General features: G+C 46.7%; 9 protein-coding genes and 1 long non-coding RNA gene across 24 annotated transcripts; 4 read left to right on the top strand and 6 right to left on the bottom strand.

Annotated features, from left to right (window-relative positions):
* Positions 1-16040: 16040 nt before the first annotated feature.
* LOC133374625 (V-type proton ATPase catalytic subunit A-like) lies at positions 16041-44526 on the bottom strand. Its single transcript, XM_061605732.1, has 15 exons — positions 44159-44526; positions 43013-43141; positions 40343-40471; positions 39146-39360; positions 37206-37343; positions 35160-35311; positions 30787-30949; positions 27234-27342; positions 26681-26803; positions 22599-22713; positions 20119-20182; positions 19827-20030; positions 17423-17517; positions 16666-16837; positions 16041-16393 (listed from the first exon to the last, which is right to left on the bottom strand). Exons 2-15 carry the CDS (start codon positions 43092-43094, stop codon positions 16301-16303), a joined length of 1854 nt encoding a protein of 617 aa, XP_061461716.1. The 5' UTR covers positions 43095-43141; positions 44159-44526; the 3' UTR covers positions 16041-16300.
* Positions 44527-47740: 3214 nt separating this feature from the next.
* On the top strand, positions 47741-54927 carry KLHDC9 (kelch domain containing 9). Its single transcript, XM_061606112.1, has 4 exons — positions 47741-48249; positions 51293-51461; positions 52827-53025; positions 54518-54927. Exons 1-4 carry the CDS (start codon positions 47741-47743, stop codon positions 54682-54684), a joined length of 1044 nt encoding a protein of 347 aa, XP_061462096.1. The 3' UTR covers positions 54685-54927.
* Positions 54928-57337: 2410 nt separating this feature from the next.
* On the bottom strand, positions 57338-64438 carry PFDN2 (prefoldin subunit 2). Its single transcript, XM_061606120.1, has 4 exons — positions 64230-64438; positions 61581-61669; positions 60510-60633; positions 57338-57659 (listed from the first exon to the last, which is right to left on the bottom strand). Exons 1-4 carry the CDS (start codon positions 64338-64340, stop codon positions 57480-57482), a joined length of 504 nt encoding a protein of 167 aa, XP_061462104.1. The 5' UTR covers positions 64341-64438; the 3' UTR covers positions 57338-57479.
* NIT1 (nitrilase 1) lies at positions 64416-82773 on the top strand. Of its 9 annotated transcripts, XM_061606109.1 has the most exons (8): positions 65886-66108; positions 66222-66374; positions 67209-67298; positions 68619-68879; positions 71874-71977; positions 75413-75546; positions 81188-81313; positions 81735-82773. In XM_061606109.1, exons 4-8 carry the CDS (start codon positions 68638-68640, stop codon positions 82011-82013), a joined length of 885 nt encoding a protein of 294 aa, XP_061462093.1. In that variant the 5' UTR covers positions 65886-66108; positions 66222-66374; positions 67209-67298; positions 68619-68637; the 3' UTR covers positions 82014-82773. The 9 variants fall into 9 exon arrangements, with proteins under 9 accessions (XP_061462086.1, XP_061462087.1, XP_061462091.1 ...); XM_061606102.1 differs by lacking the exons at positions 65886-66108; positions 66222-66374 and adding an exon at positions 64416-64521 and having other exon boundaries at positions 68556-68879; XM_061606103.1 differs by lacking the exons at positions 65886-66108; positions 66222-66374 and adding an exon at positions 64417-64521.
* A 2047-nt stretch (positions 82774-84820) lies between these two features.
* On the bottom strand, positions 84821-107090 carry DEDD (death effector domain containing). Of its 6 annotated transcripts, none has more exons than XM_061606115.1 (7): positions 103198-103371; positions 102541-102644; positions 101143-101204; positions 95262-95669; positions 92607-92714; positions 89713-89859; positions 84821-88244 (listed from the first exon to the last, which is right to left on the bottom strand). In XM_061606115.1, the coding sequence occupies exons 4-7, from the start codon at positions 95584-95586 to the stop codon at positions 87868-87870; spliced, it is 957 nt and encodes a 318-aa protein (XP_061462099.1). In that variant the 5' UTR covers positions 95587-95669; positions 101143-101204; positions 102541-102644; positions 103198-103371; the 3' UTR covers positions 84821-87867. The 6 variants fall into 6 exon arrangements, with proteins under 6 accessions (XP_061462099.1, XP_061462097.1, XP_061462102.1 ...); XM_061606113.1 differs by having other exon boundaries at positions 102541-102568; XM_061606118.1 differs by lacking the exons at positions 102541-102644; positions 103198-103371 and adding an exon at positions 106993-107090.
* Positions 107044-131537, top strand: SART1 (spliceosome associated factor 1, recruiter of U4/U6.U5 tri-snRNP). The gene is made up of 20 exons (XM_061606101.1): positions 107044-107564; positions 115345-115399; positions 115901-115956; positions 116942-117068; positions 118350-118455; positions 118758-118835; positions 120665-120764; positions 121678-121823; positions 123840-124046; positions 124796-124917; positions 125248-125411; positions 126166-126296; positions 126476-126646; positions 127936-128046; positions 128246-128333; positions 128566-128656; positions 129536-129671; positions 130270-130359; positions 130644-130765; positions 131280-131537. Exons 1-20 carry the CDS (start codon positions 107183-107185, stop codon positions 131296-131298), a joined length of 2502 nt encoding a protein of 833 aa, XP_061462085.1. The 5' UTR covers positions 107044-107182; the 3' UTR covers positions 131299-131537.
* Positions 131538-132704: 1167 nt separating this feature from the next.
* Positions 132705-140238, bottom strand: EIF1AD (eukaryotic translation initiation factor 1A domain containing). Its single transcript, XM_061606121.1, has 7 exons — positions 140125-140238; positions 137872-137963; positions 137079-137255; positions 135743-135851; positions 135530-135638; positions 134705-134758; positions 132705-133440 (listed from the first exon to the last, which is right to left on the bottom strand). Exons 3-7 carry the CDS (start codon positions 137163-137165, stop codon positions 133299-133301), a joined length of 501 nt encoding a protein of 166 aa, XP_061462105.1. The 5' UTR covers positions 137166-137255; positions 137872-137963; positions 140125-140238; the 3' UTR covers positions 132705-133298.
* Positions 140239-145491: 5253 nt separating this feature from the next.
* On the bottom strand, positions 145492-167641 carry CTSF (cathepsin F). Its single transcript, XM_061606483.1, has 14 exons — positions 167378-167641; positions 163260-163382; positions 160457-160532; positions 159202-159311; positions 157602-157677; positions 156314-156427; positions 155228-155373; positions 154866-154962; positions 153634-153714; positions 150836-150955; positions 149952-150016; positions 148701-148791; positions 147259-147317; positions 145492-146985 (listed from the first exon to the last, which is right to left on the bottom strand). The coding sequence occupies exons 1-14, from the start codon at positions 167585-167587 to the stop codon at positions 146911-146913; spliced, it is 1443 nt and encodes a 480-aa protein (XP_061462467.1). The 5' UTR covers positions 167588-167641; the 3' UTR covers positions 145492-146910.
* A 2230-nt stretch (positions 167642-169871) lies between these two features.
* BANF1 (BAF nuclear assembly factor 1) lies at positions 169872-179141 on the bottom strand. Its single transcript, XM_061605841.1, has 3 exons — positions 178970-179141; positions 171465-171604; positions 169872-170549 (listed from the first exon to the last, which is right to left on the bottom strand). Exons 2-3 carry the CDS (start codon positions 171585-171587, stop codon positions 170403-170405), a joined length of 270 nt encoding a protein of 89 aa, XP_061461825.1. The 5' UTR covers positions 171588-171604; positions 178970-179141; the 3' UTR covers positions 169872-170402.
* On the top strand, positions 179103-204176 carry LOC133374678 (uncharacterized). 2 transcript variants are annotated; one of them, XR_009759934.1, is made up of 4 exons: positions 197551-197671; positions 198492-198566; positions 203194-203364; positions 203535-204176. It is a non-coding gene; the product is annotated as an uncharacterized LOC133374678 (long non-coding RNA). The 2 variants fall into 2 exon arrangements; XR_009759935.1 differs by lacking the exons at positions 197551-197671; positions 198492-198566 and adding an exon at positions 179103-179298.
* The last annotated feature ends 1019 nt before the right edge of the window (positions 204177-205195 follow it).

Below are 205195 nucleotides of genomic sequence, written 5' to 3'. Positions count from 1 at the left end.
TGCCCACAGGCGCCTCTCTACTGCAGAGGCCACACCCGCTGTGCCCATTGGTGCTTATGAGAACTGAGGTTGGGAGGAGAGGTGTCAGATGTTCTCAGCAAAGTTGCCAGCTTTTGAAGTGGCCCTCCTAAGCAGCCCCTTTGCAAGCCGTAGCATCTGCAGGGATCTAATAGCCCAGCCTTGGCAAACCTGGTGCCCTCCAGCCGTGCAGGTGAGCGCTGTAGTCCAGCAGCATTTGAAGGGCACCAAGGTGATGTTTTGCCAAAGGATTTTGCCCTTTCCTGAGGCAAGAGGTTCAAGATCTGAATGACCATGAAACACACTGATGAGGAAGGAAAATGTAGCAACTAGGGAGGTGGTGGGCTCTCCAACACGAGGTGTGCAAGAGGCAGCTGGACAGCCATCTGTCACGGATGCTTTAATTAAGTTGGATTCCTGCATTGAGCAGGGGGTTGGACATGATGGCCTTAGAGGTCCCTCCCAGCTCTATGATTCTAAATCCAGGGTGCCGTTCTGTCTTTCACTCCTTTTCCTGTTTGTGACAACCCCTTAGCCTCTGCCTGTAGAAGGCTGTGGGATTCATTGCTTTGCTAACATTGGGGAAAGTGGTTTTTTTTGTGTGGATTTCATTAAGGACTTCCCTGATCTTCCCCTCCAGCCTTCACTTGGTGGCTTCAGGTGTCTGAGGCTAATAAAGGTTGTAGTCCAAAATGGCCATGCTAACTGGGGCTGATGAGAGTTGTAGTCCCAAATGGATGTGCTGCCTGGTTGGTGGGAGTTGTAGTCCAAAGCACCTGGAGAGGACCAAGTTGGCAAAGGCTGGAGGGGAATATGGGGGGAGGCCCCAATGAACTTCACAACCCCCACCTCTGCTTCCCTTCAATTTTAGCTGAATAAGGAGTTGTTCCAAATAGCCGTAGCGCCGGTGTCTGTTGGGAAACATAGTCATCCGAAACATCTGGAGGGCATCCAGGGTGGCAAAGGCTGAAGCACTGACACAACTCCTGTCCCCAAACATCCCACTTGTTTTGTTCTGCTCACCTTCTTTCTTTCTTTCTTTCTTTCTTTCTTTCTTTCTTTCTTTCTTTCTTTCTTTCTTTCTTTCTTTCTTTCTTTCTTTCTTTCTCTTCAGAGCACATTGTCAACACAATGTGCGTGCAGAAAGACAAGCAGTTGTGAAAAGATCCCAGGGAAAAAAAGCTAGTCATGAAGGCCCTAACAGTTGAAAGTAAACAAGGCCCTGGGGCCAGAGAGATTTACAGCAATATATTATATACATATATTAAAAAATCCCATATCTTGGTTAAACCTTTAATAACTGTAATGAATGAGATATTGAGGAAGAATATACACCCGGATTTATGGAATTTTGCCACAAGGAGGGCAAGCATCTCTCCACTGTTACTTCTTATGGGCCTATTTCTCTGTCATATACAAACTATAAGTTATTTACTGGAATTTTGGCCAGGAAATTAAACACGATAATGGGAAGATATGTACATGTAGGCCAACCAGGATTTATTTGGAAGAGAAAAATGCCAGATAATGTTTGGAAAACACTACACAGTTCAAGTTTTGGTAAACGGGGGGCGAGTGACCACATATTTGGCTGCGATTATCATGATGGAACTCTGCAGTTCTGAATTTGTCCCTACACTAGTGGTTCTATGGTACAAGAATATGTTAGAAAGAACAACCAATTAAGAGAAATGGCAGAATTTGAGGAACTGAAATCAAATACACACAGATTGGCAAAAATAATACAATTCAACTACTCAAATATGACACCAAACAAGAACAGGTGAAAGAATACATTGTTAAAAGGGCCCAGAATATTGCTGAAAATATATCAATAGATGTTTGGAAAAAAATTATGGACATCAGCACATAAATTGTCCTTAAACTCAGGGATCAGAGAAAATTGTTACAAAATTATGACCAGGTGGTATATAACTCCTGTAAAAATAAATGAGCTAAATTACCCACCCACATGTTGGAAATGTCAGGAAGAGAGCGATGGTTTTTTCCACGTATGGTGGAAATGCAGACTAGAAAAGAGATATTAGAAGATTATAAAATAACTTCTAATAAAATTTTTGGGTTACGAGATTCAATTCCATCTGGTGATATTTCTCCTCAATTATTTAGAGGGTTCAATAAAGAAGGAATATATAGAAATGGTCTCTTATTTATTAACAGATGCTAGAATTCTGTATGCAGGGAAATGGAGACTGGCCATGATTTCAACGATTACAGAATGGTACAGTTAAATATGGGATTATGTAATCATTTCAAAATTATCATATTATATTAAAGGTAGAGAGCAAATTTTTGGTCAGGACCTTTTTATTTTAAAATGGAGTATATTCATTGATTACTGTACAGTATATGGTTTATCCCCAAGTGTTGAATATGGTTTTTCAGTGTTTTGAATACATTTTGATTTTCTGGTTTTTATTCTATAGTGTTCTGTTTGTTTTTAATGTATTCAATTTGTCTTTCTGGAATTATTAACAATAATATACCAATACAATCTTATTAGCTGGGAAAAAAATAAAAGCCCTAACTGTGATATATTCAGAATGTTGTGCTTTCTTGAAGCAGAGAGCGTGTAAAAAAGGGATTCCCCTATTAGAGCTGCCAGCTCTTTGACCTGGCCCTGCTCCTAAGCCTTTAACATCAGCTCATATCCCTGATGTGAAAAGCTTCAGCATGCCGTTTCAGGAGCAGGGCAGGACGGCTGGTGTCTTTTTCTGGTCAGTTGGCCACTGTCCTGACCTGCAGTGACTTGCCCAAGAGTGAATGGAAGTTGCAGTTCTTGAATCCCAGCCAGGTCAGTGATTTCACCCAAAGGAAGCTTTTGCTGGTCTCCTTGACATACCTCACACGGTCAGTCATGCGATGAGTCTCCCAGTCACCCACCCCAGCTGCAGCAGGACTCACAGGCAAAATATGAATGGCCCGCCTGCAAGTGTTCCCCAGTGACTAAGAAGGTGTGCCTTGTGTGAATGGGCCCTTTGAATCACACACACGGCACAAGCAAACACGGAACAAAAACTGGCTGCTTATTTTTCATGTAAGACTCCAGAAAACAACAGGGCCCTCCCAGAAGCCCTTGGTGAGGCTCCCGTGTCAGCCCAGCCCTTGTCCACAAATCAGCAGGGGAGATATAGGGTTTTATTTATTTATTTTATTTTATTTATATACCGCCCTAAGCCCAAGGGCTCTCTGGGCGGTGTACATAGAATAAAGCGATCAGGAATATATAAGTACAATAAAACAATAGAATCAAACCAACAAAGGTAAACAAAAATAATCAAACAGTAGCAAAATACAACAATACATATAATAATACGCATTAAAATGCCTGGGAATATAAAAAGGTTTTCACCTGGCGCTGAAAAGATAGCAGCGTCGGCGCCAGGCGCACCTCATCAGAGAGACCATTCCATAGTTCGGGAGCCACAACCGAAAAGGCCCTATTTCTAGTCACCACCCTCCGAGCTTCTCGATGGGATGGTACTCAGAGGAGGGCCTTAGATGTTGACCGCAGTGTACGGGTAGGTTCATATTGGGAGAGGCGTTCCACCAGGTATTGCGGTCCCATGCCGTGTAAGGCTTTATAGGTCAAAACCAGCACTTTGAATTTAGCCCAGAAACAAATAGGAAGCCAGTGCAGACGAGCCAGAACGGGTGTAATATGAGCGGACCTTCTTGTCCGCGTCAACAATCTGGCCGCTGCATTCTGGACTAACTGTAGTTTCCGAACTGTCTTCAAGGGCAGCCCAACGTAGAGCGCATTGCAGTAGTCCAATCTAGAAGTTACCAGAGCATGAACAACTGAGGCGAGGTCGTCACTGTCCAGATAGGGACGTAGCTGGGCTACCAATCGGAGATGGTAGAAAGCATTCCTTGCCACTGAGGCTACCTGAGCCTCAAGAGACAAGGAAGAGTCGATAAGAACTCCCAAGCTACGAACCTGTTCTTTCAAGGGGAGTGTAACCCCATCCAGAACAGGGTGAACATCCACCATCTGGGCAGAGAAGGCACTCACCAACAGCGTCTCGGTCTTGTCTGGATTAAGCTTCAGTCTGTTAGCTCCCATCCAATCCATTATCGCGGCCAGGCAACGGTTTAGTACGTTAACAGCCTCACCTGAGGAAGATGAAAAGGAGAAATAGAGTTGCGTGTCATCAGCGTACTGGTGACAACGCACTCCAAAACTCCTGATGACTGCACCCAGCGGCTTCATATAGATATTGAAAAGCATGGGGGACAGTATCGATCCCTGTGGGACTCCACAATGGAGAGTCCAGGGTATCGAGCAGTGTTCCCCAAGCACTACCTTCTGTTGACGACCCACCAAGTAGGAGCGGAGCCACTGCCAAGCATTACCCCCAACTCTCAACTCCGTGAGCCTTCCCAGAAGGATACCATGGTCGATGGTATCAAAAGCAGCTGAGAGATCAAGGAGAATCAACAGGGTCACACTCCCCCTGTCCCTCTCCCAACAAAGGTCATCATACAGGGCGACCAAGGCTGTTTCGGTACCAAACCCAGGCCTAAAACCGGATTGAAACGGATCGAGATAATCAGTGTCATCCAAGAGCCCCTGGAGCTGGTCGGCCACCACCCGCTCCAGAACCTTGCCCAAGAATGGAACATTCGCCACAGGTCTATAGTTGTTCAAGTTATCTGGGTCCAAGGAGGGTTTCTTCAGGAGTGGTCTCACTACCGCCGCTTTTAGGCAGTCAGGTTACCATATCTCCAGCACCCCAAAACCGGAAACTCGTGGGGCAGGGTATGGTGGTCTCACGGTGCTTGAGAAAAACCTTTAAGCATCAGAGGACATCTCATGACAGTATGAGATGATGATGACCAACGCTTAGGATGTCAACGGAGGGCAAGTGAGATTTCAGGAGAGACTGGATCTTGATCTCTCTCTGCTTTTTTTCTTGGGCCGTACACCTTGGGAGCATCAGCGAGCAAAAGAATGCATGCACTTGATTACACCAGAGGGCTGCTGGTCACACATCACTGAAGTTTCCTCTGGCTTGGTAGCTGCTGCCCTCTAGTGGATTTATGTCACAAAAGCAAAACCCATTAGCCTAGCGAGCGGAGGCAGGACAAAGGCCTGGGGATATAATTGACAGCATATCTGCACAAATGTAGGACTGCCAGCATGGCTGAACCAAACATATTTACTCCCTCCTCCTGGCAGCATTTTTACCCAGCCTTCCTCCCAGCTGTTTTCCCTAGTGCCGAGGAGGCGAAAGCAGGGAGTGCGAATCATAACTTCACCTGGGAGAGTGACAGAGGAATCCTATACGTGTCTACTCAGAAATAAGTCCCACTGAATTCAGTGAGAGTGCCAGGTAAGTGGGTGTTGGACTGTAGCCTCAGTGGTCTGCGGCAGGGACACCTATAGGGATGCCTACTCTCAATTAAAATGCGGTAAAGAGAGAGAGTTTCTAGGGCAGTGTCACCAACCTGGTGCCTTCCAGATGCCTTGGACTACAATTCCCATCAGCCCCTGCCAGCAAGCTGGAGGGCACCCTGTTAGACGGAATGCCAGAGAGTTTGTGGAGGACCTTTAGGTGTCTTGCCAAGACCACTGAAAAAACTCTGGCTCTTCACTAAAACCCCAGCTGTGTAGCCCAATCCCACACAGATGGTGGAGAGCGAGGCAAAGGCACAAAGGAAGGGCAATTCCTATGCATTTTCCTTGGTGTGTTACATCAGCGACATTCCTGGGTTTTGTGTGGTTGTTGAGTGAATCCAGAAAGAGAAGCTGGATCAGGAATATTTATGGAAGAGGCAGCGAGACGGTCCAGAGGGCAGAATGTCTGGCCTCTGGAGGACAGGAGGGAATTCAGCCAGAGTGCCACGCTTGGTGGAGAGTGTCAGCCACTTGCCATGTTAGAGCCCTCAGAGGACAACTTCCTGGGGGCAGCACAAATGTGGAACACACCTGGGGAGAGAGTGGGGAAGCCAGTGAGAATGGCGAAATGGAGGTCGGTTGGCAGGACATAGGGCCAATGACCCCAGACCAGACCCACTGACTGAAGAGGCTGTGGGGTGCTTTGGATCTTCCCAGGGTGTGATCTCAAGCAGGAGTGTAGAACCTTTTTGGCCCAGGGCTTTATCTCCCCCCGCCACCCCAATGGGCCAACGTGGACAGATCAGACATCTGATGTCATAATGATGTCAGATGATTCTCCCCTGTCAGAGTGCAGTGCTTCCCAGTCAGCTGGTTGCTGGGCACTTGGAAAGCACAAGGCGAGGGGTCAAGCCTCACTCTTATCTGCCCCACACCTTACAACATATTTTATTTTATTTTATTTATATCCCGCCCTTCCTCCCAAAGGGGCCCAGAGCAACAAACAACAAGTAATAAAACAATAAAAACAGCTTTAAAATGTCTTAAAAAGCAATTCCAACACAGACGCAAACTGGGATAAGGTCTCCCCTTAAAAGGCTTGTTGAAAGAGGAAGGTCTTCTGTAGGTGCCAAAAGGATAACAGAGACAGCACTTGTCTAATATTTAAGGGGAGGGGATTCCACAGGGTAGGTGCCAAAACACTAAAGGTCCGCTTCCTAGGTTGTGTGGAACGGGGCCCCTGATGAGATGGTGTCTGCTGGAGGCTCTCACCTGCAGAGCGCAGTGATCGACTGGGTACATAAGGGGTAAGACAATCTTTCAGATGGGATTACATCAATTGTAGGGTGGGTGAGCGTTGCTTGGCCAAATGTAACCCACAGGCTGGAAGCTCCCCATTCCCAATCTAAAGGCACAAGAACCACTACCTTGCTGGAACGAGGCAGGTCTGGGTCTAGTCAGCACCTGGATGTGCTACCAGCTGGGAACCAAAAGTATGCTATTTGGGGTACCATGATGGAAGCACGGTGGGATATATATGGCTCGAGACCTCAATACCTGACTGACATCCTCTCTACACAGGAATATGCCCAGACTTTATAAATTTCATCTGACAGCCAGGGCCAGATTAAGCTGAGGAGGGCCCCTAGGCTGATTGGTGTTTGGGGGGCCCTTCTCCTCTTAGGCACGCATGCGTGCCATCAACCAAGATGGAGGCAGAGGCTTCAGCCCCTTAGGGAAACCTCGGCCGCCATCTTGATTGATGGCAAACCGCAAAAAACAGCGGAGAAAAAGGTAAGTGAAGCAGGGGGATGGCGGGCGGTTCGGAAGCTCTTGTCCCGCGATCCGCAGCTCCTGTCCTGCTTCCGTGGATCGTGGAAGGAGAGGGGAGGACCCTCTGCAGCTCCAGTGACCCATGGGCCCCCAAGAGCTCCAGGCCTAGATTTTAGGGGCGGGCCCGAGTAGTCATGGGGCGGGCCCTAGTGATGTCATTAAGCATGATACATTAAGCATCAATCACAGTTGCTTGGAGCATACAATTAAAAAAAATATCTGACTGGAAATTAAGATGGAAATCTTAGCTAAAAGATGGAGCCTGGGTAGCGAACATTTAATCTAGCCTACTTGCTTTTGGCAAGAAGGGTTTAAGTGCCTTCAGTCCAGGCCAGTCACCAGAAGGTCACTGTAGGAAAAAAGGAATCTAGTGTTGTGGAGATGTTAGATGGGAGCTTTGGGGAGTAAAGATGGATGCTCCTGAAGGCTGCAATTCTAAACACACTTACTAAGGGATTAAGCCCCATAGAACTCAACATGACAGACTTCTAGTAGATATAGTTTGGATTGTGCTGTTGGTAAACCTTGACTAGGGTTCTTCTGCAAATACATCCATCTCCAAGCAGGGTTGGCAACCCCCTGCCTGGAATGGCCTGCCCTTATCTTTTAACGTGGCTGCTCCAAACTTCTTTACAGATTTGACCCTTCACTTCAGAAAGAGGTCTGAGAAATGAGCAAGAGTAAGAAGTATCTTTTAAAATTGTTCTTTTCAATTCACTCTTGAATGCACATCATACCTAGGGCAGATCCACACCATACATTTAAAGCACATTCAACACCCATTTGAAGCACATGAATCCCACCACAGAATCATGGGAACTGCAGTTTGTTAAGAGCGGTGAGAACTGTAACTGTGAGGGGGAAACGAGTCAAACGACACTTCCCAGGATTCTTTAGGGGACGTCGTGCGCTTTGAGTTGGATGTGCTTTAAACGTATTGTGTGAATCCACTTAATAAATTTTGCCTGCATGTAAATTGTTTTAATTAATTTTTCAAAATGGAAATGAGCTATCAACTGTACTGGGTGACCATGGGCTACTCACCATCTCTCAGCCTATCTGCCCCTCAGGATGAAAACAATGGAGAACCATGACCACCCCAAGGCATACTTAAAATGTAAAGGAAGTATTGTACATCCATAGTGTGAAATCGGATACTTATTGGGACACAGTATGACAAAATATTTATATAAGCATGACTATCAAATATGTTCATTATTTACGCAACCTGTAAAGATATTTATAGTGCAATCCTATGTTTGTTTACTCAGAAGCAAGTCCCAATGAATTCAATGGGGCTTACTCAACCAGGGAAAACTGTACCCTCAAGTGATAAGGAACTTGTTCTTTTAACAAGCCTTTTAAGTTGAGACCTTATCCCAGTCTGTGTCTGTGTTGGAATTGTTTTTTAATATGTTTTTAAACCTTTTCTTTTTTAAAAAAAAGTTTTTAAAGCTTTTAAAAATGTTTTTAAAGATGTTTTGTTTTAATATATTTTAAAGTCTGTTTTTCTGATTTTTAAAGTGTTTTTAGTGCTTTTGTTTGCCGCCCTGAGCTCCTACTGGGAGGAAGGGCGGGATATAAATCAAATAATAAATAAATAAACTTCATTCACTCAACCCGAAATTCAGAATCATGCCACTTCAAGCTGTTTTGCAAGTGTTTATATTTGTTTTATGGTTATTGGTTTTTAAAGTGATTTATTTCTTATTGTGAGCTGCCTTGGTTTCCAATCACCAACCCTACCTCACAGGGTTGTTGGAAAGGACACACACAGAGAGAGGTGTAAAAATACACCCCATATAATCCTAACCATGTCTACTCAAAAGAAAGTCCTAATGGAGTATTGGATTAAATACTTTCATATTTCATAGCCCAGGGTCTGACTCTTGCACAGAAGAGAAAAAAAAAACTTTAAGCCATATTACTTACGCAAACTGCAAAATCTCAAAGCCACAATTGAAATTAAGTTTAGGCATGCCTGGATCAAGAAGTCACAACCCTGGCTTCATTTATTGGCTACAATCCTGAAAGGGTGGGGTTATAGCCAGAGCTTGAACAAGTTACTTTTTTAAACTACAACTCCCATCAGCCCCAGCCAGCATGGCCACTGGATTGGGCTGATGGCAGTTGTAGTTAGAGCTAGGAGCTGTTCTAAACATCTGTAAAACAGATTTAACAGTCGCGCGGGGGGGCGGTTGACGTTTTGGTGTAAATCTCGGGAACCAGACCACCTAGAAACTTATTTTTTTAAAAAAAATTGAAGCTGAGAGTCCGGAGATTAAGGGGCACTAGCCAGAGAACCGCAGGGCCCCCAAAAAACCAGAGACTCCACCCCAAAACCGGAGACCTGGTAACCCTATCCGGGGCCCTAGGCTTCAGCCTACTAAGCCTAATGGATAATCCGGCCCTGCTGAGAGCCTTCTCCATGTGCTCCCTCTACGAGGTTCAGAAGTTGGCAACAAGGGGCCTTTTTGATTGTATCTCCCGCCCTGCCGTGGAACACTCTCCTGAGTGAGGCCTGCCTGGTGCTGATACATTTTCAGCACCAGATTAAGACTTTCTTCTCACTTGGATATCTGATGGGATTTGAAAATTGTTTTAAACTTGACAGTAATTTGCCTAGTTGCTGCCCTGTGCTAGCTGACCAGCAAATAAAATAAAACATAAATAAATAATGTAAGAAAAAATATTAAATGCTTTGGATAAAATGTAAATGTACTCCCTTCAAGACAATTTCATGAGGCCTTCAGGTTTTCATGAGGCTGAGAGGTAGTGACTGGCCCAAGGACACCCAGTGAGATTCATGCCTGTGTGGGGATTCGAGCCATGGTCTCCCAGGTCGTAGTCCAACACCTTAACCACTATGCCACACTGGCTCTCCAAATGCTTTGAGAAACGGCCATAATTCTTACCTGCTGATATGGTAAGGATGACTCCGATCCAGCCCAGAATGTAGGACCAAGAGAATCTCCATTCGGCATAGCGCTTTCCACATAAATTCACCGTCACTCCTGTAAACACCGAGACACCCAGCAAGGCAAAGAGTCCTAGGGGGGAGATAGGAAGGGAGCGCAGAGTGAGGGGTCATTCCTCACATCCTGATGGTTCCAAATTCCTGGACTGTCCTCAGCAAGGACTTTTGGCCCACTCTGCAGAGAGTGGGATTCTGGCAAGTATCAAAGCAGAGACGCCACAAGAACCCTTCTTGGTCTGCCTCTAGAGCTCTTGCTGACGGCCTTAGAGGGCCCATAGCTCAGAGGTGCAGCACATGCGTTGCACACACAAAGGTCTCGGGTTCATATCCAGATAAAAGGGCTCAGGTATCAGGCGATGATGACAACTCTTGGCTGAGACCCTTGACCACCCTTCTTAAACCTGGCGAGCTCCAGATGTTTTTGACTGCAACTCATATAAGCCCCCAGGCAACTTGTTTATTCAGCATTCATCCTGATTTACTTGCACAAAGCTTACCCAGAGAGGTTAGACTATGGAGCATTTCTTCTGATTTGTTCACAAGGTGGCCATACGACAATAAGCATGTGTCCTGCATTTATTTTGATTTGCTTGTGCGATGTTTAGACATCTCCCCATTAATCCCTTGTTCATCCCACACTTTTTAGTGCATTTCTCTGTAAGAACATAAGAACATAAGAAGAGCCTGCTGGATCAGGCCAGTGGCCCATCTAGTCCAGCATCCTGTTCTCACAGTGGCCAACCAGGTGCCTGGGGGAAGCCCACAAGCAGGACCCGAGTGCAAGAACACTCTCCCCTCCTGAGGCTTCCGGCAACTGGTTTTCAGAAGCATGCTGCCTCTGACTAGGGTGGCACGGCACAGCCATCATGTAACTTTCCTAACTGCAAAAAGTCTGGGGTTTTTTAATGGGGATTTAATGTGCAAGGGGAACAGAGCACATCATCCATCTTAATCACGCAAACCTAACGTTCCAGAATGTGCTTGAATCCCTCCCACAAAAATACTGGCAGCTGGAGTGGGGAAGGGGGAGAAATTAATTTCCCTTTGCATTTAAAGCCAAATTTATCAAATTTGCACTTTCTGAAACAACATGAGAACTGAAACACAGCCTTCCTTCAAATTTTGCACTTATCTGAATTTTGCAATGCAGTTCACCAGCCAAACAATGTTTACAAAAATGCACGTTAGCGGGAAAGTGTGCTTTTAAATGACTATATGAGTGAAAACAATATGCATTATAAAATGCATTATATCAGTATAAATTGCTTGCAAAAATGTGGACATTAGTCAAAACTGGACACAAAAATGTGTTTATTAGGAGAAATTTGCACTAAAATGCTGAAAAGTTTCCATGAGGATTAAAAAAAAGGGCATATTGCAGCAGAAATGTGGAGAACAAAATACAAAATTCGGAAATGAGAAACTGAAAGGACCAAAACGGTCAGATCCTTCCAACCCTGATCTGTGGCTATCCTTAACCCTTGAGTATCACTCCTCATTCCCATCTGTGAGCTCTTCTCCACCCGCAACCTGCTGCGCCTACCTGCGATCATGAATGTGATTCCTGCAGAGCGTGTGCGCGTGGAGTGTGTGCCACTGGAGTAGACAGTGAGCCCCAGGATGATCCCAGGGAAGGAGGAGAGGATGAGGACGAGTATGAAGGCCCAGGTGGCACCCCAGAGGGCTGGGGGGGGAGCAAGACGGAGTGAAAGGGGCACTCCCTAGAAGTGGGGTGGGGACACTTGCACGGAGGGTCGTCAACTGCCCTGCCTCCAGATTTGTGGTGGAAGTTCAGGGCTTTCGCATTCTCCTCCTCTTTGGGGTGGGGGGAGGGATGTGACTCAGTGGCAGAGCATCCAGGTTCAATCCCCACATCTCTAGGTAGGCCTGTAGAGCCTCTGCCAGTCAGTGCAGACAATACTGAGCTAGATGGGCCGATGGATTGACAGCTTCCTATGTTCAAGGACAGAGAGGCTGTTTTGAGCTTGGCTTGAGAACTTTGGCTATAAGCTCTGCCCTTGGGCCTGAGCTACAAAATATGGCACCCTCTTCCCCAGACCCAACAGGCACCACTAAGGCTCCAACCCCTGGCCCGACCTATATGAGGGAGGCACCTCCCTTGCCAGGTTCTTGCCCTCACCCAGCAGGTGCCATCTTCTGCCCTTCCCAGGTGTCATCCTTACCATCCTAGCCTCCACCCACTGGTCTGCCAGGCACCACTTCTCTGTTCCCCAGGCTCCTCCTACCTCTATATTTCTGGGCCGCCTGAACCTGGCAACCCTCTCTGGAGGCTTCGGAATGCTCCAAAGAGGTTTGAACTCCGAGCTGATGATAATGAGTTTTTACAGGAAGGCTTTCCCTCCAATATTTATTAAATTGCTTCTTATTGGTTCATTTTTAAAATGGTAAGCCGTTGTGGATCTTTTGAGGCTGGCAGATTGCAATTTTTAAATAAATTCCCTTTGATATTTTATTAGTCTGCAGATTATTAGCTTGTCTCTGGTTTTTGTTTTTTTGGCAAAAAAAAATTGATTAGGGACCTGGGACCTGTTTTGCAGATGATCACATTCTATTTCAGGGACAGCCACCCTGTTGTTCTCCAGTCACTTTGGTCTGCAGACCATAAACACAGATATGCATTACAGGATTATCAAGACAGCATCAGCAGAGAAGGAGAAAACACAATATGCATATGCACAAATTGTGCCATTCAAAATAAGTGTATATCAAAAAAGTTCTAAATAAAATAAAATAAAAATACAGACAATATTGACGCAGAACTCATCTTCCCTTTAACAGTTGTAGCCTAGTTTTGATGGCTACTGCAGAGCTGCAATTCCCAGCACCCTTGACAAACTACATTTCCCAGGATTCTTTAGGGGAAGCCATGACTGTTAAAGAGGTGTAAGAGTGTGTTAAATGTATGGCGTGGATGTGACCTATACTCAGATAAGTGCAAATTTCAGAGGATTGCTGTGTTTGTTTTAGAAAGTGTGGATTTGATAGATTTGGTTTTATATGTGAACTAAATCGAATTTCTCCCCCATCATGCCTAGTAGCACATTCTGAGCTCCCCATCCCACTTTTGAAATAACAGGATGCACACAGTCAGCACACCTAGTCAGGGGTGGGGATGATCCCTTATTTCTTCTTTGCCAGAGCAGAAAAAGCACCCAAAGAATCTACCCTATGGCAGGATTTGGAGAGGTGCAGAAAGACTCCACAAACATCACCAGGAGCCCATGATAGTTACATCAGCTGGCAATCACAAAATAATGGCTGCACAGCTAGAATCACTTTTCCCCCACTGTTTTGGAATTTCCCAGGAGCCTTGAGGGCAGGGGTGTAGTCATCTAGGGACTGGGGGGGTCTTAGATCCCTTATTTTTGGGGGGAGCAAGGTCCCAGCAGGGCCCCTATGTCTCCAGCATCCTGTGAGGCAGCCATCATGGAGGAGTGTGTTAGCCACTGAGAAGAGGCTTCTAACATGCTTCTTTGTCCTTTCCTAATGACTGGAGCCAATCAGAGTCAGCCACTGAGAAGACTCTTCTCAGTAGCTAATGCACTTCTTTTTCATGCTGATTGGCTCTTAGTCTGTTGTTGTGGGAGAAGAATTAACAAGGATCTAATTCTCAACCCAGCAGCAAAAAAAAAAAAAAAAAAAAGATGAGGGGTGTGTGGCTGTAACTATCATGAAGGGACCCTGCACTTCAGAATTTGCCGTTATACTAGTGCTTGAGGGAACATATGAAGAAATCTTCTGCAAACTACATGCATAGGCACATAGCTGTCAACTGACCTGGGTAGGTCAGGGATCAGATTCACAAGTGGTCTTTTTATTTTTTATTTTATTTTTTTATTATTTATTAATTATTTATTATTATTTTATTAAGTGGTCAGTTTGTCCACCACTGGGATGGGATGCATGGAAGTCAGCGGGATGGTTCAGGACTTGTGCATTTTCATTGGGTGCCCTTTTGGGACAGCCCAATTCACACGGAATCAAATCTTGAATGCACAACCACTGGAACACCTGGACAAGTGCCCAAAGGGCATCCAATTACTCACTTCCTTCTCACACCCAGATCCATTTTCAGCACATCATGAGGACTGCACATTTTCTCACTACAGCTGAGCGTTGGTAGGGAGAACAGGGCCCGGGGCTAAGATTGAAGTGATGCCTGCTTCAAATCAAGCCGTGTGTTTCAGCTTACCTTCAGCGCTCAATATTCCGACTGACTGTTATCCAAGAAATACATAAATAAATAAACCCAGCTAACCAGTCTAAAAGTTCTTTGTTATGTCGCTATTAACTCTCTTTTCTCTTTCTCCCTCGATGGAAACAAATGAAGAGCAAAACATGGTGAAAAGAAGCGACTTTTATAGAGTCGCTTCCTGTGGTGCTTTGTCTGATGGATGACAAGGCTTACAATAGCGTGGAACCATCTCGCATCTTCTGGTTGCCAAGGGCCACCCCTCCTCTCGCCGACTTTTCCTGATGCAGGACGTGTAGAAGGCCAGGTGTCAGAGGGCGGGCGGAGGAGAGCCCTTTCTCTTGTGATGGGAATAAGCAAAACAGGCATTTCCTGTCATGCCTACTTCCTCCCCCTTTCTATGACCCACAGGGATCAGTGGCTGTATTGTTTTGAACAGATTTCCCAAATGTGAGCTGCACTCGTTTGGTTCACCCAGTGCCCAGAATTAAAATTGGAAGCGGTATTGCACTCTTACACTTGAAATGTAGAGTGTGTATGAGCAACCCATTTTCTGACTGGAAAGAGAATCCTGCAGACAATGCCATTGCTTGGCAGGTCATTCTGCCAGGTCACTGCACCAAGTCTGAGCCAGGGATCCACCTCCAGAGGTGGCTGATGAGAAGAAGATGGCCAGAGCGGTGAATCATGCAGAGACATGGCAGGCAAGCAGCCTCCTCTGTGGATGAACTTCTCATGGTGTGTTAAAGGTAACGTTCTGTCCTCAGCACACCGTTATGAGGATTTCCGGTTTTGCATTTTGTCTGTTTTTGCTCTTAATTATGGGGAAATAAATAAGGAGGAGAAGGGTGCACTTAGCAGGGAACAGACAAAAGCACAAAGTTTGAGGGGACCGGCCGCTCCCCTCTGTACAATAGAAAGAGGTGCGCAAAGGTACAAGAAAGAGGGAGGGAGGGAAAGGGGCAAATGGCAGGAAGAAAAGCAAGTGCCGGATTTCCGCACTAGGTGCTAGTGAGCCATTTCTCTGTGGCACATTTACTTTCAATCAGTGCACATTACAGCATGCTGTGGACATTCTCCCACATTCATCTGAACAGCAAGATGCAGGAAACAGTGTGCCCTGGACTGGTGCAATGCCAGTGGGCACAGTGGCACTCCAGGGAAGAAAGGCGATGTAGCCAGCTTATTGTGCAGTTGCAATGCGCTTCAGAGTTGCAGGCGCAAGGGAACAAGTAACAGAGGACGGCTCTTGCCTTCAACCTTTTCTTGCAAGGTTCCTAAAGTTGCTTGTCTGGCCGTTAGACACAGGCCTGCTGGACTAGGCATCCTTGCCTTAGCCTGATCCAGAGGGCTGCTCTCATATTGTTTAAGCATGATAGCTAAAAACTGAACCTCGATGTTCAGAGGCAGTCTACCACTGCATACCAGTTGTGGAGGGACAAAGAGTGGGGAGTGCTGCTGCTGCCTTCATGCCCTGCCTGTGGACCTTCCATTGAGACACCTGGCTGGGCACCACTGTTACAACAGGATGCTGGCCTAGACGGATCCTTAGGAGATTTTTTGGTTAATGTTCTTATATAATGAGCTATGTAAAAGTAAAGATAAATGAACTATTGTACTCAAAATTTATTCAGGCCATGCAAAATTAAAACAGGAGACAAAGTACAAATGGACCCAGAGATTTGCATTCGGCTTCTTTGGTTGCAATGTTACAACTGCTACCAGACAGCTACGTGACTGCTACGTGACAGCATGCAATGGAGTCAGCCCCCAGCCCAAAGGAGCCTTTAGCAAGGAGCTCTTGGTGGGAGCTATTACACACACACACATCATCAACAACAACAGGCAAAGTCCTGCTTCCAATCACTCAGTGCTTTTAGTTCCCCATGTTCTCTTTTTAGTCTTCCAAGTTGCGGAATGCATTCTGCATTTCCTCATTAAGCTGTGCATAGTAAGCTTTGATATTTGCCTCTCCATCCTTTACAGGATCCTAGGTAAGGAAAGAAATGAAGATTTATGAGTGAGTGTGAGTGACAGGCTTGAGACACATTATTTAAAAAATAGTAACTACAAAGGAAGGCTGTGGAAAAAAGAAGCACAAAGATGTAAGAGAAACAAACGCAAAAAGACTGCGATGAACTAGTTACACAAAAGGTAGAAAGCCCCACAGGCCAGCTCTACCAGCTACTTCTTCGCCTTTTGAGACCCACCAGCTATGGCTCACTATGCAGACGATGCACTTGCCCTCTCCTCCAGCCTCACCTTGAACTTCATGGAGCTCAGCTTGTATATGATTTCTCCCAGGTTCTCGCGTATGATTGCCCATGTGATCTTCTGCTCAGACTGTGATGTGGACTCCACTGCGTGGCGGGCCAGCTCATAGAAGACAATCATGTTTTGGAGCATTCCCACCGTCTTGTAGAAAGGGCAGAACCTGGCATCGGGCAACATGTGAGAGGGAGGACATTAGAAGAGTGAACGCATCTGGGTGCAATGACTGTCAAACACCTTGAATTGTGCTTGGGGCTGTTTGTGGAAGGCCCCTGCCTCCCTTCCTTCCTCTGTCGCCAGCACACGGTTATGTCTGCCAAGTGAGAGAAATCACATTTCCCTTAGTCTTGTTTTGCGACAAAAAATGGAAAAGCTCTTTGTTGATCAAGAGGAACTCATGAGTAGACATTATAGGTGGATCTTGGCCAGGGGGAAAGGGTGTTCAACAGGGCTGGGGAACTTTTGGCCCTCCAGATGTTGTTGGATAACAACTCCAATCATCCCTGTCCGTTGGACATGCTGGATGAGTCTGGTGGGAGTTGGACTCCAACAACATCCGGAGGGCTAAAAGTTCCCCAGCCCTGCTGAATAATATGGTACTATGTTAAAGTATTGAGCAGAATCTGCACTTTAATTCTATTTCCGGCTGAGCATGGGAAAGCAACACCTCAGCAGAGCTAAAGCAGGAGGGTGCAAAGGGCTGCACGGCAGAGAGGCCCAAACATTGAGCCAGCTGGCGTAGAATTACCTGTCGTAGGCGGAGTAGCCGTTCTGCTGCAAGAAGTCATCCTTGATGAGCTTGGCCACCTCAAGGGTGATCTTGTCAGTTTCAGCAAGAGATGCCTGGACAAAAAAAAAAAGGGGGGGGACAGCAGCAGGACAAGAGTGGGGTGAGGAGAAGAGGAGCATCAGGGACCAGGTGCATTCATTGCTCCCACCTGTTCTCTTTCAAACAAAATGCCCATCACTTAAAGAGCCTCTGAGGTGCAAACCTGCCTGGAAACTACACCTTTTGCTCCGGACTTTCCCCCCATAATGCCAAACTTTCCCCCGTATTTTCCCTAATGGAGGATGGGACAATAGCAGGGCACTCTGCGCATGGTCAGGCCTGAGCCCCGCTATGACTGGAAACAGGTTCCAGAACTAAGTACTCTGAGCGTTTGGATCACTTCACATATGTTGTCTCAGGAATCCGTACAACAACCCCATGCGAGAGGACATAATAGGCCTAGTGCCTTGCCTATGGGCAACAGCTGAGTTCCTAACATTGCTGCGGTCTTGTGGTTCACAGCTCAAGTCTAATACGCTGACTGTCCAGGTTAGGAGCACAGACTTATTGTCATCTCACAGCATCACCACCACACCCTCAACACCTACCAGCCCCATACAAAACCCTAAGGTGCACCTAGGCCAGGAATCTTGCAAGCTCATTTCAGGGACCTACACACCACTCACTCTTGACTGCCCCAGAATTCATCTTTGCATATCTCCTATAGATATGCACTTCCTGTGAAAAGGGCTTTGTACAGCGCTATGGCTGCTGCTGGCTCCCCACTCCTTTGATAGCGTGATGAATGGGTCAAGATGATCAGTCAATGTTTCATCAATGTTCAATTTTCATAGTTAATTGGGGGGGGACAGCTAAGGAAGTCTAGGCCTCTGGCATCCCTTAAGGTTCACCCTGAGCTACCTGCTCTTGTCCCATACCCAAGTTGGGCCTCTGGAAAGATGTTGCCTTTTTGAGGCAGTATTTCACCAGATGTCTTCCCAGATGCTTCTGGTGTTCAGTGAAAATTATACCAGTCACATGTTGAACACCGAAGACATCTGAGAGGAAGGTCTTTCATGCCTCAGAATGTTTTGCTATAATCTAAAGAAATTTTAGATTATAAAGAGAGGGTTGCGGCTGCGTCAGGGCAAAACTCAACTAGCTAGATCCGTAATAGGGCTCATCTACATGGTGGTTTACTGTATGCTTAGTACTACTCACACCTCCTTTTAACTCTCATGGTTCACATGATGTTACCGGCAAACAGAAGCTATCACACAGTTTTCCCCCTGTAAATCCATACTAACCCAATCCACTGATAATATGAAAAGGGGAGCAAAAACCATTTCCACTGCACTGTGCTCCTCCTTGCAGACACTTTGCTCCAATGCTTTTGGGTGTGTGTGTCAATAGTTCGCCTCTCCACAGCCACTCCCTCCTCCTTGCTTTGTTCATTTCGTTTCCTGTGGGCTGACAATCAACTTCCAGTTGCTCTCCTCCATTCTCCTGGCCTTTTTTATGTTGCTCCGAACAGTGCCTTGTTTTTCTTTTCCCCCTAACTTGTGTGCAAAAGCACAATACTGCTCAAAGAAAGATTTGTATTTCAGCTGTACTGTACTAGTGAAAATACAAATAATCGCACTTCTGGGTTGTTGTTTTAAATGGAACCTAGTGCAAGTGGTAGAACAAACTGAGCATGCTTGGTTGCCAAGCAACCAGAGAGAGTGGAAATGTTAAATTAGAGGGCGTGATCATTAAGAAACTGCATGATTGATCCTTCCCCTCAGTGTGAATAGAAAACACTGGCATTGAGCCCTTACTGTGGACAGTATAAATAGAAAATGGAGGTAAAAACAGCATCTTTAGTACGAAGTAATGCTCCTATGTGGATAAGCCCATAATCTTAAAAAATAAAATCTCAAGCTAGGTTGAGATGTTTTCTGAGAGCTTTTTTCTCCCAAAACTTGAGACCATCACTTGCCCAGCCTGGTGTGGTGTCTGGGGGGTATTTTATTCTCTGTGACTGCCTAGTGCCCAGGCTTTGGAATAACAATAGATTTTTAAATACTGCTTGCATTTGTGTCTTTCTGACTTTTGAAATTAACTACAAACCTATCTCTCTGAAAGTTAGTAGGTGTGGTCCTTTCAAGGCATAGTCCTACAAGAATGCCATGCCAAATGGATGGGAAAGGCCAAAGTTACAGGCAGTGCAACACCACAGGTCTGAAGAATCTGGAATTATGAACATTTGTGATGACACGAATGTTATTCTGCTGCATCAACAATGAGACAAATGAAGATTTTTGGGAATCAAAACAAATCAATGAACAGTTGGACTTTTTCCCCTCTTTGCACACAGCAAGCATCCTTTTTGCCTCCTCACCTTTCCAACCAGCTGGACAATCTCCGCCAGATCTTCCTCTTCTTGCAGGATCTCCTTGGCCTTTGTGCGCAGGGAGACAAACTCCGGGTAGTGCCTCTCATAGTGTTCATCCAACGCCCGCATGTACTTACTGTAGCTGATCAGCCAGTTCACTGATGGGAAGTGCTTCCGCTGAGCTAGTTTTTTGTCCAGGCCCCAGAAGACCTGGAATTGGAACCAGAAGAGAGTTGAGAAATTGGAGAACCATGCCAGGTAGCCGTGAGAAGCTGTCAACACCATAGGAGACACTCACCTGCACAATGCCCAATGTTGCTGAGGTTACCGGGTCAGAGAAGTCGCCGCCAGGAGGGGAAACCCTAGGAGTCATATGGAAAGATAAGATGAGTCTCCCAACAAGGGCACAACTTACTGCTAGACGCAGGCAGACTGTGGCCAAGCACAAAATAAACAGGTGCCTATCTACTTAAAAATACAGGTACCTTGCAACTCTGAAAAGCATACATGTGTAAAACTAGGCCTGAGTTCACAGAGAAGTCTTTTAAAGAAGTGCTTTAAGTTGGATTCCTGCATTGAGCCAGGGGCTTAGACTCGATGGCCTTATGGGCCCCTTCCAACTCCACGATTCTATGAACCAATAAAATTGGATACTGAACCTGGGATCTTCTAAATGCAAACCACTGAGCTGTGGGCCCTTTCCAACAGAACATGAAACTGTCTTATACACGCTTGGCCCACCAAGCCCAGGATTGTTCATTCTGACTGGTGGCCATTCAGATAGAAGGGTCTTCGCCAGCCCTTCTACTTTAGAGCCTTGACATTGAAGATGCCCAAGGACTGAACCTGGGACCTTTTGAAGGCAAAGACACTGAATTCTGTGGCTGAGCAAAAACCTTAAATAAAAGGAGCTGTCTACTCTGATTAACAATGACTCTTCAAAGTCTCAGGCTGAGATCTTTACCCATCCAGGTAGCTGGGATCCCGTTAGTTGGAACTTGGGACCTTCTGTATACAAATCACATACAGCACTTTAATACTGAGCTATGGCCATTTCACAATATAAGGAGCTACTTTACACTGCTTTCACACTAAGCATATACTGTGGAACAGCCTGGCTTTGGTTAATCACCTTTTACAGGGCATCTGTATGATGTCATAAACAAAAATCCTGTTTGCATGTTTTCCCTTATTCAATTTCCATTTTTTCTTCCCCTGAGCTCAGACAAACAGTGCAATTTCCCCAGCTGTACTTGGCCTATCACATAGCTGTTCAGTTGGTTTTGGGGCCAATATGGCCTATATAGATTGCTTTAGCAATTTGATTCTCTATGGTCTATCTCTTCTCTTTAGGAATCAACTCTATCGCTTTAACTCTTCCCTTTCTAAACAGCATTGACTGTACATCCATTTCTTTCTTCTCCACCAACCCCAAGTTGTATCAGGGAGGGGGAATCATGATCAGGAGTGCAGCAAGAGTGGAGGGAGTATTTAACACCTCCCCTAAGCAAAAATAAAGAATGTCCTTTCCCCATAATTAGGATGGGGGAAAGGGGAACTGCCCAGATACAGAATTTTAGGTGTAAGCAGGGTTGCCATCCATCTGTGGACTACAGGTCCTGCTTGCGGGCTTCCCCCAGGCACGTGGTTGGCCACTGTGAGAACAGGATGCTGGACTAGATGGGCCACTGGCCTGATCCAGCAGGCTCTTCTTATGTTCTTAACCGCAATGGCTGGGTGCTAGGGTGCTCACATCTGGAAGCACTCTCTGCCTGTCAAAACAGCAGCCCATTTCATCCCACACTGTCCACTCTGACTGGCAGTAATTCTCCCAGTTCCGCTGCTCAAGACCCTTTGATCTGTTTTAAGTAAGGATGCCAGGGACTGAATGAGGAACCGCAGCATCCAAGGCAAGTGGCCTGCACCAGCGCCATGGGCGCCTCTCAAAAGAACCTTTCGAAACAATTATTTCCTGTGATTCCACTTTCAAGTATTTACAAGGAACACACACTCACTTGCCCTTGCCAAGAGCCACGTGTATCTTGCACTTTGCTGTTCATATCCAAGCCCAAAATGTAAACGGCAAGTCTGCTCCGCCTTCCCACCCCCACATTCATCTACCAGCCTTTGCAACTTGGTGCGTTCAAGAAGGGTTGGACTTTTAACTCCTATCAGCCACAGCCAGCCACAGGCAGACGAGAGTTATAGTCCAAAACTTCTGGAGGGCACCAAGTTGCAAAAGGCTGGCAAATGAATTTGGGGTCAGAAGGGGAGCCAATGATCACTGGGGCTGATGGGAGCTGTAATCCAAAATATTGGATTTGCATCAGGTTGCCAAAGACTTAGCTAAACTCACAAAAGAAACTGCAGATTGTTATTATTAATATACCCCTATCAAAACGCCTGGGGCTTTACAAAGTAACAAATACCAGTCCCTGCCCTGAGGAGTTTACAGTCTAAAATTCAAAACAAGGAAGGAATATGGCTTATCTTTCTTTCATGTGTTGAATTTCAGACAATTGGTATTATCTGTTCAAAAAAACAACCTCAAGTTCTGCTACTCAATAGAAACTTGTCTGTCACCAGCATTAAGCATCTTTATAGAGGTGGTGAAATATGTAAATGTAACCAGTTAATTGCTTGGAGGTGAGACAGTTTATCTGCTGAAAGATCTCTAAAGGGTTCTGAAGTGGGCCTGTTGGCTTCTCTTCTTTCCAGTCACACCCTTGCAGCTAGACGTCGAGGAGGCAGAGAAAGGAGACATAAGGTAAGACTTACGCGCCAACGATGCTGACGCTCCCCTCCCGCTCCGGACTTCCCAGGCACTTCACACGCCCAGCCCGTTCATAGAAGGAAGCCAAGCGGGCACCCAAGTAGGCCGGATACCCGCTGTCTGGGATTTATGAAAAGAAGCATGTGAGAAAAGCCAAGCAGGCTCAGTCCAGCACCCTGTTCTCACAGAGGCCAAAGAGATGCCTATGGCAGTGGGTGTCCCAAACCTTTCTCCCCATGGACCACTTGAAACCTGCTGAGGGCCTTTGTGGACCACTTAAGGATGCTCCCTTCTGTTGGAGCAATTGCAATGAGCTGTGCTAAATGCTGTGCGGTTTTTACTTGAATCGAGGTTGAATGTCTCCGTTCTAGACTCCCATTAACTTTGCTGCTAATCCTCCCACTCCTCTCCACCACCACCCTGGCTGTCCAACCTTCTCACCTTCCAGAAGGATGGAGGCAGCCACTGTTGCTGCACTTCTTCACAGACATGCTGTGGATCACATTGCACAGTGTGGGCACCCCTGGCCTATGGGAAGCCTGAGTGCAAGCAGGGCTGGAGTATAACAGAACTCTCTTCTGCCCTTGTTCCCCAGCCCCTGGTATTCAGAGGCACACTGTTCGGATATGTGGTTCAACTCCAACTTGTGGGTTGAGGCTGCAGGGGGTTAAAAAGGGTAGCTAGAGAGGAGACCTCCTGGTTGCTAGGCTATACCTGTCCTTTGATCTCCTGCTGTCTCTTCCTTCCTGCTAGACTGATATGCAAAGGATGTTGAACACATCTCCTTCCTTCTTTCTCTCGAGAGGGAGAGCATACATATTTTTCTTTGTCTCTCCCTCTCCTCCAAGCTGAGGGCAAACACTAGGCTTAGTGTTTGCATCTCCAACTAGCTAGATGTAGAACTCTCTTTCCTACCAAGTATGTACTTCCAGAATAAAGTAGTTATTTCTTATTTTAAAGCTTAAAGTCTTTGTCTGACTAATTTGCAGGGAAGGTGTAATCTTTAGCAAAGATTCAAACACATTCACTCAGTCTCTCCATTCCCAATTTCGCCACTCTGCGACACATACCACTTCCGACGCTGCAGGCAGTACGCAGCCATTGTGGCTAGTAGCCATTGATATCCTCCATGAGTTTGCCTAACTCCCGTATACAGCTGTCCAAACTGGTGCCCGTCAGTATATCCTGGGGCAGCAAATTCCACACTCTATGCACTGCCTGAAGAAGTACCTCCTTCCAGAGTAGGGTTGCCAGGTTCCTGGCCTGAGACTGATCCTGTATCTTTAGGAGAAGAGAAAGCCAGCCAAGTGCAGGGGTTCTTGCAACACCGTAATGGGAAAAACCACAAGGGGGAATTCTCCCTTCCCCCTTTTAAAGATACAGAAGACCTCCTGGAGGCTGGGCCTGGCAACCAAGAGGTCTTCTGTATCTTTAAAAGTTGTGCAGGGGGAAAGGAGAATTCCACCTTGTAGTTTTTCTCATTACGGTGTTGCAAGAACCCCTGCACTTGGCTGGCTTTCTCTTCTCCTAAAGATACAGGATCAGTCTCAGGGTTTGAACCTGGCAACCCTATTCCAGAGTCTTCCAATATTCAGCTGCATTGGATGGCCCCGGGTTCTAGGACAGTTGTGGACAGAGTGATGAGCCTGTGCTGCCGCCCTGACTGAGTCGCTTCTTCATACCGGGATGGAGAGGGTGAGGGGCAAGGCAGCGGTGAGGCCAGCGGGGTGCAAATGCACCGTGTTGACCCGGCCACTGCCTTCCCCTCCCCTCTCTGTGCCAGTATGAAGAAGCGACTCAGCCAGCAGGTGGTGTGGTTAGCAGCACAGCCGTACCACCCCACTTAATATGTGAGAGTGAGAAAAGCTTTTCTGTGTTCACTTTCTACACACCCGGCACAATCTCATACACCTCTGTCATGTCCCCTCTTAGGGCCTCTCCAGACAGACATCCTTTTTATTGTGCAATCATTATAATTTGTGCTCATGATGCTGTCGGGGTGGTCACACGTGATCCCACTTTAAATACTGTTGGTGCCAGCAAAAGTTTTGGGGTGGTCACTCTGCTTCATTTCCAGTGAGTGAAGAATATCCTGCGACTTCCTGCTGAAATCTGATGATTGATTTATTTATTTTATTATGTGATTTATACCCCGCCCTTCCTCCCAGCAGGAGCCCAGGGCGGCAAACAGAAACACTAAAAACACTTTAAAACATCATAAAAAGACCTGAAAATACATTAAAACAAAACAACGTTAAAAACATTAAAAAAAAACTTTAAAAACATCTTTTTTAAAAAAAAAAGGGTTAAAGACATATTAAAAGCAGTTCTGACACTGACGCAGACTGGGATACGTCTCAAGTTAAAAGGCTTGTTGGAAGAGGAAAGTCTTTAAAAGGCACCGACAAGATAGCAGAGATGGTGCCTGCCTAATATTTAAGGGGAGGGAATTCCACAGGGCGGGTGCCGCCACATGAAAGGCACAAATCTGTTGAGCCATAACTCCTCCAGGTAGCAATGTGGTAAGCATCACAGAACAAACTAAAGCAGAATAAATCCACTACTAATGCACTATTGTTGTATTAAGAATATGTTGCAAAATACACCAGCAATAAAACTCCGGTCTGGACTCTGGAAGGATCCTGGCTCACCTTTTCACAGAGTAAAAAAGTTCAAAGTTACAACCTCCCTCCAAGGGGAATTGCTCCAGCCCCTCCGGGATCACATCGGTTGCCCTTCTCAAGGGAAGTACCAGCAGAACTAGCCAAAGGAGCTTTCCCTGGCCTCTGGACAGGAGCCCATTTCCTAGTTGCCTCCTCTAGGGTGCTGGCTTTGTGAACCTTCACTGCATGAGAAAAACACAACACCTCCTAGAATAGAAGCTGGGCCTTGACTTTTGTGGGCCTGAGACTGTGGAACAGCCTCCTCGATGTGGTCTCGTTCTTCAGCTGAAGCACTTGCCTCAGTTTCATGTGGAGTATTCACATAGGCTCCAGCTGCCCCCATTTACCATTTACCAGGGATTACCCCCCCTGTTTTCAATTCTGTTGAATCCCCACTTCTTGCCTTTGGGGGAAATGTCAGGACTGCTTTTTGAAAAAAGCAGGGCAGGTCCACAGCATACATTTAAAGCACACCCAGAGCACATTTAAAGCACGTGACTTCCCCCAAAGAATAATGGAAACTGTAGTTTGTTAAGCGTGCTCGGAATCTATAGCTCTGTGTGGGGGGGAAACCACAGTTCCCAGGATTCTTTGGGAGAAGAAATGTGCTTTAAATGTATAGTTGTTCTGGTTTCAGCTTCTCTCTTGAGGTCTTGGAAGCCAAATCTCTGAATGGGGGTGGATGTACCTGGAGTTTTGTGCAAAAATGTGCATCAACGCATGTGAACAGATGCAAAATACCAAGGCACTGCTCCCCTCCCCCCTCCCCCACTCCTCCCAAATCTGGCTCACCACACTAGACGCACAGTAAATGCTGCCAACCGTATTCAAGCTGAAGCTATAAACCAGATCCGTTGATCTGGTTTCTTACATTTCGTAAACAAACAAGCTGAGTACACGACACACCATGCATTTAAACTGCATTTAAAGCACATGGCTTCCCCCAAAGAATCTTGGGAACGGCAGTTTACTAAGGGTGCTGGGAACGGTAGCTCTGGTAATGGCAAACTACAGTTCCCTGGATTCTTTGGGGGAAGCCATGTGCTTTAAGTGCATGGTGTATATGCAGTCTCTGTTTCACATACAGGAGGCAGAGAACAACATTCAATAATTTCTATTGGTGTGAGGTGTGTCCGTGCACAGTGATTTTTGGTGTGAGTACTGAGGGGTGAGTTAGGAGCATATAAAAATCACTTGCCCTTTGTTATCTGTGAAATATGGGGAGGTATGTGTCCACTGCCACTATCAGTAACCAAGGCATGGTTTGTTTAAGCCAGGGGTACAGAACCTCTGGCCCCATGGGTCAGAGGCCACCCAGCCATAAGGCAAAGCGTTTGGAGGCAGGATCCCTTGTCCCATGCTCAGCCTATATAAATCCCCCAGACTTGGAGCTGAAGGAAGTCTTGAAAAGCAAAGAGGGTTACCTGCAGGCATTTCGGCCAAACGTCCAGAGATCTCACGGAGTGCTTCGGCCCAGCGGGAGGTGGAGTCAGCCATCATGCTGACGTGATAGCCCATGTCACGAAAATACTCTGAGAGGGTGATCCCTGCATGGGGTTAGACAGAGGAAAGAAAAGACGCAAGAGGCACTGAGGCAAGATTTCTCTGAAGAAGGGCAAACACCTCAAGCAGAAGAGCCAAGCGGCCTGAAAATATTGGAGAACTGAAGATGAGAAATCTTCCACAATTGCAACATTAGCCCACGTAACCTGAGAGAAAACCTTTTCCCTACCCCAAATGCAGGGAACAGGATGAGATCATACGATGAACTCTGCTGAATCGTACCAAGGATTCATTCCGTCCCAGGTGGCCAAGCAGCTGGAGTGCACAATGGGGGAGGCTGATGTTGGAGAGATATAAGCTCATCTCCCCCCCCCCCCCGGCTGTATGGAACTAACAGTGGGATTCTTTGGATGCCAGGGAGCATTTTTATGTTTTATTTTTGCCTAGAAGTGGACAAGAGAAGGGCAGCCTCACCCGTGTAAATGGAGGCCTCTCTCGCTGCCACAGGCATGTTCGATGTGTTGGCGACAAGGGAGGTGCGCTTCATGATGGTCTCCGTCTTGCCATCTACTTCCATAGTTAGCTAAGAGAGGTGGGAGTAAGCAAAGTCACTGGAGAACAGGGCAGCAGGTTGAGGGGAGGAAACTGGGGAGGCTCTGGGGCCCGGGCCCCAAATGCAGCCCTCCAGGCCTCTCTGTCTGACCCCCGGGGTTCCCTCCAGGCCACAACCCCTTCCTGGCCCTCCTTTGAGCCCTTTTTGAGTGTTTTTGCTTGGATGGAACATTGCCCTTGCACCTTGATCATGCCTCCTGCTTGATTGGATGGAGGGTAGACAGGGGTGTGTGAGTGCGTGTAGAAAGTAGCCTACTGCACAAAGGCAAAATTTGCATCCATTGCTCCACCCACTTTTGTCTCTGGCCCCGCACACCACTAGCATGTGGCCCCCAAAAGGTTGCCCAGAAGGGAATCTGACCCTTGGGCTGAAACCAGTCCCCCCCCCCCCGGACGTATGGCTTTGCATGCACAAGGAGTCCTCTGACGCATCTTGAGTTAAAAGAAGGCTGGGAACCCTGCAGCCCAAGCACAGGAGGCCAAAACAGAGAGAACAACATGAAGGGTGGGAGAGGAAGAAGAGCCCCCTGCAGGAGATCAGTTCGGAATCTTGTTGCGGACGGGGGGGGGGGAATGGAAGGGAGAGCCAAACGGGTTGGCAGGAAAAATACAGCGGGGGTTCATTTTTGGCTCAGACCCTACCTACAAACAGTGCCAGTCCATGCTGACTTGGGACTTGTAGCCCAAAGCAACTGGAGGGCCCCAGCTTGCGGAAGGATGCTCTGGAGCAGCCTTTCCCAACCGGTGTGCCTCCAGATGTTGTTGGACCACAATTCCCATCTTTCCTGACCATTGGCAATGCTGGCTGAGGCTGATGGGAGTTGTGGTCCAACAACATCTGGAGGCACACTGGTTGGGAAAGGCTGCTCTGGAGTGATACCCTGGGAGGTACTACCGGTCAGGACTGTGATCTCAGTCTTAATGCGTGTGACCCTGCTTGTGGGTCATGTGTAGGGATGGGTGAGAAATCTGACTCTGTTCACGTTTGAACCGGAATTCATCCAGTTCGCACTTTCCGAAACAACATGGGAACGCAGCCGACCTTCGACTTTTGCACTTATCCAAGTTCTGCAATGCAGTTCTCCCAACTAAATGATGTTTTCAAATATGCATATATTAGGATAAAGTGTGCACAAAAATGAATATATTTGTGAAAACAGTGTTACTAAAATGCAGTTAGGGGAAATTGCTTGTAAAAATGTGTACATTAGTCAAAGCTGCAATGTAAAAACATCTTTAGTAGAAGAACTTCTCCCTAAAATGCTGGAGAATTTTCATGACTTTTGTTCTTTGTTCACAAATACAGAGAACCAAATTTAAGAATGGAAAAAATGAGAAACTGAAAGAAGTGAAACCGACAGATCCTTCCAACCCTAATCATATGATGCCTTTTCCAGGCAACCCTTCTTTAGTCTTTTAAACCGGATGAAACGGAGCCAGCCAACGTACTGGGGAGAGTGTTGGACTAGGCCCGGGGAGGCCATCAGCCATGAAGTTCACTGGGTGACCTTGAACCAGTCATGGCCTCTTACTCTAGGCACTGGGAGGCTAAAAGGAGGAGGGGGAGAGCCCTATTTGCCACCCTGGAAGAAAAGTGGGACATAAATGAAATTATTATTGTTGTTGCTGAAATGGAGATTGGAAACCTTTCAAAACTATGATTAATGAAGCAGTGGACTCATGGTCATACTGGATGGTTTCAAACAACGGGAAGATTTGAAATAGCAGGTAATGCCCGATGTTACTCATATTCTCATAGCAGACTATTGAAATCAGTAATGTTAATTAACTTAGAGAGCAGTCTGCTCTGAGTATGACTTAGTTGGTAAAAGTAAAGGTCCCCCGCACTTGTAGTGCGAGTCGTTTCCGACTCTTAGGGTGACGTCTTGCGACGTTTACTAGGCAGACCGTATATATGGGGTGGGATTGCCAGTTCCATCCCCGGCCTTTCTTTTGGATATCACTCTAAATCTTTTCATGGTGAGATCTTGGGTCTTGGCCCAAATTCACAAAATGGTTATAGGAAAGATACAAACTAATTATGTATATTATCAAGATATAGATCCAGTTAGGACGTTGAAGCTCTCCTCTTTTTCCCTTAATCAAAGTAACGTGGATGCTACTGGATAGCCACCTCTCTGATTTGATGGTGACTTCATTGAGTAAAGAAGGGGCAGCCAATGTAGTGCCCTCCACATGGTTTGTTTTGGACTCCAACTCCCATCAGTTCCAGCCAGCATAGTCAATCGGCAGGGATGATGGGAATTGTTGTCCACATTACTTAGAGGATGCTACATTGGCTTTGTAACTTCAAAAGGTCATTTATTGCCCAATGCTCACTTTTATGCATCTTGCCCAAGGGTGATTCCAATTCAGAATTTTTCAAAGATGATGCGAATGACAATCAGGGCCAAGATGTAAACCTGCTGGGGTGGGTGTGGGGAGCAGGGGCTCCCACCGCTCAAGGAATTGAACTATTTATTCCAAGGGTGGAGCTGGCCCTGAAGAAGAATTGAGAATCACCCCTGAAGAAGAGTTATGATTCCTGAAACATGTTATTTATTTATTTATTTTATTTATTTATTACATTTGTATACCACCCCATACCCGAAGCTCTCTGGGCGGTTTAAAACAATTAAAAATATTAAAAACAAATATAAACACATTTGTAAAAAGCAATTTAAAAACACATGCTAAAATGCCTGGGAGAAGAAGAAAGTCTTGACCTGGTGCCGAAAAGATAACAGTGTTGGCTCCAGGCGCACGTCGTCAACAAGATCATTCCATAATTTGGGGGCCACCACTGAGAAGGCCCTCTCCCTTGTTGCCAGACTCCAAGCTTCCCTTGGAGTTGGCACCCGGAGGAGGGCCTTTGATGTTGAGTATAGTGTACGGGTGGGCTCGTGTCGGGAGAGGCGTTCCATCAGGTATTGTGGTCCCAAGCTGTGTAAGGCTTTATAGGTTAAAACCAGCACCTTGAATCGAGCTCGGAAACATACAGGCAGCCAATGCAAGTGGGCCAGAATTGGTTTTATATGTTTGAACGGTCTGGTCCCTGTTGCCAATCTGGCCACTGCATTTTGCACAAGCTGCAGTTTCCGAACCGTCTTCAAGGCAGCCCCACGTAGAGTGCATTGCAGTAATCTAACTTGGAGGTTACCAGAGCATGGATAACTGAAGCCAGGTTATCCCGGTCCAGATAGGGACGTAGCCCCATGTAGAGCGCATGTTAGGTAATTATTATTATGAATCTGGGCACCTTTGAAGTCTCCTCCCACTCTGTCCCTGCTGTTCCCTGGAACTTTGTATGTTCGCCATAAAGGAGAGTGGAATTCTGAACAGAGGACCACAACAGCTCCGCCCATAACACACACACACACACACAGAGTCCTGCCCACTTCCCTGCCGCTCTCACCTCAGGGAAGTCCCTCAGCACCTCTGACATCTCGTTGCCACGCTCGCCGCAGCCCACATAGATGATGACATCACTGTTGGAGTACTTGGAGAGCGACTGGGAAATGACTGTCTTGCCACAGCCGAAGGCGCCAGGGATGGCTGTGGTCCCTCCTTGGACGCACCTGTGGGAAGAAGGTGGGGGATGTGAATGGACAAAGATTCTGTAGCCCAGCCCACTGACCCAAGGCAGCCTGGGGCCTGGACAAAGATAAAATACACAATTGCCATGAGAATCAGCAGCCTTTGGGAGAGTTGCTGTACATCCACTGCAGAGCAGGAACATGGGAAATTGCCTTAGGCTGAGTCAGCCTATTGGTTCATCTAGTTCAGTGCTGACTGGTGGGATGGAACAGCAGATGGAGCCAGAGCCAAGGGATTCTAGTTTTGCCGCCATCTTCCTCCCTGCTGAGTTCTACAAGGAGGCTGAGACTAAGGGGAAGGAAAGGAAGAGGCGGTGCCACCCTTTGGACTGGTTGCAAGTAAGGATACAGGGCAGGCAGCGGATGGCTGAGGGCAGAGAGAGGCTGGAGGGGCAGTGGTCCATTTGTTTCCACTGCAGCCCAGACCTTTCCTAGCCCCTTCCTAGAGGTACCAAGGATTGAACTGAGGACCTTTTGCTTGCAAAGCATGTCCTTTACCACTGAGCTTTGACCCTTCATCAAAGCTCTAGAAAGCTGGCATTGTTGCAACAAAAAACCAGGCCCGGCGCCAGCAGGTGGCCAGGTTGGGCACTGGCCGAGGGCCCCTGTGGCTAAAAGGGGCCCACACTGCTGGGTGTAGCTCCTGCTCCAGGATACGTGCTAGCATTCCTGCTAGTCATGGAGTGTGTGCCTTGCGACCCAATGCTGATGTGGATTGAATCCACCCTCCTAGGCAACACCCCCGTCACTTCCCACATCACCCAAGATGGCAGTGGGGGCCTCAACACATTCCTACCACCATTCTGGGTAATAGCACTGCCACTACCTTTGAGGGCCTACTGCAGTCTGGTGCCAGCCCTGCAAAAGATGCATAAATGTAGCCTAGGAGGACTCTGAGATGTCTCTAATATTGCATGAAAGAACTGCAGTACGTTTATGTATTTATTTAGTTATTTAAACATTTTAATACCACACTCCATCAATTTCAGATTTCATGTGCCCAACAAAAGAATCATGTTAATAGCATAATAGCAGTTACGTATTAAGGGCTGTATTCAACTAATGTGCCTTGTCCACTTGTGCAACAGGACTTATCCCGTCTCCTCCCTCCATACATGCCCCACACCCTCCACAGATCTGCTCTAGAGGGATGGGAGAACCCCTAGAATAGATTTAAGGAGTGTGGCCAGGGAGGAGAGGGAGAGCACATTCCACTGCACAAGCACAAATCCTGCTGCTGACGGAACATTGACACAGCGCTACATTGGATGCAACCCTAACTGTGACCCTGTCAAAGAAATCTTGAAGTATAAAAAGATCCTAGCCAATATTTGAGAAAAAGGTATTTCCTCTCTCACTGCCAATGGGGAGTTAAAGGTACTGCAGCCAAGGCCGGCCCCAAGCTTCTTGCTGTTCTAAGCCAACTAAAATCCTACAACACACACAAAAGGAGAGAGTGTTGGTTGAGCAGCATCACAATTAGCAATCGAGAGTTGATCATGATACTACTCCCACCCACCACCCACCCCAATTTCATCTATCACACACTCATTTTCCACCCTAGTTAGTCTGGACTAAATATGACCTCCACATTTCCTGGACCAAACAACAACGTAGGTAGCTTCCACATCAAGGCCCTTTAGTGCTCCTGAGGCATTGCTTTTCTGTTGTCAGCTAGAAATGGAATTAAAGTAGTGGTTCCACACTGTTTTATCTAGTAGTGCTCATCCCACTGGCCACAATCTTCATCCTTCCATAATTGTTACATCCAACAGAGTAAGTTTCACTTGCAAAATGTAATTAGTAGCTTCCTCCTCGCAGCTTCTGATCATATTAGTGATGAGTTGCCCCTTTATTAGTTAGTTTCTGTTCACCACATTTTGGGGGTGTGTGTGAATTACCAATTTCCTCTCCATTTTGATGGGGCACTCTTTGTTGTTCCCCACAAGACCCCTGAGGTTCAGTTTGCCTCCACCAGGGACCGAGCTTTCAGTGTGGGAGGCCCGCCCTGGGGAACTAGCCGAGATTCGGCAGGGACCAGCTCTGCCTTCCTTCAGACCTCTTGTGAAAACTATATTGTTTAAACAGACCTTTGTAATTTGATTTTTTTTAACCAATCTGTATCTATGTTTTATTAATGTTTTTAATTATTTTAATGGTTGTTTTTACTGATTTTATTTTTATATGTTCTACTCTGCCTTGATGATATATTCTTATTGAAGTGTGGATTATAAATACCTAAGTAAATAAATATTTTTCCTTTCGTTTTTAAAATTACAAAATAGCGCTTTGGATTTTCCATAAAAAGAGAGAGGACAAAGGGCAGCAATGTGTAGAAGCTATTATCATCATCATCATCATCATCTAAAATTTATTAGATGCCTATCTGGCAGGTGAAACCTGTCACTCTTATTAGATCAGTGGTTCCCAGCCTTTATGAGTACAGGACCCCCTCGTGTAAGCTCAAAACAATTTGTGACACCCCCCCCCCACTAATTGTAATTTTAGTCTCTGTTTATTGAAAAAATGCTGCATGGCAAAATCACATCTCCGAATATCCCTTTCCATAAAAACCTCCCTGCAGTCAGGGAGATGTTGCTTTATTTTCTTGATGCAAAGGTCCAGTCAAACTGGTATCCCCCTCCGCCCCGTCTGAAGATGTACAGTCCCGTCTCCCAACACCAGTGGGTGACAGTGTTGGACTAAGATCCAGGTTCAAATCCCATGAAGCCCACTGGGTGACCTTGGACCAGACACAGTCTCTCAGCCTGACTGATCTCACAGGGTTGGTGTAAGGATAAAATGGAAGGGGGGGAACCATGTGCACCACCTTGAGCAACTTGGAGGAAAGGTGGGATAGAAATGCAATAATAATTAAGTGAATAAATACATTTCAGCTGCAGTATATGCAACCTGCACAGCCTGCAGAGCTTTTTTGAAATCAGCAGCAGCATCTTGGAGAGATAAGGGGGGGGGAAATGTAGGTGGAGGGAAGGGGGGACACTGGCACACACACTTAGCCTTAGAGATGGGGGAGCGAGCAAGTCCTGAGCTTCCTCACTGGTCCTTGGCGAGATCTTGGCGGCCTCGCAAATAAGAATAATTTTTAAAAGGAGGTGGCAGCGAAGCAGGAGTCAAGAAGGAAGGGGAAAAGCAGCCTTTTGCAGCCTTGCTTCTTTTGCTTCGCGCGAAGCCCTGTCCCTCTCATTCTGAGCAAGGGCATCCGCAGCAGCACCTCCCTCAGCCTTCTTTGGCATCTGCCACATGTTTTATAGGCAGATGCCTGCCCTCCGCACGCCTGAAAAATGCTCTGGTGCTTCAGCAAAGTCCTCCCCTCTTGTTTGGAGCAAGGGGAAGGTGTCATCTGCAGCCACAGTGAGCAGCAGACAGCATCCAGGTGGTAAAGACTTTGGTGTTTTTTTAAATCATTTCTTTACTGTTTGTGGCCCCCTTTGGATTACTTCATGGCCCTCAGGTTGGGAACCACTACATTAGATTAAAAAATCCCCATGGCACCTCTAACGCATATTGGAAAAGCACATATCCAACAGGGGCCCTTGCAATTTTGGCACCCTTGCTCAGGGATGGGGAGCCTGTGGGGGCCCTTCAGATGTTGATCTCCCATCATCCCTACCTATTGGCCATGCTGGGGCTGATGGGAGTTCGGAGTCCAAGAACATCCAAAGAGCCCCCACAGATCCCCCAGTCCTGCCCTTGAAGGTTTGGCCGGCCTTGCCTGGCACCGTGTCAGAATAATAATGATAAACAAAGCAAGGTGGGAGCCCTTGTGACATTTGTCCTCCACCACTTTACAGCTGAGTAGGAAAAGTCAGGCTATTAGCAGAGGCAGGGAACCTCAGGCCCTGGGGCTAAATATGGCCCCTTAAGGCCTTTATCTGGCCCTTGGGACTCTCTCCAGGCCACACGCCCTCCCCAGTCTTGCTTCCTTGCTTCCTAGCTGGGATGTGTCCGTGAACTCCTTAAACTCTGATAATGCTTGTCTGGATGGGGGGAGAGAGGGCTGGTGCGCATGTGTGTGCAGAAACGCCTCTTGTAAAAAGGTAAACGTCGCATTAATTGGTCCTCATGCTTTGCCTCTGGCCCTGCCCATCACGGGCACGTGGCCCCTGGAAGGATGCCCAGAAGGGAATGTGGCCCTCAGGCTGACCAAGGCTCCCCACCCCTGGCTTACGGGAAAAGGGCATCCAGGACCCTCTGGCCAGTTAGCAGCGGATGATTGGCTGGGAGCTTCTCAGACACCGGACGGATCTGCCGGACAGGCCACACCTGCACCATGGTCAGTTTCTCTTTCACACCCTCAAAGTCAAGCTCCAACACCACATCCTGGAGGGAGAAAGAGAGAGGTGAGAGCGGCTGCAGTGGCCAAGCACACGAGCTGTGCGTTCCAGGAGAAGGTCTGTTCAAATCTCCATTTCAACCCAAATCCGCTGTTTTAGCCTCACCTTCTGCAGTACAGGCATTGGAATAACCCAACTTACAGAGCTGTTGTGATGACTACTGGGATAATGTAAGTGCAGTGCACCGACCTAAAAGGCTACACAAATGCTATATTATTACTGCTACTAAAAAAATGTAAACGTACTGTCTTCAAGTCGATTCCAACTTATGGCGACCCTATGAAGAGGGTTTTCATGAGGCTGAGAGGCAGTGACTGGCCCAAGGTCACCCAGTGAGCTTCATGGCTATGTGGGGATTCGAACCCTGGTCTCCCAGGTTGTAGTCCAACACCTGAACCTAAACCTACTACTACTATTAAAAAGGCAGGATAGAGGACAACAGGTTGGAAAAATGTCAAGGTCTCCATAGTTTGGCTAAAAGGTAACATTGTTGACCAATTCTTGAACTCCTAGCCCGTTAAACACAGGAGCTTTACCCAGTTAGTCAGTTAGATCTGCATAACTTGGCACAAAAGCAATACCACTGTTTTGAAGGGGGTGAGGCAGACTTCCTTTCAGTGGTGCAGTTAGGTAACTTTAGACTCTGCACTTCATTGTCTTGCGAGGACTCCCCTTTCCTGATGGGCATGGGTATTACTTCCAAAGGTGTTCAGGGGCCCTCCTGCTCAGGCTGCTGAGTGGGGCCCTGGACCTCTGCCCCAAAGTCTGTCCCTGATGGCACCGCAAGCTACTTTTGTGGTTAGAGGTTGAAGCAGCGTCATAGAAGAAGCATTTCCCATTCTGTCACACAATCCCTACGCAGCCACGAAGCTCACTGGGTGACCTTGGGCCAGTCACTGTGCCTCTCAGCCTCAGAGGAAGGCAACGGTAAGCCCCCTCTGAATGCCGCTTAGCATGAAAACCCAATTCACAGGGTCGCCATAAGTCAGGAATTGGGATCGACTGGAAGGCAGTCCATTTCCATTTTCATGGACAAAATGGGTTGCCTGATGAGCAAGAGCGGGGTTTGTGGATAGCCATCTATTTGGGCAATCGAAAAGCTGACATTTTTTATTTTTATTTTTTTCAGAATTTATAAGCCTCTCTAACATTCAAAAAAATACCTGAGCAGTGTACCAAAAAAAAAAAAAACACACCAATACAAATCATAGCACAATGTTAAAAACATTAAAACCAACAAGAATTTAAACAGCAGGAATAATTCAGGAAGTCTCGAGGGGAAAAAAGTCTTCACCAAACGTAGAAAACAGAACAATGTTGGGGTTTGCTTCACTTGGAAGAGAAATTCCAGAGAACGGGTGCCACAATGCTAAAAGCACGTCCTTTTAGTCAAGTTACGTAGCCAATTAACTGGCGACGTATTACATTCCTCCCTAAAAGGTATCCAAGGGCATTTCCCCTGAATGGGGTGGGGGGGAATATCCCTTTCGTGTCCACCTGAGTGTCCTCACTACTATAGTAGGGCCCTGCTGTTCTGCGGCCCGCTTTTCGGCGTTCCACTAATACGGTGGCTTTCAATTAGAGTAAGGCCCCACTCATAGGGCGCTTGTTCTGCTTTTACGGTGTTTTTCGGGCATCGGGCACCATTTTATTGACGGAGTTCTGCTTTTCGGCGGGTTTCACTTTTAGGCGGAGGTCTGGAACGTAAACGGCCGTATGAGTGGGGCCCTACTGTATAACTCTTGAGTCATGAGGCCTTTTAGGGAGATTGTTTTTGCTAGTGAAATAGCAACCTAGCTCTCCCTGCTCTCCTCTTCCACCCTCCTGCTAAACTTCCCCTCTGTCTGTGCAGACTGCAGTGCAGACACAACTACACCTACCGAAGTATTGTAGTTCCCGGCTGGGGCAATGTGGGTGACAGTGCCCCGGCACCTCGGTGGCACCATGATCATATGCTTGATGAGGGAGTTTTCACGCACCACTCCATAGATATCCCCACCAGTTAAATGGCTCCCGACCTAAAGACAAGGAACAGAAATAGGAAGAGGTGCACAGGAGCTTAGCAGCCCAAAAACAGTCACAAGATGGGGGCTGGGGGCGTTTTAGAAGAGTCCAAGCAGGCACAGAAGAGCCATGCAACCGTGAACTGGCTGTACAGTTCAGCATCTTGAGAATCTCAGCTTGTGTGTGTGTGTTTTAAAGCAAGCTTCTAGTACTTATGAGTGTGAAAACCGACTTTAACATATGTAGGGGATACCTGCTTGAAACCAACAGCTTTGTAGCCACAGAGAGGTCTACAGGGCACTCCCACCAAAGACATTTGGAGCCCCTTGTCTGAATTTCAGCTGCTGCCACTTCTTTTTAAGTGAGTTTTTAGCTCTTTATTTGTCAAGATATAAGAGAGAACGCACAGGCAGCATTCACTACCCAGTGGCTCAATAAGGAGTGAACATTCCAGCATTCTGGACAAGAGTGCAAAAGGGTAACTGATAAGCACCAGCCCTTTATTTTTCAATGTCATAAAATTTACATTTCCTTTTATGAATGTTTAGTACAGTACAATAAATAAATGTTAGGCTAGGGTTAGGAAGATCATTACAGTTCTGCATTGATTCACACTCACCTAATCACGCACCCTCAGGCCCTTTCGCCTGGAGATTCTTGGCCATGAGCTTGTAAAAAATAATAATGGCAAAAGCACCCGGGTTCAACCCCCAATGGCAGCATCTTTAGGCAGGGCTGGGAGAGATCCCTGCCTGAAACCCTAGACAGCCGCTGCCTGTCAGTGCAGACACTACTGAGCTGGATAGAGGATGAGCTGTGATTCGGTACAAGGCAGCTTCCCTAGGTTCCTGTCGTAAGCTGGGGGAACGCTTCCCAACAGAATGTTGGACGAAGGTTGAGGAGCTCTAGGTTCTTCCAATACCCTCTGATCCAGCTATGAAACTCACCTCAGACACATCGCCAGGGTTGGTGCCAGGTATGACTGGGCCCTTGGGCACCAGCCTGCCCTGGGTGTGTGGCTCCTGCCTGTTCTACCTACCCCTCTCCTGTGTTCTGCTACTGCATGCAGGGCTGCATCAACCAAGATGGCAGCAGAGGCTTCTGTAAGGGGCTGATGTCCCCACCGCCATCTTGGTTGATGGCATGCATGATTGATACGCAATAGGGGCACACACGCCTGTCGTCAACCAAGAAGGCAGTAGGGGCATCAGACCCTTAAAGAAGCCTCCACCACCATCTTGGTTGATGGCAGCCCTGTGTGCAGCAGCAGAACACAGCAGAGAGGCAGCTGGAGTGAGCGAACGGGCAGGTGGCCTGGATGCCCCATCCCTGCAATCAGCGGCAGGATCGTGGAAGGGGAGTGCTACTCTCCCACCCTAACAAGGGGCCCTTCAGGGACCCCTCTGGGCTGCAGGGGCCCTTTGTCAGGGCCCAACCTGGCCACTCTTTGGGGCTGGCCCTGCACATCTCCATCTGTCTACCATCCCTACCTCAAAGGATTGTTTTGAGGATAAAATGGAATGGGAGGCAGGAGGAAGATCCCTGAGCTACTAAGAGAGAAGGTGAGATAGAAAAGCAACAATTAAACATGTCAAAACCTGGTTTCAAAATTTGACTAAGTGGCAGAAGTTGTGATCCAATTCTCCCTTTGCCAATCTGGTGCCCTCCACATGTTTTGGATGACTACTCCCATCAGCTCCAGACCCCGCTGACTGGGGCTGATGGGAATAGTAGTCCAAAACATCTGGATGTTGTTGGCTGGAAATGTCTTGTCATGTCCCAAAATCAATAGTGTGATTGTTTGTCAGGCTCTCACCCGGATGTTTGCGCTCGGACTGAAGTCCCATTTGAGGTCCTGGGACAAAGCCGAGATGTTGATGCCCCGGGGGATGTAGATGCTCTTGGTGAGCTCTGTGATGTCCTTCAGGGGACGCTGGATCCCATCAAAGATGGATCCCATGATACCTGGGCCAAGCTCCACCGACAGTGGCTTCCCAGTCCGCAGAACAGGATCTCCCACGCAAACTCCCGCTGTAGCAATTACTCAGGAAAAAACAATGATGGGGAATAGAGGGGTGCCCGAGAGCAAGAAGAGGGCAGAAGGAGGAAATATTGTGGTTCCCAGCTGGGAAAGAATTAAATCCTGGGTGGAAAGAGACAGAGAGGGGTGGGCTGGCTGACTGGGAAGTTCAGAAACCTGACATAGATGCTCCGTCTCCCTTTCGCACAGACGTTACTTTGTTTGAACACTTTGAAGAACCATCTTCACCTGCCTTGTTGTGACAGCCCCACAATGGAAGCATTACTTTTCGGGAAAATAACTGGATCCCTCACAGCAGTAGGCTATTTTTGTATGTATGCTAAAAATGAATGATTTGTTTATGTCTCCTCTTAAAATTGTTATACTGCCTCAAAATATATATACTGTGACTTCAATATATACATGCAGGGGTGGGGTGGGGGAATTTACAATAATGAGAAACACAGTGAATACAAAACAACAGTGATCAATACAATGACAGATTAAAAAGCAGCTTGAACAACAATCCCTACAGATGCATAAATCCATCAAAGATTAAAGGTCTTGGAGAATCAAGAGGTCTTTGGTGTGGGGAAAACCAGCAATATAGGCACTGGGTGAGCCTCCCTGAGGAGAGAGTTGCACAAGGAGAAGACCCTCTCCACAGTCGTCCCCTGCCCCTCCTGGGGAAGGCTTCCAAAGAAGATCTCACTTTACAGGCATGATCACGCAAGCGTATGGGTGAGGCTCAGGGATTTTACAACTGGGCATGAGGCTAAGGTCATTTCTGAGATGTTCCTCACAACCCGGAACATCAGAGTGGGTGTCTTAAGAGGGCAAGGAGGGCAACCAAAGAGGGTTGAGAGATGGTAGCATCAGTCTTGAAAGGGCCTGGGAACTACGCGGGTAATACCAGGGCAGAGGAAGGGTGTCAAAGGAAACAAAGAGTCAGAAAAGCCAGAGAAAAAGTCTTAGCCCTTTCTGGAAGGATACAGGTCTCCTCATATACTTGGATGGTAGCCAAGTCACCCTCCAGGCGGATTATTTCACCCACCAGCTCAAAGTGACCAACACGCACCAGCTCGTACATGGCAGCTCCAGACATCTTGCAGGCAATCACCACTGGCGATGGGAAGAGGAAAAAGAGAGTCACTGGGCTTTTGTATGGAGCCCAGAACTTCCGATCGCAAGCCTGCTTGCTTCCCTGCCTACTGTCAGCCCTTATTACTGAGTTACAGTCAGATTAACGTCAAAGTTCAATTAGCATGGGAATCCCATTTGGGCTTGCAAATTATGAAACAAACAAATGTCAGCAGTTCACATTTCCGTTATCTTGATTTCTGAAATCCCAGAGGGGTAGCAGCCACATCCCATGAAAAAGACTCCTGCAGCACCTAAAAGATTAACAACTGTATCATGCCCAAAGCATTTTCTATATGTAGAGCACATTCCCCTGCTCTCACCTTCTAACATGGCAGCAACATTCAGAAATCAAAACGTTTTGATCTCCCAGGACACTGGGCTGCTGAAAGTCACCATTCTCCATCAAAAGAATCTTCTACGTTCCCTGTTAGTCCTGTTGTGATTGTGAATGGTCACTGTGTTTATCTTGCACACCTGTGGTCTTCCACATATCGATGGACTACAACTCCCTTCATCCCCTGACCCTGACTAGCTGGGGATCAAGATTCCAACAACGTCTAGAGGGCCACAGGTTCTCAGCCAGGTACACCTCACATTGTACCTTCATAGAATCATAGAATAGAAGAGTTGGAAGGGACCTATAAGGCCATTCAGTCCAACCCCCTGCTCAATGCAGGAATCCAAATCAAATCATTCCCGACAGATGGCTCTCCAGCTGCCTCTTGAAGGCCTCCAGTGTCGGAGAGCCCACTACCTCTCTAGGTCATTGGTTCCATTGTCGTATGGCTCTAACAGTCAGGAAGTTTCTGCTGATGTTCAGTCAACATCTGGCCTTGTGCATGTTGTGGCCTTCTGGACCCAATGGATATATTTTTTCCTCTACATTCATGCATACATGTATCTACCTACTGAGAATGACATTCCATGAAAGCTTTCTGCCACATTAGATCTGTTACGGCAAAATTAGGCATGACATGATTCACATCTTTAGCCCTGGTGGACAATGTCATTAAATAAAGAGCTGGTACAAGAAGGGCCCAAACCAGGTCAGGCCATGGTGGCACAAGGGGGGAGGCTCTAACACATTCCCCCTTCCATGGTGCTAATCCAAACTGGGGAGCCCCACATCAGCTCTTTGCAGTCAGAGGGATGCTCCCATTGCAAATTGCTGGCATCCCCACCCTGATTTGGATAAGTAACAGATGCAAAGGATTGAAGTCTCTCTCTTTTTAGACCGCAGCCCCAAGCACGCTCAGCTCCTCCACTAACACCACGTCGGCTATTTATTTTAAAATATCATGCACAGCAGGGTTAAAGACATTCATAACATCATGTCTGGTTTGGGTCTTAGTCTTTCCAATGCCACAGGACTCATTTCAAAATTCTCCAAGAGTTGACTCCAATAATTAGTTTGACTTCCTCTCACTTTCAGCCAGCGTCCAACCTCTGACCACCTCGGATGTCTCTGCTTCTCACCAAGACCCACCAACTTCCAACTTCCAACAAACCTACAGATGGACCCAGTTTCTGGAAGAGTTCCAGTTCAGACTAGGGATTAAAAACAGCAGAGACTCTTGGGGCACCTTAAAGACTATCAGATTTCCATTTCGATTTCTATGACAAGCTTTCGTGGACTAACACCCACTTCAAATTTCCTTGCCATCAAGTTCTGAGAGAAACAGGCACCATCCCAATCAACTGGAAAGTGGCAACTGTACAACAGGATCTGCTCTTGCCTCTCTATCTTCTCAACTCCCTGTTTTTACCAGGGGAGTCCTCACTTTCTGCTATCTGCCACACGTATAAAAAACACACACTCAAACACTCTCTTGCATTTTGATGATACCTCCTTAACATTTTGTCGGTTCAATTATGTGCAGGCACATTAAAGTGCTTTAGGGTAACCAGAGGGCTATGCCTTGAACCAGCCTTCACCAACCTGATGTCCTCCAGATGGGCTAGGGTAGATGGGAATTGTAGTCCAAAACATCTGGAGTACACCAGGGTGGCAAAGCTGGCTTTGGTTCTAGCGGCGCAGAGGCAGGGTCGCTTTCCCTTCCAGTCCACCCCTTCTCTTTCAAACCCCCCACTTATCCAGACCAACCGTAAATCTTCGTGCAGGTGTTAGGATTTCATTTGTTCTGTATCACAGGGGTGGGCTAGATCACTGTTCTTCAGCCTGGGTCCCCAGATACTATTAGACTTCAACTCCCATCAGTCCAGGAACTAGCCTGGCCGATAGTCAGTAACGTCTGAAATTGCAGTCCCATAATATCTGGAGGGCCACAGGTTCCTCATTCTTGTAATAAGTACAATCTGGAGATCGAACAGTCTATTAAATAAATGTTTTGAAGCTTAAACAAGAGGAAAACGTTATGGTCCTTTTGGTTTCCCAATACTGTACATCCTGCTGCAGCCAAGCACAAAGTCAGGTTATCACAGAGTAAATGAATTTGTCCCATTTTTTCCTCTTTGAACCGTCGGAGGCTGTTATGCTTCTTCAACTGCCAGAGAACCTACCGGGTCCGGAGACACCATGGACGAATCCCAGTTCACTCTCCTTCTCGGCATCCCCAATCTTGGGAAGTTTGGAGAATTCCATGGCCCTGGCTGAGGCCACAGGGTAGAACTTAACAATGGAAACAATATCTGTATCAAACAAAAGGGAGGGTGGGGGGAATAATTTATTTATTTGGTTCCTATCCTGCCCTTCCTCCAGTAGAAGCCCAGGGTGGCATCAAAACAAGCAGCATGGCCCCCTGTGGAACTGAGAGGCACCTCAGCGCATGCATTGTTAAAGGGTAGGGTGCTCATGCCCTGGCTCATTTGCATCAAGCCCCAGATTTCCTGTTCCTTTAAAAAAAAACTTTTGTAAAATCTTTGCTCACTGGGCAGCTGAGTGCAGTGTACAACACAGTGCTGATTATTATTATTATTATTATTATTATTACATTTATATCTCACCTTTCCTCCAAGGAGTTCAAGGTGGCGTACAAACATGGTTCTCCTGCTCCCGATTTTATCCTCACAACAGCCATGTGAAGTAGGTTAGGCTGAGAGACAGTGAGTGGCTCAAGGTCACCCAGATAGCTTCATGGCTAAGAGGGGGATTTGAACCCTGCTCTGCCAAGTCCCAGTCTAACACTCTAACTACTACAGCAGCACACCCAGCATCTTAATTTGCCCAGAGAGGCAAATACATATAAAATGAGCATCTGTCCATGTTATGTGAATATGTGCCGTGGGCTTGTGCCCCCCGCCCCCGCAAGTGCCAAGCACCGTCTCTGCAGATTCTACTCTGCAACCTTCCTACCCTAACCCAACCCTCACATGGTGGATCACAGCTAGGGAACAGCTTCACCTAAAGAGGACCATACCTGGGGCTATGGGTGGCTACCCATTTTCTTTTTTCTTGGCAGGATTCCTGTGCCTTAAAGAAAAACACTTCAGAACAAAAAACAGCTGGATGTTCACAGGTGAAGCTGCATGGATATGAAGTGGGTGGAAAAAGCTTCATCAGTTGAATTCCAGCCACTCACGTACCCATTGAAGGCACAGGAGCCCCGCCAGGAACACATGGAAACCACCATAGGGAACTCTGGTCCAAAACTGCGGACAGCACCTCTCCCCATCCCGACCTCCGAATTCCTGAATGCCAAGCCTTACTCTTTGGAAGCGAGGTGGCAAGTGACTTGGAGAGGAGAACGGACGTCCGTCCTTGCAAGTGGATCCCCGGCTCAGCCTGACCTCTTCTTCTGCTCTCAAGGTTTAGGCAGGCGGGGAGGGGTGGTGTCTCTGCCTTTGGGACGTTGAGGGGGAGGGATATTATTATACAGCAAACAGGTACGGTATGGCTGCCTTCTGCTCTGAAACCAGTTCCGACCTGAGTGGGCCACAGAGAGCCAGGGAGAGGCAGCAGGGTGCTGGGACAAGAAGGAGGGCAGAAAGCCTTCCGAAGCAACTGCAAACAGCCATGCTGTGTACTGTCAACAGCTTGGCCGCTTTCTTCCTTGTGCTTCAGGGCAGCATGGGAAACGGCTCTCCCATGGGAAACAGGAACTCAACAGCTCTTCCTAGAGACACATCTCTATGCCAGGAAAAAAACGCACCTGCTGAATTTCTGCCTGCCATGTAACTGTTAAAGGCAGAGAAAGAGAGGCTCTGCAGCGGGGGAAAGTAGCAACCCTCTTCATAAGATACCCGAAGGGAGAAGTTTGCCACATGCAGCTTTTCTCATCACAGTGATGCAAGGCCAAACCAAACCTGGCAGAGTGTCAATGTGACTCTTAAAAGTGTAACTGGTGTTGCCAACATTTTCTGGAAGGGCTCCTTCTGCTTTTTTAACAGCAGCACAGCAAACAGAAATTCAGCAGGGGAAGCTTTTGGGGCTGAATTTAATGCTGTGTCAAGGAGCCATTTAAAACACAGGGCTGTGTGACCTCTTCCACAGGGCCAGGGAACAAAAGTTGGGAGGCCTCTCCTCAGGTACCAATGCATAAATATAAACAATAAAGAGTTATTTCTTATGTTTCGAACATGGACATGTTTCAAAACAAACAAGGAACCCCTCCAGACCTCCTTTTGATTGTGCATTCATCATGATTTGCGCTCATGATGCTATTGGGGTGGTCAGATCCCACTTTCAACACTGTTGGTGCCTGCAAAATTTTGGGGGTGGTCACAATGCACAATTTCCAATGAATGCATAGCACGCAACTTCCTGCTGAAATCCCATACTTCTTTATATCACAAACGTTCTGATTTATATTTGTCTGGACAGCAATAATGAGAGCACTGGGGAAGTACAGCAGAATAACTAATAAAGCAGAATAAATCTAGCACTAATGCACAATTATTGCGTCAAGGACATGTTTCAGAATATACCCATGCTAAAACACCAGTCAGACAGGCCGACAAAATAGGGAAGCCTTTGGAGAAGCACACTCTGCACGTGCTCAGGAACACTCCTCTCCGCTCATCAATTCCCTTAATGAAATTATTTCCCAAGGGGAAATACAATTCCCTGGGAGGATTCATATATGAGTGGTAAAGCAACAGGTTTGGAAGCAAATTAAATTAAATTAAATTAAAATATAAAACCCATAATCAGTTCCTGGCATCTCTAGTTTTAAAAAATCTTGGTTAGTAGAAACCTTGGAGAGGAACTGCCAGTCAGCGCAGACACAGACTAGGCTAGATGGATCGAAGGGACTCTCTCGAAGGCATCTCTCTAAGTCACATGTTCACTCTGCACATGCTCAGAGAGACACAGATTGTGGCTCCAATATGTCTGAAAACAAGTACAGGGAGCTCTGATAGCACTCTCTCTCATTTCCCTGTGCCACCCTCATCCCATGGCCAGTTATTGTTCCTCAGCCTGTTCCAAATTCTTTCCAGATTCCTCGTGACTCCACCACACTGGCCCTGGCCGAAACCATCCCTCCACCTCTGGTTTATTTATACTCCTGCTAACTTTACCACACTCAGCAACTGCTTTCTGGCAGGGCCTGCCTTTTCCTGTAGCTACAGAACCCGTTGTCAAGACACACTGATGGGGGTTGCTATGGGCTCCTGGTTGCCAAGTAACCAGGTTTCTCCTCTGCAGTGGCTTCCTCTTTTAAGGTAGGCCCGATGACAGCTTCTAGCATTTATAACACAGCAATCCGAGCGCACAAATCTGGTTTGGGTTTGGGGGAATGTTTCTACGGTATAACTGGAAAACACACCATTACAGAGCGTGTAGGGCTGTCCGTGAGCACTTGCACAATTTGTACACCAATCGCTGCAGGCTGGGTGAGGCTCTGCCAAGCAGGGCTGAGTCAGGAGCACAGATTCACCCCACTGCAGAATTTTAGGGAAAGCAATCTTTTATGTTTGTGACCTGACAGTTTCCATATGAAGAATAAGAATCTTTGGAATTGGGGAATTAAAAAAAAAAACCAAATTAATCAGTGGGAGTAGGTGCACCAAACTCCCTACGCAAACGCTCTAGTTTGCCCCTATTTATTTACCAGGGGAAGCGCCCCCCTTTCAAACCTGTTCCTGCTGATATGCCATTCTTTTTGTTCCTGTTGTTGCCTTTTGGGGATGCCTGGGTAAAATGAGTGGAGAGTCAGATTGTTGGCGAGCTATGCAGAAGGGGACGCTGGTTTTCACTTTAGGCTCAGTGGTGCAGTTAACCAAACGGGTTTTAAAAACCAAGTGCAAAAGCTGGTTCTTATTTTAGCTTTAGGAGGGGTAGGAAGGGAATGTCTGTAGCGTGCTAGTGTGAATGTATATATAAGCATGTGCCTGTGTGCGTATTGTATGCCTAGATGTTCAGTTCATTGTTTAAGTGAGGTTGCTCAGTTTACACCTGATGTAAGGAGCTGTGAGAATCCTGCCGTAAAGAGTATGAATGCATTCCTGGAGGGCATCCCTGAATTCCGTTAGAATTGACTGTCAGACAGATCTGTGAGAGACAGTACTCTTGTAAGGTATGTGAGAGACAATTTACCTGACGTTATCAGGTGAAAGTGGTATGTGTAGTGTGGTGTAGTGGTTAAGGTGTTGGACTACGACCTGGGAGACCAGGGTTCGAATCCCCACACAGCCATGAAGCTCACTGGCCGGTCACTGCTTCTCCTCCTCAGAGGCAGGCAATGGTAAACCCCCTCTGAATACCACTTACCATGAAAACCCTATTCATAGGGTCACCCATAACTCGGAATCAACTTGAAGGCAGTCCATTTCATTTTTTTTCTCCAGATCAAACTTCTGGTACCTAATTAAAAATCCTTCTAAAATTAAAGTTGCCATCCTTGTTGTTTATTTTGGGTTCACCTTCCCCAAGATTGCCAAAAGTGGGGAGACCATTCCATACTGTGACACTAATTCTGTTTTGCCAAGGAATACCTGCCCAGTAGAGCTGGCCCAGAAATTAGCTTCCAAATTGTTGTAATCCTGGACAGTTATTTGTTATTACTCTAGATCCTTCTCCTCCCTTGAATGGATCAGGCGAAGGGCCACAGCTCAGTGACAGAGCATCTGCTTTCATGCTGAAGAGCTCAGGTTCAATCCCAGTTATCTCCAGGTAGATCTGGGAAAGGCCCCAGTCTGAAATCCTGGCAAGCTGCTGCCAATTAGTGTACGTAACATGGGGCTCCAACATGGCTATCTACAGTTAAAAAAACCCCACTTACTCTCAATATTGACCGCTGACCTGTTCCTTGACCTTTGCTGCTCTGCCTTCTGCAGGTCAAACCTGATATGACAGCCACCGGCATCAGCTGGGATTGGAGGCCAGTGGTGCACAGTGACCTCCTGGCCCGCGCTTTCCACTCGTGCAACGTGGTTCAGGGGAAGCTCCTCATCTTTGGGGGTCTGAAGTCGCAGGAGACCCAAGAGCCGCCCCTTGGGGATGTGGTGGCCTTTGACCCGTTGCTCCAGACGGTCAGAACAATTGCTCCCGAATGTGGGCACCATCGAAGCCACCATGAGGCCGTGGTCCTGGCCAACCGCTTCCTGTGCGTGGTGGGGGGCTGGGATGGCTCCCGCAGGGTCTCAGATGTGTGCTGCTTTGACGCTGAGCAGGGACAGTGGGAACGCTGGTCTGTGGGGCCCTCCAGCGAGGCCCCCGTGGGGCTCAGCAGCCATACCTGCACCAAGCTAACAGACCAGGAAGTACGAGTGGTGGGCCGTGAGGGCGGGCTACGTACACAGCGGCGCTATGCCAGCATCTTCACCCTACGTCTCAACCCTGCCACCAAGACCTACTGGTACGTCCTGCCTGGTTCCCCTGAATAATCAGCGGCTTGCAAGGACTTCAGCCCTGAGGACTTGTGTTCTTTTTTTTTTTTTTTCCAATAATTTTTATTCAGATTTTCATAAAACATACAAGACGAAATCATAAAACATTCAAAGACAAAAAACAAAATCAAAAATAGTTAAACAAAAAAGAAAAAGAAAAAAAAAACAAAAATAAAAAATAAAGAGTAAAATATTGACTTCCCATTTGTCAAAGATCAAATCAGTTATAAGTCTATAATATATAACAATCCTGTCTCTTAAGTCATATTATAAAATCACTTTCCTCCAGTAGTTATCTTACTTAATCATCAAATCTCATAAACATTACTTTATTCTTTCCACAAAAAGTCAAAGAGAGGTTTCAATTCTTTAAGAAATATATCTATCAATTTTTTTTTTCCAGATAAGCATATCGATTAATCCATCTCATTACTAATTATGATAATCTTATTGTCATAACCATAGTCAAAATAAACATTTCAATTAATCCATCACATCAGAATCTGTTAGGTTCAGTAATTTCAGTAGCCATTGTTCTATTATCCCTATTAGTTCCATTTTCCATCTTCCATCTTCAGTAGTCTTGTTAAGTCCAGTAATTTCAATATCCAATCTTCCATTATCAGTATTCCATAATAATCTTGCTGTCAAAGCCATAGTCATATAGTAAGAGTCTGATGGGAATTACCTCTATCCCAAATATTTTCTTGCCATCCATTCTGAGTAGGTTGCTGAAATACTGCTGTAAAATCATATCTCTGTTCTTTTTTTCAAAATACACTGGGTCATCTCTTAAAAGTTTTTCCATTGTCACATGGCTGCAGTTAATTCCATAGATTTTCTCTATATTGGGCTCCATCACATCATTCCAGTCCAGAAGATTATCCATGCCATTGATAACTTTATCTCTAGAATCTTCATTAATTTCTTCAGAGATAACATTGAGTTCCAAACAATAGATTTTATTTCTAAAGTCCATAGACTCCAAATCTTGTTCCTGTTCCACGTTTGTTCCAATCTCCGGGATCTCCTCTCTCACAGGGACCCCTGTTCCAGTCTCCAGGGTCTCCTCTCTCACAGGGACCCCTGTTCCAGTCTCCAGGGTCTCCTCTCTCACAAGGACCCCTATGTCTTTAATCTCCTGTGTCTCCAAACAATAGATTTTGTTTCTAAAGTCCATAGACTCCAAATCTTTTTCCTGTTCCACGTTTGTTCCAATCTCCGGGGTCTCCTCTCTCACAGGGACCCCTTCCAGGGTCACCTCTCTCACAGGGACCCCTATATCTTTAATCTCCTGCTTCATTTTACTCAATTCAATTTTCAGCTCCTTACAACCCTGTCGCAGGTTTTGTTTCGTTATCTCAATCTCATCCATTATTTTCTGAAACATAGTTATTTCCAGATTCTCAGCCACTTTCTTAATTGCCATTTTAAAAGAAAAATATAGGAAAACCACTTCTTATTTCAGCAACAATTGGGTTAATACTCCAAACTTGGTGACATCACAGTATAAACAGAGCAGACAGCCTTATCTCTCCATGCTTAAGTAAACAAAATGCAGTTCCCAGGATCGAAACAATTAATGGCGGTTGTCAGGAAACAGATTCGTCAAAATAAAATAGACCAAAAAGAGAGTAGTCTCAGACAATATAATATTCTTCAAAATAAAAATCTGGAATAGAAATCCCTCTTCTGTGTATATCTTTAGAATGCAAATCCAGGACAGCTTTTTGCAACAAAAACAGAGATAAGCTATTAATTAGTGAGTAGCAGAGAGAAGTTATGGCTCCCCAGTGAGATGTCAAAAACCGATCAATCTGGCAAATCTCTTTTAAACAGCAACAATTTAAGTCAAGTAAAAGAAAAATATAGAAAGAAGGGTGCTTGCCTGTTAGTGCGTTCTCTCTTAGAAGATAAGATGAACGTTCGCTTTATCAGATAGAGCTTGTTGTTGAAAATCCGTCCCACCTTCGTCGGCTGGACCTCGTCCCATAAATTAATGAGATCTGGTCGTCCCAACAAAAATAGGCTTTGAGGTTAATCTCTTCGTTTCTCCCTACCCGGGAGAAGTTTAATCAGTCAAAAAAAAAAAAAAACCTGACTGATATATCTGAATAAGCTTCTTTTGAGGCAGGAGCCCGTCTCAAAAGCAGGCACAGGCTAAGTCACCCTTCCCGGAAGTCGAGGACTTGTGTTCTTAATCTCCACGCATGGGCTTAGTTCTCATGAAGGGGTTCAACCTGTGTCTGCACAGTGTGTACCACTTTGGATGGGGGCTCACATGACTGAATGCCCCCTAATGCAATAATAAAAACCCTTGCATGTAAAAAAAAAAAAAATCTAGCATTGTCAGAAAGAAGAGTTGTTATTGGGGCTGAAACATTTAGACAATTCATCAACTAGATTGATTAAAACATTTTGATAGATTAAAAATGTCACCCTAGTTAATCAGGTTTCCCCCCCAAAACAATTGTTTACTTTAAAATATATACATATACATATATTTTAAATGATGGGGTGGGGGACCGGTGCCGTCTTGGAAGAGGCACTCTTCCCCACTCTCTCCCACACAGGACACAATGCCTCTTTCAAAGAGGTGGCCTGGCACAATATGTGAGTGCATCAACTGAAAACAAAGCATGCTTTTTCTTCAAGATATTTGTAGTATGTATGCATGTATGTATATTTATTTATTTCCCATCTTTCACCCCGAGGTCCCAGGGCGGGTTACAATCATTTAAAATACATCCTTAAAAACCATTTAAAACAACTTACAAACGAGGTGGGTCCCCGGTGTCAAAGGCCAGGGTGAAGAGGTGCATCTGCATGCTGATTTCCATCAGATAAAACTCACACAATTAAGAAACATTTTAACCAGATGATAGCCGCCCAAGCACACCATGTATTAAACTGCCCGCACCCTAGTGCTTCAGGTGACCTTTGTGAAGGAGGTTTGGTTCAGTGGGCTGGTTTAAAGAGAGTTATCCTTTGCGCATCCCCTCCACTTGCTAGGTACAAAGAGGAGGAATCTCACACGGCCTCACGGGCCGGCCATTCGGCCATGCTGTTGCGCGAGACCAGCACAAGCGGGAAAGGGAGCGGCTACAAACTACTGGTGTTTGGAGGGCGCGACTCTGCCGACTTTGACGTGGCTGGACATTGGGGGAAAAGCAAGATCCACGTGAGTGAGCGTGAGGGGGCCCTCAATGTTGTCTGAGCCAACACTTGGCTTGAGGAGATCTATGGGTGGCAGGGAAGGGAAAGCTGAGATCCCCCCATGGGAATAGGGCCACAGCTCAATGGTTGAGCCCATGCTTTTTATAAACTCCTGGCATGTTCAGGTAGCGCTGGGATAAAACTCTCTGCCTGAAACCCCATGGAACTGCTGCCAGCCAGTGCACAGAACACTGAACTAGATGGCCCAATGGCCTGACTCAGTATAAGGCAGCTTTCTAGGTTCCCCTGTGTAAATCCCTGTATTTTCCCCAAACCAGTGTCCTCCTCTCCACTCTCTTTCCGTGAGCCAAATCTGCACTGCCATTTGGCGGCAGCAACAGCAAGGAAGCAGTCAAGGAGATCACTCGTGGGGCCCTTTCCTGGAGTTGTGGCTGCAGCAAGGGCCCAATGATGCCAACCATCGGTGCTGGCCTTGCAACGGGCAATGGGAAGCACCCAAGGGAGACAATTGGGCAGGGATCAGCAGTGGCTGCTGTGCCCTCAGTGGACGGCTCCAAGGGTACCTGCCTGCCTCTCCAAAGTCCAACCCAGGGTTTCAGTGCAAAAGCAACCGCAGCTCTCTGTCCACACCAGGAATTCTCCACAATCTGAGATGCGATGGTCTTCAGCCATTTTTCTAAGGAAATTAAGGAATTGTAGAATACATGAAACTACCTAGCCTTTACAAATTACTTTGTGAGATTTACAGTGCAATTTTATGCATTGGAAGAAAGTTCCACTGGGTTTAATTGGGCTTGCTCCATAGAAAGTGTGTTTAGGAATTCAGCCTAAGGCTATTGTCATGCAAAAGTAGACCTGCACTACAAATTATTCAGCTTCAGTATTTTAGATAGAAATTAGAAACTTTTTTTTGTTAATTTTTTGTACAATGTATTGCTTTATTGATGTATTTTTATATTTGTGTTTACTTTTTCTGTAAGCCGCCTTGAGGGCCGTATAAATAAACATTAACATAACAATCTAGTTTGCAAGTCGGGACCTTGAAGAGAGAGCAGCTAAATTTCTGGCTGGTGGTTCAAATCAGGATGTGAATTGCTGTCCTTTGCAACTGACCCCCTTCTCCCCCCCCCCCCCCCGCATACGCCTATCCGGCTTTTCTCAATCCACTCCTTTCAGCTACTCTGCTCCATGGGGATCCAGTCCCTCATGCTCTCTGCCTCCAGCTAGCAAAAAGAATATTATCTAGCCGAAATCAAGCATTTTAAATCCACATCTTTTTAATGTAGTATTTAGCAGCACTAAAACGTGTAGTCTCCACCCAGCTGGACAGCTCCCTTCTCAATGTCTACCACCCTCTTTTCCTCCTCAGGTTGATTCTGTCCATGCTCCTGGACTGACAGAGCATCTCTCTTGCCTGGTCAGCACCAAAAAGGGATCCCTGCAGGCTCCCAAGGGCCTGAGGCACCAATCCTGCACTGTGGTGGGGCCTTTTGCGGTCATCTTTGGAGGCGAGACCCTATCGAAGGGCAGGGATGCCGTTTGCAATGACCTTTACATCCACGATACAAGTAAGGGATGTCTCTACTCAAGAGATTCTTTCCGACAGAAGTTGTGGCGAATCTTCGGGGTGCTCACTATGGGGGTGCATGGGCACAATTCTCCAGCTACACAGCACCATCCTCCACACACACATTCATGGCAATTCTCCACAACCTTGTTGAGAAGGGAATCGTGTGCACTGGCCAAGGCAGGATGACCACATACACGCACTTACCTGGGAATAAGCCCCATTGAACTCAATAGGGCTTACTTCTCTGCATAGGATTGGACTGATGGGGTCTGAAGGTTGAAAGAACGGGATGTGCTTAATCTGTAGAAGACTCCAGGGGAGAAAGAACCTGATAGCATTGTATTCCAATCCCTGAAGGGCTGTCGCATTGAAGAGGACACATCTAGCTGGGGCTCATAGATGAAATTTCTGTCTCCCATGCACACTCCAACTTTAGAGACCTGCTTGAATGTTTGACAAAAACGTATCATTCACTGCCTAACTCATTACCCATTTTATCACCTTAGGTTTGTTGTGTGTAAAAATAGGCTCTTTGTATGGCTATTTGTTATAAGGGTTTTTTTAAAAACAAAAGGTACAATATATAGAAAAAAGAGCAAAGATTTTTCCTCTGCTTACCCAGAGAGGCAGGACATCTGTTGGGTTTATGTTACAGGAGGGCGTATTTTAGAGGAAGAAAGTTATTGAGACTGCAAGAGCAGTTTGACAATTGCACTAGTTACCTAGAGGAGGGGTCATCTCTCCCTTACTCGAGGCCTCCAAGCTGAGGCTGGGCAGCCATCTTGGGAAGACACTCCAGCTCTGGAGTCCCTGCACTGAACAAGGAGCTACACTTAGTGGTCTTCAACAGGGGTAGAACACCTGTGGCCCTCCAGATATTGTTGGACTCCATATCCCATCATCCCAGCAAGGGATGATGGGACGTTGTAGTTCAGCAACATCTGGAGAGCCGTCTCTGGCCTACAAGGGGCCCTCCAACTGTGACTGCCAGGCTTCCTCTCTAATCCAGCAGTTGTTAAAGCAGAGGCCAGAGTTTACAAAACTACCTTTAAGGAAGCCCCAGGGGACTCCCCACCACCACAATCAAGTTTCAGCTTTCTCACTGGACACCCCACATGGCTTTTGAAACTCCCCTCCAATTCAAAAGTGGTTTTCCATATGGCATCTAAGGAAAGTTCCTTTCCTCTTTTGTATAACTTGGGCGGGGAGGATGTGAATGACAATTACACAGCTAGACGTTCCCCGCTGCTTTGCTTACTGAAACATGTAGGGAAAGACAGACACAATTGTTAGCCAAGATAGATTGGACTATCCTGACTCTGCCCACAGAGAAGTTTCAGGTATGAGTCCCTTCTGCACCAGCCAACCTGGGGAGCTGATGAGTAAGAAGGGTGAAGTCTCTCCAAAACCCTCACAGCTTGTTTTCTATGGAAGAAAATGTAAACTGTTTAAAAAAACTCTCATGGAGCTTTTGTTTTCCCCTCTCCCAGGGTCATCACCAGCAAACTGGTTCCACTTTCCTTGTTCCAACCGAGCCCAGAAGAGAGTTGGCCACCGTACCTGCCTTTGGAATGACAAGCTCTACCTCATTGGGGGTTTGGGGGCTGATGGCAAGACACCCTGCCCAGAGATCTGCAGCTTAGAGATCTCCCCATGAACCCCAGAATTTCTCGCCACTGGCTCTCTGCAACCTTTCGAGCGGATGCTCCTCTCAAGTTTGCCCCACTATCGCCCTTCTTGGCAGGGGAAGGTATGGCCTTTGGTTCATGTGAAATAAAGCACTCCTCTTGCATGTGAAATAGACTTCTGCAGTCTTTCTGCAGATCAAAATGCAACAGAAACAAGTGGTCAAACTGAAGCATGCTAGAAAGAAAGTGCCTCACCTAGGGGTCAAAAAAGATTCCAGACTTAACGAATAAAGTTTTACCAGTCCAAAGAATTGCATGCAAAGCTGATCTCTGGGTCCCTCCAAAATAAAAATTTGTCTGTCTGTACCCTGTTTAACACAATTTTTGCAATGGCAAACAAAAGATGAATTCTTTAACCTACCTACACAGATTTGCAAGATTTCTCTTACTTTTAGGTTTCTGATCCAATTCAAGTTTTAGCAGATAAATCACATGAATTTTAATCAAATCAACATCCATTTGCATGTGAATAAATAAAGCAGTCTTTTTTGGGGGTGGCGAAGGACATGGTTTCAGATGAACCTTGGATTTCAGGAAAGCCGATTTTAGCAAGCTCAGGGAAATGATGGGTAGGACCCCGTGGCTAGATAGACTAAAGAAAAAAGGAGCCCAAGAAGCGTGGGAGTTCATGAAGAACGTATTACAAAAAGCGCAATCGCAAACAATTCCAAAGAGGAAGAAAAATGGAAGACATCGGAAAAAGCCAATGTGGCTACACGGAAGACTGGTGGAGGAGGTAAAAGTAAAAAAGAGCATGTATAAAGAATGGAAGGAAGGACGCATCACCAAGGAAGAGTACCGACGAGCGGCTCGGGCTTGCAGGAATAGCGTAAGGAAAGCTAAAACCCAGAATGAGCTGAGGCTGGCGAGGGAAGTGGGGAACAACAAAAAGGGGTTTTTCAGATATGTTCGAAGCAAGAGAAAGACCAAGGAAACGGTGGGACTGCTGCTCAATGAGGATGGCAAAATGTTGACAGATAACGAGGAAAAAGCAGAACTGCTCAACACCTATTTTACCTCCGTTTTCTCCCAAAAAAGGAACAGTGTGCAACCTTGCATCGGTAGCAATCTCAGTAAGGGTCGGGACTGCAGTTCGAGATTGATAAGGAGATAGTCAGGAAATACCTAGTTAACCTAAATGAGTTCAAATCTCCAGGGCCTGATGAACTGCATCCCAGAGTATTGAAGGAACTTGCGGATGTACTCTCGGAACCTCTTGCCATCATCTTTGAGAAATCCTGGAGAATGGGACAGGTGCCGGAGGATTGGAGACGGGCAAACGTCGTCCCGCTCTTTAAAAAGGGTAAAAAAGAAGATCCGGGGAATTACAGGCTGGTCAGTCTGACTTCAGTACCGGGAAAGATATTAGAACGGATAATAAAAGAGTCCATTGGCAACTATCTAGATGACAATGCTGTGATTAGAAGGAGCCAGCATGGGTTTGTCAAGAAAAAATCCTGTCAAACTAATCTCACCTCTTTTTTTGATCAGGTCACTAACTTAGTAGATGGTGGAAATGCTGTAGATGTCATCTATCTAGATTTCAGCAAGGCGTTTGACAAAGTCCCCCAAGACCTTTTGATTAGCAAACTCGTCAAATGCGGACTACATGGAAATACTGTCAGGTGGATTCACAACTGGTTGGAAAGCCGTACTCAAAGAGTGGTCGTCGGTGGCTGTGCTTCGGACTGGAAGGAGGTCTCGAGTGGAGTGCCACAGGGTTCTGTCCTGGGGTCGATACTCTTCAACATTTTTATCAATGACTTAGATGATGGGGTGGAGGGAAGCCTTATGAAGTTTGCGGATGATACGAAACTGGGAGGGATAGCTAACACAATGGAAGACAGGAATAAAATCCAAAGGTAGACTAGAAAATTGGGCTGAAATTAATAAAATGACATTCAATAAAGACAAATGCAGGATTCTGCATTTAGGCCACAAAAACAAAATGCACAGGTACAGGATGGGAAATACCCGGCTTAGCAGTAGTGCGTGTGAGAAGGACCTTGGAATTGTAGTGGATCGCAAGTTGAACATGACCCAGCAGTGTGATGCTGCGGCAAAAAAGGCAAACGCGGTTTTGGGCTGCATAAACAGAACTATAGTTTCCAGGTCGAGGGAAGTAATAGTCCCACTATATTCTGCATTGGTCAGGCCTCATCTGGAATACTGCGTTCAGTTCTGGGCGCCTCATTTTAAGAAAGATATAGACAAGTTAGAGCGGGTTCAGAAGAGGGCGACGAGGATGATAGCCGGTATGGAGAACAAGTCTTATGAGGAAAGGTTGAAGGAACTTGGCATGTTCAGTCTGGTGAAGAGAAGGCTGAGGGGTGACATGATTGCACTCTTTAAGTACCTGAAGGGCTGTCACATAGAGGAGGGTACTGGGAAACTGGGGCTGTCCACATTTGGAATGGGGCACTTGTGGGGGCCCTCCAGAAGCTGTTGGGACTCTCTCATCAGCCCCAGTCAGCGTGGCCAAGGATGGTGGGAGTCCAACAACATATGAAGGGCAGCAGGCTTCCCCTACCCCAGTCTAACATTGTGCTACGGCCCCCCAACCTGCAAAGGGACGGGAAGTGATGCAGCGTAGCTGCCAATCTTCACAATGGCCCAACAATATGCAATACACACAAAGTTTATTTAACAAAAATATCATAAGAGGTGACACGAAAACCATAATAAAGTTAAGCCTTTGAGGTCAAGAGCTGCAGCTGTTGAGGAAGGGGCGATAAAGTCCTTTGTGAGGAAGCCGCTGCTCCCCCTAGGAGACCAGGACCCCTGCGGAGCTGGCCTTGGCCCCCGCTTCCTCGGCGTTCTCCTTGGAGGGAGCCTTCTGGTCGTCCTCGCCCATCAGGCGGATGTTGTGCTTTTCCCGGAACTCATTCAGCTCCCGGCCTTTTGTCTGCAGCTGTTGACTCAGTGTTTCTATGATCTTGTTGATCTGCAAGGTGCAAACGGGAGAAGACAGTGAGGAGTGGCAAGCTGGACAGATTCTCCAGGGAGAGAGAAAGAAGGCTCTGAACTCCCTAGATCAGGGGCGGTGAAGCTTTTCCAGCCTGCATTCAATTATTGTTTATTTAAAGGCCTCTATAAACTGCTTAGTATTTCAAAAATCTCTAAGCATTCTCTTATTATTATTATCTTTATTTATACCCCGCCCTTTTTCCAAACTCAAACTCAAGGTGGCTTCTCTTGTGGACAACTTTCCAGGGCCACATGCCCGGGGTGGATGGAGCAAGAGGCAAGAGTGGGCAGAGCAACGGAGGTGACTTTATCTTTGCACAGTATGTGGCATTCCAGCCGTGCGAATGCAAGAGATTTAGACACCCCCCCAAGAGACACACATCTCTTCATCCAGGCAGCAAGAGAGATTATCAGGGTCAAGAACACATTTCAGCCGGGCAAAAGCACCCAACGAAGGTGCAGAGCAGGGCTGGGTGTGTGTGTGGCCTGGGGCAGGACCTGGGGCTGAGTCCCAAGGGCTGCATAGAGGGACCACATTTGGGCCCCAGTCCTGAGGTTCCCCACCCCTGTCCTAGGACTCTCTTTGTGATCCATTCTGACAGCCATGAAACTCACTGGGGTGGCCCTTGGGAGATGAATTCAAATGACTCCCCGCAGGCAACTCTCGGGGTCTGCCAGAGCTCCCTAAGCTGGAGTGAAGTATGGAGAGACAAGTTGGAATGGCATTCAAGGACCATGAGGATAGCGCTGGAGGATTAGCAGCCCTTCAACATCGCCTACATGGGCACAGCTGGCACAGGCTCCTGGTAGGCGAGTTTGGAGGCTGGCAGGTGCACACGTTCAGTGTAATGGGGAAAGTGAGAGGGCAGGAAAGTTGCAACAAATACGCCCTTCCTTTCTAGGTGAAATGTTGCTTTTCAACAGCCTCCAAGTTCTAGTTATTTTTCTCTGCCTCTCTTTCACAGTTGAGTGAAAACTGGAGAGGCAACAACTTGCTTGTTCTATATAAGGGAAGAATCTGTACAGCTAGGCCGTAAGAAATTTATAGAATTGTTAAGAAGAAAAAAAGCGGATAAATTCATCTCCCCTTCTCATGATGCTCAGCATCACCGCATGAAACTGATGCACAATAGATTCAGGACAGACAAAAGGAAGTACTTCTTTGCACAATTAGTTTAGGGTATGGGTCAGGAACCCTTTTCAGCCCGTATTCTCTCATGGAAACCTTACAAGGGTCACACACGAGTGGCAGGCAGGATCAGAGGCAAATAATGGATATGGCAACACATGTGATGTGTCTTTACAGCCAATGCCAGAGATTTCTACATGTACGTATAAACGCACAGACGCACCACAAAATGCCCTCCCCTCCATCCAAACAAGCATGAGGCGTTGTTATCACAGTTCAAGGACTGGTTCCAGCCAAGCAAAGGCACTTGAGGAGGAGGATGTGGAACAAGGCCAGTGAGGGGTGGGTCCTGGCGAAAACCCCAAAAGCCGGAGAGTGCAGCCTGCGGGGAGGAAACATCCAACCACAGCCCTGAGATTCCCCACCCCAATTTATGGAATTCACTGCCCATGGATGTGGTGATGGCCACTAGCTGCAGTGGCTTCTTGGGGAGGTGTGTATGTCAAATTTCAAGAGAAAAGCCCGTTCAGGTGGAGCAGTCAGCCACGAAGCTTAAACGGAACCACCTGGTTCAGAGGCAACACGTGTGCCCATGAATAGCAGCTGCTGGTGGGGAGGAACAGCAGGACAGGCTTTGGCCTTCCTGCCCTGCCCACCGGGGCATTGCTTGGGCCACTGTTGGACAAGGCAGGCCCCACATGCAGGGCACTCTCTTGGGTGTTTCTCAGCACCATCACTTAACACATCACTATTCACTGTGGCCTTTGCCCATGTGCCAGTGCCCTCCAGCTATTTTAGACTTCCAACTCCCACCAGCCTCAGCCAGCATAGCCTTACAATGCTGGGGGCTGATAAGGCTAAATACATTTGTTGTTCCAAGGAGAAGCAAAGCCTGCTCTAGAAGCACTGGGCTCCTCTCCTTGCGCCTCCTTGGGCTTTTTCACATCATCTCGTGGCTGAATTAATCAGGTCTGTCCTCCCTCTCTGCAACACCCCACCCATCTAGTCCTAGTTGTTTTCTGTCCCCCCCCCCCCCCGGGGAACGAGGGTGGCAGTGGAGAGAAAGGAATATAACCGCTCTTCTCTACACACGCACGCACAAACAAACACCTGGACATTTAATTGCTTTTCAGTGACTCAACAGTGGCCAATAATTAAAAAAGGACGTTCCCTGCACACGCGACATACAGTGAAATGTTACAGGCATGGGTGTGGGACAGTTATGTGACGTAGCTGAGATGCAGCTTGCATAAAAATGACAAAATGTGGCAAGCAACGAAGGATTAAACTTTTTTTTTTTTAAGTACAACATATGTCATGCGAATCTTATTAACAAGCCACTCATACAGTGGCCTTTGGTGAGAAAAATCAGTGGCAGGCAACCAGCCAGGAAAGTTCTTGTAAACTGCAAAACAAAACGGGTCTTATTTTTCTTTCCATGCTTCAAACGCCACAAAACATTACTACTATTTATTACTTATACTTATATCCCATCTGACCTTCCGTTAATTCAAGGCAGCACACATGGTTAGGCTGATGACTGGCCCAAGGCCACCCCAGGGAGTTTCATGGCTGAGAAGGGGCCTTTCAAGGGCCTGACGTGCTAGCCACTACACCACGTGGACCAGTGTAAGTCTTTTTGAGGCTAAATACATTTGTTGTTCCAAGGAGAAGTGGGGGGGTCAGCAGAGGCATTACCTGCTCTTTGTTATTTTCCAGGGCTGGGAGAACCTCTTTCACCGTGCGCTCCACCAACACACCTCCCACCATCCGGTAGCACTTTCTAGTTGGGTCCACTTCTCGAAGTGTTTCGATAACCAACCTGCAGAGAGGAAGAAATGCAGAAGATCAGCACACTGTACGCCAGCCTATGAGAAGGACAAAGGATCTAGAAATCCACACAGCCAGGAACCAGATTGCAAACAGACTTGAGAAAGAATGCAAGCAGAGCCTGGTTCCTGGATCAGGCCGAAGGGGGCCCACCGAGTCCAGCATCCTGATCTCACAGTGGCCAACCAGTCAGTCTCATGCACCAAGAGCTGCAGGACTGCAGGGAAAGATGCCAGCGATGCTATTCCATTCTTGCCAAGGCCCCATGCAGCATATATTTAAAGCAGCTTCATACCATTTTAAACACTCATGGCTTCCCCTAAAGAATCCTGGGAACTGTAGTTTGTTAAGGGAACTGAGAGTTCTTAAGATACCCCTTTTCTCTTCACAGAACTACAATTCCAGAGTGGTTTAACAAACAATCGCTCTTCTCAGGGACTCTGGGAACTGTAACTCTGTGAGGGGAACTATGGCTGTTTAAAGTGGTATAATACTGCTTTAAATGTATACTGCAGATGGGAGTCTGGCAATCCGACCTGGGAACTGGCAGCAAGTTCGTTCAAACAAGCAAGAAACAAGGCGAAGTTCAGTAGGCGGCTCTGAGCAAGTCATGGAGAAGGCTACTAGCCATGATGGCTATGTTCACCCTCCACTGTTGCAGGGTGCCTCTGAATAACAAAGTTGCTGGGGAGCACAAGTGGAGAGAGAGCTGTTGCACTTAGGTCCTGCTTGCAGGCTTCCCAGAAGCAGCACCTGGTTGGCCACTGAGATCAGGATACTGGACCCGTTGGCCTGATCCAACAGCCAGGCTCTACTTATGTTCTGTCTCAAGTCTATTCGCAAGATTGGAATGAGAACGGAGAAAACTGTGGAAGCTGCAAGAGGCAACACCCCAAAACAAGAGGGGCAGCCACTTTCAAATCCCTGCCCACTGCTTACTTGTGTTCGTTCAGCTCCATCTCCAGCTCAGCTGCCTTTGAGGCTAGACCTCGCTGCTCTTGGCGCAGGCGGTTAAATCCAGCCACCACCTGGAAAGGGAGAAAGATCAGTCACAGCAGGCTAGCGCATACACCAGCCACAACCAAGCCAAGAACGGAAGCAGCGCCTACTCACATCTGTCCCTTGTTGCTTTTACTTCTTCCCACTATCAAACTTTAGATTATAAATTCCTTGGGGTATGAATTTGGCATTTCAATGAAATTGCATACTGATGGTGCCATACCATTCCCACACAATCCCAGCTAAGGAGGTTAACTGTGTTTGTAGATCCCTGGACCTTCTTATCACTCTATCCCATAGCCCTGGGGTGGAAAACTGGATTCGGATAGTGGCAGCGACCCAGAGTTCTCCCACCCCTGGCAGGCCACTTGGACAGGTGGGTGGGGCTCTGCCCATCTGTCAATCACCTGATGCCACTATCAAATCAGGTGACCCATTTTTAGCACAGCTTGAGCTCAGGCCCTGCTACAGAGCAAAACCCAAGCCCAGCCAAGAGGGGCCTGAAGTCACCGCCAGGCAGCAATGCTGTTGTGTCAGTGAAAGTCTTTGCAGGAGGTTTCACCACCAATAAGCTGCTTTTTAATGTTTTTTTTTAAATACAGATGTTTTTAAAGCTTTAAAATATCTTTTAAAAGCTTTTAAAAATGTTTTTAAATATGTTTTGTTTTAATGTATTTTTAAGTCTGTTTTTATGATGTTTCAAAGTGTTTTTAGTGCTTTTGCTTGCCGCCCTGGGCTCCTGCTGGGAGGAAGGGTGGGATATAAATCAAATAACAAACAAGCAAATAAAAATAAAATAAGTCAGGTCAGACTGGAGATCACACGGCTCCTTTCAGCATGCAGATATAAGGCAGATACGCCGTGGGGGAGATGTGGCATTGGTGAGAAGGAGTAAAGCTGAGAGAATAGGAGAACAGAAAGAGAAAAAATGCTGGATGCACTCTATCCCACTTTCAGAGCGAGTAGTTTACGGGAACAGAGATTAGAGCCCTCTAAAGCAGCATCCAAAGAAGAGAGAGAGGAAAAAAGAGATTTGGAGGGGGCAGCCCTCATGCTCTGAGCAAATGAGAAAGCAACAAGAAACAGACATATTGGAGCATAGGAACTGTAGTTTGTCAAGTGTGCTGGAAATTGTAGCTCTGTGAGGGGTAAACTGCAGGTTCCAGGATTCTTTGGGGGGAGTGCTTTAAGTGTATGGGGTAGATGTGATCTGTGACAGAAAGTACTAGTAGCAAACCTATTGGTAGAATATATGGAAAATCAAAGTAGGAAGCAGGATAGAGGACAAGACCATGACCAAAAGTGAGTCTGAGTTCTAGTAGCAAAAGTAAGAGTAATATTGGTGCTCTCAGGACTCTTTGTGGGAGGTGGTGGATACAAACTGAGTTAATATACCACTGTGCTTTCGGCAGCAGCCTGCTATGCTGGGGAGCCACCAGCTAGAAACTACCAACCACAGCCAGTCCCAGCAGGCTTGATGTCAGCATCTCTCAACTGGTCCCAATGACTTTCTGGTCCCGCTTTCTGCAGGGGTTCGCTTTGTAACGCCGCTCCCTCCCAGCACGCTTGCTCTCACTGTTGATCGCCTCCCTTGCCACTGCGCAATTGGGAGCACGCTTTAAGGCTCCTAGTTGTTCACTGACAACCGCATCTCTGCTCGACCTACATCTGGTATCACATATGACAGCAAGTGCTTTGAGGAAACAGCCTCATAGGCCAATTGGAACATGTGCAAGGGCAGATGAGGCATAATGCCTCCCTTTTCCCTCCGTAGCCCATGCCTTCCACCATCGCTGCCTAGAATGGCCTTCTACTTGATCCTGACTGTCCTGCTCCCTCTAGAACAGACACAGGGAAACCTGGGGCCTTTCATACTCTTATCTCCCATTATCCCCGACCTTTGGCCACAACATCTGGAGAACCACAGGCTCCCCATCGCCACAATACAAGCTTCCAAGTCACAGGAGTAGCCAGATTTCATCTGAACATCAGGCAAACCTTCCTAGCTGTAAGAGCGGTAGCACAATGGAACCAATTACCAAGGTAGGTGGGCATCCAAGAGGCAGCTGGAGAGGCACCTGCCGGGGATGCTTTAAGTTGGGTTCCTGCATTGAGCAAGGGGGTGGGCTCGATGGCCTTACAGGCCCCTCCCAACTTTACGATTCTACGAGACGCAAACCTGCAGGACCCCGCAGCGACCATAAATTGTAATGATTAAACGACATACAAGTGCCTTAAACACATATAAATTAGTCAACGAAGTGGGCTTACTCTGGACCCTCCCCAAGGCCTCCAGAAAATCCATAGCCGGCACGATGTTTCTTACTTCGTTGCTGTTGGAAGAAACAGCAACGGCCACATCCACAGACCCCAAAGCTGAGCTAAGCGGCGACCACAACCACCCTAACCGCCTCCCCTCCCCTCCCCTCCCGCACTTTGCTCGCGCTCAGAAGCCCTCCCCGGAACATGCGAAGCTAGGACAGAGCGGGCCATGCGTTAATGTTAGTGACTCGGCATCCCCGCCCAGGGACGCCGAGAGGGGCGTCTGCACATGCCCAGGGGCACTCCCCTCCTCGCCCCGCCTGGTACCTGCTCGGCTGTCAAGGCCTTGGCGGCCCCGGTTCCGGCCCCCGCGGTAGCCGCAGCCGGGCCGCCCGGAAGAGCCGCCGGGCCGCTCTTGGTCTTGCCGCTCTCCGCCATCTTCTCTCACCCCACAAGCGGCAAGCGGCAGACGGCCAGCCTCACAACACCACAACTTCCGGGTCCTCCGGGGTCACGGCTCTTCCCTCGTGACCGGAAGCGGAATGTTTTTCTTGCTCCTTTTGGCGCACTTCCGGCCCTTCCATTTCTTCCCCGTCCTTCTTCTCTTCAAGGCTCAAAGGTACTTAAGAAACGCTCCCCTTCTCTTTGGTTCATCCTTCCTTAAAAATGAAAATGTGTCCGCGGGGTGTTGGCCTTGGGCGGGCTTCCCTCACTCTTTGTAAGCCTTTCGCCCTCAATGTCCCCACCCGCGCCATCTTCGTTAGGGGCACTGTTGAAACCCAGTTGGAAATGTGGGCGCCCGAAGCTACCTGGACGACGCGGAACAAAAACGCAAATAAAGAGAGAATCATCAATGGAACTACTAAAAACAAGCACGCTTTTCAGGCATCGGTGGCGGTGGAATCTTTTCTCTTTTTTCATTTCATCCCAAAGACGCCATTTTATTTGAGGGCACAATTTCGGGGTTTTTTCTTTAAAACCGCCATCTTTGTTGCGGGCTGCAGGTTCTCTGCGCCGCCATTTTAAATACGGCCTACTCAATTATTTCTATACGCTACAAACCACGGAGATAGAAAAAGTATAGAATGACCTCTGGAGGTTCTAGCTATAAAATTTCCGAGTTTCCATTGGAAATAAACAGAAAAGAACTTTTAAGATATTAGTACAGCAACGTGTTCAAACAAGCTGCCAAAAAGAGGACCTCACGCTATTTCTGACTCGGTCTTATTTAGTGTGCAAAAACCAGTTCAACGTTTATTTTATTTAAGCGTTCGGGGGGGGGGAATCGTCTTTACCGGTGCCCAGAATTTAGCCCCCTTGTTTGGGAGGTGGAAGTGGACGAACTCGACACAGCTTTGCAGTGTAGTCCGCTATTAACATTGCAAGCCAGAACAGCGACTGAGGCTGCTTTAGATTCCCAGCCAAACTTCCCCATACAACCCCCCCCCATCAGCTGAATCTGCTGCAATTGCCCCTCCCTGCCCAAATTCAGGGCTCAGTTGCGCTCAGAAAGTTTTGCACTCTATTGGCTTCCAAGCAGGCATGTTGCACTTTTAAAAGTCTAAAAACTAAACGCCTTTCATGTCGAAATAAGAACTGAGATAAAAAGAGCAGAAACTCCTGTCTTCGTTGGTCCTGTTTGTTTTTCAAAAAAGCTTAGCTGCCGCCCAATCACAGCTATGTTAAAATCCTGAATTTCCCCGCTGATCTCTGAAGGCACCTTTCAGATTTCCGCTCTACTGAAGACGAAAAAGATTCTACAGACACCTTCACACGACCCTTTGTGTTAGTAGCATTGAGAGACTTCTGCCCGCCATTTTTATTATGGGCACCATTGCCCAGAAACTCCATCTTTGTTAGGGGACTGGTCTACTTCCGGGCTGGACTTTTAACCTGGCTTTTGGGGAAGCTCCTGACAGCTGCAGGGATTTTTTTTGCCCTTTTTGCTCATGTAAACACTGCGGGGGAAGAATTGGGGCGGGGAGTGGTGGGGAATATGCCAGTGGCTGCAATGGGGAAAAGAAAAACTTGTCATTAGTTTTTGAGTGCTTTGTCATAGTTTAAAAGATTAACTGGGAATTGGAAGGGTGAAATGAGGGGAAGGGAGTTAACGGTAACCTTGGCCGGCATCAAGGTGGAAATGATGCCAGAGGCACAAAACAGTGATAACGTGAACGAGTAAAACTGATTTGTTGTGGGAGATGAGGTGGGTGAGAAGGAGGCTGTGAAACTGGAAAAAACTGAGTTGGTTTTGCTCCGTGGAACTCCTTGCCACTGTATTTTTTAAAAATTATCTTTTGTTTCTGATTTTTAAATCAGGCCCTGTTCCTATGCTTTTAACTGATGGAAATGGAACCTGCTTCTGGTGCAAGGGCTAGATGGCCTTCAGAGGTCTGAGTTGCTTTCCTCTATATTTTCCCCTTAGCCAGAAGAGGCCTCTGCAGAATGCCAGTCTGAGTAGGAGAAAAGCAGGTGAGGAGAGGTTCCTTGACCCTCTCCCTCCCCTCATTTTTCAGCTCCAAATCACCCTTTCCTTTCTGTGGAGGAAAAGACCAGGGGACCCAGTATCTTCCCCCCTCATAGATGGCAAAGCACCTGAACATGTGTACGATTGAAGGAATGAGCAAGAGAAAGAGTTAAGCCGCCACTTCCAGCTGGACTTGTCTACTTTCAACTGTAGCCTCCTAAGCTATTTTTAATATTTTTGTTTGATTTTAAAAATAAAAGCATTGGAGAAAAGCGATACAAAACTCCTTTTCAGCTTCAGACTTCAATGCCCTGCTTTGTGGACCACCACCTTTTTCTCTCATTCTTAGAGAAAAAGGGTTGGGAGGTAACAGCTCTTTCAAGACCATCATCTTTGTTCATGGCAGTCTTGAGCAGCCTTTGTCAACTTGATGCCCTCCAGATGTTGCTGGACTATAACTCCCATCAGATCCAGCCAGCACACAACATCTGGAGAGCACAAGGGTGAAGGCTGGTCTCAGCCTTTTTGCTCTAGTTTCAAGGGCTTTTTTTAATGTAGAAGTTGCCAGTGTAGAGAGCCTCTTTGCAACTAGGACCTCTCCTCTCTCACCAGGTTCATCCATCCATCAGCCCCTTGGGCAGCCTTCCCTAACCTGGTGCCCTCCAGCTGTTTTGGACTGCAACTTCCACCAACCTTAGCTAGCGCTGGCTGGAGCTGATAAGGATTGCATTCAGAGGGCACCAGATTAGGGACGGCTGTCCTAGGCTCCCTTTGTATTGGCTTCTCCCAGAACCTTTGGATTTCGAAACAAGATGAGTTCTCTTTCTTGTGTCTTCTAGGTTGAGAGTGGTATCCCAGAAGCCCTTGCAAACACTTTGCGTTGCTGGGAAGCAGTTTATAAGGGTCAAAAGCCAAGCCCTCAGCCGCAGGTAACTAGCCCCTGGGAAGAAAGGGACGCAAGAGCTGGGAACGATGCTGGTACCTTTTAAGAGCTCAGAGTCCCTCCACCACTTTTTATCCTCATAAGACCCCTGGGAGGCAGTTTGGGCTGAGAAAGCACAGCCCCAGATGATCCAGCGGGCTTCATGCCTGAACAGGGATTTAAATTAGCAGATTTGCACGTAACAAACCATGGTTAGTCAAACCAGCCTGTGCAGGAGCCTGAGCAGTCTCTGCTTTGCTTTTCCCTTTCTCGAGCAGGGGAACAAACCATGGAGTGGCTGGCTTGCGGTTACGTGGCTTGTTTCTCCCAAACAAACATGAGCGAGAAGCCAGGAACAAACCATGGCTTCCACTCGGGCTTTGTTTGGAGAAAAGCCAGCTGCTCTGTGGTTTGTTTCCCCACTCAAAGTAGCACAGGCTGATTTGACTAAGTACGGCCCACAGGAGCGGTGGGGTGGAAGGCAGGGAGCCCCAACAGGAGGCGGAGCAGAGGCATCTTCTTCCAGTTCTGTCCCCACCTGTCTCTGCTGAGTTCCACAAGGGGCGAGAATAAGACGAAGGAGGCGGAGGTGGACTGGTTGCAAGTAAGAAGGCAGGCTAGGGGCGGGCTGTCTGCTGTCACGTGGAGCTTGGTGGGGCAGTGCCCCGTTGGCCGGGATGGACCAGCCTCCTCTGGCCAGTGCTGGGTGTCTCACCTCCAGGCTGGATGGCCGGCGCACTGCCTGATGCACCAGACGACTTGATTTCTGATTCAAGATGGGGACCATCTTCCATGGGCCACTCCCAGAACTATGGGGATAGGACTGACTGAGAGAGTGTGGCTAGCCTTGCAAAGTAGCCCAATGCCTATAATACCGATTTAGCCAAAGTGAGGGGGGAGGTAGTTTGTGTTAACTTTGAAATGTATTACAAATTGTATTGTTTTTATTGTTTATTGTATTGATGTATTATTGATGTTTTATTGATATATTATGGTTTTATTTTTATACTGGTGCTCTTTTGTAAACCGTCTCGAGGGCCTTTTGGCTGGAAGGCGGGGTAGAAATATTCAAATCAAATCAAAATGCAGCTCTGCCGCTTGGCTGCACTGCTTATTTGGCAGTTAGCTTGAGGTTGCACAAGCTCCACTTTCACGGTGCCACAGGGAGAGGGACGGCTCCATTTCTTGTGATAACTCCAAAAACATTGAAAATATGGGAGCTGCATTTTTCAACAGATGATGCTATTATTTTTCCCCCCTGCAGGGAACCCGTTGGAAATAGCGGCCTCCCTTCTGTGTTTTCTCAGACCGCTCTCTCTTTCCCCAGCCATTCCAGGTTCAAAGCCATGTCCACAGGCACAGGACCCCTGAAGCCCCTCGTTGCGGTCTGCCAGGTGACCTCGACCCCCGACAAAGCCCAAAACTGGGCATCTTGCTCACGGCTCGTCCAGGAGGCTGCCCGGCGGGGGGCCTGTGTTGTATTCCTCCCGGAAGCCTTTGACTTCATTGGCAACAATGTCGAAGAGACTCTGCACCTAGCGGAGCCCCTAGAAGGAGATCACCTGCAGCGTTATGTCAGGCTGGCCAGGTAGGACTTGCTGGGGCTGCCCCAGGTGGTGGGATGAGGCAGGTGCTTCATTGCGGCTTCCTTACTAAAGGTAGCTTTGCAAAGAGTCCGGAATTCTGCTCTGGGTGTATATGTGTGTTGGGGGGCAGAGCTGCTTCTGCACACACACACCCCAAAAACACCCTTTTTGGAGCCAAGTATATAGCCCTTTATAGCTTAAGGAAGCACAAAAGCCATCGTTGTTGTTACGTGCCTTCAAGCCAATTACGACTTATGGCCACCCTATGAATCAGCGACCTCCAGTAGCGCCTGTCATGAACCACCCTGTTCAGATCTTGTACGTTCAAAAAGCCATCATAGCAAACTATTTAATCAACTTGCATATTCTCGGTCCCATTAGAATCATACAATAGTAGAGTTGGAAGGGGCCTGTAAGGCCATCCAGTCCAACCCCCTGCTCCATGCAGGAATCCAAATCAAAGCATTCCCAATAGATGGCCCTCCAGCTACCTCTTGAAGGCCTCCAGTGTTGGAGAGCCCTCTACCTCTCTAGGTCATTGGTTCCATTGTCGTATGGCTCTAACAGTCAGGAAGTTTTTCTTCTTCTTCATTATTATTATTGTTGTTGTTGTTATTATTAAAATTCATATGTCACTTTTCCATATAAATAGGCTCAAGGTGGCTCACAACCGAACAACAAAAATGCAGATCACTACATCAACAACAATCACACACTATACCATTTCAAAACATAATAATCCAATAAATAATCAATTACATGCATCATTATGTTTATAACAATTATAACATTTAAAGTAGTCATAAAACAGTCTTTTAATCAATTAAAACATATCAGTTAATGACAACTATAACAAAAATTCCAATACAAAAATATCAGAAAACAATCTGTCACCCCAGCTCAGGTGGTGGTGGCGGCAGCGGCAGCGGCTTCTGCTTCTAGGAAAGAGCTCCAAGTTGCGCCTCCTTTTATCTCTGACCCTCATGCCAGCCAGAGCCCTCCCATGGAAGTGCCCAGAGCTAGCTCAGATGGTGTTAGTCTGGATATCAGTGGTTAGGAGGAACCTGGGAACTACAGACCAATCAGCCTGAGATTGATCCTTGGGAAAATTATGGAACAGATTATAAAGTAGTGAATCTGTAAGCACCTTGAAGTGCAGTGATTACTAGAAGCCAACATGGATTTATCAAGAACAAATCCTGCCAGAGTTATCTCGTTTTTTGATCAGGTAACCTCCCTGGTAGACTGTGGGAATGCTGTGGACATAATATATCTCGACTTCAGCAAAGCTTTTGACAAAGTGACCCATGATATTCTGATTATCAAGCTAGCTAAATGTGGGCTGGATGGAACAACTATCAGGTGGATCCATAGTTGGCTACAGAATCACACTCAAAGAGTGCTTATCAATGGTTCCTTCTCAAACTGGGTGGAAGTAACAAGTGGGGTATCTCAAGGCTCGGTTCTGAGCCCAGTGCTTTTCAACATTTTTATTAATGACTTGGATGAGGAGGTACAGAGCATGCTTATCAAATTTGCAGATGATACAAAATTGGGGGGGGGCACAGCTAATACTGTGGAAGACAGAAACAAAATTCAAAGGGACCTTGATAGGCTGGAGCATTGGGCTGAAAACAACAGAATGAAACAGGGATAAGTGCAGAGCTCTAAACTTGGATAAAAGAAACCAAATGCACAGTTATAAGATGGGGGATACTTGGTTCAGCAATATTACATACAAGAAGGATCTTGGAATTGTTGTTGATCACAAGCTGGATATGAGCCAACAGTGTGATGTGGCTGCAAAAAAGGTAAATGCTATTTTAGGCTGTATTAACAGAAGTATAGTTTCCAAATTGCGTGAAGTTTTGGTTCCCCTCTATTCGGCACTGGTTAGGCCACACCTTGAGTACTGTATCCAGTTCTGGTCTCCGCACTTCAAGAAGGATGCAAACAAAATGGAACAGCGTCAGAGGAGGGCAACAAGGATGATCTGTGGACTGGAAACAAAGCCCTATGAGGAGAGACTGAAAGAACTGGGCATGTTTAGCCTGGAGAAGAGAAGACTGAGGGGGGATGTGATAGCACTCTTCCAGGACTCGAAAGGTTGCCACACAGTGGAGGGCCAGGATCTCTTCTCGATCATCCCAGAGTGCAGGACCCGGAATAATGGCCTCAAGTTGCAGGAAGCCAGATTTCGGCTGAACATCAGCAAAAGCTTCCTGTTAGAGCCGTACGACAATGGCACCCATAACCTCGGGAGGTGGTGGGCTCTCTCTCTCTCCAACCCTGGAGGCCTTCAAGAGGCAGCTGGACAGGCACCTGCCGGGTATGCTTTGATTTGGATTCCTGCATGGAGCAGGGGGTTGGACTAGATGGCCTTATAGGCCCCTTCCAACTCTACCATTCTGTGATTCTATGGGGCAGATGTTCCAAGAGCAAGGGCCAATTGGAATATAAGAAAACCGTCTGTCACCCCCAGCTCAGCTGTTACAGCCTTTGCCACCATTCTCTTGCTAAGCCAGCCTTCGTCAAAATGGGGCCCTCCAAATGTATGGGGCCACCCAAACGTATGGGACCACAACTCCCATAAGCCCCAGACAGCAGGGTGGATTTGGACTCCCATCAGCCCTGGCCAGCACAGGGCTGGGGCTGATGGGAGTTGTAGCCCAACCATCTGCAGGGCAGAATGTTGACTGTGATGGCTCCTGACCCGGCTCTCGCCCAGCCTGGGCAGCAGCAATATTGGAGATCGGGGGGGAGGTGGAGGAGGATGGAAAAAGCACTCCCAGCCTCCGATGGTCCAGCGCCGCTCTGCTGTCGGGGTGGAGATGGATGCAGAGAGGCAGCCTGAAGAGCAGCCCCCATCTCTGTTAAGAGTTGCTCCTCGGCTCTCGTCTGCCGGGGGCGGCATGGGGTGGGGGTCCCAGCAGCAGGGCAGAGGCCAAGGCCAGGCGCTCACTGGTGGAAAGCTTACTTGTCTCCTCTTCTGGCAGGGAATGTGGCCTCTGGTTGTCCCTGGGAGGCTTCCACGAGAGAGGCAGTGACTGGGAGAGCACAGGACGGATCTACAACTGCCACCTCCTCTTGGATCCAAAAGGTGACGAAACTGGCAAGAGTTTAGGATGCTTCTGTCCCCAGATTGGCCAAGTCTCCCTAAAACTGTCTGTCCGTCTATCTCTCTCTGTTCTCCCCTAACTAAATGGCACATGGCAGCCTTTGCCAACCTGGTGCCCTCCAGATGTTGTTGGACTATTTATTTATTTATTTAAAATATTTCTATACCACCCTTCAACCCTATAATAGGGCACACAGGGCAGCTTACAAAAATAAAATCAAATACGTACATAATAACAATTGTAAACAATAAAACCACAAAAACATTCAAATAAATTATAATACATAAAATACAATACAATACATTGGCACCACATGGCCTGAACCTGGAGGACAGTACCACCACTGTACCACTTCTGCAAATGAAGCCCCTCTGAGCATTCCATCCTCAAAGCTCTAGAACTGCCACCTTTGCAACAGCATTTGGATGTTGGCAGCTGATGAAGGCGGAAGCTGAAATGTTTTGTTAATATAATAAAAACCTCTGTTTGGTTAATCACAATTACGTTCATATATATTTTTAGGTGATTAACGGAATCCTTATAAGGATCCAGAGCAAACTTGAGTGAAGTTCTTTCAAACTGTCTTTTATATATATATATATATATATATATATATATATATATACACATACATATATATATATTTATATACATACATATATATATACATACATACATATATATATACATACATACATATATATATACATACATATATATATATATATATATATATATATATATATATATATATATATATATATATATAAGACAGTTTTGAAAGCAACAAACAGAACTTCACTCAAGCTTGCTCTGGATCCCTATAAGGATTCCGTTAATCACCTAATATGAACATAATTGTGATTAACCAAACAGAGGTTTTTAATATATTAACAAAACGTTTCAGCTTCTGCTTTCGTCAGCTGCCACCATCCAAATGCTGTTGCGAAGGTGGCAGTTATAGAGCTTTGAGGATGGAATGCTCAGAGGGGCTTCCTTTGCAGGAGCTAAGTAGTGGTGGTACTGGCCTCCAGGTTCAGGCCATGTGGTGCCAATGTGTCCAGAGAGTAAATCCAAATATTCTCCCTTTTGGTCAATGCTGCTGGATCTGTTGCTGGTGCCCAACCAGGAAGGGTTTTGAGGTTGTGATGGACTGCTAAAAAAAAAAGACTACCCGGTATGAAGCAGTATGAAAAGGGTAAGCTTAATACAAATCTATGTTGGGACCACTCTTGGGTCACTGTGTAGTTCTGGTAGTTCTGGTAGCTACAAATCTAAAAGGATAGTGTAGAGCCGGAAAACGTGCAGAGAAGGGCAACCGAAATGATCTTGAGGTTAAATCACCTTCCATACGAGGAAAGGCGAAAAGCGTTTTTACTTTAGAGAAAAAGTGTGGCGAGCGTTTTTTTCTCTCCTGGGACGTGGGATCAGCATCCGGTGGACCTGAGAAGAGCCCTACAGCTGGATCAGGCCAGCATCCTGTCCTCACAGTGGCCAGCCAGACACCTCAATGGGAAGCCCGAAAGCAAGGCCGAAGTTCAACTGTGCTTTGCCGACTTGTGATTCCCAGCAACTGGTGTTCAGATGCCTGTTGAGGAGAACCCAGCCATCATGGCCAATAGCTGCTGGCAGCCTTATCCTCCGTGGATTTGTGTAATCTTTTAAAGCCCCTCCAGTTTGGTGGCCATCGCTGCCTCCTGGGGCAGCAAATCCCAGAGGTTAACAAAGTGTTGCGTGAAGAACTTCCTGCCCCAGATCTTCCCATGTGAAACAGACTGGCAGGAGATCCAGGACAGAGAAGGGAGAGTATCCCAGGGGGGGCCTCACAACAATGCGTAATTAATTTATTAATGGCAATGACCACTTCCTCAGGTGGCTTGAAAAGGAGATTAGACCAATCCGAGGAGTAGCCGCCCTTAGTTATCGTGGCTATATGGAACCCTCCAGGATCAGAGGCAGCGTCCCAGGGAATCCCAGTCCACAGGGAAAGGCTGTTGTCTTCAGGCCCTGCTTGTGAAAGTCCCATAGGTGTCTGGCTGGCCTCTGTGGGAAGCGACACGCTAGGATTGGGCAGACCTCCTCTCTCTCCCCCTTGATCATCAACACTTCTAAGCAGTTTACGTAAAGTATGAAAGTGGAGTGAAGGTGTCTGCTTAGGGTTCTCAGATGTGTTGAACTCCTCTCCCCGCCTTGAAAACCTATGTGCAGCCATAGTTTCCGCAATGGAGCTGGCAGAATCCTCACGCCATGGCTGCACATCTGCAGCGTGCTGCTGTGCACGTGAGGATACGTGGACCAGGCCACTGATGCGATACTGGTGTCAGAGGAGCTCCCTGCTGAAGCCAGCCAGCAGGGAAGGGCTGGAGCGGCTGTGGCCCCTCCGTTCCTTCCCTGCTTCTCTGCAACTACTCTGGTTGGCGTAGCAGCCATTATACCCTGACTGAGTCTGAATCCCAGCAAGACGGAGGCGCTGTGGGTTGGTGGCTCCTGAGTTTGGATAATTGGTCAGTTGCCTGCTTTGGAGAGGCCGTACTCCCTCTGAAAGAGCAGGTCCATAGTCTGGGGGTGCTCATCTTTGTCGCTAGAGGCCCAGCTGACCTCAGTGGCTAGGAGTGCCTTTTACCAGCTTTGGCTGGTCAGACAGCTGCTTCAGTTTGTGGACCAGGATAGCTTGACCACTGTTGTCTACGACCTGGTAACCTCCAGGCTGCATTACTGTAACGTGCTCTATGTGGGGCTACCCGTGAGGTTGGTCCGGAAGCTGCAGCTGGTGCAAAATGCGGCGGTGAGACTGCTCACTGGAGCAGGGTAACGCCAACATGTCACCCCTCTGCTGAAAGAATTGCACTGGCTGCCCATTTCCTGCCAGGCTAAGTTCAAAGTTCTAGTTTTGTGTACAAAGCCCTATACAGCTTGGGACCAGGATACATGAAAGACTCTCTTATTCCTTATGTACCCAGTCAATCGCTGTGCTCTGCAGGTGAGGGCCTCCTGTAGATACCATCTTATGAGGAGGTCCATTCCGCACAACATAGGAAACAGACCTTTAGTGTCACCTATCCTTTGGAATTCCCTCCCCTTAAATATTAGACAGGCGCCAATCTCTGTTATCTTTTTGGTGCCTACTGAAGACCTTCGTCTTTCAACAAGCCTTTTAAGTGGAGACCTTATCCCAGTCTGTGTCTTTAAAGCTTTTTTTAAAAAGATGTTTTTAAAGATGTTTTGTTTTAATATATTTTAAAGTCTGTTTTAAGATATTTTAGAGTGTTTTTAGTGTTTTTGTTTGCTGTCCTTAGCTCCTACTGGGAGGCAGGGCAGGATATACATTTAATAAATAATAATAATATACCATAAAGCTCACCTGCCCTCCAAGCCTACCAATCTGATCCTTCTCTCTTTGGTGAGGCTGGCCTCAGGAACCCTGGTGGCTGCCTATCGGAAGACTCACCTTTTCGATGTGGAGTTGGAGGGGCGAGTGTCCCTGAAGGAAAGTGCCTTTACCAATCCAGGCTCCGAGATTGTGCCACCTGTTGAGACCCCAGCCGGAAAGGTACATGTAAGATGTTTCAGAGAGGGGTGTTGGTTATGTTGTTTGCGAGTCTAAACGTTCTGTGCAGAGATGGTGCTTCCTAACTTGTTCATAAACGATCTGGAGTTTGCAGTGAGCTGCGAGGGAGCCAGGTTTGCTGGTGATAACAAATCTTTCAGGGTGGTTAAAACAAAAAGGGACTGCACAGAGCTCCAAAAGCATCTCTATGAAATGGGTGAATGGGCATTAAAATTGCAAATGCATTTCAAGTTATGGGAAGCCATATTTCAGCTGAACATCACAAACAACTTCCTAAGTGTTAGAACCGTATGACAATGGAACCAATGACCTAGGGAGGCAGTGGGCTCTCCAACATTGGAGGCATCCAAGAGGCAGCTGGACAGCCACCTGTCAGGGATGCTTTAAGTTGGATTCCTGCATTGAGCAGGGGGTTGGACTCGATGGCCTTATAGGCCCCTTCCAACTAGTATGATTCTATGATTATAAGCAAGCAGGTATATTTTATTTATTTATTTATTTAAAACATTTGTAGCCCGCTCTATTTTCAAAGAACTCAAAGCGGCGAACAAAGACAGTCATATACAAATAACATTAGCATAATCACAACAGTATTAAAATACGAATAATCAACAATAAGAATGTATCAGAAATTAAAAACAACCTATATAACATCCTATATAACGATTAACTGAACGCTTGACGAAAAAGGAACGTCTTGACCTGGCGACGAAATATTGCAAGAGAGGGAGATAACCGTACCTCTGCCGGTAAAGAGTTCCAAAGTTTAGGAGCAATCACAGAAAAAGCCTTAGTTCTAGTTCTCACCAAATGAACTTGAAAAATTGAGGGAATCGCAAGGAGAGGATCAACAGAAGACCTCAAGGGCCGGGAGGGTTCATAAAAGGACATACGATCAGACAGATAGAGAGGGCCCAGTCCATGTAGGGCCTTAAAAGTTAAGACTAACACCTTGAATTGAGCTCGGAAGCAGATCGGCAGCCAGTGTAATTGTTGTAAAAGGGGAGTTGTATGGGCCCACAGGTCCGCTCCCGTTAACATCCTAGCTGCCGCTCTTTGAACTAATTTAAGCTTCCGAGCTGTTTTCAAGGGAAGCCCCACATAGAGCGAGTTGCAATAGTCTAACCGGGATGTGACTAAAGCGTGTGTTACTTTCGTCAAATCGGATGTTTCCAAAAACGGACGCAGTTGGCGAACCAGTCTTAACTGGGCAAACGCACTCTTGGAGACTGCCGCAACCTGGGCCTCTAGATTCAAAGCCGAATCCAGAATCCAGAATGTATAAAGTGATGCATGCCTGGGCAGAAAATCCTAACTTTGCATACACACCAATGGAGCCTGAACTGGCATTATCTGACCAGGGATGATCCCATGGGGAAGATGTTGACTCTGTATGTGGTAACCGTGAAAGAGATTAATTCCATGCTGAGGATCAGTAAAGGAGGCATGAAAAACAAAAGGTACAATGGCATCATAATGTTGGCCAAGTCTATGGCACAACCACACTTGGAATACTGTGTACCGTTCTGGTTGCCACATCTCAAAAGGCGATATTGTACAGCTGGAAAAAGCACAGAAAAGGGCAACCCAAATGTTCAGGGGACTGGGAAGCAACTCCCCTATCAAGGGAAGGGTTTTAGCTTCGAAAACTGGTGGGCAAGGGAGGACATGTGAAGAGGTATATAAAATCATGCATGGTGCGGAGAAATGGATAGTCACCACTTAGAAATGCCGGTGATTAAGTGGCATATGTGTAAATGTACTGCCTTCAAGTCAATTCCGACTTATGGCGACCCTATGAATAGGGTTTCATGAGGCTGAGAGGCAGTGACTGGCCCAAGGTCACCCAGGGAGCTTCATGGCTTTGAATCTGGGGCTCTGCCACTGAGCGATAGTTCTTGCATATTGCCAGTCGCGAGCGTGGTCTGCCTTTCCCCAAACATGACATTTTTGATTGATTCATTATTGTGGTCTGTAGACCAAGATTAGGAATATCGGAAATATAGATACAGTTGCTATATAAACTACCAGAACAGAAACACAATTTTAAAAATTGTTTTTAAATTTTTTAAAATTGTGTTTTTAAATTGTTTTTTGTGTTTTAAAATTTGTGTATTTGTTTTTAATGTTTTTAATTGCTGTAAACTGCCCAGAGAGCTTTGGCTATGGAGCGGTATATAAATGTAATCAATCAATCAATCAATCAATAGTAAGAGCCACATCAACCTATATTCCCTTTCCCCCCCCCCAAAAGGACAACAGTGTCAGTCCACCATTCCACCAGCTGCTTTCTGTTCTGGTCTGCCACGGAGAAGAATTTTGCCACCGCCAGTGAAACTCCAGGCATTTTATCTGCTAATAGAAATAGTAAACACTTGGTGACCTGCCCAGCATAGAGGCTAGAAAGGGGGCAATGAACTGGTTGTGAATTCCAGAGTTAACAATTGCTAGGAGGATTGACCCACAATTTCCAGAATGACAGTATTTTGAGCATTGCTGGGTGCTTATAAAAGTGGCTGTTAAAATAAAAGGGGGGGCTGTAGTGACATCCTTGATGCAGACGGAAGACCCCAAAAGAAACTGTAAACATGTAGGGTGGCCTCCTTTGGTATAAAATGGCTTCCCCCAGCCTGGTGTGCCTTCCAGATGTTTTGAGCTGGTGTGATGGTTGACACTGGCCACGCTGTTGGGAGTTTGGAATGCAAAACTGCTCTGCTGGTTGGGGCTGATGGGAGTTGTGGACCAAAACACCTGGAAGGCACACAGGCTGGGGAAGGAGCTGGTCAGAAGAATTGCAGCACAACTGTTTGACTCGCAATGGCTTTCTCTGTGTGTGAACCAAGAAACAGGACAATAAAACGTAACCCCAAGATGCTTATCGCTCTTTCCTTGTTCCAGAATTTGGCTGCCCAATAGCCACTTCCACCAAGTAAGCATTCCCCGCCCCCTGCCCCAAATTAGTAGTTATCTTCGATTTCTCATGGTTTTTGTCTGCAAATGATTTCAGTTATAGTAAACAGAGAAATGAACCAGTGTGGTGTAGTGGTTAAGGCAGCCTTTCCCAACCAGTGTGCCTCCAGATGTTGATGGACTACAACTCCCATCTTCCTGACCATTGGCAATGCTGGCTGAGGCTGATGGGAGTTGTGGTCCAGCAACATCTGGAGGCACACTGGTTGGGAAAGGCTGGGTTAAGGTGTTGGACTACGACCTGGGAGACCAGGGTTCGAATCCCCACGTAGCCATGAAGTGCCCTGGGTGACCTTGGGCCAGTCACTGCCTCTCAGCCCCATGAAAACCTTATTCATAGGGTCGCCATAAGTCGGAATCGACCTGAAGGCAGCACATACACACAAATAGAGAAACATGACCACTAGCCTTTTAAAACCAGGTCTGAAATGGGACAATACTGCATTTGTCAGCAAAAAGACAGACAAGAATTTTCTTGTTGCTCAGTTTGGAGATTGGCTGCCTGGGATCTTAAGAGCATCACGAAAATAATTTAGATACAAAATAAACAGCAAGGGGGTGAGAATACCTTGTTTGTTGTCCCCCGCCCCCAAAGACATTGCAATATAACATGAAATTGGAACCAGCATTGTGCTAGGGTAGTTCTCCCACCTAAACTCGCTGCCTTTCAGGGCAGTCCATCTATGCAGTTGGCCAGCTGGGTCAATTCCATCAGCCATGGTCCACTGGTGCCCTCCAGATGTTGAACTACAACTCCCATCAGCCCCAGGCAGCACAACTGACGGGAGTTACACTCCAACGCTTGGAGGGCACCAGGTTGGCAAAGGGTATATTTCACTGCCAGCTGAGTGATGTAAACATGTTTGTCAAGATGCCTATGGGTGACCTGTCAGTGACCCAAGATGGACAGCAAAGCACAGGTGGCTAAAGCAGTCTGGGATTAACAAACAACCTCTGGACCTTGATGTTAAGTTATGTTACTTATATTTATGGAAGATATTTCTGTTCCCCCATCATACCCTTCAAAGAAGTTTCTAGTGTGGCTTCTAAATAATCAAAATAAGAATTAAAACACACAAATAATTTACTCAAAGCAGCACAATCTAAAAAAAGCAGCATTAAAAACAGAAGCAATAAAACAGATTCAACAAAATAATGTAAAAGTCTGAGAAAACAGGAAGGTACCCAAAGGAGATCAGGCGGCCCTTTGCGGGGAAGATACTCCACACTGATGTGGCCCTTTCCTCAGTAGCTGCCCAACACACATCAGATGGTGGGGACCTGGAGAAAGACCTTGGATGGAAGGTCTTAATGTGTGGACAGGCACATGAGGAGGCTGTGATGTTCCTGCTTATATTGTAGATATGGTAAGTGCTGTTTATATAGAAGACATATGGTAAGTGGAGTGAAAGAGGAGGGGGAGTACATGAGCAGTAGAATGCTGGATGATTGGCTGAGCGTTTGAGTGACTGGGAGTATAAATGGAAGAATGACAGTTGAATCTGGGTGGATGTTAGCAGGGTGGAGAAGAAGGTGTTTGGTGGTGGATGTTGGGAGTGTGGAGAAAGAGGGAGTTGGAGTTCTGATTAATAGTAAGTCAAGTACAAAACAGGAATAGATGAAACCATACGCTTGTGAAACATTCTAAAACTAATCTTGTTATTTCTGATATTTAATAAATACTTATTTGGTTTACCAAAGGCCTGATCCTTGGCTGGGGGATATACATACCAGAAGGGAGGGCAAGGTTGAACAGGCTGAACAGAAACAGTATCTAATGGTGGCAGCGGTGAAGGGAGGAATAATAACAATTCAAGTATCCAGAGCAACCCAGAGTTGTATGCGTTATCTATAAAGATACAAGGGGGTTGGGAACAGCATAAGCATGCAGTCACAAAAGGAACCAGCTAGAGAGAGACTCAGGCAAAGTCTCTGGGAGTATTGGTTATAGGACGTGACTGGTGGTGCTGCCTAGCAGGGGGATCTAGTGAGATCTGTGCTAGAGCGCAGTGAGAAACCACATAAAGGACGGTCCGGACTGGTGGTGTCCCTGGTGGTGCCTAGTGAAAGGCAGTAGCCACAAGCAGGTGGGAACCTGACAGGGAGAACCAGGGAAGGACGTCACAGAGGCCAACAATCCCTTTATAGGTATCCTAAAGGTGTGAAGGGCTTTTAAAGGTCAGAACCAGCCCTTTGAATTGAGCTCAGAAGCAGATTGGGAGCCAGAGCAGTTGGCATTGTGACATCCTTCCCTGGTTCTCCCTGTCAGGTTCCCACCTGCTTGTGGCTACTGCCTTTCACTAGGCACCACCATTCTTCCATTTATACCCCCAGCCATTCAAACGCTCAGCCAATCATCCAGCATTCTACTGCTCATGTACTCCCCCTCCTCTTTCACTCCACTTACCATATGTCTTCTATATAAACAGCACTTACCATATTTACACTATAAGCAGGAACATCACAGCATCACATGAACACCTCAGGCCCACTTAGAAACCTACCAGCTGTATTCTGAACTGCCATGTCTGAACAGTCTTCAAAGGCAGCCCCTTCACTGTAGTCTAACCAGGAGATTATCAGACCCTGGATTGATGCTGTGCAAACAGGCTTCCTTGGCTCGCCTCACCGGCTCTCCTTACATCTGTTTCAGATTGGTCTAGCCATCTGTTATGATCTGCGCTTCCCAGAAATGTCGATCGCTCTGGCCCAGGAAGGGGCAGAAATTCTCACCTTCCCATCAGCTTTCACTGTGACAACAGGCTCTGCTCATTGGGAGGTAAGTGGATCCAACATTACTGCCGTGGGTCAGGTCCCTTCAACTAAAGACACTGGGGACTGAACAAAGTGTGTGCTCAACTGAGGTTTTCATGCGGCAGCTCATGCTTTAGCTCATTACCTTCACGCAAGACATTTTGCACATGCCCAGACAAACTAGCCCTTTAAAAAAAGTATTGTTGTCCTATATCAGCCTTCCTCAACCTGGTGTCATCCAGTGCTGGTTGGGGCTGATGGGCCTGGAAGTTCAAAACCTCTGGAGGGGCACCAAGCTAGGGAAGGCTGGCTTACATAAGGGACACTCTACACATGTTCAGAGGCACTCAGAGCCCTGAATTCTTTTTTAAAAAAATGCAAATTTACAACGGGTGGAGACACTGCGGGCCCCCAACACTTTTACGCTGCTTTCCCCCCCTCCGCAGGTGCTGCTGCGCGCTCGTGCCATCGAGACTCAGTGCTATGTTGTAGCAGCTGCTCAGACGGGGAAGCACCACGAGTGCCGCACCTCCTACGGCCATGCCATGGTGGTGGACCCCTGGGGCAGCGTCATCGCCCAGTGCCCGGAGGGGCCAGGTCTGTGCTATGCAGAGATCGACCTTGCCTACCTGCGCCGTGTCCGGCAGGAGATGCCCGTCTTCCGCCACCGCCGGGCCGACCTCTATGGCCAGGTGGCTACTCAGAAGGACCCTCCATCCCTGTGACTTTCTTGGCTGCTGCTGGACTGGCCTCCGGAATCCTGATTGCAAGTGGCAGGGGGAAAGGAATGGCCTCTGTTGCTCAAAAGAACTGCCTGGGTGGATGGATTTCCATTAGCACAGCTGATTCGACACACCAAGAGTTCTGCTGGGGGTGGGGGATAAGTGGGAATGACCGACAGAAATGCCCCTAATCTTCCCTCTGTGTCAGGGGAAGGACAGACGGACACACGATTTGGCTCAAACCCCGCCTGCACGCCCAGCTTCCTCCTTGAGTCCTCCTGTGACTTGCTCAAATGAACCCTTTTTGCCTAAGTCGGGTGGGGAACCTGTGGTCCTCCCAAAGTTGCTGGACTCTTAACTCCCATCAGCCCCAGCCAGCATGGCCAATGGTCAGGAATGTTGGGAGCTGCAGTCCAGGAATATTTGGAGGGCCTTTTCCTCCACTTCTGACCTAAATAAATCTGTCACCACCAGCCACCCTCATTTCTATTCTTTGCCCTTTCATCCATTTCCAAGAACCCATCTTCGTTTAAGAAAAAGGTTCTAACCTTTAGGCAGGGCAGTTGGTACTTTGCATTCAAAAGCTTGAAACTCTGTGCTGCTAAGGGTCAAATATCACAACTTGTACACACATGATGCAGACTGTTAAGGATCACTTTGATTTGCGCTGATCTATATTGAAATGTATCCCTCCACTTGATTGTACTTTAGTGATGACCAATAGATTTTAGCAAGTAAATTTGACTGATGCAACTTGTATACATGATGCAGATTTGGAGGATCTCTTTAATTTTGCATTTTCTGCACTTTTAGTAACAGGGAGAGGGAAAGGCACAGAAATCCTGATCCTAACTGTTGGAGTCTAATTCAACAGCTCAACTGTTCATATTATTTCTCAACCATAAGATCTCGAAACTTGCTTTTAAAAACCAACACAAGCTTAAGGTGTGTAGACACCTGCATTCCGTGGCCCAATGTAGATCTTTCTGTCCAGAGATGTATTTTTTTGTATACATTGATTGTTACATTTTTGGCTTTTAATGCGATTTTGTGTTCGTATTCTATCTTGGTAAGTTGCTTTGATACTTTTTTCTATAAAATGACTAACAAAATTAAATTAATGATACAATCAGTGTTCATACACAGGTAAGCCTAAAGCAGATACTGTCAAGCCTAGTGAAACTCAAAAGCCCCCAAGGATTGCTGAATTGGAGCCCACCATCCAGGTACAATGCTGCGGTGCTCCAAGGTGAGAGGTTGCTGGTCAACAGCCACTTTTCCAAATGCATCCGTGTGCCTCCATTTGCATGCAGCAAAGGAGAGGAACAGGAGGGGAAGTGCACATTAAAAAAAAAGATTTTAACTTCTATATAAAAACTTGTAAATAGTAAACTTCTCAAACATTTTGCTTAATCTGAATATAAGCATGGTAGCCATACTGCTAATGCAACAGGGAACCAGCCACATCATCCCTGACCATCGGCCATGCTTACTGGGGCTTTTGGGAGCTGGTCATCAGCTGCAAATGGCTGATGCCAGGCATTTCCTTTTCATAGAATCATAGAGTTGAACGGGACCTCTAAGGCTATCAAGTCCAACCCCCTGCTCAATGCAGAAATCCAACTTAAAGCATACCTGACTGATGGCTGTCCAGCTGCCTCTTGCATGCCTCCAGTGTTGGAGAGCCCACCACCTCCCTAGGTCATTGGTTCCATTGTCGTACCGTTGTGACAGTTAGGAAGTGTATCCTGATGTTCAGCCAAAATCTGACTTTCTGCAACTTGAGCCCATGATTCCGTGTCCTGCACTCTGGGACGATCAAGAAAAGATCCCAGCCCTCCTCTGCGTGGCAACCTTTCAAGTACTTGGAAGAGTGCTATCACATCTCCCTTTAGTCTTCCCTTCTCCAGGCTAAACATGCCCAGTTCTTTCAGTCTCTTCTCAGTCATCGAAAATGGACTGGAAACAAAAACTGGGCTCTAGTCCACTTGGTAGCTTCCTTTTTTTGGGGGGGGGGTCGTGAGATGGGATTACGGCAGAGGGGTACAATACAAGAAAAAGGGGGACGTTGTCCATCTTCTCTTGCGAGTGGCGCAATCCTATTGATGTAAGCACAGACATTAAGTCTCACTGAGCTCAATAGGTCGTAACTCCAGGTAAGTATGCATTATCGCTTTTCAGGCGGACCCTTTTTTGAAAGCCTGCTTCCTGCTGCTTCTCCCATGGGGGAAAGAAGGGTCTTCAGAACACACAGGGTGGGGCAGTTGGGAGAAGGTGCCACTGCTAGGCCGCACATGCTTCCTTTCCCTGCCACTGAATAGGACGGCAGCCTTAACCTCACAAGCTATCATGACTGCTGGCTGTAAGGCAGACCCATCTGAGAAAATTGCAAAGGCATTCCTTCTAGAGGTTATAAACTCAGGCTCAAAACAGGAGTGTGGGAGTTACCCGAGACCCCTTTGCAAAACAGAAAAAGGGCTTTCAAACAGCGCTGCACTTTGAAGTCCCAGCAATTGGGACTTCAAAGTGCAGTATCACCTGACATCATCGTGACCTCAAGCAACTGACCCGCCAGCCAGAAATTCTCCACCCATGAGCTAGTACACAAGCAAAGGGAAACTGTCTTCAGGTAAACAGATGGTCTTGTGGCACCTGAAACAATAAACAGATGTTATTGTGGCATGAGTGAATAGAGTCAAATTCATCCAGTGCATGAAGTTGGTAGATGACATTGCTCTTCCTTGTCTGCGGACAAGCACATGCATGCACACACAGGCCAGCAAAGCACAGACACCTGACAGAAGCAGCAATAAAAGGCAGAAGATTTTTTTTTTATTATTTTGAGGAAAAACAAAGCTATACTGGGATTATGACCAGTTACACTGGAAGTTCCTTTTTTTAAAAAAATACAGAAGTCACAGATTTTACACAAATTTGTGCCAGATTTGTCTTGAAACAGGGAGCAAGTGTGTGTGTGTGTTGTGTGGATACACAAAGGAGAGGATTGGGGGCTTTTGCATACTTTGTTGAGACACCTTGTACAGCCAACCTTTGCTAAACTGGTACCCTGGAACCCTCCAGTGTTGTGGACTATAGCTTCCAGCACAACCGTGCTGAGTGGGGCTGATGGGAGTGCCAATCCACAATGTCTGGAGGGCACCAGGTTGGCAAAGGCTGCTGAAGAATGTAAGAGACATCAGACATTTGCACACCAAGTGGGATATTCCAACCAAAGCAGGAGCAGTTTTTGGCTCAGGGCCTGTTTATGCAATCAGTGGAAGTCAAATGGCATAGCTTTCCCTGGACTACCAATTTCAAGGTGTAAGCAGCAGGGCTACACATCACAAGAGTGGCATGTCAAGGAGACAATTAGGGCAGAATCTCCTGTTTTCTTCCTATCATTAGCCTTTTTTTAAAAAATGTCCTTTTGTGTCCTTTCTAGCCCTTTTCCCATTTTTAAAAAGCAATTTAGGGAATTCAAGGTACAGTTTGAGTTTTTTCCTCTCCAATAAAACAAAAGCATAGATGAAGAAAAAACTAATCAACAACCCCTGTTTTTCTATCTTGATTTTCTTTGTTAAAAAAATCCCCCTCTCAAAGTGAAACGGTCAAGCCCAAGGGTAGAGAGCAGCGCCCCTTGATTTTGCTGGCTGTGTGAACTGCCCCCTGGTCGGTACGTTCCTATTCATGCGGCTCTTAGATGGAGCCTTTTTGCTTGACTAATAAACCGGAAGAGGGAGCTGAAGGGAAGCTGGGGGGAGAGAGTGAAGACGGCCATCTGTGCTACCTGAAAGAAGTCAGCTGGGGGAGGGAGGGGGCAAACTGAAGATTTTCTCCAGGTTTTCTCGGGGGGGGGGCAATACAGAAGTCAAAAGCCTCCTGGAATAGCCACTGAAACCCAGGGGCAACAACATCATGGCTTGCCAAGGCTTTCACAATATTTAATATAATCAAACAGAAAACCAACCAACAGAAAAATTAAAATTCAGGAGCAAAGTTTTTTTTTTTAAAAAAAAGGAAAAACAATCCCTTATAAAAATTGACTTGGATACTTAAGGGGGCTTTTTCCTTCCAAGGAAGTCCCAGTGCATCTCCTGGAGCAGACAGTCAACAGATTCTACCTGTATCAGCACAAAGGCCTTAGGCCAACCTGGAACCCTGCTGACGTTTGGACTACAGCCAGGCTGAAGGGAGTTGTAGTCCAAAACTTCTGGAGGGACCCAGGATGCTGAAGACCACTTTAGGCTATTGTTTGGGGGGTGGGGGTGGGGAAGGTGTGTGTCAAGAAGGACAACTCCCATCACATGTTGTAGCCTTGCCAAAATGTAACAGCATGCTCTACCTTCATCCCTACGATGGGAATATTCGCCTCCTGAGCTTCTCCCAACAGCTCCAAATCATCTTTGTTTAAAATCTTGAAAATAAGACAAAACCTGGGAGGCAACTGTTGTGGTGCTCAACACCACTGGAACGGAAGCAAGAGCTGATGGAACTCCCCCCACAACACCCCTTTGCAAAGCTGGTTCCCTACAAGAACTTTTCTTCATCTTGCAGCCTTCGCAAGAGGCTAGACCTCCTGGCTCCAGCCTGACAGTCATTCATAGCTGGCACAATCCCTGCTGCCACCACCATCACCCCACCCTTTGCGTCCGTTAATGCTAACGGCCTCTGTGGGAGCCAGACAAGGCTGGCCAGGGGACTACTGGGGTTCAGGAGAAGAGAGAGAAGGCCCTGAGGAGCACTCCTTTCTTTGTCGTCTTTGGAGGCAGACACTCCCTCTACCAAAGGTCGAGGGAAAGGCACACACAGTGGGTCAGAGGGGGCCTGAAAATACTCTCTGCTCAGGACGCAGGTCAAGGGAAAGGGTTAGGCACGAGGGCTGGAGGGATGGCATTCAGGGGCCGATTTTGATTCCGCTGAGCTAGCTAGAGACGGCTTCCAAGCCAGAGAAAGCACACTTTTCCCACACACAAGGAAACAGTCTTCCAGAAGTGGATTTAAGAGCATTCAAGGCCCAAAGCCCATTTCATCCCTCATGTTTGGACCCTCGCACCATCCCTGGCATCCTTCCATGCGAGGGCCCCTCCTGTCCACACCCACCCTGCCCCAACCAAAGTCAATTGCATAACAGTTCCTAAATCCAGCTGGCGGGACTTGGAAGTCACTTTTAAGAACAGTGCTACATAGAGAGGGTGGACGGAGGGACGCATCTGGTTTAGATGGAAGCTCTTTCTGCCTCCATTCCGAGACCACATTCCTCCCCACCCCCCAGAACTCACAGCTTGAAAGAAAAACACTGGCAGAAGATATCTCCCATCACAAGAACAGCAACGTTCAGGTTTGCTTCTTTTTTTAATATAAAGGGACAAGTTGAGGTCTCCCCTGCTGGACCTTGCCACACCTGCCTAGGCCTTTCTGGGCAATGGTGCACCACAGGACAGTCTAATTCTTAGAGATGGTACAAAAAAAAATAGAAGGAAAGAAGCAGACGGCACAAGAGAGAATGTGATTAAGAAAGGACGACAGACCGAGGAGCATCAACCAATGGCCAAAGATGCTCAGCTGGCCTACAGGAAAACGGGTCTTGGATCTACCTCGCAGGCAGGGGCACAGAGCAGCCCTTCCAGAATTTTTCCATCTCCTGTTTTGTTTCCCAACTGGGGGAAAAAAGAAAACCCAACCACAGCGCTCATTCTCACGTTGAAACATGTCTTACAGTTACACAGTACATGGCAGGAGCTCAAGGGTTCATTCCTTTAAGATATTTTTTTCCTTTTTTTTTTTTGAAAGAAAAAAATTGAAAAAAAATCATCCAAAGGGGAGCCAGAGGAGGAGGGACAATGATGGCAACCGGGGTTCAAGGTGCTGTCTGGAGCATCAAGTTCCTCAGGAGTTTTTGACGGCCCACCTCATAATCCTCTTCATCCACGTTGACCAGCAGCTTGATGGCCTCGTGGCCCACGGCTTGCTTGAGCGAGTCCGTGATGAAGACCCCCTTCAGGGCCTCCAGCAGTGAGCCGTTGATGTAGTCGCGCCAAAAAGCATCAAGGTAAGTGAGCTCTGAAAACTTTATGTCACAGATGATGGAGCCCAGGTCCCGGGATTTCAAGATGGTGTTTGCCTGGCTAAAGCGCTCAAACTGGCGCTCAAGGGGGTCCTGCTTGTTGGAGAAGACGTTCCCCTCCAAAGCCGTTTCATGCTGACAGTACTCTGCTCGGACTCGAAGGCGGATGTCTGGAAGGGAAATGCCAGAAGACAGGAGGGACGTTAATGCTGTCTGCTCAGGATTGTCCAAAGGCTCTCAACGGGAACATTCTAGAAGTTCGCAGAAGCAGGTGCTTGATACTAAATGGCAGGGGCATCCAAGGTGGCGCCCTCCAGATGTTGTTGGATTACAGCTCCCATCATCCCTGACCATTGGCCATGCTGGCTGGGGCTGATGGGATTTGGAATCCAACAACATCCGGAGGGCACACAATTGGCTCCACCCGCTATTATGGCACCTGGGGCAGTGAAGCCTCCACCTGGCTGATGGCTCAGTGAAAAGGCAATTTCGCAGGTCAACCTCTACAAGGGATGGACAAGTTGTCAGTTTGGCTGGGAATCAGCCTCGCAAAAGAGTAGGTCAAGGAGCGAGAAGAGCCCAGGGGAAACAGAACAGGCACTGGGCTAAGGGAAAAAGAACCTGATGGAAGAAAAGGGGGAGAGTGAGGCCTGGGGAAGGAGGCAGCAGGCACAGAGTCAGGCAGAGGCATCGGAGAAGCATTTAGCATTTCAAGGGGATGGCACGATCTCAGGAAAGCCCGAGAAAGGCTGGTCAAAGGATGAAGTGGGCTCAGCAGGTAGAGGCCTTTAAAGTGGAAGGGAAGAACTAGATGAGCAATGGAGACTGAAGTGAGGAGGAGGAGGAGGAGGCAAGGAGAAAGTTCCCAGGGCGGGGGCCGGGCTGGGTGCTCCTTGCAGGCAAGAGGGCTTGGGAGGGGGGCTGGGGACTGCAGGCCGCTGGGCTAAGGCAGACTTCCCCAGCCTGGTGCCTGCCAGATGTTTTGCACTCCAGCTCCCACCGGCCCCAGCCAGCGTGGGCTGCAAAGTCTCAGGAGGCCCAGATAACGGAATGCTGCCGGTTGTGGCTTCCACTGCGATGGCGGCAACTCTTAAGGGGCCAGCAAGCGGTGAGGGCACTGCTTAGCACATCACACACTGATCTGAACCAACCAGCCAATTCTTTGGCTGTAGGCTTCCAGTATGATGCACTAAGGAGACACTGTTATGCTGTCTAAGCAGAGAGCAGGATGCCACTGGCGATGCTTGGAACTCGTGGCCTACACTGCAGGCAGGGACCAGGTCGGCAACCAGGCCAAGTCTAACCAGGGAGCGGAATGGATGTTGCTGCACATGCCCACTACAGCCACAGAATGGGCTGCTGCAAAAGCCCACGGCCAAAGATGCCGCTTATCCACACCCTCTTTTGGCCTTTCGTAATCCTGGAAGGGGGCGGCCTTGTGCTAGAGGCATCCAGTCTCTGAGCCCCAATGTTGCAGAGGGTTCAACAGCGGGATGACCGCCCTGCCCCATTTCTGCTTCAGCAAGGAATTTTTTTGGGATACAAGACAGTACTAGTTCTTGAGGGAAAAGACGTGAATTAAAACCATCAGTCTTGACTCAAATGCGGCCAACGTGCCTGCTGTCAGGAACTTCTTACCACACGTCTGTTTGTCTTTTGGGTCCGGCGTCACCGACTTCCTCCTTTTCCGCTGGTTGCCGAGGAGGGCTCGTCCCCGGCCGGGTCTCTTGGTACAGATCTGGGCCCCCGAAGCGGAACAGCAGACCAGCGGATGATGGGGAGGCACTGGGGAGCAGAAACATCATGGCTCAGAAAGCTCAAAGCGGGACTGGCAGCTATGAGTCATTAAGGGAAACAGGTACATCCCAAGAGGCTCTCCAAGCAGCTTACAAAAAAATCCTAAGCACATTTTTTTTAAAATCACATTAAAGAACAGGATCACAAGCAAGTGTAGTTTTTTATGTTGTGCTGGGATCCTTCTTTATGGAGATCCCACGGAGTTACTCTTCTTGCAAGCACCTTCCAGGCAGCATCTCTCACCGAGGCAAGAGAGGGGTGGGGGCCTCAACAAGACAGAACTCATTCCACCCTTGATGGAAGCAAGTCTGCTAGGGCAGGGGTTCCCAGACTGTGGTCCACGAGCGTCATTCGCATGGCTTGCGCCCTCTTTGTAAAAGTACAATGAAGCACCACACAGCATCCAGCACAGCGCCTTACAATGGCTACAGCAGGCAGAAAGGTCACTGAGTGGTCTGCCAAGACCCGCAGCAATTGTCAAGTGGTCAATGGGGGGAAAACGTTTGGGACCCGCTGCACTCGGCTGAAGTATCATCAGGCCACAATGAAATGTTGCAACGCTTGCATCCTGCCTGGCCCTCCAGGAGCCCAGGGTGCTTCTGTGGGGTTTGCCCCCATTTCAGTCCAACCAGCTTCTCAGGCTGCATAGCTTGCTCGGCCCTCTTTTTGCACCTGGCCCTGCCCACCACTGGCACGTTACTGCCCCGAAGGCTCCGCATGGGGGCATGTGGCCCTTGGGCTGAAAAAGGTTCCCCCTTCCTGACCTGAAGGCTCACCCACTCCCACAGAAACCTGCCCAACCTTCTACTGAGACCCCACTCAAGATGGAGAGGAAGTGGGCCGTGAGCAGGGGAAGGGGCCCTCTGAGGTGGCACCCAGGCTGCTGAATTCCCTCCCTAGATCAGTTCACCAGATCCCAGCAGGTGAAACCTCAATGTCCCTCAAAAGAATTTGGTTGGCTCTGCCGTGCCATTGAAGGCTCTTGTTTGATGGCTTACACTGATTGTGGCTTTCTGTGGTTATTTTACTAAACTACAAATTTTAATATTTGAATGATAAGCTACCCTGGAGGAGAATTTACAGTCCAAAAGGGAATGAAAATATTCTAAATATGTAAACAAAGCAGAGGGCTGGGGAGAAGGAGAGAAGAGACTGTCCCAGTATTTCTTAACAGTTCAAAATGAAGATTGGAATTGAGCATTAATGGAGAACGTTCACATTTTAAGAGCCTGGACAGGAAATTAAATATTCCCCAAATTTAGAGAGCATTGGTCAATTTTCATAATACACTGGAATGAAAAAGAGGTAATGCTATGTCAGTCATTCAAAAATGTGTAATGACTGTGATGGAGTTAATTTAATAACAAAAATCTAGGCAGAGAAATTGAAAAACACCAGCAAGTATTTCATATGCTTTAAGTTGGATTCCTTCACTGAGCAGGGGGGTTGCACTCAATGGCCTTATAGGCCTCTTCCAACCCTACCATTCCATGGTTCTATGATCTTATCAAATAAAATCTGAGATGTTTGGATCAGTGAAAAGTGGTAACTGCTACTTTAAAGGCTCTTCTACAACCACATGCAGGTTTGGCTTTCCGCCTTTACTAGCTGTGCCAACATGCCAGAGAGGTAGGCCTTGACTGGAGAGACCTGGGTTCCAATCCCTGCTCAGCCACAAAGCTTACCCTGGACTAATCACCACCTCTTAGACTAACTGACCTCATGGTGGCAAAAACAATTTAAGGTGGAGAAGAGCCAGCCTCACCACCTTGACCTCACTGGAGAAAATTACTGAACAGAAAGTATTCTGCTTACCAGCGCCCAGTCATTGTATTTTGAGAGCTAAGCTGGACAAGGCTCTGGCAAAATGATGGGGAACTTAAGAACTGCACTGGAAACTGCAAGCCATTCCTTCCTGCTCATCTCAGAATATTTAAGAGAAAAGGGGTTTGCTCTTGAAGATGATTCATGATGACTAGAGACTCATCTTTTGTGTAAACCATTTACAGACTTTTTTTTAATTTAAGTGCTCTAAACCAACAAACAAACTTGCCAAGTACGCACAGAGATATGGGAAGCACTAAGGCTTACTGGTGTCAGAGTTAAAAAAACACTCCTCCCTCAAGGATTCTGCATGGCAAGAAGCAACAAGTGAGTAATGACCAGCCTCTTTCGAGGCCTGTCTTTCATCAAGGATCAAATTAATTCTTGTGGCTGATCCCCTTCCAGGATCAAGAGTTGAGAAGCTCTGTGGTGTACGGATCTCCCATCTAATGGCTTTCTACCACAGGGAAAGCCGCGGCAGAATGACAGACCACCAGCTCTGCATGCACAAGGCCTCAGGTTCAATCCCATGATTCTTCAACTAAGAAGGCTGTCAGACAGCAGGACTGGGAATGACCCCTCTCCCACTCTGCAAGAGCCTGAACTGCCAGTCAGAGGCAGCATTACTGGGCTAGGTGGACCAATGTTCTGACTCAATATGAGACAGCTTCCTGTGTTCACCTGGAGCTCTGGACTTGGCTGGGAAACAGAAAATCAGAAATGGCGTCACGATGCACCTGTGGCCAGTGCAGGCTGCCTGCAGAAAACAAGACAACCTGCACAAAAGGCTGAGTTTTCATTCCCCCCGAGGCCAAAAATGCCTGGATTAAATGCTGTGGATGGGCGAGAGATGGCCCTCAAGGAAGCCAGTTTGGCAAAGGTTCTTGATGTCTACCTTCCCATAGGCTCACCAGATTTGTGTTGGTGGGCAGGAACGTGCTCTGTGCTGCTGTGGGCCCGCGGAGTCACATAGCGGATGGAAGTCTCTTCTAGATACTTGTCGACAAGATCCGGGCACACTGTGAACGGAAGGAGGTGTGTGTGTGAATGGGTGGGGTGGTCAGCAAGAGAAAGAAGGTAATATACACACACTAGAATGAAAGGATGAATTTGAACACTGGCTTGCAAAAGATTAGAGGGAAATTTAATAGGCAGGGGAAAGAGAACAGGATAAAGAAGTGGTCTTCGGCAGGCAGGGCGGGGGGGGGGGGTAGAGAGATAATTCCCATAGCCTCAACTAAGATGCCTTCTTGAAACTCCTTCTTGAAGCTTCTCCTCAGTGACAGAGCCAAACTAGAAGGGGAACCCTGCTTTAAAATCCAATTTTTCATTGAAACTTTCAGAAGTTGTGAGTGCCAGAATTGTTGCTTTTTGCTGGACCTAAAAGCCAGCCAGTTAGATCTGAAAGGCAGTTTATTTATTTATTTATTACATTTAATAAAGCTGACTCATAACAAGAATGTTTCTTGGTGGCTCAGGAGAACATCCCCAACCATATTAAAATACAGTGTGAAACATTAAAAACTGTAACACATCAACTAAGATACCAAAACACAATTTTAAAAACTTCAGAGGCCCAGTCTGTAAAGTTTTTTTTTAATAAGGCCTGGATGACTAGAAAAATGTTCACCTGATACCAAACAGTGAACAGTGAAGATGGCACCGGCCAACCCTCTCCGAGAAGGCTCTGGCATTTTGTCTGCTTTCTTGATTAACCACATGCTGAAAGAGAGGCTTCAAGCTTTAAATTAGGTGTGGGGAACCTGTGGCTCTGAGGTTAATTGTGCACCCTGAGCTTAATTCTAGGGTGAGCCTTGGGGGACAGGGAAGCCAAAATGGATGGAGCAATAGGAAGATGGGGGGGGGAGCCCTCTGCAAGCAGACTTCTGGCAAGAGTGATTTGTCTTTCCCCCAGCAGCCTGCTGGGCAAGAATGGGGAGGGAGGGGTGGTTCCACCCTGGCAGAATACGCCTCCCCTCCAGAGGATATGGCCCATATACATACCACTCAGGGCATTTAAAATTCAAAACCATCATAAAATACAATGACAGAAAAAAAATTCCCAGCAACTTTAAAAAGGGAGCAAAGGGCTATTATTTCTTGAAAGTTTAACTTCACATTTCCACAAACGTGTTCCATGTGGCAGGTCGGGTGCCGTCCCTCCCGCCAACCTCTGAGGAGTGTGACAAACAGCCACCTTTCCTCTCAACTTTGAAGCTGCAAAGGGTTTCAACCTCTTTTTCTTCTACCCCCTTTTTGTCATTTACAGTATTTCTACTGTTGTGTAATTTTTGCATATAAATAAACTGTAAGAAACACTTTGAAGCAGCAGAGGTGGACAGCAGGCCCCCGCCCCCAAAGTTGCTCAGTGATCCCGCCCACTTCCCCAGCTCCAAAGTTGGGAGGAAGGGTGCGTGGAAGCGCCTCGGCCATGCATGACTTTGCTGGCAGCCCCCGCTCCCCGCTGGCCTTTCCCGTTTCAAGGAGCAAGTGTATGGGGGGGCAGGGAAACGAAGAGTGGGAGGCCCATCTGATGCTGCTTCCAAATGGCCTTTACTTACAGCCATAAGGTGGGGAGGGGGTCGGCAACTACAATTTCTGGTTTACAGACCCCAGTGAAAGAAAAAAGCAATCCTGGAAATTCTATGCAGAGAAGCCATTCGCCTCAGGTGACAGGGTGCTGGGGACCACGCTCTGGAGGGCCCATGTTGGGCAGGACACCTTTCATGGGCCTCTCTCCCCCAGCAACTCAGGGGACTAATCTGGGGTCGGCACACTGGTCAAATGGCCGCCCGTTACTTCTTGGTGGCCAAATGTTCTAAGAACGCCTTTAACCAACCAACCAACCATTAAGGTGCAGTTTGTTAGAAAGGGCTGCTTGTGCACTAGCCAAAACATCCCCAACAGCAAACCTGATACACCTGCAGGCATCTCCACACAGGAACCAGGACAGTCCTCGGTGGCCTAGAGTGCCAGACTGCAACTGGGGAGACCCAGGCTCAAATCCTCACAAAGGATGAAGCTCATTAGGTGAAGTTGGGGCAGCCTCAGCCTGACTTACCTCAGTTCGCTGTTGTGATGATAAAATGGGTGGGGGAGACAACATACTGCCCTCATTGGGGGAAGGGAGGAATGAAAGTTTAATAGAATAAATAATTCTACATAGTTTTTAAAGTTAATGTCATTGTTATTGTGAGACAATCCATTTTTTGGTAATTAATCCAGGTATCAAACTTGTGGATGATTATCAGCCTTGCCCAGCTTGCTGCCTTCCAGATGTGGTTGGACACCCCCCCCAGCTCCCATCAGTCTCAGCCAATAGTCAAGGAAGATGGGAGTTGTAGCTCAGGAACATCCAGAGGCCGAGCAGGGTTGGGGAAGGTTGTTCTCGGAATGTTGCTTCAAAAATATGGAGCATTTTTAATTATGTCTGATGCTCAACTGAAGGGTGGCACCTACTGGGGAAACAATGCTTCACTCGGTTGGGATAAAGGGGGTGCCCGTCCCTGGATCAACCCATCAGCACACAGCCCACCTTAGGAAACCTCAAGCCAGAAGCCACCTACCAGCCTTCCTCCTCTTCAACGTGACATAGGGCAACAAGTCGTGGCGGGTGATAATCCTCAGCAGCTGAAGCACTTGGCGGAAGTTGGTCTCGTCGCAGCGCCCCTGCCTCTCCAGCGCCAGGAGGAAGTCCCGCCCGCTGCGGATCATCCCCCTTTCATAGTCGTCGATGACGTCCACAAAGAGGAAAGACAAGACCCGGACGTCACGGTGGGTCAGGTGGGTGCCCACAATGTCAAACATGCGGTGCAAGCTGTAGAGCCCATGCTCCCGGTCGCCCTCCTGCTCCGGCCAGGCTTGCCTGCGGCTCCGTTTCAAGGTGGCCATCTTGCGGGACTGCCGGGCCCGCTTTGGGCCACCCAGTTTCCACAGGATTCAAGGGAGGTCCGGGGGGTCCTAAAAGCAGGACACTGAAAAAAGACAGATCTCTTCAGAGCGCTGCACACTGAAAGGGGTGTAGGGTGTGCGTGTGTAGAAAAGGAACTATTTTATGCTGCAAACCTGTCTGGATCATCTCTGAAAGAGACAGCTGTCCCACTCTCTTCATGCAGTTACAGGAGGGGTGGGGGGGAAGAGAGGCTTTCCCCTGGCAGACTCTTGCTTTCCAAGCCTGCCACATTGACACATGGTGTTGGCAGACACTCTGTCAATCTTACTTTTCACAAAGACGAAGGGGGCATGTGTGACTTAGGGATGCCACACCCTTTTGGGATTGAGGACAAAACCAGCACCCCAGTGTGTGTAAATAAACGGATGCTTTATTCCTCAGTTCAAAGTCCTAAGCAAGATCCCCCCAGCCCCCGTAAGCGGTGGTGCTTTCAGAATGTAAAAGCAGCCCTGGCTTGATCAGGCCAAAGGATCTATCTATGCCACCTCTTGTCTGCCGCAGGCTCCAAGCAGATGCCACAAACATCTTAGGCAATGGCCCACCCCCACAGTTGCCCCTACCCCCAGTAACTGTTATTCAGAAATATACTGCCTCTGAACATGGAGGCTCCATATAGCTATCGTGACTAAGAGCCATTGATCCATCAAGCCTATCCTCCATGAATTTGCCTAGCCCTACTTTGAAGCAATTGGGACAAGTGGTCATCTCAACATCACATCCTGCGCCAGCAAATCCAGCGAGTTCCAGATCTTGTCTGATGGGCAGAGCAAAATCCCTCTCAGGGGAAGTGGGCATAAGGTTCAGGTGCCTCTGGGTTAGCTGAATCCTGGTTCAGCCAGCAGCTGCGCCCAGGGGCCAGAAAGTAAAAGCCTGCTCTCCCAAATACCGGGGAGTAAGCCCTCCCCATTGACATCTATTGCAATGATTTCTTAGACCAAGTTTTTCCCCCAGTGTAACTTTTACCCGGATTGGGACCTGCAGGAATGCTCCAAGCACAAGTTGGATGTGATCTAAGTCCCCACCACCACCTTGGCCCTTCCCTTAACATGCCCCTGGCATGCCTCTTTTTTGGGCCCTACGCCGGCTCAACTTGTGCTGGTCTCAGCTGAGCTGGCCGGGCCCCGGCTCACCTGGGCTGAGGGACTTACGCTGGTGTAGTCCAGCTGACCCAGGACCCAGCCAACTCAGCTGCAGATCCACTGCATCCAACTCCCTGCAGCCCGGCATAAATGCAAATTGGATTGTGCTCTTGGTCCTTTCTTGTGTCTGCCCTGGAATTTACCACCAGTCAATGTCACTGGGTGACCTCAATGTTCCACTACTACAGAAAAGAGGGGGAAATTTCTACCTGTTCCCTTTCTCCACATCATGCCTAATTTTTATAAGTCTCTACCAAGTTTTCCTTTACAGCACTACCCAATGAATGTTTACTCAGAAGTCAGTATGACTGAGTTCATATGGAGTTAGCCTGCTTAGAGAAATTATTATCATTGCTTATTACAGATGCAGTAAGAGGCATCTCTCATCTATAAACCAGGCCCTCCAGATGTTGCTGAACTACAACTCCCATCTTCCCTGACACTGACTGTCCTGGCTGAGACGGATGGAGTTGGAGTTCTGCAACATCTGGAGGGCCACAGGTCCCACACCCCTGCTCTAAGCTAAAGCAACCACCACCACCACCTGTATTAGCCTTTACTTGTAGGAAAGGTGCTCTAACTTCCCAGTCATTTTGATTGCTCTTTTCTGCTCCGGCTAAAACAGGAGCGAGGAACCTATGGCCTTCCAGAGGTTGCTGAACTACAACTCCCATCATCCCTTGCTTGCTAGGTCTGATGGGAATTGTAGTTCAGCAACATCTAGAAGGCCAGAGGTTCCCCACACCTGTATTAAAGGCACATTAATGTCATTATGTGTGACTATTTTAGTTTTGGGGCGCTACTATAACAGGCAATGCCTTTTCTTCTAACAATATGCTCAGCTTTCATTTGTGAACCAGTTGCATCTAACCTGAGTACATGTTTATCCCCCAAATCTAATACTGTTTAATCCCATTTCCACTTTCAAAAAACCCCCGAGAAGTAGGCTAGCTAAGAGCCAGAGGCTACTCAAGGCCAGCACAGTCAGTTGCAGAGAGCAGAGTTACAAAAAATGTTTTGGTCTTTTTTAAAAACAAGAATAGAAATCCTCCAAGCCTCATTTACATGGATGTCATTAGAAGTGCCCGACTACGACAGCTTTTACGCTGCATGGGCGGCAAACGTTATCGCAGAGGATATTTATAGCTCACAGAAACTCCTGTGAGGACAGAAGCTCTGCCTACCCTGTCTCAGGTCATACAGGGTTCAGTCTTCATCCTGTGAGGCAAAATGGACATAAGAGACCTCACTGGAGCAGGGGTGTGGGGCAGCACTGATCATCAATCAGAACAGCAACTCAATGCAATCAAATATTTTTCCCCAATCCGTGCTATCCAAATCAGCAGCCTGATGCCCAATCAGGAAGATCATGTTGGCTCCCCAGACCTCCACGGTAAACGCTGGTGTTTGGAGAAAGGAAGCAGCAGTGTAAACCTCTTCCAAGCTGTAGGAAAGGATCTTGTTGGGTCCTACACTCTTCATACCCCTGTGCAATGCATGCACTGTCCAGGGCCCAGGGGAAGGGAAGAAGTTGGTGGAAACCACAAAGAACAGCTGGCTAGCACCAGCTAAGCTAATATGTGTGGGCCCCAGATCTTGTCCTCTGAAATTTCTCTACTGCAAATCACTGGCATGAATTAGAATCCCTTCTCTGCTCACAAGCTGCTATCAAAATGCTGTGCCTTGTGATGTGAGAAAATCCATTTTTATTCCTCTACCTACCTCACTCAAAGGAAAGCTAGCAGTTGGGTTAAAAGATAAGGAGACATACGGGGTCCCATAAGGGATCTATTGCATGAACCTTGCAACTCTAGCCCTGTCCCACTTTCCATTCTCTGCTGCCATTTTGAAATCCTGTCCTACTTCACTTTCAGTACAACTTCCCAATTCAGACCCTGATCCCAGATTATCCCTTTACTGCCACATGCTGTCTCTGACCCTTTGCAGCTGCTGACCTAGTTCATGGCTTTTCCTTGGCTTGATCAGGATCTCTGGCATAAAGCTAGAGTCAGGAGACTCCGAAGACTCCCATTTCAAACCCCAATGCTAATATTTATTTAATTATTTAATCATATTTGTATTCCGCTATTTCATTTCAAAAAACATCAAAGCAGTTTACAACAAATGCAAACAATAAAATAAAAACAAGGTCAACTACTGCAAAGAGACACCTTCTTAACTGCCTGCATAAGCCTGGTGAAACAGAAAGATTAAAACAGAAGATGCCCGTTTTAAAATCCAAGAAGCCCAAGTTGTTTGTCTTGTGTGACTACTGTTCCAAAAACGCACACCATGAAAGAGGATCCCATTTTTGGCTCAAATAGAAAGGATGCTCTGTTAAATTTGGCAACTATTTAGCAGAAGTGGGCAGATTACGATAGAAAGTTCCCCTAGTTTCTTTGATCCAAAACTGAGATCCTTGTATTTTATCCTGCCATTATCACTTAAATGCCAGAAAGGTATAACTAATTAAGTTTAATAAATCTGCCAACAATATTTCTATTCAAAGCTATCACAAATAGCTTAAAATCCATGAGTTTTGGTAAGCAGGAACCCCATGCCACGAAGACAACCTGCCTGCCTGATTTTGCTAAAATCACCCTCAGAATTCTTCTATGCATAACAACCACAAATCAGGGGTGGTTGATTTGGCGCAGAGTGGTAAGTGGTGGTAACGCAGCCGAAGCTCTGCTCATGGCTGGAGTTCGATTCCAATGGAAGGAGGAAGTCGAATCTCCGGTAAAAGGGGTCGAGGTCCACTCAGCCTTCCATCCATCCGTGGTCGGTAAAATGAGTACCCGGCATATGCTGGGGGGTAAAGGAAGGCCGGGGAAGGAACTGGCAATCCCACCCCATATATACGGTCTGCCTAGTAAACGTCGCAAGATGGCACCCTAAGAGTTGGAAATGACTCGCACTACAAGTGCAGGGACACCTTTACCTTTTCCAAGCATATACCTGCCTGCTATGCCTCAACCCCTCCACCTGCAATATGGGGATAATTATACTGATCTGCCTTATAGAATTATTGCAAGGTTACTGAGAGAATGCATCTGAACCTAAGACTTCTAATTCCTAGCTCAGACTCTTACAGCCACTACACCGGCAGCCTCAGAGCAAGATATACTCCATCTGAAGCTGCCTTATACAAAATCCAGACCATTGGCCAGTCCTGACAGATAGCAGTTCTCCAAGGGTTGGGCAGAGAAGGTGTTCCCTGCCTCACTACATAAGATTTAGTACTAGTATGGGGGACACTTTGCCCTCCAGATGTTGCTGATCTACAACTCCTGTCATCCCTGGCCATTGGCTATGCTGATAGAGTTGTAGCTTAGCAACATATAGAGGGCTAAAGATTCCCCACAACTGATTTAAAAACTCAGGATTTTAAAAAAATTAAGCCCTGTATGAAAAATGGGAATGGACTGCGTTCAAGTCGATCCCGTCTTATAGTGACCCTATGAATAGGGTGTTCATGGTAAGCGGTATTCAGAGGTGGTTTGCCATTGCCTCCCTCTGAGGCTGAGAGGCAGTGACTGGCCCACGGTCACCCAGGGAGCTTCATGGCTGTGTGGGGATTCAAACCCTGGTCTCCTTAACCACTACACCACACTGGCTCTCATAAGCCCTGTATAAATGCTGTTAAAGATATAAATAAAGAGCCTTTTAGCTGATTCTGAATCTGAGGTTTTTGCGTTCACACTGAGTTCTGGCCCCTTACAATTCTTATTGTTGAGATTCACAGTACCCTGATCCCAATTATACAGATCTGGGGCTGAAACAGGGTGGTGGAGATGCAACTTGCCAAAATGCCACAGTGAATCCATAACTGCGATTATATTTGAATCACTCCAAACTTAAAAAAACCCAAAACCAACTGCAAACACACCATAGGAATATTCCAACTGACCCCTCTAGACTTACCCTGGAAGTCACAGAAACTAAACAAAGGAAAGCCACATGTTGTGCCCTGATCCAATATGTTCAAAAAAGCAAACTACATCCACGTTTCACTTGCACCAACCAACTTTCCCCATTCTTGTTAAGACCTCCTTTACAGTGGTGTCAAGAACTACTCTCCTGCTGGGAGGAAGGGCGGGATATAAATCAAATAATAAATAATATAAATAAATAAATACTCTCTGGAAGGAGGTTCCTTCCTTCCAGACACTCATTCCTGGACAGCTCCAGAAACTCGGTCATGCTCCACACAAAAGGGCAGGTCAAGCAACAGGAAGGCAGCCAGCCAGCACCTTCCTCTACTTATGTTAATAAGCAACGGAAGGGAATGAATCACCATGTATGCTATTGCAAAGTTTGACACAAGTTATCACATGGCAACAATGGCATACCAACCTTATGCCGCAGTCTTTTCCGGAGGTTCCCTTTTTGCCACGTTTAGATCCAATCCTGTACAGCTGGGGGGCACAGAGGGCCAAATGTAAACATACAATTATCATTATTTATTTATTTTCATTTCTAGACCGCCCATAGCTAATAGCTCTCTGGGCGGTGTACAAAACGAGATTAACATACAATATAGAATAAAATCAGTAACAAAGGAACACATTAAACTAAAAACTAAACATAAAGCATTAAACATTAAAATGCCTGGGAGTACAGCCAGGTCTTAACCTGGCGCCTAAAAGAAAGAACCGTAGGCGCCAGGTGTATTTCCTCCGGTAAGCTGTTCCATAATTCGGGGGCCACCACAGAAAAGGCCCTAGATCTAGTAACAGTCCTCCGGGCATCCTGGTGAGTTGGTACCCGGAGGAGGGCCTTAGATACTGAACGAAGTGAACGGGTAGGTTCATAGCGGGAGAGGCGTTCCACAAGGAACAATATCTCTAGTCTACTTTGCTTTACTTTTTTAAAGTAAAAAAAGTGACAGAACAAATGGATTTCATATATGGCTCAAGGATAGGACAACATTTTTCTCCTGAAGCTAGATTTTTGACTACATGTTCAGCCCATTTCCAATCCCTCTCCAACTCTCTCCCACTTTGAAAAGAAATCCCACAGGAAAAGCCCAAAAACTACCCAGGAAAGCTTGAGGACATTTATTTATTTTCTTTTGTTCCACCCTTAGCTCTAGTAAAGGCTTCTTTCTACACACTCAAATATACAGGGTCACCAAAATTCCAACAACTTTGATTTAAAAATGTGGTGAGATTTTGTCTTGATGAGGGTGGAGGAAGAGTGGGTAACAATGCAGCAAGCAAACTTGTTGTCTTAACTTCCAATTGTGGTAGACCATAACAATATTTTGTGGTGAATATTTAGTGGTTCCCTCCCTCCAAGATACTATTTCATCCAGGTTATTCTTGCTTTGTCCCCAAGAGCAGAAAAGTTATTAAACATTCAGCAGTTCCCAACTTTTCATATATTAAAAACTTAACTCCACAAAAACAAACCTCTCCTTAATGAGTGAAACATGCAGATATCAGAAATAGGGACACTGAGCGTATCGATGCTCATTATTCGAACTAACCTACCATCGTTTCCCCACTGTTGTCACCACACAATTAAGAACCAAACTAATTCTTCACATTCTTAGATATACTGTATGTTAACACCTATTCCTTTCATTCAAAAGCAGGGGAAATTTAGCCTTGTTCATTTGAAACGCACAGAGAGAAACATGCTTAAAAACCCCGCACAGAGTGCCTTCTTTTTAAGGCTTGCAGTTATGAGCCGTGGTCTCCCACGCACCCACCCACCCACTGCCACTGCCACCTCCGCTTCCCCCGTTACCTTCTTATGCCTTCCTTCGCTGTCCTTTCTGGTTAAATGAGGAAGAAAACAAAACAAAAATCAGGACCCTGGAGGCACTCGGGCCCAAACGTGTGTCCGGTTTCCTAAGGGAAGGCCCGCAGGTCAGACAACTCCCTGTCAACCCACCTACCTCGGAGCTCCCGGTGTCCCCCCAACCCCACAAACAAGAAAGCCAAACCCAAAGCCCGGGGCCGACGTGGGGTGGCTTTGGCCAGCCCACCCTGCCCCTCTCTGAGCGTCAGAGCCTGCCCCCCTTCAGGAGACAGGCGGCGGGGAGGCTCAGCTGGGAAGGGGGCAACGCTGTGGAAGAGGGTGCGGAGGGGTTCCCCGCCCCATGAACGGCCCCCTCCTCGGCCCTGCCGAACGGGGAGATCTTAAATGAAAGGGCAGGAGACCCTCCTCTCCCTGTCTGGCCACTGGCTTGGGCCCCTCCCCTCCAGACGCCTCCCTGCCCCTGGCCAAGGGGGCTCTCCTCCTCCTCCTGCTTCCCCCCCCCAAAAAGCAGGCCTTTCGGGTCCTGCCCGCTCCTGCTCAGGCTCGGCTGCCTAGGCCTTTCACTCCCTCCTCAGGGCGGCCCTCTTGGATCCATCCACCCGCTTCCCTCCCGTCACCCCCCGCCGCCGCCCCGGTTCTGACCCGAGCCTCGGCCGCTGCTGGAGGGAGAGGAACATCCGGGCAACCGGCGCCTCCCTCCTACCGAACGAAGCAGGGCTGCCCACATCCGGGCACCCCCGACCTACTTCCTCCCTGCCAGGGAGGGTGAAGCCGTCGGCGCCATCTTTCGTGATGGATTCTTTTTTTTTTTTTTTTTTAAGGAAAGGAGTGTGGCGGCCATGCCTGTTAAGGGCGAGAGGGCTGGCTTCATTGCCAATAGAAATGATGGGAGCCGCCTCGATGTGGAAACCGGCGGGGGGAGGAGAAGGGCGATTAAATCTGGGCGGGGGGGGAGAATAAGTGGAGGTGGGTTTAAAGGCAAAGCAGAAGCCAAAAAAAGAAAGCGTGTTAGAAAAGTCTCCTGCAGTTCAGCCCCAGCACCTATTTTCCCGTTCCAGGCCCTTAGGTCTAGGATAAGGAATGGTGGTCAGAGTGCCTCTGAGCAGGTACAGAGTGCAAGCATGCTCGAGCATTAGCACCTCTCTTAGTTCAAAAAGAAGCGAGCCCTTAGGAAAGGCACACATTACACAGAAAAAAACAGCTAATCCATGTAGCACTATTTATTATTATTTGTTATATTAGCAAATGACTAAAGGGTCTCCGATCCACAGAACAGACTGCATAAAGCAGCAATGCCATCATAAGAGTCAGTGTGGTGTGGTGGTTAGTGTCAGACTAGGACCTAGGAGGGGAGGTAAAGGTAAAGGTGTCCCCACACTTATAGTGCGAGTCGTTTCCGACTCAGGGTGTCGTCTTGCGACGTTTACTAGGCAGACCGTATATATGGGGTGGGATTGCCAGTTCCTTCCCCAGCCTTTCTTTACCCCCCAGCGTATGCCGGGCACTCATTTTACCAACCACGGATGGATGGAAGGCTGAGTGGACCTCAACCCCTTTTACCGGAGATTCGACTTCCTCCTTCCGTTGGAATCGAACTCCGGCCGTGAGCAGAGCTTCAGCTGCGTTACCACCGCTTACCACTCTGCGCCACGGAGGGGAAAGCAGGGTTCAAATCCTCGCTCAGTGATAAAGCTCATTGGGTGACCTTGGGTGAATCACTGCCTCTCAGCCTAATCTACCTCACAGGGTTGTTGTGAGCATAAAATTGAGAGGAGAAGAAACATGTACACCACCTTGATCTTGTTGGAGGAAAGGCAGGATATAAATGCAGTAATAAATAAAAATAATCTCTCAAATACCTGGAAGAGACAAGTTTTTACCTGGTATCCAAAACATGTAAATGATGGCACCAGGAAGACTTCACTGGGGGAAGCATTCCACAGACAGGGTGCCCAAAACTGAATGTTCGTAACAAGGAATATGTTGCAATGCCCACCTCCTCAACTATCACATAGTGCCTGCTGTATTAATTTACTCTGCAATAACTCAACCTTCCACTCATTAAAGAGCCAAGGCAACAGTTTCTTTAGGTTAAAGATTTATCAGGAAAAACATTATCCTATAATCTTGTTAGCAACAGTTCAAATACCTCAACAGCTGGTATGAAATGGCAGCCTGTGCACTTCTTAAAAATTTAAATAGTCCAAGCTTTCCTGCACTCCAACTCTTAAGGTGGTATTCCATGCTAGTCCTAATCACAGTAAACCCACTGAAGTTAATGGATGACTAACTTAAGCTCATTTCAGTGGGTCTACTCTGAGTAGAACTTAGTTGAATACCACCCTTAATTTTTAGGTTTGTACATGGGTCAGTTTCATTTGTGATATATACTTTTGTTTTTATCTTGTGCTTTTAGCAACTTTTAATGAATACTGTTGTGTTTATTGTTTTATGTAAACTGCTTGGGATTTTTATTACATTAGGAGTTATGTCTTTTAAAGACATAAACAGACATTAATGGGGCTAGAGACAAAATGCATCTACTCCACACTCAGATTTCTTTTGTTTGAATAAGCAGTATATAAATTTAGTTAAATAAATAAACCAAAACCTTGAGAGACATTACTGAATACTGCAGAATGACAACACTGGGAACTCACACTTAACATTCTGACAAAGCAAAAATAGGGGAAGTCATTCATGGGCTATAAGTACCCAGAAAAGGGACAACTGGCACATATGGAGAAGCACTCCACAGCTGTATGTCTTTGATACTGCAGTTGAAAAGGGCCTGCATCTATATGTAGTCCCAGTTAGACAATTACTATTAATACCCAAGTCCAAATTTTCCTTAGGCAGCAAGTAAGAGTACAATTGTTTGTTTAAATTAAAGATGGCAATCTTTAAGATTGTTAACAAGAAGATTAAAGTTATTTTTAAGCTCACAAGCAAATGCTGATTTAGCTTTCCTCAGTTCTCCTTACTTACGAATTCATTTCAAACCAAGCATATTACTAAAGCTCACAGGCAGCTAAATAAAAAGGGGAACACTAGGGGAGGTTGTGCCCTTTAAGTCTTCAAATATTTACTAGAAACACCACATGTGGAGGAAAATTAGTTAATGTTATATGCAAAATTCTACAGCCATAATACCCTGAACACACCCGATCTCATCTGATCTCGGAAGCTAAGCAGGGATGGGAGACCACCTGAAAATACCAGGTGCCATAGGCCTAGAGGAAGGCAATGGTAAACCACCTCTGAATACCTCTTACCATGAAAACCCTATGAATATATCCAAAAACAGATGCATAGGGTCACCATAAGTCCTAATTGACTTGAAGTCATATAAGAACAAATATGGAAAAATTGTATGCATGTTATATGCAAAGTTATTCATACACTTATAAAACATGAAAATGGTTTAGGACCACAGGAAGCTGCCTTATACGGAGTCAGACTTTTGGTCCATCTAGTGCAGTATTGTCTACAATGACTGGAAGCAGGTCTCTAGGGTTTCAGATGGGGGCATTCACAACTCCATCTAGAGCTACCAAGGACTGAACTTGGGATCTACTGTGAGAAGATCTAACACTGAAGCCACCACCTTTACATGTGAAATGCTTATGGACTGAGCTTCCACCAAAATACGCTGGAAGAGTCCCATCCCCATTATTGCATTTTAAGCCTTTAAAATGAATCAACCACTATTTATCCTCTTAAAAAAATGATAAAAGAAAGAGGGAAATAACCTGAAACAGAATTCTTGCTTACCAAAGTAGGGAAAAAGCAGAGACAGGCACCTTTTCCCTCTTTCCTAATACAAGCAAAACCCTGCTCTTGTGATTATTGAAAGATAATTAATTGCAATTATCTCTTTTCTCAGCTGGAGCCACTTATAGCCTGAATCCTTGCACAGATTGACTCGTAAGTAAATCCTACAATGTCTCAGCAAAGTATGCAAAGGCGTTCAGGTGGGAAAGGCAATCCTACATATATTTTCTCAATCAATTTAACTGGGACTTCCTCCCAGTCCCAATGTGTACACAACGTGTAGGATGACAGTTTAGGGCATTCTCTGTTGAGCAGCTCACATTTGAATTAAAAACAACAATGGAGACTTCTTCACACTGGGGCTTGCTCACAGTACCAAAAGCTGAGGGAGAGAGAAGCAGCTAATAAAAAGAATTACAGTCTCACTTTTTAAAGATAGATAAAAGAGAGAGTGGAGGGAAGAGGCTTTTCGAAAAGGCAAACAAACAGGCAGCAGTTGTACAAATTAGAGTAGGGTTCCCCCCCCATTCCCGGGCAGGCAGAACAAAAAGTCTCTCATAGGTTGTTTCAAAATTACCATTGCTAGAGTTCTCAGGCCACATCTTAACAAATGTATAAAAATACCACTACTAACAGTAAGAGTAAATTAATGCACCTACGCACCCACTAAACAAGAATTATTGACCAGTCATCGGAACTCTTTGCTCTCGCCCAATGCAGTGACGGATCGCTTTTCACAACGGACCGGAACCACAGTGCTTGACCCGGAATTGGAGCTCCGGTAACTAGGAAGTGTAGCTCACCTAGGCCTCGGCTCTTAGAGACGCCATTTTCTCAACGTCCAGCCGCCGCTATGGGTTCTTCGAAGCGGCACCGGGAGCGGGGCGAGGCCTCCGAAGAGCCCCCGCCGCCTCCTGCCGCCTCCTCCTCCGTTGGCGGTACCGCGGCCTCCTCCTCGTCCCGCCACCGCGAGCACAAGAAGCACAAGCACCGAAGCGGCGGTGGCAGCAGTAGCAACGGGAGCGAGCGGCGGAGCAAGCGGAGCCGGAGCCGGGGCGAGCGGAGCAGTCGGAGGAGCGGCGGGGATGAGGCCGCCGCTGCCTCCTCGTCGTCCTCTGCCCGGGGGAGCCGTGCCGCCGCCGCCGCCGCCGCCTCCGGGAGCCAAGAAGCCGAAGTGGGGCGTCGGATTAAGCGAGAGAAGCGCGACGAAGGATACGAAGCCGTGCAAAGCTCAGGTGGGGGGAAGGAGGAAAACGAGGGTGGGGCGAGCCGGTGTGGCGTGGGGGTTAGAGCGCCTGACTAGGGCCGGGAAGACCCCGGAGCAAATCCTTGCTCGGCCTGAGATCTCGCCGGGTGACCTGGAGCTAATCTTTCTTTTTTCCGGCCTAACCTACCTCGCAGGGTTGTTGTGTGTTGCCGAAGAAAAAGATGGGGGAGGAGAGAATCTCGTGTAGTTATTGCCACCTTTGAGGCCCTGGGATGAGGGGAGGCACGTAAGTAACAGTAAAGGCGACGCAAACGAACCCTTTTCCTTTACCAACGTGGTGTCCTCCAGGTGATGTAGACCTCCCACAGCCGTAGCCGCTATGGCCAGTGGTCAGCGACGACGGGTACTGTAGTCCAATACTGTTATATTTTCGGCGCCAGGTCAAGACTTCCCTCTTCTCCCACGCGTTTTATCTTGTGTTTTATACTGTTTAACTTTTTAAGTTGTGTTTTAAATTGTTTTTATATGTTTTAAATTGTATTTGTTTTAATGTTTTTAGTTTCTGTAAACCGCCCAGAGAGCTTCAGCTGTGGGGCGGTATACAAGTATAATAAGATTAATTAATTAATTAATTATTCATTTCATTTTATTATTACTGTCTGGCCATAGGCCTCGAACAGAAGAAATTGTTTTATACAAACAGATGTTTTCAAAGTTACATTTAAAATCATAAAATATTTAAAACCAATATAGCAGCATGGATTATCTAGCTAATATGTCCTAGGTCCAGTAAACGTTTCTTCCGCAGTTTCGCTGCTGCTAAAGCAAATAGGGCTACCCTGTGTGTTATACCGGGATCCCTGTCTGAAAGGAGAAGGGAAATACGGGAGGGTAGATCTTCGGGCGCATGAATCAGGACCTCTTCCAGGAATTTAGTCCGTGGTTTATTGTATAAAGGGCATGTTAGCAAATAATGCGGGAGATCCTCCACCTCTGGAGCATCACAAATACACAGTCTTTGAGCCTGAGGAACCCCATTATATTGTCTGGTCAGATATGCTGTAGGCATCGACTGAAACCTCAGGGCTGTGTAAGCGTGACGCAGGTTAACTGAGGTAAGGAGGTCTTGATAGATTGCTTTGGTTTGTTCTGTTTTAAAAAGACTATACCATCTTGTGTAATTGGTATTTATTAAGGCTAACCTGTCAATCCAGGCAGTATGCCGTAAAATGCCCTCCTTGATGCTTACTTTAGTGGAAGAGTTTTGGATAATTTTGCAATCTAAATGGTAAACTTGACATATTTTGTTTAATTGGGCAGACCAGAATTTGTCCGTCCATACATTTGTTGCACTGATTTTTAACATTTTTCTTGATGGAGTTTCCAAAGAAGTCTTCCAAAAATTTAGAAGAGTTGAGTGAATCCTTGCCCTGACTGGTTGAGTCCCAGTTTCGGCGCAAATTAACGCCGCTGGTGTTGATGAGGGGAGGAGCAGGATTTTTTTAAGGAATTTATTTTGAACTGTCTCTAATTGGTCAAGGAGAGGGGATTCCCATCCCCAAGTTGGGGCTCCGTATTGCATCATGGAGACGACTTTACTTTGAAATATTTTTAGAGCCGGGGAGACTAAATTATCTCCTGTTGTGCGATGGAAGTTCAGAATTGTTCCACTAGCTCTAAGAGCGGCCAATTTAGTTTGTTCTATGTGCTTTCTCCAAGAGAGAGAGTCAGTAAAATATACACCGAGATATTTGAAAATCCGGCATTGCTCGATTGAGTGACCGTTGATTGACCATTTATGTTTTGGTGACCTTTTGCCAAATACCATAATTTTGGTTTTGGTGTAATTTATTTGTAATTTCTCAGTGGCACAATAAGATGAGAGCCTTGCTAGGGCCCTTCTGAGACCAATTAATTTAATTAAATAAATAATAACATCTGGAGGGCACTACGATGGCTACCCTGCTTTACCACCCTGGGAAAAGGAAAGAAGGTAGTTAGAGGAGGGCAACAAGGATGATCAGGGGACTGGAAACAAAGCCCTATGAGGAGAGACTGAAAGAACTGGGCATGTTTAGCCTGAAGAAGAGAAAACTAAGGGGAGATATGATAGCACTCTTCAAGTACTTGAAAGGTTGCCACGCAGAGGAGGGCTGGGATCTTTTCTTGATTGTCCCAGAGTGCAGGACATGGAATAATGGGCTCAAGTTGCAGGAAGCCAGATTTCGACTGGACATCAGGAAAAACTTCGTAACTGTTAGAGTCATATGACAATGGAACCAGTTACCTAGCGGGGTGGTGGGCTCTCCGACACTGGAGGCCTTCAAGAGGTAGCTGGACAGCCATCTATTGGGAATGCTTTGATTTGGATCCTGCATTGAGCAGGGGGTTGGACTGGATGGCCTTACAGGCCCCTTCCAACTCTACTATTCTGTAAATCTAAGAGTAAGTGGTGGAAAGTGAGTCTGGAATCCTGCTCAGTAAGTGCCAATGAATTTAGTGAAGAAGGCCTGTAATTTGGGGGTAGTGCACTTGCTTTGCATGCAGAAAGTCCCAGGTTTGGTCGCCAGCATGGAGACAAGACTGACCTCGATGGACCAATACAGCAGCCTTCACTAACCCAATGTCCTCCAGATGTTTGGGGATCCAGCTCCCATAAGCCTCAGCCAGCATGGACTTATAGTCCAGGTTGGCGAAGGCTGCAATACATCTTTATGTATTCCTGTATTCCAGCAGCACCAGCATATTATATCTCACAGCATTTCACAAATGGAAAATAGAAACATGCTTGGGTCATCAAACATCACTTCTTGTGCCCTCCCCCCCTTTCTTCCCTAATATAGCTGGTATAGCCCAGTGGGGAGGAGAGCCTGGCTGGGAGTGCAGAGTCTGTGAGTTCAAATCCCCGCTCGTGTCTCCTGGGCGTCAAGGGCCAGCTAAAGATCACTCCCCACAGGGAGTGACTCAGGGGTTCCGTGCCCTGCCACCTGCGCAGCCGTGGGCAAGCTGCAGAGTCCCAAGGAGCCCAGTTGCCCCCCGGCTGGCAGTTGTGGACCAGGAAGGGGTTCCTTCCCCAGGAACACGTTATGGAAGGCTGTTCACTGGCTGCCAATGCATATCTGACGAAGTGGTTCCTAATCCTTGAAAGTTTATGCAGTAATATATATGTTAATCTTTAAAGTGCCAGAAAACCCTTGCATATGTTGCAACAGACTTGATGCAGCTTCTCTGGAAGCTGTCTGTGTGCACTATTTATTTACACCACAATAACCTGATCCTCAGTTAATGAAAAAAAGGGGATGGGAGTTCTGAGGAGGGATTGTTCTCCTAGACATCCAAAGTCTGTGCTGACAGAACTATTAACTGCACTATGAGAATGTAACTTTAGTACCTGGGACCTGGGCTTGCTTTTCCCATCCTTCCTTCCATTCCTTTTTCTTCATGTGTCATATGGGAATAGAGGAGGTGATGACATCCAAGATTTAAGAAGGGAACTGGGCTGCTCCTGGCACATAGTTCTTCCCTCAAGACAGCTGACGTGAAGGCAGTTGGAATCCTTACAGGAGAGAGCTTGATGGAGTTGCCGATGTCTGGGGAAGGACCGAACCTCAGTTGTGGAGCACGTGCTTTGCACGCAAAAGACCCGAAAAGATCCCTGGCATCTCCAGGTGGGGCTGGGGAAAGACTTCTGCCTGAAACCCCGGAGAGCCACTGCCAGTCAGTGTAGACAGTATTGAGCCAGATAGACCAATGGTTTGGGATATTGAGATAAGCCAGCTCCTTATGAGGTCAGTGAGAATTGCGACTGTCTTGGTCTTGGCAAAGAACAGCCCCTCACTGGAGGTGCTCTTCCCCCAGATCAGGTCCAGGAACAAAGCTGGCGACAACGTTTAGCCCAGAAGGGGATAACATGCACTTGCACCCAACATCGGTGATGGGGAACTGGGTCTGGAACTGGGTTTATTTCTCCCCCAGCCAAGTTTGATAGGTGGGTGTGGCAGGTGACCTGATTTCGCCCACACAGATAAGGCACAGACCTGCACTTTGCAAGTGCTGCTGATCAGCTGATTGTCAGGGCGTGCCAAGCCCCGTGCATGGGAACTTGCAGGCGTCGCTGATTAGCCGTGCCTGCAACCCCTTTTGGCCAAGCTGCACCTTTACCAGCCCCACCACTGACTTCATGTATTGAGTGCTGGGCAGGCGGCCGGCCACATGAGTCCCATTGGCCAGAGGTCCCCCACCATTGCCCTACGTGGAGGTTTAACGTCTAGAACCTAGAGAGTCTGCAGAAGAAGGCTAGCAACTTGCATCACATTTTAACAAGTCCTTCTTAAAAACAACAACTAGAAGATAGGGGCGTCTGGGGTGTATGACGTGTGATTGTGCAGGGGAGCAGGATTCAGGTTCTGGAACAGAAGTAGTAGGGAGGCCAGATTGGGGGATGGCGAGAGAGACAGATGTGAAGAAACTTTTTGGAGAATTAAGGGTTGGGGGAGCCAGTGGAAGGAGAGAAAGAAAGGACTTAGGCAAATAAATGGAAGAGATTAGGAGGGGAGAAAGTAAAATGGGAAATTATAGAGTAGTAGGGAGAAAGAAGGTGTCAAGATCATCTCCCCCATTCCCCTGAAGGGGAGGGGGCAGCAGATGAAGAGTAGGGCTGCAATCTCCTGCACTTTTTCCTGAGAGAATGTGCCACTGAATTAATTGGGACTTACTTGAGTGCGCGCACGCATGTGTGTATGGAGGATCAGGTTGCAGGTCTTGGAAGGAAGTGGAAGGAGGACGTGGGGAAACGGGATATGGGGTGGAAGACAGGACGTGGAGAAAGAATCTTCTTTTCACACCTGGCAAAGGAAGGGATGTGGGACAAGACCAACGGGTGGGAGCGAGCAGGAGGAGAACGACCTTGAGAACCCAGCGTGGCCAGATAAAGTTTCAAAACTCTGGTGTGGACTGAAATGGATGTGGCAGCAACATCTCTCTGCTGTGTAAGAATTCCACATTTGCCTGATTGCATGCAAATATTGGTTCATTCATATGTAGTGCTAGCTGGCTGCCTGCCTGCCTGCCTGTCAGGGCCCTGAGTGAGTGTGCTGCTGCCATGGTAACATGTGAATGGGCTGACTTGTGGGGAAAGTGCATTCATACATATTGAGGCATGCGAAGACTGCTTATATGGGGGACAGCTTTGCTATGGGAACTGGCATCCCTGTTCTGAGCATTGTCTTGGCCACGTGCAGCTGTTATGTTCGATCAGTCTGAAGTTTGGAGAGGGGCAGGGCACTCTTTCCTCTCCTCCCCGCATTTAAGAATTCTCAAGTGCGTGATAAACTGTGCCTTGTCCTATAAATGTAAAAACAGCAGATAGTCAACGTGGTGCCCTCCAGTTTGGGGAAGGACCATAGTTTATGGGTGGAGCACCTGCTTTCCATGCAGAAGGTCCTAGATTCAGTGCCCAAGGACGTCTCCAGGTAGGGCTGGGAATGTCCCCTGCCTGAAACCTTGGAGAGCCACTTCTGTTCACTGAGCAAGATGGGCCAGCGGCCTGACGCGGTAGAAGACAGCTTCCTGTGTTACAGACTAAAACTCCCACCATCCCTGATCATGACTTCTTGTGGGGCTGTTGGGAGTTGTAGTCCAAAGCATCTAAATAAAGCGGGATTGATGAAGGCTCTTTCAGATCTGTTTTTCATTCTTGTACATGCATGTATGAGAACTCTTGTGGTTTGGGTAATGCTGAATGACCAGGAAGGGGAACGACCTGTATCAGTGCCCCTGCGTGCACTTCTTTGGTTGTAAGGAGTTTTCCCCAATGTTGGAGTTGGAGAGACTTGCTTCCAAGCATGGATAGGGCCAGGGTGTCTAGCTGCGGGTGTGTGTATGTGTGTAATGGAGAATTTTTATATATCTACACATATAAACATAGATATTGGAAGGTATATGTTTATGAAATATAAGAAAATTGCAAGGAACTAAGCAAAAGGCCCACAGGCCTTTGAGACCCCTAAAATCCAGTCTCGCAGAGAGGCAAGTGAAGTTCAGCTTGAATTTATCAACTCATGAAATGAAGCAAACAGGCCTGTGTGTATGATTAACGTTTGATTAATGAATATATTGTTTAGGAGCAAGCACGCATGTAGGGAGAATGTAACAAGTTCTGGATGTGCTGGTTAGATCTTCCAATGGTAAAGATGGAAGGTTTTAGTTAATATTATGGGGAATTCATATATTCCTGTTCTCATGTGTTTCTTATATAGATATATAAAATAAATACATTCTAAGAGCTGTAGGAACCAGGGAAAATCATAAGGAAGCAACAGGTATGGTCTGCCTTCAACTTTTAACAACCCTGACTTGAGCAGTTACAGGTCTACGTATGATTCATAAATGGACTGGGCTATGTGCTAGATATGCATGGCAGACCAATCAGAATAGTACAATGTTAAGGTTGATAGTAACTGATCTCAACTGGCCCAAAACCATCAGGAAGGTGGGACAGCCGAATAGTAGTTACATCGGTCAAGGAGACGGGTATATTAGAAATATTAGTCAAGGGGACAGATTGACATTGGTCAAGAAGACAGTAGAACAATTGAATAGGAGATGTTTGCCAATTATGAATATACATGTGCTTATTTTGATAATGTTATCTGATTGGTTTAGAAATACTTCAGAAAGGCATAACCTTTATGTAATATTTAGAGAATATTGTACAATTGGTGTAAGTATGTCACATGCTGCACCTTAGTACTGTATGAAAGACCCGTGCAGACAGTGCTTCATTGCAGTCCTCACCAGGCACTGGGAGGCTGACCCTGCGTACGCTTGTAAAGAGTAAAGACCTACCTTTTTGCTTCAAGCCTGTGTCTTCAAATTTCTTCAAGGACCCCCAGTCCTAGATCCCCAAATTCCCTGTCATGTGTGCATGTGCTTGCTTGGGAAGAAGATGCTTTGAAATGAATTCTGAGGAAACAGGCAAGGACTATCTGGCTACAGTCCTAAGTGTGCTTCTTAGGGGAGTCTTGTCCCACTGAGTAGATTATTATAATATTTAATAATATTTTTGGATTACAAAATCCAAAATGGCAGCAGTAACATCTGAGGACCAGAGAGAGGACATTTTGGATCAACTCTGCCTCCTCACCTTCGTTACTCACCACTGCAACTTACGATTTAAGAAGATAAATGTTTGTATGCAAATATTCTTTTATTGTCAGCTGCGTTAGAGGCCTGTTTTCCAAGCAGAAAGTTGGAATATATACATATTTGAAATAAATAAATCTTCCATCTCCCTGTCGCTGTGACAGATAGATGAACCGCTGGCCTTTGTCTTTTTTTTAATAATGGAAATTCTTGCTGGTATGCCAGTCTATGTATTACTAGGAGGGACAGGGTTTATATTCATAGAACTTGTGTTAGGGTGAGTGTTACCGTACTTAATATTATGATAACATAATTGTAACATAATGTTAAGCTGGTCAATGGATTAAAGAGTTGGAGAGGCCGCTGAAGAACACACCTAGTTATTTATGCTGTGCGCTCTAATCCCAACTATGTTTTCTCCAAAGGCCCCTTCATTTCAGTGGGATTTATTCTAATTGAGCATATTTAAGATTGCACCCGTGCAGACACAGTCCTAAGTATGTGTATTCAGAGTCCCTGTAACCCACAGAGATCCCATCCTAAGTGCCTTTGGAAAAGATTAGGATCCACATGTGGTGGGTTGCAAGAACGCTGGCAGCTTGGGATAAAGCTTTTATTTTGGTTATGAACTAACCAAACGTCTTCCTGTCGTTATTCCCAAACAGCTGCCGGCCCAAAGTCCAGCGCAGGAGATGCTTCTCTCAGCATTGAGGAGACAAAGTGAGTGAGACAGAGCTTGGAGTCTTTCCGTATCTTTGCCTCCTGTAGATTGTTTAATTTTATTTGTTATTATAATGTTAGTTGTTATTTAATTTAATTTTTGTAAATTGTATTGCTTTTATTGTATTTTATAATGTATTATTATACCTGTGTTTATTTTTCCTTGTAAGCTGCCTTGAGGGCCTTTGGCTGAAAGGCGGGGTATAAATAAAATTTAATAATAATAAATAATAATAATAATAATAATGGTCATTTAAAGCAGGAGCCTGTGCACTCGGGACTCGATGAAATCACTCAAGAGTGCCTAACGTGGAGTAGGCAGGAAACTCTTTGGAGTTTTGTAACAAACCCTGAGAATCAGGAAAGTTGGTGCTTAGGTGGTTGAGCTCTGAGTAGCCTTGTGTCCCGTTGTGATGTGCTGAGTGGGGGTTGGTCTCTTTGCCATCACAGCCGGCACACCAGGTAACTGTGTGTGTGTGTTTTTCCCCTTCCTCTCAACAGCAAGCTCCGGGCCAAACTTGGGCTGAAGCCTCTGGAGATAAATACCATCAAAAAGGGTGAGTGAGTCAGACTTGTTTTCTGTGCCACTTGGCGTCATGACCTCAGAGACTAGCCCTTGGGGTTCCTCTGCCGCTACACCTTCCAGGATCCTCGCCTCCCTCCCTCCAGCTGTTCTAGGTTGACCTCTATGCTGGGCTGCAGCGAAAGCAAGAGGAAGCCTGGCCTGCTGGTAGCCAGTAGCCTACTCACTGTGACTCTGTTGGTTGCCCAGGCCATTGTGGGTAGTGAGGAGCTAAGCAGGGGTGTGGGGGGGGGGATGCTGTCCGTCCACCTGCCTTCAAGGCTGAGCCCCTAGCCTGCCTTTCCCAAAAGTAAAGCAAGATGAAAGCAAGAGATGGTTCTGGCTTCTGGGGCTAATCCTTGAGGTATCGACCGCTTTCTTCGCTGCTCTCTAGCTGGAGGACAGTTTGAGCCTGGAATGGGGAGGGGGAGCATGTCCCTGCTTGTTCTGCGGAACCTCGCTGCAGCTTTGAATGCCGCTGTGTCCTCTTGGATCGCCTAGCTGAGGTGGGGCTTGGAGGCTCCATTTTATGGTGGCTCGAGTCTTTCTGGCACGTCCTGAAGTGGCACAACTCACAGATCAAGTTGCCATCTCGATATAAAGGAGTTACTCAGTGTCTAGGGCTCAGAATGTGGGTATTGCTGCAAGTCCAGTGGGCTGTCGTAGTAAAGGGGTTCCTCATCCTCACCCAGTTCCCCATTTCTAAAATAACAGAAGCCTGAGCCCTCGGCCCTGGGGAGTTCTGTTGTGCCTAAGCCAGCAGTCTTCCTGGGTTGCCGTTTCACAGAAGGAGCTTCTGCAGTTGCCCAAGGAAGCAGCAGGGCTTCTCTCCTCCTTTGCCATTTTGCAGCCTGCGCTGTGTGTTGCTGCGATGACCCCAGGATGGGAGCGACCCTGCCTTGCTGCCTGCCCTTGCCTGTCCAGTCTAGTGTCCATCTCCCTCCCTACCAGCTGAGTCACTCGGTTTTCTCACCCTGCAGAATCAGGCAGCAAGGAGGACCCTGTGGCAGCCGAAGTCATCAACCCGATCGTGCTGAAGCAGCGAGAAGAGATCAGGGAGAAGCTCGCTGCTGCCAAGGAGAAGAGGCTCCTCAACCAGAAACTAGGGTGCGGTTTCCAGCTGCTCCATCTACACCAAGGGTGTCGCCATCATGGTGCCCTCCAGATGTTGCTGGATGCCAACTCCCATCAGCGATCAGGGAAGCTGGGAGATGTAGTCCAGCAAAATCTGGAGGGCACCATGTTGCCTGCCTCTGATTTACATGCTTGTCTTGTACTCCTGTCTAACTCTGCCCTCGGTTACTCTGGGGAAGAAAATCTCTGCTTTTGTTTTAAGTGTATCATTTCTGGCTCTGAGCTGCACTGGCTGGGTCTCCTACTCTGATCAGCTAGCGGATCAGATTTCCAACTTGGCTGACTCCCTACTCTGGTGCTTGGAAGTTTATTCATTTAAGCTGCCTTTCCAAGTTATTTTAGTTGTTTCATATACCTGTATCCCATTTTATCCGAACATTATTTAAATGCAGCTTACACGATAACAGCTTTAAGACAAATACAAAATAATTAACCATCCGTAGAGTTCCACTAATAAAGACACTGTGGCAGTCTCTTGAACAATCTGCACAGTAAGTATAGACTTTAAATATATAAAAATATAAAGATAAAAATCTTATGCTAATACAAAAGGTCAACAAGATGAGTATTTTACAGGCATGTAAAATCCCAAATATCAGCGAATGCTATGAACCATCAACTATGGATCACCATTAAAAAAAATAAATCTGTTCCAAGCTCATGCAGCTGACTGATGGCTTCTAATTCCTTAGGAAAAGTTCTTTATCGGCCTCCCGCTTAAATCAATAACAACATACTAGCGCTCCTGCAATGTTGTTTAATAGGGGCAATTCTTCAAGCTTGCTGTGTGATTCTTTAGAATAAATTGCTTCTCACTACTAACCATGGTTCTTGTTGCTGACAGAACTCTTTCCTTGGGGTTGTGGAGTGAGGAATGATTTTCAGATAGCTTATATGTTATACAAAAGCACAGTTGGTAAAAAGAATCAAGGTCTGTGCCTGGCACAATTGAAAGTTGGATGGATTTTCAGTCTATTCTGTTTGTGAAGTCAAATAGCTCACTTAGCTCATTTCTAGTCTTAGCTCATTTCTGATTTTCATATAATCTCTCTGCCTCTGACACACACTCACACATACACACAGACTTTTATTAAAGCTGCCTTCCTCCAAGTGTTCTACTACAGTTGTGTCCTGTCTTTAATGCAAAATTGCTCTTCCATTCAGACCTTTGGGGGCCTGGTGACACCGCTGGAGTGATCATCTTGGCACTTTGAGCAGGGTTTCTTATAGCCACCTCTGGTTTTGTGCCCACAGGAAGATCAAGTCACTTGGCGAAGATGACCCCTGGCTGGATGACACGGCTGCCTGGATTGAGAGAAGCCGGAAGTTGCAGCTGGAGAAGGAGATGGCTGAGAAGAGGGTTGGTGTTGGTGTTAACGTACCAGGTTGAGAGCTGGCTGCCCCTTTACAGGGGACTCTGCTGGCTTTTGTACCATCCACTGTCTGCAATTGTTTACAGAATTTGGAGGGCAGTGCCTATTCGCCATGGTGGGGAGAGGCCACCTGTCCCTCTGTCCTTGAAGCGAGCGACGGCCCTCCATGCCTGTACTCTGCCCCAACCGTTGGGCACGTATTTCCCCTCCTTCCCCATCTCTCTTTCCTGTCGACATGTCCTGTGTAGAGCTGTGCCTCACGTTTGTATCCTTTCATCCCCTGCATCAGGCCAAGCTCTTGGAAGAGATGGACCAGGAGTTTGGCATCAGCAGCCTTGTGGAGGAGGAATTTGGGCAAAAGAAGAAGGTGAGGACAGCAGAAGGCATCGTGCCGTCCCATTTGCCGCTGCCTTTCTCTTGACGCAGAGACTTGCATGCTGAAGTCCAATTGAACCTCTCTGCGTGGGGTCTTAACAACCAAGCAGGGACTACAGTTAGCAGCCAAAGATTGTCCTTGCTGGCTTTGCCTTGCTTAGGCATCTGTTCCATTTGCAGCCAGCCAAGGTGGGACCCCTATGGATGGTATCCCACCAAGTCTTAGTCAACCCATTGAAATCAGTGAGTTTAAATTAGTCCTGGTCATTGGATTCAATGGGTGTACTCGGATTAGGACTTAGCTGGATGCAGCCCTCTGATTCCAGGGAGCAGACTGCAGGAAGATGTCAGTGGAAGGGAAGAACATGGTAGTTGGAAGCAGTTGAAATGGGGGAAACACCAAAGCAGTTTATACAGTACATCTATTCAAATTAGGGTTGCCAGGTTCAATCCCTGAGACTGATCCTGTATAAGAACATAAGAAGAGCCTGCTGGATCAGGCCAGTGGCCCATCTAGTCCAGCATCCTGTTCTCACAGAGGCCAACCAGGTGCCTGGGGGAAGCCTGCAAGCAGACTTTAGGAGAAGAGAAAGTCAGCCAAGTGCAGGTGTTCTTGCAACGCAGTAATGGGAAAAACCACAAGGTGGAATTCTCCCTTCCCCCTGCACAACTTTTAAAGATACAGAAGACCTCGTGGAGGCTGGGCCTGGCAATGAAGAGGTCTTCTGTATCTTTAAAAATTGTGGAGGGGGGAGGGAGAATTCCACCTTGTGGTTTTTTCCATTACAGGGTTGCAAGAACCCCTGCACTTGGCTGACTTTCTCTTCTCCTAAAGATACAGATCAGTCTCAGGCCCTGAACCTGGCAACCCTAATTCAAATTCAGGAAACACCAAAGTTTTCTCTCCATAAAGCAAGTTATCCAGGAAACACTTTCCAAAAGGGGTGGAATTCTTGATGTGTATTATCATTTCACTTATCCTTCAACTGGTAAATATCTAAGTAATGTGATTTAATCAATTTACTTGAGTAATAGAAGGTTCATTCCCCAAGGAAGAGAGTGCAAGTGCTTTTGGGGCTTGGAACAGCTGTGCCAGGGAACCGCCAGGGTGATCGGGGTGGTGGTAGTGGTGATAGTGGTTGGGTATGCCTAGCAGGGAAGCAGATTTGCTGATATTGTTGGGAGGTAGGTGGGAAGAGAGATTGATTCAATACCCTCCCACCCCACGTCTGACATTTCCACTTCTGTGGAAAAGGGCAGTTGGACAACTCAGCAGTGCAAGAAGATCAGCTTTGGCACGTTTTGTATGAGGTCCATTCAGAGATGGGAGTGTTTGTTCGTTTACTCTCCCTCTCTCTCTCTCTCTCATGTTGCTAACAAATCCCAGGGTCTGATCTGAACACACAGCAACTTTGCCCAGCCAGAGCAGTCCGCAGGTTTTCCAGTCTTGAATGGATAACCATTTTGCCCGGCATCTGAGCAGTTCTGGTGCTGAGTCATTGCTCCAGACTTTTAAAACTTACCCACAGTGTTGGCACTGCGTTTTACATATGTCCTGAGCAGAGCTTGGAAAAGTTCCTTTTTTGAACTGCAACTCCCATCAGCCCCAGCCAGCATGGCCACTGGAGTGGGCTGATGGGCACTGTAGTTCAAAAAAGGAACTTTTCCAAGCTCTGGTCCTGAGCCCCATGAGCAAGTGCATTAGACAGGGCGATGCTCCAGGAATGTTTTCTGACTCCCTCCCAAAAAGGAGCATGAACTGGGGACGTGGCAGATCTCTGGGCTGCTCTAATCCCTGCTTTGTAACTTTGTTCCCTCCAGGTGAGCTATAGCTCGCGAGACTTGAAGGGCCTGACAGTGGAACACACCATTGATTCCTTCCAGGAAGGAGAGACAGTCATCCTAACGCTCAAAGACAAAGGTGGGGACTGAGTTTGTGCTGTGCTCTTAGATGGCCCCCTGGCCTTCCTCGCCTTCCTCCTGAGGTTGCCAGCATCCAGGTCCCAGCTACAATGTTATACTGCGCAAAGATGGCAGGAGTAGATCGATGTTTTTGGCCAAAGAGCCACCACATTGACTGTCGGCTGCCTCTCCAAGGACTGCGTGCCAGCGGTGGATGTGGCCTGCGTATGCATGCGCTCGACACACGCAGCACACGTTCGCTAAACATGCAGGCACACGATCCTTCCTCCCTCCCCCACTCACATATGCATAGTCCCACACCCATATATGCAGACATGCTGCCAGGGCTGTGGAGTCGGTATGTCAAGCCTTCAACTCCGACTCCTCTATTTTTCTACTGTCCGACTCCTTCATAAATGGCAAATGTATATTAATGTATTAATATTAATAAATTAATATTAAAATATTAATTTTATTTTGAAGTCGGAGTCAGTACATTTCTACAGACTCCGACTCCACCCAAAATTGCTTCTGACTCCACAGCCCTGCATGCCACCCCAGTGCCGGTGTGGTTACAAAGGCTGCCTTTTTACATTTAAAGTGCTGGCAGAGTTCCCATCTCCAATTTCCATGCTGTGATGCTCAGTGCTGAGATCAGAGGTAAAAGGTCCCTCTCTATTTCTAAAGAGCAGGTCGAGGGATTTTATCTCTTGATCTCGTTGCTATGTTCAGGATATAAAGCACTCTGTCTGCTCTCTTCACTCTCTAAAGAGCAGCTGGAGGGATCTTTTGTCTCCTGATCAAAGTGGCCTCAGGCCACTCCCCACAGCTTGCCAAACCGCATGTGGGCCACGCAGTAGCCACCCCTGCTTAATGCCGAGAGTCGTATTGCGAAGTTCCTGGCCTCAGGCTGACAGTTGGCATCCCTTTAGGAGTTCTGGAGGAGAAGGGCGGCGATGTCCTGGTGAACGTCAACATAGTGGATAAGGAGAAGGCCCAGAAGAACGTGGAACTGCGCAAGAAGAAGCCTGAATACAAGCCCTACGAGGAAGAGGAGAGCGTGGACGACCTGGTGATCGTGAGGGAGCTTCCTAGTTTTGCTTTTCCTGGGAAGTCCGTGTGGAATAGACAGTATTGGGTAGAATTAAAATGCTGCACGGTGTGGCGGAAGTGGATGGAGCTGCCCCTTGAGCAACTGCCCTAGGCCCTGCCAGCTTCCAACACAGCTGTGAGAGGAGTTGGGAGTCCAAAGTAGCCAGAGGGCACCAGGTTGGCAAAGGCTGGGGCACAGAGATATGTCCCCTGTCCCGCTATAGAAGTCTGGGTCACCCAGGGAAATTGATGGGACAGTCAATTCAGGAATAGGATGATCGCTGTGGGGAAGGGCTGCAGCTCAGTGGGAGAGCACCTCCTTTCCTTGCAGAAGCGGTTCCAGCCCAGTCCCTGCTATGCCTAGTGAGAAGGCTCAAATAACTTCTCTGTGCTGGTATGCCGCTGAACGCCAGTTGCTTCAGGCAGCTGTTGGGGACGTCCGTTGCCTTCTGACTGGGCCTGGGGGCTTCCAGAAGGTGCATGGCTGGCTGACCCCACAGTTGGAGGCAGTATACCTCTGAGTACCAGTTGCTGGGAGTCGCAAGTGGGGAGCAGGCTGCAGCTTGTGGGGCGTCCCTTGGGCGTCTGGTTGGCCACTGTGGAAACAGGCTGCCGGCCTAGATGGACTCGCCTTGGCCTGATCCAGCTGAGCTCTTTTTACGTCTCGCCCCCTCCTCCGGGGATGCCAGCTCCTCAGAGAGGGTGGCCACGGCAGCCGTGAATGCTTCATGCATTCCTCCACTTACCAGCCAGAGATTTCCAGTTGGGTTTTGGTTTTGGCTGAAGGGAAAGGGTGAAGGGCCACAATGTCTTTTGCACCAAAGGCAGGTTGGACGTGCATGCCTGGCCCAGAATTCTGCAGCAGCCAGTAGAGCAGGCACAGTGAACTTGTGCTTGTTGGACTCCAGCTCCCATCAACCCCAGGCCGCATGGCTGGAAGGTTGCACGTTCCCCATTCCTGCAGTACAGGCTGGCAGTTTCTGAACAGGAGTCTCCCTTCTGCTCAGAGAAGGGTTGTAGTTCAGCGGCAGAGCAGAAGGTCCCAGGTTCAGTCCTCAGAATCTCCAGGCTGGGGGTGTCCTCTGCCTGAGCCCCTGGGGAGCTGCCACCAGTCCTGTAGACAATTCTGTTGTGGACCAGTGGTCTGACTTGATATCAGGCAGCTTCCGAGGTTCTGGGTGGGATAACTTCTGGAATGACGTAGAGTGGTGCTGTAGGACAGCCTTTTCCCTTCCCACTGAGTGCCCACAGCCAGCATCCATGCATTGGGATTAAAGGGCAGGGCTTACGTACTGGAGAGTGTGGCTTGCAGGCAGTCCTGATAGAGCAGGGGTGGGGAGCCGTTTTGGCTCCACAGGCCAGATCCTTATCAGGATAGTTGCCTGGCAGGCCAAATTTGACAGGTGTGACATCAGGCGATGTGGTGCTTTGAAGTCCCAAGGTTGGAACTCTGGGACTTCAGCTGCAGCCAAACTGAGCAGGTTTGGGGGCATGAGAGAATTCCCTGCAGGGCGCTCACTCGTACACCTGAATTGAGCAGGATTGACTCCTCTGCTTATCATCTGATTTATGGGAGCGCAATCCTGCTTTGAGCATAGCTTCAGGAGCTTCTGGCAACCAGCTGGTTGTCGGAAGCTTTGGACGTTTGTGCAAGGGGGCTTTACAGGAGCTGCCAACTGGCAGCAGGGCCAAGCCATTCCTTTACCTGCCCCACACCTGGATTCATATATGACTTCAGGTGTAGGATGGGCGAATATGGCTTCCACAAAAGAGCATGACAGGCTGAATGGGCAAGTCTGCTGGGCTGAGGCCAGCCCACAGGCCAGAGGTTCCCCACCCTGTGTCAAAGGGTGGGTGGGTGGTGCTGCTTTCAAGCCCGCTTGCTTGCAGCGTCCAGCCACCAGCAACCGTTGGAGGCGCGACCATCCTTATTCCAGGCCTGCAAGGCTCCCTTCTCCACCCCTCCTCTGCTCCAAGCCGGGTCTCTGTCTCCTCTCTCCAGTACAAGCACAAGAGCGTCCTGTCCAAGTATGACGAAGAGATTGACGGGGAGAAGAAGAAATCCTTCCAGCTGGACTCGGTGGGGATGGCCGACGGGTCTTGGGAGCGGGAGCTGCAGCAGATCCGGGACAGCCTGCACGACCGGGCTCAGACCCTGGACGTGCCCAGCCTCCGCCTGGCCTCCGAGTACTTCACTCCGGAGGAGATGGTGAGGCGCCGGTAGTCCTTCTCTAGGGTGTGTGGGTGCCGGGGGGGGGGGGGGAGAGTCGGCTTCGGTATCTTCAGTGCTTCTCCACCTCCTTGAAGGTTCTGCCCACAACGCCTCGTCCTAAGAACGGAGGCTGTGCCTGGTCTGGAGGGGAGGGCAGGCAGCCTGGACCCCAGAAGGGTCCCAGTTCAGTCCCAGCGGCATCTCCAGGTGGGGCTAGATATGTTGCCTGCCCAAAACCCTGGAGAGCCCCTGCCAGTCAGTGTAGGCAATACTGAGCTAGATGGTCCAAGAGTCTGACTCAGTATTATTTATTTGTTATTATTTATTAATTTCATTGATACCCCGCCTTTCTTTTCATGCTAGAAACTCAAGGCGGCTTACATATGGTTCCCAGGCAGTCTCCCATCCAGGCACTGACCAGACCTGACCCTGCCTAGCTTCAGCAGGGAGCTGGCCTTGTGTGCCTTCAGACCATAGCCTGGAACCAGTACAAGGCAGCTTCCTAGGGGAAAGGTTTCTGTTGTGAGAGGAGCAAGGAAAGGTCTGGACAGGCAGTCAGCAGCAGCCCAGGGGAGGGAGGGAGGAGGAGAGAGAGAGAGATGCCTCGGTGGTGGAAAGGGGTCCTTGACAGAGGCTCCTTCCCTCAGCTCTGGCCTTTGCAGTGGGAGTGTCTTGGGGTGGGGTTAGGCCCATGGTCCTTGCGCAGGTCTCAGCCTGCCTTTTGACGTTCCCACTCTTCACCACAGAATGTCACTTTCAAGAAGACGAAGCGACGCGTGAAGAAGATCCGCAAGAAGGAGAAGCCCGTGAAGGCAGCCGACCTCCTGCCGCTGTGCAGCAAGGCCAGCGAGAGGGACTTTGGCTCCAGGTAGCAGGGCAGGAGCTGGGCTGGGAAGGTGCCGGCAGGGTTTTCTATGGCTCGGGAGTGCCGCTTCGTGCCTCAGTTGTCTTCCTTTTCCTGAAGTTTGTTTTGCTTCTCCATTCTCCACCCAGATGTGTGGGGCTGCTGGAGGGGGAAACCGTTGTCTTCCGCCCTGCCTGGCAGGTGTTGACCTGGGGTGTGGAGGGGAGAGAAGCCTCTCTCCTGTGGGGTCACCCTTCTAGTCTCCTAGCTAGGTCCGGTGTGCCGCAGCCTGCAATGGGATCACCTCTGGAGCGGAGAGAGGATCTCTTCTGGCTGAGCTTGCTGTCTCTCTAGGGCCCGTGGTCGGGGGAGGAGGAGGGCTGCTGTGGAGGAGGAGGAAGGAGAGGAGGATGAGGTTGGCGAGAGGTCCACGGAGGGCGCCTGGAACGGAGCATCGGAGCGGCTGCCTCAGTCAGACGACATCCGGGTGGAGAGGATGGAGATCAGTACTGACGATGGTGGGTCTGCTTGGCCTGCTTGGCCGGGGTGTCTGTCCGTGAGCGAGTGTGTGGCCTGTCTGCGTTGGGGGCATCCTTGAAAGGAAAGCGGGCAAAGGGGGTCTGTGGATTTCATTTATTTTGGGAAAAACCATAATTAGAAAAGATCTCTAAGGAGTGTACATAGACTAGAGTGTGTGGGCTGATCTACACCACGGGGGTGGAACCTGCTTAAATGTCACCTTTGGACAGGGGGCTGGCTTCTGCACACAACACCTGCACACCCCTCCCCATTCTCCATCTAGGCAAGCAAGAGGCATTACCGGATTTCAGGGACACACCCCACCCAGGCAGAACCACTCAAGGGGGGTGCCGAGCACGACCAGTGAGGGGTATCACCTGGGGACAGTCCCGAGGGCCAGACGGAGAGGTCTGGAGGGCCATGTTTGGTCCTGAGAATCCCTGGCCGTGTCCCATGCCATAAACTGGAACACTGGCCTTACTATGGCCTTCCCCAGCCTTGCACCTTCCAGATGTTTAGGACTAGCAGGTCCCATCAGCCCCAGTCAGTGCAGATGCACTGCCAGGAATTGGTAGTCCAAGGCATCTGGTGGGTGCAGGGTTGGAGAAGGCTGACCAAGTCACTTGGGGGTGAGGATGAAAGACCGTGACCCACTGGGGAAAGGGAGGCAAGTCTGTCAGGGAAAGCCAGGGTGAATATCTGTCAAAATAAGACGCCTCTTTTTTTTTTCCCCTCTCCCCCCCCTCCTGGTAGAGGATACTCAGGTGGGCCCCAATTCTCCCACTGCTGTGGAGGAGGAGGAGGCTGAGCTGGAGCTGCAGAAACAGCTGGAGAAGGGGCGCAAGTTGAGGCAGATCCAGCAGCTGAAGGACAGTGGGGAGAAGGTGAGGCCTGCTCGGTCCAAGCAACATGAAGGTGAAGAAGCAGGGCTGTCCGTGGCATCTTGAGGGCACATGCTGCTGCCCCTCTGCTGGGCCGGGGCAGCTCCTGTGGACTTCCCCTGGAGACCGTTTGACCCCAGCCGCCTTGCTGTGTTGCTGACCTCGCTGCCCGCCACTTTCAGGTTATAGAAATAGTCAAGAAGCTGGAGACCGGCCGGAGCCAGGACGACGACGACGAGCTGGAGAGGAAGGGCGCCATCGTCTTCAACGCCACCTCCGAATTCTGCCGCACGCTGGGCGAGATCCCCACCTATGGGCTGGCTGGCAACCGCGAGGACCAAGAAGAGCTCATGGTCAGCTCCTAAGCGGCACTAGCCCTGGGCTGATGCGTGAAATCTTCAGGGAGACAAGTGGATCTGCCCGCCTGCCCCCATATAGTGCTTCTGGGAGCCGCTGTCTAATGTAACCAAGAAGGCTCTTTGCATGAGGCACAGTTAATTTGTGGAACTCCCTGCCACAAGACATAGTAATGGCCACAGGTTTAGATGGCTTTAAAGGAGGGCCAGGCAGATTCATGGAAGAGGGAGGAGATGACTTCCCAGACAGCTAAATGGGACCTCCATGTGAAGTAGCAGACTTCTTCTGAATGCCAGTCCAAACAGTGGGGGAGGCGGCCACCTTCCCTTTTTCCCTCCTTGTGCACTTCCCAGAACTGTCTGGCTGACTGCTGTGGGAAACGGATGTGGGAGTGGACAGACCCACCTGGGGAGGGAAGGGGGTTTCTTACTGATCCTCCAGAGCTTTGTGAACTTTGCTGGTTTTTGTCTTTTTTTACAGTATTGGGAGAAAAAGTTCTTCATCCTTTTTGCATTTTATTTCAGTGCATCCTTGTCAAGCAATGAGATTCAATTTTTAGGCAACAATCTGTGGGTGGGATCTTCTTCTTTTGTCCAGCCAAGAGTAGAATATCTGTGGACATGACAAACTTGGGTCCATTCATTTCAACAGGTCTACTTCGAGTATGACTTAGCTGGAACCCACCCTGTGGCTTTTTCTCACCACCCCCGTTTAATTTCCCCACTTCGTCCCTCCCTTCCCTCCAGTCCTAACAAGCCTTTTAGAAACATGCCGCTGCTTGTAATTGAAAAGCGGAGGGCCTTCTGGGGGATGTGTGTTCTTATGGACCCGCAGCAGCAGTGGCCCAAGAGCCTTGGGCGTTGATGGCAGGAAGCTGGGGGGGGGGGTGCAAGCCGGAGAGGTCCCACAGGCAAGCTGGAGGGAAGCTGCGTTGTGTTGAGGCCTCACGGCAGCCTGAACAGCGGTACCTTCGCACACAGCCCTCCCAGGAGGCACTGCAGATGCCTTTGGTTGGGGGGCGGCAGAGATGGGCCTGTGGTTGTGGGGCTGGCCCCATGCAAGGGAGTGGCATAACATAAACTGCCTTATTGTGAGTCTTGCCACTGGTGCATCTAGCGCAGTATTGTCTGTCTGTGCTGACTGCCAGTGGAGCTCCGGGGTGTCAGGCAGCCCTCCCTCGAAAGGCCAGAGATGGAACGCGGAACCTGCCCGCCAAGCAGGTGCTCTTCCCCCGGCTGTTAACACGCCGCCTCCTCCTCCTCCTGCCCTCTTCCCCCGCTCTCAGGACTTTGAGCGAGACGACGAGAGGTCAGCAAATGGGGGCTCGGACTCGGACGGCGATGAGAACATCGGCTGGAGCACCGTCAACCTGGACGAGGAGAAACAGGAGCAGGATGTGAGTTTGCCTTCTCACGTAAGGGGGCCGCGGCGGAGGGGGCGGCTGCTGGCGCTCGGGTATCCCTCGGCAGCCACCGTGGGACGAGTGTTTCCTTTGACATTTGGCCAGCAGCAGCAATGGGTCAGGACAAGCTGTGCACTGAACCTCCTCTCTCTCTCTCTGTCTCTCGCTCTTCTTCCCACCACTCTGTGTGCAGTTCTCTGCTTCCTCCACCACCATCTTGGATGAGGAGCCCATTGTGAACCGGGGCTTGGCAGCCGCCCTTATGCTATGCCAGAACAAAGGTAAGGTGGGCAGGGGCGCTGGTTGCTTTGCTGCAAGTGGGTCAGAGCCTGCCTTCCACCCGCAGACCTGTGTGCAGAACAGCCTTCCTCCTGTGAGGAGGAGGAGGCACCGCTTGTGTTTCGAGCTGCTGGGGCGGCCAGTACTCCGAGTGCTGCTTAGGTAAAATGTTGGAAGGGTGCTCTTTCAGTCTCCCTCTCTCCTCCTCCTCCTCCTCCTCCTCCTCCTCACCAGGCTTGCTGGAGACCACCGTGCAGAAGGTGGCAAGAGTGAAAGCACCCAACAAGTCACTGCCGTCAGCTGTCTACTGCATCGAGGACAAAATGTGAGTGGCCCGTTGGGCAGAGAAGGAAGTGCCAGCCTCTCATGTGCCAAGCGTGGCAGGCAGATACTTCAAAGTGCCGACATTTGGCATCCCTGGAACCAGGGAGGCCTTTTGCCTAGATCCTGGGTCTGTTCTGTCACCTCTGCTTTAGCAGCAGTTCTCCAGGGTCTCTGGTGCAGAGATCCCCTGTTAAAGCTACAGATTGGACCTGGAACTCTTTGCAGAGCAATTGTGTGCTCTGCCACTTGGCTATGGCCCCAGGACTCTCCTCACCTATCAGAGGCTTTGGGAAGGGAGAAAGCACATGAGCACATGCCACTGGCAGAGCTGTTAACTAAAGAGAGGCTGCACCATGCTGTCCTGGTATTGGTAAAATCTTATGCTGAATTTGTTTATCACTATATTATAAATCCTGCTGTGATTTAACACTAGTGGTGTAATTGATTGACTGGCTGCTGTGGAGCCATCATTTTGTGCTGTAATTTATATGTTAAATAGGGGCCTTCTCAATGGAGCTCTTCCTGTAGAAATTAGGCTGGTTCCATCTCTTGTATTTTGTTTTAAAAAAGCTTGTAAACCCTTTAAGCAGTTTGTTCACTGTCTTTTAATGGGGGGGATCATAGATAGGGGTGACTTGCGGGATTTGAGTGGCATTTGTGATAGTTTTATGCTAGTTTTATTTGGTAAAGTGTTGTGGTTACATGTTTTGATTTAATGTATTTGTAAGCTGCTTTGAGGTTTTTGCCTTTTTTTGCTCAATACAGAGCAATTTTAAATTAATAAATGAATGAAGTCTGGCTAAAGCGATAGGCTTGAGCGCTCTGAAATGCCAGGCTGGCCAGGTGAGGTGAAGGTCCCTGTGTTCCTTCTTCCCCACAGGGCCATCGACGACAAATACAGTCGGCGCGAAGAGTATCGGGGCTTCACTCAGGACTTCAAGGAGAAGGACAGTTACAAGCCGGATGTAAAAATAGAATATGTGGACGAGACAGGCCGCAAACTCACGCCCAAGGAGGTACTAGGCAGGGCCACTAGCCCTGTTCCCAAATACTGGGTGGTTTTAAGGGTGCACTTCTGTCCCAGATGGGAGTGGCGGGTTCTTTCCAGAGCAGTTGCCAGATCAGTTTCTCTAGATACAAATAAGCCAGTCAGATTTGAACATTTTGTTAAGAAAAGAAGCATACTTTATCTGATTTGAAGGTGATTCGCGCATCTGTTGCAGCTCTTAGAGGCATTCCTTTTCTAAGACAGAGTTTGCCATCTGTAGTTTTTCTAAGTCCCTTTTTTGAAAATGGTGAGACTTAATGAAATTAAACTCAGGGGGCCCTTCTTAGTTAGGCCAAAAATAATCTAAGCCGGCCTTTGCTAATCAGGTGCCCTGCAGATGTTTTGGCTACAACTCCCATCAGCCGGGCCGCGCTGGCTGGGCTGACGAGGTTTTGTAACGCTAACCAAGCAGTGCTGTCTGGCTGGGGCGGCTCCGTCTCACTCCGAGTTGACTACAAGGCTGGCTGGGCCCCGGTTCTCAGCCTTGGTCTGCAGGGCAGCCGACCATGCAGACTTTTTCCGGCTTCCGAGCTCTTCACTGCCCTTGTGTGTTGTGTTTGCCCCAGGCCTTCCGGCAGCTTTCCCACCGCTTCCATGGCAAAGGCTCTGGCAAGATGAAGACGGAGCGACGCATGAAGAAGCTAGACGAAGAGGCGGTGAGTGAAGGAAGGGGGAAGCAGGCACTGGCTGGTTCCAGTTGCGTGGAAGATTGGGGAGCATTCCTGGGGCTAGCCTTCCCCACTGGAATACCCCTCAGATGACTGGTTTCCTGGGGGCAGCTAAGTGCCTCTTGGTGCCCTTTTTGCTAAGCTGTGGGCCATTGAAATTCACCTCTTTATTTAATGGTGGGACATTAACTAGGGTGAGGAATTGTGGCAGGAGCATGGATTGGAGGGGGGGGGGAAGTGGCACTGACTGGATCTGTCTTCTCTTCCTCCAGCTCTTGAAGAAGATGAGCTCCAGTGACACCCCGCTGGGAACGGTGGCTTTGCTGCAGGAGAAGCAGAAGGCCCAGAAGACTCCTTACATCGTGCTTAGTGGCAGCGGGAAGAGCATGAACGCGTAAGGACTCTGCAGGGGTGGGGGGCATCTTGGGGCCTGGGCAGGCAGCCAGAGCGTGGCCAGCTGACGGCAAGGGAGGTGGCCAGCTGCCTGTCCTGTCTGTTTTAATACCCTCAAGCAGCGAGTCCTGACAAGATTTTGCTGCTTCAGAACAGATTACATCTGTGCAGGGTGGGGGAATACGTGGGAAAAGTACTGAATGCTCAGAGTGCTGTTATGTTCTTGGCAATCTGTACAGCCTTGTGAGGCAGATGGGAACGCTTACCTCCGTGTTCCAAGTGTGGGCTCTAGGTTGAGCTTTGCTCGTATGAGAGAGTTGAATGGCTGAGGTTTGAACCAGATGGATTCTGGCTTTGTACCTCATGTTCTCTCAGCCGTTCCACTTAGCCGCATTCCTCTAGAAGCGGGAAAAGGGCCCTTTATCCACTCACTGGTAAGGATTGGGCAGATGCTCTCTCTCAGTATGGAGTCCAGGCTTTTGCTAATTTTATGTTCTTTCTCTCTCCTCCCACAGAAACACCATCACCAAGTGAAGGCCTTTGTTTTCCAGGGTGGAGGGAAATGTTTGCTCAGGGTTCTGTGGAGTTGTCCTGTGGCAGGGGCCCCACGCCTGTTGCTCCTCACAGGAACCGTGTTCATTCACCACGTTCCCTCGCCACTTTCAAAGATGCGGAGGATCTGTATAGATAGTTGTGGAGCTGAGTTTTTAGCGCCATTTTTTTGTATCTATATGTGAAACCAAATAGCTTGAGTAAAGGTAGCTGCTTCCTCAGTCAGCGTCGAGCCTCGTCTTTTTGCCTACAGTGTCAACAAGATTTTTAAATGCTGTGTTTGGGGGCTGGCCAAGTGAGGACTGCACACTGTTACACATATTTAATGCCTGTGTAGATTCTATAAGGAGTTGCAACTTTGTCTTAAGCATAATCCTCATGGTGGTGACATCTTCACTGAGCTAGCCACCTGAATCCCCAGATCTTTCTAAACCAGTCACCACCAGTTCAGACCTTATTAGCATATATGTGAAGATAGGAAATTTTTTGCCCCAGTGTGCATCATTTTGTTACGTGCCTTGAAGTCAGTTGTGACTTATGGCGACCCTATGAATCAGCAACCATTTCCCCACAATTCCTAGTTCTTCCCAGTTCCCTACTTTTGCATTCCACTCCCCCTTGATTATCAGCACATCTTGATTTGGTGTGTGATCAGTAGACTTCGATGATGGTTATGTTCATATGTTTCCCGTTAAATCTCTTTGACATCAGTCACTCAGACCTTGCGTTGTAGCTCTTAATTGCTTTTGCTGTATCACTTCTCACTATTAAAGCAACCCCATTTCTTCTTAATTTCTCATTTCCTGCATAAAATATTTTGTAGTTGCCTGATTGAAAGTGTCCCATTCCCGTCCATTTTATTCACTCATTCCAAGTATTGTAATGTTGATACGTTCCATTTCTTGTTTGACAATTTCTAACTTTCCCTGGTTCCTGCTTCTCACATTCTATGTTCCTATTGTGTGCGTCATACAACTCCGGACTCTCCTTTCGCATCTGTGCACATCGCTTTACACTTCCTTACATTTTACTTCCTATCCATCCAGTTTGGAGAGCGCCTTTTGGGGTGCCTAGCAGTCCCTTTCTCTTTTAACCATCCTGAACAATTTGGTGTCATCAGTAAACGTTGTTGTCTGTTTTTCAGACTCTTCCTCTGCAGGGAAGACCGAGGGATAGAATCCAGCTTCTCTGTATCTTTTAACACCTTTGTCCAAAGGCCCAACTGCCTCCCTAGCTGGTTTCCTGTATTTAAAGTTTCCAAACTTTACAACAAGGGCTGTGTTTTGTACTTAAACTGCTTTTAGTTTCAGAGTCTGTTTAAGAAGACTCTTCCTCCCATCCTTTGCACCTCTCAGGAGCTTACACAAAGGTCTTACTTTTAAACAGTGTTTTCTCATTGCCTCTTTAAAGTTTATTAAAACATTTGTTTAATACTGGAATACAAAACAGTAGTATTTACCCTCCCCAGCTATGCTGCCCCTCTCAAGAGCCAAAGCTAGCAACCATCAGAGAAAAATGAAAGGAAGGCCGTGTGAACCTGGCAGAGAGAGAACCAGGACTGGAAAAGCTGAGATCGTCTTTGCTACCTTTTAATTCAGCAGTAGCCTAACTACCTGTGTGTCCTGGTGATCCTTTAATATAGACTGGCCTGCTTTCTGTCTTAGAAGAAAGTAGTGCCACTTCAAAATTATCAATGTATCTTGACGCTTGGGACCTGTTGTAATGATGGTTCTGGGCCATACTTTTTATTAAATAAGGTATGGGAGGGGGGACAGGCTTGGAACACAGCAGAGGCATCCAGTCAAGTTAAGCTCAAAGTGCACCTCCAGGACCAAGCCATGGCTCCTAACAGGCTATGCCAGCTGTTTTCCTGCAAAAGCTACTCGAAATGTTCCTGCAAGGCCCCGTCCCCCCAATCAACGCTAACAGACAGAGGCTGGGGTCTGAGGCAATACCCCTTTTCTCTAGGCCGGCTTGGTCTGTTACTTCTCTTCCTCCGAGTTACTGCTGTCTTCGCTCTCTATATAGCCATAGTTGACCCTGTTCGTGTTCACAAATAAGCCAACATCGTCATCTTCTGAGTCTTCCTCCCCTGCAGAACGGGGTGGGCTTTGCGGCCCATCTCTGTTAAAGGAAAAGATACCCAAACTGCTGTAAGAACAACAGTTAGCTGTAGGTCCTTGTACCAGTGCTATTTATTTAGGTCACCTTTACCCTCACCATTCAACCCTGTTAGGCCCCCAAAGGAGGCTACGTGTAAAAGATTAAATGTAAGGTAAAGGGTTGCATCAGCCTCAGTCAATAGCCAACTGAAGTCCACTGATCCAATGGGTCTACTCCAAGTAAGACTTGGGCTGCAATCCAACACACTTATCTGTGAGTAAGTCCCACTGAATCCAATGGAGTTTACTTCTGAGTAGACCTGTATTGGATTGCAGCCTAAATCAGGTGCAACCCAAAAGATAATCTGGCATAAGGTTTTGTGTTAATCAAGTGGTCATAGAAAGTCAGTTTGGCAACAGCAGTCTGCTTGGTCCAGTGCTGCTGCTAAACTGACTCTAAAGCTTTTTGGCCACCACTGAAAAGGCTAGATTGGCAGGAGCCCTGGAAGGTTGTATCGCCCGGCTGGAGGGAATTAGGAAGGTACTGATGGAGGAAGGCGCTGCCTCAAGTAGGGTGGGCCCAGGCGACTATAGGCTGAAAAGGACACCAGTGCTCCAACCAGGAAACAAGTCAACAATGGAGAATGGGTTGTAAAGACCACGCTTAAAATTATGCCTCTGATGGGAACAACAGAATCACATCTCTAAAGCAGTATCATTAACAAACAAAGACTAGTGGGGCAAGAACACAGCCTTTAACACTACAGGTCACTGGAATACTATGATAGCCTACATGAGAAAATCTCACCTGGATCTTTCATATAGATACTGTAACAATTTCAAAAGGTATCAATTCAAGTTTATACCTGCTAATTTTCTCATAACCTATTTCTGTTGATGGAATCAAAAATTAAATTAACAAATGACACATACAGTCTTGACCTTTGCTGTGTCACACACTTGCTGATCAAATCATCATACAAAACTGGTTTAATGCTGAATATCCTGCTCAGTCTTTGGTCAAAATGATATCAGCAATGACCCAGTCTTCCACTCTGTAACCAGTGTATTGCATAAAATTTTGCTGCAACTTTAAGAAGTCTAATTAGGTCTGTAATTTGAAGGGAGATTGTGGCCCCCCCCCTTTTAAAAAAAGGATCACTATAATATACAACTGCTGGGGAAATCCCCAGTTAAATCAATATAATCAAACATCAGGCTGACCTATAGCTCAAGAGAAAGCACAACACACACACACACGACAGGAGTCCCATCCGCAAACTCACCTCTCTTTAGCACTGCTCTGAGTTCCTGCAACATTGCCTAAGAAGGCCTCTGGCCTGCAGAAGAAAACATAAGGGAAAAGGGCAGCTTGAAATACTGGCGGGGCAGCAGTTTGGAGAGTTCATTCAAGCCTGCCCAGTGGTAGCCCCAAAACAGGTGGAGCTGCAGAAGAGATCGGTTAATCCCCTGAGGTAAAAACAGGCCAGCATCCAGATGCAGCCTTTTCCAAGCTGGCATCCTCCACGTGTTTTAGGCTCCAAACCCCCACCAGCCCCTCAGCCAGGCAGGCCAATGGGGTCAGGGATGATGGCACTTGTAGTCCAAACTGTTTGGAAGACACCAGATTGGGGAAGGCTGACCTGGAGGGCTTAAGGAGTTAGTTTCTCCTGGCAGAAGAAGCTTTTCCTATTAAGTGCCTCCCATCTTCCAGCAGTTTCAGCCTCCTACTCAGTACAGGGTTTCAGTAAACAATTGTTTGAATCTCGGTTGGGCGGGGGCAAGGGAACCATAGCATCATCAGACATCCCTCCCCTCTGGCACCCACCTAGGCCCATCCCATTGTTTAATTTTTGTTGTTTGGTGGCCAGGGGTGTGTGCGTTGTTTCCTGCTTTTTTAAATCTGTGTTTTATTTGTGTTGGGGGGTGGGTGCAGGAGTGTGGTTGGCTGTTTTGGAGGCAGAAGTACTGAGCATCACCAGCGGGCATTTTGTGGTGCCCACAACACTTTTCCATTTCTAAATGTGGCCCCAGACCCCAAAAGGCCAGGAGCCCCTGGCTTCAACTGTGGCTCTTGGGCCGGCTCTCCTCCCACCCACACCAATCCTTACCAGTATCCCTCCTTTTTCAGATAGCGAACGTGGTCCTTGTAAAGGACAAAGCTGATCTCAGCTTTTACTTTCTCTCCTTCTTCTATGGGATCCACCAGCAGAAAGTCACCTGGGAGTGGGGAGAGAAGGAGAGAGAGATCTGCTGGAGCAGCAGCTTACAAGGAGGGGCAGTTTTCTTCACTTGCAATAAGGAGAGCAGCCCTCCCAGCTAACCTCTCTTGATCCAGATATTCTTCCGGAATTTCGTGGGCATGCTCACGAGGAACCGTGTCCCTTCAGGTGTCTCCACCTCATGGAGGTTGTTGCCAGGAGTCCCCAGTACCTGGAGGGGAAAGGGAAAAAAACACCTGTGTAAGAACATTACCTGGGCTCGGGTTTGTACACCCCCCCAACAAAAGTAGTTTTCATTATAGGTCATTGAATAGGGCCCTTTCTATTGAATGGGCTTCAGATGCAACACTTCCCCCTCCTCTCCTATAGGGCAGTGTTCTCTAACCTTGGGTCCCCAAATGCTGATGGACTACAACCCCCATCATCCCATGCCACTGACCATGCTATCTGGGGATGATGGGAGTTATAGTCCAAGAACATTTGGGGACACAAGGCTAAAGAACTCTAGAGGAGGAAGAGCCAAAGCTATTTTTAAACCGAGACACGCTATAAGCTGCCCAAAATCCATAACCAAGGTGAATGTGGATCTAGGCCAGCCTTTGCCAACCTGGGTCCCATCTGCACTAAACATTTAAAGGAGTATGATACCACTTTAAACAGTCATGGCTTCCCCAAAGAATCCTGGGAGCTATAGATTCTTAAGGATATTGAGAGTTGTTTAGGTGACCCCATGCCACTTACAGAGAGCCAGTGTGGTGTAGTGGTTAAGGTGTTGGACTACGACCGGGGAGACCAGGGTTCGAATCCCCGCACAGCCATGAAGCTCACTGGGTGACCTTGGGCCAGTCACTGCCTCTCAGACTCAGAGGGAGGCAAAGGTAAACCCCCTCCGAATACCGCTTACCATGAAAGCCCTATTCATAGGGTCGCTCATAAGTCGGAATTGACTTGAAGGCAGTCCATTTCATGCCACTTACAGAGCTACAGTGCCAGAGTGTTTTAACAACCAATCCCTCTTTCCAATGAACTCTGGAAATTATAGCTCTGTAAGTCAGCATCTTTAAGAAACTACAGTTCCCAAGATTCTTTGGAGGAAAGCCATGTTTACAGTGGTATAATACTGCTTTAAATGTATAGTGCAGATGGGCCCTAGTGATCTCCAGGTGTTTTGGACTACAACTCCCAGCAGCCCCAGCCAGCTTAGCTGATGGAAGATTTAGCCCAAAACATCAGGTGGGCACCAGACTCCTCTAGAATGACAACGTCTACAGCTGTCTTGGGTGGAACGCCACAGTGAGAAATACCCGAAGCAAGGTCACCACAGAAAGCAAACAGCGGCATCTAGAAACCCATGGCCAGCCCTGAGCTGGGCTCCCTTTTGAAGGATGGGATATAAATGGAATTAGTTAATTTAATTAACAATAGCCTCCGTTCTCACCCGGACAATCTGCTGCCTTTCTGAAGGAACCACATACTCCTCCAGGACTTCTTTCACCACATGCTTCCGTTTCGTAGCTTGGGACATGCTCTTCCCTCAGCCCTGAGGAACCGTGCGTCTGCTGGGGCAGGGGTAATGCAAGGAGTAGTTTGCAAAATGGGCCCACGTTCTAGGAGGCTGTGAAAGAACATTTTAAAAATGGAACAGCAACACAGGTGATTTAGAAGTGCAAATGTGAACAACTGGAGCGCTGTGTGGGGCTGGGAAATGAGGACGACCAAACCTAATTTGTCAAGAAACAACATCTAGCATTCAATTCATGAATTTATTCAATTTGTCTATTGCTTCATGCTGCTAGGAGGAGCCCCAAAGTGATATACAGGGCCAATAACATACAAAATGTACAAGAGACATCCATTAAAAGAAAACAAATATCCTAAAAAGTGTTCATCCACACAAAAAACATACAACATGAAATAGCCACTCCACCCATATAAGAATGAACCCTGCCAATAAGCGACCCCAATTCAGGAGAATAAAAATGTCTTCACCTGGTGCTAGGACGACAAGGTCAGTGCCAGGCAAGCCTCCCTGGGGAGAGCATTCCACAACCAGGTCTACCTCAAAAAAGGCCCATTCTCTTATTGCCAACCCCACCCTCCCAAGTATCTCTTGGAGGACAGCCAATAACCCACTGGCTTGAAACACAGGCCTCCTTGTGTTCAGTGACAGAGAAGAGTTCTTTGCCCTCACATGATGTGAGTGGGGTGGGGGCAGTCTCAGCAAGTCAGACCTTTTTCCAGGGACAGCCAACGTCGTCCAAGTTCAGAGGCTGTGGATCCAGTGCTGATTTCACTCTCTGGTACATTCACAGTTCTGGAAGAGCTGGAAGGATGTGTGTGAGGAGATGCGTTAATCAGAAAAATTGTCATCATATACACACACAATTGATTTCGGCCAAATGTAAAAGCCCAGGTACCTGTCCTCAAAAAGAAAAGTGTTCCAAGCTCCACGATCACAGGGTATTTGTTAACTGAAGTTTGGAAGAGCAGTAATAACCATAATGAACATAACTGCTTTGCAGAATCGGACCCAGCAGTTTCCTGCAGTGGCTTGGCAGAGACCTCTGTTAAGCACACAAGCAGAACAAGACGGAGCTACTTGTCCCATTGCTTGCTCCAAGCCTCAGCTGCTCACTGCTTTTGAAAATGGCCATTCTGCTACAGAGAACAACCAGTGGTCCTTCATGAATTTACCTAATCTTTTATAAGAACTGCCTTGCTGGGTCCAAATAAAAGCTTCATCTAGTCCAGCCTTCCTCAGCCTTGTGTCCTCCAGATATTTTGGACTACAGCTCCCATCAGCCCCAGCTCCAGATGTAGTCCAAAACAACTGGAAGATACCAAGTTTTTTAGGTTTGTGTGTGTGAGATCTAATCCAGCATCCTCTTTCCAACAACAGTCAACCAGATGTCCTTATAAGAAACTTACAAGCTAGTTACAAAGGAAATTGCCGCTCCTCAGCAGTTTCCCCCAACAGCTGCTACTCAGAGGTAGACAAGGAAAGCCAGTGTGGTGTAGCGGTTAAGGTGTTGGACTACGACCTGGGAGACCAGGGTTCGAATCCCCACATAGCCATGAAGCTCCCTGGGTGACCTTGGGCCAGTCACTGCCTCTCAGCCTCATGAACACCCTCTTCATAGGGTCGCCATAAGCAGGAATCAACTTGAAGGCAGTACATTTACATTTTATTGGCCTGATCCAGCAGGCCTATCTAGTCCAGCATCCTATTCTTACACTGACCAACCAGTTAGAATCACAGAATGGTAGAGTTGGAAGGGGCCTAAAAGACCATTGAGTCCAACCCCCTGTTCAATGCAGGAATCCAGCTTAAAGCATACCCAACAGGGGGCTGTCCAGCTGCCTCTTAGAGCCCACCACCTCCCTAGGTCATGGGTTCCATGGTCGTACCCAACAGGATGACCAATGGGAAGCCTGCAAGCAAGACCTCAGCGTTATAGCAACTCTTCCCACTTGTAATTCCCAGCAACTGGCATTCAGAAGCATACTGCTTGTAACAGTGGAGCCACCATGACTAGTAGCCACTGATAGCCTTATTGTCTTCCAGGGCCGGCACCAGCCTGCCCCAGGACCACTGTGCTGTAGGCCAACACACACACTCCTACACAGTTGGCGTGGGTCTAATAAGCCCACCAGCACACCCCACTTACCACTTGTGTTGTGTGAACGATGTGTGCGCATAGTGAGCATGCCTGCCATCATCCAAGATGGCGTTGTGGGCATCAGTCCCTTAGGGAAGCCCCCACCAGCATCTTGGGTGATGGCAAGCATGTGCACACAGCACGCACAGCATTCACACCGACGGGAGAGGTAGGTGGGGCAGGCAGGCGGGCTTATTGAAGCCCACGCTGTTTGTAGTAGGGGGGTACCTGGGAACTCCCACTCCGTGATAGGGTCGGGTTTCAGGACTGACACTGCCACAGATCACGGAACGGGAACGCCACCCTCCCACCCTAAGGAGGGGCCCTTCGAGACTGAAGGGGCCCTTGGCCAGGGCCCAACCTGGCCACCCTCCGACGCCAGCCCTGTTATCCTCCATGGATTTGTCTAATCCTCTTTTAAAGCCCTCCAAGTTGACGGCCACCACAGCGTCCTGTGGGGGCGAATCCCATAGTTAAACCAGGCGCTGTGGGAAGGAGGACTTTCTTTTGATCCTGGGAGTCCCATTTCAGTCCCACTGAAGGCAAGAGGCACGACCAGCGCAGGTCAATTAATTTCTGCGGTCTCCTAGCAGTAGTAGTCAGTTGGATGCAACCAACAGAGCTTGCTTAGCCCTATGGCGCTTTACATGCGAGCGCTCAAAGCGCTTCGCATACATCAACCCGGTAAGTCCTCCTGCGACAGCCCTGTAAGGTAGGACCAGTCCTCCTTCTCCCCCATTCGGGGAGGGGGGAAGGGAATAAAGACTCTCGCATCTTTTTTTTATGCCCCCCAACCAAGGACCCAGCCCTTCATTTTCTCGATACCTGCTTAAGAACCGGCGCCTTCTTCTCCCCTCTGAAGCGTGAGAAACGGGCACACTTCCTGCTTCCGGCGCCCTAGGATTCCCTCACTTCCGGGTGCAACCGTCTAATAGGCTCCTCTTCGTTTCCGTGTGCTATGCTTAAAACCGTCCCTCCCTGACCTGCAGTCTTGCTCCATCTGGCTCCGTGCTCCCGCACAGACTGGCAGCGGCTCTCCAGAGGTTTTTCAGGCTCGGGGGACGTTCCCAGCCTCTCCTGGAGACTGAACCTGGGAATTTCCTCATGCAGAGCGGGGGCTCTTCCCCTGACATGGTTCTAGTCCACATGGTTCTGAATAAAGGGCTGGTTTAAAACAGGAAGCTGCCTTCTCTCATGTCGAACCATTGGCCCATGTAGCTTAGAATCGTCTGCACTGACTGGCAGCAGCCCTTAGGGATTTCAGGCAGGGAGACTTTCCTGCCTCTGCCTGGATTGAACCTGGGGTCTTTTGCATGCGAAACTGTCGCTGTGTGGTTATCCTTAACTCGGAGGGGCGGGGGGCTTTCTTTAAAAGCTTCCATACCACCTTTCACCCAGGAATCAAGGCAGTGTACAGCACTGGCCTTTAACTAGAGGGTCAGGACCCACTACCAGGTTGTGAACTGGTCTAAGATGGGTCACAACAGCAGCACTACGACCATACAAATATATGGCCAAAAAAATTTAAGAACTGGATCCCCAAATGCATGCTTGGGTTAAGGGTGGGTCCCAGTCTGACAACGCTGAAGGCTGCTGGGGTACGACATAAGATTAAATACATTAGAATTCTACTAAAAAAACTCAGTAAGAGGGCATACAAGGAATCGCTGAGCAAGAAAAAAATTAACATCCAGTAAATGTTCACGCAAACAAAATGCGTTTAATTACTGGCAAAAGCATACTAGCAAGGATGCTCACTCGATCTCGGGGTCGGGGGACAGACGGCAGTTGCATAATGTAGGTGTCCCAACTGAAAATCCCCTTTGTATTCGCTGCCTGATGAACCAAAGCAGGTTGTGATACCATCAAGAGTGACTCTCCCGAAGATCTTGCTGAATGGGCAGGTTCATATGGGAGAAGGCACTCTCTTCCAGTAACCAGATTAATAATTATTAAGCACTGTTGTCAAATAATAGCAGCCAGCCTGAATAAATAGTGTTAGTTATTTTATTAGTCTCTGTCTGGTCCCAGCTTTGCTGTGTAAAGTGCTTTAATTTTTGAGGAGGAGGGGAGAGAACAAAAGAGCACAGCTATGAAGTGGCATGAAAGATCCACTCTGGAACCACTCCCACACCTCTTTGGAAAAAGCATATATGGATATTAATGCAGCTTGTATTTTTTAAAAAAAGTCTCATTGGCACTTCTTTTGGATACTATACCATTTGTATGGTAGTAAAGAAGAATACACCTCAATTGTTTTTATTTTGTAAGGAAAGTGCACTCTACACGTGCTTATATGCACATAACTAAGAATCAACTGTGTTAAGATTCTGGGATGTGATTTGCACAGAGATTGCTACTGGAAAACCTTTAGAGATCAGGACAGAATGAAGCAGTCAATGGAAGGCTAAAGGCAGCCATATTTCGTGATTAAATTAGCTTTTTAAAAAGAGCTCCAGGGATTTGGCTGAAGGGTTTGGCTTGCAGATTTCATTAAGTGCCCCCATACCTTTCCCTTAGAATTCAAGCACTAGCCATATTCTAACATAGCTCTTTTCACATTTTCCAATGAAGAAATGGCTCAGGCAATCCTTGTAATGAAACTCTTAAAGCAGTCTTTGCCAAACTGGTACCTTCCAGAGGTTTTGGACAGTAACTTCCATCAGCCCCAGCCAGCACAAGCATGTTATGTTAAGGTGTCATGTTAGGAACGTCAGGAAGATGAAATTATTATTTTTCATTTATTTGTATTTCAAAAATATTCTTAACAAAAAAGAAATAACTGTCAAAATTATGAACACACAAATTCCTTCTGCCCCTCCCTCCCAAGAGGATCCTTTTTTCTGTAATTCCTCTTTATACTCATCCTTACGGGCATATCATACAATGATACATATGGTAACAAAATAATAATCATTTACTGTCCATAGAGTTTTGTATGGTTTTGGGACTTGGCAATTTGTGATGCCTCCAGCTGTGCATACAATAAATGGTCACCAGTGTGATGTAAAATAATGTTTTCTTCTTTCCTTTAGACATGTGCATTTTTGTCATGAGTTTCTCCAGTAGGGTGATTTCCCAACGTTTTTTATACCAGCAGCCCATTGTCAGGTCCTCCAAATCTCTCCAAAAGCGAGCTATCACAGTCCTAGCTGCTACCAACATAAAGCTTATCAATTTATAAGAGTCCCCTGGTTTTCACCTGTAAATAAATGTAACATTGCCAATTCCAGGGTAAGATTGATTTTCTGGCCTGTTATCTTTATAATTTCTTCTTCTATACAGGACCAAAAATGTTGCACTTTTGTACATTCCCACCATAAATGTCTGTATGAGCCCACTGCACTGCACTTTCTCCAGCAGTCAGGGGAGGAGGTTTTATTTATTTAATTTGAGTGGTGTCATACCATTTTTGTATTAATTTTAGGGCTGTCTCACAAGATGTAGCAGCTGTTGCTTTGTAGGAAAATTTTAGCCATATCCCTTTCCATTCCTCTTCCTCTATTGTTATCCCCAACTCATGTTCCCAATATGTTTTTAGAGACATAGCATTATTATCAATAATTTAAGAAATGCAGATGATACCATACCACTAGCAGAAACCAGTAATGATTTGAAACGAATGCTGATGAAAGTTAAAAGAGGAAAGCACAAAAGCAGGACTACAGCTGAACGTCAAAAAGACTAAAGTAATGACAACAGAAGATTTATGTAACTTTACAGTTGACAATGAGGACATTGAACTTGTCAAGGATTTCAATACCTCGGCACAGTCATTCACCAAAACGGAGACAATAGTCAAGAAATCAGAAGAAGGCTAGGACTGGGGAGGGCAGCTGTGAGAGAACTAGAAAAGGTCCTCAAATGCAAAGATGTATCACTGAACACTAAAGTCAGGATCATTCAGACCATGGTATTTCCCATCTCTATGTATGGATGTGAAAGTTGGACAGTGAAAAAAGCAGGTAAGAGAAAAATCAACTCATTTGAAATGTGGTGTTGGAGGAGAGCTTTGCGGATACCATGAACTGCGAAAAAGACAAATAATTGGGTGTTAGAACAAATTAAACCAGAACTATCACTAGAAGCTAAAATGATGAAACTGAAGTTATCTTACTTTGGACACATAATGAGAAGACAGGATTCATTCGAAAAGATAATGCTGGGGAAAACAGAAGGGAGTAGAAAAAGAGGAAGGCCAAACAAGAGACGGATTCATTCCATAAAGGAAGCCACAGACCTGAACTTACAAGATCTGAACAGGGTGGTTCATGACAGATGCTCTTGGAGGTCGCTGATTCATAGGGTCGCCATAAGTCGCGGTCGACTTGGAGGAACATAACAAGTATTCCCCATATCCTTCTTCAATAAAAACTTACATAATTTCAAAACTAGCCCCCTCATTTGATTTACAGTGCAAAATGACCTTCTCCTCTACTATAAACTCTCAAGTTCCTTGTTTTCTGACCAAAGGAGGAAAGCTCATACTATAGGAGCCAAGGGAAACCCTTATCCCTTAGACTTTTTTTCCAAATAACTCTTGGGATTGGCTATTTATTGATATAGAAATCTTGCAACCTGTAGATGTTCAAATCTAATAGGATTGCGTCATCCACATACCTGTCTGGGCTAAAGAAGTCCAGGTGGGAGCAGATGGGAGTCAATGGGGACAATCCTGGTAAGAAAGTTTCCTTCCTGTATTTCCATATTGTACAAATCTGAGCTAGTGTTGAATGTGTGGCGTATGTCCATTTTCTTCCTTCCTTCCTGACAAAAGGTGCTCCAGATACATTATTATGTTTTAATGTGTGTTTTTTCAGTTTGTAGCCAATGTCTTTCTGTCTTGGAATCCAGAATGGAGAGGAGATGCAGGATCTGATATGCTTCATAATAACGACGCAGATTTGGGACACCCCACCCTCCATCTTTTGTCCCCCTGTACCTGAGATTTTTTAGCTGTTCTGGGATTTTTAGATTTGAAAATAAAAATATATATTTTACGCTGCCAGTGTTTCAAATAATTAAAAGGGATCATTATGGGAAGAACATAAAAGAAATATGTGAATTTAGGGAGAATATTCATTTTGTTTAGAGCTATTCCACTGGAGACAAGGTCAATTGAGACTATATCCGCAGGTCTGCTTATATCTTTTTCCATATGGGACATGTTGTTGTTATGTGCCTTCAAGTCGATCACGACTTATGGCGACCCTATGAATCAGTGACCAGGGTTAGAAATCATTAAAAGTAAATCATCAGCATATAAACTTAATAAATATTCTTTCTTACCACTTTAACTTCCTTAATATCTTAATACCTACCTGCCAAAAATTCTATAACCAGAGTAAATAATAAAGGGGTAAGAGAAAAATTCTTTGAAATGTGGTGTTGGAGGAGAGCTCTGAGCATACCATAGACTGCAAAAAAGACAAGTAATTGGGTATCAGAACAAATTAAACCAGAACTGTCACTAGAAGCTAAAATGATGAAACTGAGGTTATCCTACTTTGGACACATCATGAGAAGACAGGATTCACTAGAAAAGACAATAATGCTTGGAAAAACAGAAGGAAGTAGAAAACGAGGAAGGCCAAACAAGAGATGGATTCATTCCATAACGGAAGCCACAACCTGAACTTACAAGATCTGAACAGGGTGGTTCATGACAGATGCTCTTGGAGGCCGCTGATTCATAGGCCATAAGTCGTAGTCGACTTGGAGGCACATAACAATTGTCAGATAACAAGCCAGTGGCTGAATATTGGTTTTTTAATATCTGGATGTTACTTGGTGATAGTGACATTACTATTTGCATATTTATTATGAATTATGTACAGTGATGGTTTTATAAGCTGTACAGAGCAGATATGAGAACATGCATGCTATAAATGAATAAAAATATACATGCCTTCAAAATGAAATGCACTGCCTTCAAGTCGATCCCGACTTATGGCGACCCTATAAATAGGGTTTTCATGCTAAATGGTATTCTGAGGTAGTTTACCATTGGCTCCCTCCCCTCCTACACCAACACTGGCATCATCTGAAGGCAAGGCATTGTGCAACAAAAGTGCATGAAGAGGGCTGATGAGCCAGGAGTACTTAAGTAGCAGGGGTAAATGACTAGGTTCCTGATCCACCACCTTTCCAGCTGTCATTCTGTCCTCTTCCTTCAACACACAGACGCTTAGGTAAGATCACATTATCAGTCTTTATTAGTGTGGAAGTTACAGAAACAAATACTGAATGCCGCGTCTTTAAATGTAACAAGACCAAAGCCACAGCAAATTGAGCAGTTGGGTCTTCCAGAAAAGCTCTTCTGTTGTAGGCTCCCAGCCGCATCAGAGCCTTTTGGGGGGAACCCCCACAGCAGCAATCAAAGAAAAAACACTTTCAACCCATCCTTTGTAATACTTAACTTCTGTAACAATGTTTGTAAGTGCTAGTTATGCTTTCAACCCCAGAACCACATGCCAGGTAGTTCAAACATTACAGTTCAAACATCCAAGGGAAAATGCCACGGAATATAGGAACTGTGACATTCCCTACAGCCTGGAAGAGCAGCCCAGCCACAAACAGACTGTCGTTTGAGCATCTATGACTCCCATGTACCTGCAATTTTTTTCATCAAGTCTTTTGGAAACAGGAGGGCTTGACCTAATGGAATCAAGGGTAACCCCCGCAGAAGTCATTTGGGGGGCCCATTTATCAGTGCTACAATCCCTCTAACGGAAGGAGGGGGAGAATAGGAGAGTGCAAAAGAAAGAATCCTCTGACTTCCTTGAAGAGAGTGGGGGGTGCTTCAAAAAAGATGCCCTCTTCCCTCATCTCCACCAACATGGGAAAATTCACCCACACTTTATTTATAGAACAAAGAAAAGAGACTTGAGTGAGTTACGGCATTTCTCAGAACATCCATCTGAAATACACGCTGGTTTTCCAAGTTGGATGACACTGCTGAGGAGCGACGTCAGAACATCCGCTGCCCATTTAGCACAGCAATGTTAAGCACAGCAGCTCTTAGGCAGAGGGAGCCCTGCCTCCTGAGAATCTTTAACGGGAGACCAAGTTTGGGACCTTCTGCATGCAAAGCAGATGCTCTTCCACTGAATTGTGGGAGACAGCACAAAGGCCTGCTTGGGAATGGGGGCTCATCTCTCTCCCCTCCCCCCAATTCTCAGCCTCCCCTCTTGCCTTCCAATAAGCAGCTCAGGAAGCGCTCAGAGCGGCTGGTGAACTGACCGTTCCAGAGGGGCAAGTCCCTTTCACCAAAAAGCAGCCACACATGCAGCTGGGGAAGAAAGGAACTTGCTCCAGCTAGAAAAGCGAGACACCCTTGACACACACCAGCCCCAACTCCAGCCTGGCAAGGTTAAGGGTCTGTCCTAGGACAGACAACCCCCAATCTCTACAGTTCATAGCAGCCAGTAGGAGCAGGGGCCAGATCTGCCCCAAGAAGCGCTACAGGTCCATTTGGAAAGGTAATGAGAAATAAGTTGCCTGGGTAATAATAGGGTCAGAATCAGGAACAGGGAAGGTGCCCCGATCCTCGTCTTGGTGCTGGTTGGAATGCCAATAAGGTGGCAATCTGGACAGAGGGGCCCAAGGTGCCTAATCCACCACAGCAGAGGTGCACATTGCGTTCACGCCACAGACATGGTTGCCACGGTACAGGTAGTAGTAGCCCTGAGAGAGAGACAGAGGAAGTTGGTCAGTGAGTCGCAGAAATCTTTGCCTTCTGCCTGTGTGCAAGTGCATGGCTGGCCAGCAGCCTGCTCAGCTGACTCCTCCTTGCCTCAAAAGGTTACTAGGCTCAGAGGCATGGGGTGAGGCAGTTATGCTGAGCAGAGCCAAACCCGGCTCAAGGGAGATTTCAGCTTTACAATGGGATCAGGGATCGACAAGGGCGAGGGAAGGTAGCCGAGTTGAGCCTGGGAGAATGTGGCCACCTGGACTTACCTTTTCTCCCCAGTCAATGCCCCAACTGTTCTTGATTGCCCAGAATGGAGTACTGCCACCTGTTGGGGGGGAAGAAAAAGAACAGAGCCATCAGGGATAGGCATGCAGGTTGCAAGGCGCTTCCTGCAAAGCCAAACAGCAGAAGTGAGGGGAGCCAACGGTCATCTCACCAACCCCTCCCCAGAAAAGCAGGCGCAGCCTTCCCCTTTACAGGCCCTACGAATCAGCCTACATGGCCCAGGCCACAACATGCTAGGTGCAGAGGGCAGGGCACTACAGACCAAATCACATTTACATGCTACATTTGCATCTTGGTTTGCCTCCAGGGAGCCCAGAGGGGCCCACGTGAAGAGTCCCCGGTAGTCTCCCATCCTACTTCAGCACTGGCTTGACCCAGAACTGCTCAGCTTCAGCAAGACTGCTGAATTCTGGGCCTTCGGGCCGTGTGTCCTGGGCAAGTAGCATAACTCGAGCCAAGTCATGTGCAGCCAAGTGGACTTTGCGAATCCTTATGGTTGCTAAGGGACTTTGAGCCTGGAAGGATAAATACCCACCATCTCTTATGCAATGGACTGAAGACCTCACTGCCCTGGCTACTTTGGAACATATTTCACAGAGACATCAATTTTGAGTGCATACCTATTTGAACTTCTATACAGAGTGGACTCGTAATCAATGGACTCGTTAGTCATGCCCACTAATTTCAGTGGGTCTACTCTAAGTAGAACGTAGTTGGATACAACCCTAAGTATTCACTTTTGCTTAATGGAAGTATCGCCTTACAAGATCAAAGGCCAAGCCAGAGCAGCATCCTTTCAATGAATCTCAGCAACCCACAGGTGCTAGGTGGTCCATTGGACCAGGGTCCTCAGCAGACTATGGCCACCCTCAGTATTTTTGCCACCCTGATACACACCCCTCTTAGATGTATTAAGAGCCTGCTCTTTTAAGATCAACTGCTGAGGCCCTTCTGCACATACCGCTTCTATCAGAGATACAAAGATGATTGTGGAGAGGCAGAGCTCTCTTGGCAGTTGCAGCCTCATTGTGAAAGTGCCCCCTCTTGCCCAGAGGTTCACCTGACACCAATACTGCTATCATTTAGGGGGTCAGGCAAAATATATATTTACCCAGACATTCATAGATTTTAATTGGGCACGTTTTAGTGTATTTTAATACTTTATCTGCTGCTTTCTTATGTGTATGTGTGTGTTTCTACAATCTGTTATGAAGGGTGGAATAAAATATTTTAACTATATACATAAACAAATGAATAAAATAAGCAAACTGAAGAAAGTATGTGAAAGTAAAAGCTTGCTCATCATTACTGAACACTAGACTATCTCCAAGCACTAACTGCAAGATGGGGAGCGTGTACTCCAGAGTTAAAAGCTCCACAGGACACCCCCCTGCCCGCCACCCAACCCAAAGTAGCCACTTACGTCTGCCGTAGCCCACTAGGAGAACGGCATGGTCTATCATCCAGGGATTGCAGAGCAGGAAAAATGGATGGGAAACTCCCCTCCTGTAGAACTGAAGAGGGGAGGAAGGGAAAAAAGGCTTAGAGAAAAATCTGGATTCCAAATAACTTAATATAAACTACTCACATATTTCACACTTTGTAATCCTCAGCAATGTTGGGGAAATTGGGGAGGGTTTTATGTGGTTGCGAATTCAATAGTTATGCACTATGTGAAGAAGTACTCTCATTTGTCTGTCCTGAATCTCCCACCATTCAGCTTCTCTGGATGGTTCTAGTATTAAGAGAGGGGCAGACAAACTTCCACTTTCTCCATATCATGCATAATTTCATACACATCTATCACATCTCCTCTTACTTGCCTTTTTCTAAACTAAAAAACTCCAGACATTGTAACCTTTCTTCGTAGCGGAGTCGCTCCGCCTCCTTGATAATTTTGGTGACCCTTATCTTTTTAACCTTCTCCTCAGCTCTACAATGTCCTTTTTGAGGTGAGGCCACCAGAACTATATACAGTATTTCCAAGTGTGGTTGTGCTGTGATAGTCATCCTTTTATTTTCAGCCCCTTTACTAATGATCCCTAACATGGAATTCACCTTTTTCACAGCAGATGTGCTACAAGTTGGGTCAACACCAAAACCAACCCACGTAGCAGATTTATCGACACAATGGGGCTATGGCAAAAACATAGCAGCAGCAAGGTTCAGATGAAATCCTTCTCTGCAGTTTCCAAAAACATTATCCCTCTGAAGACAGGGGCCAGTTTTCCATGGGTATTTTGGGGGGAGGAGATAAATTTGTCTGCAAGTTTAAGGGAGGGGGTTGCCATGTACTAACTGGGTCTGACTAGGAAGTGTGGAGAGAATCTTGCATCGTTTCCTGCTGGACACTTCCCAGAATGCTTTGGAAGTGACACAACAAGACGAGGTGGTGTTGACGGTGGAAAGATCTGGACAGAGCCTTCTGCTGCGGTGAACTTCTTTTTAAAGTTAAAAAAGAAAATAATGGAAAAACCTTGGCCACCTCACAAAGTGAAGCAGCTCCTTCCTGTTAATTTTAAGTGAAATTTCTCTCCCTCTGCCATGATTTTTGAGAGGGTTTCATTCTGACCCCACCCACCCAAGGAATGATTGAAAAAGAAAAAAATTGACCAGAAGGGTGGCCTCTGTTACAACATGGAAAAACAGCACAGCCCTCCAGCGGCTCTCTCACCTGCATAGCAAAGGCATTCAGAGCAATGGAAATGGGGCCATTCTTTGCCAGCCAGGCAGCAATCTCTGCAACAGAGAAGGAGGCAGGTTATGTACAAGGCCATGATAGGGTGCACAGAAATAAGAGAGGGAGAGGGAGCTTATAACTGCAGCTCATTTACAGAAAATGAAAGCAAACCTTTCGTTAGGTATTGCTCTTTCCAAGCGACATATTTTGCACATCTGGATATGCACGCATTTAAGATACTGGTACTCTGCCTCTCCCTGATCTCGCTAGACCTGTGAATGTCTCAGAGCTCCCCCTGCATGGTGGCAGGAGTAAGGTAAGATAGCAAGGCACTGGCCCTAACAGGGAAGTTCAGCAGAGAATCCCTGAAGTATCAGATGTATGATCTTGGATACTTACTGGCCATGGAGAGAGCAAGCGGCACACCTCTCTGGGCCAGGCACGGGGGCTGAACGTGGCCCTCCTTGCCTCTATATCTGACCCTTGGGAATCCTGCAGGCCACACCTCTCACTGACCCTGCTGTGTGCCCTCCTCGAGTGCTTTTGCGGGATGAGTTCTCGAACGGCGATAACGCCTCTTGCAGGAAGGGAGGGAGAGACCGTGCGTGCGTGTATAGAACCCTTGCATGGCTAACTCGTCACCGCTATTGCTTCACCCACTTCTGCCTCCAGCCCCACCCACCGAAGGTATGTGGCCCTCGGAAAGCTGGCCAAGAGGGAACACAGTCCTTTGGCCGAAAAAGGTTCCCCACCCCTCATCTACGCAGCTCCAAGTTGTCTTCCCTCATCCCACAGCAGTTTTCTAAATCTCACCACATGGTGAGACCCGTGATTTGGTTCATTAACCCATGCCCCACGCGACTGTCTCAGAAATGCACCTGTCTCATCCTTGGAGATTGCTACGGAGCTATTGATGTAAACAGCCACCTTATCCTTGGAGAAGCCACACTTCTGCTCGTACCCCTCGTATTTGTAGTCACGCTCAGTCTCCAAGCCACCTGGGGGAAGCAGGGATAATCAGGAATGCCAAGGAGGTGAGGCCCTAGTAAAGAAAACTGGGGAACAGGCTGGGCTCCAGCTGTGCAGAACAAGGGTCCAGGAGTGGTTTTGACAAAGCACATTTATACTTTAACCCTCTCTCAAGGCTTGAGGCAGCTTCTGACAATAAAAGCAGCAAAAAATAACAATCCCTATACTAGGAATCAGCAGCAACACAGGGCTGTGGCACTCAATCAGCAGTTCTGAAAGAGGCACGTTTGCATCTTCATCAAAAGCTGCATGCACACAGCGACTTCAAACCTCACTGAGGTGGTCACTCCATAGCCACCGAGGAATTGCAGGAAAGGCTATGGGTACTCTCTTTAAAGAGTCTGGGTTTGCACTGAAAAGCCATGTTCCACAATAGAGAACAGTGCTGTTGTTTTTTTAAAGGGAAGGATCCGGCATGAACAATGCTCAAGACCCAACTGACAAACTGGGACTTCCGGGAAGGGTGACTTCGCCTGTGCCTGCTTTTGAGATGAGCTCTCGTCTCAGAAGAAGCTTTTTCAGTTTTAAAATCAGTCAGAACGTTCTTTTTGACTGGTAAAGATTTTCTCCCGGGCAGGGAGAAACGTAGAGATTAACCACAAAAGCCTGTGTTAGTTGGGAGGACTGGATTTCATTAATTTATGAGAGAACGTTCAGCCAGCAATGCCGGACGGATTTTCAAACAAGCTCTAACTGATTAAGCGACACGTTTATCTTTTCTTCAAAGAAAAACGGATTCTAACAGGCAAGCACTCTTCTTTCTATTTTTTTCATCTGGTTTAAATTGTTGCAGCAAATAGAGATTTGTCAATGAATCAGCTATAAAGAATTTCTGGGTGAGTTAACACTCTTCTCTTTCATTCATGAAATTAAGGAGGAAAGAAATTGAAAAAGCTTATCTTTGTTTTGATTGCAAAAAGCTGACCTGGAATTGTGAATTTTAAAGACACAAACGGATGAGGGATTTCTATTCTGAGGAGATAAATAAATAAATTTGATTTATGAACTTTGGAGTATTATATGTCTGGGACTATTTTTTTTTGGTCTATTTCATTTTGACGAATCTGCTTGTTCACGACGCCACTAACTGTTCTGAAGCTGTGAACTAAATTTGTTTTGCATTCCTGAACATATAAGAGATAAGGCAGGCTGTGTTGTCTACACTGTGATGTCATCAGGCCTGAAATATTAACCCAATTGTTGCTGAAATAAGAAGTGGTTTTTTTTTTTCTTCGTGGTTTTAAGAATGGCAATCAAGAAAGTGGCTGAGAATCTGGAAGGAATGTTTCAGAAAATAATGGATGAGATTGAGATAACGAAACAAACCCTGAGACAGGGTAGAATGGAGATGAAAATTGAATTTGGCAAAATGAACCAGGAGCTTAAAGAAATAGGGGATCTTGTGAGAGAGGAGATTGATGAGATCAGAGATAAGAAAAGAAAAATTAAAGAGAAGATCCAAGCCCTGGAGATTGGAACAAATGTGGAATCGGAAAAAGACCTGGATTTTATGGAAATTAGAGATAAAGTTTACTGTTTCGAATTCAACGTTGTCTCTGAAGAAATTAATGAAGATATTAGAGATATTAATGTCTTGGATAAATTTCTGGACTGGAATGATGTGATGGAGCTTGACATAGAAAAAATCTATGGAATTAACTACAGACACATGACAATGGACAAACTCTCAAGAGATGTGCCAGTGCATTATGTAAAAAAAAAGAACAGAGATATGACTTTACAACAATATTTCAGCAACATATTCAGAATTGATGGCAAGGAAATATTTGTGAGAAAGGAAATTCCCATTAGACTCTTATTATATGACTATGGTTATGACAGCAAGATTATTATGGGATACTGACAATGTAAGAATGGCTACTGAAATTACTGGATTTAACAGGATTATTGAAGATGGAAGATGGAATTAACATTGATAATGGAAGAATGGCTATTGAAATTATTGGATTTAACAGATTTGATGAGATGGATTAAATATTTGTGAGAAAGGAAATTCCCATTAGACTCTTATTATATGACTATGGTTATGACAGCAAGATTATTATGGGATACTGATAATGGAAGAATGGCTACTGAAATTATTGGACCTAATAAATTTGATGAGATGGATTAATCGATATGTTTATTTGGAGAAAAATTGATAGATATATTTCTCAAGGAAGTGAAACCTCTCTTTGACTTTTTGTGGAAAGAATAAAGTAATGTTTATGAGATTTGATGATTAACTAAGTTAACTACTGGAGGAAAGTGATTTTGTAATATAATTTAAGAGACAGGATTGTTATATATTGTAGACCTATAACTGATCTGCGACAAATCGGAAGTCAACATTTTATTTTATTGTTTAATTATTTTTGTTTTGTTTTGTTATGTTTTTGAAAATTTGAATAAAAATTAATGATAAAAAAGACCCAACTGACAAACTGGGTGTTGAGCCTAGAAACCATCATTTCCCCCCCTCCATGCTCAAGAGACCCAGTTGTTCCAGTTTAAAGCGTGCCATGAACAGGCCACTGTACTTTGAATACTCAAAAGTGCCACACATGATCCTCTTGATGGCAGACACACAGAGAAACAAGCTGCAGACCAAACAACACACTGGCACAAACACCTTTAGTCAACTCACCCAGCCCCTCAATGGCCTCGTATGCACTGGACGGGAGGCCTCCTCCGCAGGCTTTATCTACAGAGTCACAATCCAGCAGTTCTGTGGAAAGGGAGAATCAGTCAGCTCAGGTAGAAACCGGAGCTGAACCGAGGTACACTAGTCTCGCTCCTGGAGTCAGCTGCATGTCCCAGTTCATTTATTTACAAAATATACATCCTGCCCTACAGCACATGTGATCTCGGGATGGATTACAATGAGTACAATAAACACAAAAAATAAAATATACTTCAATATTGCAATCAATCCTCCACCTGTAAAACATTTATTTATTTATTTATTTATTGCACCTGTATACCGCCCCATAGCCAAAGCTCTCCGGATGGTTTACAGCAATCAAAAACATTAAAACAAATATACAATTTAAAGCACATATTTTAAAAACAATTTAAAACACAATTTTAAAATTTAAAACAATATAAAAACAATTTAAAACACATGCTAAAAAAACATTTCAGTCACTACAGCCACGTATCCAATGCACAAACAATGACCTCATGGACCCATTCAGGAAGTGGAGGACCAAAAGGCAGCCAAAGCTGGGAGGGAAGAGGGCACTCCATAGCCAGGGTGCTATTGCTAAAATCTGCCTGATCACATTACCAGGAGAGCCTCCCCAAGCCTACCTCAACACCCGGGAATGATTATACAGGGGAATGTGCTCCTTTAGATAACTAGGCTCTAAGGGCTTTGTCCATTACTAAAAGAACCTTGAACTGAGCCCAGTGGCAAACAGGCAGCCAATTATGGATCTTTGAGAACCTGCTTTATGTGGCCTCATGCTGATGTGCCTGTAATATCCTGGCAACTGCAGTGTCCAGACCGTCCGCAAGGGCAGCCCTCCCCACGTTGGGAGGTTACTACAGTGCACGGGTAACTGTAGTCAATTTTCCCTGTCCAGGAATGACTGTACCGTGGGTCCAAGCTATACATCCCATCATCAGCCATGAGATCGGCATACTCCCAAAATACGTACCAGTCAGCATTTCTCTCTCACACACAGGGTGTTCTCTCCCACTGAGACTGAATTGTGTGAGTCACCCACTCCTTCGCCAGCCTGACCGGAGGAGTCAGCAAACACGATTTCAAGCTGAGGCAAGTGCACCAGCCCAATGACCCCAGCCTGGCTCTGCCACCCAGACAGCTGCCAGATCCTAACACAAGTGGCCAGGATTCTGCAGGAGCTTCCCTACCTTGCTCAGAGAGGGAGACCAAAGTGCCTTTGCGTAGGAACCACTGTCCTTCCACATTTCCAATTACAGAGAAGGCCCAGCAGGAGCCGCAATCACCCTGCAGTCATTGAGAAAAAGGAAGACTTACTCGAGAGTTTGGCCCTGCCCAGAGACAAAAAGGCATTTCGCAGCTGAGATCTCGGAGAAGGCTCAGGGCCAGAAGATATTGTGGATCACCTCCTTCCAGCTCTTCACCAGGAATTACTACATGCCAGCCAAAGGCAACAAGGCCACATACAGAGGCCATCTGAAGGCTGCTCACAACGATGGGACTTTGGAAAGTCAGAGTGGCTGCTTGCAGAGTGGGGCAGAGGGAGACCAACCTGGTTCTTGACAGCTGTGACAGCCCCATGGTCCTGCCAGTCCCATTCTTCAGGGGGCGGGTCACTGGGGATGGTGGCCAGTTTCATTGGCCGGCCAGGCAGCTTAACCAGCAGCGGGTTCAAGTACGTGGAGCGGAACTCCTCCTCTGAAAGGAAGGAGATACATTGCTCGATGAAAAGGTGAAAGCACCAGGCATCGCAAGATGTGACACTCCAGCCACCCACTCCCCACGTCATCTGGGGATGACAGGGACTGAACCTGGGACCCTCCCCAGAGCTGAGCAGTGGAGCACATGGCTGCCTGGGTGGGGAGGGACCCAGATCCAGAAGCTCCCAGTTTCAACCCCCAGCACCTCCAGTTCAAAAGGAATCAGGTAGCAGGTGATGGAAAAGGTCTCTCTTCCTGAGACCGTGGCAAGCCACTGCCAGCCAGAGTAGACAACAGTGGCCGAAACAGACAAAGAGCCTGGCCTGACAATGAGGCAGCTTCCTTGGTCCTTACGTGCTCCACGTGGCAAAGAGCTCACGTTGAATAGGCGCAACAGAGAAGCAAAGCCTGTGGAATTACTAAAACTGCAGGCCTGACTGTTGCACTGTGGTTGTTCTTCAACCCCAAAAGAAACTGGTAGTTGACTCCTCTGGGCATTTTCAACCTCTGCTCTGGTTTTTTTTAAACTAGACGGAGAGCTGCTATTCTCACGAAACCACCTTAGAACTAGTTCAGCAACACCTTCATAGAAACTTGCAGTTTCTGAGAAAGCTGGAGCTTATAGCATCTACCACGCCCCAAGTAAAGAAGATGCACTTCTTCAGGGCCTCTTACCTGTTCGCTGAAGACTTTGCCGGGGGGGGGGGGCAAAATGGAGTAAGTGAGGGCTAAGGAGCAGCTGTCACTAGTTAGCAATTTTGTAAAGAATGCAGTTTGTTTACTGCAGCCTTCAATCTGGTGCCCTCCTGATGGGTGCTGTGGTCCAACATCTGGAGGGCACCTGGTTGGCAAAGGCTGGTCTACCAGATGTAGGAATTCTGTGGCTTTGCCATCCAGAGGGGAGACTGGCAGATGAGTCCCTCCCCATTCTCACCTACCTGTCAGATCACTAAATTTGGTGACTCCATATTCTGCCGTGCCCTGATCCAGTTCCTGAATGATCCGGGCCTTCTCCAAATTCTCCGCAAATATCCGGAAGCGCCTCTCAGTTTCTGAACAGAAGGAACCCAGGGAATCAATGACCAAGTATGACTATTGTTTATAATACATACAGCACATAGAATGCTATCAGGCTCTGTCATTGGTGTTTAGGTGGGCTGGCATAGTCCAAGGAGTGGGATGAAGCAAGACAGGATCAGGAGAGACTCCACGACAGGAGCAGGGAACCTGCAGGCCTCCCAACGTTGGCCTCCAACTCCCATCAATTGTTGATCTTTGTCTTATTTGAATTTATTGTTGGCTTTTGTAAACTTGCTTCTCTCCACACCCCCAGCGCTTTGCATTTTGGTATTCTGAATGTTCGTCGGTGAGCCACTCTGGATGGCATATAAATAAACTCACTCACTCAATCAGTCCCATCAGGCATGGGCAACAGTCAGGGATGATGCGAGTCGTAGTCCAACAATATCTGGAGGGCTACAGGATTCCCCAACCTACTGTTAGATCTGAGCAACAAACTAACTCTGCTAAGAAGCAGACCGAACCAGGGAGCTTTTACACAGGCCAGTCCTACCCACGTGCCATGGGGCCAGGAAATCTCAGGACAAAGGGCCAAATGCAGTGAGATCTGTTATTGTATTTTCATTGAAAGTTCCTATTGTTGCTTTTTAATAATGTTATTACCTTGTTATACAATTTTTGTAAATTGTACTGTTTTTATTGATATGTATTTTTATATTTGTGTTTAGTTCTTGTAAGCCACCTTGAGGGCCTTTTGGCCAAAAGGCGGGATAGAAATAAACAACAACAACAACAATAATAATAAAAACACAGCCCTCGAAGCTTCTCTATCCACCCCTGGGGACTGTACCCAGGCCATAACCCCTCTCCAGCACGACTCCATGCTCCCGAGTCCTTTTGCTTGCTTGGCTGAAGAGAGTCGAAGGGCAGAAACCTCTGGCTTGCATGTGGCTGGGATGTAGTCCACTGCACAAAGCTTAAGAGGAACATCCACTGCTCCACCCACTTTTCCCTCTGGCCAGAGCCATGAATGGCATACAGCCCCTGCAAGGTTGCCTGCAAAGGAGCGTGGCTCTGACAGTGAAGGCGGCTCCAAACCCCTGTGCTTGCCAATTAGGAGGCAGTTCTGGGAAAGAGGGAGATGCCAGGTTCCCCAGGCCACCAATACACCCGTCGTTCTGAAAGTCTCCATCGCCCAGTGTTCACCTCTCTTGTCCTTGTAGCTCTTTTTGTAGGTAGTCAGGAACTCCTTGAAGAGAGGGACCAGGTGGGTGGAGGCGTTCTAGGGAAGAAAGAATGCACAACTGAGAAGCTGGGGCAGCGGGAAACGGCCAACAGCCAGAGCTGCCTCTGCTTGCAGTGGGTGGTTTCCCCACGGAAAGTGAGAAGAAATCTCTAGAAAGAACAGTGTGTGTGTGTGTGTGTGTGGGAAGGGTTTGCTGAACAAGAGCCCATTATTGTATAACCTAATGGCTATTAAGAGGGGGGGATGCCCAAGGAATGCAAGGAGAGCCTTGGGACTCTTCAGCCATGAAGTAAATTAAGCACAGGAACAATAGGATTCAGGATGTATGTCAGCCATCCCTCAGAAGGGAAATGGAAATGGGCTGCCTTCAAGTTGATTCCGACTTAATGGCGGCCCTATGAATAGGGTTTTCATGGTAAGCTGTATTCAGAGGGGGTTTCCCATTGCCTCCCTCTGAGGCTGAGAGGCAGTAACTGGCCCAAGGTCACCCAGGGAGCTTCATGGCTGTGTGGGGATTCAAACCCTGGCCTCCCGGGTCGAAGTCCAGCACTCTAACCACTACACCACACTGGCTCTCACCCTCAGAAGCGAGAACAGCTTATACCAGGGTATGAGAAAAAGCGTCCTCCCTTCCTTAGCTGTCACCTTAGCTATCCAGCAGGGACGCAGCAGAAAGGAATGAGAAGCTACTCTGACATGGGAGCAGCTCCTAGTGGCTCCTGCTCTCTCTGAACTGTCTCCAGTCCAGCCGGTCTCATGATAAGAACTACTGTATAGTTTTAAGAACTAATGCTTGCGTTTGCTTGTTCTCTCCTTCCCTTCCGATCCCTTCTTCCTTTCGTGTTGTGGGGTTTTTTTGAGATTATAACCCTCGAGGCAGGGACTGTCTTGCTTTGACTGATCTTGTGTAAACTATTCTGGGAGCCAATTCAGCTAAGGATGGGGTAAAAACGCTATAAAAGTAACAAAACCTTGTGGCTACTTTAAGCCAACTGACTCATATCAAAGAACTAAGTAAATAATTTGCTCAGGTTCCAGTGAGGCTCTGAGGTTCCCATGTAAGAAAAGATGTCTTTGCACAATAGATTACAAAATCCTCCATTAGCGTGACACACAATACTTTCATAAAAACGAGGGAACCGTGAATGGAACTTCCTGACCATGCTGAACACTGAATTGGGGCAGCCCAGTTTAAAAGACACACCAGTACTACAAGCAGACCTTGAACTAATTCCATTTTTGAGCCCTACACCCTGAAGGCTTTCCTAGGCACATGGTCTCAAAGTACTTGAGACAAACTGGCCATCTAGTTTACCTAGCATCAGGATGGCAAATACACATACATAACTTCCATCCACTTTTGAACAAAATTGGAAGGATGCGTTTGCCTCAAATTTATGTGTGCTACTGTCTGAGTAACACCCACACATTTTTGGCATAAAGGGAAAGGAGAGAAGTAGAGGCAAACCCATCGGCATGAACACAATCCTGCACCCCTTTTTACCTCTCTACTAAGAGGGTTCATGCTTCAACCCCAGAAGGGGGAACAGCGACACTCACCTGCAGAAACCTCTCTCCCTGGGCTGCCTCTTCAACTTCCACTGCAGATGCCTTTGGATGAAACGCTTCCCACTCCCCCAGTTTTGCTGCCTGGAGTACCTCAGACGGCTCTGCAGGAACAAGAAGAGAGGGGGTATATTGTCATTTCTTATTCACTTAATTTCTATCCCATACTTCATTGCCAAACTAAGTGGCTATTCACATAAATTCCAAAACTCTTATCCAGCAGACTCCACTCCCCACCAATCAGATATGCAGAAGGATCCTTTCACCCAACAGCTCCACCTCAGTCAAGTTCAATGTCCTGGGTTTAGTCAACTGGAAAGGTTCTGCATAAATTACACACCCACAGAAACCAATCTTGCAAATGATGTAGACCAGCAGTCACCAACATAGCACCTGCAGACACGACGACTCTCTCGAGGTCTACTCCTGGCACCCATAAAGCCCTTCCCCTCACTATCCCTTTGGTCATGAGTCAGCGAGAGTGGTTACCCTTTCTCCTTTTAAAAATACATAGAGCTGACGGAGGAAGTCGGATCCAACATTTATCCTAATCCCTTGGAAAAGCAAGGAGAGTATGGGTGCGCCTGTGCACTCTCTCCCTCAAGTGGACTGATCGGGGGGGGGGGAGAAGAGAAGTGACCAGAAGGGGCGGTACCCATGGCAAAAAATGTAAATCTACTGCCTTCAAGTTGATTCCAACTTATGGCGACCCTATGAAGAGGGTTTTCATGAGGCTAAGAGGCAGTGACTGGCCCAAGGTCACCCAGTGGCTTCATGGCTATGTGGGGATTCGAACCCTGGTCTCCCAGGTCGTAGTCCAACACCTTAACCACTACACTACACTGGCTCCCATTGTACTTGGTCAAAAATCTAAATGAGCCCACAGGCCTAAAAAATATGGCAACCCCTGACAGAAGCAGCCCAAATGGTTTTGAAGTGACATGAATTTGCTCAATTGCATTGACAGGATTCCCACCTGGATGGAGCTTTACCATGTGAAGGCTATTTTCTCCCCAAAGGAAAATTCTGTGCACTCTGTGGTGGTCTCATCAACTACATGTGGGCCAGGACATCTTCTCCTCTTAATCCACTTTGGTTGCAGCTTATTTTTGCACTCAATATTCCTGATGGAACATCTTGGCCCAGAAGCTGCTGCTGCTGCTAGCAGTATGAAATGGGTGAGGCTCTGGGACCCGCCTTCTTGATTTTTTAAAAAACGCTTTAGAGAGACTACCCAGACCTGACTTACCAGCAAGACGACAATCTTGCTTCATCAGTCTCTTCCTGCTTGCCCAAGGCTGACTCCAGACCTCAAAGTGACATGACTGAAGGGAGAGAAAAGAAACAAGTTCTGAGTGCAAGCGAAGCACGAACACAGGAGAAGCCAAGCAAAGATGATGAGGGCAGCAAATGGATGCAAGGGCTGGAACTCAGAAGCCTTGGCTTACCACCAGCTGTAGGAGAGGAAATGGGGGTCTACTGAGCTAACTGAAGAGGCAATGGGACGTCAGGACCCCTGGCAGGGAAGAGTCCGGCAAGGACTGGGCTCCACCCTCCACAAGAGATCTCCCCATCCCAACTACGTAAGGAGTTATCAGCTGACAGGCTGGTCAGCACAACTGTGCTTCCTTTGTTTGAGAGGAAGTTGATGCCAAATGATTCAGTGAAGCCAGGTCACAAGATGACATGCGAGGAAAAAGGGGGCTGACTGGAACTTGGATGTGCGCATATGTGTACAAATGAGGTTATTCAGTGGTGACCATAACCTTGATAAAAGTCTGAGTCAGTAACTTTGGTGTCTATAACAGATAACACAGTGCTCCTTGCAGACCAAAGCAAATCTGCAACATCCCCAGGCTGCTGAATAATTTGTTACTTTCAGATCCTTCTCTCGGACAACTAGACCAAAACTGCATTGCCTGCTCTTATGTCTCCAACACGCTGAAATGACTTTGCACCAGCCATGGGTCCTAGTACATAACGACCCTGTGGGAACTCTTCAAGCAAGTCAGTGTCTGCCTTGGGATGGGAAAGATAGAAAAGACGTGGCCATCAGCATATCCCCCCTTCCAGGGGAACTGAGGTGTCATTAAGAACATAAGAAGAGCCTGCTGGATCAGGCCAGTGGCCCATCTAGTCCAGCATCCTGTTCTCACAGTGGCCAACCAGGTGCCTGGGGGAAGCCCGCAAGCAGGACCCGAGTGCAAGAACACTCTCCCCTCCTGAGGCTTCCGGCAACTGGTTTTCAGAAGCATGCTGCCTCTGACTAGGGTGGCAGAGCACAGCCATCACGGCTAGTAGCCATTGATAGCCCCGTCCTCCATGAATTTGTCTAATCTTCTTTTAAAGCCATCCAAGCTGGTGGCCATTACTGCGTCTTGTGGGAGCAAATTCCATAGTTTGACCATGTGCTGAGTAAAGAAGTACTTCCTTTTGTCTGTCCTGAATCTTCCAACATTCAGCTTCTTTGAATGTCCACGAGTTCTAGTATTATGAGAGAGGGAGAAGAACTTTTCTCTATCCACTTTCTCAATGCCATGCATAATTTTATACACTTCTATCATGTCTCCTCTGACCCACCTTTTCTCTAAACTAAAAAGCCCCAAATGCTGCAACCTTTCCTCGTAAGGGAGTCGCTCCATCCCCTTGATCATTCTGGTTTCCCTCTTCTGAACCTTTTTCAACTCTATAATATCCTTTTTGAGATGAGACGACCAGAACTGGGAGGTCATTGGGAGGTTCTGCAGAATCTCAGCCTCAGGCACCCCACAGCTTCACCCCATCCAGGCTGCTTCCTAATGCACACAGCAGCCACACTCTGGGATTTGCAGCACTGATGGGATGGAGGAAAGAGCTGGTAAACAAGTGGGTCACACACACACACAGCTGGGGTCATCCTAGCAGTGGTGTAGTTGTCCAGGGTCTCAAGGGGTCTTAGACCCCTTACTTTTTTGGGAGCAGGGTCCCTATGTCTTCAGCATCCTATGAGCCAATCAGCATTGGTCACTGAGGAGAATCTTCTAACACGCTTCCTTGTCCTTTCCTGCTGATTAGAGCCAATCAAAGTGAAAGGAGGTGAGGAAGACACTGAGCAGACTCTGCTAGGTAGCTAACATTCTCCTCTTTCGTGCTTATTGGCTCCTAGGGACATCTGTTGTTGTGGGAGAAGACATTAACAAGGATCTCATTCTCAACCCAGGAGCAAAAAAAGATGGGAGGGGCTTGGCTGTGGCTATCATGAAGGGACCCTGAACTTCTGAATTTGCCACTACACTACTGCATCCTAGTGCCCTTTTCATGCCAGGTACTATAGAACCTGACATGCTGTGCTCCACCCTCAATGGCCTCCACTTGGAAATAATAAATACTTGTAAAAGATGCAACTAGCAAGTAACATTTAAAATGAGTCCCCCTCAACCTCCCAGCAACTAGACCAGGAATGGGGAACCCCTTTGACCCTCCAGATGCTGCTGAACTCATCTCTTATCATCCCTGACCATTTTCCATGTTTGCTGAGGTTGATTCAAGTTGCAGTCCAGCCACATCTGGAGGGCCAAAGGTTCCCCACTCCTGAACTAGAATATAGGCTGTTCCTTTTCTTTTCAGGGCTGCTGGTTTTGGGGAGAAGGAAAAGTCACATGAAGATTTACCAACCTGGGTGACGCAACCACATTACTCCAGAAATTTGAGGCACGCTCCGGTTAAAGAGAAGCAACAGGTTATATATGTCAATTTATAGCCTGCCTTTCTATGAGAACATGCCCAGGGAATACACCCAGGGTAACATTAGCACTGCCAATTTGGTCAAATTCTTTGGGGAACATTTCCATTTATCGGCGGCAGCGTCCGGTTCAGCACTGCCCAAGCAACTGTTCCAGCCCCAGGTGTTTTGTAAGATGCTTACCGGCAGTTTGTATAGTCTCACAAATCAACAGAACTGGAGGGGGGGCAGTCATTGGACTGCAGGTTCCCAATCTATCAAAGATGCTATATCCACTCCCTCCGTCCCTTTTAACCCAAACCGAAAGCTTAAGCAGAATGCTGATTCTTACCATTTGATCCGGATCTCCAGGAGTGACACAACGGAAAGCATCTTGCCCCACAGCCTGACTCTTCGCACTGCACTGACTCTTCAGCATGGTCACATCCAGGTAGTATTTGATTCCATTCACCACCTGGGGACAAGAAAACAACTCTCAGACAGGTTCTGGAGAAACTGGAATTGGCCAGGAGTTGCCTCAGGTTAGTTTTGAGGAAGGAGGCAGCACCCAACTATGCCTGGACTCCAAACTTCATTCCCTGGCTTGAACTCCGAGTTTCACACCTTACACTCAAGCCATAAATGCACAAAACAGGACCCTCATGAAACAAAAGCAAGATGTACAGCCAGTGCCTGACATACGGCTGCCGCTAGGAAATATTTGCTGGTACCAGTGGCGGGCTGGCATCCCCTTGTCTTTGACATTTCACTGTTCTGCTTAATTTTTCTTTTTTTATCATTAATTTTTATTCAAATTTTCAAAAACAAAACAAAACAAAACAAAAATACAAATTAAACAATAAAATAAAATGTTGACTTCCGATTTGTCGCAGATCAGTTATAGGTCTACAATATATAACAAACCTGTCTCTTAAATTATATTACAAAATCACTTTCCTCCAGTAGTTATCTTAATTAATCATCAAATCTCATAAACATCACTTTATTCTTTCCACAAAAAGTCAAAGAGAGGTTTCAACTCCTTGAGAAATATATCTATCGATTTTTCTCCAAATAAGCATGTCAATTAATCCATCTCATCAAATCTATTAGGTCCAATAATTTCAATAGCCATTCTTCTATTATCAGTGTTAATTCCATCTTCCATCCTTGCACCCATAATAATCCTGTTAGGTCCAGTAATTTCAGTAGCCATTCTTCCATTATCAGTGTCCCATAATAATCTTGCTATCACAGCCATAGTCATATAATAAGAGTCTGATGGGAATTTCCTTCATCACAAATAATTCCTTGCCATCAATTCTGAATGTGTTGCTGAAATATTGTTGTAAAATCATATCTCTGTTCTTCTTTTTTACGAAATGCACTGGCACATCTCTTGTGAGTTTTTCCATTGTCACATATCTGTAATTAATTCTATAGATTTTTTCTATGTCCAGAAGTTTATCCAAGACATTGATAACTTTATCTCTGATATCTTCATTAATTTCTTCAAGGACAACGCTGAATTCCAAACAGTAAACTTTATCTCTAATATCCATAAACTCCAAATCTTTTTCCAGTTTCACATTTGTTCCAATCTCCAGGGCTTGCATCTTCTCTTTAATTTTTCTTTTTTCATCTTCTGGTGCTTGTCCAGTTGTATCTCTGATCTCATCAACCTCCCCTCTCACAAAATCCCCTATTTCTTTAAGCTCCTGCTTTATTTTGCCAAATTCAATTTTCATCTCCTGTCTGCCCTGTCTCAGGGTTTGTTTCGTTATCTCAATCTCATCCATTATTTTCTGAAACATAATTACTTCCAGGGTCTCAGCCACTTTCTTGATTGCCATTCTTAAAACCACGAAGAAGAAGAAAACCACTTCTTATTCCAGCAACAAAGGGGTTAATATTCCAAGCTTGATGACATCACAGTGTAGACAGCACAGCCTGCCTTATCTCTTATATGTTCAGGAATGCAAAACAAATTTAGTTCACAGCATCAAAACAGTTAGTGGCATCGAGAACAAACAGATTCGTCAAAATGAAATAAAATAGTCCCAGACATATAATACTCAAAAATTCATAAATCAGATTTATTTATTTTTCTCTTCGGAATAGAAATCCCTCATCTGTTTGTATCTTTAAAATGCACAATTCTGCTTAATTTCTGAAGATGGAGAAAGGGCCCTTACAATCCTTCCTTTTGTTGGCTAGGTAAGCCTCACAATCCCGAACACTGAGCTTCTGCAAAAGACCCCCATGAAAGCCAAGAAGTAATAAAGCCACACATGCTTTCAGAGCTAACCGGGCACAATATGAGAGCTCAGGGACAACTCTGGCCAGAACCACCTCTGCGAGAGCCGCCACCACATACAATGAAAAATTCAGCAGAGGAGGTTGCCTTCTCACGGGAATTCCCGTGAGGATAGCCTCTGCGGACGGGAGCCTCAAATCCTGATGAAGCAGTTCATAAAGCTGGTCCAATAACTGGATCTCATCCAAGATGCAACCTGGCTCTGAAGGAGGGCCAGGAAGGCGAAGGACTGGGATGCTGCTGGTTCTCTCACTAGCTGCCAGCCCAAAGCCATGGCAGCTGGCCTTTCCTTTTAGTCACTGACCTACTTCTCCTGCATGGAAAGTCACAGGTGGATTTGTACCATGACTAGGCTGTAGACTCAGCCTTGAGGTTTGTTATCTGCAGATAAGCATCAATTATCGAGGAGCGAACTTAATCAATTGGAGGCAGAAAGCCTCCTGAAGCCGACTCCCTTCCTTTTCCCCGACAGACCTGTTAAAGCAGTCTAGCTTGATGGAAGCCATCTAGAGCTATGTTAAGGGTAAGTGGATGGTACATCTAATACCCAACAAGAAGACGTCTTGGACAGCAATACAAATCCCAAGGGAGGCCAGGAGAAAAAGAGTATTCTCGGGGCATGCTCTCAGGCCCTTTGCGCTTCCTAGCCCGGTGGCTCACCAACCTGAATGCCTGGGCGTGTGCAGCAATGGGATGAGAGAGCTACTACGACCTGGGAGACCAGGGTTCAAATCCACACACAGCCATGAAGCTCACTGGGTGACCTTGGGCCAGTCACTGCCTCTCAGCCTCATGAAAACCCTATTCATAGGGTCACCATAAGTCGGAATCGACTTGAAGGCAGTACATTTACATTTACCTTAACAAAGTCCACCAGGCCTTCCGTCCCTCATCTGAATGTCACCTGGCAGCAGGGCAGGCTGCTTCAGTGGGAGAGACAGAAGCTGGGCTCATGCCATCGGCAGAAAGGCCAGTTCCATCAGTTGCCTCTTGCCCCTTAACTGTTTCCATGCCAGCCGGTCACTATAAGAACTACTACTTAATTTTAAGAATTGACATCAGAGATTGCTTTTTCCTCCTTCCTTCCAGTCCCTTTTCCCTTGCATGTTGTGTCTTTTACACTCTAAGCCTGTGAGCAGGGTCAGTCTTGTTTCTAACTGATTTCACATAAGCTGCTCTGGAAGCCTTTTTGGCTGAAGGGCAGGGCACAAGGGTGATAACTAGCTAAGTAATTAGATTTGCCTTAAGGAGCACTTCTGGCTCTCACGGTTGGTAGGAAGAACAGGGTTAAATCTCCAGCATCCCCAGCTAAGAACATCAGGTAGCAAACGATGGGGGGAGAAATGCTGCCAGATGAGGCCCTGGAAAGCTGCTGCCAGTCAGAGCACACAGTACTGGGCTAGATGGGCAAAAATAGCTGGCATTAAGACAGTTTCCTTTTATGTTCTAGGGGAGGAACACATCTGAGTGATGGAGGACCCGCTTTGCTTGCAGAAGATGCCAGCTTCACTCAGGTTTCCACAAGATAAAAGGATTTCAGGCGGCAGGTGAGCGGAAAGGGCTAGGAAGAGCTCCCAACAGTCAGACTAGGGCACAAGACTTCTGGGACCGTGGCGCCTTCCAGATGTTTCAGACTACAACTCCCGCCAGCCTGAGCTGGTCCAAGACATCTGGCAGGCAGAAAGGGCCTGCACGCAGGTGCAGGACACCTTTCGGCCCTCCAGAGGCTGATGAAGGGCAGTTCTGGCCAGCGCCAGAAGTCGTTCAGCAGCATCACGCCAGCGTTGACAGACGATGCCAGGCGAGAGATGGGCAGAGAGGCTGCCCTGGTCTGAGACTCCTGTCCGCAGAGGGGATCCTCCTGGGCTCAGGCAGGGAAGGAAAGATGGATGGAAGGATGGAAGGGGGCCCACGTCCCCCTTCCCCTCCAGCAGCAGATGTGGGGGAGGGTTGCTCAAGGGGGGAGGCCACATTTCCCCCTCCCTCCCCCAACTCTCGCCCCCCTCAAACCACCCCAACCTCCCCATTGCGCCTCTCTGCCTCCCCCCAAGTCAAAAGCCCCCCTTCCAGTCCCCAGGTACCCCCCTCAAATTCGGGACCCCCACCTGGCCCCCCTCTTCTTTTTCCTCTGTCCACCCACCCCCCGACCTCACCTGGGTCTTTGCTTCGCGCAGCGCCCAGAGGTGGCCCCCCTCGCCGCCGCCAGCCCCCTGGAAAGCCTCGGCCAAGGCGAAGCGAGCTGCCTCGCGAGCCGCGCCGCTCCGCACGTCCGCCTCTACCGCCGCTCCCGGCCACGCCGCGGCGGGACCAAGCAGGAGGGCGAGAAGGGCGAAGGAGCAGCAGCAGCAGCGAAACGACGCCATCCTCGCTCTGACTGAGAAGAAACGGGCCGGCGGCCGGACTGAAGGGGAGTGGGCGGGGCCTGGGAGGCGGGTCTGCGGGGAAGCCACGCCCTTCCCCGTGAGCAGACGGAGGGTAATTCGCTGGTCCCCCTCCGCCGAGGGGGCTAGAGGGCGTGGCCACTCCCGTGCACCGCCCAGTCAGTGCCCGCGCGGTGGGCGCTAGGAAGAAAACAAAAAAGGGGGGGCTTTTTTCTCCCCCTCCCACCACGAGAAGGGGCGGAGCCTCCTCCCAACACCCTCAGCTACTTGCATGACGGAATGCGCAGATTCCCACACAAACACAGCGTCCCGCCTTAGGAGAGGGGCCGGCTCTGCGGCCCCTGTGGTGGTTTTTCTGCCTGCAGTTGCGGCTGTGCTCGATGCTGTAGTTTCTAAATCCCTCTGTATAACTTCTTTTCATTTCTCATATATTGCATTTCGTAGGATTCAAATTGCAACGCAGTAAAATACAATGTAGGAAATGAAATAAGCGATAAAATGAAACACAGTTAAAGATGAATATATATGTAATGCCACTGATGATGCTCTTGCTTCCAAATCTGCAGGCATGCCGCACATTTCTAGAAACCTGCCTTACGATACTGTGGAGAGAAAACAAGGCCGTTCCCATTCCCAATGCTCTAGTGGGATGAGGAGGGCAATGTGAATATGCAAAACTAAACAAAAACCCCACAACCCATCTTGAGCATCTACCAGAAACAAAGGCCGGTGCATGGCCAAGTGTGGGGCAGAGGTTAGACTAGGAGCTGGGAGACCTGGGTTCAAACCCCCACCCAGCCATAAAGCTCACTGGGCAGTCTTGGGCCACTCAGCCTAACCTACAGCGCAGGGTTCATTGTAGCCATAAAAGAGGGAGGGGAAGAACCCCAGCTAGCTCCCTGAGCTCCTTGGAGGAAAAGTGGAATACAAACTGATTAATAAAACAAATGTACTTCTTTCCCTAGACTTTCACCCAGCACCACACCCCAAGCTCTCAGTGCAGCCTGGCCCCCACCCTCCCACAGACAAGAGAGCTTTTGGGGGGAAAGCAGCAGTAGCCACCAAGACTTCTGTGGAGGGACACAGCAGGAGCCTGATGGAATATCCCCTTCCGACAGCAATCGCTCTCTTTAAGAGCTGATGGCCTGTAATGGTGCACCAGACACTGGGATCCAATCTGCACAAAGCTTCTATTAGGGGCCGCTGGGCCAGTTACCAGCTTACCACTTAACCTACCTATTGCTCAGGCATGATGTGGGGTGGGGTGGGGTGGGGTGGGGTGGGAAAGAACAAGGTTCCAGAAGAAAAAAAGGTCCCATGCTCCTACCCCAAGGGAAAGGCCAGGCAACTTTTTCATAAGGCACAAAGACATTGGCATCAATTTCAGCCTCATGCCAGGTTAAGATTCTTTGTAACCAGGGCTGTGGAATCGGTACGCCAAACCTTCGACTCCAACTCCTCTGTTTTTCTACTGTCCGACTCCGACTCCACCCAAAATTGCTTCCGACTCCACAGCCCTGGAAAGCGCTGTAAATGTCTTTTTAAATTGGAAGCTCTCGTAGGAGCATTTTTATCGCTGCCTGAATATGCGCTGATCTTGGCATCACAGCATTTGTCTTCATCTGGGTCCTGTGTCATACACTGACACACAAAATGTTTTCCATCCTGAGTTATGGTGAAATGCTCAACTACAGCCGACTTCATGGGAAGCTTCTTTGAATTTATATTTTAAAAAATTTGTCAATCAAAATTTATTTTGAAGCCGGAGTCAGTACATTTCTACCGACTCCGACTCCACCCAAAATTGCTTCCGACTCCGACTCCACAGCCATTTGTAACTATTCCTAACTTGGACAGTCATCTATATTCTGCCTGTTTTAAAGTTACCCAGGGAAGAAGGCTGAGCATTCTTTGAACCCAAATATCCAGGGTCAATTTCCATCCCAAGACACTTTAAAGAGACACCGGTAAGGGCCTCATTGTGTTGGGGGAAATGTGCAAAGGGCTACATGCTAAAAGTAGGCAGTTTGCAGCAGTGCAGGTCTGCAGAGCTCTCTCAAATTCTGGATGAGTTTGGGATAAAAATCCTGCTCTGTAATGAGGCCAATGCTGGCAACTCCTGTATTCTCCCCATCAACTCAGCTACCTCAGGGAGGTACTGTACTCTTATCACACGTCCCAAGAAGTGGGGTCAAGCCACGATTGCAATCCCCACACCCCTTCCCCAGACACAGCTCACCGCAATTCATTTTCAAGCAACACTGAATAGTTAACACAGCTGATTTTTATTGTTTTAAAAACTCTGCAATGATTTTTGGTTCCTGCCATTCAACCGGGTAGCATAAAAAGTTATAGTGAGGATCAAAAAGTAGAAAGAAACTAGAAAAATAATCCTAATACATCTTTTGTTTTCAGAACCAACAGATAAACCCCAATCTAATTGGAGCTCAAACCAAAGGAACTGGGAGATCTCATTATTGGTAGGCAGTATGTTTTTGGAGTTCAGTGGCCCAACGGGGGGGGAGGGGGTTGCTATCAAAGCCACATAAAAGACATATGGAGTATCAAATTAGAACATCTGACCCTTCTCAACTCTCTCCCTAAAGAAAAAGAGGTTCAGTTACATTAAAAGGCAGTAACAATTTTCTTCCCCTGGTCTCAGGAGTGATAGCCCTAACGAGCCCTTGTAGATGCTGAAAGGTTTATAAAGAGTATACGCTGTGAGAGAAGGGGACGTTTGATCTCTTTCCAATTACAAAAGCCCTAACAGCATCCACCAGGCTTTGACTAATGGCGTTCACAAGAAAGCATCGCACCATTCCCTCAGGCAGCCGTAACAGTCTCTGGATTGCTTGGCATTGGCACCGCACGTGTCCTTCAGCCACTCACGGAAGAGGTCCTCGTCCTTCTTCAACACTAAGAACTGCCCGAGCACCACGTAAGCCTAAGTTTGAGAAAGAGGGAAACATACAGGGGTTAGCAACTTGGATACAAGAAAATACAACTTTATGAAGGAATCCATTGGGAGGCTGAAAATTCAAGAAAAGCTTTTCCTAAACCTGGTGCCCTCCAGATGTTTTGGAATACAACTGCCAGAGTGGCTGGGTCTGATGGAAGTTATAGCCCAAAATATCTGGAGGGCACCAGGTTGGGGAAGGCTGTTCAAAACATCTGGGAACATAGTTACAGGTTATCCACTTGGTGTGGTGGATTGAGCTAAATACTCAAGATTGGTGAGACAGGTTCACGTCCTCACTGTACCACAAAGATTACTAGATCAGCTTGGGTCAGTCCCTGTCTGTCCCTATCCTTTGCTCGCAGGGTTGAGAAGAGTATAGCGGAGGGCATGTATGTTGCCTGAAACATCTTGGTAATGTGGGATAAAAAATCTAACACACAAATCGAAGCCACACATTTGCTTCTCAAGCTAGATTCATGACGAAAGATCTTCCGATTGCTTCATGCATCTACTTCTCAGATGAGAGTTACTGTGACTAGACTCCTTCTCCCTCACCTTCAAATTTTGCACTGGAAAACTGTTGCGAAATCACCCACATGTGGCAATTACATTAATACTGAATCTTGTCTTGGTGGAGCCCAGGGGTTCAACCCACGTACGGATCAGGCACAGACCTGCTTAGCTCCAGAAAGCTTGCTGCATCATATAGGCTCTGAACAACAGGCTGCAACAATCACAGAAACAGAGCACATCACTGGGCTTACAGGCCATAGGGGTAACTCCTCGCACCTCTGAAGTGACCCCATAGCAGAGGTTTGTCCAGAGACTGGAAAACGGCACACCATCCAGTTTAATTTTCATAAACTGATTTTGCTTCCAGACCAACAGCCCAGAAGATACCTTGTCAAAGCCTTTGTCTTCCAGCTTTTTGCCAAGTACATCTCCAATGCCAGCTAAAGTGCCAACAGGCTTGTCCCCCATGGGCTCGGCCACGAAGTCCCGATGCTTCTGGCTGGTGGTCATCTTGCCTGCAGTTCTGCCTGCAAACAAATTTAAATAAATAAATAATGCCAGTCAAGAGATCAGTCAGGTGTCATAACTTAGGGGTGAGAGCATCACCAAGCAATTGGTAAAAGCTACAAGCCACTAGAATCGCACACCAGCCAAAGTTATGTTTCTTGGCTGATTATTGCAGCCTGATAGCTGGTTTGTTGACTATGCCAGGGAGGAAGAAACAGATATCCATGTGGATGGTTGCATTAGGAGTGTACACTCCCCTTCAAAATTGGTCACTAAGCCATAAGGATACAGTGATTCTGTCAAGAGATTCATGTGGATCGCATATGAACGTGGTTAGAGGTAATAACACAGGACAGAGCCTTTTTGCACTTCTAAACATGCACAGTGGATGAATTAGGAGTTGCAGTATAAATAAACTATGTTTTGCTTATTTTCTCTGTTCGGCAACAAATATATTTTGGTATTATGGTGCTTTTTACTGAGATTTATTACCTAGGTTAGAGGATACACAGTGGCCTGGGTCACTCCAAACCATGGTTTAAATATGACCAAGCCTTCCCACCCACCCCTGTGCACGAGCAACATACAACGCAAACAAGTTAGAGTCTGTGCTCTGCAGCCCAGCTTTTCGTTTGTTTTCGAAACAAGCCATGTGCCCTAAGTCAGAAATAAGCCAACAACTCTGGCTTGTTTCTAGCTTAGTGTTTGTGATTTGCTTGAATGCACAAATCAGAAGCCAGGTCCACGCAACAGAACCAGCCAGACTTGGGTGAGGAGGCTCATCCTCATTTAAACTATATTAAGGTTTAAATGGGTATGAGCCAGTATATAATTTGGGCAGCTTTGAAGTTGTGTTTTAGGTCACACACACATTAATATAAAATGCTCAGCTCTAGAAGTGTGTAAGGATTGGCACATTAACCGCCCCAGGCTCCTTCTGGGAGGAAGGGTGGAATATAAATTTAATAAATAAATATTTTTCAGTGCATTCTCTCCTTTTACAAAGGATATGCAAAGTTACTTTACAAAGTTCTGTACATATTTTAAGACAGTATTAAATTACAAATGTACAGCTAAAATTCTGAATGTTTGAACACAGATTTGTACTTCATTAAGAGTACTTTGATCAGGAAATTAAATTACTAAATTGAATTACTAGGAATAAAAACAAAAATTTCATACTTCAGGCCTGAATTAGCTTTATTGAACATTTTTATGAGACAAAACACAAATCTACAATATAAAAGACTTACAGTAGGGCCCCACTTATATGGCGGGTTAGGGAGCAGGCCCCCACTGTAAAGCGGAACCCATAGACTATAATGGGGCCATCGTGCGAAAATGACGCGGAAACGTTGCAAAAGAGCAAATATCAGCTTTAAAATGGAAAACGAAAGCCGCCACATTAGCGGAACACCAGGAAGCGAAGCGCCGGGAAGCGGGGCCCTACTATATAGGATTTATGCTGGCGGCAGCCAGATTGACGATTGCCAAATATTGGAAATCACTGGACGGTTTAACACGGCAAAACTGGCAAAAGAAACTATGGGAAATCACTCTATTAGAGAAGTTAACACAGAAAATAAGAATGGCGGAGAGGAAAAAGAAAAGTAAGGATTCTTTCGAAGCGGATTGGTGGCCTTTTATAATGGCTGCTACATTGGACACTAGTTTGGGACCAGTGCCTTATTCTTTCAGATTGTTGTGGATATCTTAAGAATGGAAGTTTCTCAGAGAAGAAAACTACAAAATAAAATCTTAAAAGTTAATAGTCATTAGGGGAAAGGGAGGGAAGGAGGAGTGATAGTGGTTGGGGAAAGGGAGTTAATAGGTTTTTTGTATTATTTTGTAACTAAATACATGTTAATGCAAAATGGAAATAATAAATTTAAAAACACAAAAAGATTCAACTACTTTCGACTTTGAAAAACTTATTTAGGAAGCATTTATATAGCACTTTATATCTTCTGAGGGTGGGTTACACTAACAATGCAATCTTTTACATGTCTACTCATTGTTTATAAGACATATAAGTGCTTATAGGGCTGCTACCTAAGTAAGTCACACATGCTCAATCAAATCCCAATTAGTTTAGAGCACTAGAAGATGTTCATTCAAAAGCTTCCAAAACACACCACTGCTCAAAGAAAATTTAAAAATGCATTTACTCAAATTGGACACACAAATACGTTGTGTCAGTGTTTTGGAAAACACAGACAATTTGTGAAAGAGAGCGTGGCCAGCACTGTTGCAACTATTTTCAACACACGATCACTAGAGGCAAGGCACCATTTCTCAGCCACGGTAGCGCCAGCTAAGATGGCACAAACAAGACTTCATTGCTGCTACCAGGCATACCCAACTCAGGGCAGGAGGGGAAGAGGAGAAAAGATCAAGTTTGACAGGACAATTCTAGAGTTCACACATGGACAAGGGGAGGGGACCCGGCCAGGGTTTGGCTGCAGCTTAATTAATGCCCACCTCAAAGGACCAAATCTTCCAAATATCTGGATTCTCAGAGCAGTCGACTGGAGGCGCTACTGTTCACTAGAGTCGCACACAGTCTCCAGTTCATCAATGCAACAAAGCCATATCTTCCTGATAAGGGAATAGAGCCAAGAGGGCAGCAGGTGGCATTACTTAACACAACTAAATAAGGCAATGCGGTGCTGAAAAGGCAGCTAAATAAAGCAACAGCACCACCTGCTGAATACTGAATCAATGAACACCCCATGGATTGTGGTGGGACTTGGTTTCCTTTTAAAAAGACATCATATACACTGGACTGAGCAGGATTCCTCACTGGGTCCTTGGGATGACTGAAGCACCAAAACAACCACCAGTCAAGGGAGAAGGCGACTTTAGGTTTTTTGTTGTTGTACCAGCTCCAGGATGGCACAGAGGGCCTTGTATCGGGCTCCTCCCGAAGAGAGACCAGCATAGGATCCAGTATGTCCAATCAATCAATCAATAGTGATCACTCGTGACCGAGTAAGATTGTCTTCCAAGATAAGGTCTTTAACGGTAGGTCCATAAGTGTCTGTGGAGACCAATTCTGGATCCACACAGCCTCCCACAGTGAGGACATAGGTTTCCAGATGGAAGATGATCACGGTGAGAATTTGCTTGATGTGCCTTCCGCTTAGCTCCTTTGTCCCGTTCACCCTGTACTCGTGCTTCTTCAAAGTCCACAGCACCTTCGATAAAAGCCAACCTCCATTTGGGAAGCTCATGGGCCAAGAATTCCCAGTTCTTGATGCTCATGTTACTTTTTTTAGCTTATTTTTAAGAACATCTTTAAACCTCTTTTGCTGTCCACCGATATTACATTTTCCATCCTTAAGATGGGAGTAACGTAGCTGCTTTGGAAGACAGTGATCAGGCATTCGAACAACATGGCCGGTCCAGTGAAGTTGATGTTGGAGGATCATTGTTTCAACACTGGTAGTCTTTGCTTCTTCCAAAACGCTAACATTAGTCCACCTATCTTCCCAAGTAATTTGCAGAATTTTCCAGAGGCAGCATTGGTGGTGGAATCTTTCAAGAAGTTGGGAGTGGTGTTTATAGATAGTCCATGTTTCACAGGTGTACAGTAAGGTCGGTAGTACAATGGATTTGTAAATACAGTAGGGCCCCGCTTACCGGTGCTTCGCATTCCGGCGTTCCGCTAATGCGGCGGCGGGAAATTCCCCCTTTTAAAGCCGATTTTGCAGCATTTTGTGTCATTTTCGCATGACGGCCCCATTATAGTCTATGGGTTCTGCTTTACGGCGATTTCCGCTTTACAGCAGGGGCCTGGTCCCTAACCCGCCGTATAAGCGGGGCCCTACTGTAAGCATTTTGATCTCCCTGCAAATATCCCGATCCTCAAACACTCTATGCTTCATTCGGGAGAATGCGGCACTCGCAGAGCTCAGACGATGTTGAATTTCAGCATCATTGCCAGCTTTTACAGAGAGATGGCTGCCAAGATAAGAAGTGATCAAAATTCTCCAGCGTCACACCATTAAGCTGGATTGATGGTGCTACAGAGGAACTAGTTCGCACCTGCTGATGAAGCACTTTGGTTTTTTTGATATTAAGCGAGAGGCCAAGCTTTCCATAAGCTTCTGCAAAGACATTTAACATAAGAACATAAGAAGAGCCTGCTGGATCAGGCCAGTGGCCCATCTAGTCCAGCATCCTGTTCTCACAGTGGCCAACCAGGTGCCTGGGGGAAGCCCGCAAGCAGGACCCGAGTGCAAGAACACTCTCTCCTCCTGAGGCTTCCGGCAACTGGTTTTCAGAAGCATGCTGCCTCTGACTAGGGTGGCAGAGCACAGCCATCACAGCTAGTAGCCATTGATAGCCCTGTCCTCCATGAATTTGTCTAATCTTCTTTTAAAGCCGTCCAAGCTGGTGGCCATTACTGCATCTTGTGGGAGCAAATTCCATAGTTTAACTATGCGCTGAGTAAAGAAGTACTTCCTTTTGTCTGTCCTGAATCTTCCAACATTCAGCTTCTTTGAATGTCCACGAGTTCTAGTATTATGAGGGAGAAGAACTTTTCTCGATCCACTTTCTCAATGCCATGCATAATTTTATACACTTCTATCATGTCTCCTCTGACCCGCCTTTTCTCTAAACTAAAAAGCCCCAAATGCTGCAACCTTTCCTCGTAAGGGAGTCGCTCCATCCCCTTGATCATTCTGGTTGCCCTCTTCTGAACCTTTTCCAACTCTATAATATCCTTTCTGAGATGAGGCGACCAGAACTGTACACAGTATTCCAAATGCGGCCGCACCATAGATTTATACAACGGCATTATGATATCGGCTGTTTTATTTTCAATACCTTTCCTAATTATTGCTAGCATGGAATTTGCCTTTTTCACAGCTGCCGCACACTGGGTCGACATTTTCATCGTGCTGTCCACCACAACCCCGAGGTCTCTCTCCTGGTCAGTCACCGCCAGTTCAGACCCCATGAGCGTATATGTGAAATTAAGATTTTTTGCTCCGATTTAGGATGGTTTGAAGATCTTCCTCTGTATATGTGGAGACTACATTATCATCGGCATACTGAAGTTCTATGAGAGAGGTTGACATTACCTTACTTTTTGCTTTCAGCCTACTGAGATTAAAAAGCTTTCCATCAGTTCGATATGTGATTTCCACACCAGTGGGAAGTTTCCCCTCAACAAGGTGTAGAATCATGGTAATAAAAATGGCAAATAATGACGCATCCCTGTTTGATGCCTGATCCCACTCTGAATGGATCACTTTGAGAGCCATTGTTGTCCAAAATTGTTGCAGTCATGTTGTCATGGAGGAGTTGCAAAATATTCACAAATTTATCAGGGCATCCAATTTTCAGAAGGATGGTCCAGAGAGCAGTTCGATTTACAGTATCAAAGGCCTTAGTCAGATCAATAAGCGCCATATATAGAGGTCGGTTTTGTTCCCGGCATTTTTCTTGAAGCTGTCGTGCAGTGAAGATCATGTCCACTGTCCCCTGGAAGGAAAGGCAGAAACCATTTTGGGATTCGGGGAGGATGTCTTCTGAGATAGCCCCATGATGGCACAGAGGGCTCTGTATCGGGCTCCAGCACAGCATCCAGTATGTTCCAGCCTCCCCGAATGCCCTACTTCTATTGCTGACAGGAGAAATACCAGTGGTAGCCTCCTCCCACTGCAGCAAGGAAAGCTGGCGGTGCTCCTTGTCTCCGCTGGCAGAGAGGACCCTGCACTTCATTCTGACTCAGGCATAGGGGACCATTAGCCCTCCAGATGTTGTTAAGACGTCCAACTCCCATCAGCCCCAGCCAGCACGGCCAGTAGTCAAGGACAATGAGAAATGTAGTTCAGCAACATCAGGTGTACATCTCCTAAATGCTTCCTCCTCCCCCTCCAACAATCGACTTCAGGACACTTGGGTTAGAACATAAGAGCCTGCTGGATCAGGCCAATGGCCCATCTAGTCCAGCATCCTGTTCTCACAGTGGCCAACCAGGTGCCTGGGGGAAGCCCGCAAGCAGGACCCGAGTGCAAGAACACTCTCCCCTCCTGAGGCTTCCGGCCACTGGTTTTCAGAAGCATACAGCCTCTGACTAGGGTTCACTGAGGCTGGAATCCTAATCATTCCAAATTCTTATCTAGCCAAATGGTTTTTTACACTGACTTTCCATTACAGCTGAGGGGCACAGAGCTTTCCACCTGCCCTCTCCAAGGTCCTTCTCTTAGGCACTTTCTCATCACCAGGCAAACGAGCCCGATAGTGTCAGAGCTCACTCGAGGAGAAAACAAATCTCAACATACTTGCGTGCGCCACTCTTGCTCCCACCTTCCTGCTTTTACTGGCACCACCCCCAAGGAAAGAGCCTACCACACCCAGACACTCCCATAGGCTTGGAGCAGGTGAGAACCTGAGCCAGAGATGGAAAGATTGAAGACAGGGACTGAGTACTGAGGAACTGAAGGGCAAAGTTTCAATCTTAAATGTTTTTCTGTCCCCAACAGCAATAAAGGGCTGTGCAGTTTCATTGGGAGGGCTCAACTTTGCATATCAACAATTGTACAATTATTTGATAAGTGATATGGGTGAGCTTTCTGGAGGGAAAGGTTTACAATAGGAGGAGTTATTTGATTCTGCACATTTACTGGGAACTGAATTCGCATGTTTGATTTGTATTTACCAAATACAACTCAGAAGCACTGCATATTGACTTTGCTTTATAAACATCTCCACTTTTCCCACAGGTGCCTTAGTCCATTAGAGAATCCTGTAATGGAGCTTACTTTCAGACAAATATTTTAATGTGGTTTAAGCATTAAATTGAAACAATGAAAACTCTACTTGGAAATTATTTTGTGAAAGCCCAGCACATTTTGAGGAACGACTGCTCTGAACTCCATCAGGATTTACTAGAAATCCCAACTAGAAATAAAAATCTGGGGAAAGGTGATTTTAAAGCTTTTTTAAAAAAAGTTTTAAAATAGCTTTTTTTCTCAGATGTTCTACTGTAATCCCTTCAACGCTGGCTTTGTTCTGCCGTGTTGAGCACCTTAAGCGAAAAACGAGGCCTATAATTAATAAGCAACAACAGCCCTGGAAGGTAGGCCAATGCCATCATCATATAAAACCGTTCCTACCCAGGTGGGGCAAGAGTGGGGTGAGTGTGTGCGTGAGGCCGATCAGAAGGTTCGCGGCCGGGGAAGTGGCCCCAGTTGCTCGACATTACGGCGTTGAAGTTCATGGCATTAAAGAGGCCCATTAACAAGCCGCGAGTGAAAAATGCCGAAGACGGCGGGGCCTCCCGACCGCTCGCCCTCCCAACACCTGAAGCAGTCCACCCCCGCGGGAAGCCCGCCCTCCGCAGCCCCGTTCCCCGCAGCCCGGCCGCTCACCCGCTCTCTCGCCTCAACCGCCGCTCCCGCGCGCCAAGGGGCTACTTCCGGGTTACGAGGGAAGGTATAAGTGCGGCCCGGAACAGGGGACGCTCTACGCTTTCTGCGGTTTCACAGCGAAAGCCAGAGCTACACATAGAGAGCTAGAGACGCTCTAAACCTCTCCTTAGCTTTCTATGATCACGCAAGAGCGGTCCTGAGCCACCCATAAAGAGGCAGGAGGGCGCTCTAGGCTTCTCGGCGGTTTTCTATGGAGGCTGGAATGTCTTCATGTTGGGAGATCTAAAACGCGGGAAAATTCAAAAAAGTAGCCTAGAGGGCGGGTGTGGGTAAGGGTTCTTTATGCATTTCTTACATTTATATAAGCGTGTACATTTCTTATGTGTAAGTTCTCTGAGCAAAAAAGTTGAAATAGCAAAATAAGCAAAAATCGAACACAAACGAAAGTCTTAAAATACAGTATAATTTTTAATTACATGGGGGACAGATGATTCTAGAGAAAGGTTTACCTAACTGTGAGCCATGAAATTTTCTCAGTTCTTCTTGATTGTGTTACATCTCTGGCCCTGCCAGGGAAAGTTTCACATGCTAGTAGCAGCTGTTGACTGAGGCATAGCTGCAGAAGCCAGTTTAAAATTTGGTAACTTTAGCTGAAGTGTGGAGAATCTCTGGCTCTCCAGATGTTGCCAAACTACAGCTCCCATCATAAAACATCAGAAGAGTGACCAACCAGATGCCCTAATGGGAAGCCCATAAAAGCAGGACCTGAGTGCGAGAGAAGGCTCCCCTCCTACTGTTTCCAGCAGCTGGTATTCAGAAGCATGCTGCATCTGACCTGGAGGCAGAACTAGTAGCCATGAATAGGCTTTTCCTCCATGAATTTGTCTAATCCCTTTTTTATCATTAATTTTTATTCAAATTTTCAAAAACATAACAAAACAAAAATAATTAAACAATAAAATAAAATGTTGACTTCCGATTTGTCGCAGAGCAGTTATAGGTCTACAATATATAACAATCCTGTCTCTTAAATTATATTACAAAATCACTTTCCTCCAGTAGTTATCTTAATTAATCATCAAATCTCATAGACATTACTTTATTCTTTACACAAAAAGTCAAAGAGAGGTTTCACTTCCTTGAGAAATATATCTATCAATTTTTCTCCAAATAAACATATCGATTAATCCATCTCATCAAATCTGTTAGGTCCAATAATTTCAATAGCCATTCTTCCATTATCAATGTTAATTCCATCTTCAATAATCTTGTTAAGTCCAATAATTTCAGTAGCCATTCTTCCATTATCAGTATCCCCATAATAATCTTGCTGTCATAGCCATAGTCATATAATAAGAGTCTAATGGGAATTTCCTTTCTCACAAATATTTAATCCACCTCATCAAATCTGTTAGGTCCAATAATTTCAATAGCTATTCTTCCATTATCAATGTTAATTCCATCTTCCATCTTCAATAATCCTGTTAAGTCCAGTAATTTCAGTAGCCATTCTTACGTTGTCAGTATCCCATAATAATCTTGCTATCATAGCCATAGTCATATAATAAAAGTCTAATGGGAATTTCCTTTCTCACAAATATTTCCTTGCCATCAATTCTGAATATGTTGCTGAAATATTGTTGCAAAGTCATATCTCTGTTCTTTTTTTTTACGAAATGCACTGGCACATCTCTTGAGAGTTTGTCCATTGTCACATATCTGTAGTTAATTCCATAGATTTTTTGTATGTCAAGCTCCATCACATCATTCCAGTCCAGAAATTTATCCAAGACATTAATATCTCTAATATCTTCATTAATTTCTTCAGAGACAACGTTGAATTCCAAACAGTAAACTTTATCTCTAATATCCATAAAGTCCAGGTCTTTTTCCAATTCCGCATTTGTTCCAATCTCCAGGGCTTGCATCTTCTCTTTAATTTTTCTTTTCTCATCTCTGATCTCATCAATCTCCTCTCTCACAAGATCCCCTATTTCTTTAAGCTCCTGGTTCATTTTGCCAAATTCAATTTTCATCTCCATTCTACCCTGTCTCAGGGTTTGTTTCGTTATCTCAATCTCATCCATTATTTTCTGAAACATGATTACTTCCAGATTCTCAGCCACTTTCTTGATTGCCATTCTTAAAACCACGAAGAAAAAAAAAACACTTATTTCAGCAACAATTGGGTTAATAATTCAAGCCTGATGACATCACAGTGTAGACAATACAGCATGCCTTATCTCTTATATGTTCAGGAATGCAAAACAAATTTAGTTCACAGCATCAGAACAGTTAGTGGCGTCGTGAACAAGCAGATTCGTCAAAATGAAATAGACCAAAAAAAAAATAGTCCCAGACATATAATACTCCAAAGTTCATAAATCAAATTTATTTATCTCCTCGGAATAGAAATCCCTCATCCGTTTGTATCTTTAAAATTCACAATTCCAGGTCAGCTTTTTGCAATCAAAATAAAGATAAGCTTTTTCAATTTCTTTCCTCCTTAATTTCGTGAATGAAAGAGAAGAGTGTTAACTCACCCAGGAATTCTTTGTAGCTGATTCATTGGCAAATCTCTTTTTGCTGCAACAATTTAAACCAGATGAAAAAAATAGAAAGAAGAATGCTTGCCTGTTAGAATCCGTTTTTCTTTGAAGAAAAGATAAACGTGTCGCTTAATCAGTTAGAGCTTGTTTGAAAATCCATCCGGCATTGCTGGCTGAACCTTCTCTCATAAATTAATGAAATCCAGTCCTCCCAACTAACACAGGCTTTTGTGGTTAATCTCTACGTTTCTCCCTGCCCGGGAGAAAATCTTTACCAGTCAAAAAGAACATTCTGACTGATTTTAAAACTGAAAAAGCTTCTTCTGAGACGAGAGCTCGTCTCAAAAGCAGGCACAGGCGAAGTCACCCTTCCCGGAAGTCCCCTAATTTGTCTAATCCCTTTTTAAAGCCATCCAGGTTGCCTCTTGAGGGAGCAAATTCCATCGTTTAACTATGCGCTGCGTGAAGAAATACTTTCATTTGTCTGTCCTGAATCTTCCAACTTTCAGCTTCACTGTATGTCCATACGTTCTAGTGTCATGAGAGAGGGAGAAAAGCTTTTCTCTATGCACTTTCTCCATGCCTTGCGTAGTTTTATAAACTTCTGTCATCATGTCACCTCTTGCTCGCCTTTTCTCTAAACCCAGGTCTACCCAATGGAAGGGCTGGGGCACACCATTTAGGGCAGAGTTTTGACATCTGGGACTGGGCGTGCACTATGGATAAACACTTGACACTTTAGAGATGGGTAGTCAGCCCTGTCTTGAGTGTCAAAGAAGGGGAGGAAGGAAAGGGTAAGAAATATTTATTTATTTATTTATTTATTTATTAAACTTATATACCGCCCCATAGCCAAAGCTCTCTGGGCGGTTCACAACAGACAAACAATCAATATACAATTAAAACCATATGTTAAACAACTTAAAATGAGTTCATGATACCAAAGAATCGAAACATAATTAAACATAAAATAACTAAAAACCAAGTACACAGTACTAAGTGTTAAAATTGAATTAGTTAAATAGAAGAACCCATCCAATCTCCTCCGGGTAGACTGAACAATTAATGAAGATTTCCTGGCTGCATATATGGTCAGATCCACAGCTGGGAATTGGGGCACTGAGCCATCCCGAAGCACAATGGAGTTCTTCTTGGGCGCACCTTTGGGGGCAGAGTTCTGACACTGGAGACTTGACATGTGCTGCACAGAAACACTTGATACTCTGGAAATGAGTAATCAGGCCAATGTTGAGTATCAAACAAGGGAAAGAACAAAGGGGATGAGAAATAGAATAAAACATCTCTGGGTAGACAGAACCAACAATGAAGACGATTTTATTTTTCTATCGTTTATGTATGGCTTGTTTATATGCACCCCTCTTAGATGCAAATTATTAAGCAGTATATAAATGTTTTAAATAAATAGTTTGTTAAAGAAGGAAATGGATCCTCGTGTCTTGTAGAGAAGGTTGCTTGCTCTTAGGGTAAATGACAAGATAGGAATATGCTCAGGAAACTACCTTATACCAAGTCTAAGCATAGATCCATCCAGCTCAATGTATGTGAAAGGAGACTGGAATGGTCTCCTTTTAGAAATGTTCCTTAATGAAGACTTATCTGGTTGATGAGAGAAATGGAGATATGAATGTGAAAAGAGATGCTTTAGCAAGCCGGCAGACAACAGCAGGGGCCACAAAGTTCTGAAGACACATCAAGCCCAAGGAGGAGCCATGCCCAGGGCCAAGGTGGGTGGGTTGTCAAGGTAACCGTAGCCCACCTCCCTTTGTGACATCTCTTGCTGAGGTTATCCAGTGTGGATTAGTTAGGAGAGGAGGAGTTACATTTTGTGGTTTTTGTTTCTTTTTATTTTTATATGTATTTTATTTCTGTTTGTTTTCATTTGTTTTTTGTATTTTGTTTATTTCTCTTTTCATATTTTTATTAATCTTTCATCTTTTGTATTTTTTTTAGCTAGATATTTAGGGTTAGGTGAAGGGTGAAGGGCATGATTAGGGTTTGGGGTTAGATTAGGTGGGCATTTAGCAGGGGAGATTACACAGGTGTTTTTTTTTTTTTTTGAAAAATACATATTTCATCAAAATGTAAGTAGGATTTCTTCAGCTTCTGTTTATATCCTGGGGTAAGGGCCCAGGGTTCACACACACACACTTGGCCCTGTTATAAACAAAACGCCCTAGCCCCTTTTTGAGGTCTAGTGGCTTGGGTTCGCTTCAAAATACTCACTCAATAGAGCTCAAGAACGAACGAAACAAGATGGAGGATGGAGTATATTTATTGCTAACACGTGCACATGGAGAAATAGCAAGCTAATTCTGGCAAACTATGCCTTGCTAGTCTTTTTATCAGCTTTGTTTTACTAATTATTCATGCATCATTATGATCATAATTACGTCACTTTAATCCCTGCCCATCTTCTTCTGGTAACGTCCCCTCGCTTCCATATCCATATATGGAACTTGTTTTTCACACTATTCCACCTTGAATGTTGCAACAATATTTGATACTTTTCTACAGTACAGGTGGACATTGCAACTAAAAGCCTGGGACCTTATTTTTGCAAACGCAGCTTTAAACAAACAATGAAAATGCAAGTTAGCAAATTAGCATTTCTCTTTACACACTCACAAGTAAGTTAACTGTCAGCAAATTATCACACAAGCAAGTCATACTGTGCTACAATTTCAAACAGGCCCAACACTTTTTACTTTAAGCAAACAAATAAGCAAAATACATTTGTTTAATTCAAACAAATAAAGTCCATTGTCACAATTCCCCCCTCAAGAAGCCCTTGAAAGTTTACTTTCATATGGCTTCTTCCTCCTATGGAGAGCTTTGCTACACTAAATGGTTGAACTACCTTTTGGCTCAAGGCAGAAAACTTCATTTTCGTGCTAGTACATGTGCATGTATGCTTTTAATTGGTACTAAAAACAACTAAGGCTCTTTCTAACGAATAATGGGATTCACTGTATGTAGGGAGTATACACGCCAAGGAATAACATTTATGCAACAACGTTTAACTTTGCCCTTGCTTTTCCTGCGCACAAACCTCTAGAACGCATTACCAGCCATACCAACAGTTGGGTGTATGTGAGAATGGGGTGGGAGTTATAGCTCTTGGCCTTACACCTCCTGGGTTCCACCTCAACCAAAATGGGGTTAGCCAAGCCGTATCACTCCCCCCTCTTTGAAATGTAGACGTATAATCCTTTCACAATTCTGCCCCCAGGCTCCAATGCTGACTTCCAGGGTATAACTGTGCCATATGAGATAGATCCATATTACAAGGGCCAGATACCAAAATCACCACAATGGGGTGTATTATAAGGGTTAAACCTCCTTTGGCGCCTTCTCCCCAGCCAAACAGGGAATTCAAAATTTAAAATCTTCGATGTGCCTATATCTGTGAGTGCTTATCTATAATGTAAGTGACTGTATGGCAATCATGTGCTATCTAGAGTGTAACTTGCTCTCCCATTTTTAATTGCTTCTAATTGTTTCTGTACATAGAATGAAAAAGTAACTTCTGAAGATTAGCTAGGCCATAGCCTAATGCAATGAGTTTGAGGTGTTGAAACAGATCTATTCTCTGGATGGTTCATACAGGGACTTTAAATGAAAAATCACATATTACTCATCAATAACAACATAATCACAAAATGCACGCACCCATATACTTGATTCAATACTTAGCGTAAAAGAGAAATAAAATACAACAATCATTTTAAGAGAAAAGCAATTTTGATGGGATTCCAAACTATAATTATGGCCCACTGGTGCAATTCCTGGGCATTGCACTTCCAAATTCTATAGACCCCATCACAAGGGATCTAAAAGGCCAAAAACATCCCAAAAGCAAAACATTCTTAACACTTAAGCTATGTAAAGAAAACAGCCAATGGTTAAATCATCACATAAAACATAATGCATAAATAGTTACACTCAACATTATAATTGAAGTAAAACAAATATAGTCTTGAAACACACTGCAGGTTTGTACAAAGTTCATCTTCAAAAGATCAAATAGTTAATCGATCAGTCTGTGGGTTGCTGATGCTAATCAAAAATTCAAATGATATAAAAAAAACAGTTCATTGCAGTAGCTTTCTTTCTGGAAGGAAAAAGTACGAAGACTGTGTTTCTCAGAACCACCTCCCCCCGTGTGACTTATTAAAAATGCCTTTTCTCCCACTGACATGGGCAGAGGCAATAACAGCCTTTAGTTGCTCCTGGAAAAATCCAAATCCATCAAGTCCTTTAAAAACAATCCTTTTGAGGAAAACAAAGCATCAGGGTTCCATAGTTGAGAGGGCATCTGTGTTTCTTTGCTTTAACTGCTTACAATGCTATTCATAAAATTCATGAAATATAATATAATGCATAATATAAATAATCTTGATATCTTTCCCTGAGGACCTTTTTCTTTAGCCTCCAAGATTTACATATCCATTTGATCATAATTAAAGACAAACCCTATTTCAAACACTCTTTTATAGTTGATATGGGTGAAATCTTGTATGGCATCTGTAACATTCTCTCACATTATAAGACCCGATATAGAATCACTCATTATTTGAATAAGGTATGGAAACATATGTATAATTCATACATATTCTCACATAGATAACCAAACACTAAGTTATAATGTTGTTTTTCCACATCATTAATCTTCTACATACATCTGTACATATCATACAACTTGACCTTCAACATTTGAAAACAAATCCTTACTAAAAGAAAAAGAGGGGTGAAACTCTCATACACCCTTATATTTGCACCTTTGCAACCTTATACACAGACCATTGGTAGTAGTCCCATTAAGCAGGCCTCTATGCTGTTAACACATGCTAAGGAATAGCACATCTGTTACATAGCTATATAAAGGCCCAATACGTTGGTACCAACTTCATATGAGGCTCCAATCAAAATACCTGCAACAAATCTCCTGTGTCTCACACACACAAAAAAAGTTTCTTTGGGGGTTAATGCTTCCTTAGCAAATCATTCAGCACAGGAAGGAAAATATAAAAATAATACCTTCATGGCTACAAATGAGACTTCTCAAAAGTGCACAAAAAACCCAAAATACCGTGTTGCAACAGACAGACACACAACATAACTACACATTCTAAAGGCCTTCAAATTTCTCTAGCCTCTGATCATATACAGAGGTTGCTAAAGAGACACAAAAATACTGGAAGAAACAAAGAAAAGGGGCCCCAGAAAGAAAAATTAAATTTCTCTTTACAAATGCAATTCTATCTGTAAGAGGAAGTTTAACAGATATAAAGAGAGAAAGAGAAAAACATTTTGTAGCTACTAAACTTAAGGCCTTTTACAATTTCTCAATTCTTCTTGTTGATCTTGATTTGGCTGAAAAGAATTAGCATGGTTAAAACAAAACATATTACACCCTTTAAACTGGGCTCATTAAAGAATACCATATTACTGTAAATCTTATCCTTATATCTAAATATACTTTCCCTGTTTCTTACCATAATCCATCCAATGTCTATAACCATTGGACTTTATTGACTTCCATTTGTACCCTGTTAGGAAATTTTCACCAATGAATACCCTGTTTGCAGATCAATTATTCTGAGTTCCTTGTTATTCAGCTTATGAAGGACTGTATGCTATAACACATTTGCATCAGTGCCTGAATTTGCACACACAAAGTGTGACAATGAAGAAAGCAACTCTCTGTTAAAATCAGGGCTCTGCAACTTGTCCATTTGCATGCAGATGGCATCAGAAACCAGCTGCTGTTTTGGAAGCCAAATTGTATTAATTTTCAAAATAAATTCAATGTCTGGATAGACTCTTCCTGAAGCTAGAAGCTCTATACTTGGAGTCTTGTTTTGATCCAAAGGCTGTTTGCCAGCAAGAGATTGTTCCTCAGGAAAAGAATATTCATTAACAAGAGACTGTGGTGTGGTAGACCCAAGGGAAGCATTCAAATCAGTATATATATTTTTTCTATGGAAGTGGGCACATCTTGTGTGTTTTCAAGCAACTCTGAAGCATTTAAGCAAGGACCTGCACTTTCAGAAGATGCTTTTGTATGTTCCCCTTTAAGAACATTAATAAAACTTTGCTCAAAGACAGGAGCCCTTTTAGTTCCAGCTGTTTCTGGAGTTTCAACTTCTTTAGTCAAAGAAATCTTTTCCTGTGGAACAAAAACAGGGAGTGAGAATCTGCCCTCCCTCTGTGGCTGCTTGATTTTCTCAAGGCTGTTTGGGGAGGAGAAGGAGGGGTTATAGGCATACACATACAAGAGAACGAACTTCAGTGTGAAAACTAACCCCGTACTGAATCAGAGGAAAAACTCTAATATTACTTTAAACCTTTCAAATTTTTGTATTCTGCAAAATAAGATAAGCAGGAAAATAGTCACCTTTTTACACCTTCTTTGCAACATACTATTTCCAACATACTTTGCACCTTTTCTTCGTAACTCTATCCACCTTACATATGCTCTTGCCTTCAAACTATCTTACTTAAATCACCTTTGGCAAACCTATGCCCATGCATCAGACAACAAATGTCAACACAAAACAATTTTAACCTGCTGTAGAATACAAAAGATCAGTCCACTATATACACAAACTGGAGAATAATTACATAACAGACAACACAATAATTAATGAGGCCCTTCCTCTTCTCCTTGGGATTGGGCCTGGCTGAAATCAATCGACATAATTAAAAAAAACACAGTCAATCAATCTTAGTATAAACAATAAAGCATAAACATCAATTAAAATCTTAAGTTTTAACATTCCTTAAACTGCTTAATATCTCTAACTCTACAACTGGGTGGCAAAAAGAGTTTCAAAAAGCTTTTACATAAAAATACTTCAGAACTATGCCTCCTTGTCAAAGTGCCAAAAGGAGGAAATTCCCTTCTACGCTCATGTAAAAACAAAACAGGCATCTTAATGTATAAACATTTATCAAACAAAACAGACAAATGCAAAACCCTTAACATCAGCATATTCATGTCAAAGAATTGGAGGAAATAATAAAGGAGTTAGCAATAGACTTTTAACCCTATGCAAAAATCCATAAAGAAAAACTTTCCCCTTGCAGGTGCCAGCAAAAACATCTTGGATCGGACAAGAACTGATTCCTGTAATTAAATCATGATCTATGTGCACAGAAACATTTATCAAGCACTGAAAGATAAATATACCGGACTGAAAGGGACAACAGTCGCGCCATTCCTTTAGCTGTTTAGAGGCAAGTGGGGGGGAAAGAAGGAGGGGCTGTAATTTTAAACACGCACATACACAGAAGGCAAACTGCAACCCAGTAAATTAAAACACAAAGAAAAAGGGAACTCAGACATTATAGAACAGAAATTATTCTCTTTTCTTCTCTTAAAACAATCCACAAATTTACCCAAAACATTTCTCACCCATTCTCTTTCACTGTAACTCAAACTTTCTGTTTACTTTCCTCAGCTCTCTTAATCACTTGCTTAAACAAACAGAGCAAGTTCTTTCACACTTGACTTCAAAGACCGCTAAAGGAACAGCGGTTCTTTAAACAGCAATAGACATTTCAAGAAACCTTCACACATTCACACATGAGTACACGATTCATACACCTCTTTTTCGCAACATATTATATTTTATCATACTTAATTCTAAACCATTATAGAACAAAAATCAATCCACTGTACACACAGACTGGAGATTCCAACTCTAAGAAATTTGATAGAGAAGGAAGCCCCCAAGGAAATAAAATATTAGGTGAAAACGTTCTTCTCACCATGACCCACCATGAATAAATATAATCAAATCTTGCACAGAAAAAAATACAAGAGAAAGAGAGACAATTAAAGTTGCATTCATAAATACCGCAACATACTTATACTCTAAATTTCTTAACACTATACCAGAATAACGAAAAGGAGCTCCAAAAAGAAAAACCAAAATACTGTTTTTACCACAGACAGACAAAACACACAACAGTACAACAATCCCAACTCCCTTTCTTCTTACTTCCTAGCACCCTGCCCCCATGTTGCTACAACCTCTCTGTTTGCCGGAGATGTCTGAAACTAAGCCTAGGAACACAGACAAGTGACATACACCTTAACGTCTGGATTAACCACTATCATTCATTCCTCTCCTAACCCATTCATAACTTTAAACTTAAAAAAATCAAAGGATCCTGTTACCTCTCCTATGCCCAGAGCAGGCAGTTGAATACAGCTGAAGCCATGCGGGCTCTGATCCAAAACCAGGTAGGAATTTGGTCTCAAGGTCTTACACCGAGATTCAAAATCTCTCCGGTTCTGTCCCTGCTGTCCTTGAGTACATTCCTTGGGAAACGTGCATGTGTGTGGGAGCTCTGATGTTCCTCACCCCCTATCTCTGTTGCTTAAACAAACAGAGCAGATCTCTTCACTCTGATTTACACGTTTGCTGAAAGCATAGAGGCACAGATTAGGTTCTTTGAATCAGGGAGTGAAAATAAAGGGAGGAAAATTTCCTTGAAAACAAACCCACAGAAAAAAAAACTACACACATATATCCTCACACTTGGGTACCCAACTCATACACATTTTATTTATGCAAAATCCTTCCTAATACTGTTCTTATATTCTTACTTCCCGGGAAAACACAGGCCTTACACACTTTCTCTTTTTCTCGCAAGCGCATGACCATTTTATACAAACATTTAAAACAACTTTATCCCATGTCTCCAAGGTTTCCCCTTCTGTTGACTCTTTCCAGACCCGTTCTTAACATTCCTCCTCTTCTGCCTGAAAAACTGGGGGAGGCTTAGTTTCCAATTTCTTCCCCTCATTAATTTTACATTGAGCCAGCGCCTTATCAGCGCACATTCTTGTGGGGGGGTCTGGGCAGATGGCTCTTTCTAACCCTATGCATGCCACCACGAAGTTGTTTCGCCTGGCAGCATCTTAAAGAGGGTAGCTTCCAACTGCCCAGCCTTGGCAAGATTGGATATTCTCACAGCCCCACCACCCACTCTTCATCACAAAACATTTACAATTGTTCTTCATTCGGGACCAGCCCTCCAGAAGACATAACACTCATCCTAAATCTAAGAAAGTTTTGCAAAACACATTCAAGGGGGGTCATTTTCCAATCGCCCTTTCTCTTCTGACTCTTTCCTCTGTCCTGTCCTCTCCATCTTGTCCTGTTTTGAAGCACCCTGCCCCATGTTCCCTGTCCAGTCCTATCTGCCCTTTGCAGATGACGTACGACTTTTTGGGGGTAGCCTCTCCGTCTACCTGGGGGGGGTGTCTGAGACAAAACAACAGACAGATAACGTTCCGATGCACCCTTCCCCTCCCGTGTCCAAATGACACTCGGGTAACCTCTCTGTCTAGGTAGCCTCTCTGTCTACCCTGGGGAGATGCCTGAGACGGAACAACGGACAAATAACGTACAACACTCGCTTCCCGGTTTTCGCGGCCCAGCCTCTCTCTCATACACACAGTCACTCACTTCACTATTCAACACACTTAAGCCCACTGGGCTTCTTACAGCTCTCGAAGAGACATTGGAACGTTCAAACCCCTGCTCCTCTCCAACCTTGTTTCAATTTAAAAAGGGAATCATCCCAGCAATACCTCGTCACCCTGATCCGCTCTCACAGGCTTGGGCAGGCTGAAAATAGCCTGGTGCGCACTTTCCCAACCCCCTGTGGACCACGTCCAAGGCAAAGAGGAACGCTAAAGAGATGATGCCCACCCAGGGACGCCAATTTGTTATAAACAAAACGCCCTAGCCCCTTTTTGAGGTCTAGTGGCTTGGGTTCGCTTCAAAATACTCACTCAATAGAGCTCAAGAACGAACGAAACAAGATGGAGGATGGAGTATATTTATTGCTAACACGTGCACATGGAGAAATAGCAAGCTAATTCTGGCAAACTATGCCTTGCTAGTCTTTTTATCAGCTTTGTTTTACTAATTATTCATGCATCATTATGATCATAATTACGTCACTTTAATCCCTGCCCATCTTCTTCTGGTAACGTCCCCTCGCTTCCATATCCATATATGGAACTTGTTTTTCACACTGTTCCACCTTGAATGTTGCAACAATATTTGATACTTTTCTACAGTACAGGTGGACATTGCAACTAAAAGCCTGGGACCTTATTTTTGCAAACGCAGCTTTAAACAAACAATGAAAATGCAAGTTAGCAAATTAGCATTTCTCTTTACACACTCACAAGTAAGTTAACTGTCAGCAAATTATCACACAAGCAAGTCGTACTGTGCTACAATTTCAAACAGGCCCAACACTTTTTACTTTAAGCAAACAAATAAGCAAAATACATTTGTTTAATTCAAACAAATAAAGTCCATTGTCACAGCCCCATTAGAGGTCACTAGGCCAGTCATTCTGCCACTCTGCTGAGTCCAGCAGGCTGCCCGTAATGCTGCCTGCCTCCACCACCTCCTGAGCTACAAAGCCCAGGAGGACACTCTCTCCATACAGTTATTTGAGCATATCTACACCAGACACATGGGGTGAGATATCCAACATCCAGGCTAGCTAAAAATGTGTCAAACATACATTTATTTATTAAAAATAATGCCCAGAACAAGTAGACCTTTCATAGAGAATACTAAAATGTGTACTTAATATATCCCAACTTAAGTTGGCCGACCCCTCCTGAAGAGCTTAACTCCTTCAAACTCTTTCCCTGCATTTCCATTCACCCATTTCATGCACTCTCTTTTTCTCTACCTCTATCTCCTCTCCATTTTTCATCTATCCCAATATTGGAATCCCTCCATGTGATGCGTCATGGCAATGGAAGGGGCTTCACACACACCCCACAAGCTCACACACAAGAGATACACAATGGGCCATGTGCCTGTGGAGAACAGATTGGTGTCTGTGTGTGCATGAAAAAACACAAGGAGCCCTTCTGCTAGATCAGAGCAAAGGCCTTTCTAGTCCAGTGGCCAACCAGATCTCTCCAGAAAGCCCACAACCAATAGCCCACTCCTGTTGCTTAAACTCTTGCAGATGGCATTCAGCTGTAGACTGCCTCTAAACCTGGAGGTTCTGTATAGCCATCACTGATAAGACCATAGACCACCTTCTCCTCCATGAATTGGTGTAACCCCTTTCCTGTTTCCATCCCTCCAAGCTAGTAGTCCTGGTCACATCTTGTGCCTGTGAATTCTATACATTAATGAAACGTTACATGAAGAAACCCCTATCAATGTTATTGGATGACCCAAAGTACTAGCATTAGACAAAGAAAAGTCCCCTCTACCCACATTCTCTCCAAGCTATCATTTGTCTTGGCTGCCTCTTTCCTGCTCCTTTCCCAGCAGTTAAGATGTCCTCCAGTTCCATGAACTGCAGACGTAATGCATGAAATGGTAGGGTCGCGTCTGCAATTGTATATTAGGCCACCCACACTTCTGTCCTGCAATGGTTTCCTGTCTTCTCCAGACATCCACCCCCCCCACACACACACCATTTCTGGTTACGGGCCTCTGTCTCCTCCCCTCCATCTGTTCTAGGTTCAGGTGATTATGGTGGTTCCTCAGGAGGAATAAAACCCTAACAAAGTTTCCCCCTTCAAGGAAACCACCCATGAGCAGGTGCCATGGAGGGAAGGGAGGGGAGAGAGCAGAGTAGGATGGGAGCTTGGGGGATCGGATAGGTGACAACTGGTGCTCCGATATCCCACAGCCTTAAGAATACCAAAAGAGCCAGACTGCTGGATCAAACCAAAAGGCCGTCTAGTCCAGCATCTTGAAATCCAGTGGCCAACCAGATATCTTGAGGTTTGGGTGAAGGAGCCCACAAGAGGCAGGAGCACAACAGCCCTCTCCTGGATTCCTGCGCAGAACAGGGGGTTGAACTCGATGGCCTTGTAGGCCGCTTCCAACTCCTTGGTTCTATGCCTGTGAGCCCCACAAACTGGCACTGTTTAGAGCCACATGACTACTGACCATCAGCAGCCATATTCTCCACAAATCTTTGGGATCCACCAAGGATCACGTTGACTGAGAAAGAAGAGAAGGCATTTCTGGAGGAAGCAGACCCTGGAGGAATTGCACTTCTCTAACAATGCATGTATTTACACAAGTGTGAATGTTGCAGACCTTCTCTGAATCTTGCTTAGAAGCCGCATGTTAAACTGAAAATGTGAGACTCCAGACTTTTCAGATCTATTACTGTAATCCAGTGTGTTTCTTGCTACTTCGAGGTAACGTATTTGAGAGTTCTGGTGTATATTGTCAGTCGTCTACGGAATCGTGGTTTGGGTGTTTACGGTCAGCTGTCTTGGAGCAAGATGGAAACAAGGTGCTGGCAAAATCGGATTTCTAGGCACACTTACGCAGGAATAAGCTCCATCAAACACAGTGGAACTTACTTCTGAGAAAACCTCCACAGGATTGTGTTGCAGGACTGTTCCCTTACTGCGGAATAGTGCTCAGCTGATGGGAACCTGAGTGGGAGAGGGTTCATGTCCTGCTCTTAGGCTTCGCGTAGGCATCTGGGAGGGAACAGAAACGGGCCTTTGATTAGGCCCCCCACCCTTCTGTTCTGCAGTGATTCCTTCTCTTCCCCAAACACCCCACCTCCCAACAACAACAAAATTTCTGATTATAGGCCTCTGTATCACCTCCTCCCACACCCATCAGTTCAAGGAATTATGTGGCTTCAACAGATGTAGGCATAATAAAGTGTCCCCCCTTGAGGAAACCAGGCCAGCTGAGGCACCAGTGAGCAGGTGAACCATATTCTGGGTGGAAGGAGGTGCTGACTAGGAGGCAGTTTGGGGAATCAGATGGGGGAGGGCAACTGTGCTCAGATATCCCACAGCCGTAACTGTAAAAGGCCGTAAAAAGAGCCAGACTGCTGAATCAGACCAAAGGGCCGACTAGCCCAGCATCTTGAAATCCACAGTGGCCAACCATATATCTTGAGGTGTGGACGAAGGAGCCCACAAGAGAAGCCCCATAGCCCTCTCCTGCCCATGAGTCCCCCTACATTGGCACTGTTTAGAGGCTGAGGGTAATCACAGCCACATGACTACTGACCATCAGTAGCCTTATTCTCCACAAATCTTTGGGATCCACTGAGGATCACATTGACTGAGAAAGAAGAGAAGGCATTTCTGGAGGAGGCAGGCCCCGGAGGCAGCTGATAGGTCAGGGGTGGGGTCAGTTTTCAGCCTGAGGCCTGCATTCCCTTCCAGGCAACGTTGCTCTGAGTAAAAGCTAGTTGAATTACGGCCCTTGGTCTCTAAAACTCTGGGTGGAAATAGACACTATTTCATCAAATACTCTAAAGACATTTTGAGAAGGGGATGTGGGAACCCTTAATACCTGACAACCAACAGGGGATGATGTGGGCAAAACAGCCTCTTAAGTCAGTTTCAACAGCTCCAAGCGAAAACTCTTTAAAGCTTATTCTGTGGTGGTAGACATCTCCTCTAAAAGCGGCTCAAATAAGCTGTGCAGACACTGCCACCTGCCTGGAGAGCCTGTGATGAAAGGAGAGCATATATGTGTATGGAATTCATAAGAAACTGGAAAATGGCTGGGATTTGTTTACTGTAGAGAAATCACAGAATTGTAGAATAGTAGAGTTGGAAGGGGCCTATAAGGCCATCGAGTCCAACCCTCTGCTCAATGCAGGAATCCAAGTTTAAAACATACCCAACAGGTGGCTGTCCAGCTGCCTCCTGAAGGCCTCCAGTGTTGGAGAGCTCACCACCTCCCAAGGGATTCTATGCGTTGCTTCTCTTTGATGTGTGAGAGCATGAGTCCAACCCCCATTTGGGCACAGGAACTTCTGCGGCTCTTTGGACCCCAGAAATTAAACAGGTTACTGTTTGCATCCTATTTAGGCAGAAACCATCTTCATTAACAACAAAATCAAATCCATTTTTTTCTGAAAAATCCCATGTAACTTTCACTTACAGCATTTAAGATTCTGAGGCAATGGTGTGGCAGATTGTGGGATATTGTTACTAGACTGCCTTGGCGTTTGAGAATTTTTCCTCCTGAAAGCAGCTTAGTTGAAATGATAGTCCATGATCTTTTATATTGTAATTCTTATAGGGTTATAAGATCCTGACTTATCTCCCCACTAATTTCTCTGCGCTTGGGGAATTCAGATGCATTCTGTGGGTCGCCTGCAACTAAGTTCTGTGAGTAGACCCATTAAAATGAATGAATTAGAGGAAGGACTTAGTGGTAGACTATCTGCTTTGCATGAAGAAGGCTCCAGGTTCAGTCTCTGACATCTCCACGTCGGGCTGGGAAAGATCCCTGTTTGAAAACGCTAGTGGTTCCCAAACTCTTCCCCCCCCCCCCACGGGCCTCTTGGGAGAACTGGCAGAAATGTTTCTGCCTGCAATGCACTGTGCTAGATGCTGTATGGCTTGAAATTGGGTTTTTATTGCTTTTTAATTCTTATATTGTATTTTAGTTATTATAATTTGCATTCCATAGAATTCAAACTGTAATGCAGTATAAGAAATAATAGAAGCAATAAAAATACAGATAAAAATAAATATGAATATTCAATGTGGAAATACCACAGACCACTTGAATGAAGCTCACAGATCGCTGGTGGCCCACAGATCAGTTTTGGAACTCCTGGGGTGGACATTACTGAACTAGATGGACCAGTGGTCTCACTCAGTATGAAGCCACTTCCCAAGTTTTGAAGTTGGTCATGTCTATTAATTTCAGTGGGTCTACTCTGAGTAGGATGAGCATTGGATGCATCTCTATCTTTCCATTTCAGTGGCATACTTGAACCCTACGATTATAGAAAATACAGCCAAGGTCCTTGCTGTACCTATACACACTAGGCCTCAGTTACTGAAGGGAAGAGGTTGAGTCACAGTTGCCCATTTTCAAATGATATCTCATTTGTGAACAGATTGTGTTATACTGGACAGCCACCTGTCAGAGATGCTTTAACTTGGATTCCTGCATTGAGCAGGGTGTTGGACTCAATGGCCTTATAAGCCCCTTCCAACTCTACTATTCTATGATTCTACTCTTAATTTAAAAGGGACAATTTGTGTTCACATATATTGGTATTTTCTCTTGGCTGTGACTGTTTTGATAACCTTATACAGTCTCTTTTTGGCAGCCCGCTTTTCGGTGTTCTGCTAATACGGCGGCTTTCAATTAGAGTAAGGCCCTATTCATACGGTGCTTGTTCCGCTTTTACGGCATTTTTCAGGCGTTGGGCACCATTTTATTGATGGAGTTCTGCTTTTCGGCTGGTTTCGCTTTTCGGCGGGGGTCTGGAACGTAACCCGCCATATGAGTGGGGCCCTACTGTATGATATGTGAGGGTTATGGTCTGTAGACCAAATAAAAACTGGAACTGGATTATCACAGCAAAAATAAAAATAACACATCAGCTTTGGTTGGAGAGGAGGGGATAGACTTTTTCGCTCTGTGGAATAGTTTCATAATGTAGATAGGCTCCATCTACACATTTACATTTAAAGCAGTTATCATATCACTTACTGTAAGTACTAAAAACCAGGGGGCGGTGACGCAGGTTGGCCTCCCTACGCACAATTGGAGTGTGGTCAGGGCAAGGGGTTGACAGATTGCACCCCTTTGCCCGACAGGGGTTTGGGTCACCCAAATAGCTGCAAGCAGGCTTTGCCTGACTCACCAGTTGAATCCCGCACTTATGTTCCCCTTTGCAGGTTCATTATCATAATATGAATTTGATTTAATAAAGTGGCCCGTTGTTTAACCCATCATATTGTGTCTGCGTCTTATTTCACCCCTGGGTCGCAACCCCGCTTCGCACCCGGGACTTACCGGGTTGCGGGGCGTGTTTGCGGCCCGGGTGAATCCGGAGCCTCCATATTTGAAGAGGGCAAGCGTGCCGGACTGGCGTGACGTAGTCACGGCGCGCTTCTAGAGGGGGCGGGGCATGCGAGCTTATTTAGGCTCCCGCTGTCCGCCCCCTCTCCCTCTTCATAATTGTGGCACCCACCCTACCCTCCCTGTGCTACAGTGTGAATCATTTGGCCGCCTCTGGGGCCGAGTAGGAATTTTTGGCTTGCCTGCGTTTTAGCCGGCGGGTTTCTTTTGCCTACTCCATACTGTGGTTAGCAGGAAGGGCATTCAGGGTTAGTACGGGTGTTTTTTCCTGTGGTTATTAGGTTGATTTGGCTGTTTGAATTTAATATTTAATGGTCGCTTTATTGAGGAAGTGCGGGAAAGGTTGAAGGTGAAGGGCAGTTAGGTGACACCTTTAGGCACCTTTGGAGGTGATAGGCGGTTCCGGAGGCCTGCAGCTCCGGGTTTTACGGCCCGAGGGCAGGATACGGGTCGCCTTTGGGGCCAACAGGTCTCATCCACCCGGAGTTTTAGGGCACCGGGGGGGCGGTGACGCAGGTTGGCCTCCCTACGCACAATTGGAGTGTGGTCAGGGCAAGGAGTAATATGTTCCTACTGTTCTGCATCTTTATAAGCTTTTGGGTCATTGACTGCAATTTTCATACATCATAGAAGGGCTTTTACCCTAATTAGATTAAACATACTCCCATCTGCTGTATTGTCTGGCAGATATAACAAAACCCCATATTCTGAGAGAATCTGCCCCTGTGCTGATGGAGAAATTGAATCGAATGAACATGTTCTTCTTCGTTGTATATTTTACCATGATATAAGATATGAATTAATTGCGCCTATTTTGTCGCCTTTTCCAGCTAAAACAGATTCTTTCTACCTAGATTATTTATTAGGTGATTATAAACCGGAGGTGACACTAGCTGTTGCCAAATTTAGTGCTGCTGCTATTAAACGTAGGAAAATAAAGGTGCAATAATTTAGTTTTAATGTTTTCTCTCTGTATACTGTTTTTACTTGAGTGTATATTTTTCTGCTGTTAAATCAAAATGATCCCATTTATACTTGTTTATACTGTAATATTATTTTGTATTGAAGGGTCAATTTGACTGTAAATAAACTCAACGCAACTCAATACATCGATCATCTTTATAAGGCCACACTTATCTCAAGGTAAGGTGCCCATGAAGCACAAATGCAGATGTTTTGTTTATTTCCTGATGTATTTGACAAGGGGGTTGCCTGGCCTGTTGACCTGGCCCTGAACGAGCTTCGTGACTGTGTATTTACCTGCTATCTGAGGTGCCTTGATCAAGGTGAATTTCTACAGCATTTGCAGAACGCGTTATACCTGGGCCTGTAATTTTCCAGGGTTTGTCTGGATATGGCAGGATGAGTCCCAATAACACCCGAGCCTGAATGTGAATGTCAGCCTGGGCCCTCTCTTACCCCCCACCCCCATTTCCCCCCCTTAGGGGATCAACTCAGACCACAATGAACACATCTATCCATACATGTGCCTGGCCAGCTACCACTGCCGCAACAAAAACGTCAAGGAGGCACTGGAGGCCTGGGCTGATTCAGCCACTGTGATCCAAGAGTGAGTGTCCCTCCTCTCCTGCCTTGTCCACAGAGGGAAACAGAGCTTGGTGGTAGAGCACCTGCTTTCAGTGCAGAAGGTCCCCAAGTCCAGTCCCTGGCATCTCCTGGCAGAGGTAGAAGTTAGCGAGGACGACGAGCAAGGCAGCGAAGATCCACGGGAGGGGCGCCACCGAGGTCCCCGCCGGGAGTCCAAGCCCGAGGAGCCACCTTGCCAAAGAAAGTGACAGAGCGCCGGCACCCCAGTTCCGGCCAGCGAGTGGACAGGCCCCCTCCAGAGAAAGAGGAAGGGCCCCCCAGCAATGGCCCTAGTCCACCTCCCGAAGGGCCCCTCCTCACCTTCCAGAGCAAAAAGATGAAGGGCATGAAGGATCTACTGGTGGCAGCCAAGATCAACTCGAGCGCCATCAAGCTGCAGCTCACGGCTCAATCCCAGGTGCAGCTGAAGAAGAAGAAGGCCTCTGCCTCCCAGGACTACGCCCTGTCCTTTCTCAAGCGGCCCCGTAAGTCCCTCTGAGCCTGCCGGGTGCCTGCAGCGCTCTGCCCCTTCTCTTGAGCGATACCTCAGAAGTGCCCGTGTCTGCCGGGAGTCTCGGCTCTTGTCCCAGCAGCCCTGAGTAGCCACCAGGGGAGGCCACTTTGCTCCGTTGAATAACTTTCCAACGACACTGCGAGGCCGTGCTTTGACTCGGTCTCCTCTGGCCCCAGCAGCAGTTCAGTTCCTCAAAGGCAGGAGACTTTCGTCTTCATGCTGCAGGCAGGATTCCTGTGGCACCCTCTCTTAGCTGCGCTTGGAAGCCTTTTTGCTTGCGTGGCAACCTTCTGCCAGAAACGGAGGCCTCAGGCACGAGTTCAAATTCTGCCAGAGACAAGAGGCAGATTTTTTCATGGTGCCTTGAAAGTTGTGGCGTGAGCAGAGAGGGAAGTGTGGGGAAATGGAAAGTGGGAGGCAAGGGGCTTGGGTGGGGGATCGTTGCTGTTGCCTTTGCTGCTGTCAGCTGATAACAAGGGGAGGTGAATTAGCATTTCTACCAATTGACATGTTTTTTGTTTGTTAAAAAAATTACAGTTTAATAAATTTTCAGGGTTTTTTTTAAAGCTCTCTGTTGTAACCAGAATGATCAAGGGGATGGAGCGACTCCCTTACGAGGAAAGGTTGCAGCATTTGGGGCTTTTTAGTTTAGAGAAAAGGTGGGTCAGAGGAGACATGATAGAAGTGTATAAAATTATGCATGGCATTGAGAAAGTGGATAGAGAAAAGTTCTTCTCCCTCTCTCATAATACTAGTACTCGTGGACATTCAAAGAAGCTGAATGTTGGAAGATTCAGGACAGACAAAAGGAAGTACTTCTTTACTCAGCGCATAGTTAAACTATGGAATTTGCTCCCACAAGATGCAGTAATGGCCACCAGCTTGGACGGCTTTAAAAGAAGATTAGACCAATTCATGGAGGACAGGGCTATCAATGGCTACTAGCCGTGATGGCTGTGCTCTGCCAGCCTAGTCAGAGGCAGCATGCTTCTGAAAACCAGTTGCCGGAAGCCTCAGGAGGGGAGAGTGTTCTTGCACTCGGGTCCTGCTTGCGGGCTTCCCCCAGGCACCTGGTTGGCCACTGTGAGAACAGGATGCTGGACTAGATGGGCCACTGGCCTGATGTTCTTATGTTCTTATGTTCTTATGTAATGACTGTTTTTTCCAAGGTCAATTTTGGCATATTGAGGAACGAAGCAACACAGACAGCTGCTTAGACCCAGGTCAGGCCATTGATCCACTTAGCTCAGTATTGTCTACATTGACTGGCAGCTGCTCTGCAGAGTTTCAGGCAGGAGTCTCTCCCAACCTGGCCTGCAGATGCGGGACTTGAACCTGGGACTAGGGATGGAAAGATCGGGCAGTTTCAGTTCTCTCAGTTTTCTCTCAGTTTTTATCAGTCTTAAATTTAGTTTCTGCCAAAATTTGAATTTCCTGATACTTTAGTTGTGGCCGCAATGGAGTCAACGGAGTTTTTTGCTCTTGTTCATCTCCACTTGCAGCTTTTCAGGGATGTCTCCCAGCAGTTCATGTTGGCGGAGCAAGAAAGGGAGGCGGAGGAGGATGAGCTGTTTCGGATGACATGGCGGAAAACCCGCAAGCAACTGCGTGACCGCCACAAACGTAGGGGCTCCCGTTTGCCTAAGTTGGCAGTCATGGCTGTATACTATCGCGGGTCAGGGGAGTAGGGAGGGGGGGTCTGTTCAGAAAGGCACGCTAACTGTTGCTGCCATAAGTGGTGTCCCACGTACTACAGCAGCATTTTTGGCATTTGTTCCATACATGCGCTTTTGCGAGATAGCAGAAAACTGATTGCATTTTGCAAGTGGCTTATTGCATCTTTCCCTTTTCCACTCGCCAAACACTCCCTCGGATACCACTTATGTCTGTGCCATAGTGATATGTGTTTCCCCTTCAAGTGTAAACTTCTGGTTGTGTGGGCCCAGGGGGCCCACAACTACAGAAACATATGTTGCCAACATGACTTCTGGTTCTGCGCTTGTGCGCTTCTGCAAAACACCATTTTTGCCTCTTTCGTGTTTCTTCCACCTATAAAATGCACAGTATTATGTATTGCGTTTGTGGAATCTATTCCTTTCCTGGCGTGAGAACTACCAGAGCTTTTTGTTTGTACTCAGTGCAGGAATTATTATTGGAAATGCAATGCATTACCGACCAGGCTTGTCTAGGAGGTCGGAGTTCATGACTCTATTGTTGTAGGCCCGATGCTGCTCCAAACATGCGCGTTGCACGCTTTTGCTTTTGCGTGACAGCAATTTGAGGGCCTTCCGCTGCTGCAAAAGTGAAGGATCCCACCATGGAAGCCATGGCTAGCGGGTGACCACAGAAGGGGCGCTACTGGAGAGCTGAGGAGCTCAGAATGCTCCTCACCTTCGTTAAGAGGGCGGGAAAAGCGGAGCGACTAATGGGGAACACCCCCCTCCTTACTGCTCATATTTTTCAAGCGGTGGCACGTCAGCTGGGTGAAGCTGGGTTCCAGCACACCACTGCACAGGTGCGCTCCCCGTTCAAGCGGCTGAAGGCCGATTTCTTTAACGCCATGGAGGCATCCAAAGGGGTTCCCCCCCCCCAACAAGAGACTGCCTTATTTCAAATAACTTTATGGATTGTGGAAGGAGGGGGGGCGTCCCTCATGGGAGGATCGCCGGCCAGCTGGTAAGCTCCCTAATTCAATAACAACATCTGTGAGTTATGGTCTTAAACATGCCTCCTTGGGAAGGTGTAAACACTATGTTTATTGAGTTTGATGGGACTGTGTACTTCTTGGGTCCCGCTTTGCTGTCGTGCCCACTGTCCAGGTATGGGCGGTTGCTGGCTTGATCAGGTGTGTGTATCCACAGTGCACGCCTATGACTTCACGACATGTGTGGACACGTGTCATGCCCACTGTCCATGTATGGGCGATTGCTAACATGATGTGCTGTGGGGAGCCACAGTGCAGGTCTCTGACCTCTCCACATGTGTGGTCAACGGGGATGCCAGCTGTGCCCTTCTCTGATGAGTGTCCGACCTGCCTTGAAGACCTGCCTCTTCAGGCAGGCTTTTGGGGTGGGCTAGATGTTATCCTCATTGTTTTCAGATTTTAAATGTCTAGGTTTTGTATTCCTGTTTTGTACGTCGCTCTGAGTGGCTGGACATCCTGCCAGAATACATTCCATAAATAGAATAAAATAAATGTTGTCAGTGAGCAGTGTATGTGTTGCCTTCCTCCACACAAGGTGGTTGGCAAGTAACTCAATGTCATGTTGGGTCGATGAGAATTCTTCTGTGATTTAACAATTCCCTTCTCCACCCACATCATGTCCAACAAGCGACCTGCTCTTCTCAGGAGAGGAAGATGTGGTCGAGGAACAGCCGGAAGCTAGGTCGCCAATCACACTGGTTCACGGCCAGCCGTGTGCGGGACAGTTGCAAAACTGTCGGTGCACACGATTTACCAACCACATATATGGGTTATGGTGTTTACAGTTGCTATGCACCCAGCATTCCCACTGTCCGGCGGCTCCTGCATCTCAACATCCCTTACAATCTTTCTGAAGGATATCCAACCACGCACCAGGCAGGATGGAATGTCATGGCATGGGCAGCATTGCAGTGGGTGGCGCGAAATGTCAACACATGATGCTTTCTGCATTTTCTTCATAACAGGCAAGTCCTCCCAGGCCACTCCACCCAGACCCGGACACACCTTGGCTGGACTGGTCCGCGTCACGCAAGTCTCCACGCAGACGACCACGCTGCCCCAGTCTACCCAGACAACAAGTCTGGAGGATCTTATGGCCAGGATTGAAATCTTGGACGGCAAAAATACCGCCCTAGGTGAGATTTGCATAGATTACATACATGTAATTGGACCAAAGCATCGTGTTGTCCTTGCATCGGCTATGTGTGCACACTGTGGAAACCCATGCTCTGCCTTGAAATGTGAACAACACGCAATGTGCACGTGGCCACAACATACAATGCCAATTATTCCTCTGCATTTACAGGTCAGCAGTTTGAGGAGCACAAAAAGTCCACGCAGGACACCATCAGAAAGATGGAGACTTTGTGGATTCTGCACCACAGACTGCAGGCCGTGGAGGCCGGACAACATGCTTCCGCCCAGTTCCCCCGGCAGGCTTCAGAATAGCAATAGCGTGTCATTTGTAACCCATTCTGTCTATCCCAGTTTGGCACCCCTTCCACCGTCCCCCTCTGCTGTGATACTGGTTTTGTGTTCTTTGTTTGTTAACAGTTAAAAAAAGGTTATAAACCCTTGCTCAGTTCCCATGTCATGTATTCAGAGTTGCCTTATTGATCGGAAAGACATGCACACAGCGTAAGACCCCTCCTACAGTCCCCATTGCATATTCTAAAGGCTGTCCAGTTGCTGAGGAACATTTCGCCCAAAATTGGGACCCCTTGCACAGTCCCCAATTCATCTTTAAACTGTTGTCTTGTTGATTGTGAACACCTATCAACAGTCTAGGACCCCTCCCACAGTACCCATTGATTTTTCTGGAGGCTGTCTGGTTGCTGCAGAACATTTCCCAAAACGTTGGGACCCCTTCTACAGTTGCAACTTGTGCGCTGTTGTGGGTACACGGTATAACCTTCCCCACGCATCTCGCTGTGTGTATGCCAGGTAATACAGTAGAAGAGTAGCATTTCCGCTTTATTTCCAAAACGTGAACAATAAGCGCATTAAAACAAATTAACTCCTTAGGTTGCTCAGTGTAGGAAGGCGAGTGTAGGTGTGCCACACGTTGCTCTTTGTTGCAAACCCGATGACGGTATCCATTCAAGAACCAACTTCCCCAATAGTGAATTGTTGCACACTGTTTCAGCCACATTGTAATTGCACACAATTGACACCCAAAGGGACAGAAGGGCAGGGTGGTTCACTGACCTACATTTGGAAATTACCTTCACTGGCTTTACCTCAGGTGCTCACTGTACGGAACAGATGGTTCTGGCTGCCGGTGTATGTGTAGTTTAGTCATTGGTCCAGAAAATTCTGTTGGCGATCAGGGACAGAACCCCCCCCCCTACATAATTATGTTGTTTCCCCTCAAAATTTGACAGATTCGGCTTGAAATGCAAACTGAATTGCATTTCTTGGCCATCTCTACCTGGGACCTTTTGCACACAAGGAAGATGGTCTAGCATTTTGTCTTTCTTGGAGGGTGACTTCTTTTGGAGAAATCCAGAAGAAATATGTATGTGTATGTGTATATAATTTATGTCATCGAATGCAAATCTTACAAATTCTGTGATGTGGCTACATTTTAGAATGCACTTTTCAGTTCCCATCTAAAAATGGTACTGTAGAGCTGGAAGAGAGGACAGAAAAGGACAACATAAATAACTAAAACTGAAGCATTGGGGGCTTTTCAGTCTTAAAAAAAGGCAAAAAAGAGGGGGATGGTACTGGTCCATAATGCTGCAAAAAGTTTGGACAGGGAGGTTTGGGGATGCCATAGACTCTGGTTCCAAAGCCTGGGACCCACAACTGCAAAGGCTCTCTCACACGTGAGAGACTGGCTCTCTATTCCTTCCTTTACATTTATTTGTATTTTATTGTGTTAAAATCTGCATTCCACAGATGTCAAACTGTAATACAAGAAAAAAAGAAGTAATAAAAATACAATTAATATAATATGAATAT

Source organism: Rhineura floridana, chromosome 22 (assembly GCF_030035675.1).
Source record: "Rhineura floridana isolate rRhiFlo1 chromosome 22, rRhiFlo1.hap2, whole genome shotgun sequence".
NCBI lineage: Eukaryota > Metazoa > Chordata > Lepidosauria > Squamata > Rhineuridae > Rhineura > Rhineura floridana.
Note: the sequence above shows the minus strand (reverse complement) of the source record. Positions and strands in the feature narration are given on the sequence as shown.

Bases quoted from the DNA above. Each gene is read 5' to 3' on its own strand.
- LOC133374625 (XM_061605732.1), bottom strand. From the start codon at position 43,094: ATGGAATTCTCCAAACTTCCCAAGATTGGGGATGCCGAGAAGGAGAGT. The intron at 37,344-39,145 runs GTGAGAGCCTGA...CCTTGTCTTTAG, and splicing joins GTCCGAGCGCAAACATCCGG to GTCGGGAGCCATTTAACTGG. The intron at 30,950-35,159 runs GTAAGCCAGGGG...TTCTTCCCACAG, and splicing joins GTCCTGGATGCCCTTTTCCC to GTGCGTCCAAGGAGGGACCA.
- KLHDC9 (XM_061606112.1), top strand. From the start codon at position 47,741: ATGACAGCCACCGGCATCAGCTGGGATTGGAGGCCAGTGGTGCACAGT. The intron at 48,250-51,292 runs GTACGTCCTGCC...TCCACTTGCTAG, and splicing joins CCTGCCACCAAGACCTACTG to GTACAAAGAGGAGGAATCTC. The intron at 51,462-52,826 runs GTGAGTGAGCGT...TTTCCTCCTCAG, and splicing joins GGGGGAAAAGCAAGATCCAC to GTTGATTCTGTCCATGCTCC.
- PFDN2 (XM_061606120.1), bottom strand. From the start codon at position 64,340: ATGGCGGAGAGCGGCAAGACCAAGAGCGGCCCGGCGGCTCTTCCGGGC. The intron at 61,670-64,229 runs GTACCAGGCGGG...CTCCCTTTCCAG, and splicing joins AGGCCTTGACAGCCGAGCAG to GTGGTGGCTGGATTTAACCG. The intron at 57,660-60,509 runs GTAATGCCTCTG...TGCACCTTGCAG, and splicing joins TGGAAAATAACAAAGAGCAG to ATCAACAAGATCATAGAAAC.
- NIT1 (XM_061606102.1), top strand. From the start codon at position 64,445: ATGTTTTTCTTGCTCCTTTTGGCGCACTTCCGGCCCTTCCATTTCTTC. The intron at 67,299-68,555 runs GTAACTAGCCCC...TCCCCCCTGCAG, and splicing joins AGCCAAGCCCTCAGCCGCAG to GGAACCCGTTGGAAATAGCG. The intron at 81,314-81,734 runs GTAAGTGGATCC...CCCCCTCCGCAG, and splicing joins CAGGCTCTGCTCATTGGGAG to GTGCTGCTGCGCGCTCGTGC.
- DEDD (XM_061606118.1), bottom strand. From the start codon at position 95,586: ATGGCCACCTTGAAACGGAGCCGCAGGCAAGCCTGGCCGGAGCAGGAG. The intron at 89,860-92,606 runs GTGAGCCTATGG...TCTGCTCCCCAG, and splicing joins TGCCCACCAACACAAATCTG to TGCCTCCCCATCATCCGCTG. The intron at 88,245-89,712 runs GTAAGAAGTTCC...TTTCCCTTCCAG, and splicing joins AAAAGACAAACAGACGTGTG to ACATCCGCCTTCGAGTCCGA.
- SART1 (XM_061606101.1), top strand. From the start codon at position 107,183: ATGGGTTCTTCGAAGCGGCACCGGGAGCGGGGCGAGGCCTCCGAAGAG. The intron at 126,297-126,475 runs GTGAGGCCTGCT...CGCCACTTTCAG, and splicing joins TGAAGGACAGTGGGGAGAAG to GTTATAGAAATAGTCAAGAA. The intron at 128,334-128,565 runs GTAAGGTGGGCA...CCTCCTCACCAG, and splicing joins TATGCTATGCCAGAACAAAG to GCTTGCTGGAGACCACCGTG.
- EIF1AD (XM_061606121.1), bottom strand. From the start codon at position 137,165: ATGTCCCAAGCTACGAAACGGAAGCATGTGGTGAAAGAAGTCCTGGAG. The intron at 135,852-137,078 runs GTGAGAACGGAG...TTTCCCCTCCAG, and splicing joins AAAGGCAGCAGATTGTCCGG to GTACTGGGGACTCCTGGCAA. The intron at 133,441-134,704 runs GTGAGTTTGCGG...TTCCTTTAACAG, and splicing joins CAGAGCAGTGCTAAAGAGAG to AGATGGGCCGCAAAGCCCAC.
- CTSF (XM_061606483.1), bottom strand. From the start codon at position 167,587: ATGGCGTCGTTTCGCTGCTGCTGCTGCTCCTTCGCCCTTCTCGCCCTC. The intron at 153,715-154,865 runs GTAGGGAAGCTC...CCCTTTCCACAG, and splicing joins GGTCTCCCTCTCTGAGCAAG to AACTGCTGGATTGTGACTCT. The intron at 148,792-149,951 runs GTGAGAGAGCCG...TCCCCTCTTCAG, and splicing joins TGAATGCCTTTGCTATGCAG to TTCTACAGGAGGGGAGTTTC.
- BANF1 (XM_061605841.1), bottom strand. From the start codon at position 171,587: ATGACCACCAGCCAGAAGCATCGGGACTTCGTGGCCGAGCCCATGGGG. The intron at 170,550-171,464 runs GTATCTTCTGGG...TCTCAAACTTAG, and splicing joins AAGACAAAGGCTTTGACAAG to GCTTACGTGGTGCTCGGGCA.